The 201,901-nt window shown below is 43.5% G+C and overlaps 3 protein-coding genes across 3 annotated transcripts; 2 read left to right on the forward strand and 1 right to left on the reverse strand.

The window, feature by feature from the left end:
* Positions 1-5,534: 5,534 nt before the first annotated feature.
* Positions 5,535-14,734, reverse strand: exo1 (exonuclease 1). The gene is made up of 14 exons (XM_038960500.1): positions 13,972-14,734; positions 13,163-13,366; positions 12,954-13,073; positions 12,623-12,746; positions 12,237-12,374; positions 11,476-11,688; positions 11,193-11,380; positions 10,959-11,061; positions 10,419-10,641; positions 9,786-10,014; positions 9,068-9,569; positions 8,807-8,899; positions 8,482-8,675; positions 5,535-5,888 (listed from the first exon to the last, which is right to left on the reverse strand). Exons 2-14 carry the CDS (start codon positions 13,321-13,323, stop codon positions 5,753-5,755), a joined length of 2,424 nt encoding a protein of 807 aa, XP_038816428.1. The 5' UTR covers positions 13,324-13,366; positions 13,972-14,734; the 3' UTR covers positions 5,535-5,752.
* yipf4 (Yip1 domain family, member 4) lies at positions 14,324-22,424 on the forward strand. Its single transcript, XM_038960501.1, has 6 exons — positions 14,324-14,568; positions 18,786-18,939; positions 19,080-19,251; positions 19,642-19,719; positions 19,900-20,013; positions 20,208-22,424. The coding sequence occupies exons 1-6, from the start codon at positions 14,511-14,513 to the stop codon at positions 20,343-20,345; spliced, it is 714 nt and encodes a 237-aa protein (XP_038816429.1). The 5' UTR covers positions 14,324-14,510; the 3' UTR covers positions 20,346-22,424.
* Positions 22,425-30,567: 8,143 nt separating this feature from the next.
* On the forward strand, positions 30,568-181,441 carry birc6 (baculoviral IAP repeat containing 6). Its single transcript, XM_038960502.1, has 73 exons — positions 30,568-30,932; positions 34,612-34,793; positions 39,398-39,535; positions 44,322-44,515; positions 44,670-44,781; positions 45,081-45,163; positions 45,905-46,127; positions 46,424-46,590; positions 46,716-46,774; positions 46,881-48,374; positions 53,514-53,663; positions 53,958-54,183; positions 54,499-54,659; positions 59,895-60,026; positions 60,213-60,344; positions 60,551-60,717; positions 61,089-61,222; positions 61,419-61,580; positions 63,613-63,744; positions 63,863-63,960; positions 64,094-64,241; positions 64,410-64,543; positions 64,665-64,811; positions 64,948-65,135; positions 66,886-67,185; positions 67,429-67,528; positions 70,246-70,460; positions 70,699-70,907; positions 71,093-71,439; positions 72,626-72,845; positions 73,149-73,285; positions 73,430-73,567; positions 73,925-74,052; positions 74,237-74,368; positions 74,711-74,926; positions 75,043-75,226; positions 75,404-75,574; positions 76,249-76,382; positions 76,963-77,116; positions 77,268-77,384; positions 77,495-77,652; positions 77,819-77,945; positions 78,084-78,194; positions 78,380-78,641; positions 78,854-79,425; positions 79,535-79,710; positions 79,901-79,997; positions 80,121-80,315; positions 80,438-80,638; positions 80,982-81,261; positions 81,366-81,622; positions 81,741-81,849; positions 81,975-82,199; positions 82,825-83,719; positions 83,816-83,959; positions 88,373-88,502; positions 92,898-93,029; positions 93,369-93,527; positions 94,116-94,289; positions 104,217-104,416; positions 106,782-107,085; positions 107,880-108,097; positions 112,876-113,040; positions 113,236-113,401; positions 140,789-141,005; positions 143,777-143,922; positions 146,688-146,798; positions 148,053-148,270; positions 157,274-157,435; positions 158,028-158,105; positions 165,175-165,363; positions 179,495-179,629; positions 180,511-181,441. Exons 1-73 carry the CDS (start codon positions 30,722-30,724, stop codon positions 180,682-180,684), a joined length of 14,763 nt encoding a protein of 4,920 aa, XP_038816430.1. The 5' UTR covers positions 30,568-30,721; the 3' UTR covers positions 180,685-181,441.
* Positions 181,442-201,901: the final 20,460 nt, after the last annotated feature.

Raw genomic sequence — 201,901 nt, forward strand, 5'->3', positions numbered from 1 at the left:
ATATTTTGAAGTTAATATAGGTAAAAAATACATACTATAGAGACTCCTATAATAATTCTATAGTATTTTCATAGCAAAAGAATATCATAGCATACTCAAATCAAATTGTATTGGTCACATACACATGGTTAGCAGATGTTAATGCGAGTGTAGCGAAATGCTTGTGCTTCTAGTTCCGACAACGCAGTAATATCTAACAAGTAATCTAACAAATTCACAACGACTACACACAAATGTAAAGGGATGAATAAGAATATGTACATATAAATATATGGATGAGCGATGGCCGTGCGGCATAGGCAAGATGCAGTAGATGGTATAGAATACAGTATACATATGAGATGAGTAATGTAGGATATGTAAACATTATTAAAGTGGCGTTATTTAAAGTGACTCGTGATACCTTTATCAAGTCCATTTATTAAAGTGGCCAGAGATTTGAGTCTGTATGTTGGTAGCAGCCTCTCTATGTTAGTGATGGCTGTTTAACAGTCTGATGGCCTTGAGATAGAAGCTGTTTTTCAGTCTCTCGTCCCAGCTTAGATGCACCTGTACTGACCTCATCTTTTGGATGATAGTGGGGTGAACAGGCAGTGTCTCAGGTGGTTGATGTCCTTGATTATCTTTTTGGCCTTCCTGTGACATCGGGTGCTGTAGGTGTCCTGGAGGGCGGGTAGTTTGCCCCTGGTGATGCGTTGTGCAGACGGCACTACCCTCTGGAGAGCCTTGCAGTTGAGGGCGGTGCAGTTGCCGTACAGGGCGGTGATACAGCCCGACAGGATGCTCTCGATTGTGCATCTGTAAAGGTTTGTGATTGTTTTAGGTGACAAGCTAACTATAGGGTATTTTAAAAAACTGTACAGTTTCTTATAGGAATGCTGGTGCTTTTTCGTAAGGGGTAGCCTAGTACTTAATAAAGTGTTATTCAATTACATTTGTTAACATAATGGGAAGATTTATATAGTTTTATTATATTGTTACTGTGTCAGATACTCACACCTGTTACATTAACTACATTGTCTCCTCTCTCCGCTTAGCAAGGTTTGATACAGTCTCTGGACATGACCAACATACCAAGAGGGAATGCCGTCAGGCTGCATTCTTAAGCAGCCAAGAGAAAATATATGTAAGTAGGCTAGAGGTTTTACACTTTCAAAAAGTGAATATCTATACTACTGAAACCCTCTATGGTAGATAGATGTACAATGTCATTTGATAAAATAAAAGCTAGTCTTTGTTTGAAACTATAAATGGTTTATTTGTCTTTTTAACGGCATGAAACAAAGCTTGGTGAGGTGTGAAGAAATTGTAGCAACACCATCACTATGAATAACAAACATTGTCTCTTTGAAAAAGGTACGTTGTGCTAGTGTGCTACACCTCAATCAAACCTGGTAACCAGTGTTCCAGGATATGTCAAAGATATACACTCCCGTCTGTATTTATTTGGACAGTGAAGCTAAAACGTTTAATTTGGCTTTATACTCCAGCAATTTTGATTTGAGATCAAATGTCTGCTTTACTGTTTAGAAATGAAAGCACTTTATGTATCTAGTCCCCCCATTTGAAGGTGTCATAAGTATTTGGACAAATTCACTTATAGTGTATTCACTTCTACAATAATGTGGATGCTACCATGATTACGGATAATTGTGAATAATTATGAGTAAGAAAGAGGCATAAATATCATACCCCTCAAAAAAAATGTAACCTCTCACCATTACCAAAAACGGGCGCTTCTAATTTTGGGGGGAGGTATGATATTTATGCCTCTTTCTCACTATTCACGATTCATTCATGATTTTCTGTGGTCATGTTAGCATCCGCATTTGGTATTTGTTATTTTATTAGGATCCCCATTAGCTGTTGCAAAAGCAACACATACTCTTCCTGGGGTCCACACAAAACATGAAACATAATACAGAATGGCATAATACAAAACATCAATAGACAAGAACAGCTTAACGACAGAACTACATACATTTTTTTTAAAGGCACACGTAGCATTAATGTAGAAGTGTTCAGAAACACATTCTATTCGGGCTCCAAAATGACACAATATATGATGTACCATTCATTTTGGTACAACACAATCCAAAACACAACCAAAACAAATAGCAAATGCATCTAACTAGTTTGTAGAGTCACGTGGTTGTTGTTGTCATTGCGTGCAAGGAATATGGGACCAATTACTAACTCTTGACTACTTTAATACACTATAAGTGAATTTGCCCAAATACTTACGACACCTTCAACTGAAATATATACATAAAGTACTTTTATTTCTAAACGGTAAAACATATATGCATGAAAATACCCTCAAATAAAAAATGACATTCTGTACTGTAGCCTCATAAAAAAACATTTGATCTCCAATCCAAAATGCTGGAGCGTAGAGCCACATTAAAAGTCGTGCATTACTGTACAAATAAATAGAGGGGAGTGTAGTTGTCCTGGTATGCAACAATGTCATATGGAAAACCCGCCATCTTGCAATGCAAAAGGGTTGTTGTTTTCGTCTTATCCTAGAAATCGGTTTTGATTGAATAGAGCCCTTAGTTGGACTGTGAAAATTAGTTGCTTAACAGGAAATAAATGTAACTTACCCACCCTCCGTCTTCAGGAGGTGAGGTCATTCACTGTCCGTTGTGCAATCTGTGGGGTAAATTGAGACTCAAGCACGCCAGGCATCTGGGAGAGCTGAGGTATTTAGTTTTATGGCCGCCAGGCATCTGGGAGAGCTGAGGTATTTTGCTTTGTGGCCCAATGATGGAACGATAGTGTAGTAATTCATCTGATAGGCATCTGTTAATAACAGACAACAATACGCTAGTTTCACAATGCTAATATGTCAGTTTTATTTTCGACATGCATATTTTGTTTAGAAAGACATTTGGTCCTGTCTTCATGGTATTTAAGTACTGCAGTCCACTGCGTCAACATAAAGCTACCAAAACCCTACTCAATATAATAAAATAACATTTTGTCACATGCGCCGAAAACAACAGTAGACCTTACCATGAAATGCTTACTTACGAGCCCTTAAGCAACAATGCAGTTTTTAAAAAGTAATTAAATTGTGCTAAATAAACTAAAGGAAAAATAGTAACACAATAAAATAACAATGACGCTATATACATGGAATCAAAACACTACACCTGATAGCAAAGGCCTTTAATGTTTTACTTTTATAACCTTAATAAATAAGCATTTATAAATTATTTATAAGTACCCCAACTATTTCTAAACATAAGCATTCTAGACCTTACCCTTCATAGGTATTTAAAATATTTAGAAATATTATAGAAAAGGTTATTATAAAGTGTTACCAGGATATACATAAATATTACTGTACAAAAAGGGAATTGTTTTTCAAATACATTTTAATAAAATGAAAGTTACAAAAAGCTACTGAATGATCAAGTGTACCACCCTCCAACAGTGTGTGCTTTCTGGGTCGTATTTCCGTATGCCTCATTTAAAATTGATCAAATCCAGTTATTAACCACAAACTCAATATTTTTTTAAATTTATTTAACCTTTAACAAGGCAAGTCAGTAAAGAACAAATTCTTATTTACGATGACAGCTTACCCCGGCCAAACCCTAACACTGGGCCAATTGTGTGCCGCCCTATGGGACTCCCAATCATGGCCGGTTGTGATACAGCCTGGAATCGAACCAGGGTCTGTAGTGACACCTCTAGCACTGAGATGCAGTGCCTTAGACCGCTGCATCACTCAGGAGCCCTCTCAAGTGATTATAAAGTAGGCCTACTGTAAACATAAGAAAAAGTATCATTCTCAGGCACAGAGCCACCTGTGCTAACTCAACATTCCAGGGTTAGCATGCTGGTAGGCCATTTTAAGTAAACATGCATTGTTCATTCTTCAACCATCTTAAGGGTTCACTTCACTCATACCTACTCTGTTGACGTTTCTTATGAGAACCAAACATTCTATGACCATGAACTCAGATTGTGTAATCATTTATTTACTACATGGGCAAAAGTATGTGGACACCCTTTCAATTTAGTGGTCAGGTATTTCAGCCACACCTGTCGCTGATAGATGTATAAAATCGAGCACACGGCCATGCAAACTCCAGAGAGAAACATTGGCAGTAGAATGGCATTACTGAAGAGCCTTTCCAACAAGTCAGTTCGTCAAATTTCTGCCCTGCTAGAGCTGCCCCCGCCAACTGTAACTGATATTGTGAAGTGGAAACATTGAAGAACAACAACGGCTCAGCCATGAAGTGGTAGGCCACAAAAAGCTCACAGAACGGGACCGCAGTGTTGAAACTTGTAAAAACCATCTGTCCTCAGTTGCAACACTCACTACTGTGTTCTAAACTGCAACTGGAAGCAACGTCAGCACAATAACTGTTCGTCGGGAGCTTCATGAAATGGGTTTCCATGGCCGAGCAGCCGCACACAAGCCTAAGATCACACCATGCACAATGCCAAGCGTCAGCAGGAGTGGTGTAAAGCTCACCAACATTAGACTCCAGAAAAAGGTGGAAACACGTTCTCGGGCCTCCCGAGTGGCGCAGTGGTCTAAGGCACTGCTTTGCAGTGCTAGCTGTGTCGTAGGGGTCCTGGTTCGAGTCCAGGCTCTGTCGCAGCCGGCAGCCACCCAGGTTAGGGGAGGGTTTGGTCGGCAGGGATGTTCCTGTACCACTGCGCGCTAGCGACTCCTGTGGCATGCCGGGCGCAATGCACACTGACACTGTTGCCAGGTGTACAGTGTTTCCTCCTCCACATTGGTGCAGCTGGCTTCTGGGTTAAGCGGGCAAGGTGTCAAGAATTAGTGCGGGTTGTGTTTTGAATGACGCACGGCTCTCGACCTTCACCTCTTGAGTCCAAACGGCAGTTGCAGCGATGGGACAAGCCTAACTACCAATTTGATACCACAAAATTGGGGAGAAAAAGGGATACATTTTTTTAAACAAAAATCACACTTCTCCATCTGGCAGTCCAACGGACAAATCTGGGTTTGGCAGATGCCAGGATAATGCTACCTGCCCCAATAGATAGTGCCAACTGTCAAGTTTGGTGGAGGAGGAATAATGGTCTGGGACTGTTTTTCATATTTCGGGTTAGGCCCCATAGTTCCAGTGAAGTGAAATCTTAACGCTACAGCATACAATTACATTCTAGATGATTCTGTGCGTCCAACTTTATGGCAACAGATTGGGGAAGGTCCTTTCCTGTTTCAGCATGACAATGCCCCCGTGCACAAAGCGAAGTCCATACAGAAATGGTTTGTAGAGATTGGTGTGGAAGAACTTCACTGGCCTGAACAGAGCCCTGACATCATCCCAAAGGTGTTCGATGGGGTTGAATTGGAACACTGACTGCGAGCCAGGCCAAATCGCCCAACATCAGTGCCCGACCTTACTAATGCTCTTGTAGCTGAATAGAAGCAAGTCCCCGCAGCAATGTTACAACATCTAGTGGAAAGCCTTCCCAGAGAGTGGAGGCTGTTGTAGCAGCAAAAAGGGGGCAATTCCACATTAATGCCCATGATTTTGGAATGAGATGTTCGCTGAGCAGGAGTTCACATACGTTCGGCCACAAAATAAGATTACTTCAACAACCTACAAATAATATATATATTTTTTTTTAAATAACAGCCTAAACCTTTAAGAAAGTTGCATTTATTTAAACTGAAATCAAGTACATCTAGTCCATAAAAATGCACTTCGTATTAACATACACAGTATGTGAAAATGTTTTATAAAACGCAGCATCAGAGGCATACTGTTTTCTGAACACTGGAGATGAAGTAAATATCCTTGTCCGTTTCATGTGTGAGGGCTAGCATGTTGTCCTTCACTGGTGACATGGGCTCTCCTTTCTTACAGGGGTTTATCTTCGGATTTTCTCTGCAACACAGAAAAACACAATCAACAAGAAAGAGATGGTTATCATATAATTGGTAAAGCTGTGATCTAGCTTGTAAAATCTGTGATCAACACTGAAAAATATAAATGCAACAATTTCAAAGATTTTACTGAGTTACTTCCTTATATGAACTACGTCAATTGAAATAAATTCATTTGGCCCTAATCTATGGATTTCACAACTGGGAATACAGATATCCATTGGTTGTTCAAAGATACCTGAAAAAAAAAAAAAAAAAAAGTTTTTATTTTTATTTTTTTAAGTAGGGGCGTAGACCAGAACATTTGACAGTATCTGGTAACCACTATTTGCCTCATGCATCGCGACATCTTCACATAGTTGATCGTGGCCTGTGGAATGTAGTCCCACTCGTGCACGTCGATCCAAAGAATCCCAAACATGCTCAATGAGTGACATGTCTGGTGAGTAAGCAGGCCATGGAAGAACTGGGACATTTTCAGCTTCCAGGAATTGTGTACGGATCCTTGTGACATGGGGCCCTGCATTATCATGCTGAAACATGAGATGGTGGCAGATGAATGGCACAACGATGGGCTTCAGGATCTCGTCACGGTATGTCTGTATATTCAAATTGTCAACGATAAAATGCAATTGTGTTCGCAGCTTATGCCTGCCCATACCCTCACGACCACGGGGCACTCGGTTCACAACGTTGACATCAGCGAACCGCTCGCCCACACGACGCCATACACGTGGTCTGCAGTTGTGAGGCCGGTTGGACATACAGACACATTCTCAAAAAACGACAGAGGTGGCTTGTGGTAGAGAAATTAACATTAAGTTCCCTGGCAACAGCTCTGGTGGACATTCCTGCAGTCAGCATGCCAATTGCACCCTCCCCCCTAAAAACATGAGACATCTGTGGCATGTCTGCACATTTTAGAGTGGCCTTATTGTCCCCAGCACAAGGTGCACCTGTGCAATGATCATGCTGTTTAATCAGCTTATTGATATGCCACACATGAGGTGGATGGATTATTTTGGTAAAGGAGAAATGCTCACTAACAGGGATGTAAACAAATGTGTGCACAACATTTGAGAGAAATAAGCTTTCTGTGCATATGGAACATTTCTGGAATCTTTTTTTCAGCTCATGAAACCAACACATTACATTTATATTGTTGTTCAGTGTAGCAATCATTCACTCACGTGAAGACTAGTGGAATCTGAAACAAAACATATTCAGTACTCTATATAGCCAACAGAAATGAGCAGTTTTGCCACACAACACAATGCCACAGATGTCTCAAGTTGAGGGAGCGTGCAATTGGCATGCTGACTGCAGGAATGTCCACCAGAACGGTTGCCAGAGAATTAAACGTTAATTTCTCTTCCATAAGACGCCTCTGTCGTTTTAGAGAATTTGTCAGTATGTCCAACCGGCCTCAACCGCAGACCACGTGTATGGCTTAATGTGGTTGAGCAGTTTGCTGTTGTCAACATTGTGAACAGAGTGCCCCATGGTGGCAGTGGGGTTATGGTACGGGCAGGCATAAGCTACGGACAACTAACACCATTGCATTTTATCGATGGCAATTTGAATGCACAGAAAAACCGTGACGAGATCCTGAGGCCCATTTATTTTTTTTTTTTAAAGTTTGTCACACGCGCCGAATACAACAGGTGTAGACCTTACAGTGAAAAGCTTACTTACAAGCCCTTAACCAACAATGCTTTAAGAAAAGAAAAAGAAAATAAACTAAAAATTAAATAGCAGCAGTAAAATAACAACAGCGAGGCTAGGGGGTACTGGTACAGAGTCAATGTGACGGGGCACTGGTTAGTCGAGGTAATATGTACCCGTAGGTAGAGTTATTAAAGTGATTATGCATCGATAATAAACAGAGCAGCAGCCGTGTAAAATTGGGCTCTGGGTAGCCCTTTAATTAGCTGTTCAGGAGTCTTAAGGCTTGAAGGTAGAAATTGTTAAGAAGCCTTTTGAGCCTACACTTGGTGCCTCGCTTGCCGTGCGGTAGCAGAGAGAACAGTCTATGACTAGGGTGGCTTGAGTCTGACAATTTTTAGGGCCTTCCTCTGACGTCGCCTGGTATAGAGGTCCTGGATGGCAGGAAGCTTGGTCCCAGTGATATACTGGGCCGTACACATTACCCTCTGTTGTGCCTTACCAGAGGCCAAGAAGTTGCCATACCAGGCAGTGCTGCAACCAGTTAGGATGCTCTCGATGGTGCAGCTGTAGAACCTTTTGAAGATCTGAGGACCCATGCCAAATTTTTTCAGTCTCCTGAGGGGGAATAGGCTTTGTCGTGCCCTCTTCACGACTGTCTCAGTAAAAGCTTCGATATTGTTGCATGTTGAGTTTATATTTTTGTTCAGTATAGAAATTTGAGACAAGTTTGTGACAGGTCCTTCGAATATAAATTGGTTGAGTTAAAAAAAAAGAAAAAAAAGGGGGAAAATATGCAAGTATGGGGACTACTGTTGAAGGTTGGTATTAGGCCTCATCTATAATCTTATACAAAAGCAAAGACAATTGAAAGGTTTAATCCAGCTACAGGGTTGCGGACTATGCAGGTTATGATTACCCTCACTTACTTCTTAAAACCAAAGTTTTTCCAGAGACCACTGATGGTGGCCTGGAGGCCAGGATTGTTCTCATTGTTGGTGGTGAGTTTCTTTCCAGGACCTGCAGGCTTTTTACGGAGGCCACTGGCCCTGGCAGGGGCAGAGGGTCGGATCTTTGTCCCTTTCCCTTGGTCACCGGGTTTCATCCGCGGGAGACCTGCCACCTGGTGAGAGAGATGGGAAGGAAAATTCTTCACTGTGGGGATATATAGCATGTTCATCCCAGAAGGTTTCTAGCTGCCAAAACTCTGTTGAACCAAAATGATACAAAATGGTCCCACATAAAGTAAGCTACCTTCGGTCTCATTGTGCTGGATTTCTTTTCATCTGCTGTTGGAGAAGAAGTCAGGCTTTTGACAGAGTCTGAATCCTTACTGGAGTAAATTTTCTTAGAAAACAGAACAGGCAGTAAATTAATAAAGCCACTGCCTCCGCTCATTCAAACCACAACATAAAAAAAGCCATGCATATGCACCCTCAACTAGCTTCCAATGATGCACATGCAAATGTTATGAAGCCTACGCATGACTAATTATCAGAGGAAACGGTGACGTACAGGCCTGGTGGCATCCTCCAGCCGAGTGGGTGGGGACACTTCCACTACATTGCAGGAAGTGTGGTTATGCTGAGAGAAGTAGGCACTGTCCTGAGACGGTGGAGAGTTTGGTGGTGAATCCTTGTCTTCTTTGCCCAGAATAGGGGATGGGGCTCCGGGGGTCTTCCGAGTCCTCTGGCCTTCCTGGCTCCAGGAGAAGCTTTCCTTCTTGCGCTGGAACTGCTGCAGTGCCGAGAGGCCGGATGTGGGTGTCGGGGTCCTGGATCTCTCTGAGGAGCTGCATGACCAGCGGAACACCCCTAACCTTTGACTGGCAGACAGAGGGGAGGGGGGTGGGCTATGAGGGTCAACAGAGTAATTTTCCTCTGTCTCAGCATATCCCCCAATACAATAGTCCTCCCTGGGGTTCTCTGTGACCTCATCCTGAGACACCTCCCCTTTGACAAAATACTCCGGATTCTGGCTGGCCACCTCACTGGAGCTGCTGCCACTACAGAAGAACCTATAGGGGAATACATCAACCATTTAGTCAGTATCACAAAACATTAAAAATAAAACTTGTCAAATGTGGGCCAAACAATGCGATCAAGAAAACAATTGGAAGAACCAGTGGTTTTAGGTAGGTCATTTTTAGTAATGTAAAAGACAAGACCGAAAGATTTCCTATATAATTAAATAGCTGTTGCAATGACTAATAGTGTGTATTATAAGACCATACCTGCTTTGCATTCCCTGCCCGTCACCGCCTCCTTCCTGGTTTCTCCTCTGTAGCAGGGTGGCGAAGCGGTTGCGTGGTCTGGGATGGGTAGCGGCAGCAGTGGCACTGGGCCGGGGGCATGTTGAAATGTGATGGCTCTCTGTGGGTCCAGGGTCCTCCTCCCCTCTGGACCGCTTCTGACCGGAGGGAGAGTACTGCTGCAGCACATCCTGGTCTGAAACACCAGAGTCTTTGGGAGATAAAGGACAATCAGAAGTTTGTGTCGGGTCTATAATTAAAATATTAATCAACACCACTTGGAAAGAATGTTGAGGTTTACATTAATCAAATACGTTGATAAACGTTTGTATAATGACGAGAATATATTTTTCCTGTTCTATTTGAACATTACATTTTGAAGGTCCACCCAATGTTATATAGGTATAGGCTTTACCATAGAATGACTGATAAAACTTCACAAGATGAACTGGGATGTTATGGCAATAAAAATGTGTTTCCCCCTGAACAAACCCAAATCCTCTCACACCTATTTAAACGGAGCTGGGTTAATCAAATAATCTTCCTTCCTACGGTGACAGAAAGAGCACCTCTCAAACATGACGGTGCAACAACGAGATAGCAGACAAATCTCACCTTCTCTGGGTCTCTTAACCTGTGTGTTCTTGTGAGGAAGCCTCAGCCCCTGCACACTGATAACCCTCTCCTTCCCTCTGGTTGAGGGAGGCCTCTGTGGAGAGCCCACAGGCTGGGAGGCAGAGAGGGTGCCTGGTATGTAACCTCTGCTCCAGATGCTAGGGTGTGTGGAGGCCCGAGTCTCCTGGCTGTCATTCCAGTCACGACTGCGTGGTTTCACTGGCTAAGAAACACAAAGGGAGGAAGGATTTAGATACGTTAGTGTAAATTACGTGCACTTCAGCCAACTCCTCTATGGTTGTCATGCCATACATGTACAGCATACAGATCTGGGGTAAGGTTAAGCACTCTAGCGACAAACACATTTGTAAGTTAAATATTAATACAATTGTACTGATCGACTAAAAATAGCTAAGTACCCCACGTATACAACACTAAGGACACAAGCAAAACAACCTAGCAGTACAACTTGTGATGATGAATGAGTAGTGTTTGTATAGAAATGACTATTATGTTAATCATTCCACCTAGTGCCAGTACCTTGACATTTGTAGCGTCTGGGTTGAAGTCATCAATCCTCTCCATGGTGTTTATATCCAGGTTACCTAGGGCCACCTGTAAACCTTTGCAATCTCCTAAATTACTGTATTAAGCATTAAGGACAACATATTGTACTGGTAGTAAATGGGAAACCACCAGTGTCTTATTTTCCATTTCGCTACTAATCAACAGGTATAGAGCAGGAGTCAGGCCTGCCACTGAGTGAAAGGATACCGGCCAGCATAGCTGAGGGTGGCAGGGTCCATGTGCTCTGGATAGGGGTTGAGAGGCACCACCTTCCTCTTGATGGGGTCAAACACCAGCTGGTAGAGGAAGGTATTATTGGCCTTAACAAAGCCGTCAATGTACTCGTCTGGCACAACCACATTCATCTTCAGGTACTGGCCCATCTTCCTTATCACCTGAAAGTACATAAACAAGTTAGAGGGGCCATTTTCATTATAGTTTAATTTCTACCACTGTGCAAGTTCTACTACCAATTCTCGTTCAAACTTACCTTAATGATGTCTGGGTTGTTTGCCATCCTCAGCAGTTTACAGGCTTTGCCCAAGCCAATCCCATAGAGTGAGGACAGATAGTCACAGCCAGAGAGAATACACATGTGGCGGAACTTCTCTTCCGTGAAGACGTCACCCAGAGAGCGGCACCGCCCCAGGTGGTTCTGGTCAATCTCTAGACCGTTCCCCTGTTTGTCCATCTTTAGGATCACCTGAGAGAGATGACCAGCAGAACCCATTATGGTCATTACCATAATCCAAGTTTCCATTAAAGTAACTGTCCAGTTAAAATCTCACATTTAAAAGTTAATATTTTGTTAACCCATACCCAAATAATGTTGACTCACTCATCCTATATGCACGCGTATGTTGGCAAATAATAAATTGAAAAAATAAAAACACTAAAAATAAACCTCAAAATTGTATCTCAGACATAAAAAAAAAAAATGCTTGCTATCTCCTGCGGATGAGATGGCCAAACAGAGATCTACTCGCATGAATGTTATTAATGACCAGTATACACCCACACCATTATGTTGTGGTACGCCCACACCATTCTAACACAGAAAAGCTGCTTTGTAACATACTAATAAAAAAAAATTGGAAGGAAACTTATTTCACTCATTTTAATTAATTATTGGTCATATTTCATAGAAATCTGAAAAAAACGGACAGTTACTTTAAAGCCAGATGATGATTGTGACAAATGCATTACAGAAATTCCACAGTGAGCAGCATCTTAAAGGACCTAATTCTGTACTTTTTTGCAGCCAAACGCCAATAAATCTGAGTCTTCAGTGATGATAGCCTGTGCAATGCCAGCCTTGTTAAGGAAGGCCAGCTGGGCATCAGCTTCATACGGGGCCACCACACAGTCCACTCCTCTGGTCCTTGCAGCCTAGAGGAGAGAACATTATTTCAGCTGAATAAATCATTTTAAGCCACCAATTTGCAATCATAAACATTAAGCAGTGCATCACAAAACAGATGAGGAGTTTAACTGGTTAAGCCAGATTAAACCACTGCACAAAACCAGCAAATAGACACTCTTCACTCAAGATATGCATCATAGGGTTTCAGTGAAAAATACTGATCAGCAGAAAGCATTTTTTCATCTACAGTTTTAGCAGTATTGGAAACATTTACCTTGATGACATCATGGGCCATGGAAGGGGTGACATTAACACAGCGAGTAAAGCAGTCTCTGGCCTCTGAAATCTTTCCCTCACGTAGGAGCTGCTTGCCTTTCTGCAGATTTGCCTGACGACGCCTGGAAGACAGACGTCATGTCTGACTTTTTTGGGTAAAAATATTTACTCCGTTCTATTCAAGAAACTACTGAGTCAAGTACATGGGAAGATTAGATTTCATTAAAAGGAGACATTACACATTACAGCAAATACCATCTAGGCCTAACATTAACTCACTCATCACTATCTTAACTTTAAAAGAAAATTACAGGTACACACACACTTACTCTCTGCGAGCTTTGTCCACCTCCTGTTTTGAAGGCAGATTGCAGCCATCAAACACCAAGATGGGCTTCACACCAAAAGACAACAGCATGTCCACAAATTTCATGCAGTATGTCACATACCTATGTGAAAGAAAATGCATAGGGTTAGGTAGTTATATTAAAAGGGTTAGATAGTTAATGCATACTGAGATAGCTCTAAAACAGCTTACTGGTCAGTTGGCTCCCCTTTGGCAAGTTTCTCTGCACAAGAAAATGCCCCTTTATGAAGCCAGCAATATGTGTCTACGGCCACTGTCTGTCCCTTGTACTTCCTCACACTGATGGGCTCCGAGGCATCTTTGAGGAACTGCAACAGCCCCTGGATCCCCATTTTTTAATCTGATGATGCCACTAACATTCAGGACAGTTGCTTGCTATATTCATGGACAGGGAGAGAGACCATTTGACAAAACATTATAATGAAACTAGACTTTAGAGAAAATAATACGTTACCTAGCTAACGTTAACTTGTTAGGGAGCATTCATGTAACTTTGCCAAGTGTTAACGACTAAACTAGGTAGTTAATCGTAATCTGCATATACCTGCTCATTTACCTGGACATAGCAGAGATGATTATGAATTCTAGCTAGATACTTCCACTGGCGTAGAAACCGACCGTAACTAACGTTAATTAATTCGAACGTTCGTGGATCTTCAAAAACCTACGACACTCACCAGTGACTGTCAGTGATGACAAACACATGTAGCAAGTTGGCTAAAGTTAGCTAGCCACCTAGCACGGCCACTAACGTTAGTTAGCGAACCAACTACCTAAACAATATACCTATAAATACATTGTTGGTGCTGTAAAAAAACAAAAGGAAGTTGTAGCTAACTAACGTAAATTAGCGGTTCGAATAATTGGAATGAAGTGGGCTAGCGAACGTTTGTAGCAAACTCTGGCTAGCGCCTAGCTATATGAAAACATTTGAAAACGTTATTTTGAAATAAATACATGCATACAAGAATATAACACACCATTAGCAAGCTACCGAGATATTTACCCGCGAATTGAAAGAGTTAACAATGACAGATAGTAAGCACTGAACCGTAACCGGGCACCTTGTAAACTAACATGAGTTCGCTTTTAGCGGCAAAAGTAGGAGTTCACAACGAGCTGATACTATTGGTCAGTCTATTCTGACCAACCATAGGTGGGGGAGGGTCTTTGGTCGACAAAAGAAGAAGGGAGTGGTTCTCTTTTTTGGTGTCATGCTGCGTATTGATGGCGGGAGTCTAGCGTCACCTTTCCCCCCCACTAGATGGCGAGCTTGTCTGCTGCCGTGTTAGGATTTTTTGACGTGTCGTCTTTCCCAGCCTCCCTTGCACTTCCTGCTTCGGTAGCTGCCTGTGTGTTTGAGCAAACGATACCTCAACAACAAGATGGAATAGTTGGGAAAATATTGTGAAATCCAGTCAATGACAACGTTGTGTTTACTTGTGGCAATCTATTCAATTAAACCCTTTATTTAAATGTCAGTTATTAGGACTTGAAGGTTGTTGGCAAAACATCAACAATGCATCTCTCTCCCACCAACGGAGATTTTACTTTCGTCTCATCAACTGAAGCCGAGGGTAATGTTAGCAGGCCGTGAATACTGACTGTCATGTGTTTCATTGTATTTTTAGTTACTTACAGTATTTGTCAACACGTCATTCTGCTAGCTTGACATTAATGCATTGGTTAACTAGCTTGAGTAAAGTGTTGTCGTTATGGTCAAGTTACCGTGGTTCGGAGAGATTTGACAACTTTCTGCTGCTACTGTACGGCTAGGCTAACGTTAGCAAGCTAGGTAAAGTTAGCTATATCACTGAAGGAAATCCACCTAACAAATATTATTCTATTGAAGATACGTTTAATACAAAACTCTACAATCTATTTGGACTAGTTTAATGTGTTTCCCATTGAGTAAATAGTTTTAAGGTCCAATGCAGCCGTTTATCTTAATATCAAATCATTTCTGGGTAACAAGTACCTTACTGTGATTTTCAATTAAAATGGTCAAAAAGAGACGAATAACTTCCTAGTAAAGACTAATTGCTAGGGCTGTCTGCGAGTGGTCTGAGTAGGGAGGTGAAAACCAAGGGGCCAGGCACAGTTGACTGCTCCTAGAGTTTTGCTTCGGTACTGCAGTTTAAAGCTGCAATATGTAACTTTCTAGGGCACCCGACCAAATTCACCAAGAAATGTACATTATAGATCTGTTCTCATTGAAAGCAAGTCAAAGAAGCGGTGTCTGTTCTATGTGCGTTATGTCTATGCGTCCGTTCTATAGTTTATTTTTTGCATCTTTTACTTTAGGTTTTGTACACCAACTGAAAATACAATATTTTTGGTTATTGAAAATATATTTCACAGCAGTTTAGATAGTGTGACAAAACAAGCAGTGTAGATAATCATTGTACTAACTGAAATTAGGCAAACTATTAGAATTTTAGCAACCAGGAAATGGAGGTGTGGTTTTCGCATATTGACCAGGAAGACAATTTCCATAGAGGTCATATTAAAATTCCTAATAAGATACTTTAGTCATCACCTTTGTGCATAAAACACCCATTGACTTATTCAAATAATTGTCGCTGATTTAAAAATAATAATAATAAAATAAAAAAACTCAGCATCTGAGGATAACATTTTTAATGTATATTCATCCAATGTCTGCCATGTTTTGGATAATGTGATGTCGCTGCTCGCACTGTTCCCTGTGTGAACGGAACCCAAACCGGCTGCGCGAGTGCGCTATCGTGCATAAATTTATTTTGTCCCCCTACACCAAATGCGATCATGACACGCAGGTTAAAATATCAAAACAAACTCTGAACCAATGACATTCATTTGGGGACAGGTCGAAAAGCATTAAACATGTATGGCTAGTTAGCTTGCACTTGCTAGCTAATTTGTCCTATTTAGCTAGCTTGCTGTTGCTAGCTAATTTGTCCTGGGATATAAACATTGAGTTGTTATTTTACCTGAAATGCACAAGGTCCTCTACTCCGACAATTAATCCACACACAAAACAGTCAACCGAATCGTTTCTAGTCATCTCTCCTCCTTCCAGACTTTTTTCATCTTTGAATTTATATGGTGATTGGCATCTACACTTTCATAGTATTACCACGACAACCGGCAAAACAGTTCATCTTTCAATCACCCACGTGGGTATAACCAATGCTTCTATAAACCAATGAGGAGATGGGAGAGGCAGGACTTGCAGCGTGATCTGCATCAGAAATAGGAATGACTTCTATTTTAGCCCTTGGCAACGCAGAAGCTCGTTGCGCGAGCGGTGTGATCAGCCTATAAATGCAAGCGCATGTGATGTTGGCCTATATAAAACGGATCCAACCCAGCTATAGATGGCCCATGAATCGCCATATACGAACACGAGTAGATTACCTTGAAAACAACGGGAGGACATCATGGACGCAGTCTCCAGTTCTTAGTATACCTCAGTGGGGAAAACTGAAAACAAACCCCCTAAGGTTGATGTCTGTGCCCGCGCTGAAATGTAATTAGCATAATAATAAATAAAAAAATCCACATAATCTGTCCGTTTAAACTACAGAGATGTTTTTTTGCATCAGATGCGTCTCAATCCACCGCTTCCTCTTATGTCGCACTAACGCATCTGTCGGTAAAAGGTGTCAGAGCTAGAGTGGTTGTTTGTCATACCATGAGAAATCCCGAAAATGTGTCTATTCACAAAATCGGCTGTAGCGTCCGAACGGTTTGGCCTACAAACTATTATGACCCCTCTATGGAAAGACGAGACTCTCACGAACACAATGTTCTCCGTTTTGCTCTACGACCTCCGCAAGATTCTTCTGAGCCGATCTACCGATTTCTGTCTGTAGCGTCCAAACTGTTTGGGCTACACACAAATACTACCCCTCTGTACAAAGGTGAGACTCTCACGAACATGTACATGTCGGTTGTTTTGCAAGACTCGTCTGAAGGTCCCTGGTACCAGTTGAAAAACGAATGGAAGTATATATGGACTGTTTAATGCCGAAAATGTGGGGTGAAATACAAAAATATATTTCCTGATCATTCTTCTATCTCAGTAATAGGACAGACACTTCAGAGCAAACTTCCTTTATATATTTTTGGTGGACTATCTGTTATTCAATGCGTTTGTAAGGGCTAATAACAGTAAGACCAAAACACATTTTTCATAAAATATATTTTTAGACATATGTTTGGGATACTTCAAGGCATCTTAAAATTCTAAATCAAATAGCTAAATGATCCTTGGTATGACCTTCTCAAAAAAATTATCAAATAGCTTAGTAGAACACTCCCCGGCTTAGACAGGGCTTAGACTCTGATGGGTTTTAATGGCAGAGGGTTGGAACTCTGTTCTTATTGGTCTATTAACTAATTTACTGCCTTGTGATTTCATCACCCAGGTCTAAATTCTGTCCCACAAAAACAGGCTCAAAAACAGAAATCAAATTTATCAACCCATGGAGGTCTGGATTTGGAGTCACACTCAAAATTAAAGTGGAAAACCACACTACAGGCTGATCCAACTTTGATGTAATGTCCTTAAAACAAGTCAAAATGAGGCTCAGTAGTGTGTGTGGCCTCCACGTGCCTGTGTGACCTCCCTACAACGCCTGAGCATGCTCCTGATGAGGTGGCGGATGGTCTCCTGAGGGATCTCCTCCCAGACCTGGACTAAAGCATCCCCCAACTCCAGGACAGTCTGTGGTGCAATGTGGCGTTGGTGGATGGAGCGAGACATGATGTCCCAGATGTGCTCAATTGGATTCAGGTCTGGGGAATGGGCGGGCCAGTCCATAGCATCAATGCCTTCCTCTTGCAGGAACTGCTGACACACTCCAGCCACATGAGGTCTAGCATTGTCTTGCATTAGGAGGAACCCAGGGCCAACCGCACCAGCATATGGTCTCACTAGGGGTCTGAGGATCTCATCTCGGTACCTAATGGCAGTCAGGCTACCTCTGGCGAGCACATGGAGGGCTGTGCGGCCCCCCAAAGAAATGCCACCCCACACCATGACTGACCCACCGCCAAACCGGTCATGCTGGAGGATGTTGCAGGCAGCAGAACGTTCTCCACGGCGTCTCCAGACTCTGTCACGTCTGTCACATGTGCTCAGTGTGAACCTGCTTTCATCTGTGAAGAGCACAGGGTGCCAGTGGCGAATTTGCCAATCTTGGTGTTCTCTGGCAAATGCCAAACGTCCTGCACGGTGTTGGGCTGTAAGCACAACCCCCACCTGTGGACGTCGGGCCCTCATACCACCCTCATGGAGTCTGTTTCTGACCGTTTGAGCAGACACATGCACATTTGTGGCCTGCTGGAGGTCATTTTGCAGGGCTCTGGCAGTGCTCCTCCTGCTCCTCCTTGCACAAAGGCGGAGGTAGCGGTCCTGCTGCTGGGTTGTTGCCCTCCTACGGCCTCCTCCACGTCTCCTGATGTACTGGCCTGTCTCCTGGTAGCGCCTCCATGCTCTGGACACTACGCTGACAGACACAGCAAACCTTCTTGCCACAGCTCGCATTGATGTGCCATCCTGGATGAGCTGCACTACCTGAGCCACTTGTGTGGGTTGTAGACTCCGTCTCATGCAACATTTAAATGCCCCCCATCTTGAGGCGGAGAGAACATTTTTAAAGTTAATTTCTTGCAATACTAGACATTTTGCCTCGGGGCAGAGAGAACATTTAGATATTGTATAACAACTTTCATGCAATTCTACTCATTTAGCTATGGGGCAGAGAGACAAAATGTGCAATAATCGTATACATTAAATTCCCTACAGATCTAAGCGGTACTATTGATGCCCCAGATGTTAAATTGAACATGGGCAGTGACAATGCAAAAGACCCATATGCAACCACGTTCCTGAGGAAACGAGGCTATGGCTGGCTCCTGGAAGTAGAAGAGGATGACCCTGAAGACAACAAACCTCTTCTGTGAGTACCTTCTTCAAGAAACCCATTCTTTATCCATGTACATTGATATTAAAATGACACTTGATTTGGCCATCACTACAAATTAAATGTGCTGATATCTCACGATGCTCCTGTACAATCTCATACGCTTATATGATTAGGGAGGAGCTGGACATCGACCTGAAAGACATCTACTACAAGATCCGCTGTGTGCTCATGCCAATGCCCTCCTTGGGCTTCAACCGGCAGGTTGTGAGGGACAACCCTGACTTCTGGGGCCCGCTGGCTATAGTACTCCTTTTCTCCATGATCTCCATCTACGGACAGTTCAGGGTGAGGCGGCAGTTCAAGCTGTGAATTCTTTTGATCTCAGAATATACCTTACATCTGGCCCTTGGCCCCCCAGAGAGGGCTGTTGGTTCAACTAAGTTAGATTACTCTGAAAAAGTAAATGGTGAACTTCGATTGTAGGGTTGAGATTTGAAACAACATTAGATGCACATGCTGCTCATGCAAACAGGGCTTGATTCACTGGTTCTCTTCACTTACTGAATTGAATGAAATGGGAGGCAGCCTACATTGATATATTTAAAGATATAAGAATATTCAGAAAAGGACTAAAATATTTTGTCTTCTAGAGACTTTGGTACAATGTCACAATTTTCAGCGTGTGTATTATTTTTGTTGTTGTGTTTTAATTATTTGTCATTTTATTTTCATAAGGTCGTGTCTTGGATAATTACCATTTGGATATTCGGCTCTTTAACAATCTTTTTGCTGGCTCGTGTTCTTGGTGGTGAGGTAAGATCCACCAAAGTTTACATTTAGCTGAAATAAGTCATATTCCTAGTCTTGATGAGGAATACATTTCTCTTACTTGATACTGTACATGCATCTTTGGATGTGCATTTGCTTCCTATTACAACATGAATGATGTGGCGTGCTGTGAAACACTGACTTGCATTGTTCTGTTTCGGATAGGTGTCTTATGGACAAGTTCTTGGAGTGATTGGATATTCTCTACTCCCGCTCATCGTTATAGCCCCATTGCTTTTGGTCATTGGGGGTTTTGATGTTGTTTCTACACTAATAAAGGTGAGCATAGGAGCAAAGATAATCAACCTTTATTCTATCTGATTTTTCTCACAAATGAATCTCTGTAATTCAGCATTGCACGTTTGATTTAACAGCTATTTTTACATCTGTATTTGATTAGATTTTTTTAGATGATACAAATCGACTTAAATTAGATATGTGTTCATCAGTTGTTAATAACTGTCATTTTTCAGCTTTCTGGAGTATTTTGGGCTGCTTACAGTGCTGCTTCACTGCTCGTTGGGGATGAATTCAAAACCAAGAAGCCTCTGCTCATATACCCTATTTTCCTTTTGTACATCTACTTCCTGTCACTATATACTGGTGTCTGATTGGACAAATGGCAACAGTGGAACTTTGGTTGGAGAATGACACAAAGCACCGTGAAAAGACACAAGGATTAATTACACAATGAAAATAACGAGCATGGATTTTTGAAAGGTCATTTTCTCCCTCTTTAACCCTGTTTACAATCCTAGACTGTGGGGATATAAGGGTGTATGTTACATCAGTGTATTTAAATGTACCCCTTACCTCTGTGCTCAGTAAAAAGCGGTAGCTTATGGTCTAAGTTCGGTGTTCAGATTGAATTGTAGTTAGATCGCAGGTTCACGTTGGCATCATATAAAAGGACTGTAATTATTTAATCAAGGTGTCAAATCTGGTTTTGGTAATCATGGGAGGGTCACAAACATACCAGTCATTGATTTTTGTTAATGCTTTTATTCCATAGAGGAAGGTGGTGCCAAATACAGTGCAAATTTGAACCAAGGGGTTAAGAAAGAAGTCTGCCCCTAAGGTTCCCCATTATTATGTGAGGGAGTGGGCTAAGCATACTGTTATGCATTATTTAGTGGTCATTTCAGCCTGGGTAGACAAGTAGATGGGCAGTTTGAGTGAAATAAAACAAAGTCTACCGAAGTTTGGTGCCTTTCATTAGTTGTTTTATACAGTTGTTTAAAAATCTTTTATTGAACGGATGTATATTTTCAGACAACTTGCTTGTATCTATTGTATGTATTCAGAACATGTTATACAATTGTGAAAAATTACTAGACCTGGAACAATTGAGAGTTATAAAACATTAATTCACATTAATGGGGCATAAAATATATCAACATAATTGTCTGTATAACTGTTGTACTGTACTAGATATTTTAAACAACATTCATATACAGTATGTAATGTGTTATATCATTAATCTGCATGCAAAAACTTAATTTCACACCCAAGCTTTATGTAGGAAATGTTGAATGTACTATAGCAATTAAAGACTATTGTCAGGGGGGTTAATTTAGTAATATGGAATTTACATTGAATATATTATGAATTATTCGCTGAAAAAACGAATTGAAACCATTTTTGAGATTGTGTTATGTTCTTACACATTGTATATAATTTGCTTTTATAACAATATAGCAAATGCTCAGTTGTTGAAATTTGCCAATTTGACCTAAGTCTTTGTCACAAGTACATCTGAAATTGGATATCTGATAAGTAAATTAAAGTATGCATATCGTTTCTAGGGGTAGAGGATGAACGGAAATGTGCATTGGTTTTACGCTAATGCAGTCTAAGCCAATTTCGTTATTGGGGTGGCTTACTTCAAGGGCTTTATAAATGATAAAAGGTGTCTTGGTGGGGTGGGCCTAAACTCACCAGACCGACTGTTGGTCTGTACAGTGGGGGATGTTTGCTTGCTGTCGGTGCATTGTGTAAAGCCTGTTGCATGCTTCCCAGTCTAAACAGTTTGCGCACATATACAATGACAGAATTTTGTGACTTTGGTGTTAGGCAGGTTTTTTCCGGCTGTTCACGCACACTACATTTTTTCTCGAGACGAAGTTCAGTAACCGAAGTTTATGCCCCTTTGTCGGTGATTGACCAACAGTACTACTACTAGTAGGAGTGGGAACTATGGACGGGATTCTTCAATAAAGTGTTTGTCATTCAACGAGAGACAAGTAGTTTTAATTTTAAAAAATTCACTTGAGAAATAATATCTTAGATGTAAAATTGCAATACTAAACTTCGGCAAAAACGTCAATGTATTACAGATTTCTTGATTTATCTTGGATTAAATAAGACTATTTTAAAGAAGTGTATACTGGCTGTGTTGTGGCTACGGCGTTTCAAGGGAGACAAATTGTAATATTGCCCTTTTTCAAGCGAAGGTCTTAAGGGAGTATGCGTTTTGGTGTTAGTACACAACAACAAAAAACCTAGATGGACAAAAACAATAAACTTAACATTTACATACTTGGTCAGATCCACATGTTCCCACCGTATCCATACCCAATGTTGTTTCCAATACTTGTAAAACTACCCTATATGACTTCAAATGTTGTTGTTTCAGTCTGTAGACAGTTAAAAATATATATATTTAAATAAAGCATTTGATTCTTCCATTCTCTTAATGTTGGAGTATCATTTTACTAACAGTATTTAAGAAAATAGCTTCTTCAATATAAGCAACAACATTTTTTTTTATAGAGGCAAGTCAAAGTTCGGTAGCAGTTGGTCAACAGTAGGGGTGGGAACTATGGACAGTATTCTCCGATTAAGTGTTTGCTGTCATTCAACGAGAGGAGCAGCTAGGCCCTACTGTCTGCAGTGCACTACATTTTCATGCACATTTCTTCAGTTGAGAAGTACTGCACTTAGATTAGTTTATTAGTCACATGCACAGGATCATAGAGGTAGTTGCAGGGTACAATGAAATTCTTATGCTCTGAGATTCAACAGTGCAGGTAAAAAAATAGAAGTGAATGAGACAATACAAATAAGAATATATACACATTTACAACTGTAACAATAATAAATGTCCATGGGGGGAGGGGGGGGGGGGGTAGAATTGCCATAGGGGAAGCAGGTAGCTGCCTAGTGGCTATTCAGCAGCATGATGGTCTGGGGGTAGAAGCTATTGATCAGTCTGACAGTTTTTGCCATGATACTCCTATACTGCCCGCGTGCGTCTGAGTGATGGAAGCGGGGACAACAGGCCGTGGCTCAGGTGGCTTTGGTCCTTGATCTTCTTGGCCTTCCTGCAACACCTGGTGTTGTCGGTGTCTTGGAGGACAGTCAGTGAGCACCCAATGATGCGTTCACCTGAGTGTACCATACTCCGTCAGTGGAGTTGCCGTACCAGGCTGTGATGCAGCCTGACAGTATGCATTTCGGCCTCCTTGGGTTTTGCCTTTTCATGGTCTTGAGTGGAGTACCTTTTGAACTCTACAGATATTTTTGATCCTACGTACAGACCTTACATGAGGTGGCATATTTCAGATAAATCTCGGCTTGGCAGTGAAAGAAGGCTACATGGTTGTTTGTTTTGGTGGCTTGATCAGAGTAGTAGCACTGCAATTTGACTGAAAGGGAATAAGCAAACAATCAGACTTTATTCAGTGTGTCGGCTGTTAGGCATGGCTGTGCTGTGACTGGGTCAGACATGGTAGGAGATAGTGATGGAAAAGAAAGAGAAGCAAGTATGAAGCTTAGCGGTACAAATAAAGGGCAGAATAGTTTCCAACACCAGTGGCAGTTCGGAGGTAGAGTGTGCCGAGGAGGAAGGACAAGCTAATTTGCGAGGGGATCATGGAGGTGAGGCGATAAAGTGATTCTGAAGTTTAGGGAAAAGGGGGGAGTTGGGGCGATGAGTCCGATAAGGTTGAAAGCTGCGATAAAATAGTTGATTTGGGAAGTTGTCAATGCTGAAGTGTTAAGAGATGGGAACTTGTTGGTGTTCTGTATGGCTCAGAGGGGAAAAAGCTCTCATAGTGAAGCAAATAGGGAAGTGTAAGGTGGTGTTGAGCAGCTGGACTGATCAAGCAGGGAAGCTGTGGATTAAAGGGGTGACAACAGGAGTACCTGTGAGTGTCAGCACTAAAGAGGTAAGCAACAACTTGAGAGAAGGTGGTCTAGTGAATGTTCAAAGATTGCAACAACAAGGGATGGAGTGAGGGTAGATAGCCTGTCAATTCTCTTTCACTTCAAGGGCAGGGAACTGCCAAGTAAAGTAACCATGGGATATGAGTTATTATGTGAGGGCTTATGTACCCGAAGCCTTTAAGATGATATAACTGCCAGAGGTTTGGGCATCTGGCAGCAGCCTGTAAAGAGAAAGAAGTGTGCCATGTGTGGAGGGGAGCATGAGTATGGGAAGTGTGGGGATGGTGTGGGAAGTTTGGGGACGGTGTACAAAGTGTGGGGACGGTGTACAACCAAAGTGCTGCAGCTGTGAGGGTGCTCTTGGTGTGGCATATTTTGGGTGTGAGGCAATGAAACAGGCAGTGGAAGTGCAACAAGTGAGAATGGAGAGAAGGGTGTCATATGCTGAGGCATTAAGGGTGGTCTAGGTCCAGGAATATACAGGTTCAAGGGAGAGATGGGTAGAAGCCTCTAGATTGGGGACTACGGGGCAGGTGGGTGGAGACATGGTATACATAGACAAGAGAAAGCTGGTTGACATTCATAGCAGGAACTATCAACAGCACTGCTAAAGTGGAGTCTAAACAGAGAATATTCAGCTAATAGTGAAAGTGGCTGGGAGACATCTGAGTATGACAGGGTTGACATGGGAAGAGGTTTGAGATGACCTCAATCAGCGAAGGCTGGAGTCATGTATTACTGGATCTTAGTTATGGTGGTAATGCTACAATGGATTGCTCGAAGCCTGTTGGCTAATGGGCAAGAGTTCATGCAGTTCATTGTAGTTATGCCAGCTAAGCCTGATGTGATTTGTGTACATGAAACATGGCTCAAATCGAGGTTATCGTATAGGGATATGTAGTGGTTCGTAGGGACAGAGGTGTATGGGGAGAATGTGCAACCTTCATAAAGCAAGGACTTTCTTACAGGATGCTAGGCAAAGGTATTGAACAGGAATATGTGGTGGTGGTGTGGCTAATAGGAGGGATGCTAGTGGTAGTGAACTACTTTAATCCGTGTCAGATATTGGACTTGGAAGTGCTGGAGAGGGTGGAGGGCCAGGATGGAAGTAAGGTAATGTGGTGTGGGGATTTGAATACTCTGGGGGAGGGGGGGAGGGGAGGGGCGACGGGCTCTGGGGGAGGGGCGGCGGATGGATGGAAATGGCCAAGTTATGGAAAATCTAATAGAAATGAAAGATCTGGTGTGCCTGAATGATGGCTGAGGGACCAGGATTGATGTAGCCTCAGGGAATGAGTCTGCCTTGGACCTCACTCTGGTACCTAGTGTGATGGCAGGAATCTGTGAGTGGGCGGTATGGGAGGAGTCGACAGTGGGGAGTGATGATTACCCCATATTATTCACAGTAGGCCAGTGGGAGGAGGGGTGTCAGTAGATGGAGTAGGCAGGTGAGACCAGTTTCAGGAGCTAAGTGAGCAGGTGATGGCTCAGGTGGATATAAGAGTGGATGTGGATTGTGTGAATAACTGGGAGAGAACTGCATTAGGGGGCGAAGCTACTGAGGCTATACCTAAGAGTTCAGGGAGGAGGAAAGCAGTCCCATGGTAGATGGAGGAGTGAGGAGTATGAACAGGGCATTTAGAGTACTGAAAAGTACACATAACTTCCAGCATCAGATTCAGTATAACAGGCCCAGGCTCTGGTGAGGAGAATTATCTGTGAGGCAAAGAGGTCATGTTGGTTCTGTGACACCATTGGAAGGACGAGACCTGTGTGAGAAGTGTGGAGGATGATTAAGAGGATGAGTTGGGTCAGAAGGGAGTGGGATTATCCAGTGTTGACGAGTTGGGAGGATATGGCAGAAACAGATGAGAAGGCAGAGATGATGGCCAAAGCATTTGTCCAAGTGCATAGCTCAGCTAATCTGTCAGAGGAGGGGGAGAGAGAGAATGAGAGAAGAGCATCCTGGAGTGCTGGATAGGAGGGAGAATGTAAATGATGTGTTGAATAGACAATTTACCATGGCAGAGATGAAGAGGGCAATAGGTCAGGCTGGGTTAACTTCACCTGGGGGCGTCTCAAGTGGCGCAGTGGTCTAAGGCTCTGCTAGCTATGCCACTAGAGATCCTGGTTCGAGTCCAGGCTCTGTCGCAGCTGGCCTCGACCAGGAGACGCACAATTGTCCCAGCGTTGTCCGGGCTCGGGAGGGTTTGGCCGGCAGGGATGTTCTTCTCCCATCGCGCTCTAGCGACTCCTGTGGCGGGCTGGGCGCAATGCATGCTGACACGGTCGCCAGGTATACGGTGTTTCCTCCGACACATTGGTGCGGCTGGCTTCCGGGTTAAGCGGGCATTGTGTCAAGAAGCAGTGCGGCTTGGCTGGGTTGTATTTCTGAGGACGCACGGCTCTCGACCTTCGCCTCTCCCGAGTCCGTACGGGAGTTGCAGCGATGAGACAAGACTGTAACTACCAATTGGATATCACGAAATTGGGGAGAAAAATGAGTAAAAAATAAATAAAACTTCACCTGGGAAAGATGAGGTGTGCTATGTCATGTTGGCTGGATAAGGTACTGGTGTTGTACAACCGAGTGTGGGAGAAGGGGAAACTACCAGGCAGCTACGGTAGAAGGAGGCAGTAGTTGTACCAATCCGGAAGCCAGGCAATAGCTTTAACATCCCATGTATGTAAGATTATGGAGAGGCTAATGTACTTCCTGGAGAGCAGGGGGCTAGTATTGGCACATCAGAGTGGATTCAGAAAGTGAAGGGAGGTGGACCCTCCCTCTGCTTAGAAGCAGAGGTCAGGAAGGCCCAGGTGAACAAGGAGACTGTTGTGGCTGTCTTTTTTTGTTGTGGATAAAGGCGTATGATATGATGTGGAAGGAGGGGTTGCTAATCAAGCTTGATATTATGGGGGTAGGAGGAAGACAGACAACTGAATAAAGGACTTCCTGTTTGGAAGGTCTCTCCAGGTTAGCGTGGGGAAGTCTTTATCAGGCAGCTACCTGGTGGATAACGGTACACCGTTATCCCGGTGTCTGCCATTGCAGACACCGGGAGCGTGATAAGTCCTCTGTTGTTCTCAATCATGATCAATGATGTTTGCTCTCAGGTACGGCCGGATATTGGGAGGTTATTTGCAGATGATGGGGGCTATTGGAAGAGGCAAAGAAATTTTCCATATATAGTCAGGAAGGTACAGGAAGCAATTGATGAGGTATAACAGTGGGCATTAATGTGGGGATTCAGGTTCTCTGTAGAGAAACCTCAGACAGTGTTCTTGACCAAGAGGAAGGTGGGAGATGAGGTACACTTGAGGTTATATGGGAGAGACTTGGAGAGGTTGTGGTCTTCAGGTTGCTTGGGGTGTCCTTTGACACTAAGCTGACCTGGGAAGAACACATTGAGAAAGTGGTGGGGAAGTGTAAGAATGTGCTAAATGTGATGCACTGTCTGACGGGGAAGGAGTGGGGGGCTGGGCGTTCCTCATTGAGGACCATGTATGTTGCATTGATCCGATCTGTAATAGACTATGGCAGTATAGCGTATGGTTCAGCAGACCTGACCTCACTAGAAAGGCTAGATGTCATACAGGGGCGTTTCGGAGCTCCCCAGTGTCTACACTACAGGTGGAGATGGGGGATATGCCATTGCAGATTAGGAGACAGCAGTTGCCAATGAATTATTGGGTCAACCTACAGGGAAATTGGGTTTCTCATCCTGCGAAAGGGATTCTACAGGCATGCTGGGAACATGAGCGAGGACCGATCACAAGCTTTGGGTGGGTGGGTAATACCCAGGCGAGGGAGATGGGGAACGAGGCAGCTGATGTACTGGCTAAACAAGCACTTGGTAGTGGGGATGGTAATGTTGTAGTTTCAAGATGCAAAAAGCCTGATATGGACAGTGGTGGTGCAGAGATGGCAGGAGCAGTGCAATAGAGACACTTACAGCAGGCATTTATTCAAGGAACAGAGGAAAGTCGGGGAGGACGGCAGGAAGAGACTGAAGAGAGGAGGCTAAGGGTGGGACACTGCTCGTTGAATAAGACTTTAAATGTGATAGGAAAGCATCCAACAGGAAAGTGTGATTATTGCCAGGAAATAGAAAAAGTGGAGCATTGACTGATACAGTATGAGAGGGAAAGAGAGAGGCTCCAGTATGAGGGAGAAGGGGGTATCAGGAAATTAGTTTAAAGACTCCCGTTGTGAGGTTGATCATTTCACTGCTACTGTTCTAGATGACTGTTGGAAATATACAAGTAGACAAGGCAGTGGTTTTGGTTGGACAGTTGGAAAGCTTGCTAATGAGGGTAGTTTGAGGGAGTTGGAGGTTGGCCCTTGTGTGGTGATAGACGGTATTCCTCTGTGGTTACTCACAGATCCTATTGTTGATCTAACCTAGGTAGATAAAAGAAAATATTGGTCAGAAGTCAGTGATAAAAGAAAATGGGTTGACAATTACATTGGTAGAAGTTTTTATGCTTTTCACAGATGGGTCCAAGGACCCAGATAGTGGGTGCACAGGAGCAGGCGTTTACATTCCTGAATTTGATGTGCAGATATCAGTGGAGGCTGCAGAGGGGAGGACGGTTCATTATAATGGCTGGAACGGAGCTAATGGAATGGCATTTGCCAAAGCAGCAGCTACTCTTCCTGGGGTCCAGCAAAATTAAGAAAGTTTATACAATTTTAAAAACATTATAATACATTCACAGATTTCACAACACACTGTGTGTCCTCAGGCCCCTACTCCACCACTACCACACATCTAAAGTACTAAATCCATGTGTATGTATAGTGCGTATGTTATTGTGTGTGTGTATGCATGTGTCTGTGCCAGTGTTTGTGTTGCTTCACAGTCCCCACTGTTCCATATGGTGTTTTTTAATGTGTTTAAAAAAAATCTAATTTTACTGCTTGTGTCAGTTACTTGATGTGGAATAGAGTTCCATGTAGTCATGGCTCTATGTAGTACTGTGTGCCTCCCATAGCCTGTTCTGGACTTGGGGACTGTGAAGAGACCTCTTGTGGCATGTCTTGTGGGGTATGCATGGGTGTCTGAGCTGTGTGCCAGTAGTTTAGACAGACAGCTCGGTGCATTCAACATGTCAATACCTCTCACAAATACAAGTAGTGATGAAGTCAATCTCTCCTCCACTTTGAGCCAGGAGAGATTGACATGCATATTATTAATGTTAGCTCTCTGTGCTGCCCTGTTCTGAGCCAATTGCAATTTTCCTAAGTCCTTTTTTGTGGCACCTGACCACACGACTGAACAGCAGTCAAGGTGCGACAAAACTAGGGCCTGTAGGACCTGCCTTGTTGATAGTGTTGTTAAGAAGGCAGAGCATCGCTTTATTATAGACAGATTTCTCCCCATCTTAGCTACTACTGCATCAATATGTTTTGACCATGACAGTTTACAATTTAGGGTTACTTCAAGCAGTTTAGTCATCTCAACTTGCTCAATTTCCACAATATTTATTACAAGATTTTGTTGAGGTTTAGGGTTTAGTGAGTGTTTTGTTCCAAATACAACATTTTAGAAATATTCAGGGCTAACTTATTCCTTGCCATCCACTCTGAAACTAACTGGAGCTCTCTGTCGAGTGTTGCAGTCATTTCAGTCGCTGTAGTAGCTGACGTGTATAGTGTTGAGTCATCCGCATACATAGACACTCTGGCTTTACTCTGAAATCGGGATAGCCAGAGAGAATCTACGAAAGCACCCGAATGTCCATTGAGAACGCACAATCACTATACCACTTAGCTAAGCTAAGAATGACAGGAATAATCAAGTCAATAAACATTGGGTAGTTAGATAGCATATAGTTAATATACTGACAAGTTTGATGTATTATTAGCCAACTAAAGTTAGGTAGCTAGCTAACTAACATACCGGAACATAATGCTGTAATGATATGCAATGTGGTTCGTAAGGATAGTGTATATAACAAATTGCAGGCAACATAACGTGTAAGGCAAGTCAAATGAGCTTTAGAATTAGATATAATTTATATTAATGTTCCACTGTGTAGAGGTGAGGCCAAATGTAAGATCAGAGCTGTTTTGATAGATGTGTGGCAGACGAGATTGGACTCGGAGCCCTCGGATGGGGGAAGCATCTATTAGAAGTTAGTAGGGCTCTTTTTTATTTTCTCAGAAGTACGGCGTTAGGTAGGAGGATTTAGAAATATGGAACTAATGTTGTAAACCGTGATTGACCACACACTCCACCATAGTAGGTGGCGGCATGCACCGTTCACGTTTGTTTGCGAACCGCCATTGTATAGAAGAAGAAGAAGGCCCACAGTACAGTAGGTGGCGGTAATGCACCATAATGTTGGATGCCGATAAACCCCACGGAAGACGAAGAAGGCCGCCTCTATTCTAGTCTGAGCGCAAAAATACTGTCTTTCTGTCTGTGGGAGTCACAACAAACACAATTTACAGTGGGGTAATAGTAACATTCACAAACAGATGTCATCCAAAGATATTATCTGTCTGGATTCTGGAGTCAACTCAAGAACATCAACATCGCAGTGCCCTTTCTGGTATCGCGTGATGGTCAAGCACTACGCTTGTTCCGTTTACCTGACGTCCATCTGACAGAGAGCGACGCTCGGCTCGTAGCTTTCTCAGTACTGATGGTGAATTGCTACTGCTGTGGTAACGGGCGGAGGAGCAGAAGCCGCAGAAGAGTCAGCAGTAGTAGAGGAGCGGTAGTTTGGAATTCAGCTTTTACACGTATTATTCTTACTCGTATCAACGGAGCTCCCTAAAAACACATAGAAGGGAAGGGAAAATTTAAGAAAGATGGCGGCCGCGGCCTCGCCGGGCTCCTGCTCGTCCACCTCCTCAGACTGGATTGTACTGAGAGACGGTTGCCGTCGTTGCGACGAGGAGGGCCTGCGAAGCCTTTCCTACCACCCGGCCCTTAACGCTATCCTGGCGGTTACTAGCCGGGGGAGTATCAAAGTCATCGACGGCACATCAGGGGCCATTCTCCAAGCCTCGGCCTTGCATGGTAAGTCAGGGCCCAGGGACTAGGTAACTGTTTTAACTAACGTTAGGTAGTTAACTAATGTTAAACGTTAATTATTTTGACAATCACATCAGTTAGCCTGGGGTTGGTTAGCTAGCCGTAGTTAGCAAATTAAATAACATTATAACGTGAATTCTGACGTTTAGCTAAAGTACGGATTCACGGAACAATTTGTTACATCCGATTCCTAACAATAACTTGCATAACCAAGTAGCTAGCTAGCTACCTTACTTTCTTCCTACATTAGACTAGAGTTACATCAAAGATACTGGCAGTGGCAAACTAGCTCCTAGCTGTGGTTAACTACAGTAGCTAGCTACATGTCTTGACTCTTTCTGTCCAGGTAGTTTGTTAATTAGTTAGGTAGTTGACTATCTAACTGGCTAACTGAATTTACGCCAGTGTTAACGATGTATTATGAAAACGTCTCATCAGCTAGCTGGCTAAACTAGCGAACCCGCTAACAGTATCTAACGTTTCATGTCAACATTCAATCAATCGTTATTAATAATCCGCATATTGTCGTGCGACTTAACTAATTAACGTTATTGCGTTAGCCAAGTAACGTTAACTTCCGTACTGTATATCAATCACAACATTACGCCATGTTTAGGTAACATGTAGTTAGCTAGCTAGCAAACTAGATAATCAGTGGTAGCTAGCGAACTAATTGTGATGACACGAGTAGCTAATAACGTTAGTCAAGTAGCTAAGCTGTCAAGTTCATAGATGATCACCCAGCCGTGAGCATGTGATGTCGCAGTAAATGTTCTTAACAAGCGTGTTAGCAATAACTAGTTTGTTGCAGAACGTTTATCTAGCAAGCTCTAGTTGGTAATGACGTGTTGTTGCTCTTCGTACTAGTACTATGCATAACGAGAAAGTATGCAATGCCTGTTGGCAATCTAGCTAACTAATAGTGTTGTAGCTCACAGTAGCTGTACAATTTTGGAAGGAAATGGTAGACGATATAGAACCTAAACCCACGCGGATTTCATTTTGACAGTTTATATTTGACGATGACAAACAATGGAAATTATTGGTGTTTGTTCCACGATGAGCAAAAACACCTGGGTGTATTTTGATGCCTTTCGTCTATAGTGCCTACTGTAGTGAACATACTACAGTAGTATCGTTAACTACAAACTGAATCAATTTGCTGGACTGAAGCTCTTCTCCGTTTCATGACTTTGTGTTCACTTCAATGTGTAATGTGCTGTAAAATCACTTCACTCAATAGCATATGCACTTAGCTATTTATTTATGAATCTATTTTAACATTGCAGTTGGGACATCGCCCAGTTCTGAGTGGATGTGTTTATGTCCTCTTATGTGTTTGGGTATGCAGTGTGCTGTACTGACTGTTTACAATGTGTGTGATGTGAATTAATGTATATGGTGTTGCCAAAGAAAGTTTTCATCCTGGATGGACAAAGTTACATTTGATTCTATGACTCTTTTACTGGAGGTTAAAAAAGGACACATGCTAGCATGTGGGACGGCAGGTAGCCTAGCGGTTAGAGCGTTGGGCCAGTAACTGAAATGTTGCTGGATTGAATCCCTGAGCTGACAAGTAAAAAATCTGTCGTTCTGCCCCTGAACAAAGCAGTACTGCAGCACTGTTCCTAGGCGGTCATTGTAAATAAGAATTTGTTCTTAACTGACTTGCCTAGTTAAATATATATATATTTTTACATTTAACCTTTATTTAACCGGCTGTCAATGACATGTACCCGAGTCTACTTGTTAGTTGAGCCAAATAGCAGTACAAAGAATAAAATATTTGTGACTATTTGGCTGTTGGTGGACTGGTATGTTTTTAGTCTTATCGACCAGTCGACTAAATGGGGTCAGCCCTAATTTGCACTGAGGGTAAGTGGTATGTGATGATGAATTCCATTATGAAAGTTAGATTAAATTTACTTTAACAGCCCACTTTTCATCTAGGTGGCCCTAAAAGTCATATCGTCATCCAGTCTAGTTACTACAGTGCATTTAGCCTGTAGCCTATATTTTGGCATGTTATGCACCACTGGCATGGACAAATATTCAGACTTGTCCATTGATATCAGAACTAAAGAGCGGTCTGTTTTTATTTCATCTGATGAATAGACTACAGGCTATTGGTCCCAGAGATGACAGACAGCAGTAGCATTTATTATCAAAGAAATTGACACAGCAGTGTACATGTGACAAATTTGTCTTCTCTAGAAATGAGGCATTATATTATTATTCCTTGTACTGCGATTTGGCTCAACTAACAAGTAGACTCGGGACAAGGGAGGCCCTTTTCCTGGTACAAGTCTTTGACAGCCGGTTCTCTTTAGAGGCCAACTATGCAGCATCTGTTAACACACTGGGTTGTTGACAGTAAATAATGTGACTGACAACACAGAGCAGTTCAGAGATATGCTACAAGTGAATTTGAGTTGTAGGCAACATGCAGTTTTCCAATTTGATAATGTTTGTCCTGTGGACTGCTCCTTGGCAGAGGACAGAATTGGATGACGACCAAAGATATAGCATCTCTAGCAAACTAGACGGCTCAAAAGTGCGACCATTTTGCTCACATATGTGCCTAACATTTTTCTGTGCTACCTGGGAACAACAAAGCGCGTAGAAAAATTTTCGCCCAGATGATAATTGTTGCAATGATTACTTCACTGTACCACAGCCCCTGAGTGCCATGGAGAATACACTGAGCACAGATTCATAACCGTCAGACTTGCACCATCGCTACAAAGAAAATTGCTTGTTAGCTCAAATATTTTTCATTGTGCTCCTAAATTTCTTTGTGCGCTCCTACATTTTTCAACTTACATGCATGTGCTCCTTGTAAAAAAAATCAAAGTCAGCGTACAGCCCTGGCTGAAAATGGATGTCTTGACTTTGGGTCATATGGCTTGGGTGAATACTACATTAGTGTAGCAGAAGTTAATTTGTAGCAGGTTAGGAGAGTTTACACAGCAGGTTAGGATAATTAACGTGGCAGGTTAGAATTAGGTTAAGGTTAGGAAAAGTTTTAGGGTTAGCTAAAATTGTCCCCGAGGACAGTCTTGTTTTCCACTACTGCGATTCTGCGCAAGACAAGTGTGGTCATTTGCCATAATCGACAGATTCATTGTGATGTAGTTGAACCAGGTTGAATTATCCTGCCTAACACTATCGTTTTACATTTCAGCATGGAATGAAGTGGTAATAACACAGTTAAAGGCTATAGGGGTGTCTGAGGGAAATGTTTTCATTGTAACTAACGTTACAGTTTTAATAGTAAAATTATCCAATAGGGCAATACATTCATTTTTGAGGAGACTGTGTAATTGAAATATAAACAAAAGTTTTGTAAATTGTTTAGGCTTTACATGCATATGCAATTTTTTTATTCCCGAATTGCAACAACACCTCGTAAGCCTTGATTGTTTCTTGATGCTGCATTATGCCAAACAATGATGCATATCCATTTGTTTTCAGTCAGGATGCCCATGAGATTATTGTGACTGTAACTAGCAACTTGCAGTTTACCTCATCAATATTTCAAAGACTAAATTCAAAGATTTAGGCTATTTTAGTATCTGATTTACATGATCGGACAGCAAAAGTCCAGCCAATGCTATGTCTTAGTGGCTAAACAACTCTAACACCCTGATGTTTGTGTTCCAAGCTAAACCTGGAGGCCGTGTTAGGTGTCAGTACTTCCCTGCGGTAGACAAGGTCCTCTTCGTGGACGACTATGCAGTGGGCTGCAGAAAGGACTTGAACGGCATCCTGCTGCTGGACACAGCCTTGCAGGCCCCCGTGGCCAAACCAGAGGACATGGTACAGCTAGAGCTGCCTGTCACAGAGGTAAGAGAGCTAGCCAGTCAGCCACCGACACATGACACAAAACACACTTAAACATGGAAGTGTGCTCATAGCACTCGCTAAAGTTGTCTTTGAAACCCATTGACATAGAATCCCTGACATTAATATGTTTACATACAATGGTATTACAGTACAACACACAATGAACAACAATTATTGATGCTCAAAAACAGTTAGTGCTACTTTGGCTTATTGTGATCTTACCTTTATGTTTTTAATGTATCTATTTTTTACTGTTGTGAGTGCGAATTAGGACACAGGTATCGATCGTTTGAATTTGTCTCACTACTGCAAGCATTGTCTACCTTGCTCTAAAATCACACAAACCTGACGACAGGCCTGCTTAGTAATGTAGAAAAACTGGTCCACTGTGAGAGCGCACATGCTAACTGTGGAGAATCCACCACTCCCGTTCATTTGTTTTAATGAGTGTGACAATTCTTGGCCTGTGCAAGTACCTCAGACTTTCATGTAAATCATGCATCTCGTTAGGAGATTTGGAGAAAAATTTGAGTTACGAGTGTGACTCTAAAGTTAGGAATCGATCATTATGTCCCCAAAATAATTAATGACGGTGTGCATCTTTTTTTCATTGTCTATCTCTGGCCTATCCTATCTGTAGGACCTGGTTACATAAAATTTCTAAATTGAAATCTTTGAACAAATTGTTAACCCCTCTGGTTAGTCAATATAGCCTACAGACAGGTGCAATTGGACCCATTGTGGTATTCCAACCGTTTCATGAAAAGGCATGCACAGAGAGACTGCAATTTATAATTTAATTGAAAGCCTTGGTGTTTCTATTGCTGAGTTGCCAATGCATTGTAATTAATAAATTCTACAATGTAGGCTACTATTAAGGATGTGAACGGCAGGTGAAATTTTGTCCCGAAGACAAACTTTCATTAACGTTGTGAATTATGTGCATTTGCGACTCTCAACTCTCCCATGTTTCATGAGCTGAAATAAAATATTCTAGAAATTTCCCATACTCTCAAAAAGCTTATTTCTCTCAAATTGTCTGCACAAATTTGTTTACATCCCTGTTAGTGAGCAGTTCTCCTTTGCCAAGATAATCCAGCCACCTGACAGGTGTGGCATATCAAGAAGCTGATTAACTTCTTATGGCTGCAATCCCGTTAACGGGATGATATGACAACAGCCAGTGAAAGTGCAGGGCGCCAAATTCAAACAACAGAAATCTAATTCCTCAAACATACATGTATCTTATACCATTTTCAAGGTAATCTTTTTGTTAATCTCACCAGAGTGTCCGATTTCAAATAGGCTTAACAGCGAAAGCACCACAAACGATTATGTTAGGTCACCGCAAAATCACAGAAAAACACAGTCATTTTTCCAGCCAAAGACAGGAGTCACAAAAAGCAGAAATAGAGATAAAATGAATCACTAACCTTTGATCTTCATCAGATGACACTCATAGGACATCATGTTACACAATACATATAAGTTTTGTTCGATAAAGCTCATATTTATATCCAAAAACCTCAGTTTACATTGGCGCCATGTTCAGAAATGCCTCCAAAATATCCGGAGAAATTGCAGAGAGCCACGTCAAATAACATAAATACTCATCATAAACTTTGATGAAAGATACATGTTTTACATAGAATTAAAGATACACTTGTTCTTAATGCAACCGCTGTGTCAGATTTCAAAAAGCTTTACGGCAAAAGCACAATATTCAATAATCTGAGAACAGCGTTCAGCCACAAAAGGAAGCCATACAGTTACCCGCCAAATTGTGCCGTCAACAAAACTCATAAAAAGAATTATAAATCTTCCCTTTGCTGATCTTCGTCGGAATGCACTCCCAGGACTCCCACAAGAAATGTTTGTTTTGTTCGGTAATGTCCATCATTTATGTCTAAATAGCTATTTTTGTTAGCGTGTTTGGTAAACAAATCCAAAGTCAGAAAGCGCGTTCACTAAAAGCTGACGAAATGTCAAAAAGTTCTGTAACAGTCAGTAGAAACATGTCAAACGATGTATTGAATCAATCTTTAGAATGTTTTTAACATAAATCTTCAGTAACGTTCCAACCGGAGAATTACATGAGCTCCCTCTCATGTGAACGCGCATGGCCAGGTCATGGTAGACCTGACTATTTCCTGTCTCCTTCGGCCCCACTACACAGTAGAGGCATCAGACAAGGTTCTACAGACTGTTGACATCTAGTGGAAGCCGTAGGAAGTGCAAACTCATCCATATCCCACTGTGTGTTCTGTAGGGGCTGTGTTGAAAATCGACCAACCTCAGAATTCCCACTTCCTGTTTGGATTTTTTCTCAGGTTTTTGCTCCAGAGTGTTTTCTATCCAATACGAATAATAATATGCATATATTAGTAACTGGGACTGAGGAGCAGGCAGTTTACTATGGGCACCTCTGTGCACCTTTCATCCAAGCTACTCAATACTGCCCCTGCAGCCATAAGAAATTAAACAGCACGCTCATCACACAGGTGCACCTTGTGTTGGGTACAATTAAAGGCCACTCTAAAATGTGCAGTTGTCACACAACAGAATATCACAGATGTCTCAAGTTGAGGAAGTATGCAATTGGCATGCTGACTGCAGCAATGTCCACCAGAGCTGTTGCCAGAGAATTGAATGTTCAATTCTCTACCATAAGCCGCTTCCAATGTTGTGTTAGAGAATTTGGCAGTACGTCTAACCGGCCTCACAACTGCAGACCGCATGTAACCACGCCAGCCCATAAATGGACTGGTGATTTTAAAGTAGGGATATATATGTGTTCCAACCACGAGCTTTAGTGTTGGAATAATAGACATGTCTCGTTTATTTGGGGCTTTTTTGCCAGCTGTTTTACTTTGCTATTTACAATAGGTTACAACCCCCCTAGGCAGAAACATTATTTTGATGAAGGCAAATAGCCTATTCATTATTCTAGGGGCCTACTTTTTTTCATGTTTAACAAAAGCCTGCCCACAAAGTTTAATCTTACAAATCAAAACACAGGTCAAAAGAAAGCCACATTTGACACGTGTTATCTACTGGTTAAAAAGGGAATAATTGACACTCTAATGCCATTAACTGTATGTCTAAACTCCCATTTATACAGGTAATAGCACCCTGTTGAAACGGGAGTAAACGGTGAAGTGTTATTGAGACAGGTTTCAGTAGCTGTGGGGCTCAATGGCATTAGCCACTTTCATTTAAGGGGGGAAAAATTAACAAGTAGTCCTATCTAACGTAACAATGCTATAACATTAGTAATAATCGATATGCATCTTTTTAATTATTTGCCACGGATATGAGGCGCTCATCAGTGCAGATTAAAGAAATGATTGCAGTTGATACGGAGCCATCGTCAATGGTTTACTTGAGATGCGAGGTACATTTTTAAAGATTCAATTTAGTTTAAACTTTCACACCCATGAATTTGACCAGGCACTGGAAACTGTTTCCCTTTGCCTGAGAAACACTGACTGACATTCTTTAATTATTTATTTATTTAAACAGTTTCTTGTCGTACCAGCCCATCAAAATTCACAGCGTGTTTAGCCAGATCGTTGTAACCCTTGACTTTTGCAAACCCGTTGGTTTCAAGGCTTACTTTACTTTATGACCGTTGTCTGTTTTATATGTGCCCCATGTCTAAATCATTACAGGCTGCGCACAGACATCAGGCCTATGTACTCAGACATCCCCTCGTCATTCCTCTGAGAGACTGATGATGTTTTAATCATCACACCACAGGCGCTTAGTAGATCTGAGCACACACAGCCTGTTTCCCAGGATTAGTTGCACCTCACAGCCAAGACCATGTTTTGTTCCTCATTGAAATGCTGTGAAGGTGTCCCAATATTGATATTGGCAGCATGCCAGTGCATGTGCCCCGATGTTTTACTGGAGGGGCAAGAGTTGCCTTATGTTATAATATTTAGTAAAATCGTTTTATTCTTAGACGCCCCTTTCCCGCCCTGTTGCACAGCTAATTTGCATTTGTTGACCCACCTGCTGAGTGGAGTATTTTTTCTTCTTCTTCTCCTTCCCAATACTTGCATTCGTAGCTCAGTCTATGAATTTGACAGTGGCTACATGGCATGGTCAGACTGGTTGAAACGTTAACCTCTGTGGGTATGGCTGTGTGTACTTTGTGCTGCCAGTATTATTGATCTGCCCTGGCTGTTCCTCCTCTCCTGCAGCAGTCTGTTACTGTTAACTCCCACCTGTCTGCCTGCTTTGTCCTCTCTGATCTGCCCATCGCTCCAAGGCTCTATCTAATGAGTATTGACCCCATCTCCATGTCAGCTAGCAGTGGATAATGCTGCATTAGAAGTTATTCAGGAAAATCAATCGTATTACTAGCAAGCCTAGTGAGTTTTACAGGACAATGAGAACAATGTTTTTTAATGTAACATTTGTGAATGGTTTATGTAATTTGAGATCTGAATGGTGACTCATAGACTAATGAGTCAACAACTTCAACAACAATTGGCATACGACCTTGTGTAAAAAGGTCTTGGTTCCATCAGTGAACCCATTGTGTCTCTACCCCTTGTACTATGGCGTGAGTGTGGATCTCTGCGTGTTCCCTGCAGGCTCAGCAGATGCTCTCTGCCTGCCTGGAGAAGGTAGATGTGTCCAACACAGAGGGCTACGACATCTTCATCGCTCAACTCAAAGAAGGACTGAAGAATACCTCACACGAGACTGCAGCCAATCACAAAGTGGCCAAGGTGAGTCACACTCAGCGCTCTGGGAGGAGGCGAACCGTGTCACAACTTGCCTACTAACCCATATTCATGTTGTGCTGTTATGGTGTTTTCTGCTGTTATGTCTTTCCACTGCAGATGGTCAGAATTGTCACAGATAATAGTGTTAGACAAATGCACCAAGCAGGTGTAGCGGTTCGCTTCAGTTGTCTAACATAACACATCTCTGTTTGTACTGTGACACCGCAAGTCGTCAATCACCTGTTAGAGAGTATGCCAGAGGTTGAACAAGTTTGTTCATTGACTGTGCAGCAATGCAAACATTAGGCAAATTTGCTTTTGATTATTCAAAACTTGCCAGCTCTTATTAGTAGGGCTGACAGTCAGTTACTGTTATTCTGCTCGCAGCAGTCAGTGACTTACACGAAAATGCATTAAGTTTAATGTATAGTGTGCGTAGCTCGTTGACACATTCTAATCAGTGCTAGGCTAGGGAACTGATAGAGCAGTGTCTGCTGCTGGGCCAGAGCTGTCATCTCCTGTGGCTGAGGTGTTGCTCAGATATAACAGCTCTAACGCCAGGGAATGCCAGTTCTTCAGCAGTGTGTAGCAAAGTCAAAGGAGACTAAAGAGGATGCTATTTTAATTTAAAGGTACTGAGGGATTGAAATGGGAATGCTAATTTGAGGTATTTAGTCTAGGCCTATATGGTGTCTAGGGCCGTGACGGTCATGACATTTTGGATGACTGTTATTGGCCAAATGAGTGGTCACAGCAATTTGGTTACCTTTTTTTTTGTCCTCATCTGCTCCTGACTGCATATGCTGCCATAGAAATGTAATGAATAGAATGGGCGTCCCCGTTCAAGTCAATGATAGTATAATGGGTGGACTGGCGGCCATTGCAAGTGTAGCTTTTGGAGCAAAGCAGGAAGTAAAATCAGGAAGTTTACCTTGGGCTCTAAATTGATATGTTTCGTTGGTAGCACTGGTGCTCCCAATTAAAAAAAGAAACATACAAAATAAGCTAGGAGCACCACATGAAATGTAATTGATTGAGATAGACCCAATATAGGCTGTATATGAATTCTAGCTACTTTTTGTTGTGCCCGAGAAACACATTTGTTACACTGTAAATGCATTAGTTTATTATAAAAGCTAAAATGTTGATACAATTACCTGTCAATGAAATGAGTCATTTGTGGAATATTAGGGTTGTACATTGAGTAAAATCACTATTTTGGTGAATTACACTGAATTTAAAATACATAAATCATAATAATCAGGATTGTGATGACAACATGCGTTCATTGCTATGATCATTGATCTCCTGAAGCAGATATCCCTTTTCCTTTCTGTTTGTGCCCCCAAATGTTTGAATATACTGGTAAAGTTACCAGGTTGTTAGCTAGTTAGCCAAGGAGGTAACATGACTGAACAAAGTGTAAACAAATGGTTAATGATGCGCGAGTAGTTTTAGAATGGCCAATGAGATGGTTTAGGGATGTAAAAGCGGCAATCCGATATTGGATCAAAATGTTGCTCTGGTAATATGGGTCAGATCTTCAAAAGCAAGCCGTGTACGCTGTAACGGTTGTGCAACCATGACCCTAACAAAGCTGCACTTGCTTGTTTCTCTAGGGCACTCAGAAACAACTATCTGGGATATTTAGTTCATAGTCGCACAGTGCTCCCAAAATAAAGCTAGTCGCACAGCCAAATATTTTCTTGCATATGTGACCAACTTGGTCGCACTTTAGTGCGCTGAGAGTACACATCAATATATTTTGATTTGTTGATTCAACTGACATTACAAAAAATAAATCCCATTGCATGAGCCACATCAGTTATCATTTGAATGAAAATTATGCATTACCCTGAAAATGATTGAATCACAATACCAGGCAGCCATTGCGAGTGTACCCATGAGTTTACCAGTCAAATTGCCGGTGTTAAAGGTTCCTAGCCTTTTTTATTCATTCTATTTTTATGCGACTCAACTGCACGGGTGCCCGGCCGTCCTTCTGTTTGTTCCACACAAAAAAAATGTAAACGTTCATGACCTTTTTATTTAATTTTCATGACGGTGTTTATCCTTAACTGTCAGTGACAAGTTATACGGTAATTGTGCCAGCCCTAATCGTATGATTTGTAATTTGGTAGCCTTCTGCTTCCCTTGATATCGTGTTGCTCTGTGGATGGATGAGTGTGGTTTTGGTTCTAGCAAAAACAGTGATTCTTCAATCGGCTTATAATTCCCCCACACACTCCCAAACCAGATCCCTTTATGTTCAGTGCAGGTTTAACAAAGAGGAAAGACTGTGGTTGTGTGACATTGCATTTGTCTCTTTGATTATGCGTACATGCGCTCTCTTTCAGTGCTGGTGAGATCCTGAGACCTGACTGCAGTCTGCGACAAAGAGCAGAAACTGCAGACCTCATCGGCATATTAATAGCCAGAGCAAGGGGACGAGCACCGCTTCTGTCCCAATGCCCACTCTCCACTCTGTGTAATTGAACCTGGGCTAAAACAAATCAGAATGTCAATCTTAACATCACCTCCCTCGATGTGTAGAGTTTGGCCAGAAAGCTATCGGTGTGTAATGTGAAAGCCAAGGCACTGGGAATTCCCTATTTACTCACCCCTTTACTTCCTCCTCCAGAATTTGATGTATCTCTCCTGGTATGTGCTGGGCTGCCAAGGGCTGAGGACGCTGCCTTACCACTGGCTCTGTGGGCCTCCCTGCCAGTGTGCTTCTGCAGCAAACCATCATCCATTACACTGACTCCAATTGGAGTACAATCTGCTAGTCACTGGCGGATGGTGAGGCTGGTCCAAGTTCAACATGAGCCTTTAAGACTCCCCACGTGTGACACACTCGATGTCTAATATATATGTGTCCTGCCGGCCATAAAACGCCCACAAGAAAAGGATATTTGTTCTTATACAATTTTTTATGAATATCTTAGTTTATAAATCCACTTCCGTCTCACCATTGTCCTCTGCCTTACCCTCGTATATTGTTGTGTTCCTGCCATGCAGCACAACACCCGCCCTTTGGCTATGCTCCAAAGATTTTTAAACACACCTCTATGTAGAGAGATTAAGCTCTCACTCACATAGGACTGGGTGACCTGCTAGTTCAGTCTTATTTAACAGGGATGTGTGTGTCTTTGTAAGATAATCTTGTTCTATAACCAGTGAGTTACTCCACACTAGGGCAAATGTTCCATTTCAAGAATAAATAACTTTTCTCCTGGGTAACCCGGTATTTCCCGCCAAAACAGGAGGTGTCGTTCTAAAGCATATACAACCATCGGACAGGATCATGTGCCATTCTAAGGTGTATTATACATCAAATCTAACTTTAATGGTAATTCTAAAGCAATAGTCATCGATAATCTTACAAGGTTTTGTTTTATGATAGTTAAATAAATGAACACCTGACAAAGTAGAATGTTGGTCAAATACACTTAGGCTAGCATACATCCTATCCGAATATAGCTACGGCATAAAATACATTTAAATGTTAACATAAACTTTGTGTTGACGTTGAAGAAGACACCCAGTAGGCTACGAGCTGAGCGGGGGTCTACGCAGCACAGTGGAGGAAGTGAGGAAGATTGCACATAACTTTAGCAAGTCAGAGGTCAGTGATGACATGCTACAGGGGTAGGCAACGTGAAGAGAGAGTGGGAAAGGGCTCAGGTTCAAATTGGACTGCAGCACACGTTTGGAACAGTCTGGCCGATATGGTAGATGTGTGTACCGCAATACTGTTTGCAATAGCATGGTAGGAGAAGCTGTCGCTCGCAGCAATTTCTGCTAGAATTTCATCCAGTGCTTACATCGCCTTGAGGTAAGACTGCATCGTTCTAGAACGTTTTGCTGCCAAACCCCCCTGTTCTCTTGCTGAAGCCCCCTCTACACTTGCATTGGAACACTTGCATGGATGTAGGTCCGGATGAAACTTGTTGTCGAACCGTCTGGTGTAGGCTCCATTTCATTTTGCCCTTGCAGATGTAGCTATCTTCCTCGGTGGCATTAGTTTTAGTGAAGATTTACGCAGCTGAATTAATAAAAGTAGGTAGGCCGACCCTACCGTGGGAAGCCAGATTTAGACATTGCATATTACAGTTCCGTTTCATGTCATGCTGTTCATATGAATAATAAATTATAATTTACCGGTTTATTTATCCCGGGAGATGGGAGTGGGTTTGGTAGGGATCTCTCTGAAATCTCTAACTTGGTTCCCACTATTAAACCCCAGACACGACTCTGTTGTTTACTCATGCACATATTTTTAGCACTGGTTCCATCACTTCCATTGCTGAGAACCATGGTAGAAGAATCTGCTCCACGGCCTTCAGCACCAACCAGCACTCTGTTACATCAAGATCACTTTGCTGTTGCACTATTTCATTTAGCGCCCAGTGATATATCTTGGTATACCGTGACGTACCTATATTGTGAATGTTTTTTGTTGTTGTATTTTTCTCCCTTGTATTAAAATAAATACACCAAGGCCTGATATTGGAAGTTTACCCAACGTCCAACCTCTCTTCCTTTTTAACTCACAATCCTGTAACAATCAACTTCTGTCCCAATAATGAATTTCCCTTTTCACTTTCCAACTGGCCTCACAGAATTACGTACATTGTATAATATATAGGAAATGGGGCAAACCATGGTGTTTTAATTTTTATTTGTACCAGCAGGGATGGGATGCGGTAATACAAAAATTCCACTAGGCTCGCTGGACACTGCTCTCTCCTTTTTCCCCTAACACTGTCTGTCCCTCTCTCTCCAGTGGGCAACAGTGACGTTTCATCTTCCACACCATGTGCTAAAGTTGGTCGCCAGTGCCATCGTGACTGAGCTGAAGAAGATCAACCAGAACGTCGCTGCCTTGTCTGTGGCCTCGTCCATCATGGACAGGCTCTCCTACCTCTTACCAAGTGCACGGCCTGAGCTGGGGGTGGGCCCAGGGCGCTCTGTAGATAGGTGAGCAGGACCTTAAACCATGACAAACCTCAATGCACCAGAGGTGTTAAAATGACTCAAATAACCTCATCTCGCCAATACCAATCAGATGTATTTCGTTCCTTTTGCCTGTATTTCTGTATTGACAAGTTGACCCTTGCTGTCTGTCTTTCAGATCATTGATGTACAGTGAGGCAAATAGGAGAGAAACGTTCATGTCGTGGCCCCATGCCGGGTACAGGTGGGCACAGCCTGACCCCATGGCCCAAGCAGGATTTTACCACCAGGTAGGCAGTGTAAGGACACCTCCTCTCCCATCATCTCTCCCTCCAATGCTTACATAGTGAAGAAAAATGTACATTTGATCCTCCAATTACATGTTTATAATGCACGCACACACTAGTTTGCATGTCGTTTGAGACCCAAGTTGCGGCATGGCACATTATTGCTGATGCAGTATAAAGAGGCATAATATTTCTGTACATAGTGTAAAAGATTAGCTGTTTTTTTATTGTGTATAGCTGAGCCTCATGATGCTTGGCTTGGAGTTCCTTCCTGTTGTGAAATTCCTTTTCTATCTCTGCAGCCTGCCTCTACCGGTGATGACAGGGCAATGTGTTTCACATGCAGTGTCTGCCTAGTGTGTTGGGAGCCCACTGATGAACCATGGTGAGTCACTCATTAGTGGTGAGCGATTAACCAACATTTCGTAAATTTTTGGGATTATAATAGAATTTAGTGACCGGCGTCGGTTCAATTACTTGAATTCATTCATTTCGGGGTTGTTTTTGTTGTCCTAAAGAGTCGTTTCTCTAGAGAGAAATCCAATAATTCACAAGAGAAATCAACTCTTGCGCTATGTGAGATGCTGGCGCTGTAGTTTTCATTAAACAAATATTCAGCCTAGTTCAGCGCAGAAAGGTGGTAATTAACTACAGTCACCATAATCCATTGCACCATTTATTTCAGTCTTGGACATGGGTCAGAGAGAAAGAGGCGAAGCGAGAGGTTACACTCAACAAAATCTGTCCAAAATAATCCCAATGCATTTCTATTGGTTTATTTTGGACCTAACCTTGTTGCCTGCCTTGAGGACAACGACTCCCAATCTTAGGGCAGAGGCATGAGCATCTCGTCATTATTTACAGATCTCTGGACGCACACTTTAAAAAAAACTCTAACATCATTGTAATGTCATTATTTTATATTGGCTTTTAATGCATTTAAAATAAATCTCAAACCGTGACTACTTTTAAATAATTTAACTGAAATGGAACCGATCACAAAAACTACTAATCGCTCAGCACTCTCTCTCTCTCTCTCACTCTCACACACACCACAGAACATTCAGATCGCACATTCATTTACCTCTAAACAACATAATGACCATGACCTCCGCCTTCTCGTCAGGTCCGAGCACGAGCGACATTCCCCCAACTGTCCGTTTGTGAAGGGTGAGCACACCCAGAACGTGCCCCTGTCCGTCACGCTCGCCACCAGCCCCGCCCAGTTCCCCACCCCCGACGGCTCAGATAAGATCGCCTGCTACGGCTTCGGCAGCTGCCCCCACTTCCTGGCAGCCGCCACAAAGCGTGGCAAAATCTGCATCTGGGACGTGTCCAAGCTCATGAAGGTAAGGCTGCGCGGCGTGGTGGGAAACGTGATAGTGATGACAACGTGAAGGTTTGATCTGGCCCTAGGAGCACTGGTGAAGTCAATATTTAGTAAAGAAGTAGAGTTTTGCTGATATCTGCCTCCATGCTATGCTTTTGGTGTGGATGGTTGTCTGGGTGGCATGAGCATCCTGGATGTCACACTTTATTGACATACATAAAACTTATGAAGTCATGAATAAATAATACATGTATCTCTGTGCCTGTTGTTATTTCTGATGTTTGATTTGATGATTCATGATTTCTTTCCCCTCAGGTGCACTTGAAATTTGAAATCAACCCCTACGACCCGGCGATCCTGCGACAGCTGATACTGTCTGGGAGCGAGCAGGCCCTGGGGACCCAGGAGTCCAGGAGGCCCACCTTAGCCTGGCTAGAGGACTCCTCAAGCTGCTCAGACATACCAAAACTAGAGGGGGACAGGTACTACTGGACATACTTACTCGATGCACACCTAGTCAATGAAAGTTTAAATGGAGTTGTGTGTTAAGTGTATGTGTAAAAAAAGGAAATCTGTTAGGACCTCTTTTCCTTTGTTTCTCTGCCAGTGATGACCAGTTGGAGGACTCTGACAGTGAAGAGCATTCCAGATCAGAGTCAGTGACGGGTATGAAGCCACTCTTCAAATCTTCTTACTCTTTCGGTCCGTAGACTACTTTCTAGGTATCCATAAGATGGCCTATCGCATTTATTTGTGTCTTTCCTGTTCCCAGGCCACCCGTCCCAGAGGGAGAGCATGGAGGTGAGCCTGGGCGTAACAGCGCTCAGCGTCCTGCAGCAGCCAGAGAAGCTCCAGTGGGAGGTTGTGGCCAGCGTGTTGGAGGACACAGTCAAGGACCTGGAGGAGCTGGGTGCCAACCCTTCCCTGGCCCAGGCCAAGGCCGACAAGGCCAAGGAGAAGCCCCAAGAGCACCACAACATTCCTTTCCCCTGCCTGCTGGCTGGAGGCCTGCTCAGTTACCTTGCTGCCCCACTCCCCTCCTCCCGCCGCTCCATGGACGGCCCCCTCAGGACTCAGGGCCCCGAGCCTCCCCATGTTGTGCCTGACCAGGGCCCCATGGAGATAGAGACCTGTAACCTCCCTCCCTTGGAGCTGGGCTCGCCCAACTCGGCCGCGCCCACTGTGCGCAGGACTATGCCCGTGCTCTTGCTCTACAGCTTCAAGGAGTCGGAGGAGAAGTCGTCGGGCAAGGTGTTTGCCCAGATGAACAATCTGATGAGCAAGGGGCTGCACGAGGAGGGCTTCTCCGTGCCGCAGATTATCGAGATGGAGTTTGACACCCACGAGCAGCTGCTGCTCCAGGACCCGCCCATCACCTACATCCAGCAGTTTGCAGACGCTGCCGCCAACTTAGCCACCCTGGACGGGGACAAGTGGAGCTCGCTTGCGCCGCGGCCGGGAGCCCTGGTGCAGTGTTTGCGGCTGCCCAAGCAGCTGGAGGAGGAGAACCTCTACGTGGACTCCATCACGCCCTGCTCAGACGGTGTGCACCTGCTGGTGGGGCTACAGCCCTGCTCTGTGGAGTCTCTCAGTGCCATCAACCAGGTGGAGGTCCTCAACAACCTCAACCGCCTCCACTCAGCCCTCTGCAGCCGCCGCAAGGGAGAGCTGCAGCCCCTGCCCACACTGGCCAACGGACACGAAGCCCTCGCCTCCGCCTCGCCCCCTCAGACCCCACTCATCCTGCCCCCGCCTGACCAGCAGCAGCAACAGCCGTCCAGGGCCCTGGGAGGCTGTGGGGGTGGAGGCTACCTGGCCCTCTACAAGCTCAACTACTCCACCCGCATTGTCACTCTGGAGGAGGAGCCTGTCAAGGTGCAGCACATCAGAGACCCCCGGGACGCCGTCACCTCCCTCATCCTGCTCCCGCCAGACGTGTTGGACGGGAGGGAAGACGACAGCGAGGAGGCCCCCGAGGAGAAACCTCAGCGTGGGCTTAAAAATGGCACTGGCTGCGGCCATGGGTCTGGGTGTGGGCCAGGGACTGGTACCAGCAGCACCAAGGTGAAGCAGGCAGACGTGGCCGGACTGGGCCACCTGGTGGTCACCACTCAGGCAGGGTACATCATGATCCTAGACCTTTCCACTTTGGAGGTCCTGGCCAAAGTGGAGCCGCCCAAGACGGATGGGACGGTGAATGCGATTGACCCTTTCGTCTCTGTCACCTACTGCTCCGGGACTGACCGCCTGTGCGCTTGCACTAAAGGTGAGGACTGACTCAGAGTCTAGGGCAGAAATGGCATTACTTAGATTCCCCAGGTTTTAATAGTACAACATCATCTGCACCATCATTGTAATAATCTGCCAACGCCTGGATAAGTGATTACTATATATGATACAACAATGAAAAAATATGACCTGCAACGCTATGTGCGTGTGTGTGTGTGTCTGACATGTGAGCAAGGCCTGGAGGGGGTAATGTGTTCTAGGGAGTCAGGTTTGTTTTTGAACACTTGTGTGGCCTGGTCCACCAGCTGTTTTACAGTCTGTGCTGCAGGCTGGCATTCATCGAAAGTAGAAAAAGAAACAAATGGGGGTTTTAAATAATTTCACTATTGGAATAGTATCATGAATTTTTGTAGAATATCTGTATATTCTAAATGTTATTATTTTTGTTGTTACTTGATTTTTAACCTGAGCACTGCTGTGCGAGAGAGAGGCTGGTGTGCTATTGCTTCAGCGGAGCCTGTGTGTGTGAGATTGAAGTCTGCAGACGGAGGGAGGTAGAGAGAGATGCAGTAGCCAAGGCTAGCTTGTAACTAACTTTGCGTTATGGTTTGCAAGTACTAGGGTAGTGAATTGATGTTAGCTTCAGCTGAAAGGTGGCAAGGAAGTTAGCCTACAAAGCTGGAAGCTAATGTAATGTTTTGCGAACAGTAATTAGTAGTTTCAAAATTTCTACATGGCGTGTTGCATTATTCAAGTATCTTAACTACTGTGCAGCGTGAGTGTGGAGCTAGCATGAATTTGGCCTGCGGTTGATTTTTTTTCAAACAATCTAATAATTTGGTCATAAGACTGTAAAAAACCCAGCAAGTCAGCTCCAAATGATTTTAATTTTGAAAATCTGTTTCAAAGTATTCCTAAGCATAATAGAGAGATGCAGTTGAAGTTGGAAGTTTACATACACCTTAGCCAAATACATTTAAACACCAGTTTTTCACAATTCCTGGCATTTAATCCTATTAAAAAGTCCCTGTTTTAGGTCAGTTAGAATAAGAGTAGAGTGATTTATTTCAGATTTAATTTCTTTCATCACATTCCCAGTGGGTCAGAAGTTTACATGCACTCAATTAGTATTTGGTAGCATTGCATTTAAATTGTTGAACTTGGTTCAAATGTTCTGGGTAGCCTCCCACAAGCTTTCCACAGTAAATTGAGTGAATTTTGGCCCATTCCTCCTGACAGAGCTGGTGTAACTGAGTCAGGTTTGTAGGCCTCCTTGCTCGCATATGCTTTTTCAGTTTTGCCCACAAACTTTCTACAGGATTGAGGTCAGGGCTTTGTGATGGCCACTCCAATACCTTGACTTTGTTGTCCTTAAGCCATTTTGCCACAACTTTGGAAGTATGCTTGGGTTCATTGTCCATTTGGAAGACCCATTTCTGACCAAGCTTTAACTTCCTGACTGATGTCTTGAGATGTTGCTTCAATATATCCACATAATTGTCCTGCCTTATGATGCCATCTATTTTGAAGTGCACCAGTCCCTGCTGCAGCAAGGCACCCCCACAACATGATCCTGCCACCCCCGTGCTTCACGGTTGGGATGGAGTTCTTCGGCTTGCAAGCCTCCCCCTTTTTCCTACAAACATAACGATGGTCATTATGGCCAAACAGTTCTATTTTTGTTTCATCAGACCAGAGGACATTTCTCCAAATAGTACGATCTTTGTCCCCATGTGCAGTTGCAAACTATAGTCTGGCTTTTTTTATGGCGGTTTTGGAGCAGTGGCTTCTTCCTTTCGGGTTATGCCGATATAGGACTCGTTTTACTGTGGTAACTTTTACTATACCGTAGTTACTTTTGTACCTGTTTCCTCCAGCATCTTCACAAGGTCCTTTGCTGTTGTTCTGGGATTGATTTGCACTTTTCGCACCAAAGTACGTTCATCTCTAGGAGACAGAACGCGTCTCCTTCCTGAGCGGAATGACGGCTGCGTGGTCTCATGGTGTTTATATTTGCGTACTATTGTTTGTACAGATGAATGTGGTACCTTCAGGCATTTGGAAATTGCTCCCAAGGATGAACTAGACTTGTGGAGGTCTACAATTATTTTTCTGAGGGCTTGGCTGATTTCTTTTGATTTTCCCATGATGTCAAGCCAAGAGGCACTGAGTTTGACGGTAGGCCTTGAAATACATCCACGGGTACACCTCCAATTTACTCAAGTGATGTCAATTAGCCTATCAGAAGCTTCTAAAGCCATGACATAATTTCTGGAATTTTCCAAGCTGTTTATTAAAGGCACAGTCAACTTAGTGTATGTAAACTTCTGACCCACTGGAATTGTGATACAGTGAAATAATCTGTCAACAATTGTTGGAAAAATTACTTGTCATGCACAAAGTAGATGTCCTAACAAACTATAGTTTTGGAAAGTCTGTTAACAAGAATTTGTTGAATACGGGTTTTAATGACTCCAACCTAAGTGTATGTAAACTTCCGACTTCACCTGTATGTGATTGTATACAAACCTAAGCAAGGTTTGAAATGGTTTTGGTTAAAAATATATCTGTTTGTGCTTCTTGTTGTCAGTTTGCATTGTACAGATTATTTGTAGTTATGTTACGGCACCCTGACCATCTGCTCAAGAAAAGAATCGGCCCTTGGCTGAATCTAGTTGATGATCCCTGGGCTAGAGCTAGAAAAGAGTGGAGCAGCCACTGTGCACTCGAGCTAGGGGATTTCAGCTGCACTTTCAATGTAGTACACGATGTGAGGCTTGTTTGACAGAAGTACTGAATGTAACAAATTCTACTACAGAACCTTTTTTTTCATGTTCTAGTATGGATCAAGTATAGACGTTTCGGTATACTGTGCGACACTTTATAGCCTACTCCTCAGCATTTTTTTTTATTGCATTGCATTGCATTATTGAACTCTCACTCAACTTTTTACACACATCGAGTCACTTTGCCACTTGGTTTGGCCAACATAAACTACAAGCTACTTGAAGGCTACCGGTCGTCACTAGTTACCAAATGTATTAGTCACATGCGCTGAATACAACAGGTGTGGACTTTCCAGTGAAATGCTTACTTACGAGCCCCTTCTCAACAGTGCAGAATTAAAAAGCAATTAATAATAAAGGAAATAGTAACAATAAAAAAGAGGCTATATATAAGTAGTACCAGTACAGAGTGAATGTGCAGGGGTACGAGGTAATGAATAATTTAGAGTGACATGGAAAGTATTCAGACCCCTTGACTTATTTCACATTTTGTTGTTACAGCCTGAATTCAAAATGGATTAAATCTTTTTTTCCTCACTCATCTTTGCAAATGTATAAACAAATAAAATACAGAAATATCTAATTTACATAAGTATTCAATGACTTAATACTTTGCAGAAGCACCTTTGGCAGCAATTACAGCTGTGAGTCTATCTGGGTAAGTCTCTAAGAGCTTTCCACACCTGGATTGTGCAACATTTGCCCATTATTCTTTTCAAATTCTTCAAGCTCTGTCTAATTAGTTGTTGATCATTGCTAGACAACCATGTTCAGGTCTTGCCATAGATTTTCAATTAGATTTAAGTAAAAACTGTAACTAGGCCACTCGGGAACATTCATGGTAGATTTGGCCCTGTGTTTTAGGTTATTGTCCTGCTGAAAGATGAATTCATCTCCCAGTGTCTGGTGGATAGCTGAGTGAACCAGGTTTTCCTCTCGGATTTTGCCTGTGCTTAGCTCCATTCCATTTTTTTTTTAATCCTGAAAAACTGGTGCGCCAGGTAGCCTAGTGGTTACAACGTTGGGCTAGTAACTGAAAGGTTGCTAGATCGAATGCCTGAGCTGACAAGGTAAACATCTGTCGTTCTGCCCCTGAACAAGGCAGTTAACCCACTGTTCCTAGGCCGTCATTGTAAATAAGAATTTGTTCTTAACTGACTTGCCTAGTTTAAAAAAAACAATACCTATAACATGATGCAGCCATCACTATGCTTAGAAATATGGTGGTAATCAGTAATATGCTGTGGGCAAATCCAATACTTTGTATTCAAGACAAAAAGTGAATTGCTTGTTGCCTTGTTGCAAACAGGATGCATGTTTTAGAATATTTTTTTATTTAGTACAGGCTTCCTTTTGACTTTGTAAATTAGGTTACTGTTGTGGCGCCACTACAATGTTGTTGATCCGTCCTCAGTTTTCTCCTATCACAGCCATTAAACTCTGTAGTTGTCCCTTCCTCTCCGGCAACTGAGTTAGGAAGGACGCCTGTATCTTTGTAGTGACTGGGTGTATTGATACACCATCCAAAGTGTAATTAATAACTTCACCATACTCAAAGGGATATTCAATGTCTGCTTTTTATTTTTGTTGCCTTCTACCAATAGGTGCCTTTTGTGAGGCATTGGAAAACCTCCCTGGTCTTTGTGGTTGAATCTGTGTTTAAAATGCATTGTTCAACTGAGGGACCTCACAGTTATCTGTATGTGTGGGGTACATAGATGAGGTAGTCATTCAAAAATCATGTTAGAACACTTATTGCACACAGAGTGAGTCCATGCAATTTATTATGTGACTTGTTAAGCACGGTTTTTACTCTTTAATTTATTTAGGCTTGCCATGACAAAGGGGTTGAATATTTAATGACTCAACAAAGGGGTTGAATATTTAATGACTCAAGACATTGCAGCCTTTAATTTTTTAATTTATAAAGAAAAGAAGAAAAAAAATACAATTCCACTTTGACTTTATGGGGTAGTGTGTCGGCCAGTGACAAATCTAAATGTAATCCATTTTAAATTCAGGCTTTAACAACAATGTGGAAAAGTAAAGGGTTGTGAATCATTTCTGAAGGAACTGTGTACCCTTGTAACAATGTCACATGGATATTTTAATTTAGAAAAAGCTTTTTCAGTGTTAAAATAGGCTTAATTTTTCTCACAAATTATATTCAAATGTATTCTAATACCAAAGTCTGTTTGAATATTTGAAGAACTGTGCACATCCTAGTTTTCAAGCAGGGATGAGTGATTTTAAGGGAAAATTAATTTCTTTGGTAGAGCAGTTATTGTGTTAAAATGACAAATATGCAGAAATGTATTTATGAAGTCTTTGGATCCATTTCACATTAAGAATGTTAAGTCTGACTTCAGTTATCTAACCCCCCCTTCTAGGTGGAGAACTTCATTTCCTTCAAATTGGAGGTGTGTGTGACGATGTAGATGACAGCGACATTTTTGTCGATGGCCCCCTTTCTAAAGGGGCTGAACAGCTGTTGGAGGGGACGAAGCCCTCCTCCAATCCCTCGAGCCCAGGGATCACAGGTAGGAGACACAGACCCCTTTACACTTCACATCTCTGCTGCTTCTCTGCTCATTCAATAACTGTGCAGCCCTATTGCCTCATTTCACCTTTGCTGACTATGAACACCTATGAAATGTATTTCATGGATTTTGATAACTGACTAGTCATTGCTTATTGGAACCCTCTTTCCAGTGAAATCATATGCTGATTGACAACATTATACTGTACAGACTGTGAAATGGCAACAATACTTTTTCCGGTTTCATATGTTCTTTACATCCCTGTGGCCTTTAAAAAAATATTCTCCCGTTAAGGAGTTGACCTCCTGGTGGACCAAGTGTTGGCTGTGGAGAACCTAACGTTGCTGGTGGAGCTGACGCGCTTCGAAACACTGACGCCGCGCTTCTCGGCCACAGTGCCGCCCTGCTGGGTGGAGGTGCAGCAGGAGCAGCAGCAGCGTCGCCACCCCCAGCACTTGCACCAGCAGCACCATGGAGACGCCGCCCAGCACACACGCACCTGGAAGCTGCAGAGTGACAGGTACGGACGTGTGGGTATCACTGGGTGGGTATGGGTGCGAGTAGAATCCTTATGGGTGTGTGCAGTCAGTGAGTCATTTCTCGTAAGTCTATCCACAAATGTCACACTATTAATAAACAATCACAATGGCTGTACATTTGGAATATACACACACTTTAAATTCCTCATTGAGGACCACAGCTACATGTTCCTTTTTAACTTGTATGTTAACAATCTCACATGCTCCTATAAAAAAAAAGTAGCCTAGGATGTCTTGATTTTAGGAAATATTTGAGTAGGTGAATAATGCGGCCATGCTTTCTTTGTTGTTTGTAGCTCCAGCTGGGACGAGCATGTGTTTGAACTGGTCCTTCCCAAGGCCTGCATGGTGGGCCACGTGGACTTCAAGTTCGTCATGAATGCCAACATCACTAACATTCCTCAGATCCAGATCACCCTGCTGAAGAACAAGGCCCCAGGTCTGGGCAAGGTCAACGGTGAGGTCACTCACCGCTATCTCTTTGTTGCCTTGGCAAATGTTTTAAATATAGTATCTTGAGCATAGACTATGCAGGACTCCAGAGTAACATTTTCACCTGGTGGCGCTGGTGCCACAAACCTTTTCAGTTTGTGGCACCAGCCCATGATTTGGTCGCACCCGAAAAACTATTTTTCACAGGGTCACACAATAAGAAAAATAGGAGTAATAATCTTATAAAGTCAGTCAAAGTGATCTATTAAGAAGTGTGTTGGACTACTGAGATGGTATTCAATTAAGAAGTTAATCCAGCGATTGTCATGAATTTTGGTTTGACAATTAGGCTATTTTTGTTCTATTCCAAAATAGGGCTCCTAGGGCCCTATAAAATCAGTTTTATTCTTTGCTGGGTTCTGTTTTGTGTTATCCCAAATTCCGTTCTCAGTTTTGTTTTTCCAGGTTTCTGTTTTCCTTTGAGAGCAAAAACCTAGAAAAAAACAATCACACTTTTTTAATAGAAAAACTAAAAAATGGTTGCTTGAAGTCCACAACAATGCTTAAACCACACCAGGAGAGGTCTGGGAAAAATGTGTGATGTAATTCCAGTGTGCACCTAGCAAGAAGCTGTTTAGCAGTTTTTTGTGGCGCACATGGGATGCCAATTTTCGAAACAAACACCTCCTGGATTGATACAAATAATCATGATATCATTCTGTAAGGCAAACAGGCTACTTTGTAGTCAACATTTAATTGAGAAGGTTTTTGGTAAAGCCTTTCCATCTACCAGAATACTTTTCAATAGCATCATCGCTAACGGCTACGCAAAGCACACCGCACATAGACGGGGAATTTTCATTCTCTTCAGAAAGTTGCAGGAAATATGAATCACTGATGCATTCTGTTCATGTCTTATGATACGTTTGGGCAAAAGTATGAATTTTCAATACATTTAGTTAATTCCCTACTAACTTATACATTTTTGAATATTGTTGAATTCAGTTTTAATGTCTGGATTCCATGATTCCATGTGCATTGCCTATTTTATAGGTCCCTAGGCTCCAGAGTTTGTAGATGTATTTTTTTTTGTTCAGTAGAGATGAATTTGTCTTCATCTTTATGTTCACTAGTATTACATATAGGGTAAAACCATTTGAATTCAATCTCTTTTCGACAGCATCCCTTTTGATTTAAACAACTTTCCATACGTTTGCACATAGTGGGCCAATTTAAAAAAAATAGTCGGTCTTAATAATATATATTTTTACCTGAATGTGAAAACATTCACGAGATAAAGGTGCTTAATGTTGACCCATTTTACATACCCCACCCTACCATGAGACATCCATGGCTTCATCACTGGAAAAGATTAACAGTTCAATTTGATGTCATTTAAAAGTTTACAAACAGGGTTATCTATTTTATAATTTATTGAAAAAGTTTAATGGTCATTTGAATAAAAACAGATCAAAGTATGATGAACCAAGTATTAAAAATTAATGCTTCTACATTGACAAAGTTTGATCATAAAGTTACTAGTCCCCTCACCATGTGACACACTTGGTTCTGGAGGCGAGATTATATAGCTCGGTAGCTAATCTACTGGTGCAAAAATTTAACTGTAGGGTGTCAGCAAATAACAAGTATGAATAGTGTAAACTTTACATTTTAAAGATACTTAGATGTTTCCCCTTTCATCTGTGTCTGGTGTTAGCTAGTTACTGGCTAGCTAGGTCTTCAGCTGGCATGGAACAAAAGGGGGGGATCGTTCAAAACTGGCTCATTTGTCATGTCAACACATCCGCCACATCACAAGAGGCTTGCCAAATGGGAGATGTATAAAACGCTTTTTGACTTCATCGATACAATTTGATTGTTTGAGTTGCTTTGTATCACCAAAAATGCTTGATTTTTACTGCTCACTGCATCGAAGTTTCTTGACATAGACCTTTCAAAGAGCTGTCAGTAAAGGCGAGCTCATGATTATAAGCTCCCTGCTCACTCAAACTTCCTGGTAGTTAGCCATGAGTTATTTTTCAAACCCCCAAAAATATATTTTATCCCCCCAAAATATTATGGGTGATATGTTAGTCACTGAAAATGATATTTTACATGGGAATCAGAATGACTGTTAGGGACCCTTTTTATTAACACTGTAAAAATGTTTTACCTTTTTTAAGGTCAATTATCTAAACTTGTTAACTCAGATTTTCATATTCGCATATGTTGTAGCTTAGACCCTACTTTACACCATCTGAGGTTTTTGTGTTATGCCCACCATTGGTTGAGACAAAACATGTTGTTGAATACAGGGTGGGTGTCATTTCAGTCAGAAATAGAATGGACCTATCCGCTTAGACTTGGGGTGTGAAACTGGAATCCTTAATGTTAAGAAGAAGAAAAAAATGGTATATGCAGAAAGTAAACTTTACAGTCAAATCAAATGTTATTGGTCACATACACATATTTAGCAGATGTTATTGCAGGTGTAGCGAAATGCTAGCGGGTCAATTTCTGCAACAACTAAGAGTGTTGAAGCGCAAGGCTCGACTTCTCTGTGTTGTTGCCCTGTCTACCACGCTGGTAACTCATGCACATGCGCAGATACTGTGTATGACTGTGAGAGCCAAGTGTTTAATCTCACTCATCTCAATACCCTTGCCTATTCATTGATGATAGGCCATGCTTTACTGAAGTTACGAGATATGGGAAGCCAAGAAATTGCAAGATACAGCATTTTATTGGGAGATACAGCTTTTGATTGCCGCTAGATAGGCCTATAGTACAGTTCTGACTCGGTCTGCATGGGGGCTGACCTGCCTATACTGTGCCCCTCTCTCTTTGTCCCTCGCTATTAAGGGAAAGGGGGATACCTAGTCAGTTGTACAACTGATGTGTCTTCCGCATTTAACCAAACACCTCTGAATCAGAGAGGTACTGGGAGCTGCCTTAATAGACATCCACGTCTTTGGCGCCCGGGGAACAGTGGGTTAACTGCCTTGCTCGGGGGCAAAACAACAGATTTCTACCTTGTCAGCTCTGGGAATCGATTCAGCAACCTTTCGGTTACTGGCCCAATGCTTTAACCACTAGGCTACTGGTATTAAAGAGAGGTGGGTGTCAGCTTTCTGCATGTACACTACCGTTCAAAAGTTTGGGCTCACACAGAAATGTCCTTGTTTTTGAAAGAAAAGCAAAAAAAAATGTCAATTTTAAAATAACATCAAATTGATCATAAATACAGTGTAGACATTGTTAATGCTGTAAATGACTATTGTAGCTGGAAAAGGCAGATTTTTAATGGAATATCTACATAGGCGTACAGAGGCCCATTATCAGCAACCTTCACTCCTGTGTTCCAATGGCACGTTGTGTTAGCTAATCCAAGTTTATGATTTTAAAAGGCTAATTGATCATTAGAAAACCCTTTTGCAATTGTTAGCACAGCTGAAAACTGTTGTTCAGATTAAAGAGGCAATAAAACTGGCCTTTTTTAGACTAGTTGAGTATCTGGAGCATCATCATTTGTGGCTTCGATTACAGGCTCAAAATGGCCAGAAACAAAGAACTTTTTTCTGAAACTCGTCAGTCTATTCTTGTTCTGAGAAATGAAGGCTACTCCATGCGAGAAATTGCTAAGAAACCGAAGATATCATACAGCGCTGTGTACTACTCCCTTCACAGAATAGCGCAAACTGGCTCTAACCAGAATAGAAAGAGGAGTGGGAGGCCCCGGTGCACAACTGAGCAAGAGGACAAGTACATTAGTGTCTAGATTGAGAAACCGACGCCTCACAAGTCCTCAACTGGCAGCTTCATTAAATAGTACCCGCAATACAACAGTCTCAACGTCAACCGTGAAGCGGCAACTCCGGGATGCTGGCCTTCTAGGCAGAGTTCCTCTGTCCAGTGTCTGTTCTTTTGTCCATCTTAATTGTTTATTTTTATTGGCCAGTCTGAGATGGCTTTTTCTTTGCAACTCTGCCAGCATCCCGGAGTCGCCTCTTCACTGTTGACGTTGAGACTGTTGTTTTGCTGGAACTATTTAATGAAGCTGCCAGTTGAGGACATTAAAGAGATAAAGATGCTCAAAATTGACCTATTTTGCGTACTCCACCATACAAAAAGACATCAATTTCTTCCTCACTGGAAAGATAAATGGTTGCGATTGATATCACTTCAAATTTGGTGGGAACCAAATTGTTGGTCAGTGTTTTCCAGGGGACCCTAATTACATAAGAATAGATGTTACTTGTATACAAAGATTTTAGAATATACTATAGGCTCTCTTGATTCAGCATAGTGTTGCACAAACAACATGCTGTATCACACCCTGCCGTGATTACGAGTACGATAGTGCGGCGCACAATTGGCCCCCCATCATCCGGGTTTGGCCGTGGTAAGCCGTCATTGTAAATAAGAATTTATTCTTAACTGACTTGCCTAGTTAAATTAAAAACATGCTGATCTAGCATCTTGTATTAGTTAACTTTTGCTTTGCCCTAGCTCAGTGCATTAGCTACAGTGGGGCAAAAAAGTATTTAGTCAGCCACCAATTGTGCAAGGTCTCCCACTTAAAAAGATGAGAGGCCTGTAATTTTCATCATAGGTACACTTCAACTATGACAGACAAAATGAGAAAAAAAAATCCAGAAAATCACATTGTAGGATTTTTAATGAATTTATTTGCAAATTATGGTGGAAAATAAGTAGTTGTTAGTTGGCGATTAGCATTAGGAATTAGTGTTATTTCAAATCAAATCAAATTTTATTTTAGGCATATTCCAGCTTCTTAAGACCAACTAGCTAGTGTTTTGCAGAGAGCAAGACACTCAAACTAATAGTACAATACAGTAAACGTGAATTCATATTAAAAAGCAACTTGGATGCAGCGTCCATCTTGTTTTGAGCAGTCGGCACAGCGGCAGGGCGGGCACTTTTTATTACGGGAATCATGAAGATAATGCACTTTGCTGTTTGACAGATTCATGGTTTTAATCGCCCCAAAATATGACGTTTTGATTGTGACCAGGTAGAATGTGCAGATCGCACCAGTGCGACAATAACATTTTTAACTCGTACAGTCAAGTCAAAGGGTCGCTGTCTGGAGACCTGCAATGAAGAGGACTGGCTGCCATAGATAACTAGCCTTTGTGCAGGGGAATATTGATTGTTTCATTTATGATCATGCTTGACATATCTTATTTGCCAATGCCTACTGTCTCAAATGTGATTTTTTCTTTCCTTTTCTCTCCAGAGACGGCAGTTGACAGACAGATCTCCTTCCCCCTGTCCCATGTCCTCCATGCCAATGGGGAGAGGAATGGACAGCCACTTTTGCACGACTTTACAGACGACATCCAGTTCATGGACATCGAAGAGACATCAGGTAGAAAGCTGCATGGAAAGGCAGCCAGGGTTGATAGACGCAGTCAGTGTTTGACACTTGATTATTGTGTGTTGGGTTGCCACATTGTAGATGATTAGTGTTACTAGTGATTCGGAGGGTGAAGCCGCAATCCGAGGGGTTCCTCAGCCTAGCAGAGGTTTCATAACATTGCTCTTCCTCTTCCAGGCTCCAGGCTGTGCACCTTCTTAGAAGACCATAAGGAGGATATCCTGTGTGGTCCCGTGTGGTTGGCCAGTGGACTGGACCTCTCAGGCCATGCTGGGATGCTGAGCCTCACCAGCCCCAAGCTGGTCAAAGGTAGCAATATCTGCAAACTTTTACATTGAGTCAGATTGAAGAAATCTTACCTTGGCCATTTTTGTCCCTCCAGTATGTGTCTTCCCAACTTTTTCTTGGAGAGCGAAAGGTGATCTGCATGCCGCTGTTTATCTGAATCCTCCCCCCCTGGCAATGTACGTATTGTATGTTAGATGTTTTCTGCTGGTTTGTCCCCCTCCCTGCAGGCATGGCTGGGGGCAAGTACCGCTCGTTCCTGGTGCACATCAAGGCGGTGAGCGACAAGGGCATGGAGGAGAGCCCCATGCCGGTGGTGAGGATGGCCGCTGCCAAGCCTCAGAGCAGCAAGGGCCATTCCCTCTCCACCCTGCTGCAGAGGGCACAAGCCACGAAGGTACAGAGGGCAAAGCATTGGAAAACAAATGCAATTTTACATCAGTTTATTTCAGTAGTCCTTCTCTGCTGCACACGAGGCACTTTTGACTGATTGTACAGTTGTGTAAATTGAGTGCATGGATGGCCTTGATTGTAGCTTTCTCCTTTGTCTCCATCTGGTGGGAGAATAATGGTATTGCCATGTTCTCAGTGAGAAGTTGAAGGTGTCAAATTGATTGGATGTGGCTTCCTCATACCAGCAATGTCCCATTCTTGAAGGAGGACATTTTCTCTGTTAGTTTACAGCTCTACAATTTTAAAATAGCCCTCTTTGGACCTCTGATCTAACACTGTACTGTTTTCCGTGTTTAAAATTCCTCTCCCATTTAGGAAAAGGCCTCCACTTCCAAAGCAGATTCTCCTGCTCAGTCGAAGAAACCTGACAACCTCCGCGGCTGCGACCTGCTACAGGAGGTGTCCGTCACAATCCGAAGGTTTAAGAAGACCTCCATACCCAAAGAAAGGTGCGGTCCTTAGTACCGTTGTTTCACGAAAAACACTGAACTATTGTAAAATCCCAACACCTTAATAAAATGCGTTATTTCATCATCTTGCACAGTTTGAGAACGGACATGCGTCTTGTTACTTCAATACTCGTTATATCATAGTAGTAAAACATAACTAACTGAATTGTATGTATGTTGCTCCTGTCTTTTTCAGAGTCCAGCGCTGTGCCATGCTGCAGTTTCCAGATTTCCATGAGAAGCTTTTGAACGGGCTGTGTAAGGGGGCGGATGAGGGCCCTGGCACAGAGCACTCCCAGAGCCTCATCCTTGACTGCCTCTGCTGGTTGGCTGGAGTGTACTCCAACGGACCCTGCAGGTGGGCCTAAGAGGATGAATGTGGGATGCAAGAAGGAGATGAGATATTCATAGGGATACAGAGATGCTCTATACATGCGGTAAAGAGATCAATGGAATTACCACTCTGGGGATAATCGAGACGGCCATCAAAATTTGTCTACATTTAGGCTGTTGATATTTGTGTTTTACACTGTAAGGGTACAAGTCAGAGTATAGTGCTTGTATGGATGTCAACCCCAATCGTTCATGTCGTCACCAATCAACTGCATTACACTTATCAACTGCTTCAACTACCACCACAGATTTTCTATATGGCTAACTAGGTCTACACCTGTTGTATTTGGCGCATGTGACAAATACAATTTGATTATACGAACGGGAGTTCTAAACCCGAAAAGGACATCTTCTAAATATTATGAAGCGGGGAACAGCTAAATATATCCAAATCAGATTTTAATAACATTGTAGGCCTGTTAGAAGACATAAATCATGTCGGATTTGACAAATATCCAGATTTTTTGAACGCCCGCCAATGACGGCATCCTTGCACTATCCACCATGGTCTGTGTTCCATTGTTACTTTACCGCATGTATATGTTTCTGAGATTAGATATTATTACTGTACTGTTTTTGGTCACATGATATATCTCAACATTTTCACTAGGGATCAATCAAGTTTATTTTATATAGCCCTTCGTACATCAGCTAATATCTCGAAGTGCTGTACAGAAACCCAGCCTAAAACCCCAAACAGCTAGCAATGCAGGTGTAGAAGCACGGTGGCTAGGAAAAACTCCCTAGAAAGGCCAAAACCTAGGAAGAAACCTAGAGAGGAACCAGGCTATGAGGGGTGGCCAGTCCTCTTCTGGCTGTGCCGGGTGGAGATTATAACAGAACATGGCCAAGATGTTCAAAATGTTCATAAGTGACAAGCATGGTCAAATAATAATCAGGAATAAATGTCAGTTGGCTTTTCATAGCCGATCATTAAGAGTTGAAAACAGCAGGTCTGGGACAGGTAGGGGTTCCATAACCGCAGGCAGAACAGTTGAAACTGGAACAGCAGCAAGGCCAGGTGGACTGGGGACAGCAAGGAGTCATCATGCCCGGTAGTCCTGACGTATGGTCCTAGGGCTCAGGTTCTCAGAGAGAAAGAAAGAGAGAACGAGAGAATTAGAGAGAGCATACTTAAATTCACACAGGACACTGGATAAGACAGGAGAAGTACTCCAGGTATAACCAACTGACCCTAGCCCCCCGACACATAAACTACTGCAGCATAAATACTGGAGGCTGAGACAGGAGCGGTCAGGAGACACTGTGGCCCCATCCGAAGATACCCCCGGACAGGGCCCGGACAGGGATGTGACACAACCATTTTTTTTATTGGTCCCCCCCCCCCCCAAAAAACATACAATTCCATGTGAATTCTCAATGCAGCTGTTGCTGGTTTATGTCCCTTTCAGATGGTTGCGTGTTGCCCCCGCACTACCATTACTGTACCTCAATTCCACCTCGCAAAGTTTGCATTTCTCCACCTTCACATTTAACTTCTCAAAGTATTGCCATTTCATTTAAAATACACAACGTTCACCAGGCCCTTTTAGTCTATTGTCTAGTTAGGCTTTAATGGCAAAGAATATGTTTTGTGATAACTGTGATTTTAAATTTTGTGGGGGGGGGGGGGCAAGGGATTTTTTTTAACGTTAATGATCACAATTTTGTTTAAATGTTCACCCATAATGTTATTGAATTGTGTTTATTAATATTAATATTTAATTTTTATTTAACCACGCAAGTCAATGTAGAATAAAGTCTTATTTACATTGACTGCCTACAAAAACGCAAAAGGCCTCCTGCGGGGATGGATCCGGGATTAAAAATACAGGACAGAACACACATCACGAGAAGAGACACCACAACACTACATAAAGAGAGACCTAAGACGACAACACAGCAGGGTAGCAACACAACATGGCAGCAGCACAACATGGTACCAGCACAAAACATGGTACAAACATTATTGGGCATGTTGGTTCTTTTCCTTCCAGCCTGAGAGAAGGAAAGGAGGCTCTGCTGATGAAAACAAGGAAACGGCTGACCGACATTGTGCGGGTGTGTTTTTTTGAGGCTGGACGGAGTATAGCCCACAAATGCGCCCGCTTTCTTGCACTTTGTATTAGGTGAGTTGGGCTTTTCATGGATGTTGTGACACATACTCTGTCATACTCCTTGTTGATGCTTGTGTGATGTAGTAGGTGTGCACATTTTGTAACTTGTTTTTGTCTGTTATGTCATCAGTAATGGGAAAGGGGAGCCCAGTCAGCAGGGCTTTGGCATGAATCTCCTGAATGCTCTGCTGGACAATATGCCTTACTTGCCTGCAGCAGCAACAGGTGGTAAGTAGAAATAATGTTTTTCCTGATAACACAATCGTGGGTAGAAGGCTTCTGCATTATCAACAGCATTGTTTTGGAAGTGCATGATTTTGCTAGGCAGTGGCATGTGTCGAAGTCTCTCTTTCTATCTCAGGGTCGGTGTTCTGGTACTTTGTGCTGCTTAACTATGTGAAGGATGAGGACCTGTCGGGCTGCAGCACGGCCTGTGCCTCTCTGCTCACCACTGTCTCCCGGCAACTGCAGGACCGCCTCACGCCCCTGGAGGCTTTGCTACAGACCAGGTGGGCCTTTTCATCCTCTAGTGTCCTTACACCCCATTCAGGACCTAAAGAAACCAAAAATAACCGAATGTAATGTTGCGAGAAGACTACCATAAAAACTAGTTTGTGTTGAACCCAGCTTGACTCTTTGTGAATTATAATGCTCTGTACCGTGTGTCTCCTCCCCAGATACGGCCTGTACAGTTCCCCATTCGACCCAGTGCTTTTTGACCTGGAGGTCAGCGGCTCCTCCTGTAAGAATGCCTTCAACAGTAGCATCGGCGTCCAGTCAGACGAGATTGACCTTTCCGAAATTCTCTCAGGTCTGCACCACATTTCACCATATTGCTTACACCTATCCAATTCCTTCATCAATGGATTCATTTTGGTCTGGGCTGTACTCTGGTGTGTGTGTGACTTAACCTGTGTGTGTGTCTATTGCAGGGAACGGCAAGGTAAGCAGCTGTGCGGCGGCCGAGGGCAGCTTCACGGCCCTCACTGGGCTCCTGGAGGTGGAGCCGTTGCACTTTACCTGTATCTCCACCAGCGACGGCACCAGGGTGGAGAGGGACGACGCAAGCATGTTCACAGGTACCTACCTCAGCTGCTTCTTGTTACTTGTGTAAAGGTTTGTCCAGACCCTTTGTGAAATGGAACATTAAACATCTTCACTGTTCCTACTCAGGGATTTTGATTTCTACTCCTGACCTTTGCCCTCTTCTCCCAGTGAGCACATTCGGTGTGACCCCGGCGGTGGGTGGCCTGTCGGCGGGCACAGTGGGCGAGGCGTCTACGGCGCTGAGCTCTGCAGCCCAGGTGGCTCTGCAGTCGCTGTCCCACGCCATGGTGTCTGCAGAGCAGCAGCTGCAGGTGCTCCAGGAGAAACAGCAGCAGCTGTTCAAACTACAGCAACAGGTCAGGGACTCTAGCACCCATACAGGCAAACTTACATACAGACATGTCCCTATACACGTATTCACAGACATGCATGTTATGTACTCACACAGGTGCACATACACACGTCTTCTTATTCAAGCCGTCACTATATGCACAAACACCAATATCATGTCAGACTTCTTGTACAGTGCATTCGGAAAGTATTCAGACCCCTTGACTTTTTCCACATTTTGTTACGTTACAACCTTAATCTAAAATGGATTACTTTGTCTCCCCTCCCCTCCTCATAAATCTATACACAACACCCCAAAATAACAAATCAAAAACAGGTTTGTAGAAATGTTGTAAAAAAAAAACTAAAATGACATTTTACATAAGTATTCAGACCCTTTACTCAGTACTTTGTTTAAGCACCTTTGGCAGCGATTACAGCCTTGAGTCTTGGGTATGACGCTACAAGCTTGGCACACCTGTATTTGGGGAGTTTCTCCCATTCTTCTCTGCAGATCATCTCAAGCTCTGTCAGCTCTGTCAGGTTGGATGGGGAGCGTCGCTTCACAGCTATTTTCAGGTCTCTCCAGAGATGTTTGATAGGGTTCAAGTCCAGGCTCTGGCTGGGCCACACAAGGCATTGATACTTGTCCCGAAGCCACTCTTGTGTCGTCTTGGCTGTGTGCATAGGGTTGATGTTCTGTTGGAGGGTGAAGCTTTGCCCCAGTCTGAGGTCCTGAGCGCTCTGGAGCAGGTTTTCATCAAGGTGCTCTCTGTACTTTTCTCCGTTCATCTTTCTGTCGATCCTGATTAGTCTCCCAGTCCCTGCCGCTGAAAAACATCCCCACAGCATGATGCTGCCACCACCATGCTTCAACTTAGGGATGATGGCAGGTTTCCTCCAGATGTGACGCTTGGCATTCAGGCCAAAGTGTTCAATCTTGGTTTCATCAGACCAGAGAATCTTGTTTCTCATGGTCTGAGAGTCCGTACGGTGCTTTTTGGTAAACTCCAAGCGGACTGTCGTGCCTTTTACTGAGGAGTGGCTTCTGTCTGGCCATCATAAAGGCCTGATTGGTGGAGTGGTACAGAGATGGTTGTCCTTCTGGAAGGTTCTCCCATCTCCACAGAGGAACTCTGGAGCTCTGTCAGTGACCATCGGGTTCTTGGTCCCCACTCTGACCAAGGCCCTTCTCCCCTGATTGCTCAGTTTGGCATCATTAAGAATGATGGAGGCCACTGTATTCTTGGGGACCTTCAATGGTGCAGAAATGCTTTGGTACCCTTCCCCAGATCTGTGGCTCAACACAATCCTGTCTCAGAGCTTTACGGCCAGTTCCTTTGACCGCATGGCTTGGTTTTTACTCTGACATGCACTGTCAACTGTCGGACCTTTATATAGACAGGTGTGTGCCCTGCCAAATCATGTCCAATCATTTGAATTTACCGCAGGTGGACTCCAATCAAGTTGGATGATCAATGGGAACAGGATGCACCTGAGCTCAATTTCAAGTCTCATAGCAAAGGGTCTGAATAATTATGTAAAGAAGATATTTGTTTTATTTTTGAATAAAATAATTTAAAAAACTTTTCACTTTGTCATTATGGGGTGTTGTGTTTAGATTGAGGATTTTTATTTATTTGACTAATTTTAGAATAAGTCTTTAACATAAAATGTGTATAAAGTGAAGCCGTCTGAATAGTTTCCGAATGCAATGTATCAGTGTGATATTTGCCTGTTTTAGCCAAGTAGTAATCCTGTCTGTGTTCGGAACAGAAGGCCAAGCTGGAGGCAAAGTTGCACCAGACCAATTCAGCAGCTGCGGCCTCCGGCGTGGGGCCCATCCACAACTCTGTGCCTTCCAGTGCCCCCGGCTTCTTCATCCATCCCTCTGAAGTCATCCCCCCCACGCCCAAGACCACCCCGCTGTTCATGACGCCACCACTTACTCCTCCCAACGAGGCGGTGTCGGCAGCCATCAGTGTGGAGCTGGCCCAGCTCTTCCCTGGCTCCATGATAGACCCACCGCCTGTCAACCTGGCCGCACACAACAAGAACAGCCAGAAAGCCAAGCCGGTCAGTCACAAACAACTCTTCGACGGCAGATAGCCTTGCGTTTTAAGAGTGTGGGCCAGTAACCGAAAGGTTGCGTCTGCTAAATTACTAAAATGCCAATAGCTCAAAGCACAGCAGTTAGGTTTGTGCTTTCACATGAACACCACGGGACTTTTGTTGCATTTTGTCAATTAATAAAATATGTAAATTAAGAAGTTTTATATTCTATATGTTTTGACTGGAAAGCGTCTCTGTTTGTTGCAGAACCCCATGGGCAGCGGTCTGGCGTTGGCCCTCTCTCAAGCCTCTCACTTCCTCCAGCCTCCTCCACAGCAGTCCATCATCATTGAGCGCATGCACTCTGGTAAGTACAGTTACCTTTTTGTGCCTTTTTACCTGGGTCAACAGTTGTAAATGAAACTCGAGCGTATACACTACTTGACCAAAAGTATGTGGACACCTGCTCGTTTGACATCTCTCGAATACCGAATATTCCAGAAATGATGTCATGGCTTTAGAAGCTTCTGACAGGCTAATTGACATCACTTGAGTCAATTGGAGGTGTACCTGTGGATATATTTCAAGGCCTATCTTCAAATTCAGTGCCTCTTTGCTTGACATCATGGGAAAATCAAAAGGAATCTGCCAAGACCTCAGAAAAAAATTGTAGACCTCCGCAAGTCTGGTTCATCCTTTGGAGCAATTTCCAAATGCCTGAAGGTACCACGTTCATCTGTACAAACAATAGTGCACAAGTATAAACACCATGAGACCACGCAGCCGTCATACCGCTCAGGAAGGAAATGCGTTCTGTCTCCTAGAAATGAATGTACTTTGGTGCGAAAAGTGCAAATCAATCCCAGAACAACTGCAAAGGAACTTGCTGGAGGAAACGGGTACAAAAGTATCTATATCCACAGTAAAACGAGTCCTTTATCGACATAACCTGAAAGGCCGCTCAGCAAGGAAGAAGCCACTGCTCCAAAACAGCCATTAAAAAAGCCAGACTACGGTTTGCAACTGCGCATGGAGACAAAGATCATACTTTTTGGAGAAATGTCCTCTGGTCTGAGGAAACAAAAATAGAACTGTTTGGCCGTAATTACCGTTGTTATGCTTGGAGGAAGAAGGGGGATGCTTGCAAGCCGAAGAACACCATCCCAACCGTGAAGCACGAGGGTGGCAGCATCATGTTGTGGGGGTGCTTTGCTGCAGGAGGGACTGGTACACTTCACAAAATCATGAGGCATCATGAGGCAGGAAAATTATGTCGATATATTGAAGCAACATCTCAAGACATCAGTCAGGAAGTTAAAGCTTGGTCGCAAATGGGTCTTCCAAATGGACAATGACCCCAAGCATACTTCCAAAGTTGTGGCAAAATGGCTTAAGGACAACAAAGTCAAGGTATTGGAGTGGCAGTCACAAAGCCCTGACCTCAATCCTATTGAAAATTTGTGGGCAGAACTGAAAAAACGTGTGCGAGCAAGGAGGCCTACAAACCTGATTTAGGTACACCAGCTCTGTCAGGAGGAATGGGACAAAATTCACCCAACTTATTCTGGAAGGCTACCAGAAACGTTTGACCCAAGTTCAACAATTTAAATGCAATGCTACCAAATACTAATTGAGTGTATTTAAACTTCTGACCCACTGGGAATGTGATGAAAGAAAGAAAAGCTGAAATAAATAATTCTCTCTACTATTATTCTGACATTTCACATTCTTAAAATAAAGTGGTGATCCTAACTGACCTAAGACAGGGAATTGTTACTAGGATTAAATGTCAGGAATTGTGAAATACTGAGTTTAAATGTATTTGGCTAAGGTGTATGTAAACGTCCGACTTCAACTGTACATACAGTACCAGTCAAAAGGTTGGAGTCATTCAAGTGTTTTTATTTATTTTTGCTATTTTCCTCATGGTAGAATAATAGTGAATACGTCAAAACTATGAAATAACACACATGGAATCAGGAAGTAACCCAAAAAAAGTGTTAAACAAATATATTTTATTTGAGATTGTTAACAGTAGCCATCCTTTGCCTTGATGACAGCTTTGCACCCTCTTGGCATTCTCTCAACCAGCTTCATGAGTTAGTCACTTGCAATGCATTTCAATTAACAGGTGTGCCTTGTCAAAAGTTATTTTGTGGAATTTCTTTCCTTAATGTGTTTGAACCAATCAGTTGTGACAAGGTAGGAGTGGTATACAGAATATAGACCTATTTGGTAAAAGACCAGGTCCAAATTATAGCAAGAACATCTCAAATAAGCAAAGAAACGACAGTCCATCATTACTTTAAGACATGAAGGTCAGTAAAGTTTGAACGTTTCTTCAAGTGCAGTTGCAAAAACCACCAAGCGCTATGATGAAACTGGCTCTCATGAGGACCGCCACAGGAAAGGAAGACCCAGAGTTACTTCTGATGCAGTGGATAAGCTCATTAGAGTTAATTGCACCTCAGATTGAGGCCCAAATAAATGCTTCACAGAGTTCAAGTAACAGACACATCTCAACATTAACTGTTCAGAGGAGAATGTGTGAATCATGCCTTCATGGTCAAATTGCTGCAAAGAAACCACTACTAAATGACACCTCCAGGCTGTGTAAGGGCTATTTGACCAAGGAGGAGAGTGATGGAGTGCTGTATCAGATGACCTGGCCTCCACATTCACCCGACCTCAACCCAATTGAGATGGTTTGGGATGAGTTGGACTGCAGAGTGAAGGAAAAGGAGCCAACAAGTGCTCAGCATATGTGGGAATTCCTTCAAGACTGTTGGAAAAGCATTCCAGGTGAAGCTGCTTGAGTGCCAGAGTGTGCAAAGCTGTCAAGGCAAAGGGTGGCTACTTTGAAGAATCTCAAATATAAAATAGATGTGGAACCAAAAAAGTGTTAAACAAATCAACAATGTAGAAAATAGTAAAAAACAACAACACTTGAATGAGTAGGTGTGTCTAAACTTTTGACTGGTACTGTATGTCTCATGAGTTGTGCCCTATATGGCAAATAGGGATTCATTTGAGATGTTGTTTTGGTAAGCTCTTGTGTGACCTAAATACCTCCTCTTGTCCCAGGAGCGCGGAGATTTGTGACACTGGATTTCGGTCGTCCCGTGCTGCTGACAGACGCTCTGATCCCCACCTGTGGGGACCTGGCCTCTCTGTCCATCGACATCTGGACGCTGGGGGAGGAGGTGGACGGACGCAGGCTAGTGGTTGCCACGGACATCAGCACCCACTCCCTCATCCTGCACGACCTTCTGCCGCCCCCTGTCTGCCGCTTCATGAAAGTCAGTGGCCGAGATGCATTGTCTCTGAAGATCTTTGTCCATTTGTCTTCTTTTCTATACCTTTTCTAATTCACGGGTTTCGAATAAGTATCTGAACTCTGTGGGCATTGAAGAAATTGCATCGTTATCTTTTTTTCCCCCTCAATGAGCATTCTGTGATAAAATTACTATGTTCCATAGCAGCTGTTTTCCTACAACCTAATCCACTTTTCTCCATACCTCCCACTTCACCCAACAGATCACTGTGATTGGTCGTTATGGCAGCACCAATGCCCGGGCCAAGATCCCATTGGGCTTCTACTACGGCCACACCTACATCCTGCCCTGGGAGAGCGAGCTGAAGCTGATGCACGACCCCCTGAGGGGAGAGAGTGACGCGGCCAGCCAACCTGACTTGGATCAGCACCTGGCCATGATGGTGGCCTTGCAGGAGGACATCCAGTGCAGGTCAGAAGGCATACAAAACTATTCAACTAGTTAGCTAACTCTGATTTAAGTTATATGAGATGTATGTTTATGTGGTATCTGCTAGACAGACAAGCTTTGTCATCAATGGAGATGGACTAATGCTTTGTGGATATAGGATGCAAATTTGACTCCTACGTCTCTTTTGCGCTCGCCCTCTCCCGAAGGTACAACCTGGGGTGCCACCGGCTGGAGACCTTACTCCAGAACATCGACCTGCCTCCTCTGAACAGTGCCAACAACGCCCAGTACTTCCTGCGGAAGCCCGACAAGGCGGTGGAGGAGGACGCGCGAGTCTTCTCGGCCTATCAGGACTGTATCCAGCTGCAGCTACAACTCAACTTGGCCCACCACGCCGTCCAGAGGCTCCGCGTGTCCCTGGGAGCCGGGCGCAAGATCCTGCCTGAGCCCTACGACCCCCGGGAGCTCATCCAGAACTCTTCCACCGAGCAGCTGAGAACCGTCATCCGCTACCTGCTGGACACACTCCTCAGCCTTCTGCACTCTAACAACGGTAAGATGTCTGGGGATGGCCACAGGGTCTTTATCAGGGATGGGATCTACTTGTCTGACTGTATCCCATATTCATACATCTTTAAAGTTGGCCTAGCCTCAAATCAATATCCTTCTTTACCTGATAGTCTGTTCTCCTAACAACATCTCTAGGGGACATTGGTAGGTTATCTTTAGAATGATCTGAGTCACACCTCCACACCTCCTCAATACATGTATTTTCTCCTTCTTGCATAAGCCTATAGCATTTTTGTACCTTAGCCATGTTTGAGACATGAATTCTTTCAAGCCACGAGAAATGTAGGAATAAATTATTTTCTGATTTTGTCTTCTGCCCTCGCTTGCCTTTTTTAAATGAAATAGCCTACATTTTAAAAATGTTTTCTATGCGTATTCTCACAACCAATTCTGTATGATGTCTTTGAAAAAGTTTTGATAAATATTCGCTTTTCGAAGTTGTTCAAAGTTAACCGAAAGCCCATGGTTCTGTGAAGAGTGCTTAGCAATCTTCTCTCACCCGTCAAATCACTACTGACGCTCCCTAGCAGCTCGTCATACAGTTTCACGAGTCTCTTCTTATGAAAGAGAATAAAGTATTACCCCCTTGCTGCTGGTGTTTCCTGGCGTTATGCCTGCGCTGTCTTTTTACCCTCAGTGAATTCCAAATGGCCCTGTTCAGATCAGTGGAATGGAGCCTTTCATTTAAACTCCCTCATTATATCCAGCCCTCTGTAGTTCTCTCACTGGCTGTCTGCAGAATAGTGGATTGAGACGTCTGGTTTTAAGGGCTTGATTGGAAGGATAATGTCTGTACTTTTCTCTCCGAAATGAAGGGTTGCTTTTTCAAGGCCTGTGGTTTCCGTGTAGTGGTCAGTGTCTCCTCATGAAAGCCCTTTTCTAGGAACTGTGGACTTTTCTTCTGTTGAACGCTTTGATTTAGTCAAGTACATGTGGTAATTTAATGTTTTTTGCGGTCACTTGCGTTGTACCCCTCTTGCAGTTTCCCTCGTTATATCACGTACCCTCTCAGTTGATATCTCCACCCTTGTACAGTATTTATTTATTTATATTTAGCTTGTTTCTTTCCCTTCCGTTTTGTGTTTCCTTCCCACTCATCTTTCCCTAGCTCTCATTTGACCGCCATCTTTCACTTGATATCATACTTTCTCCTTGTCCTCCCCCACTAGGGTACGCAGTCCCGTCCGTGCTGCAGAGCACGTTCCACGCGCAGGCCTGCGAGGAGCTCTTCAAGCACCTGTGCATCAGCGGCACGCCCAAAATCCGTCTGCACGCGGGCCTGCTGCTGGTGCAGCTGTGTGGAGGGGAGTGCTGGTGGGGCCAGTTCCTCTCCAACGTCCTGCAGGAGCTCTACAACTCCGAGCAGCTGCTCATCTTCCCCCAGGACAGGTGGGCTTTTATGCACTGAGGAGCTGTCTCTATCCACTGCACTCCCTTTAGATTCTTTGCACCACACTGACAAACTGTAGCTCCTTGGACAATCATTATGTCCACACTTCCCCCTCACAACACAAACTGGTTACTGCCCATTGACCGGTGACATTGGGATTTCTCTAACTTCCATAAAGATAGGTGTTTGTTACATTCAAACACACACCTATCTTTATATCAGAAGCACCCACCCAGACTTATTATTGACTTGTGTTTCCATGTTGCGGAGATTGACCGGGTCCTCTGTGTGTTGTCCCTCAGGGTCTTCATGCTCCTGTCCTGCATCGGCCAAAGATCCTTGAGCAACAGCGGCGTGCTTGAGGGGCTGCTTAACCTGCTGGACAGCCTGCTGTCCCCCCTACAGCAGCCTATGGCGGCTGCCCATCGCAGGACTGAAGGTGGGCTAGCCGGAGGTGGCAGGTCCCTGGGCTGGGGCTGGCAGCAGGGATGGGGGGCTGGGGTGGTCCCTGGCCCCAGCACCGGGCTCCCAGGGCTCTCGACTCAACCAGCAACCTATGAGTGTGTGTCTGTGTGTGCGGCAGGTGTGTTGGACGTCCCCATGATCAGCTGGGTGGTGATGCTTGTGTCGCGGCTGCTGGACTACGTGGCCAGCGTGGAGGACGAGGCGTCTGCAGGCAAGAAGCACCTGGGAGGGAAGGAGAGGGAGCGCACCTTCACAGGTAGCGTAGTGTAGGCTAGGGCATCTCCAATGAGATGTGCTGCTGAGGACTTATTTGGCCAAGCAATCACGACAGTGATCATATTTATTGTTTTGTCTACCCTATTCCCTGCTTTTTGACTATTTTTTTAAATATTTTCTAACAGCCTGGTTACACAAGTGATGTTATAGGCTTTTATCCTACTACTCTTTGTCTGCGAGGCTAGCTATAAAATCAACAAGGTTTTATTACAAAAACAGTATTCAGTTTTGAGAACCATGAATCATATTAACAGGGTAATATTATTGCACATTGATTTGGAACCAAAAACCCAACTCTAACGTGCCTCCCCCCCCCACCTCTCTCCAATGAATCAAGGTAATCAGTGGAGCTTTATAAATAACAGCCCCCAGTCCTCCAGCTCCAACCGCTCAGCCAAAGGCAACAGCAGCCTGGATCGCCTGTATTCCCGCAAGATCCGCAAACAGCTGGTGCACCACAAACAGGTAAATGTGTCCAAATCCAACGTCCATTTCCGTCTCAAAAACGTCAGGGAGTTGCGAATCTCTCCCGTAAATCTGTGTTAGTCACAGTTATTGTGTTCTCCCTCTTACTACTGGCTTTGCATGAAGTCTTGTCATGTAATGATGGTCTTTGTGGTGTTTATTTATCCTGTCCTTTTCATTGTAGCAGTTAAATCTATTGAAGGCGAAACAGAAGGCTTTGGTGGAGCAAATTGAGAAGGAGAAGATCCAGAGCAACAAAGGCTCCTCATACAAACTGCTGGTGGAGCAGGCCAAGCTGAAACAGGCCACATCCAAGGTGAGGATTTCAGAAGCTCTGAAAAGGAACGCTGGAATAGCAAAAGGGTTTTCCCATAGAAATCGAATGACTAAGAATGAAATAATTATTTTTCTCTCATCTTGGTAACACAAGAATATAAAATCAAAAATGTTTTTGGGTCACCTTTCAACAAGTTATGACCGATCTGCACACATGTAGTTAAAATAGCGTGTGCACCAATACACTCACACAGGTTACAGGTATGCTAGTTGGAATAGTGATAGATTAAACCATGTGTATTAATTGACTTCCGCTGCCTGACATCTGCCTCCATCTATTTCTTGCTCTCTCCATCTCTCCCCCCATCTCTCTCCATGGCAGCACTTTAAGGACCTGATCCGTCTGAGGCGTACAGCTGAGTGGCCCCGCTCCACCCTGGACACAGAGGCCACGGCCGCCAAAGAGGCCCCAGAGGTGGAGCCTCTGCCCTTCACACTGGCCCACGAGCGCTGCATCTCCGTGGTGCAGAAACTGTCCCTTTTCCTCCTCTCCATGGACTTCACCTGTCACGCAGACCTCCTGCTGTTCGTCTGCAAGGTATGCACTGCCAGAAACTTTGATTTGTGTTCTTCGCGTTGAATTGGGTTGGCGCTATGTAAATGCATACTTTGTCAGAAAGTTGTGCTGATCACGTGTCTGATTTGGCCCTTCAGGTCTTGGCCAGGATAGCCAATGCCACCAGGCCCACCATCCACCTGTGTGAGGTGGTGTCGGAGCACCAGCTGGAGCGTCTGCTGCTGCTGCTGGTGGGGACAGACTTCAACAGGGGGGACATCTCCTGGGGAGGGGCCTGGGCCCAGTACTCCCTCACCTGCATGCTGCAGGACATCCTGGCAGGTAGGGGTAGCTGCTACAATTCAAGTCACTGTTCAATTCTCACGTCATTGAAGAACTCTGTTTTCTAGCTAAACCTGGCATTCTATTATAGATATGGGGAATATTTGCATTGCTAGCAGTCTCTAGTTGTTTAATTTCTCACACCACTAACCTTCTCCTGTCCCCTCCTCTCCTTAGGGGAGCTGCTGTCCCCAGGGTCCCTGGATGGTATGGACGAGGGGGCGGTAGGCGAGGAAGCAGGGGCATCGTCCTCAGCAGGGATAGACTCTGACGACTCCCTCGCCCAGCCCACCCCCATCCCCCTCGTGGAAACCATTGACGAGGCCCTGGCTCCGGATATCATCGCAGGTACTCCTGGGACCTCCTCTGTTTTCCAAAGTGCGTTGGTAGGCCAGTCCTCAACCACATTTTACACATGGACCCCCCTCACTTTATTATCATGATGAATGCATTTGTGTTAAATTGTTTTTCTTTTTTCCCCTTTTAGCTAGCTGCATGTTTATTCTCAGTTTTTTTTCTGTATTTTGTATGGCTTCCTGTTCTGACAGTTTTATTTTAAAGGAGAGTATTGAGAGCTTCTCTAACCAGTTTAATTCTGAATGGACTGTTTTGTAATGTTTTCTTTTTTGGATATTGAGTTCAAACCGTGTAGATTTATTGCCTGTAAGATATCAAAATGCTTTAAGGGGTGGTTGTTATTTTCCTCATACTATTATTTAATTTGTGCAAAAGTTTCAATAATTCATGGTAGAATTCCTGACTTGAGATTGCGTAACTGAATTCAAACTATCACAAATCTTAATTCCCTTGACATCGTCAATGGGCTACACAAAAGCACATATTTTGTGCATTTATACCAAGTCAGAATTTTGGCGAAAGTTGTTAGAGCTTGATGATTTAGTGGGCCAACCAATTTTTTGTAGGCCTTAAAATTGCCTAGTAATTTCCTAAAAGAAGGCCTTTGAGTTTGCTGGTTTAGTGTGCTTGCTTGGCAATATTAAAGCTCTTTTCATTATTCAAAGGTGCTCCACCTCTGTCTTCTTTGGAAAAAGATAAAGACATTGACTTTGACTTGCTACAAGACCTCATGGATGTTGATATTGATCCTTTAGATATTGATTTGGAAAAAGATCCCCTTGCCGCCAAAGTCTTTAAGGTACGTAACTTGCATGTTTCAACTGCGTGTTTTCTATTCCACTCACATCTCTCTCTCTATTTAATGCTCTCTTGCATTTTATATTGAGTTATTGATAGCATCACCCCTGGGGCTCATATTGATTCAGCCCAAAACAAACATCAGTTGTACATTAACCTAAATAAACCCCACTGATCAATGATGTAGCTATACAAACGTCAAACCATAGTGTTCCATTTCTGCTCTAAATAAATACATAAATGTGTGTGTAATAAAGTTTGTTTTATTGAATCCCTCGCCAACACCACCTCCCCCTTAGCCCTGCACCCTCACTTCTCCCTAAAACTTCCCAATTTATCTCGGCTCAAGCTTTTTGAGTCTCAAAGCAATTTTCTGTATGTAGACCCAATCAATCAAACTAATCAACTTGGGAAAGTGTTATTCTCTTATCTCTTACTTTTCTTTCTGGGGGGGAAAAAATCTCTGCCATTGCACGCGAAGGAATGTAGTGTTAGTGTGCATGTCATGTTATACAGGTACCTAGCATCTGAGAGGAATGACTGCGTTTGCATTTCTCTTGTCTCTCTCTCTCTCCCTACAGCCCATTAGCAGCACCTGGTATGACTACTGGGGTGCTGACTATGGTACTTACGGTTACAACCCCTACATAGGGGGAGTAGGGATTGCTGTGTCCAAGCCCCCGGCTGTTGTCGAAAAGCCTGGGTCTCAGAGTCTCTCCATCTCCGTGTCACAAGGTGAAGGTGCATTTTGTATCCTGATATCATCTCCAAAGCTTAGTCTCGTCTAGGAATCCACACCGCTGGTTGTCTTTGCACTCTAGCATGTTTCATGTGTGTAAAGGAATACATTCTGCCTTATAACCCTGACCTTTGACCTCTCCCGCAGCTCTGGACGCCCGCCTGGAGGTAGGGCTGGAGCAGCAGGCTGAGCTTATGCTCAAGATGATGGCCACACTGGAGGCAGACTCCATCTTGCAGGCGCTCACATCAACCTCCCCTGCAGGTCTACACCTAAGAAACAAATGATTTATAGACACGTCACTCTTAGAAAAATATTTCAAGCCTGGCGAAACATCAGATGGCTGACCATTCTGTGTCCCTCTCTCCCGCCAGTGTCCAAGGCATCCAACGGGACAGATGATTCTCTGCTGCGGGGGCTCCATGTGGGCTCCCCCCCAGGAAGCAGCCTAATGGTACAGGCCTCCTCCATCCCCATGCTGAGTGCCTGCTTCAACAAGCTCTTCTCCATGCTTCAGGTGCACCACGTACAGGTCAGTCACCAACAGAATGTTTAGCTAAGGGTCTCTACTACTCCAGAAGACTTGATTGCTCAGTTTTACACATCCCACCACAGAGCTGGACCATTCTCAAGAATATGTTTGTTACCCTGGGTTAGTGGATTTGTAGATTCAGTTCTATCACATGTTTTTGCTTTAGTTGGAGTCTCTGCTGCAGCTGTGGCTAACACTCAGTCTCAACTCATGCTCTGGGGGCACTGAGGAAAGTGGATCTGACATCTTTATGTTCAACGCCAGCAGAGTGCCCACCATCCCACTCAACCAAGGTCAGAGGTCACCCTATGTCTCTCAATCCACTCCCTTTTCTGCTTAACTCTCAAACCATTCACTTTTAGTTTTTTCATATGGTTACGTGTACATGTGTTTGTATGTTAAACGTCTGTCTCTCCTGTGTTTCAATGCAGCCTCTATCAGCAGTTTCCTGTCGGTGCTAGCCTGGTACCCCAACACCTCCCTGAGGACCTGGTGTCTGGTGCTGCACTCCCTTACCCTCATGACCAACATGCCCTCCAGTGGTGAGTCCACCCTTAAAAGGGTCTCACTCTGAAGACACAATGCCACACCTACTGATGTTTCACATTGAGGATTGTGAAATAGTAAAATGCATATTGAAGTTGCAGTGTAACCAAAGATAATTAAAACCAAAGGACCTTCAACAGTACTCCTTTTTAATCGAGTGTGTGTTTGTCCTGTGTGTCAGCAGCCTCCAGCAGTGGGATGGGAGCTCATGAGAGCACGGCCCAGCAGATGGTGTCGGACCCTACGCTGGTGCACGTGCTCGTACGTTTCCTGTCTGGGGGCAACCCCCATGGCACCAGCCAGTACAGCTCCCAGGTCGGCCCCACCGCCACCCAAGCTATGCAAGAGTTCCTCACCAGGCTCCAGGTGCACCTCTCTTCCACCTGCCCACAGATGTTTAGCGAGTTCCTGCTCAAACTGATGCACATCCTGTCCACTGAGAGGTAGGTTGCCTAGAGACATCAAGAGCAGCTTTTTGTTCCACCCCAGCACTTAATAGACTTTATTCAAATGATAGCTAGTCATCTTCAATTTATCTGATGTTATAGCTGGGCTGCAACAAAAGCCATCCTTTTGATTCCATCACTATACAGTACAATGAATTGTTGTAAAGTGCCAGCGTCAATGACCCCCATCTCTTCTCGTCTTCCTTCAGGGGTCCGTTCCAGTCAGGCCAGGGTCCTCTGGACGCTCAGGTCAAGCTGTTAGAGTTCACCCTGGAGCAGAACTTTGAGGTGGTGTCGGTGAGCACCATCTCCTCTGTCATCGAGTCCATCACCTTCCTGGTGCACCACTACATCACCTGCTCTGACAAGGTGGTGTCCCGCAGCGGCTCCGACAGCTCTGTGGGCGCCCGCGCCTGCTTTGGAGGCCTCTTCGCCAACATCATCCGGCCCGGTGACGCCAAGGCGGTGTGCGGCGAGACCACGCGCGACCAACTCATGTTCGACCTGCTTAAGCTAGTCAACGCCCTGGTTCAGCTGCCCCTGTCGGGCGACCGTGAGTTCAGCGGGCGTCTGCCTCCGGCGGGCAGCGGGGCGTCGGACAGCAGCGCGTCGGACGAGGAGAAGGTGTGCGGCAGCAAGGAGGGGGCAGCGGGAGGGGCCACCCCTAACCAGGGCCCTGCGGCCGGAGTGGCTGACCTGGTGCTGGCCAACCAGCAGATCATGAGCCAGATCCTCTCGGCTCTGGGCCAGTGCAACAGCAGCGCCATGGCTATGATCATAGGTAGGCATCTGCGCACTTACCTTTTGAAAGCTTTATTAATATGGATCACCTGTAAGCTGATTTTACTATATTGAATTGTTTGTTATTGATGATACTTTCCGGTCTGTAGGTGCTAGTGGTCTCCACTTGACCAAGCATGAGAACTTCCATGGCGGACTAGATGCCATTTCTGTAGGAGATGGCCTGTTCACCATCCTCACCTCTCTGAGCAAGAGGGCCACCTCGGTGCAGGTTATGCTGCAGCCCATCCTCACCTACATGGCTTGTGGGTACATGGGAAGACAAGTAAGACTGAGCTCAGCTATGACCAAAAGGGCATCATTTAGATTTTTCTGTTTAGACATTTACTTGTGAAGATTAAAGGATTGAGGGGGGAAAAACTTAGCTTGTGTAGTACTTCTGTTATATTTCTGACTGTTTGACCCATTGTTGCTGAAAGTTTTTAAACCTCAAGCAGTCTTTGTATTTCTCCCAGGGCTCTCTGTCAACATGCCAGCTGTCTGAACCTCTGCTCTGGTTCATCCTCCGAGTGCTGGACACCAGCGAGGCACTTAAGGCATTCCACGACATGGGTGTGCACACCTACATACATACATACATACATACGTACATACACACACACACATTTGGGGAAATGTCCTAGTATATGGGCCATTAGACTAAACACGTTGTGTTTGTATTTGACCTGCGTGCAGGTGGGGTTCAGTTGATCTGTAACAACATGGTGACCAGCACACGGGCCATAGTGAACACGGCACGAAGCATGGTGTCCACCATCATGAAGTTCCTGGACACTGGCCCAGGGAAGGCTGCTGACGGCAGCCTCAAGGCCCGGGTCCTAGCCTCCGAGCCCGACAACGCAGAGGGACTCCACAACTTTGCTCCGCTCGGTATGTGGAGCTTTCCCTTTCGTGTTAGAATGATTGCAGTTTGCCTTGTGTTTTTCCCTTTGTCCTCTATTTGATGTCAAAATGTGCATGTGTCCTATTGAATGCTGTTTATCCCTCTGCAGGCACCATCACCTCCAGCAGCCCCACGGCCCAACCGGCAGAGGTCCTCCTTCAGGCCACGCCCCCTCACAGACGTGCACGTTCAGCGGCCTGGTCCTACATCTTCCTGCCAGAGGAGGCGTGGTGTGACCTCACCATCCACCTCCCTGCTGCCGTGCTGCTGAAAGAGCTGCACATCCAGCCACACCTGGCCTCCCTCGCCAGTGAGTACAGCACCACAGAACCCCCTGGCGTGGAAATAGTGCAGAGCAGTTGTCTTTTAATCAGAGACTGAATTAAATATAAACCATTATGAGAATTTTCTTGCCAATCAATGACACTAGTTGTCTAATTGATTAAGTGAAAACCAGCAGGACTTGCGCCTCTCTGGTTCCAGCAGGAAATCTGTGCCTCTCTGCTTAAGTGCCTTAAAGGCACACCGTCTACTGCCTCTTAAGCACAGTTTTCCTAATGACCCGCTTATTTCACCCACTCAAATATTAACCTACCATTAACCTACCAGTGTTGTCTAGTGCTAACTCTGCCGTCTCTTTGTCCTCTCCGAAGCCTGCCCCTCCTCGGTCTCGGTTGAGATCAGTGCGGACGGGGTCAACATGCTGCCTCTGTCCACACCCATTATCACCAGCGGCCTCACCTACATCAAGATCCAGCTGGTGAAGGCTGAGGTGGCGTCTGCGGTGTGTCTGAGGCTCCATCGACCCCGTGACGCCAGCACCCTGGGCCTGTCCCAGATCAAACTGCTTGGCCTCACCGCCTTCGGCAACACCTCCTCAGCCACCGTCAACAACCCCTTCCTGCCCTCCGAGGACCAGGTCTCTAAAACCAGGTAGAGGTTTGAGTGTCATATATAAAAATAAAAAATAAATATCACTCGTGCCACAGCACATCACTCTACCTAACCTGTGACCTTGCCATCTGTCTCTCCCATAGTATTGGCTGGCTACGTCTGCTTCACCACTGTCTGACCCACGTCAGTGACCTGGAGGCCATGATGGCCAGCGCCGCTGCCCCCACTGCCAATCTGCTCCAAACCTGCGCTGCCCTGCTTATGTCTCCCTACTGCGGCATGCACTCGCCTAACATCGAGGCCGTGCTGGTCAAGATCGGCCTGCAGTCCACCCGCATCGGTCTCAAGCTCATTGACATCCTGCTGAGGAACTGTGCAGCCTCCGGCACTGACCCTACAAGTACATAGCCGCCACATTAATAAAATGCCCATTGATCACATTGTACTCGTTTGAATCTCACAAATCGGTCTTGGCCTTCTGCCATTTGTACTTGAATCATTGTGATTTTTCTGTTTAGACCTCAACAGTCCCCTGCTCTTCGGAAGGCTCAACGGACTCTCTTCAGACTCCACCATTGACATCCTCTACCAGCTGGGAACCACACAGGATCCTGCGACTAAGGATAGGTAAAGACCACTTAACATCTACTGATGTATGTAGTCTAGTACTCCTGGGTCTATGTAATCTGGATCTGTGAAAGCAGCTCTTGATATGTTAATATTGACCACGTAATCCCTGTCTCTCCTTCCAGGATCCACGCCCTTCTCCAATGGGTCCATGACTCGTCGCTGGTGGCGGCACACAAGAGGAGTGGCCCCGTGGGCTACATCCGCCAGAGCAGCTCCTCGTCACGGGAGTATGGCCTCGTCATGCCCTCTCCCTCCCACCTCCACTGTGTGGCGGCCATCTTGTGGCACAGTTACGAGTTGCCCGTGAACTACGACCTCCCAGTGCTGCTCAACAGAGAGCTCTTTGAGTAAGTGTTATATTGTCAGAAAAAAAATAACTTCGGTCCTTTACTCAGTCTAGCGCATCCACTGTGATTCTGTACCCTTTGTTCAGTCATGAAAAGCTAAGCAGAGCTTTCGCATGCTTTGAGCCATCAGTTTGAAGAACATGAGTTCTTTGTACCCTGGTGAGAACAGCTCCCTGACGTTTTCAAGCTGTAGATTAAGTCTAAAGTTCCTCATCTCCATCTTGGTATGTCTTACATTTTACACACATCCGCTGTAAACATGAATACTGCATATATACTCTGTAAACACTTTACATCGAGCAGGGAAAACAAAGTACAAAACATACAGTGAGCTCCACTGTCAGCTTTAATTTGAGGGTATTTTCATCCCATTTTTAAGTGGTTTACCCAGTATGGATGAAAATACCCTCAAATTAAAGCTGACAGTGCACTTTAAAGTCAGTCATTGTATAATTTCAAATCCAAAGTGCTGGTGTACAGAGCCAAAACAAATACAAATGTGTCACTGCCAATACTTTTGGAGTGAAAATATTCAGAAGGAATAAGGTTTCTGACCTGTTGATTTTAGAGGGAAAGCTGTGTGTTGCTTGCTTTGTTTATACTGTTGTCCCCGTCTCTCCTGTAGACTACTCTACAACTGGTCCATGTCCCTGCCGTGTAACATGGTGCTGAAGAAGGCAGTAGACAGCCTGCTCTGCTCCATGTGCCACATCCACCCCAGCTACTTCTCTCTGCTTATGTCCTGGATGGACATCGTAGCCCCGCCCACCGCCGCCCAGCACCGCCTCTCCATGACGGACGACGGCAAGAAACAGCACGACCTCAGCAGCGCCAATGCTAACGCCACCACCAGCGCTGGCCTCACTGACGACTCCAAACATGCGCGGCCACCCATCGCCTTGTCCGAGTCTCAATTGACCACTCTGGCTGCAGCCTCACAGTCACCCGGGGCGATAGAGCAGCTGCTGGACTCAGGCCTGCCCTCTCTGCTGGTCCGCAGCCTGGCCGGACTCTGCTGTGGCCTCCTGTCTGCAGCTGGCCTGCCCCTGCCCTCCACCGCCCAGGCCGAACGACGGCAGCACCATCACAACCACCACCCCCACTCCTCTTCGTCATCTTCCTCTCAGAGCAGGGCGCCCCTGTCTGCAGAGCTGGCAGCCCCAGTGCTGCGTTTCCTCACTGAGGTTGGGAACAGTCATGCCATGAAGGACTGGCTAGGTGGGCCTGAGGTGAACCCGCTGTGGACCGCTTTGCTGTTCCTGCTTTGCCACAGCAGCGCAAGCGCAGGGGGAACCAGCGTTGTCCATGGGCACGCGGGAGCTCACTCTGCTGCCTCCGGCGGTGCGTGCTGCCCCCCTCCGCCCCCACCCCAGCCTTCAGGGTCGCGCTACTCTCTGGCCTTCTCGACCCGGGGCAGCGGGCTCACCACCCAGCAGAGGACTGCAATCGAGAACGCCACAGTGGCCTTCTTCCTGCAGTGCATCTCCTGCCACCCCAACAACCAGCGGCTCATGGCACAGGTCCAGTGGAATGCATTGACTACACACATTTCCACCCTGACCAACCGTATCTGATAGATAACTAACGTGTGTCTTTGGTGGGCTCTTGTTCTCTAGGTGCTGTGTGAGCTCTTCCAGTCTGCCCCCCAGCGTGGAAGCGTGCACGTCTCTGGCAACATCTCTGGCTTCATCCGCAGGCTCTTCCTGCAGCTCATGCTAGAGGATGAGAAGGTCACAGTCTTCCTGCAGTCGCCCTGTCCGGTGGGTACCAAGTTTCCGTAGGCTCTGATCTAGTATCAGCTCACCTGACTTGGAGCAATTTCATTCTCCTCCAAATTGGAAAGGAAAGAACCGTCAGAGTTATGTGATATCCCAAGGTGACCACAAGAGGCCAGCCCAGCTGTACAGAAAATCCCTCCACACTCACTTGCAGGCTTTCCCCAGACTGATGCTTGTCGGAGAAACAGCACTGCACCTCAGTCAAAATAATGCTCCATATTTCACCCTCCTCAATGATTAGTTGTCATGCGAGCTGTTTAGCGAGCAGTCATGGTAGGGGGAGAGAAAGTGGTTTCAATTGTCTAAAGCTAATTTCATTTGAACCTCCAGCCTCTCATTGTCCTCATTATTCTGCCCCATCCCGTTTTGATGATATTAAACAGTGTCAGGGAAGGGTAAGGGTCATTCCATGGGCAAGGTGAAGGATGACTTTTGCATGGCATGCCAAAAGGTTCCTGGTTATGCACGACGAGCCAAACATACCTCTCTTTTAGACTCTAATTTAGGTCATTTGTGTGCTTAATTACACAAGGTGTCCTGGGAGTCACATCAGTGAAGGTTAATTATGTATGATCAGTAGGTGATTAATAGCAGGATGGGTCTACATGATAATGTGTTTACACATTAGGTAGGGCTAGGGCTGTGGTGGTCATGATATTTTGTCAGCCGGTTATTCTCCAGCAAAAGACTGCTGGTCTCTCTGTAATTGACCGTTAATTAACAAACACGTTTATAGTCTCCGGGTCTCCACGCATACAAGCCGCTGATGCGTGCCTTTGGAACATTTACATTAAAAAAAAAGTCTATCTATTTAATATACACATCACAATAAATTCCTTTGTTTTAGTCAGGTTTTAAAGAAAATGTATTTCAGAAGAACAGAATACGAGTTGACCTACTGTATGTTTTTTAGCTGTGGGTCATGCTGTAGGCTTGTCCATTTAGCAGACAAGACATGCTTAAGTCCCGTGCCGTTATTTTATGATTTTATAGGAAGAATAAAATAATTTACTTGGCTGAATAAAATTGAATACTTCAATTTGGGGAGGGGTGGTAAGATTAGGGGAAAATAATAAAGGAACATATATTTTATGGAAGATATATATTTAAAATAGATATGGGGGATTGTAAATGCTGCAGATAATTACATTGATAGAAGCCACAATCTATCTGCAATATTAATTCTGATTTACCCGCTAAAATAATTTGATATTTTTCCCATTCCGGAGAGAGTGCTGTTGAGCGTTAAAGTGATCATTTGAAACCCGTCCTATACACCAGATTTAGTTATTTGGCAACTTTAGTTGTGAATGATACAAACCTTAGAATGCCTTAGATAACACATATTTATGGGCTGCATGGTGCAACTATAGGCTATTGATGATTTGAGAAAGTAGCAAAAAAAAGCTTGCTCTCTGTTGCATCAAGCTGCACATACTATTCTCTCATCAAGGTATAATATTTTCACCCATCAGACTATTCTCAATTTAATCTTGTCTTTGCTAATATGTGACATTTGTTTTGATTGAAATGGCCCATTATCAAATGTGCAGGAACAGGGGCCAGGGGAAAATGACATGTCATCGATTTGCACTCTAATAGCGAATGGAGGCCACTTTCCCGCCTGTTCGTTTTTCAATCATGCCGGGTAGGCTATTCCGGTTTTATAGGGGATCATGTGCTTAATATGAGCAGCTGAGAAATAAATATAGTAGCAGCTGGGATCTCTTCTTTTTAGTGGCACCCATCTAAACTCTGCTTTCACACGCAATTTCATATAGGAATGTCTGGGCTTATAAGAACAGTTGTTTCACGCCACGCATCAACCACTGTTTGAGGAGCATGTAGCTTTTCGCTGCACGGCAGGTGATATTCCACCCAAACTTTGCATGCCATGGGCTCCCCAATCCTATTCCTGCAGCTACCCTGTGCTTAATTTGGGAAATCTAGTGAAATCTGTTCGGAAACATCGATATTAACATATTTTCACAAAGAAACATTTCATTAGACTGACAGCCCCTTTCTGCGTGCTTGAGAAAGGAATGAAGGAGAGAAAGGAGGAGATGAAAATGCACGGTAGTGAGATATTCTGTAGCTAAAGGTAATGGCAGCCTATTAATTATGGAAATATAAAAAAAATGCCTAATTACTAGGCTATTCAAAATCGAATACAAATTCACGATAATTGTAGGCTAACTCTGTAAGCCGCCCTGTACAATCAACAAACCAATAGCATCGCCTAGGCCGAAACGTTCTATTGTGGAAATTCTTACACAGGGACACTCGAAGTCCATCTTGAATAATCATTGTTTATTATCAGGTAACTGGAGAGGTTCCAACCAACTTGATGCACCATAGTGAACGTCTGTCAGGAGCTCTCCGGGGAAGTCCCGTGAGATTTCTTATGTACAGACAAGTTATATTTGCATGATTTAGCTTATTCATTCAAAATTAATGAATCAACGTTTGCTTCATTCATGTGACAGACCAATACTGGGTCATGCTTGTGACAGACCGATAGGCTTCTTCTCTCAATGCTGAGACCTTGAAACTGAGAACTTTCGTTCTCAAAACAAGGGTCTGGGCGTACTGCCAAATTGCAGATACTGATAGTGAGGATTCGTGCAATCAGTCACTTTCATGAACACAGAAAACAGTTATTAGAAAAGCACGAACACAGACCACAGAAATGTATAAATAGAAAAGCACCAACTTAATATTTTCCATCACAGTTCTTTCCCAGACTCATGGCTAAAAGGTTTGGAGCGTAGCTTAAGGTAACCATTCTCCAGTATTTATATAATACAGTCCACAATCAAAGGCCATTTACTAGAATTTGTTTAATTTTGGAGTATAGGCTCGACCAATTATGTATCAAAGACATCTTAAATCTTTTTTTGTGTATGTGTTTTTCTGCAGTGCATATACGGTAGGCTATGTATTGTATAGTGGTGTTGTATAACGGTGCACTCATTATTTTAATTCAGGTATGCCTAAGCTCTAATATGCGTATCGACTACGGAGTTCATGACTGCCAATGTGGCATTAATACGGTCACTGCAACAGCCCTAGATAGGGCCCTATAAAATCTTTTTTTTCCTGGTTCAGTTTAGTTTTCCCATGTTTTTGTTTTTTTCCAGTTTTTATCTGGTTTTTCGCTGTCAAAATTATTATATATATTTTTTTTTGAAAAACAATACAATTAGATGTTCTAAGTCCACAACAGTGCTTAAAACACATCAGGGGACCAATATTTTTAATAATTAGGATTTTTTACAAGTGTGCAGCAGCAAGATAAATGTTTTTCTTTTGCAACGTTTCTGTAGCAGTCATGTGATAACAGAGTTTGCAAAACAAATGGCCACTAGATTGATGCAGAAAATGACACATTCTGCCAGGTAACATACGAATCACTGATGCATTTTCATGTCTTATGATTAACTTGGGCAAATTAATGTATTTTCTAATAAGTTCAATACATTTAGTTGATTTCCTTCTAAATTCAACAAATGTTTGAATACAGTTGAATTCCGGTTTAATGTCTGGATTGCGTGTGCGTTCTCCGCAATGCAGAATTTATAGGACCCCGAAATATCTCATGTCGGACTTTGTGGTGCCTTTTACCTTAAAAATGAAATATATATTTTTTACTCCATCGGGCCTTTTTAGATCTAAAAAAACGTTAATGGTTTACTTTTATTTCATCAGCGTTGAGAAGACTCTTTGATATTTAACAAAGCCTCACTCAATTTCTCCCTAATCTGCTTCTCCCTGGAGGGAACTTGACATTTTGATTTGCTGTCAATCTAAAAAATAGTGTACTTTATTGTACTAGCTACCATACCAAGATATGGAGTCTAGAACATTTTGCTTCCTATGAGAGGTATATCAGACTTGTCTAAAAGCCACCAGTACCTTTTTAAAGGTGCATGTTTCAAACAGCCTTTTAGGTTACATAATCTAAATCTCCTGCCAGGCTAGTGTTTGTAGTGTAGTGATTTTGTCTGGAGTGTGTACTGTGGGGACTGAGTGAAGGGGCTGAATGAGGGGGCTGAGGTTGTGTTTGGACCTACAGTGAGCTGTCCATGCAACCTAAGCGGCTGAGCTGTGCTCTGGCAACACCATGACTGTCGCCTGCAGGTTGCAGAAAGCAATAGATGTCACCTTCAATGTTGTACACATGTAACATTCATGCCTGAATGAGAAACCTTGTTATTTCCAATGAAGGCAGGAGTGGAAGTCAACAGCCAAGGCCAGCTTCATTCACTCCAAAAGTGGCCCTGCATTGTGCTCCTGAATCTTTCATCTCTCACTTGAAGTCATGACCGTTCATAACATTGGTGGCAGTGGTGTTTTGTACTGGTACTGTCCTAATACCTTCTCATCTCTCTTCAGCTGTACAAGGGACGCATTAACGCTACCAGCCATGTGATCCAGCACCCCATGTACGGAGCAGGGCACAAGTACCGCACCCTCCACCTTCCCATCTCCACCACCCTCGCTGAAGTCCTGGACCGGGTGTCGGGTACGTCTGCTGCCTCAAGCAATTAGTGTTACAGAACGGAAATTACTTTTAAACATACTTCCTTGTAGCCCCAGCATCAACCTCATCAATATTATGTGGCCCTCAGATAAAGAGGAGCTGAGTGTTTCCAGTGCCACTCAGATGAACCCTCCTCCCACAATGACAGACACACAGGATCTAAATGGGAGAAACCCACTCTCCGTATGCTGCTCGTCATTCAAGCATTTTATCTCTTCTCACTGGGTCCTTAAATTTGAAAAGGCAGACATATTTGAAGTTTATACCCCATGTCAGCACCTCATACAGTCTCACGCACACACGCGCACACAATCTCCCTGGGCATTAACATTGACCTTTCCATGCGACTGCTGCGTCCACTCACATCGCCTCATTAACATCAATACGTAAGAGCGTCCTGCCATATTAGCTTTCCAGCAGATGAAGATAGCTCTCTGATCAATGGCTACAGAGTGGATCAGCTGGTAGTGTAAACGTAGCTACACTTACTTAGTGGCACGCCAGTCTCCTTTTCACCTCATTTAACAGGTGATTTATACTGAACAGAATTATAAATGCAACATGCAATAATTTCATAGATTTTACTGAGTTACAGTTCATATAAGGAAGCAGTCAATTTAATTTAATTCATTAGACCCTAATATATTGATTTCACATGACTGGGCAGGGGTGCAGCCATGTATGGGCCTTGGAGGGCATAGGCCCATCCACTGAGGAGCCAGACAGCTTATGGTCGAGAAATTAACATTCAACTCTCTGGCAACAGCTGTGGTGGACATTCTGGCAGTCAGCATACCAATTGCGCTCTCCCTCAAAACGTTTGGCTTTGTGTTGTGACAAAACTGCAAATTTTAGTGGCCTTTTATTGTTCCAAGCACAAGGTGCACCTGTGTAATGTTCATGCTGTTTAATCAGCTTCTTGATATGCCACACCTGTCAGGTGGATGGATTATCTTGGCAAAGGAGAAATGCTCACTAACAGGGTTGTAAACAAATTTGTGCACAAAATTTGAGAGAAATACACTTTTTGTGCGTATGAAGCGTTGAAACATGGGACCAACACTTTAAATGTTCCGTTTTATATTTTTGTTCAGTATACTTAACAAAAGGCACATCTCAATAGGTGGTCCAGGTAAGTCATGACATAGCACAAGTGTGGGTTTTTCCTCTCTTGTTCAGTCTTCTCTATTGTTCATCAAGCAAGGGAGAGGTGGATGACATCATGGATTAGCCATCAGATCAACTTTTTGAATGCCCTACTCGAAGTTTGCAGGTGTCTTTTTTACCCCTTAGTGTATATACTTTATTGTATTTATAGTTGGGATATCACTTTTCAACAGTAAACTGGCACTATGTTAGACCCACAAGCCTAACATAGTGCAAGTCTAATGCCACACCCTCATTCCCCTTTATTGCACCCTGCTGGTCAACCCTGTGATTGAAATAGCCCTGTGCAAGCTGCTGGACTCATAGATTTTGGCCTTTACCAGAAGCCCCAGAGTTTTTTAAGAAGCACTGAATCCAATTTTTCCTTGTGCGCTATATAAATAACCCCTCCATTTCCTGAAATAGTCACTGGGCCCTGTCTATAAACTAACCCGGCCTGTCCCTTTCTCCGTAGGGGGATGATGTCCACCTGGCGCTACCCAGGGAGGCAGGGATAGGCTCGGTTAATAATAAAAGTTTACATTTTATTAGTCGTATGTACAGGATACACATGGTATAACCGTCCAATGAAAGGCTTACTTGCAGGTTCCTTCTCAACTATAAGAAATAATACAAGATAAGAATACGAACATAAAGTAAATGGCTCAGTAAAATAGAATAAACATTTTAGCTTAAGTATAATACAGGAAGGCACATTCTATAGTCCAATATTTACATGTGTAAGGGAGCACAGCAGAAACAGCTAGTGCTAGCCAGGGGTCTTTTTAAAGGAGCCATTAGTTGCCCTTGGAATTGCTAATGCCAGATTATCTGCTATCAAGCCCATTTTATCTGAACTCTCAGGGAATGGAGGACTGAGATGGGCTAGCTACTTGTCAGCTGATTGTATCTCTAGTTGTTTGCATAGCCTTGTTTGCGCCTACATTAGGGTTGATGTCAATATTAGAACTTACCGATATGGGATTTGATTCAATACCGATTTCCAATTTTAGAATGGAAATATTCACCATAACTGCTAAATCTGCCGATTTTATTATTATAGCTCGTATGGATTGTGATTTAAACAGCCCTATAAAGAAACTCAGAAAGCTGATTTCTTACATTTGAGGAAAGAACATTAATGTAAGCACCACATAAACTGTAGGAGCACCAGAAACACCAGCTATTTTTCATAGGGAGAAACAGTCTAGTGCAGTGGTTCCCAAACTTTTTATAGTCCCGTACCCCTTCAAACATTCAACCTCCAGCTGCGTAGCCCCTCTAGCACCAGGGTCAGTGTACTCTCAAATGTTGTTTTTTGTCATCAGTGTAAGCCTGCCCCACACACACTATACGATACATTTATTAAACATAAGAACGAGTTCGTTTTTGTCACTGCTCGTGGGAAGTGACAAAGACCTCTTATAGAACCAGGGCACAAATAATAATAATCAATAATTTTGCTTTTTATTTAACCATCTTACACAACCTTTTGTTCATCGAAAATTGTGAATAACTCACCACAGGTTAGTGAGAAGGGTGGTCTTGAAAGGATGCACGTAACTCTGCAATGTTGGGTTGTATTGTAGAGAGTCTGTCCTAAATAATTTTCCACACACACTGTGCCTGTATTTAGTTTTCATGCTAGTGAGGGCCGAGAATCCACTCACATAGGTACGTGGTTGCAAGGGGCATCAGTGTTATAACAGCACGATTTGCCAAGGCAAGACACTCTGAGTGCAGCCCTATCCAGAAATCTGTCAGTGGCTTCTGATTAAATCATTTTTTCACAGAACTGCTTGTTGCAATTTCGATGAGGCTCTCTTGTTCAGATATCTCTAAGTGGACTGGAGGCAGGCCATGAAAGGGATAACAAATCCAGTTGTTTGTGTTGTCCATTTCAGGAAAGTACCTGCGTAATTGCGCACCCAACTAACTCAGGTCCTTCAGAATATCACATTTGACATTGTCCGTAAGCTTGATCATTTGCACACAGAAAATCATACAATGATGGAAAGACCTGTGTGTTGTCCTTGTTAATGCAGACAGAGAAGAGCTACAACTTCTTAATCATAGCCTCAATTTTGTCCCGCACATTTTAAATAGTCCCTGTAATCCTAGATTCAGATCATTCAGGCGAGTAATAACATCACCCAGATAGGCCAGTCGTGTGAGAAACTCATCATGCAAGCGGTCAGACAATAGAAAATTATCGTCAGTAAAAATAACTTTAAGCTCATCTCTCAATAAAAAATAAAAAAAACGTGTCAGCTTGATAACCTGTTGTAAAAGCGTTACATGGTCGCTGTCCATATCATTGCATAGTGCAGAAAATTCACGAGAGTTCAGGGGCCTTGCTTTAACAAAGTTAACCATTTTCACTGTAGTGTCCAAAATGTCTTTCAAGCGGTCAGGCATTCCCTTGGCAGGAAGAGCCTCTCGGTGGATGCTGCAGTGTTCCCAAGTGGCGTTGGGAGCAACTGCTTGCACGCACGTTACCACTCCGCTATGTCTCCCCGGTTTTTTGGCCTTTTCCACCTGCATTGTCCCAGCCATATCCACGGCAGCAGGAAGAATTAAATCCTCCACAATAGTATGGGGATTGCCTGTCCTAGCCACTCGGTAGCTCACCATATAAGACGCTTCTATCCCCTTATTAATGGTATCTGTTGCTTTTATACATGTCTTACTACTCGAAAGTTGTCTTTATTCTCCCTCAAAAAACTCCCGTGGCTTATTTGTCAAATTGTCATGTTTCATTTCTAAATGTCTGCACAAGAGTGAAGGGTTCCCTCGAGAGTAACGGTTGATGTGATTGGATGTTATTTGACTAGGCTACCTGTGTTTGATAGTGTTATTTCGCTGAACACTAACGTTTGATTGTTTTATTTTGATTTTTGGCAGTGAAATAAGGCTACTCAGGCGATGGCGAAAAAACCTCACCCAAATGTATAGCCGTGGTATATCAGACTGTATACCATAGCAGGAAAATAATTACTATTTTCTGGTCTAATTACGTTGGTAACAAATTTATAATAGTAAAAAACTAACATCGCTCAATTTCATATCGGACAACCGATAAATCGGGCTTTAGTCAATACTTGTGTGCACATGGCTAGTCGGCCGCTGGGGCTGTGCATATTATGACAATTAGCATCTAGTCTTTCACACAAGTGGCTTTGATGGCTTGTTGCTGAAGGGTGGTTCTAACGTGCTCCCTCCCTCTTTCAGACACCCCCAGCATCACAGCCAAGCTGATCAATGAGCAGAAAGAGGACAAGGAGAAGAAGAATCACGACGAGAAGGAGAAGATGAAGACAGACAGCGGTTTTCAGGACAACTACAGTGTCGTCGTGGCCTCAGGTACACGTTTGGCCCCCTCCTCCTCACAAACTCTCACCGCATCCCTTCCTTCCCACGCCTGCCAATCCTTGTGGCTTCGCAGGAATGGATTAATTGATTCTAAAGCACCAATTAGATGGCAGGTATTGTTTTGCCTAAAGCTGGGCTTCCAGCCCTATGTTGAGGTCCTGCACCGAATGTAAACTATTTGTATATGGAAATACAATGTGTAAAATATCCCAAAGTATAGACAGTGTTTGATAAGAAGCACTAGACAGAAGCGCTCCCCTCTAGAATCACATTCACTAGCATATAAAAGTCCATCTCATGGTAAATGACTGGAGTGTGTTTTCCTTTCAGGCTTGAAGTCCCAGTCGAAGAGAGCCCTGTCGACCCCTCCCCGTCCCCCTTCGCGGAGGGGACGTGTGATGAGCGATAAGCTGACAGCCTCAGGTGTGGACCCATCTGCCAAAACTCTCAGCGTGCCTGTCTTCCACCTCTACCACAAGCTGCTACCAGGTACTGTGTACACACAAACAGCTCCCTTCTCTCTCCAGCACCTTCCCTCCGCCAAGTGAAGCCTGTTCATCTGACGAAGCCAATTCATTGAGCTAGTGTGCCCGAGTGTCCTTTGGCTTGTTCTAGTCTGTGGTGTTGTGACCCTGGGTTGTCAAGGTAAACGTAAGTAGCCTTGCACGAGCCTTGGCTTGTGCGAGCTGGAACAGCTCATAGGAGCAGCAGCCTATCTCCTGTTTCTGTAGCGTGACGCACCTTGATGTACACCCCTTGGACAGGACGCTAGTCTATCAAAGGGCCTTACCCTCAGTCTATCTCCTTAAGGCCAGCAAGATCCAAGTTTTACCTAACTCATGGAAGATAAGCGAAGACATGATCAGACCTTTGTTTGCAAAGACAAACATTTACTATGGGCACAAGCAGCACTCCATCCATTATGTCTTGTCTTCACATGTAGTCATTGTTAAATAGGTCACTAGCCTTCATGTCACGTAGCTGTCATGGGTTTTCTGTCCCTCTGGGCCTGGTAGTGTGACCAAGGTTTTGGTTCCTCACTGTGAACGCTGTCTCATCCCTCCACCCCCCCCTCAGGTCAGCCCCTGCCGGCAGAGATGACACTGGCCCAGCTGTTGACCCTGCTTTACGACCGCAAGCTGCCCCAGGGCTACCACTCCATCGACTTGACTGTCAAGTTGGGCTCCAAGGTTATCTCCGACCCCGGGATCTCGAAGACGGACTCCTTCAAACGGCTCCGCACAGAGAAAGGTATGGCAGAGCACTCACTTGCACACAAGACATACAAGCGCACACTCGCATTCAAACATACACTACATGACCAAAACTTTGTGGACACCTGCTTGTCAACATCTCATTCCAAAATCATGGACATTTATATGGTGTTGTTCCCCCCTTTGCTGCTATAACAGCTTCCACTCTTCTGTGAAGTTTTTCCGCTAGGTGTTGGAACATTGCTGTGGGGTCTTGATTCCATTCAGCCGCTAGAGCATTTGTGAGGTCAGGCACTGACGTTGTGCGATTAGGTCAGGCTCGCAGTCAGCGTTACAATTTATCCCAAAGGTGTTCGATGGGGTTGAGGTCAGGGCTCTTTGCAGGCCAGTCAAGTTCTTCCAAATCGATTTCGACAAACCATTTCTATATGGACCTTGCTTTGTGCACGGGAGAATTGTAATGCTGAAACAGGAAAGGGCCTTCTCCAAACTGTTGCCACAAAGTTGGAAGCACAGAATCGTTTAGATTGTCATGATTCCTCCTCCACCAAACGTTAAAGTTGGCACTAGGTATTCGGGCAGGTAGTGTTCTCTTGGCATCCGCCAAACCCATATTCGTTCATCGTACTGCTAGATGGTGAAGCGTGATTCATCACTCGAGAGAACATGTTTTCACTGCTCCAGAGTCCAATGGCGGTGAGCTTTACACCACTCCAGCTGAGGCTTGGCATTGTGCGCATGGTGATCTTAGGCTTGTGTGTGGCTGCTCTGCCATGGAAACCCATTTCATGATGCTCCCGATGAACAGTTCTTGTGCTGTCGTTGCTTCCAGAGGCAGTTTTGGAACTCTGTAGTGAGTGTTGCAACCAAGGACAGACGATTTTTTTATACGCTACGTACTTAAGCGCACAGAACAGGACCGCCGAGTGCTGGTGTGGCCTACCACTTTGCGGCTGAGTTGTTGTTGCTTCTAGACGTTTCCACTTCACAATAACAGCACTTACAGTTGACCGGGGCAGCTCTAGCAGAGCAGAAATTTGACAAACTGACTTGTTGGAAAGGTGGTGTCCCATGATGGTGCCACGTTGAAAGTCACTGAGGTCTTCAGGAAGGCCATTCTACTGCCAATGTTTGTCTATGGAGATTGCGTGGCGGTGTGCTCAATTTTATAGACCTGTCAGCAACGGTTGTGGCTGAAATAGCCGAATCCACTCATTTGATGGGGTGTCCACATACTTTTGTATATGTATTGTATAACTGCGTGCGCTCACACTCTCCTTCTCCCTCCCTGTCTGCCATTTGTCCTCTTGCTATGTAGTTAGTGTGTAAAGTGAGCCCCAAACGGCTCTCTCCATTGGTCCCCTGACAGTCCATTCCACAGAGGGATTAATGGCTCTCCCCCTCCACAGCCATCCATTTCTCTGTCTGAGCGCTGGGCCTCAGTCTCCTGAGATGTTTTCAGGTGCCATTAACAGTCTGTGTAACAGGTGGCCCAGTGTGAGATGTGCATACTCAAAAGCACCAGCACAGTCACTCCGCTCTTTTTCACTGTGTTAAGTAATGGGATAAAGGGATACACATAAAGTGTGTATCCATTTCTACAATGATGCTGTTGGCCTTCTCTTGCTCTGGGCCGGGGTTTACTTCAGATTGAAAGCTATTATGTTATCATCATAAATTGGCCGGGTTGACTTCAATGTAAGAGAAAGATGGAAATGTCGGCTGCATGTCAGAAATGAATCGGAGCTTGGATGAGGGAATGGAGGCTTGAAAATGGCGTGGGTGCCTCTTAATGACTTCAGCGGTAATAAATACAGGCCAGTGCCTTCAGTCTTTTTCCATCAAGTTTTGTTAGAAACTAATGGAGTTATTTTGGACCCTGCTTTTATCACCTATTATCTTGTGTTCATCCTTCGAAAGAAAAGCTCTGATGGTTGAAAGCTCCCAGAGCGACTTGACTCATGACCACCCAATCAGATTCCACCCTCTACTTTTAAACTCCACTTGTTCCCAAAGCTGTTTTAGCCCCTTGACGTTGTAGAAACATTTACACAAGACTCATGTCCTTTGTTAATGTCACTTTAACAACTGTATAAGATGAAACTTAACTGGGAAATTTCCAGAAATTTTCCATGGGAAGTTAAGCCTGGGAATTTTGCTTAAATTCATCAAACAAGTTGTCTTATAACAGTAAACCTTTTTTGTGGGAAAAACATAAGGCAATTCTAGGTCTTGTGGCATATATTGGTTAAATTATCCCCAATTCAATGGAATTGCAACCCTCTGCATGCACAGTACATTCTTCCATCGCATGTGCAGTGCACTCTTCCATCACATGTACAGCTGATTCTCAAGATTCTCAAGAACACAAATGAGATTTGAGCCCACACTACTACACTGTCTGAGCCAAGGACTACATGCTTTCTGGTAAATTTCGATTACAATACTGGGTGGGGTGAATATATCAAATCAAATTTTATTTGTCACATACACATGGTTAGCAGATGTTAATGCGAGTGTAGCGGAATGCTTGTGCTTCTAGTTCCGACAATGCAGTAATAACCAACGAGTAATCTAACCTAACAATTCCACAACTACTACCTTATACACACACAAGTGTAAAGGGATAAAGAATATGTACATAAATATATATGAATGAGTGATGGTACAGAACGGCATAGGCAAGATGCAGTAGATGGTATAGTACAGTATATACATATGAGATGAGTAATGTAGGGTATATAAACATAAAGTGGCATAGTTTAAAGTGGCTAGTGATACATGTATTACATAAAGATGGCAAGATGCAGTAGATGATATAGAGTATATACATATACATATGAGATGAGTAATGTAGGGTATGTAAACATTATATTCAGTGGCATTGTTTAAAGTGGCTAGTGATACATTTTTACATACATTTCCATCAATTCCCATTATTAAAGTGGCTGGAGTTGAGTCAGTATTTTGGCAGCAGCCACTAAATGTTATATTTTATATGACATACATGATTGTTAACTAGTAAATAGTAGCCTACAGGAAAGTGTGTTTAAATCATTTCTAACTTGTTAACAATTTCTGGTAGTTAGTTTTTGCTACCATGTGGGTTTTAGCTTGCTTGACCCTGCTAACAGTGTTAATTCACCTATTTTCATTTTAAAACATTTATCTTACAAAGGAGTTGTTTAATCTAGCTGCTTAACTATTTATCTGTACATGGAATTGTATTTGGGTTTTTCTTTGCAATCTTTTTTCCTTATCTTTACAGGAAAATGCCACAGGCACTACATGATATGTGTAGACATTTCACTGCAGCTGCAGGAACATCTGTGTACATGTGCAAGTACTGTGCCAAATCATATGTGAAGAATGCAACAAAGATGCAGAATCATCTGGCCAAGTGCATAAAGTTCCCTAAGCACTCACAACAAGCAACCTCTGACAAAAGTCCCTCATCATTTTCACCTCGAATAGAAGTAATCAGCCACCTTATCGATAGCAACAGCTCATGGTCCTCCTGGAATCAGAAGGTTTTTTTGACTCAATGGAGGAACGTAGAGAAATGCTCATGAGTGTCTTGCTCGAGCTGTGTAAGCAACTTGTTCACCTCTGATGCTCACAGGCAATGTGTATTGGAAGAGAATTCTGAATGTTCTTCGCCCAGCACACACCCCTCCAACCAGACATGCTTTATCTACTAATTTGCTGGATGCAGAGTTTAACAGAGTTCAAGTGAAGGTCAAGCAAATCATAGAGAAAGCAGACTGTATTGCAGACTGTAGTACCAATGGGTGGTTGAATGTTCGTGGGCAAAGAATAATTAACAACATTTCCACCCCTCAACTAGTATTCTACAAGAGCGCAGACACGAGGGACAACAGACACACCGGTCTCTCCATTGCAGATGAGCTGAAGGCAGTCATCAATGACCTTGGACCACAGAAGGTATTTGCATTGGTGACAGACAATGCTGCGAACATAAAGGCTGCTTGGTCTAAAGTGGAGGAGTCCTACCCTCACATCACACCCATTGGCTGTGCTGCTCATGCATTGAATCTGCTCCTCAAGGACATCATGGCACTGAAAACAATGGATACACTCTACAAGAGAGCCAAGGAAATGTTTAGGTATGTGAAGGGTCATCAAGTTATAGCAGCAATCTACCTCACCAAGCAAAGTGAGAAGAATAAGGGCACCACATTAAAGCTGCCCAGCAACACCCGTTGGGGTGGTGTTGTCATCATGTTTGACACTCTCCTGGAGGGGAAGGAGTCTCCAGGAAATGGCCATATCACTGGACAGCCCCATCAAGAGGATCATCCTGGATGATGTATTTTGGGAGAGAGTGGTAAGCAGACTGAAACTCCTGAAACCTATAGCAGTAGCCATTGCACGGATTAAGGGAGACAATACCATCCTGTCTGATGTTCAGACTCTACTTGTAGATGTAAAAGAAGAAATACGCACCGCCCTGCCCACTATACTGTTGCTCCAAGCAGAGGAAACTGTAGTTCTGAAATGCATCAAAAAGCATGGAGACTTCTGCCTGAAGCCCGTACACGCCGCTGCGTACATGTTGGACCCAAAGTATGCTGGCAAGCGCATCCTGTCTGGTGCAGAGATCAACAAGGCCTATGGTGTCATCACTACTGTGTCTTGCCACCTTAGCCTGGATGAGGGCAAGGTTCTTGGCAGTCTGGCGAAGTACACATCCAAGCAAGGGCTTTGGGATGAAGATGCAATATGGCAGTTGTGCCAACATATCTCATCAGCCACCTGTTGGATGGGGACTTTGTGGATCTGAGGCTCTTTCCCCTGTTGCTTCCATCCTCCAAATCCCACCACCAACAGCCACCTCTGAGCACAACTGGTCCTTGTTTGGGAACACACACACACACCAAAGCACGCAACAGGCTGACCAATAAAAGGGTTGAAAAATTGGTGGCCATCCGGGCATATTTGAGGTGTGATCCTGACAACGAGCCATCCTCAACAAGGTTGGAAAGTGACAGTGAAGATGAGGCCTCAGTCTGATGTTCAAGAGGTGGACATTGAGGAGGTCCAGGGAGAAGACTTGGTTGTCTTCCTCTCAGTCTAGAAACTAAAGCTTTGGAAGCCTATCATTTTACAAATGTTTTTGGGAGATGCGGTGGATCATTCAATATTCCCTTTTGCTGTTCTGTGAAGTCATCCCATGTGAAGAGTCAACTCATTTAATTAAAGTTCAATTTTTATTTTATTCTATTGGAAGGATTTCATAATTTGCAATTATGTCTACTTATGATAAGGTAAAAGATTTGTTTCTGTCTCCATATGATATGCTAAATATATCCAATGCAAAAAAACATCTACATTTAAATGGTATTAAGTATTACCATACATTTGTTATTCATATATATTGCCGTTAATTCCCACAAAGTTTCCACGTCTGAATATTCCCCAAAATGTGCAGCACTAGGTGTGGTAAATGTTATTACGGTCACCCCTTCAGAATTTTGTTAGACAGGATTTTAGGGGTGATATACTTTATTTAGCCTCCCCCTCGTCTTGCCTTGGCGGTCAGTACCAGGGCACACATGATGTGATGGGGATGGATACATTTTGCCCATTACTATATGACAGCCAGCAAGAGCAGTTGATGTCTGTTTGATATTGTCGGCAACTTGTAGATGTGCAAACCAGAGGAAATTGCTCTGCTCTCTTCCGGCCATGACGGAGCCATACCACCTCAAGCAAAGTCCTTCTCTTCTACATGTTTTTCCCTTGCAAGTGGAAAAATGAATGACTAAAACTGAGAACATGGTCAATAATCCCACGATTTCACTGGTAGCCTATGGCTACACACAATCTTAAAGTGCCGCCTCAACCATCTGTGGTACTGAATGCATGTATATGGCGTGTGCTCAGAGAATTGATGATAGCAGGAGCTGTGGGTGATGTGCTGCTCATGTAGAAAGTGTAGAACCACTGCCCTCCCTGGAAGCTGCAAGGGGTGATGAAGTGAAGCTGAACTAATAGCTGACAAAAGCGACTCCCAAGTCAAGGTGTTCGCTCTTACTAACGTGTGAAGATAAGTATTCCAAACTAATCTGATTTTAAATAATCCACTATACCCTGTGATTCTATACCAGTCGCTCGAATCAGAGCTAAATTCTGTGTAGTTTCCACTGGCTCTGCAGTGGGACATTGTTTGCAGTAAGATATTGTTTGCTTTATACAGAAACCCACTTTAGTGCTTTTTTTTCTCTTGCTGCAGGCTTGTTTTGCCTGCATTGTTAACAGAGCCCATGCTTGGTAGCACTGCTACAAAGCCCTGTGCCGGTCTCTGTCAGTGTGGATGTTGATTGTCCCCAGTGGCAGTTCACAGCCTGTATGCTGCCCCTGGCACCCTGGGGCTAATTAACACTAGCAACCACCACCAACAGTCCAAGCAGTGGAGCGCATCAACTCCTCCCTGCAATGCACCCTCTTCTTCCGCACCTCAGTCCTATCTGTCAGTCACACTGGATGACTTGTCCGTTCCCCTTTTGGGTGAGATATTTTAAAAGGCAATGACTGTCAGTCAGATCTGCCACCCCACTCCTAGAATAGTGGGCTGCTGTTAGTGGTTACACAAGATGGGAGGCCGGTGACCTGCATGTTAACTGCTAATGAATGTAAGTCCAGCTCCAAACCCATTTCACCAATACTGTCTTCAGCCAGACACTAACCACCTGATTAGGTCAATCATTGTCTTCATCGAACCAATTTAGTTTCACCGCCGTGCTCTCGGAGTTCAGATAATTAGTGGAGGCGTATAGATTAGAAACTGCCTGGAGCAGGCTGAAGCCTGCCAATGCTGTATATTTGGCACCACCGCTTTCATCTCTGGTCTGGGGTAAAGGAGCACTGCATGGTAAAGGGTAGTGTTCAGTGGACACACATTTTCAACATGAGGTTGGTGCACATCTTTTCTTGTTTCTGACAAACCTCGGCCCCATTGCTCTCTGCGCTTAACTACATACTTTACTGCAGTAAAATACCTCCCTTACAATACTTACTGCATAGCTCGCCTACAATTTCCCCAAATAGCTTCCAATACCGTCGCTTCCCAAAACAATCCTTTCTCCAGACCCATTGAGGCTGATAAATGGGGAGGATAGCAGTGACCCTCAGTAACAGTCCTGCCAGAGATGGGGGGGAGGGGGGGAATCTCTTAAACCAGTGCGGCGGCTTTGACCAGGGGGAAATTACATAATCCATTTACCAGGCTCAGCCCCACTAACGGCCATCCACTGAACTGAAGACGGGTACATGGAGAGATCTAGCCCTAGCTCCCTTAAAAGCCTTCAACTTCCACAAATAGGCCAGGCCTTTTAGAGCTAAATGGGTTTTGTCCCTCTAACCATTTTTAGGTTTCTAGGTCTACTCTGTAGAGATAGAGGACTTTAGTGCCCAAAAGCCCCTTTTAGCATGGGCAGCACCATTGAGGACTTTCACCATTTTGAAGTAGTCAACTGGGTGGGACATCCTATGGCAGGGATCGTCTAGATTCAGCCACAGGCCGTTTATTCTTCTTTTTCTTGAGCGGGTGGTTGGGCCGTAACATAATTACACATTTGTAGACTGCAAATTGACCGCAAGAAGCACAAACATAGTGCATTCGGAGTATTCAGACCCATTGAATTTTTCCACATTTTGTTAGGTTACAGCCTTATACTAAAATGTATTAAATTGTCCCCCCCCCCCCCCCCCCCCCCCATTAATCTACACACAATACCCCATAGTGAGATGGCAAAAACAGGTTTCTAGACATGTGTGCACTTTTTATTTTATTTTTATTTTTATTTTTTTACATATCACATTTACATAGGTATTCAGACCCTTTACTCAGTACTTTGTGGAAGCACCTTTGGCAGTGATGATTACAGCCTCGAGTCTTCTTGGGTATGACACTACCCAAGCTGTTTTTGGGGAGGTTCTCTCATTCTTCTCTGCAGATCCTCTCAAGCTCTGTCTGTTTGGATGGGGAGCGTTGCTGCACAGTATCCAAAGTAAAAGTATTAATATATTGACCTTTCATATATTAAGCAAACCAGACAGCTTGATTTTTTTACATGTATTTTTATTTACGGCGAGCTGGGGGAACACTCCAACACGCAGACATCGTTTACCAACAAAGCATTTGTGTTCAGAGGCATTAGGGATGACCAGGGATGTTCTTTTGATAAATTTGTGAATTGGAAATTTGTCCTGCATTCAGCATTCAAAATGTAGCGTACTTTTGTGAGTCAGGGAAAATGTATGGAGTAAAAAGTAAATTATTTTCTTAAGGTATGTGGTGGAATAAAAGATGTCAAATATAAACTACAGATGCCCCAAAAAACTATTTAAGTAGTATTTTGAAGTAGTTTTACTTAAGTACTTTACACCACTGTACATTGTATACGATTACATGGGGAATAAATGTCCAAAATTAAAATCACTTGGGTTATTTCCTGCGCATGTTTATTTTTTGCTCAGAAAACTTGGGTGGCCAATTTCGGCCCGCAGACCGCCCTTTGGGGAACGATGTCCTATGAGTTAAGCAAGGATCACATAATTCCATCCAGGTCACCAGTAAGGACCAGCCAATGAATTATACTCCTGAGGAAACATTCCATAACTGCAGGTGGCGGTAAATCACCAACCTTGGCTTTATACCTGTTCAAACACACTCTAGGTGGCATTGTGCACCCTTTCAGTTTGTTTGCCAACTCATAGAAGTATTAGAAGAAGAAAATTGACTACTTCAAATGGAGATGGCCTCAATGGCGCTGTCTGTCCTCTCAGACACAATGATGTGATGTTTAAGTCTATGGCCTACCCTTGATTTAGCACTTGAACTCTCTAATAGGATGCACTTGGCGTAGTAGGCTAATAGGATGCACTTGGCGTAGTAGGCTAATAGGATGCACTTGGCGTAGTAAAGGTACTGGAACATTCTGTAAAATAGGAGAATGTTTGTTCTTGGGGAGAATGATAGAATTCCTTGTCGTTCACGATTTGCCCTCTTTCTCGCAGATCTTATCTGATATGCTCCTCTGATGTCTAATGATTACCCTTTTTCCTGTGCCTTTTTGGTTGCATTTTAAATGTAAACGTAACTCACTGGGTTGATGCTGTTAAAAATATTCTCTGGGTGGCCCAGTCTCTTCTTGCGGCCTGCTGAAAGATGAGCGCTTCCTTCTCCATCACGTTTAATCCTGATTTGGAATTCCAGACAGAACGGGCCTGTTACAACCCCTATTAGTCACTACCCTCGTGACTTTTTAATTCACTACGAGAAGGAGGGGGAAAATCCCTTTAGAGACAAGCGCAATGAATCATTTATTTTATTTTCTTCTCCAGGAGGGTGATGTGCAGCTTTTTGTAGATGACCTATCAATCGACTGGGGCTTTATATCATCATAAAACAGGCCGGCCGTGCCGCAGAATGAAAACAGTAATGGGGAGCTATTTTTTACCATTCATCCTCCGTTCCATTTGGTTTTGACTATGTACGGAACCACACCCCTGACGTGCAAACAAGGACAAGTAGTCTGAGCCCTTGATTCTGTTTTAATCAGTGTGCACTTCATCTGGACTGGCATATCCTTTTTCCAAGGACAACCATTAGCACATATTTATGCATTCACATATGAAAATAGAAATGGTACCCCGTCCACTTATTTCTGGGAAAACTGGTGTCAGTTTCTCTCTCTCGCTTGAACTTGATAAATGAATAGTGATAGCTCTGTTTTTTTCTCTGTTTTCTAACGAGGGATGAGTTATGAGAGATTTATTTCATTCTGTGTTTGAGATGTAAACAATGGCCCTCTTTGCAGGGCATCCCATTATTTACTTGTCGTGATTGGTTGAGCGCGGCACATAGCACACCGAAGAACACAAGCCACATAGAAAATACCTAGTGTCAGTGAAAACACTCTGCTTTCCCCTCCTCCAGTGGAACACTGTGACATGCTGAGTAGCTGTCCAGAGGACGAGCCCATGACCCCGGGAGACGAGTGTCTGGACGCAGCCATCGATGAGTCCTTGCTTGAGACCAAACCCATCCAGTCGCCCCTGCAAGTGTTTGCAGGCATGGGTGGTCTTGCCCTGATCGCTGAGAGGCTGCCAATGCTCTACCCAGACGTCATCCAACAGGTTTGACCGCTTCCTATTCTAATAACTACATAACTAATACCAGCACCAGTAAAATACCACTTTCACAACTTGTGTAATTGGGGAGGTATTTAATTGTAGTCCTATAATGTTAAGCCCATTTTCTAGATATGTTTAGATATAGCATATCATCTAGAGCTCAATACTTAAGAAATTCAAGCTGCCTTTGCTACATAAAGTCCAATGCAGATCTGAAGTTGCCAAAGTAGTGCCTTGTCTCTACTCTGGTTTCAGCCTACAGAGAGGCATTGCAAGTCACTGTTTTCCATTCAGTCTAAATCCCTATTTGTCTCTTCTGGGCTCCCCCTGTGCTACATCATTCCTCCTAAATGAAAGTAAATTGATACTTTAAACGGTAATTGAGAGCACATAGCGACAAGGTGACTAGCTGGAATGGCTTCTGACAGCTGCCAGGTACTAAATCTGTTTTGTTATTTTCTCCCCCTTCCAAATTGTTGCAGCGAATTGAATTATTCAGGCAGTCTCCCAGAGCTACTGGTGGTTTGAAGCAGACGCCTCACGAGGGCTATCAAGTGAGATGATTTGTTTTGTACTTAGCATTGTGATGAAAATGAAGCATATACACGATTGGTCATTGATTGGTTGACCATATACCTCTCTCAACAGGATATTACATCATTCTGCATTAGTTTAACCCTTTGTGTCTCTGGATAGTGTTTTCTGAGCACGCTCTTAAGGCTGTGAATAATTGAGGTGTTCTGCTCTCATCCTGAGTGAGACTGTTAGCAAAGTAAACTTAAGGCATTGATGCAGGTGAGGCTTTTCTGTTTACCCAGTAGTGACCTTGTGTAGTGTTTTCTGACGGGTTAATCAAACAGCCCAGGTCTGTGTCTTTCGTCCCGCTGGTGTTTAGCTGTTTACTTACAGCACATCCTGTTCCTGGAGATCCACTCTGGCTCTTAGTGCAGCTTGAATTGATTATATGGATCACAACTAAGCACAAAATAACTTTGTTTTTCTGAAGTGCTGCCGCTCCGATACTTGCCTTAATCTTAAGGACACTGGGCACAACCTGAAAAAACACTCACTGTAACAGGAGCCCAAAAGTTGAGGGCTGCTACAGTGCCTTCAAAAAGTGTTCACTCCCCTTGACTTTATCCACATAATGTTGTGTTACAGCCTGAATTTCACATTGATAACATTTAGACTGTTTGTCAATGCCTACACACAATACCCCATAATGTCAAAGTGGAATTGTTTTTATACATTTTTACAAATGTAATAAAAAAGGAAAAGCTGATATGTCTTGAGTCATTAAGTATTCAACCCCTTTGTTATTGCAAGACTAAATAAGTTTGGGAGTAAAAATGTGCTTAACAAGTCACATAAGTTGCATGGACTCTGTGTGCGATAAGTGTGTACCATGATTTTTGTATGACTTCCTCATCTCTGTAACCCACACATACAATTATCTGTGAGGTCGCTCAGTCGAGCAGTGAATTACAAACACAGATTCAACCACAAAGACCAGGGAGGTTTTCAAAATAAAACAATCAACGGAATGGAGCTAAGCACACAGGACAAACCTAGAGGAAAACTTGGTCAAGTCTGCATTCCACCATACACAGGGAGATTAATTCACCTTTCAGCAGGACAATAACCTAAAACAAGGCTAGATGTACACTGGAGTTGCTTATCAAGAAGGCAGTGAATGTTCCTGAGTGGCAGAGTTAGTTTGGACTTAAATCTACTTGAAAATCTATAGCAACACCTGAAAAGGGTTGTCTAGCAATGATCAGCAACTAGTTTGACAAAGCTTGAAGAATGGGCAAATGTTGCACAATCCAGGTGTGGAAAGCTCTTGGAGATTGACCCAGAAAGTTTCACAGCTGTAATCACTGCCAAAGGTGCTTCTACAAAGTATTGATGTGTGTGAATACTTATGTAAATGAGATTCCTGTATTTCATTTTCCATCAGTTTGTAAACATTTCAAAAAACATGTTTTCGCTTTGTCATTATGGGGAATTGTGATGAAAGAAAATCGAATCCATTTTGAAATCAGGCTGATTCACAACATTTGGAGTAAGTCAAGGGGTATGAGTACTTTCTGAAGGCACTGTTTGGTTTAATTTATGTTAAACTTGTAAATCAGTTGACCCTCTGCTATCCCATCAAGTAAGTGTTGAGTTAGGAGCTTTGTCCCCAGGGCACTATGCAAAGTCCCACAGCAGCTCTATCGATCTGAATAACAGTTCTCTAGTTCCATATACACCCTACTACCCTCAGTGCCCAAAGACATCACATGACATTGAGATCCCACCCGAGTCAGCTCGTCTGTCAGTGTTGTCCTCTAACCCCATTCTATCCCTGGCTCGTCCTGTGCAGGTGAGTGCTCCGGTGGTGCCCTCAACCACGCAGGAGAAGCCCAAGGACAGCGACCAGTTTGAGTGGGTCACCATCGAGCAGTCTGGCGAGCTCGTGTACGAGGCGCCAGAGACCATGGCCGCCGAGCCGCCACCCATCAACAAGTCGTCAGTGCAGACCATGTCGCCCATCCCCGCCCACTCGCTGGCGGCCTTCGGTCTGTTCCTGCGCCTGCCGGGCTACGCTGAGGTGCTGCTGAAGGAGAGGAAGCACGCCCAGTGTCTGCTCCGCCTGGTGCTGGGCGTCACAGACGATGGCGAGGGCAGTAAGTGACAAAACCTCTCACGCAGCTTCAGGCGTGGTCAGGAAAAACTCCTGTCCCTATTTATGAAGGATTTAGAAGCATGTTCAAATTTTGAAACACCAGGTCCCTATGGTGTTAATATAGAAGGCTGCTGCATGGACAAACATTCTCAGCCCTACTAATAGCAGTTCACTTCTCCACCAATGCTCAGATTGACTTTGTCAGGCAGTTGATCTTGCCAAGTTGTGGACCAAGCAGATCGATAATGCCCATTATCAGAGTCCCTGAATACATAGCTGTCAGTGTCATAATATGGGCAATGCATGTAAATCGACTCTTCTAGAAGCACCTGGCCACGAGCAGGTAGAGATAGAGGGAGAGAGATTTTAATCCCTCCATTTACAATTGAGGCACGTTTGTTCCCACTGGTGCAGATCTTCCCCTGCAGTCCTTGAGACCATATCTGTCTGCTGGCCCTGTGGATCATTTAGCCACAATACTCACACTGGCTTGTTTAATATTGACAAGTCCTACCCCCTCTCATACATTACAACTCCTATCCAGCCAACCTTTGCTCTCATTTGCCTTCATTATTGATGGCTATTTAGCTCCCCTCTCCTCTAGGGCCTGAAATAAACCATGTTGTCCTGCAACATTTTTTTTCTTTAGTCCTTGAGTTAACGGCCCTTAATGATTTGAAGGAGAGCAGGCTGCCAGCTTGTTTAGTGACACTGGTCACACAGCACACTGTCAGACTGCCATTTAGTCAATCATCTTCTCTGATTGGCTGTATCTCTCCCCTTCCTTCCTTCCAGGTCATATCCTGCAGTCTCCGTCGGCAAATGTGCTGCCCACGCTGCCCTTCCACGTGCTGCGGGCCCTATTCAGCACCACACCTCTCACCACGGATGACGGCGTGCTGCTGCGCCGCATGGCCCTGGAAATAGGAGCCATCCACCTCATCCTGGCCTGCCTGTCAGCCCTCAGCCACCACGCACCCCGTGTCCCCAACACCAGCGGGAACTCTTCAGAGGTGAAGCCCAGACACTGACCGTGTCCAAAAGGCGCTCACATGCACATACACACTTCTGGGGACATGCATGTGTGCTTAATACTCGAAATGCAGACAACGTCTTTTCAACGTCATGTGAATTTAAAATTGTAATATCTCCGGCATTTTTTAAGTCAAGTCTAGGGCTGTTCCGGTGACCATATTACTGCCACACCGGCGGTCACGGGTCATGAAGGCAGTCAAATTCCTTGTGACCGTTTAGTCACGGTAATTAGGCTTCTCCAAGCTCTGATGCGGCTGATGGTCATTAGTAGCCTACCAAACTTGCTAACTGCCTGGTACTCAGCACTCTATTGGGCCTCTAATCACTCTGACATCAATGCAAATGTAATCGAAAATCTAACCAAACACATGTTGCGCAACATTTCTATAGGCTATGCAGTTGCGCGAGGAAACCAAGTGATGGCCTCTACTAAAAAGAGGAGCATTCCATCAGCTTTCTATAGGCTAGGCCTAATATATCTATTTCTCAACTTTCCTTATATTAAGCGCATTGCTTCTCTTTACAACAGGAGTATAGCCCACCTGGTTGGCATGAAAATTAACCACGGGGAAAAGCGTCCTCCATTCGCTATTTAAGTGCATAGATGACATGTATTTTTTTTGCTGCCCTTGTTTCGAGACAGGTGCATGATAGTGGTCAATCAAGAATAGTCTGATGGGTGATAATAGACTATCACTTGTGAATGATATAGTATCACTTGTGAATGATGCCCAGCATAAGAAACTGCCTTTTTTTTGTTGACTTTTTCTAATCATAGTCGCACACCTCATCTAGCCTAGCCCATGGACCGATGTTTTAATAAGATTTGTATCACATCTAAAGTGACCAAATAACTTCTTAAAATTAGGCACGTCAGTTAAGAACAAATTCTTATTTACAATGATGGCCTACCAAAAGGCAAAGGCCTCCTGCGGGGACAGGGACCTGGGATCAAAAATAAATACTATATAAATATAGGCCAAAACACATCACAACAAGACAGACAACACAACACTACATAAAGAGAGACCTAAGACCACAACATAGCAAGGCAGCAACACATGACAACACATCATGGTAGCAACATAACTACATGGTAGCAACACAACATGGTAGCAGCACAAAACATGGTACAAACATTATTGGGCACAGACAACAGCACAAAGGGCAAGAAGGTAGAGGCAACAAGAGGTTTAGAGCCTAACTGGCATACAAGCAGCTCGTGAGTTCCAAGTTTGGATAAGATAATTTTCACCATTAAAAATGCAGCTTTTATAATAGAAGCATTACATGCATAATCACATTTGCAGTCACTTTTGATAATAGCTTATAGCCTACTGCCATGTGCACATTGCTGACGAAATAGCCTTTATAGTTAATCAACATTTTAAGCTAAATGTTCTGATCTGTTGCATCAGCCACATTGTGGTTCTATTAATTTGGGATCTATTGCATCCCACAACTGTCTGACTGTTTGGAATATTTTGTACTATGGGGGATAGTAGATTGACATAGACTGCTGCTTTTGCTGTTATTCGACGTATTAAAATGTAATGTTCCAAAGGTCAGCATCAGTGGCTTGTAGACCATGAGATGTGTGGAAGCCAGGAGATGCTAAATGTGTTTGTTAATTAACGGTCAATTACTGTGAGACCGACTTTTATTTGCTTGACAATCACCGGCAACGAAATTTTGTGACCGCCACAGCCCTAGTCGAGTCTTTTACTAAACTAATTTCACACACAGGCTTATAATAATAGATGTAGCCTAAACACAAGATTAAATTGACAGTAGTCTAAATGGGTGACTATATTAGGAATTGTCTTGTGAATGAAGAGACGCAGCATGTGTAATTGACAAAAAAGCGACTTGAAAATCATCCTACAGAGGTTCATGCATGTCAGATGTTTTGATTTATATAACGGAAAGAGGGGACACTCGAAGGTTTCTAAAACACCTACAGTCCCATTCAAAAGTTTGAACACACCTACTCATTCCAGGGTTTTTCTTTATTTGTACTTTTTTATACATTGTTGAATAATAGTGAAGACATCAAAACTATGAAATAACACATGGAATCATCTAGTAACCAAATAAGTGTTAAACAAATCAAAATATATTTTATATTTGAGGTTCTTTAAAGTAGCCAACCTTTGCCTAGATGACAGATTTGCACACTCTTGGCATTCTTGTGGTGGTATTATTTATAATTTCATATACTCTGATATAAACTGGGTAGTTCAAGCCCTGAATGCTGATTGGCTGAAAGCCTTGGTATACCAAGGGTATGACAAAATATTTATTTTTACTGTTCTAATTATGTTGGTAACCAGTTTATAGTAGCAATAAGGCACTTCTGGGGTTTGTGATATATTGCCAATATACCATGGCTAAGGGCTGTGTCCAGGCACTCCGCGTTGTGGATGTGCGTTAGATTGTGGATGTGCGTTAGAACAGCCCTAACCGTGGTATATTGGCCATAAACCACACCCCCTCGGGCCTTGTTGCTTAATTAGAATGTTGATTCCCCAAAGGTGAGGCATTGGCTCGAACTGGGATGCCTTGAGGCCCGGCCATTCTAGTGTTAATAGAGCAAGAATGTAAACACAGTTCAAACACACTCCTACTCGTATGTCACCAGATGTCGGTGGAAGTGTGTTTTGCCCATTGCGTTCTCTTGTGTGTTCATGATGGACCAAGACTAAGATAAACCTCTATTTGGGTTGGGTTGACAAAGCATTGTGTGACAAATGGTGTCAGCCTTGTCTAATGCTTTTGGCTTGACACGATAGGAGGTTCTCACTCTCCTTTTGTCTTTCGCTCAGAGAGAGACGGGCGATGAGGATCAGTCATGTTATTAATTACTCTACCTGGCAGGGCCTTACTCAGGGCTCTTATGCATATCTCTACTGAGCCCTTGACAAATTGGGTAATTGTTTAGTGTGAATGATAAGAGGCAGGTCTGGCTTTGAAGAGAGACGTGTCCTTTGTATTTTTGCCAACTCCAGGCAGAAGGGGACATCATGAATAGGAATTGAATCATGCACTGTCTGACTGCCATGCCCATTAAATGGAGTGATTCTACTTCTATTGAGCTTTCTGCTTTGCTTCAACACTCACCTCCTGCTTGTTGCCTTTCAAAGTACTCTGTACCCGTCTCGGACCACTGCGACGCAAAGGAGATGACGATCAACTTGTATCAATCACAATAGGGATTTTGATCACTGGAAGCTCAACGCCACCAGCATCCAGCAATGCCACCACAAGGGTCCAAGCGCTATATATCATAGGCCTAAATCCAGCTAGACTGCTATAGATGTTACTTTATATAGCGGGCTAGGCTATTACAGTACTACAGCCCAGTGTTACTGTGTACCGTTTCAACACGTGCTCTCGTCCACAGACCCGTGTGGATTTAAGGAGTTGTCAGAGTTGAGGACAGATCTCGGGGGCCGATGGCTTGGGCGTGGGCCAAAGTCCTGTCACAGCGGTAATGGCTGTCCTTGAGGCGGCGGCCCAGGGGTGCTGCTTTTGTGGCCAGAGACACGGGCTAGAGCGAGCGGGCGGGCGGTCAGTGTACTCACACACACATCCCTCTTTATCTGGGAAAGTGAACCTCCCTGATTTGATGTTCCAGGGCTCAGTGATTAGTCTCCAACCTCTTATGACGAGAGCATAACTCCTCCCCCTTGTACCACTGGGAGAGAGTCAGGACTGGGCCCTGCTCCGGCTCAAACAGGACTGTCCTATACAAAACACACACTATGGCCATCTATTAAAATCCAGTGAACAATGAAGAAACTCACCAAAGGAATAAAAGACAAACAGCTCAAAATCCCAGCAGTCTCATCCCACCTACTATAAAGTCAATGTAAATGCTGAATCATCTCCATTGCGCCCCAGTTGACTGATAGAGTTGACAGTGATCTCTGGTGGCAGAGGTGCATGTACATATACGCCACCTCCATTAGCCGGTAACATTCCCATAACGCTTGTGTGCACGTCGGGAGCGTTCCTGCGATGTTAAAGATGCGCTGGGAGAGTGCAGCGTTAGCCGCTTGTCAGTCAGCCACTGCCTCTCCCGTAGATCTTTATAGCACGCCCACGTCAAGCCTGATGATCGTCTAAGCAGAAAAGGTGCAGTCTCAAGAAACGTTATCCTCTCGTCTAACCCAGACATCCTTTCATATCCGTCTCTGTTCTCTTTATTCAATAATGCCCTCTGCTCCCTCCCTGTACCACAGGGAACTCTCGTTGCTCAAATATCATACGCACAGCACCAGGTCGACCTTTGTTTAGTCTGAGCTTATGCTCTTTCCCTCAGACTCCTCTGCCCTTTATTTGACATAATCTCCCTTTCAAACTGCTGGGCATGTGCTCTGAGCTGAACTAGATGTGCCTCAAGTGTATAATGGCTGCGACAAGCAGGGCTGCATAGGAGTTGGGACTGTGGGTAGGCAGGCTAGTTATGTTTGTGATTTTTCTACTTGGAAAACCAGCATTGCGCTCTCATTCAACTTTTGATGTGAAGACTGACATTTTGAAAAGGGGAACAGTAATCTTATTCAATCCAAACGTGAAGCCCATGCTGCATTGACAATAAAAGTTTTAGTCTATTGATTTCATATGCTTATGGAACGCTATTATCTTTAAGCCAGGCCTATGTTGTCATCACAATGGACCAGTAGACTACACTTTACCCCCTGCTGATTTCCTGTGTGGTGCTGATCACCTCCACTCGTCTGTCTGGCCCCAGCCCACAGTGTCCAGTGGTCATGGAGGGGGCACCAGTGAGGAGCAGCAGCTGTACTGGGCGAAAGGCACTGGTTTCGGTACAGGCTCCACTGCCTCAGGCTGGGACGTGGAGCAGGCCCTCACCAAGCAGAGGCTGGAGGAGGAGCATGTCACCTGTCTGCTACAGGTAAGAGTCCTCTAGGCCTAGCTAGGTGTAGTACATCCTGATGATTTTCCCAAATGGCACAAAGTGTCACTTGGCTAACAATGGGAAGACCTATGCACTTTTACATAAGTCATTACTGTGTAGTTACCCCAGAGAAAGGCCTATATGTTTTGCTAAAATTGTGTGTGCTCCACTTATTCTCCCCCTGTCCGCCAGGTGCTGGCCAGCTACATCAACCCAGCAAACTGTGTGAGCCACGGAGAGGCCCCTACAGGGGAGAGCAGGGGCCACAACAGCAACGTCCTTCCCACAGTGCTGCAGGAGCTGCTCAGCCAGTCCTGCCTCATTCCAGCCATGTCCTCCTACCTACGCAACGACTCCGGTGAGTGAACCCTGTTCTTCTTTAGTCTTTATCTTGTAACTTTCCATGTAGGTTATGGTAACTCCCGTTAAGGATGGCTGTGCCTTTAACTGAAGGGGAAACTCGATGGCAAATTCCACAACAATCTATTTGACTGGTTGAACATATCAACATTGCTTATGAAGAAACATGCTGCCTTTTTCGTTCTATTTCAGTGCTGCATTTCTCAATGGCTTCTCCTGGTCTCAGACAATATAATGAACCTTTTATTGGAAAATAAAGATCAACCAGCTTTTGTTGTAGAGTAGAAATAAAAGACAGTGTCAGATGTTACGGGAAACGTAGTAAGCTATAGGATGAGGTGGTCATCTTATACGCATTACTATATCCTTTCTGCTTCTAGGCTACCTGGTAAATTGCAGTGAGAGCTAGATGTGTGTGTGAGTTGATCATTTCTTGATGAGACAGCAGATGGAGCTGCAGTATCTTCCTCTGACATGGTGATAAGAAGACCAATATCTCAATATACAATACATATATGTATCATTCAAAAGAGCCCCGAAATTCCAAGGGATGTTTCAAGTGTTTGCTCAGTGAAGATTTACCAGCTGAATACATACATACGACACAGTGCGGTGTCCACTTACACCCTTGGCTCTCACCCCCTCCCTTCCACAAAGATGTACTTCAGTACTCATTACCGATGATCTCTCTGTGCATATCACAGGACTTCATATCAGTCAGGAGAGGTCTTGAGTTACTGGGAGTACACATTCCTATAGTCCACCGCAGTCCACTAAATAATGGCACTGCTCGAACCCACAGCTTTAACATAACACTACTTTCAATATAAAAGGGTATATAAAAACAATCTATTCATGCTAAGAGGATATAATTATATAAAACAGTAAAGATATAAAACAGTAATATAAAGTCATTTACAATCTATCAATAGCTATTGCTTCTGTGGTGGTTGACGCTCTCCAAGCAATTTCAATTATCTGAATCCATGCTTTCAAAATACCCATCCACTTCTAATTCTGTCTTTTCATGCGACAGAACAAATACTGTCTAATTTGATTAGGTTACTTGTGACTTAGTTAGGTGGTAATTATTGTGTGGCAAATGGATTCGTTCTTTTGAAGATAGGATGCGTCCATTGCACGATAAGAACTCATTCTCTGATCTATATTGAACCGTTTTATTTGATATTTTTGAATATACAAAGGACGTCTTTGTTAGAGAATTTGTTCTGAGAACCCTTTATCTCTCGAGTATAGTTATAGAGAAGTTGAGTCAAGGTCATTCTTATTCCGAGCATGTACCATCATAATTCCACAGTACTGTTTGTGGGAAGTCAGTACTCGGTGATGTAATTGGGGTGTGATGGGCTTTCTGTGAAGGCATGATACGGTGGTAATCCGCGAAGGTAATCCCTAGTCCCCGGGGCCCGAGAGCTGACCCAGAGTTAACTGATCACCTGAGCTAGATGTTGGCTCGGTCCATTGCTCTGACTGGGTTTTCTGTCTCTTCAGCTCTGACCCTGGGGTTTCCAGAGGGGCATGCAGGCTTGTGTTCTTTCAGTTGGCTGATAACCTCAGTGAGGATTCATCCCAAACCCCTCTTAATAGGAGTGTTCAGTCCACCCAAACAAACCCCCACACGTTTAGTCTTTACACGGTCTGTGAGATAGTATAATTCATTTTCTCTCTTTTGGGGATAGTGGAATCTGTGGTTGTGGGCATTTTAATGGATGCTAGGTTTTGTCCAGTCATTAATGAATAGAAACAGAAATGTTGCTCACGGACCTTCTGCTATTGCCAGGAATAAAATGGAAAGTTGGCACACTGCCAAGGAAATAAAAGAACCTTGAACAAACCTTTTCATTGTGTTGTTTCTACAAATACACTGCTTCTAACGACCCCATCACAGGATACATTAGTGTTCTATGGACAGATTATTGGCATGTTTGATTTCAGCAAGGTGCGTAGACTCACCCCCCAAAATTCTTAAGCTTCTCAAGCTGTTTGTTCTGAACTAAAATTGGCAGGTAGGCCTATATCAACGTAGCTTCCATTCACAAGGACTTGCTTTGTGTTGCATATCAGATGGTGGCAGCTCATAGCTCTGTGTGTATATAGCCGCAACTGCCTCTTTGTCCGACGCTGTTAGTGTGTGTGTATTCACAGGAGCGTGTGTGTGCTGGTGTGAATTTAAAGCGCCCCTGGTCTCATAATTAAATAACAACAGAAAAAGAGATGAGTATTGTAATTGGTCCTCATTATCTGGTAAATGTCTCAGACACGGTCACGCGTGGTGTGCAAACATGCAGCCGTGGCTGCCTGCTATTAAGTAAAAGTTTACTGCCTCCTTTTCATTGTCACACTCCTTTCTCCTGTGTTGTAGTAATGGCAGGAGTTTTTCTGCCATTGAAGTCCTCGGGCGGGCCTCCTAAGCGGCAGAGATTTGTATTATTCTTCCGGACGGAAAAATGCATTCAGTGTAAATTTGAACAACTACCAGATATAAAGTATGTGGTAAAGATAATGGACCTATATACTTTAAAAAAATAATATAGTCTGTGAGAACTAAAATCACAAATAAAAGCTAGACAGTCCGGGAGAATAGATCATTTAAAAAACAATGTATTTAACAGTATTGATTTTATTTTTGCACAAAATGACACAGCATGGCAAATTGCATATAATTGTAGGAAATTAGCTTTAAAACTGCAACATTCTTTTAGCTCCATGGCAGAATATGTAGAATCACAGGGAATTTGCTTTTAAACTTAAACATTCTCTCAGCTGAAAAACTACAAAATTCTCTGATGCAAAAATGTAAAAAATGAAATGTATTGTCACTCACTGGATAGGTGCTTGGTAAGCACCTATCCAGTGAGTGGTACCATCACTCATTCATATATCTTTATGTACATATTCTTTATCCCTTTACACTTGTGTGTATAGGGTAGTAGTTGTGGAATTGTTAGGTTAGATTACTTGTTGGTTATTACTGCATTGTCGGAACTAGAAGCACAAGCATTTCGATACACTCGCATTAACATCTGCTAACCATGTGTATGTGACAAATAAAATTTGATTTGATTTAATGTACAACCAAGATAGTGGCCTCTAAAATGTTCTATCATATTCAGCTGCGTCCAGGCCACCTGCCAAACCCACAAACCTAAACTCATTTATGATAAAAAAAAAAAAAAAAAACTGAGTGATGAAACATTTGCCTTTTTAAAATGGACAAATCAATTGACACATTTTAACACCCAATTTAATTACAAATTGTGTTTTTAGTGATTAATCTACTGTGCAATATGGTCAGTTAAGTCGGTTTAGTGTGTGAGCGCTGATGGAAGCCAAGGGCTCATCTCACTCTGTTGTGTCGGCGCCAGCCCTCAGAGCCATGAGCTGTCAATAAATGTCAAGGGGCCCGCTGGTAATGAAAAAGTGGGAAGAGACCTAAGAGCACTCCTGCCATGTCTCTTTTTTTAATAACGTGCTGTGCTGAGGAGTGGGGGGAGGGTGTGTTCCTATCAAAAAGCATTAAGAGCTAGGTAGGGGGCAAGCAGCCCTGGGTGTGTGTGTGTGTGTGTGTGTGTGTGTGTGTGTGTGAGTGAGTGAGACAGAGGCAGACTTGGTATTCAGTAGGAGTGTTGCCCTGGTGACACGGGGATGATGTTCTACTCATAGGCCAGGATCAACTGTTATAAACCTCCATCTCATTCCTACATAATGCACTGCTTTCACTTTGTATACCATTTACCTTCAATGCCTTTGCATTTTTTTCCCTCCAGGATGCTCGTATAAACAGTCATGAAATTCCTTGGTCCTTGCCGCTTGGATTGTGGTGTTTTCGGAAAAGTGCAGATACCTTTGCATCATGAATGACACCAAACCCACACACATCAGTCTTAACCCACACACATCAGTTTTAAGATAAGGCTACAGTCCAAACCCGTTCTCATACCATTCATCCAGTGTCGCTACATTAAAAGCCTTGCAACTAGCTTTGTTAAAGGGATACCATACTAGTTTACATTAAAAGCATCATTAAGGCTACTACACCACACTGCTGTCTGTCTTCATTCATCCTCAGTGTGATGCCTAATAGCCGCCGTGATGTATATCTTAGCCCAGCCTGCCCCTGCACTCCTAAGAGGCACCGGGGGAAACCCTGTTGTGTCCCATTGTTTAGCGTGGCCCCTGTTCCCTCCCTCCCTCTAACCCTCAGTCCGACTACCCGCCTCAGGCCGCACTCATTCCTCCTGCTAATCTCCCAGCTCGGCCGCGCCGCTTGCGTATTGTTCCACATTACTCATCGGTGTCTTGGCAATCCTTTTGGGACGCATTACGCCACCGCCACGCACTCCATCACAGGAAGTTAAGCCATTAGTGAGAGGTAATACCTTTTAATGTCACTGCGAAACTCATTTATTTTAATTGAAAATGTCCTTTCTCCCCTGGCTCGCTCCCCTCCTACCCTCAAACATAACCCTTCTCCCCTGCACTTTACCATCCATCCTTGAGTATGCGCGTTGTGTGTTAGGAACAGCTTGTTCAACAGTATGCATGTAGTCAATGCTTTAAACAGCTTGTTAAATGGTAAGCATTTATTTTATATAACCTTTATTTAACTAGGCAAGGCAGTCAAGAACAAATTCTTATTTACAATGACGGCCAAACCCGGACGACGCTGGTCCAATTGTGCGCCGCCCTATGGGACTCCCAATCACGGCCAGATGTTATGCAGCCTGCATTCGAACCAGGTACTGCAGTGACGCCTCTTGCACTGGGATGCAATGCCTTAGACCACTGCGTGACTTGGGAGTCAATTCTTTTTACAGATTTTTAAACAGTACGTACATTATCAAAAGTATGTGGACACCTGCTCGTCGAACATCTCATTCCAAAATCATGGGCATTAATATGGAGTTGGTCCCCCCTTTGCTGCTATCAGCCTCCACTCTTCTGGGAAGCTTTTCACTAGATGTTGGAACATTGCTGCAGGGACTTGGTTCCATTCAGCCACAAGAGCATTAGTGAGGTCGGGCACTGATGTTGGGCGATTAGGTCTGGCTCACAGTCGGGGTTCCAATTCATTCTAAACATGTTCGATAAGGTTGAGGTCAGGGCTCTGTGCAGGTTCTTCCACACCGATCTCAACAAACCATTTCTGTATGAACCTCGCTTTGTGCACAGGGGCATTGTCATGCTGAAACTGGAAAGGACCTTCCCCAAACTGTTGCCACAAAGTTGGAAGCACAGAATCGTCTAGAATGTCATTGTATGCTGTAGCCTTAACATTTCCCTTCTGGAACTAAGGGGCCTAGCCCGAACCATGAAAAACAGTCCCAGACCGTTATTCCTTCTCCACCAAACTTTACATTAGGCACTATGCATTCGAGCAGGTAGTGTTGTTTTGGCATCCGCCAAACCCAGATTCGTCCGTCGGACTGACAGATGGTGAAGCGTGATTCGTCACTCCAGAGAACGCGTTTTTCCACTGCTCCAGAGTCCAATGTCGGCGAGCTTTACACCATTGCAGCCAACGTTTGGCATTGCGCATGGTGATCTTAGGCTTGTGTGCAGCTGCTCAGCCATGGAAACCCATTTCATGAAGCTCTCGGAGAACAGTTCTTGTGCTGACTTTTCTTCCAGAGGCAGTTTGGTACTCTGTAGTGAGTGTTGCAACCAAGGACAGACGATTTTTACGCGCTTCAGCTCCCGACGGTCCTTTTCTGTGAGCATGTGTGGCCAACCACTTCACGGCTGAGCCGTTGTTGCTTCTAGACATTTCCACTTCACAATAACAGCACTTACAGTTGACCGGGGCAGCTCAAGCAGAGTAGAAATTTGACGAAGTTATTTGTTGGAAAGCTGGCATTCAATGACGGTGCCATGTTGAAAGTTACTGAGCTCTTCAGTAAGGCCATTCTACTGTCAGTGTGTAGTCTGATTACAGAACACAGTTTGGTTTTGTAACGTGTTGTGTTTTCCAACAATGTGATTTGTTCACTTCTTGTCTAGTTACTTAGGCTGTATTACTAGCTGCTTTATTCATCTTGTATGTCCTTGTCCATATTGATTCAGACACGATGTGCACATTCACGCGCGCACACACACACACACCACATTCAGGTAGGTGCAACTGACAATTAAAATGTTGTGATGTGCGTTCCAGATGGTAGTCGACACATCTGAAACCGAGCAGATCTGACCCACACTCAACCTTTCTCGTTAGAATGCAGAAAACACATTCTAGTGGAGGTTAAATTATTTCCCCCATGTTGCGTGTGACTGGGAACATGCCTTTTTGTGATATTTGAAGAAGCTCAGAATCCTAATAAAGCAAACTCATGGAACATGCTCTAAGCATGAAGACATGATGTACTTCTTCACCATATTATTTCTCTTACTGGCATCTATGCATTGTATCTCACATAAGCACATGTTTTTGCTTATGCCTACATTCTCCCACAGAATCCGTCATAGATGAGGCTTGAGTCTAATTCATATATTCTCATTTTATTGTAAAAATGTTCCCTATTGCACAGTACATCTAGAGTTTAGTTTATTCATGTGTTTATAAAAGCTTTGATTTTTATACAGAAACTGGATCACTGACACTACCCTGAAATCAACATGAACAAATAGCCTACAGCAAAATAACCAAACAGAATGTGGAAAGAGAGAGAAGATTAAGTCTGGCCTTATGTATTAGTAAATGCGGAATGGAGCTTTTTGCCAGTGCCCACAAGTTACTTTCCACCCCTGCGGATGATTTAATCACCACAGCAGACTCTCCTTTTATAAAAAATATCTCTCTCTCCACTTGCCTTTTTATTGCAGATCTCCAGGTGGTCAATTTGAATTTAAATGTGTAATTGTCATTTCCACTCCTTCTGCTCTCTTTGCAGATCAGTTATTGTTTAGACAAAATAGACAGAGATGGGTTTTCTCTCTGTTGTGATGTCTCATATCATGAGAAGCGGTGACTAACACTTTGTGTGTAGCCTATCTGACGGCAAGCAGCACAGTAGATTACAGCGCCACGCCATGCCCCTGAAACCATCCGGACCAGTGACGTCAATATCCCTTTGTCTGTTTTTTTTTAATCCACTTGATAAAGGAGATTGGTCGGTAACACTGTCCGTTTCCCTCATTCTAATGAGTCCAAGGTGAAGTTAGTTCCCCCCAGGCTGTGCTGGCCTGCAGCCCAACCCTGTCTATCGCACCCTCCTGGATCCAGCACAGCCATGGTCCTGATGTGTCCACCAGCTCACTATTATCTCTCTGCTTCATGGCTGTGAGACGCCACCTCCCACGGAACTCTCCACCCTCAATCTCTGTGTGAGGAAACTGCTCCCCCTCCTCCTATTTTAACATCTTGTCGTTTGCACCTTTTTTATAACTAATACCTAGTTAGAGGGAGGAGGAGCGTGGCATGTAAAATCCAGTATACGTTTGTTGGGGTTAGATGGAAGCTTGCTTTGTGCCTTGTCGTTTGGGGGATCACTCCCACTCTGGCTTGGCTCACACAACGGTGTAGATGTAAACAAAGACAATGACGAAGAGGTTAAGGAAGGTGCCAACGATTCCCAGCAGGGCCAAGATGGACTCCTCCTGCTCCTCCTTGCTCTCTAGCGCCCGCACCTCCTCAATAGTAATGACCGTTGGGCCCATGGCCATGACGCTCGCCCAACCTGGCAAGGGTGCTGCTGGCACTTATCTGCAGAGGGGGAGAGAGAGACAGAGGCAGCCCACCTGACATGGAGGCACATACAGAGAAATGAACATTAGATAAGAGAAACAGAACACAAGCCCACAATCCGAAGTGAACACAGACAATGGGAATGAATTTAGATGTTGCAGTTTAATGCTGCACTGCTATGATGCATCCAACTCCCCTCCCCACTAGTCCTCTCCTACATGTGCTTTATATGACACCCTGGGGAAAACTGAACAAAAAGCCCTCGGCTAGCCTAGCCAACAGAATCCTCAAGAAGAAATCAATGGTGATCGAACCAAACAATAGACATGCACAGCACAATGGAGATTTAACTGCAAATGCCACTGTTTATTCCCTGCCGTAGCTGTTGCTGTGCCCACCGCAGTAGATTCCTAATATTCGGCATCCCTTACGGTCTATCCGCATTGAAAATGTTTAACCTCCGCAAATGTTCAGTAACATTGGAGCATGATTTTAATGAGCCCCTTTACATCCACCCTCTTTTTCCCCCGAAGGCGGTTCATGATTCTCCCCACCCCTCCGTCTAAGTAGATTTCCTGAGCATGATGTCCCTACTGAGCAGTCTGAAGGGAGAGGACAGGGGCTCTGGCTAGTGACCGCCCTCCAGGGAAACCTACAAGCAGGTAAACCATGCCACATCCAGCCAGTGCTGAGAGGCAGGCAGCACAGAGCATACAGCCAAAACATCACCAGCGTCAACAATAAGCAGCCCCCTCTGAAACAGGCAGATCCTACCATATTTCAGAAAAGAGACAGAATTGAAAGAGGAGAGATGAGAGGGGTGAAAAAGGTGTCTTACCCTAAGGCGTGTGAGGAGCTGGGTGACATCCAGCATGCTTTTGGGTCCTCAGCGGAGAAGCATGGCCACACACAGGAGCCTGCATTTGGGGGGGACGGGGGTAGGCTGGCTGCGTAGCCACGCTCCCAGCGTCACAGATAGAGGAATATATGGTAAGGAAAAGGAGATCCGGGCTCCAAACTGCGTCTTGGTGCGCGGCACTGTACGCAGACACTGCTCTCTGTGAAAACCACCCCCTTCTTGCCCGGATTAATTCTCCAGTCCTCTGCGCCACCCCCTTGGTTAAATACTGCCTTGGTTTTGGTTGCGGTATTGTCTCCTTTTTGCTTTTGTTATTTTATTCCTCAGGTCTCCACCACCAAAGCTGAAGCACTAGGGGCTTCTTACGCTCCCCCTCCCCACTACTCTCCCCATCCTACCGCCCCACTCTCCAATTCCACCACAGCCCCCCTCTTCCTCCTTGGCTCTTGTTGGCTCTTTGACCCTCTTAGCAGCTCAAAGAGAGAGCCCCAGTCTCTGTGACAAATGTACACGCCCCCACCCCTTCTCTCCTCTCCTTGCGTCCTTCCTTGCTTCCGTCTTTCTGGAGCAGAGCAATTAGTGCCTTTCAGAGGCGCCTCTCTCTCGCCTGCCGCTGAAACCCGGAGCTACAGCCGCGCATGGTTACTCTGGAGCCGCTAGTGCTTGCGGCAACTACTACCGCGCCTCCAGTCCGCTGTAGAACAATCGACTGATACTACAGACAGCCCACGCCACAGCAAGTGTTATTCCAAAGAGCCAGTAAAATCCCAGAGAGCTGTTTGTGAACAACCGGAGAGCTGGAAAGCCGGAGTGCTGCTGCGTAGCTGTTGCTGTGTGGGTCTGCAGCTGGTGGCAGCTGTGTTGTGGCGGGTCCCCTGTGCAAGACGTGCCGTGGGAGAGCCGTGCATTGCATAACCAAGCAGAGGAAAAGAGGCCAGGTCCTGGTGGCTGTGGCGGCAGGAGTGAGGGAGGGAGGGAGAGAAGGGAGGAGGGACGCTTTCTGCCATCTCCTCCTCTTCCGCTGTGGGGGCTGGTTGAGCACCAAACAGAAAAAAAGAAGGGAGCGAGAGAGTAAATTGGGGACGGGGGGGTGAAGTGACCCCTTCCTCAACGCTGCACGGTGGCAGAACGTCTCCCTTTGTCAAGCATAGTTCGACTGTCATACCTGCGAAGGGAGAGAGGAGGGGGAGGAAAGGAATAGGTGGCTAAGAGATGAAAGGCTGTAGAAAGATGTCGGGCCTCATAACATTTGCGACATTTCAGAAAAGTCTGTGCACGTAAAAAAAATGTTCAGTCTTATAAACTTGGTGCGAGCCATACATGCACCTTTCCTGTTATAAATCAGACCTGTCGCAAAATTGTGCGAGCGCTAACAAGCATTAAAACGCCGCCTGAAAAATGCCTTCCATTAACCATGGTGACAATAACGCTCTTTGTTTGCTGTATAATTTGGAACTATGGTCGTTAGGCCATGACAGTTTCTGAAAGAGCGATGGCAGTTTTCATCACATTTCTGTGGAGGTGTGGGCAGAATGTTTTTTATATTTTGCAGTGACTTTTTCGAACTCAACATGCATGCTGCCTATAGTGAGTGCCTGCCAACACATTCTGCAAAATTGATTGTATATGTATTTACTCAGTGGGTTGAATACTTATCTAATCAAGATATATTTGTAACATTTGTAAAAAAAACAAGTATTTTGTGTAGATCGTTGACAAATTTTTTATTTTCAATCCATTTTAATCCCACTTTGTAACAAAACAAAATGTGGAAAAAGTCAAGGGGTGTGAATACTTTCTGTAGGCACTGTGTGACTGCTAGGGCCGGGCAATTAAGTTATAACTACCACAGTCATATAGGCTACCCTTGAAAGTACCTCGGCTATGGCATTGTCTGTAAAGGTACACTACGTCTTTTTAACACTAGAACCGCCTGGTCTTTCAGCCTAGCATATTTTAAGCTTATTATGTTACTAGTCTTTGCTTAGTATCCAGAGCAATACTGCCCCGCAAGTGGTCATGTGCTGAACACATTGACAGCGGGGAAGTTCTTGGAAGAAGTGATTTTTCAAAATCGAGCATCACCTCTTGAATTTAGTTATTTGACAAAGGTAAGTGTCATAGAATCAAATGTAGAATATGCTCTTTCTGATACTATATACACTGAACATTCATATAAACGGAACATGTAAGGTGTTGTTTCAAGAGCTGAAATAAAAGCTCACAGAATTAGTCCATACGCACACACAAAAAAATTTATAACATCTTGCGCACAAATTTGTTTTCATCCCTGTTAGTGAGCATTTCCCCTTTGTCATCCAACTGACAGGTGTGGCATATCAAGAAGCTGATTAAACAGCATGATCAGACCCAGGTGCACCTTGTGCTGGGGACAATAACAGCCACTCTAAAATGAGCAGTTTTGTCACCCAACACAATGTCACAGATATCTTCAGTTTTGAGGGAGTGTGCAATTGGCATGGTGACTGCAGGAATGTAAACCAGAGCTCTTGCCAGATAATTTAATGTTAATTTCTCTACCATAAGCCACCTCCAACATCGTTTTAGAGAATTTGGTAGTACGTCCAACCGGCCTCACAATTGCAGACCACGTGTAACCACGCCAGCCCAGGACCTCCACATCTGGTTTCTTCACCTGCAGGATCAACTGAGACCAGCCACCCGGACAGCTGATGAAACCGTGGGTTTGTACAACCAAAGAATTTCTGCACAAACTTTCATAAACCCTCTCAGGGAAGCTCATCTGCACGCTCGTCGTCTTCATCAGGGTCTTGACCTGACTGCAGTTTGGCAGTCGTAACCGACTTCAGTGGAAAAATGCTCACCTTCGAGGCCACTGACACGCTGAAGAAGTGTGCTCTCCTCGGGTAAATCCTGGTGTCAACTGTACGGGGCAGATGTCAGACTGCGTGTATGGCGTTGTGTGGGCGAGTGGTTTGCTGACGTCAACGTTGTGAACAAAGTGCCCCGTGGTGCTATGGTATGGGCAGGTATAAGCTACGGACAACAAACACAATTGCCTTCTGTCGATGGCTGTTTGAAAGCACAGATACTGTGATGTGATCCTGAGGCCCATTGACGTGCCATTCATCCGCCGCCATCACCTCATGTTTCAGCATGCTAATGCACAGCCCCATGTCGCAAGGATCTGTACACAATTCCTGGAAGCTGAAAATATCCCAGTTTATACTCACCAGACATGTCACCCATTGAGCATGTTCGGGATGCTCTGGATCGACGCGTACGACAGCACGTGCCAGTTCCCGCCAATATCCAGCAACTTCGCACAGCCATTGAAGAGGAGTGGGACAACATTCCACAGTCCACAATCAGCAGCCTGATCAACTCAATGTGAAGGAGAAGTCACGCTGCATGAGGCAAATGGTGGTCACACCAGATACTGACTGGTTTTCTGATCCACTTTTTAAGTTATTTTTGAACAACCGATGCATATCTATTCCCGTTAATGTGAAATCCATAGATTAGGGCCTAATGAATTTATTTCAATTGACTGATTTCCTTGTGAACTTTAACTCAGTCAAATCTTTGAAATTGTTGTATGTTGTGTTTATTTTTGTTCAGGATTACATGTCTTTGCAGGGGGGGGAAATGAACAGTTAGCAACCCAATTAGAGACCACCAGTGTTTTCGGGTACTTCAAATCACATACAGAATGATTTGATTGAATCAGTCGGTGAAGTCATATAAAACCACATTAAACAGGATATCTATGGCGGTGCTTCTGCACCTGCATTTCTTGCTGTTTGGGGTTTTAGGCTGGGTTTCTGTACAGCACTTTGAGATATCAGCTGATGTAAGAAGGGCTTTATGAATACATTTGATTTGATATGTGCTCCACCGTTTGTTGCTGTTAAAGTTGATGAGTCGACAGCTGTTACCAACGACTCTCATCCCTTGCCATCATATCGAGACTGAGTCGAGACAGACTTTTTTAAAACAGAAGGATCGGCCCCTTCATGGCTTGACCCTGGCCCCAGGTCAGCGCTGCGGTTACAAGCCTGTTTGGAATGTGGTCTTAGCAAGCCATGACTGTCCACTACTTACATAAAGACTTTCTCTGCTTTGCAAACAGATCGTACCGCTAGTGTAACGTACATGTACGCTTGCACAGTTTTAGCAGCACAGCACTCTGCTCTACTTTACATAGGGCACATTCCAGTGCTCCTCAGAAACCTGGTCCACAGAGAGCTCAGTAATGGGATTGTGATGGGGGTTGGCAAGAACACCACTAGATACAGCTGCTCCATAACTTCCTTTTGCCCCCTAGGAAGAAGGGAGACCTGGTTAGGTTGGCACTGGTGACTCAGTGCCCCAACCGTTACCCTTCCAGCTGCCCTCTCATAGGGCACTGCGGCAGAGACGGGAGGAAGGGGGTGATAGACCCCACCCACGCTCCCTCGCCACAATCCACTCCCAGGGACGACTCAATACTAACCTGGTTAACGTCACTTCACTTGATTTTATGCCCATTAACGGTAAACGTAGTGCATGGAAGGTTTTATGAAGACCTATGAATGTCATATCCTGTTCTCTCAGCAGTTTTGTTGTGGCAGCAGGGAATTTCTAACTGTCATTACCTAGGCATTACTGAGCTTGTACCAGAGCGCAGTATTGATTGGTCGTGCTGTTTGCAGCAATGTTGAAATTGCTACCTGATCTGAATGGATCAACTGAGGCTTACATTTGAGTGGATTAATGCATGCTACATTGGCTTACATCTTGTTGTATGAACCAGTTAATTTATTGTTTGCCTTTATTGGCACCAGATCACTGAACACTGATAGCCCCACTCCTAAATTTCTAATAACCTGAACCCTTATCGTTCAGTGTCCACTTTCGAGCCAATGGTAGAACTCTCCTCAGCCCTGGCTTCCTGGCTTTGCGGCGATTGTTTAACCAGCTTCAGTGGATGAGAGGAATGCCTCAAACAGTGATGAATGGATGAACACCTCACTGATCATTAGGGTCCACATATACCTATCACTCTAATGCTGGGAAATTACAAGACAATTAATGGCAATTATCAGCAGGGAAAATTCTACAGCATCAGCCTCTATGGTACCCAGGCAACCCATTTGAAATTACTCCAATCCCATGAGTCGAATTACAACTGTGGTAAAATGATTAGGATCCCTGGGGTTTTGTTCCACCCAGAGGAACGACGTGTTCTCAAGGGGACTGGGGAGGCTTTTTTACGGTTCAGAATTTTCGCTTGATTAGAAACAAACAACCTACCTTGATTATGGCTTTTTGTCTCCATTGAATTTATCCCTAAAATGTATCCACCATCCCAAATTGTTTCATTCCATGGTATAGATATGCCTACTTGACAAACAAGAAACCAATATTCTCACGCTAACCACTTCTATTGATGTTGCTGAAGCTTAAAAAGTTTTTCAGAAACTTGCTTAGTTCAAAAATGTTCTCAAGATTAAAGAATCAATTCAAAGCAGCAGATCAGCTAGCCGTTAGGCCCCTCTCCCTGGCAGATCTCATGGTTGGTATTCCTCTTCACTTCCCTTTGTTTGACATTTGCTCATCCTCTCATCTCTCCTGTGTTGTGCCCTGCCTGTCAGTCTCAGTCCACTCTGGCACTCTCTCCCCCGCCGTCTCCCTAAGTGTCCAGAGCTGAGGGATCTCCTGGGCTCTGACGCAGCCCGCCTCAACCAGCCCAGAGAAAACACACTTTCTTTTCTCATCAGGCCTGCCACCATGCGCATCGCTGATCCCTCCCCATGGACGGAAGACAGATTGGGAGAGAGGAAAAGAAAATTGGGATAAATATCCAAAATGATATTTTTTAAACGTCAAAACATGCGCTGAAAGCACAGGTTTTGACTTACTTGGCCTCTGGCGGACAGAATGCTACTACACCAGAGTTATTCACCAACAACAATCTGTTTACTTTAGTTTTCACTTTTTCCCAGCATAACAAGGTTTTTCTCCGGCTCATGTTTTTCTGACGTTCCATGGCGCCGGTACCCCATTTTCACCCCTGTACACTAATTTACATCACAGGGGTGTCCTTTTCTTTACAGGTGCCCTTTTTAAATCCCTCTTTTCACTGTGTGGAGGCGTGGATCCCGCCTACTCCCCTCACTATGAAATACCAAGCGTCAGTCCTGGACTTGTCAGCTCTAATTACAGGGAGAACTCCTGCTCCTCTACAGGGATAGCAGGGCTCTAAATTGGAAGGATAGTAATGCAGGAGGTAGTAGGCAATGTGATTTTTGGGTTAATTAAAATGGAGGGGCTGAGAAATATGATAGGGGTCCTAATGTCTTATTTTTAATTTTATTTTTAAAGACCGTTTCTTCAACCACCCAAATGCCACTGTGGTCGTGTTAGAGTTCACAAAGTTTACGCAGCTCAAGGATAGCTGGCTTATTGTAGAGTACTGTATGGTCTTGGGAACTAAAGGGACATATGACCTCACTAATTACAGTTAGCCAACAGTCTTACTGTTGATGATTGGATTTGAAGTTTATTACCAGCTCACAAGGCTTTACCAATTTTGGGGATTAATATCTGTGGAAGCCAAAAAGAAATGAAGTACCACTAAATATGACTATATATTATAGAATTGAGTAGAGATTACCATACTAATGATGATAATGATGATAATGAATAATAGTGGTGAAAAATGGCATGAGAATAATGGGACTTTTGGGACCCAGGGTGAATAAGTTTTCCGTACCCTCGCACCATTTGAAGCTTTTATTGCTTCTCCGAACATATGAAAATGATGCCCCTCTGGGTCGAGACATTACCACAATCAAATGGTTGCATAAGCAGGTTCTCTGGGCTATCTGTACACTGATGTTTGGGAAAGGTCTATTTTTCCTCTACTATATGAGAAATGTAAGTCATTACCAACTGATTTTGCCATGTCAGCAGCATTTCTGCACGCAGTAGGGCCCACTTATTTGGGACTGGTAATTGCTTTGAATAATTTCTCACTAGTTCCTGGTCCAACTTATTTCAAGCAGAATGGCATCAATGAATATGGGCCTTATATTATGCTGTAGTTTGCATGCTAGACAGCTTTTGCATGATAGAAATAAATAGAATAGCTGATATAAAGACCTATTGTCTGGGAGAAGAAGAAAAATTCCCATTGCAAAATAACGATTTTTAACCTATTCATTGATGGAAATATCAGTCGATGTAAATACATTTGACTGGTCATGTTTATCGGTCTATAGGTTAATTTGCATAATTTAGTGGAATTAAATTGACCCGTGTACAGTATATTCGTTATGTATCTCAACACATGCGTAGGCCTACAGCAGGAAAGGCCTTTGAGGAAAATGGAAAATCTGTCAGATCGCAAGAGCTGTTGCTGCAGCATCTCAAACAGCAAATGCATAGGCAATGGAAGGCAGGCATTGTCACTGCGTCACACATCACTTTGCAATGAGCTGGAGGCAGTATGCGTTTTCAAAACGCATACTTAATTGTTTGAAACCTGAACGTTTTACTTCATATTATGAGACATTATTACCTTGCTTCAAAGTAGCCTAGCCAAAATCAGACCATATCCGTGGAGGCAATTATTTTATATGAACTTTCTTTCATTGTCCAGTAGCCAAAGGCACAATCCTAGTCATATTATCAACCCTTGTTAGTTGTTGCATATTAGATCTCCCCTCTTTCTTTATTTAGAACTGATATTTTCATCTGTCACATGAAACCGCTCATGTGCGGTGCGCTTTGACATCGGTGTTTTCCTAATTGCATTATGGAACGAACATTCGCACTTAACCTACTGCCTTGTGCGCATTACTGCGCTTAAAATGTGAAGAAATAATAGTAACAACATTTTAAGCTAAATGTTCTGATCTGTTGCATCAGACTGGTTGCTTTTTAAGATTTTATTATATAAAAATAAAAAAAGATGTAGCTTGGCCTACTGGTTGTATGAATTTGGGATCTATCGTCCCACAACTGTCCCAGTCTGTTTTTCTGTTCTTTCTTGACAAGCTGACCAATAGAATAGGTCAACTCTTCTACTATGGAGATAGTAGATTGACATATGCTAGTGATTTTGTTGTCCGTTACTCATCTTGTTGACTGAGGAAAAGTAAATGTGGACAGTAATATAATCTACAAAGTGCTCATCAACATTTGATAAGGACTGCACATCGTTGTATCCCTGATGTAGGTTTCGCTATCCTGTGCCCCTTTGTAACATTGGTGCCAATAGTGGAACATGCTTCCCCCTTTGTTTTGTAATTGAGTAGATGGCAGGTCATTGTCTGGTTAATGACTTCAGTGATCAGAACATCCCGTTAAAGGGACATCTGGTTTAAATAATGCATTTAGTTTCCTATGGAACATTGAGATGTGTTGTGATAACTATTGCATGTATTCTATAGGTTTAAGGCAAGGGAGAGACTCCTCTCTTCAATGTATAGAAGGGTGTGTATGCTACGTGTATACTACTCTTCCTCACCGGTCATTCATAAAACCTTGAATTTGATTTAACTATTTGTCCTTCAAGACTCCAAACCCTAAGTTGGTTTTTGGATTTGTTGTGCCATATGCTAGCGATCTACCATGCTGCTCTGTGTTCGTGGTGGGACCTTACGGTGAGTTCTGTTATTGCTTTATTGACCTCTAAGTTTTGTTTGGTCACCTGCTGTTTTCTCCCATGATGAGCTGAAATGGAATGGAAACAAGTCCCCTGGCTTAGTAACATGTCACTAGCCCCAGCAGTGACACACAATGACAGGGGCGGCCTATTTACTTCTGTTTAGACGACTCAATGTAATCGAAGAGACAGACCAAGGATTCCCTGCAAAGTGGTGTGTAGCATAAACATCGCTGATTACATTTTTGCTGACTCAACAAAATTATATTTCGAATAAGCAAAATACCCACTAGGCATTGACGTCCCCCCCCATTCCCCTTTGCCACTATCTTATTTGTTTCATTAAATAATACCTGCAAAACACCCGTCTCAACGTCAACAATGAAGAGGCAACTCCGGGATGCTGCTATTCTAGGCAGAGTTCCTCTGTCCAGAGTCTGTGTTCTTTTTCCCATCTTAAACTTTTATTTTTATTGGCCAGTCTGAGATTTGGCTTTTTCTTTGCAACTCTGCCTAGAAGGCCAGCATCCCAGAGTTGCCTCTGCACTGTTGACATTGAGACTGGTGTTTTGCGGGTACTATTTATTGAAGCTGCCAGTTGAGGACTTGTGAGGCGTCTCTTTCTCAAACTAGACACTAATGTACTTGTCCTCTTGCTCACTTGTGCACCAGGGCCTCCCACTCCTCTTTCTATTCTGGTTAGAGACAGTTTGCGCTGTTCTGTGAAGGGAGTAGTACACGGCATTGTACGAGATCTTCAGTTTATTGGCAATTTCTCGCATGGAATAGCCTTAATTTCTCAGAACAAGAATAGACAGACGAGTTTCAGAAGAAAGTTCTTTGTTTCTGGCTGTTTTGAGCCTGTAATCGAAGCCACAAATGATGATGATACTCAACTAGTCTAAAGAAGGCCAGTTTGATTGCTTCTTTAATCAGAACAACAGTTTTCAGCTGTGCTATCAATTGCATAAGGGTTTTCTAATGATCAATTAGCCTTTTAAAATTATAAACTTGGATTAGCTAACACAATGTGCCATTGGAACACAGGAGTGTGTGACGGTTGCTGATAATGGGCCTATGTAGATGGTCAATAAAAAATATGCCGTTTCCAGCTACAATAGTCATTTACAACATTAACAATGTCTACACTGTATTTTTGATCAATTTTATGTTATGTTAATGGTCAAAAAATGTTGGAATTTCCTTGGTTTGAAAGAAAAGCTAAGTGACCCCAAACTTTTGAACGGTTGTGTAGGTGCCGTTAAACATCTTGCTCACTACACGTCTGCTGAAGAGAGATGTAAGAGAGCATGAGAATGAGTTTTGATCAGTCATGAAAATGAAAGTGGTGAAAACATGTTGGCTCACTATTTAAAGAAGATGAAGAACAAGCTGATGGATGGAAAAATACCAGAGTTCTGGTGCGGGTACAGACAACTAACGCTACCAAGCAAAAAAAATAACAAATACTTGGAGTCAAAGTATCGATAAGTCGTCCAGAATAATATTGAGATATGTAACTATCAGCCCCACCACTGTTTACTACAGTTTTACTACCTCCCCCTCTATCAGAGCCAAACCCCCAGTTGTCCAGCCAGCCCTGTTTGTCCACATGGTCCCCTGTGCCAGGCTGCTGTCACTCACTGCCACCTCTGGGGAACCGCAGCCAGGCTACTGTGACCTACATAGGCGATCCTCTGCCTGTATGCTTGGCATTTTAGCCTCTCTCGCGCTTCTCTTATTCCCACTTACCTCTCCGTACTTGACTAACCTCTTTCTAGGGCCCTTTTTTGCGCAATTATGACATGCCTGAATTGTAACCTTTATTTTAACCTTTAAAGCTTTTTCATCAAACTGTCACCTTTTTGTCAGATGATCCAGCACCACCATCAACTTTTATTTGTCACATGCCCTGAATACAACAGGTGTAGACCTTTATAGTGAAATGCTTACTTACAAGCCCTTAACCAACAATTCCGTTTGGAGAAAAATACCCCCCCAAGAAATAAGAAATAAAAGTAACACGTAATTAAAGAGCAGCAGGAAAATAACAATAGCGAGGCTATATACTGGGGGTACCGGTACAGAGTCAATGTGCGGGGGCACCGGTTATATTCAAGGTAATATGTACATGTAGGTAGAGTTATTAAAGTGACAATGCGTAGATAAACCGACAATAGCTTATTTCTTTTTGCAATCCTCATTTCTGGATATGGCTTAAAATACAGGATCAAATACTGCTATGTCACATGTGTAGAACCCAGCATCCTATCTGACACATTTCACTTAGTGCTGGTATACAGTAGGAGGAGCAGGAGACGGGGAACAGGAGAAAAGGGGCAGGGTGGACTTGGCTTGTTCCTCTTGTATTGAAGCTGCCAACAGCGTCGGTGGTAGAAGAGGAGTGGTCGCCAACAGCACTCTTATCTGGCATTGTTGTGCGAACACTAATTTGTCAAGTACACAAAGGCAGGCGGTGGCAGTGGCAGCATCGCTCCCTCTCTCCATCTCCTCCCTCCTTCCCAGAAGTGCAGGCCTCTTGTGTTTGCACACTCATTCTCTTTTTCTTGGTTTCTTATCTCATTCCAAACCCGGAGCCACAGAGGGGGGAATGTGGCTGCTTTAGCTGAAACATGTCACTGCGTTGGGTTTGGTTCGACAAACAGATGCAGCCCACTGCTGAATCCTGAGCCGACCCCTGCCACTAGATGGAGTGACACTCCTTGTGACGTGTTAAATAATGCCAAATCGAAGGCCACTTGGAGATTAATAATGGAATATTTATTCTACATTTGTGTAATTCATGCGTAAAACATGAAACAAGAAAATGAGCACAGTTTTCATATTGCCATATTCACTATGCAATCTTATTATAAATATAAAATGAATTTAAAAAAATATTTCCATGTTTTTTATGTTGTGTTTGTTGACATCTTTGGAGGAAGTATCGTACAATCCCACACACACTTGCACCCAACCATGAACGTCATCCTATTCTCTTTAATATCCTAAAAAGCTCCATTCCAAGAATAGCTTTCAACCTAATGGCCCATTAAATAGAAAATGTTGAGCTGTGCTGGATCCCTTCGTTTTCCATGTCATTTAACTTCCTCAGCACGTCTAAATTGGATAAAGTGACAGTACCGCTAAACTTTGTCACATATGGAAAGGGGAGATGTTGAATTATAACTTTCACAAGGTAGACATACGTCAACTCTGGGGTCTCGTTTTCTGTGTTTCCCGTCAATGTTAATCACCCACAACGTCTCCCTATCAAAATGACAGCGATTAAAAATACAAATGGCTGGTGTGTTGTTACATTGACAATAACAGGGTAGGCCGAGATAACATGGCTGGGGTACTCAGAGGGTGCTGTTTTCTTAATGCTTGTACTTTCCTTTGTGGACCAGCAAAGGCTTTCTACTTTCAATTGTAGTCGCACATGCATTATGTATGCAGCTAACCCTTGACTGAGTTTCTCAACTCTGTCTGGAGTGTCGTATTTCAACATCACACTTAGCTTGATGTAATATTTCAACCTGCTCTTTGTGTGATTTCTGAGTAAAGTTTGTAATAGAGTATATTAGATGCCTCCCCCTTGCCTTGTGGCTTTTTGGATGACGTCTCTGAATTGCTTATTGGTTGTTCCAGCCAGGAGACATTTCAGGTCATCATGTCTTGGCTCCACTGTTACATTCTACTGTTTTGATCTCGTTCTCCTTAATTAATTGTGTTTGGTTTGCTCACCTCCCTCTCGCCTGTTTCTTTCTTCCTCTCACCCGTCAGTTTTTAGTCTCTTCCTGTCATGATAGTTAGCCCTATTTCCTGCAAGGGCTTGACATCGGGGTGACAGGCTGTTGATGATATGCAGATTATTTTAATGACGGATTCCCAAATAGACTGGAATCTTGTGATGCATACGAATTTGGATTAGTAGCACCAGTTAGGCACCAGTGTTTGAAGGCCCAATCTGTCTCAGTGGTGTTGACCCTGCCATGCCCACGGCTAGAAGACTGCCAGCCAATGATACGCTCACCCAGCTCCGATGAGAAGTGGTGTGAATAAATACAAGGCGTTCCCCGTCTTCTCGTGTGTCAGAAGCAGTTGTGAGCACTGTTGAGAAAAGCCGATTTAAACTTTAACCAACCCACATGGCAAAAATAGACATCTCTGTTGGTCTCTGACCTTCCCAACTCTAGAAAGTACCTGGGATTAACCACCCCAGCCCTTTGTTAAACTGTTTGCATAGCCATGGTCCTCCAAGTTTCTTTTTCAAAGTAAACCATAATATATTGTTCACCCCAAACCATTAAAACCATTGTAAGCCGATTTTAAGATAAAGGCTTAGTCTATAGGCCTTGTTTTTAATATACAGTATGCAAAGAGCGTCTCTGTTTTGTCTCTGGGTGGTTGAGATTCTGTTGTTTTAGAGAATGCATCAGTGCTCCAGTCCATCTCCCCCTGCTGCTCTCTCTATCAACTTATCTCTCCTTGTCTCCACCTCCCCCCTTCCTGCTGAGAGCGATTGGATGGTAACGGTATTCCGTGCAGCTGCAGAATTTATGGTGTTTTGGTGACGTAGTCACTGGCACCAGCGGGAGATTGATGCCCTCTGTGTCCATGTCGCCTCTCATGAGATGCTCACACATCATCCACCTACAACCCGCACAAACACACACTGCAAATCCCTCTGCTTGTGTGTTTCTGTGTGAATCCTGCCCTATTTTAGCCTCACTTAGAAAGCGGGGCAGTGACTTGTGGAGCTCTATTTTGGGTATGGGTATACCCATTTAAATTCAATCACTTTTTGACATAACCCCTTTTGATTTGAATGAAATCTAACATACATATTTGCTCACTGTAGAATTGCTCAGAAAGTGACTTTTGACCTGAATAGTCAATAAAACAATAGAAAAATCTATATTCAGTGTGTGCAAATGTAGTAAGATTAGGGAGGTAAGGCAATAAATAGGCCATAGTGGTGAAATGATTACAATTTAGCATTGACACTGGAGTGATAGATGTACAGAAGATGAATGTGCAAGTAGAGATACTGGGGTGCAAAGGAGCAAAAAAATAACATGGGGATGAGGTAGTTGGGTGGGCTATTTACAAATGGGCTGTGTACAGGTGCAATGATCGGTAAGCTTCTCTGACAGCTGGTGCTTAAAGTTAGTGAGGGAGATATGGGTCTCCAGCTTCAGTGATTTTTGCAATTTGTTCCAGTCACTGGCAGCAGAGAACTGGAAGGAAAGGCGGCCAAAGGAGGAGTTGGCTTTGGGGATGACCAGTGAAATATACCTGCTGGAGCGCATGCTACGGGTAGGTGCTGCTATGGTGACCAGTGAGCTGAAATAAGGGGGAGCTTTACCTAGCTAAGACTTATAGATGACCTAGGGCCAGTGGGTTTGGCGACGAATATGAAGCGTGGGACAGCCAACGAGAGCATACAGGTCGCAGTGGTAGGTGGTCAATGGGGCTTTGGTGACAAAACGGATGGCACTGTGATAGACTGCATCCAATTTGCTGAGTGTTGGAGGCTATTTTGTAAATGACATCGCAGAAGTCAAGGATCGATAGGATAGTCAGTTTTATGAGTGTTTATTTGGCAGCATGAGTGAAGGAGTCTTTGTTGCGAAATAGGAAGCCGATTCTAGATTTAATTTTGGATTGAAGATGCTTAATTTGAATCTGGAAGGAGAGTTTACAGTCTAACCAGACACCTAGGTATTTGTAGTTGTCCACATATTCTAAGTCAGAACCATCCAGAGTAGTGATGCTGAACGGGCGGGCAGGTGCAGGCAGCGATCGGTTGAAGAGCATGCATTTAGTTTTACTTGCATTTAAGACCAGTTGGATGCCACGGAAGGAGAGTTGTATGTTATTGAAGCTTGTCTGGAGGTTAGTTAACACTGTCCGAAGAAGGGCCAGAAGTATACAGAATGGTGTTGTCTGCGTAGAGGTGGATCAGAGAATCACCAGCAGCAAGAGCGACATCATTGATGTATACAGAGAAAAGAGTGAGGAACTGCAGTTTTATCTCGTTTTTATTTTTATTTTTTATTTTTAGGTGAGTGATCCTTTTAGAAGTTCATCCCATATTAAGCTACAACATATTCACACGTTGTAGCTTAGACCCTATTTTACATTGAATTTTTTTGTGTTGTGGCCCCTATTGGTTGAGACAACATGCTCTTGAATACAGGGTGGGTGTCATGTTTAGGCTGATAAATGAACTAAAATGGGAATAAATAGGAATTTCTACTTTCAAATGGTACCACAAAGATGGAAGTCCACACATCAGAGAATGTTGACTTGAATGGGAATATCTGTTTTAAATGATGCTGTCAATCCTCCATAGGAAACCTATTGAAATCATAGAAATAGATAAGAGAATATACATGACCATATAAGTTGACGTTCAACGGTGGGGGAACTGGTGGTCATCTTGTTACTAATTACAGTAAAAAATTGTAACTTAATTTCAATGGTGTACCAGCTTTATTGCAGTGATCTGAAGGGATAGGTCCATTCTATGAATTATATTTCTATGATTGAAAGTACACCCACCCTGTATTTAAGAGCGTGTCTCAACCAATGGCAGGTACAACACCACAACCTCAGATGTGAAATGGGCTCTACGCTACAACATATATGAATATAGAGTTTACGTGTTTTTAGAGCATTGACATTAAAGGTTTAAAAAATATATATATATATTAAACTTTTTTTTAAAGAAATAATAAAATAGTTTAACAACACTGTTTGTACATTTTAAAATTATTTCAAACTATATATTTTCCGGTGACGAAGACATGGATTTCTCATGGTACGGTGGGTAATGCAAAATGGGTCAACTTTGAGCACTTACCTCCTGGATGTTTTGGCAGTCAGGTCCAAAAAGTCAGTTCGTTTTTGACCACTTCCATGGGCAAACATTTATGGAAAGTTTTGTTTAAATCAAAAGGGATGCTGTAAATAATGACTGAATTCAAATGGCTTTACACATCTATGTATTAAGTGACAGTGGACGGGGAGGCATTAAGCCTAGTTGAAGGGCCTTTTATTTTAAGGAGCCAATGCAGGGGTGAGTCATCAACGGAGCTGCTCAGGTGGGGCATTAACTTTTAATCACCCAACGCGTCTGCTCTCTATACTAAGCACCCAGCTATACAGCCCCCAAGGAGGACCTTAAATCACACCTACTCAAGGCTATCTGCTCCAACAGTCTCCAAAAGCAAGCCGTGGTCAAGATTGATGTCCAGTTTACTGTACTTCCGTTTCTGTGGGTCTCTCAAAGTATTGCTATTAACCTTAGTCTGTTATTTATCCTGTTAGTGCATTCATCTATTGGCACTGTCAGAATCAGAGAATGTGAATGAAATTACTGCCAGGGCAGTCAAATTTGTAAACAAATGCACATTTGATTGCCAATTTAAATTCAGGGAAGATGGCCCTCCTATTGTTTTTTTTTGTGTCAACCTTTGTCATCTGACATAATGATGTTTTGCCTTAAGAGAATGAAGGTCACATCAGACCCATGTTTGTTTCTGCAGCATTATTGGTGTGGTTCGATTTCCAAACCTTATCTATCACCCATTGAAAAATTCTCAGTCTGTCTTTCCTCGTGCAGAGAAGTCTATTTTGTTGGTTGTAACTCAGTTAGTACAAATGAAATGATGGTGAACGGGGGACGGACTTGACCATGAGAATGGGGAGGAAAGAGTAACATTGAGGAAGAGAAGTTTAGGGGCAACACACACATATCACTGGGCAACATCAGATAGCGGCATCTCCCACATCAATCATATCAGTTAGCTGAGCATAGCGGTAATTGCGTAAATGTATTCAGTAGGGTGGGGATTTGGATTCTGTGCTTTGCCGTCCACAGACAGTGGAAAGGATTGAGGCGCAGATTAAAGCGGAGGGAGGTCAACGTTCAAATACTGGGACAGGGACGTTGGGGCCGGGAATTCCAATATAAATGTAAAGCAGCCTGGGAGCCAAAGTTAGGGCCGTCCTGCTCCATTTGAGGCTGGCACAAGCACACGGGTGCGCTCACGTAAACAGTGCCCCACACACACACATACGTTCACATCCTCAAATGGTCATTCCTTTATGGTCACCGGCAATCTCTTTACACACAGACTGGATATGCCTTTGACAATGATGGACATGATCTTGGTTCAGCTGTGCTTCTGATTAAAGAAGCAATAAAACTGGCCTTTAGACTAGTTCAGTATCTGGAGCATCAGCATGTGTGGGTTAGATTACAGGCTCAAAATGGCCAGAAACAAAGAACTTTCTTCTGAAACTCGTCAGTCTATTGTTCTGAGAAATTAAGGCTATTCCGTGTAAGAAATTGCCAAGAAACTGAAAATCTCGTATATCGCTGTGTACTACTCCCTTCACAGAACAGCGCAAACTGGCTGAATAAAAGGAGGAGTGGGAGGCCTCGGTGCACAACTGAGCAAGAGGACAAGTACATTAGTGTCTAGTTTGAGAAACAGACACCTCACAAGTCCTCAAATGGCAGCTTCATTAAATAGTACCCACAAAACACCAGTCTCAACATCAATAGTGAGGAGGTGACTCCGGGATGCTAGCCTTCTAGGTTTTATTGCTTCTTTAATCAGAACAACAGTTTTCAGCTGTGCTAACAATTGCATAAGGGTTTTCTAATGATCAATTAGCCTTTTAAAATGATAAACTTGGATTAGCTAACACAATGTGCCATTGGAACATAGGAGTGATGGTTGCTGATAATGGGCCTCTGTATGCCTATGTAGATATTCCATAGAAAATCTGCAGTTTCCAGCTACAGTAGTCATTTACAACATTAACAATGTCTACGCTGTATTTCTGATCAATTTGATGTTTTTTTAATGGACAAAAAATTTGCTTTTCTTTCAAACACAAGGACATTTCTAAGTGACCCCACCCTTTTGAACGGTAGTGTATGTCTGGTTGTTCTTTTGTTTTATTCCCCAACTGGTAACCCGATGGACCCCACCCAAAACCCAGCACATTCTTTTTAACCTGGTTTCTCACTGGTCCAGGCTGGGGATGTTGTGGAGGCCTTTCTCAAAGCACAACTTAGTGGAACCAGTCTAGATTTTAATGGGGTTTGTAGGTCGACTGAGTGCACCTTCCCTCTGTCACGCCCCAGCCCAGTTCCTCACAAGGGAATGTTGGAGGTAGGCTCAGCAGGTTCGCCACCACACCCCTATGTTATTTAAACTTCCATAATGGGTGTGAAGTGGGAACTGTCAGTCCTCGTCATGGGGATGAGGGGGACCTGTGCCGTATGAAATCCTCCCATCACAATAAGTGATAGAAAAATCTATCACGCTGCCTGACTCATTATACAAAATGACACCCTGAGATTCATTATTTAATTATTTCTTATTTGATGCAATCCTGTATCTGGGCAAAGTGAGGGGTTGCTAGGCCCCAGGCTTAACCTTTTTTTAGATTTGCTTCCATTGTTGCCTGCCCTCCTGACTAGTTGGCTCGGCTTAATTTCAGGGACTGGAACACAAGGCTGTTTGAGTTGCGTTCAGGGACATGAGGTGGTATTGGGGGAAGTCAGGCGCACATTTTGTTTGTGAAGAGTCTAAATTGAGTTCTGGACTTGGTTTTGGCCGCCTCAGGGCTGTTCCTTGTGTGTGCATGTCGTTTGTCATTTGTACATTCCTGGAAATTTAATCATCTTTAAAATCCCCTTTCACCAGTTTGCTACTCACTACGATCCATTTCTAGTCCTGCTGCTCCTCTCCACTCTCCAAGTGCAATCTCCGAGCAATCTGGAGTTCTCTAACCTGCACCCATCTTTCCTGTAAATGCGCGCACACACACACGCGCGCACACACACGCACAAAAAGAGGTTCACTCAAGGGCCATGAGACTGATACTTTCGCTATGTTGTCCTGGCATGTAATCATATATTGAATGAATTTTGATTTCTAAACCTCAAGTGTGTCTTCAGATGCGTCAGTCAATCTTTCTTTTTACAGCGGTGCGTTGTTTGATAGCAGGAGAGGTGTCTAAATCATGTCTGTGTTTTTATTCCGTTTTTGATTGACTCCGAAACACTATTACCAGTTCTCTGTAGGCTCTTTCTTATGCGTTCGGAAACCTAATTTACCTTCCTAACCCCTCGTTTCTGTGTTCTCTTCTCCCTCAGTACTGGACATGGCACGTCATGTGCCCCTGTACCGGGCGCTGCTGGAGCTGCTGAGGGCCATCTCCACCTCAACGGCCCTGGTTCCCCTGCTGCTGCCCCTGTCAGGAGACCCCAGCCAGGAGGAAGAGGAGGAGGAGCGCTCCGAGGGACAGACTTCTGTGGGCATGCTGCTGGCCAAGATGAAAACCTGCGTGGACACCTACACCAACCGCCTCAGGTGGGGACTTAGACGGACAGAGTAAGAATATACAGAACAAGCAAATAATTAAGTCTAATTTCCCATTTAATCAATGTGAATTGATGGTTTCAGCTGAGCATGAGTTTCAACTGTCCCGTCCGTCTCCGTAGACACTGAGTGATCAGTGCTAGTGCAATGTAGACCTGACCTGTGGGTCTGTGTCCACCCTTTATTAATCACAGCCCCACAGTGTGCAGGAAGCCCATGTTATCACACCTCCCTCCCATACGTCACCCCAACCAGCTAGTGATGGGAAGTTCAGCTTTTTTTACTGACTCAGATCTTTTCAACTCATTCAGTCAAAAGGACTAATATTTTTCTACTTATTTTGTTCATTTGTTTAGTCATGCCCAGAGCACGCAGGAGGCAGGACCCCTTACCGGCGAACAATGAACTGAAAACTCAAGTCATGATTCTCATTTACCATAGGTGGCTTATTGGAGCTGTTATTCATGAGACTTATAAAAGTGTGCTTCAAACAATGTACGTTTTGTGATTGCTAGGCATACAAATACAATGATTTATGTATACCTTTGAAATGAGTTCTAGTTGTGGCCGCAACGGGACTAGATTGTGAACAACTCTTGGCTGAATGACTTTGACTGCCATGAGGGAAATAAGCACCTATTGTTTACGAAAGGCAGCAACCCCCCAAACGATTAATTCTCGGTTTCGAGTGTTGTTAAGCAGAGGCAGGCTGTCTGCAATGTTTTGGTTCTTCAAAGCTCTGTCCACCAATAACATTCAATAATCAATGAATTGCATTCATTCTTACACCATGCAATCAATTATTACTGTCTTTTTCTTCTCGATGTTGCCTGCGTGCACATGATGGTCGCAGCACGTCTCCAGAGCCTGTGAGTCGGAGGAGAGATTATTAATCCTGCTGTAGATTTCATTGAGGCCAGCAGGTCAAACAACCCCCCCCCCCCAAAAAAAAAAAATGATTCATGACTCATGTCGGTAAATAGAGTAGTTTAAAACTGCACATCACTACAACCAGCCCAGTGCTGACTGTGGGCTTGACGCAACGACAGTAGCAGGGACACCTCAAGAGAAGCAAAGGCACTCTTTACCTCTCTACCAGGTCAGAACCCTACGTACATCCGCCCAGCCCACGGGATCATCAATATTCCATGGGAACCCAACCCCGTCAATATTTAAAGTGTGCCTGGTTAGACATTGACAGGTATCAAACAGTTCCATCTCATGTACGATTCCCACAGACTTGCATATTTTTCTCCCTCCCTCCACCCTGGTGAATTTAAGGCTTTAGCCAGGTGAGTTATTTTTAGAAGGCACAGCCCATCCCTCTTAGATGCTCCACCAACAAACAAGCTAGGACCCATGACAGTGCTTTTGAAATGTACAGCGGAATAGCCCATCGGCCCTGGGAGACTCTGACAGACCTACCTGGTGGTCTGTACCCCTTCTGCTTATCAGAAACACAGTTAGGATTACAGTCTGAGGATGGTCCAGCATTAAGTTGTAGTTTCTCTACCAGTGAGGGGGGGAAAAGAAACTGCCCTGCTATCGTCAGGCCTTAGCGATGACTGGTTCATAAGCATCATATCTGCAGCCATCACATCAGGTTGTGCTCTGAGGGCTGGTGTTCAGACACACAGAGAGAGTCTAATGAAAGCAGGGCCTCGGGGCGGCTGGGCAGCCACAGCAGAATGTTATCGGCATCCTCTTATTCAACTGTCTCTCCCAATCTGTGCCCACCCTGTCCAAGGCCTGTGTAGCTGCCTGGCCGATGAGGACGGGTAGTGGCAGGGGTGGAGAGAGGAGTGGGGGGGTTGGTGACAGAAGACCTTCGCTAACTGTCCTCGGTGGAGCAGAGGATTCTGGGGCGAGCGAGCAGAGGGAACTTGGCCGCCGTTCAACTTCAAAGAAGGTCATGCGGAAAGTGGCTTTCTCAGCGACCCACCACCACCACCCCAGCAGGGGCATGGAATCCATTCTTCTCTCAGATCCCACAGCGTTTAAGCACAAGGTTAAAGGACTGTCTACATCCCTTGTGTATTTCAGCCTCCTCTGGGTTTTCCACTTAACACAGGATTTTTGAAGCAGATACCTATTTTACCTGGGACGAAAGCAGCAAGGTTTTTTCAATGTGCAGTTTAGTTCCGATACAAACCTCCATAGAAATTGGTCTCTCTGCTTATCTAGTTGTGAGGACCAAGTTATTTATGCTGCAAGGCTTCACAACGCTGGTTTAAATTATTCATAGTAGGTGGACGGAGGAGAACAGTAGCCTTGCCCCTTCGTTCTGTCTGTCTGAACATTGGGTCCGATTTTTCTTCATCGTAGTTTTGAGGCTTCACCCTCGTACGCTCACCCCTTTAACAGAGCATGAAAAATGCAGTTTCACTCCGTGCGTGTAGGGGGCAGGGAATGGCAGAGCTCGGGAGCACAATGGGAATTGCTAGTGACATGTGGAAGCCTGGACGGTGCTGGGAATGGGATTATCAATTTTGCTCCGGGATTATCAATTTTGTTCCAGAATTGTGGCTCACTGGGCAAAATGCTCCTTTTTAGATAGACACAAGACTCATCTAGATAAACTCTCCAACCAGAAAATGCCGATGTGTAATTGTTGCACAGTAGAGTGATTGAATATTTCTATTCCCATCAGTAATATAATCGCCCCAGATTTCCTTCCCCAAGAAAACTAGCAATATATGTCTCTGCAGGATTTTTGAGAGGAATATGATTCCTGAACTCTCTCCCTTTGTTCTGTTCTCCAGGTCAAAGAAAGACAAGGCGAAAGGTGTGGTGAAGCCTGATAGCTCAGACCCAGAACCTGAGGGGCTGACCCTGCTGGTGCCTGACATCCAGAGGACGGCCGAGATTGTCTATGCTGCCACCACCAGCCTACGGCAGGCCAACCAGGGTAAGCCACACACATACCTCACTTCTCTCTCTCTGGGCAAGGGCCAAACCTGCAGAGCAGAGGGAATATTAGTCTGGACACTCCTTGGATTTTTACGCACATTTATTGTAATACGTGACACAGTAAAATGTTAACCCGTGTCTTTTTTAAAGGTTGTCTGTTTCACTGAATTATTTCTGATTTCAGCAGGTCTCAACTGTCTTCCTACTCTCTCTTTTTCTCTGGCTGCCGGCTCTCTTTTGTCCTGTGTGTTCTTGGGACAAGGATGAGAAAATGGGTCTCTAATTTTAGCTACCACAAGTACAAATTTCCTGGGCTGTTTGACTAGAGCCCTTTAAGTCTCAATTTGGTCTTAATTAATGAAAAAATTGCCTGTTTTAGGCCTGAACATCCTGTATCCAACTCCCCATCGCCACCCCAATTCCGTAAGACGGTGGTTCCCAACATTTTTTCAAGTAGCAGGGATACAATTCTTCGGCACACCTAAAACAAATGTTTGTTTCTATGGCAGAGGCTGTGGTATAGCAAAGGCCAAAGACATAATAAATCGATGACTTTGACTAAGCTCTGACTTACCGGTGCTAATGTTTTTCACAGACAAAGTTATATTATACAATGACTTTGCTCGTGATGCGCACCCCTCAGATGATAAATAATCTAACAGCCTGAGCGCACTGAACCTGAAACTACGATACAGATCGTAGCCATGTTCCATTTCATGTGTTATCTGACCAACGCTAGTGCTCCTAAATCAAAATGTGCATGCCACAGGTCACGTTTCTAAGTTAAAGAAATTAATTAAGAATAGGAATAGTTTCGCGGAACACTTAAGAGTTCCTCAAGGAACGTGGCACAAAGGTTGGGAACCACTGCCCTAAGTGACAGGTTAAAAGTTACTCCATGCCTCTCATATCTCTCTCTAAAAGGGTTACTATTTAGTATCAAAGCCCTATGTATGTTCTATTGTGGGTACCTGTTGTCCTACAGTCCATGCAGTATATCTGTCAGTGTCCCTACAGTGCAGGGAGACACAGAATCCTCCCCAGAGCCCCATAGCGCAGAAGGACAGGTGAAATGGGTAGTGGATATCTGAGACCTCGGCTTCTAAAACCTGCTGTCAGGGGACTCCTGCCAGCCTTTACTCACCGTCGCTAAAGAAAGCAACCCGTTGATGTCCCTATGATGGATTGACTGTAACCACCCCCCCAACTGCGCGGCGTATATTATTAATTAGATTGCCTATCTCCCAGTGGCTCTCCTGTAGTCAGCTGAATCAATGGCGCTCTAAGTGAGCATTGTGGGGGTGAGATGCCCAGTTGCCGGTCAATGCTGCCATCACTTTACCTAAATAAGTCCATATGTTAACGGCCACTGGATTCATGTACCAGAAGGGAATGGGCGGTATAGGGGAGGGCTGGACTAATGTGTAAATGCTTAATGAGTACTTTAGTCTTTAAAAAAATGCCCATAGACGGGTTAACGAGGAGGCGGACATTGGTCAGCGCTCTGTTCCTACAGCCTAGTATTGACTGGTGAGACTGGGAACGGTCTATCGAAGTATCGATATCCAACACTAACGTGCCAATAGAACTGAAAGTAAATGACGGTATCGACAGCCTTCTTTTCTTTATGTCCCTCTGGCATCCTAAGTTTGGTTGTAATAGGCCAGTTAAATGCACCAGTAATTTAATGGGCATCACATCTGTCCAGGTAGTGGTATCCAAAGCAGAAAGTGAGAGCAGGGCTGGGGTGCTATAAATATGCTATATGCAGACAGTTAATTATGTTGATGCGTTAACTGCTCTCTAGCCCATCGCTCCACTATGTTTTATCGGTGGGAAAATTGGTGGGCGTTTCCATTATCATTTGTCTTGGACATGGTTAAGCTGTTGATAAGACTCTAGACTTTGAAGAAACTGGTGGAAATTCCATGTTAGCATTTCCAAATGATGGCAGATTCATTCATCAATATGAAGGTGGAAATGGGTGGGGCGGATAAGGTGGTGTGACAAACCCTGCTGTTACCTGCGATATTCGGAGATAATCGGGTTGAAGCGATGAAGAATATGGCTTGAATTTGTGTTTTTGATATGAATCTATTATTTGTCGGAGTGGGTGAGATAGTAATATCAAGGAAGTGGTGACCTCAGCAGTACCTTATCACAGTCTGGTTTGTCAGTAGATTCATGTGAAGATGGTAGTTCTGGGCCAATGATGTATGTAAACCCTGGATTGCTGATGCTATGTAATTGTCCAGTGAGAGGCTTTGAAGCCACCGGTCTGCTATATTGGCACTCCCCTCCATAGGAATTAATATAAGTCTACATTATTTCAATGAAATATTTCATTGACAAAATGACATATATTTAAGCATTTTTGTTGTATAGGGAACAGTGACATAGGCATTTTCAAGAAATTATCTTGAAATTTTGTATTTGTTTAGTTCAAATTGTATTCGTCACATGCACCGAATACAACAGGTGTAGTAGACCTTACATAATATAATTTACAAGTATGCATTAATTAAGGTGTCTGTAATAATAGAATAAACATGGCAAAACTATTGTAGACATTATCTTCTAAAAGTGGTGGATTTTAAACCTTGTCAGTCATCTAGTGTGTGTATATATAGATCATCGGTCTGGGCCAGCAGCCTGCTGAGATGAGGGTGGTTGTGCCAAATAGCGGTAAGCCTGGCTCTCAAACAGGGATAACGTTGAACCTGCCATGGTAACACTTTCATTTTTTATTTCTCCCTCCATCAGAGAGGAAGTTGGCTGAGTCCTCGAAGAAGGCAACAACCAGACCCAAACCCATGTCAATCCTACGCTCACTCGAGGAGAAGTACGTGGCCATCATGAAGAAGCTCCAGTTTGGTGAGTGCTTTAAGTTTGTGTGTTTTTCTGTGTTTGTATTGAACTTGTGGTGCCGGGTGTGGTTTGGTAGATATGTTGGAAACGGGGTTGTTTCTCTTAAGACAGGAGAATGCTTAGACATACTACAGGCAGGGCCTGTCTCTTCTCTCCTTGCCTGTCTGTTGATTGGTTCCTCCTCAATGCACATAGTGCCCAGAGCACAGCAGCAGCACAGCCCCCTCCTACCCCTCTCTGAAATGATACATAACGTAATCCTGCCGCCTGTCTGCTGGGAGGAAGGGCTTTTCTGTCTGTCGCTTCTCATCCTGCCATGCCATGATTGATTACGGGACTTTTGTTGTGCCACAATTGATTTTTGCGAGTGGCAGACGTCGAAAGTAAATGCAAGTGACATGAATGTAAACAGGTTTGCTCTGGTCCAAGTACAAAAGAGAGACGGAGACGCCAAGGCAACAAGGCAGGAACCCCGGTGTGCAATATGATTAACATGCAAACATCACTGGCCACGTTGCGTCCGTGAGCGTTGCAAAATAAATGTACACATACATGTTATTCGATCATTTCTCCCACACCACTCGTGTGAACGAGCGTCTGCGTAGCTAAGCCCTCGAATAGATCTTGGTTCTATTTGAGGCGCTGCATGTCCCCTCCTTATTGAAGATCAGGAAGATACAAACCCACGTGGATGCTTGGAAGACAAACGAGGAGAGATTAATTAAAGATAACTAACTAAAAACTTAACTAGGTTTCCCTTTTTATCTGTGGATTAATTGTTGGAGTAGCGAAACATACGATTTTGTAGGACTCCAGGTCAAAATACTGCGACGAACCAGCTATAAAAAAAAGGGCCATATGCATGTCAGGTAAAATAACAACCCAATGTTCATGACCCAGGACAAACTAGCTGGCAACAGCAAGCGAGCTAAATGTCCGTGAATGTTTCTTGTTTGTTTCGACCTTAATATAGTGGGTTCGCAGTTGGTTTTGTTATTTTAACCTGTGTATCATGATTGCGTCTGGTGTGGATGGACAAAATCAGCATGCACGTGTGTGGCTGGTGTAGTCAGCATGGAAGGACAAGAGATGGGGCCATGTCATAACTGAATAGAGACTTACTGCCAGATTTACTGGGAGGATGTTTGTGTCATGCCTTGTTCTTTGGTGTGGAATGAACCATTTGAAAGTGTTTAAACCTTCTCCAGCATTCCCAGTAGGTATTGACATTAATAACCGTGTGATATCTTTCCCTGGCAGACACCTTTGAGATGGTCACGGAGGACGATGACGGGAAGCTGGTGTTCAAGGTGAACTACCACTACATGTCTCAGGTGAAGAACGCCAGCGATGCCAACAGCGCTGCCCGCGCCCGCCGCCTGGCACAGGAGGCCGTCACACTCTCCACATCGCTGCCCCTCTCCTCCTCCTCCAGCGTCTTTGTCCGCTGCGACGAAGAGCGGCTGGACATCATGAAGGTACAGATATTAATCTATGGATCCACTATGCCTTTTTAATGCTCAGGCACCCATCGAATTCTCTGACAATGTTATACATGCAGTAGCCAACCCACATTTTACGATTCACATTTTAGGTATTCATCTATATAAGTGATATCATTTCAATGGTATTCAATGTATATTGTGCATTGAAAAAGTATTGGCTCCCTTTCAGAATCTCAATTTTTAGCATATTTTCAACCTGAACCTAACATTAGATAAAGGGAATATGAGTGTACAAATACCACAGAAATGTGATACTTATTTCATTTATTTAATAAACAAAGTTTTGCAACACCCAATGCCCCTGTGTGAAAAAGTAATTGCCCCCTTACACTCAATAACTGGCTGTGCCACCTTTAGCTGCAATGACTGCAACCAAACGTTTCCTGTAGTTGTTGATCAGTCTCACATCACGGAGGAAGAATTTTGGCCCACTCTTGCATGCAGAACTGCATTTAACTCAGCAGCATGTGAGTTTTCAAGCATGAATTGCTCATTTCAGGTCCTGCCACATATCAATCGGTTTTAGGACTGGACTTTGACTAGGCCATTTCACAACTTTACATTTGTTGCTTTTCAGCCACTCTGATGTAGACTTGCTTGTGTGTTTTGGATCATTGTCTTGCTGCATGATCCACCTGCAAGCACCTGGATGGTCGTCAAGACTCCTGGAAGAATGTTCTATGGACAGATGAGTCCGAAGTAGAACTTTTTTGGACGACATGCGTCCTGTTATGTCTGGTGAAACCCAAACACTGTATTCCAGAGTAAGAACCTTCTACCAATGGTCAAGCGTGGTGGTGGTACTGTGATGGTTTGGAGATGCTTTGCTGCCTCAGGACCTGGACAACTTGCCATTATAGAAGGAACCATGAATTGTGCTCTGTATCAGAGAATTCTACAGGAGAATGTCAGGCCATCTGTCTGTGAGCTGAAGCGCAGCTGGGTCATGCAGCAAGACAATGATCCAAAACATATAAGCAAGTTTATATCAGAATGGCTGAAAAGCAACACATTTGAAGTTTTGGAATGGCCTAGTCAAAGTCCAGATGTAAACCTGATTTGAGGTGTTGTGTCAGGACCTGAAACGAGCAGTTCATGTTCAAAAACCCAAGAATGTCGCTGAGTTAAAGCAGTTCTGCATGGAAGAGTTGGAAAAAATTCCTCCACAGCGCTGTGAGACGGATCAACAACTACAGGAAGTGTTTGGTTGCAGTCATTGAAGCTAAAGGTGGCACAACCAGCTATTGAGTGTAAGAGGGCAATTACTTTTTCACAAAGGGCATTGGGTGTTGCATGACTTTGCCTTTTAAATAAATTAAAGAATGATGACATTTTTGTTATTTGTTCGCTCAGGTTGCCTTTATCTAATAATAGAATAGGTTTTGGTTGAAGATCTGATAACATTCATTGTCAAAAATCGAGAATCTGAAAGCGGGCAAATACTTTTTCACGGCACTGAATGTGAAAGTGCTTTACTAGAGACCCAATCTGTCTGATACAGAGATGGCCTCAGGGAATGGCCAGATGACCATTTGAATGCTTTCCAATTGAGATGCTTGTTAAAGTGAACATGGTGTTACAGTACTGTTCCAGTCAAATGGATGCTGCTTGGGGCATTAAACCCGTATGACTTGGGGAAACGGGCTTGGTATCTTGGGACTCTGCATATGGTGTTGATAGCCTATGCTTTCGCATTCCAGTGGTCATTCAGCAACGGCTGTCATAGAAAGTCGTACTCATTTTCCAATGACATTTAATAAATGGCCTTGACCCATTTTCTGATTTAATGGCAGTCTCATTCGTAAATGTCAAAACCCTCATCGGTTAAGGTTCTGTTTCTGCAAAGAACACTACAAACTATTTCCTTAGTAGCACAATGAGAAAAGGCCACACGTTGACAGAGACTGGTGGATGTCTCGGGACCCAACTGGCATATTGCCCCCATTTCAAGTTTCCCCTGTCCTATCGCTATAGACTGTGCATTATCATTCTTTCACCAGGTGCGATAGCGTCATGCTATCTTAATAGACATTAATAGCTACTCCCTCCAGATTTCCCCTTCTCTGGGAAGTGCACTAAAAGTGTTGGGTCTGAATGTTCATATGAAAATATACACACCGCCGGAGTGACGCTCGGTGCCCTCCAGCGATCTTGTGAGTGCTCTGCTGAGCTGGATCGGCATGACAACCCTTGATATTGCTACTCATGGCTGACGCTGCTAAGACAGGGGTCAGGCACTCTCAAACACACACGCTCTCTCATAAGTACATACACACACTACCTACCTACAGCTCGTCCACATCCTCTTAACCGTTACATGTCTTCTCACACCTTGTTAAAAACACGCCTTGTTTCTACCTCACTCCCCTGCACCAGTGATTTTTATTATTATTATTTTTTTCATGATGCTTTTCTAAATGCACACTGCCTGCTTCTCTCGGCCTCTACCCCTCTTCTCATCAGCTTGCCGTTCTCTGCAGCACTCAGCCTGGCAGCGTCGCCAGCTCTACCCCCTCCTCCCCTCCCCATTCACCTCTTCATCTCAAAACAGCCGCTGAGAAAGCTAGTCTGCCTGACATTTCACTCAAAGACACCTTGTTTGTTGTTGCAAAAACACAGGCCTCTCTTCAGGATCCCTACTTCCTCACTGGTCTAGATACCATGTCTCTCTGAGCCTGGCCCCCACAGAAACTCTGAATCCTGGGGGTTTTGTTTTTAAAAGGCAGAGCCAAATGCACTTGAAACAAGGTCTCGGTGCAGTGGGTTTCAGATCAGATTAGCCCTCCGCTGTCAGGGCCTCCTGCGAGCAGCTAATGTGGAAAATCACAGCCCCCCATTCGGGCACGCCATCCTTGAGCCTGAATACCTGTGACTCTGTAATAACCTGCTGCTCTGGCGAAGGTCCCCTCTCATCAGCGCGTTTGAGCAGAGAACAGAGCAAGGGGAGGGGGAGCGGGCTTCCTCCTCGCATAGGTTTTCCCCTGCATCGATCAGACGGAGCCTCTGATACAGACGAAGGCTCTTTAGTTCCCGTTCACAGAAAGCACAAGGGTATTCCTGCAGTATTACCAAGATCCCTTTACCATTTCTTATTTGATCATATTGATGATCTTCCCAAGGCTGTGTATAAGGGTAGAGAATTGCGAGGGACCTCACGATACAATATCATGACACTTGGGTGCCGATACGATATGTATTGCGATTCTCACAGTTCTATATGTATTGCAATTCGATATTGTGATTTGATGGTCCAAACATATTGCTCACTATGTCCGCTGCAGAGAGATGAGAGAGCATAAGAAAAAGGAGTTTAGTCAGTCAGGGAAATAAGTGCTTAAAACATGTTCGCTCACTATTTAAAAAGATGGAGAACAAGCTGGTTTTGGTGTAGATAAGACCGACTAGGGCTAGCTACAGTAGCAAAAAAATATGTATATATCTTTAATTTTTACAAAATGATACTTTGAGTAAAATATCGATATAATATTGCCATTTTCCTCCATCACAACCATCTGTCTGTACGTCTTTGTCATTTCTTAAATTTTTCACTTCCTGTGGGCACCTTGATTAATTAGCTAATCTCATTTTAGTGTGAAAATTAATTAATTGGATTTCTATAATAGCCATGAGATATTCGTCAGGAAAAATACTATCATTTTGTTACCTCTAGTGGTAATGGGTGTGTGGTTGAAGAAAAACGTTATAGTAGTGAATTGTCATTAATAGTGCTGTGGCGGTCACGAAATTGTCAACCAAATACACTACCGCTCAAAAGTTTAGGGTCACATAGAAATGTCCTTGTTTTTGAAAGAAAAGCAAATGTTTTGGTCCGTTTTAAAATAACATCAAATTGATCAGAAATACAGTGTAGACATTGTTAATGTTGTAAATGACTATTGTAGCTGAAAATGGATGCTCTACATAGGCGTAGAGAGGCCCATTATCAGCAACCATCACTCCTGTGTTCCAATGGCACGTTGTGTTAGCTAATCCAAGTTTATGATTTTAAAAGGCTAATTGATCATTAGAAAACCCTTTTGCTTTTATGTTAGCACAGCTGAAAACTGTTGTTCAGATTAAAGAAGCAATCAAACTGGCCTTCTTTAGACTAGTTGAGTATCTGGAGCATCAGCATCTGTGGGTTCGATTACAGGCTCAAAATGGCCAGAAACAAATAACTTTCTTCTGAAACTCGTCAGTCTAGTGTTGTTCTGAGAAATGAAGGCTATTCCATGCGAGAAATTGCCAATAAACTGAAGATCTCGTACAACGCTGTGTACTACTTCCTTCACAGAACAGCGCGAACTGTCTCTAACCAGAATAGAAAGAGGAGTGGGAGGCCCTGGTGCACAACTGAGCAAGAGGACAAGTACATTAGTGTCTAGTTTGAGAAACAGACACCTCTCAAGTCTAGAAGACTAGCGTCTCGGAGTCGCCTCTTCACTGTTGACATTGAGACTGGTGTTTTGCGGGTACTATTTAATGAAGCTGCCAATTGAGCACTTAACTTTTTTACGCAATGTGGCTGACGCAACAGATAAGAACGTTTAGCTTAAAATGTTGATAAACTATTCGGCTATTTCTTCACATAAGCGACACATGGTAGTAGACTATGAGCATACATGTTCCATTAGCGGGAAACACCATTATCAAAATGTACCGCAAATGCAATTATCCATGTAATGCTTTTATTATAAGGGTGCGTTTTTATGGTGAAAATGAACTTCCTGAAACTTGAAACTCACGCGCTGCTTATGTATGCCAGTTAGGCTCTACACCCCATGGGCACATGGGCTAGGATACATGAGGTGTGCGACTATGATTAGAAAAAGTCGCCAAAAAAAGGCAGTTTCTTATGCTGGGCATCATTCACAAGTGATAGTCTAATATTGTGACCCATCAGACTATTCTTTATTTAATCTTGCCTTTACATATACAAAATAATATATGTGTGAAATTTGTTTTGATTTAGAAACCGGGGCAACGGGAAAAATACATTTAAAAATTACACTTACAGTTGAAGTCGGAAGTTTACATACACTTAGGTTGGAGTCATTAAAACTCGTTTTTCAACCACTCCACACATTTCTTGTTAACAAACTATAGTTTTGGCAAGTCGGTTAGGACATCTACTTTGTGCATGACACAAGTCATTTTGCCAACAATTGTTTACAGACAGATTATTTCACTTGTAATTCACTGTCACAATTCCAGTGGGTCAGAAGTTTACATGCACTAAGTTGACTGCCTTTAAACAGCATGGAAAATTCCAGAAAATTATGTCATGGCTTTAGAAGCTTCTGACATACTAATTGACATAATTGGAGTCAATTGGAGGTGTACCTGTGGATGTATTTCAAGGCCTACCTTCAAACTCAGTGCCTCTTTGCTTGACATCATCTGGACCCTCTCTTTTTAAAACTATCCGCCGCAATTGTTGCAACCCCTATTATCATCCTGTTCAACCTCTCTTTCGTATTGTCCGAGATCCCTAAAGATTGGAAAGCTGCCGCGGTCATCCCCCCTCTTCAAAGGGGGTGACACCCTAGACCCAAACTGTTACAGACCTATATCCATCCTGCCCTGCCTATCTAAAGTCTTCGAAAGCTAAGTTAATAAACAGATCACTGACCATTTCGAATCCCACCGTACCTTCTCCGCTGTGCAATCCGGCTTCCGAGCCGGTCACGGGTGCACCTCAGCCACGCTCAAGGTACTAAATGATATCATAACCGCCATCGATGAAAGACAGTACTGTGCAGCCGTCTTCATCGACCTGGCCAAGGCTTTCGACTCTGTCAATCACCGTATTCTTATCGGCAGACTCAATAGCCTTGGCTTTTCTAATGACTGCCTCGCCTGGTTCACCAACTACTTCTCCGACAGAGTTCAGTGTGTCAAATCGGAGGGCATGTTGTCCGGACCTCTGGCAGTCTCTATGGGGGTACCACAGGGTTCAATTCTCGGGCCGACTCTTTTCTCTGTATATATCAATGAAGTTGCTCTTGCTGCGGGCGATTCCCTGATCCACCTCTACGCAGACGACACCATTCTGTATACTTCTGGCCCTTCCTTGGACACTGTGCAAACTGACCTCCAAACGAGCCATACAACACTCCTTCCGTGGCCTCCAACTGCTCTTAAATGCAAGTAAAACCAAATGCATGCTTTTCAACCATTCGCTGCCCGCACCCGCCCGCCCTACTAGCATCACCACCCTGGACGGTTCCGACCTAGAATATGTGGACAACTATAAATACCTAAGTGTCTGGCTAGACTGTAAACTCTCCTTCCAGACTTATAGTAAACATCTCCAATCCAAAATTAAATCTAGAATCGGCTTTCTATTTCGCAACAAAGCCTCCACTCACGCCGCCAAACTTACCCTAGTAAAACTGATTATCCTACCGATCCTCGACTTCAGCGATGTCATCTACAAAATAGCTTCCAACACTCTACTCAGCAAACTAGATGCAGTTTAACACAGTGCCATCCGTATTGTTACAAATCACCTTATACCACCCACCACTGCGACCTGTATGCTCTAGTCGGCTGGCCCGCGCTACATATTCGTCGCCAGACCCACTGGCTCCAGGTCATTTATAAGTCTATGCTAGGTAAAGCTCCGCCTTATCTCAGTTCACTGGTCACGATAACAACACCCACCCGTAGCACATATTCCAGCAGGTATATCTCACTGATCATCCCCAAAGCCAACACCTCATTTGGCCGCCTTTCCTTCCAGTTCTCTGCTGCCAGTGACTGGAACGAATTGCAAAAATCGCTGAAGTTGGAGACTTTTATTTCCCTCACCAACTTTAAACATCAACTATCAGCAGCTAATCGATCGATTGAACTGTACATAGTCCATCTGTAAATAGCCCACCCAATCTACCTACCTCGTCCCCATACTGTTTTTATTTTAATTACTTTTCTGCTCTTTTGCACACCAGTATCTCTACTTGCACATCATCATCTGCTCATTTATCACTCCAGTGTTAATTGTAAAATTTCTAATTAATTGCTAAATTGTAATTATTTGCTCCTATGGCCTATTTATTGCCTACCTCCTCATTCCTTTTGCACACACTGTATATAGACTTTCTTTTTTCTACTGTGTCATTGACTTGTTTATTGTGTTATTGGCTTGTTTATTGTTTACTCCATGTGTAACTCTGTGTTGTCTGTGTCACACTGCTTTGCTTTATCTTGGCCAGGTCGCAGTTGCAAATGAGAACTTGTTCGAAATCAGTCAAGACCTCAGAATTATTTTTTATTGTAGACCTCCACAAGTCTAGTTCATCCTTGGGAGCAATTTATAAATGCCTGAAGGTACCACGTTCATCTGTACAAACAATAGTACGCAAGTATAAACACCATGGGTCCAGGCAGCCGTCATACCGCTCAGGAAGAAGACACGTTCTGTCTCCTAGAGATGAACGTACTTTGGTGCGAAAAGTGCAAATCAATCCCAGAACAACAGCAAAGGACCTTGTGAAGATGCTGGAGGAAACAGGTACAAAAGTATCTATATCCACAGTAAAACGAGTCCTATATCGACACAACCTGAAAGGCCTCTCAGCAAGGAAGAAGCCACTTCTCCAAAACTGCCATTAAAAAAAGCCAGACTACGGTTTGCAACTGCACATGGGGACAAAGATTGTACTATTTGGAGAAATGTCCTCTGGTCTGATGAAACAAAAATGGAACTGTTTGGCCATAATGACCATCGTTATGTTTGGAGGGAAAAAGGGGGAGGCTTGCAAGCCTAAGAACACCATCCCAACCGTGATGCATGGGGGTGGCATCATGTTGTGGGGATGCTTTGCTGCAGGAGGGACTGGTGCACTTCACAAAATAGATTGCATTATGCGGAAGGAAATTATGTGGATATATTGAAGCAACATCTCAAGACATCAGTCAGGAAGTTAAAGCTTGGTCGCAAATGGGTCTTCCAAATGGACAATGACAACCAAGCATACTTCCAAAGTTGTGGCAAAATGGCTTAAGGACAACAAAGTCAATGTATTGGAGTGGCTATCACAAAGCCCTGACATCAATCCTGTAGAAAATGTGTGGGCAGAACTGAAAAAACGTGTGCGAGCAAGGAGGCCTACAAACCTGATTCAGGTACACCAGCTCTGTCAGGAGGAATGGGACAAAATTCACCCAACTTATTGTGGGAAGCTTGTGGAAGGCTACTTGAAACGTTTGACCCAAGTTAAACAATTTAAAGGCAAGGCTACCAAATACTAATTGAGTGTATGTAAACTTCTGACCCACTGGGAATGTGATGAAAGAAATAAAAGCTGAAATAAATCATTCTCTCTATTTCTGACATTTCACATTCTTAAAATAAAGTGGTGATCCTAACTGACCTATGACAGGGAATTTTTACTAGGATTAAATGTCAGGAATTGTGAAAAACTGAGTTTAAATGTATTTGGCTAAGGTGTATGTAAACTTCCGACTTAAACTGTAAATAGCGAATAGCGGACTCTTTTCCTCGTGGTTTATTTTCCTTCCAGCCAGGTAGGCTATACTCCTGTTGTAAAGAGAAGCAATGTGCTTAATATAAGGAAAATTGATAAATTAATATAGTTGGCCGACCCTATCGAAAGCTTATGGGATCCTCCCCTTTTTAATAGAGGCCATCTGTTTTCTCATGCAATTGCATAGCCTATTGAAATGTTGCTCAACATGAGCTCATGGGCTCTCATTAAGTGTTTGGTTAGATTTTCGATTACATTTGGAGTGATTTAGAGGGACAATACAATGCTGAGTACCAGGCAGTTAGCAAATTTGGTAGGCTACTAATGACCTGCAGCAGCATCAGAGCTTGGAGAAGCCTAATTACCGTGACTAAATGGTCACGTGGAATTGACTGCCTTCATGACTCGTGACTACCGGTGTGGCGTTAATACGGCCACAACAGCCCTGGTCATTAATTAACCCCTTGTGGTCTGTGTGCTGCAGGTTCTCATCACGGGCCCGGCGGACACACCGTACGCTAACGGCTGCTTTGAGTTTGACGTGTACTTCCCCCAGGACTACCCCAATTCCCCGCCCCTGGTCAACCTGGAGACCACTGGTGGACACAGCGTGCGCTTTAACCCAAACCTCTACAATGACGGAAAGGTGAGTCCCATATACTTACTCAGGGTTAAGGGGTTGGTGAGGAGTTGGGTCAACTGCCTAGCTTTTAATCAAAAGGGTAAATATTGGGTCTGTGTACTGTACATTTTAGTGTAACATTTTCCAATCCCTTCATATTTTGGCTTTCCACAAAAAAATTTTTGTTGAATTTAAGTCTATATCAGCACCAGTCTGCCCAGAGTGATCCCTCTGTGGTACCATCAACCTGTTAACTCTCATAGCTTGGAGTGGAGGAGAGAGAGGAGGCTTGACTTGAGTAGCCTTTCCTCAAGACTAGTTTATTTCTGGTGTCTCTCTCTTCCCCTGGTGAAAAGCAGTAAAGGTGCTGGAGCCTGCCACATCTGCTCCTCCTCATTAGGAAGGCTTTGACGGGGAACATCTATTTTCATAATGGAAGGAGACAGCTGCTATAAGAATTACTGTGGGCTTTCTACAGCAGAGATTCCACTGGTGGGGAGGCCAGGGAAAATGGCCTCAGCTCTCCCTCTGCTCAACAATGGAGGGAGGGAGGGAGGTTTACCTGACACGGATCATTCTGTTAACTTTAGTTGTTGATCTGTTCTGTCTTCTCCAGGTGTGTTTAAGTATCCTCAACACCTGGCACGGGAGACCGGAGGAGAAATGGAACCCTCAGACCTCTAGCTTTTTACAGGTGAGACAGAAATCCACTGGACTATACCGCCACCACCCTTTCATGGGTCAGTTATTTATTTATTTTTGCTGTCAAAACCATCGCCAATCTCATACGTCATTGGGGATGGTTGATCATCAGCCTATCTCTATTTGACCACAGGGGGTGTGTCAATAGGTAGCTGTTTTGACAGATGCCATGAAGGATCCTCAGTACTATAAACCCGTTAATATGGTTTATGTTGTGTGTTGAAAGATTTGGACACTGATAATCGCCTAACTTGGAATGCAGTGGCTGTACAGTAGCATGCTATACATGACGTCAGAACTCAAGGTCTCTGCTTCACAGCGCAGTATTAGACCCCTCAAACTCAACTCTGGACCTCAAAGCCAGTTCCACTGCGTTTTTTCATTTCCCCCCTCTAATCAGGGACTGATTTGGACCTGGGACACCAGGTGGGTGCAATTAATTATCAGGTAGAGCAGAACCATCAGGCTCTGGATCTCGTAGGGTAAAAATTCCCCTGGTTTAGACTGACAGCGGTTGTGAACTTGAGCAACGTGCAAGACAAGAAGTTGCCCCCATCCCTCCCACTAATTGGGCAACTTTTGCCATTTGAAAAATGAGACATTGAGGATTATAATAAATACTGCTTTGATGTCGTACAAGCAAGCCAAACAAATTTCCATATCATAAAGCTCATGTAATATAGTGTCAGTGTTTATGATCACAATGCTTGATGAACATTTACAAGATGACATGCTGTCATAGCCTGGGTTTTTCTGAACAGAATGAGCCTGTGTTTGTCGTATGGTGAAGAAATTTGTCGGAGAACACGCATCTGAATGCACTCGTGACTGTTCTATGCGTACCAAAATTGTAAGATTGTATTTTGTAACTTATACTGAACAAAAATATAAACGCAACATGTAAAGTAGTGTTGGTCCCATGTTTTCATGAGCTGAAATATTCCATACGCACAAAGATTGTTGCTCAAATTTTGTGCACAAATTTGTTTACATCCCTGTTAGTGAGCATTTGTCCTTTGCCAAGATAATCCATCCACCTGACAGGTGTGGCATATCAAGAAGCTGATTAAACAGCACGCTCATCACACATTTGCGCCTTGTGCTGGGGACAATAAAAGGCCATCCTAAAATGTGCAGTTTTGTCACACAACACAATGCCACAGATCTCAAGTTTTGAGGGACTATGCTTTTGGCATGCTGACTGCAGGAATGTCCGCCAGAGCTGTTGCCAGAGAATGTAATGTTAATTTCACTACCATAACGTCGTTTTCGAAAATGTGTCAGTATGTCCAACCGCAGACCGTGTGTAACCACGCCAGCCAAGGACCTCCAAATCCGGCTTCTTCACCTACGGGATCGTCTGAGACTAACCACCCATACAGCTGTGGGTTTGCACAACCAAAGAATTTCTGTACAAACTGTCAAAAAACTCTCAAGGAAAATCATCTGCTTGCTCGCCGTCCTCACCAGGGTCTTGACCTGACTGCAGTTCGGCGTCGTAACCTACTTCAATGGGCAAATGCTCACCTTCGATGGCCACTGACACGCTGGAGAAGTGTGCTTTTCCCGTTTTCAACTGTACCGGGCAGACAGCGTGTATGGCGTCATGTGGGGCAATGTTGTGCCATTCGTCCGCTGCCATCACCTCATGTTTCAGCATAATGCATAGCGCCATGTCGCAAGGATCTGTACACAATTCCTGGAAGCTGAAAATGTCCCAGTTCTTCCATGGCCTGCATACTTACCAGACATGTCACCCATTGATCATGTTTGGGATGCTCAGGATCGAAGTGTACGACAGCGTGTTCCAGTTCTCGCCAGTATTGTTTACGCATTTTTGAAATGCGTAAACAACAGGAATTGTGATGGCGGGATGCAGGGTTGTGTTACAAACAAAACAACTACAACATGAATATTCTGATGTTACTGAATGTGTCCAGAGTGTTTTTTTTTGTTTTTTTTTCGTTAGCAACAAATGCTGCAAAAAGTACAGTAAATGTAAAATGCACATAAAATCAAACAGTGTAATGTTTGGATTCAGTCTTGTCAGATTATATTTAGTTTCACCTTTTATTATAATAATTTTCCCATAATTTTCAAAAGGTTCCCTTTTAATTTCTACCATGGTTCTGCATATGCTTTTCGTTTTTCTATTTAGCCCTATCCAGATAGGCCAATCCCACGAGTCTAAAGGGTTAGAACTACAAGGCAATCCCCTTTCGACACCCACCACTTTGAGATGGGCTGTTTAGGGGTATTAACACCAGCTTTGTCATTGACAGCCAGTCTCAACTCTGTGTTGTACTGGTAGAGGCCTTGATGCAAATCTCAAATAGCTCCCTATTTAGTGCACTACTTTTGACCTGAGTAGTGCACTATATATGAAACGGGGTCACATGCTAGTCTTAAGTAGTACACTATACTGTATATTGAATATGGTATCGGTCGAGGCATATCCCTGGTGTCTGTAGGCATTGTGGCCAGAGGTTTGTCCTTGCGAGTCCATCCATCAAACATGTCATCCACTGTGCATACGGGAGAGTCATTTTTTGGTATGTATTGATTCAGGAACAAGTCAAAGAGTCCTTGGAAATGGCTCCCTTTTTTTTATTCTCTCATTTGCAGCATTGGAGAGTTCGAATCGAGATAGAGACGTCTCCATTGATTATCATTGTAGTTAGTGTCTGCCAGATCGATAATGGAATTAGGAGGCTGAATGGGGGAGTGGTGGAATCAAGTCAAAATCAGCCGACCCTGATATCTAGATCCGGTGAGCAGGTTGGGGAGGGCACAGGTGGGGGAGTTCAGAGAGTCGAAAGGAAAAGATCGCCAGGGTCAGAGTTGGTAGACGTTGGCCCTTGGCACTCATCCAGTATCTATGTCTTCATCCTCACTAATGGTTGAGGTAAGGATTGAGGTAATCATCATCTATTGTTAGGCTGACATCTACTTGACCGTCAAGGCCAAATGGTTGGAGCACCTTTTGTGTTGTCCAGCTTGGGCTGGCAGACGGGAAGGCAGCCGCCCAGACAGAGTGGCTCTGTGGGTAATATATACTGGGCAGAGTGATGGAGAGAGCCGTTTACCCAGTCTCCTTGAGACGACCCGGGGCATTAATTGAATCGTTACAAAGATATATTGAAGGATATCTTTTTTTTACAGAGTGAAAAATTTGGCTTTTGTCTTGACGCTCTCTTAAATACCTTTCAAACATTTTCCCGTCAACTTTAGTATCCCGCCAAGTATTTTACGCCTTTTCTTTATATCTGAATTGCATTGTCCCGCCACCCACCACCTGCCAACCCCTCTTTTACGCTACTGCTACTCTCTGTTCATCATATATGGATAGTCACTTTAACCATGTCTACATGTACATACTACCTCAATCAGCCCGACTAACCGGTGCCTGTATGTAGCCTCGCTACTGTTATTTTTCACTGTCTTTTTACTGTTGTTTTTATTTCTTTACTTCCTATTGTTCACCTAATACCTTTTTTGCACTATTGGTTAGAGCCTGTAAGTAAGCATTTCACTGTAAGGTCTACTACACCTGTTGTATTCAGCGCACGTGACAAACTTTGATTTGATTTGGGTTTCTTTAAGCTGTTTTCTAATGTGCTCTTTCGCCAGGACACTGTTCATTCAGAGGAGCTAGACAACTACACAGCTAACAATCACTTCAAACTGAAGCTGGAAAGACAGCAAACTAGCTGCATTTCATTTGATTTGAAAGATGTTTCCGGTATCAAAGCTTAAGCTTTTATTTCCCGCAAACTGACGTAGTCAGTGGCTGATTAATTAGGGCCGATTTTCAAGTTTTCATAACAATCGGTTACCTGCATTTCTGGGTGCCGATTACATTGCAATCCACGGGGAAACTGCATGGCAGGCTGACCACCGTTTACGCGAGTGCAGCGTCAAAAGGACCTAGTAGGTTGCAAGGAGCCACGGTAAGTTGCTAGCTAGCATTTACATTTATCTTATAAAAAACAATCAATCTTCACATAATCAGTACACATGGTTGATGATATTACTAGGTTAACTAGCTTGTCCTGCGTTGCATATAATCAACATGGCGCCTGTTAATTTATCATCGAATCACAGCCTACTTCAACTTCGCCAAACAGGTGATGATTTAACAAAAGCGAATTGCCGAAAAAAGCACAATCTTTGCACAAATGTACCTAACCATAAACATCAATGCCTTTCTTAAAATCAATACACAGAAGTATATTTTTTTAAACCTGCATATTTAGTTAAAAGAGATTCATGTTAGCAGGCAATATTAACTAGGGAAATTGTCACTTCTCTTGCATTCAGTGCAAGCAGAGTCAGGGTATATGCAACACTTTGGGCCGCCTGGCTCGTTGTGAAGTAATTTACCAGACTTTTACATAATTATGACATAACATTGAAGGTTGTGCAATGTAACAGAAATATTTTGACTTAGGGTTGCCACCCGTTCGATAAAATACGGAACAGTTCTGTATTTCACTGAAAGAATAAACGTTTTGTTTTTCGAAATGATAGTTTCCGGATTTGACCATATTAATGACCTAAGGCTCGTATTTCTGTGTGTTATTATGTTATTAAGTCTATGATTTTATATTTGATAGAGCAGTCTGACTGAGCGGTGGTGGGCAGCAGCAGGCTCGTAAGCATTCATTCAAACAGCACTTTCCTGCGTTTGCCAGCAGCTCTTAGCAATGCTTGAAGCACAGCGCTGTTTATGACTTCAAGCCTATCAACTCCCGAGATTAGGCTGGCAATACTAAAGTGCCTATAAGAACAGCCAATAGTCAAAGGTCTATGAAATACACTGCTCAAAAAAATAAAGGGAACACTTAAACAACACAATGTAACTCCAAGTCAATCACACTTCTGTGAAATCAAACTGTCCACTTAGGAAGCAACACTGATTGACAATAAATTTCACATGCTGTTGTGCAAATGGAATAGACAAAAGGTGGAAATTATAGGCAATTAGCAAGACACCCCCAATAAAGGAGTGATTCTGCAGGTGGTGACCACAGACCACTTCTCAGTTCCTATGCTTCCTGGCTGATGTTTTGGTCACTTTTGAATGCTGGCGGTGCTCTCGCTCTAGTGGTAGCATGAGACGGAGTCTACAACCCACACAAGTGGCTCAGGTAGTGCAGCTCATCCAGGATGGCACATCAATGCGAGCTGTGGCAAGAAGGTTTGCTGTGTCTGTCAGCGTAGTAACCAGAGCATGGAGGCGCTACCAGGAGACAGGCCAGTACATCAGGAGACGTGGAGGAGGCCGTAGGAGGGCAACAACCCAGCAGCAGGACCGCTACCTCCGCCTTTGAGCAGGAAGAGCACTGCCAGAGCCCTGCAAAATGACCTCCAGCAGGCCAATATAAATCGTCAGATTAATCAGTATCGGCTTTTTTTGGTCCTCCAATAATCGGTATCGGCGTTGAAAAATCATAAAATCATCGGTTGACCTCTAATTCAGACCCCTTGACTTATTCAACATTTTGTTGTTACAGCCTGACTTCAAAATGGGGGTAGAAGCTGTTCAGGGTCCTGTTGGTTCCAGACTTGGTGCATTGGTACCGCTTGCCGAATGAGGCATCAAGTTGTTGCTAACTAAGACTCCCAGTCATCCAATTGTTATAATACATTTGAAGCAATATCCTACCAGCACTGTGGTCAATTTCAGACAAGTGTGGGGACTCGTCATGATAAATCAATGAATGTCTGATTTTTCTTTTAAACTGAGTCTCCATTTGGATATTGGTTAGAATACAATTAGGCTGTGGAAATATTAGCTGAGGTGAGTGCTGCTCATGAGCATCTTGTCTAGTTGGCATGTTGATTAATGCTGATCAGAACATTGTGCCAGCATGTTATGTAGCTTAACAAATGGATGATTTTGTTCTTCAGTCGCTTAGTAGCCTAGGCCTACAGTCTTAATTAATCAATGTGATTTCCTTCTGTATATTTTGTTTTCTGGCTGGGCAAATAAGTAGAGGTGGTATAGCTCATCTATACATTTTTCTATCAGGTGTAGTTCTATTATTTTTGCTTGATCGTGTATAGGCAACTCCAAAAGCCCGCAGAGGTTGTGAAATATGAACACGAGACTCGCATGCTTTTGAAAATATACATTGCTATTATTTTATCGGTATCATGATGAAAATACTCTCAATGTAAGACCCTACGCCTGCTCCCTAACAAAGCAGAGTGGGGATAGGAAAGCGATGAAACATGAATCAAAAAATAATGGTCTTGCCTTGGGCTCAGTTTCAAAATATTGCTTTTATGACAACGGTTCCACAGGTTGCCATGTTGCAAGTTGTGTGGGGAAAATATTATTTGTATTTGTTATTTCTTAGCCTACTATAAAATGTGTTGTCTGTTTATTTCACAAAATAACTAGGCCTATTGATTTCATGTGCATGTGCAGACATGTCGCCTATAGGCTGCACAGACCAGTAACATAATTCAACTCAAATATGCCATTCTATTCATTTGAAAATGCATTTTTGTATTTTATCTTATGTTTCTTAGGACCTGCCTATTACAAATTAATAATGGATGTCTTTGTGATGCTCTACAGTCAATGGATTTAATAAAATAGACGTCCAGACACATCAGCCCACATCTAGTCCCACTCCAAAACGTACTGTTGTGCACGGGAGATAAAGAAGGCTCATCCCAGCAAGGATGTGGTAAAGGGACTGAATGAATTGGGTTCTAAAAAACATTGCCTGATTTCTTTTACAGGCAACATACCGTGAAGGCTGTCTGTAAAGTGTCCCCCAGGCGTTTTGCCGTGATGCTCATTGTAGGCTCTGCAAGGTTCTCACCTCTCCCACTGCTTCTGTCTCCTCTTTATCTTGTATCTCTTGCTCCCCCTTCGGCTCTCTCCAAACCCTCTTCAGTAACCTCCCAACAGTTCTGGCTGTATGTGTATTTCCTAATGGTCAAATACATTCCATTATACTCTCTCTTTCTCGCTCTCTTTCTCGCTCTTTTTCTCTCAATTTCAATTCTTTCTCTCGCTCTGTCCCTCTCGCTCTCTCCTCCAGGTGCTGGTATCAGTGCAGTCTCTGATCCTGGTGTCAGAGCCCTACTTCAACGAGCCGGGCTACGAGCGTTCACGCGGAACCCCCAGCGGCACACAGAGCTCCCGCGAGTACGACGGAAACATCCGGCAGGCCTCCGTCAAGTGGGCCATGCTGGAGCAGATGCGCAATGCCTCGCCTTGCTTCAAAGAGGTGAGCCCCCCCCCCCCCCCCGCCGCCCTGCTATCAGGCTATCCTGCAGTACCTCACCCTTTCAAACATAGTTAGGTTACCCTGCATGCTCTTTGAAAGCGGTAAGAGTATTACATAACCCGGAGCCTTCCTCCTGTTACTGTTAACCCTCACCTTTCCTGACACCTCAACCAGACCCACATCAGTGTTTAATAATGCCTCTCAATTCTATTGTAGTAGCATTCTCTCTCATGGATTTCCATAACACTCACTATACTCCTTTATTACTGTAGCTACCAGCCTCTGCTTAATAAAAACGGTCTGATACAGGCCCAAAGTCCTTCACTGTCCTTTATTACAACAGTGGCAGATAATAAATTCAATGTTGATTAATTCCAAGGTAGATAATATCGGCCCCGTATTTGATTTCCTCCTGTCCTTGACACCGGCTGCGCAGGCTGATAGCGCAGTAGATGCAGTCAGTCACCAACTCGGCCTAGAGAGGGAGAGGTGGAGCGAGGGAGAGGATGGGGGAGGGGAAGATGAAGAGGGTGTGGGTAGAGGGAAAGAAAGTGAAGCAGAGGGAGATGTGGAGGGTGGTAGAAGAGGTGTTTCTCATGATTTCCTCCAGGCAGGGGAGGCGTGTGTCAGCACCACATACGTGGCCCCTGTGTGGGTGCTGCTGTCTGATGGAGGGAACTTAAGGCACCACAGCCAGATAAACACTGCTCTAGTTAGGCTTCTAACATGTGCTGTGTCTAATCACTCACACTGCGAGCAGATAGAACTCAGCACCTGACATTCCACTCACTCTTGTTCCTCTTCTTCTCCTCTCTGTCACATTGTATCTCATTGGCGCTTCATGACACAGCAAGAAATAACTTCTTATTAATGGCATTGTCATTGGCTTTGCTTTGTCGTTCGCCCCTGTGTGCATGTGCACACACACAGCCAACATCGATTTAAAATATTGGATTCTGGGAATGTAGACCTGGATGAGAACACAGAATGAAATTAAGATCCCAGTTGCTTGCTGCTCTGCCAAGCATCTTGGCTTTGCCAAAACAATAATGTATTTTCCGGTCGCTCTCTACCTGCAATCAGAAGAGAGGACAGGATGTCTGTCTGTGGGCCTCAACCTGAGCCTCTGGACCAATGTTTTCCTTTAGACAGACATTATTTAGCAGGCCGTCAGACATGGTGATTAGCCCTGTGAGCAGACCAGACTGGGGAGACAGAGTAGGGATGTGGACCTTTGGAGAGCACTGCCATGTCCTCTATCTCTCATTTGTATAGCGAGACAGGGAGGAAGGCCAGTTGACACTAAAACTGCTGGGCTTTGAGGGACCCCCCCTTCAAGTCATTTTGCCTGCAACATTCTAACAGTGTAATTAATACATTTCATATATGCTATTGCAAAAATTATCATTTGGTTGTGTTAATGACGATCTAAGGTAACATTAGAATACTCGCCTCCCGAATGGTGCAGAGGTGCTAGCTGTGCCACTAGAGATCCTGGTTCGAGTCCAGGCACTGTCGCAGCCGGCCGCGACCGGGAGACCCATGGGGCGGCGCACAATTGTCCCAGCGTCGTCCCGTTTAGTGGAGGGTTTGGCCGGCAGTGATGTTCTTGTCCCATCGCGCACTAGCGACTCCTGTGGCAATGCCGCCAGGTGCACGGTGTTTCCGCCAACATATTGGTTTGGCTGGCTTCTGGGTTAAGCGGCATTGTGTCAAGAAGCAGTGCGGCTTGGCTGGGTTGTGTTTCGTGGGACGCACGGTTCTCGACCTTCGGCCTCTCCCGAGTCCGTACGCAATCCGGTGACATTTCTCCAAAGAAAAGTATGAATGAACGCTTCCAGCTCATCAAGACAGATCCCAGACAGTGACTCCTTACTCTGTGTGCACCTTAGCCACCGTATAGTCCCTGAAAGGTGTAGCATGTCCATACAGTGTATTTAGGCCCCTTCACTTTTTCCACATTTTGTTATGTTACAGCCTTATTCTAAAATTGAATAAATAGTTTTTTTCCTTATCAATTTACACACTGAGCAAAAACAGTATTCAGACCCTTTACTCAGCACTTTGTTAAAGCACCTTTGGCAGTGATTGCTGCCATTCTTCTCTGCAGATCCTCTCAAGCTCTGTCAGGCTGGATGGGAGCGTTGCTGTGTTGTCTTGGCTGTGTGCTTAGGGTCGTTGTTCTGTTGGAAGGTGAACTTTCACCCCAGTCTGAGGTCCTGAGCGCTCTGGAGCAGGTTTTCATCAAGGATCTCGCTGTACTTTTTCCGTTCATCTTTCCCTCGATCCTGACTAGTCTCCCAGTCCCTGCCGCTGAAAAACATCCCCACAGCATGAGGCTGCCACCACCATGCTTCACCGTAGGGATGGTGCCAGGTTTACTCCAGACGTGACGCTTGGCATTCAGGCCAAAGAGTTCAATCTTGGTTTCATCAGACCAGAGAATCTTGTTTCTCATGGTCTGAGAGTCCTTTAGACATGGTCTGGTGCCTTTTGCCAAACTCCAAGCGGGCTGTCGTACCTTTTACTGAGGAGTGGCTTCTGTTTTGCCACTCTACCATAAAAACCGATTGGTGAAATGCTGCAGAAATGGTTGTCCTTCTGGAAGGTTCTCCCATCTCCACAGAGGAACTCTGGAGCTCTGTCAGTGACCATCGGGTTCTTGGTCCCCACTCTGACCAAGGTTGCTCAGTTTGGCTGGGCGGCCAGCTCTAGGAAGAGTCTTGGTGGTTCCAAACTTCTTCCATTTAAGAATGATGGAGGCCTCTGTGTTCTTGGGGACACATGTATTTTTAATACATTTGCAAACATGTCAGCATACCTGTTTTCGCTTTGTCATTATGGGATATTGTGTGTAGATTGAGGAAAGAAATGTAATCACTTTTAGAATAAGGTTGTAACCTAACAAAATGTGGGAAAAGCAAGGTCTGAATACTTTCTGAATGCACTGGAAACAACGAAAGCTGGTGAGTGCATTGCTGATGTTGTTTGCTTGAGAATTAAAGGCTGCTCTCTGTTGACATTTTGTGTTGATAATTGGCATGTAGCATTGTCATCGGCTTGTTCTATCTAAACGGTGTTATCCCATTCTCTCTCCTGTCTCACGTTTCATTTAGTGGTGGCGTGGGCACCTGCACAGTGTGCACCGTTCTGGCTTTTTTGCACTTAGGCCTAGGAGGTGTAGATTATTCAGGCCGAGGCTCAGAATCAGAAGAATAATCAGAGATGTCATGAATCATTTCTTCCCCGCCATCTGTCGTTTTCATTCCGATCTTGTAGTAACGCTAACACAGCATGTGCTTCCATTCGTCTTGGTCTTCTTGCCATTGTAAATTACACACACTCTCACTATCTACTCTAAGTAGGCCAGAGTAGACTGATAAAGTGCTTGGATTTGGTGGACTGATATAGGGTACATAACATTTTGAGATTTCAATTTGAATATACCAATTCAATAGAATGGCCCGTCCTGTTCTTCATTCACAATTGGTGATTAAATAATTATGCATCGTTCGCTTCCCCTCGTTCATCTTCTCCCCCTTCATATTTTACTTCATTTATTTCATCTGTTCTATGTGTGAAATTAGTTTAGGTTCAGTTTCGAGGCAATTATCAGGGTGATTTAACAACTGAGCACGGCACATTCCACTGTCAGGAGAAGGCGCGGAGCAGGCCCTACTATCTGGAAAAGGAGGGTCAACGGGGGAAATCATTCAAAAAATTACACAAAACTGGCTATAATTCCAGTTCGGTTTGTCATATTGAGATTCTAACAACGGCAGTGTGTTATATAGACTTATTTAGGAAAAGTCAAGGATGGAGGGGGGCATGACTTTAAAAATGGCAGAGTAATATTTTGTATTTATTCATGAGCAGTCAAAATGACTGCTTTAACGGTTCTAGTGATAATGCCTGAGAAGCCGGTGTTCGTCTTGGAGCGTCAAACCGTGCTAATATATCCTCCAAACACCGGCTTCGAGAGCATTGACTTTTATGTAACGTGTTACCAACATGTTCAAATAATGATTGACCTTTTTTCATAAAACATTTTATTTTGATGAATTTATTAATAATATTTCCTCCTTCCACTGAATAGTCCCGATACAAATCTAGGGTTGCTACCCAAGCTGGCTGGCCGTTCACTCTGTCAGTTAGGTTGCCAGAGACGCGACCCAGTCGAAGTATTTTTGTTCCATATCTATGGACGCTACTCAGTCGTTCGTTCTAAATGTATCCCTTGCTTGCAAGCTAGGCAAGTACAGTTAAGTTAGTCACGTCAAACAGTGCTGGCAGAATAACAGCAAAATAGCTGCTGCTACTCTCTGTTTATCATATATGCGTAGTCACTTTAACTATACATTCATGTACATACTACCTCAATTGGGCCGACCAACCAGTGCTCCCGCACATCGGGCTAACCGGGCTATCTGCATTGTGTCCCGCCACCCGCCAAACCCCTCTTTTACGCTACTGCTACTCTCTGTTCATCATATATGGATAGTCACTTTAACCATATCTACATGTACATACTACCTCAAATCAGCCTGACTAACCGGTGTCTGTATGTAGCCTCGCTACTGTTATAGCCTCGCTACTGTATATAGCCTGTCTTTTTACTGTTGTTTTATTTATTTACTTTTACACCTTTTTTTGCACTATTGGTTAGAGCCTGTAAGTAAGCATTTCACTGTAAGGTCTACTACACCTGTTGTATTCAGCGCACGTGACAAACTTTGATTTGATTTGGCTTTCTTTAAGCTGTTTTCTAATGTGCTCTTTCGCCAGGACACTGTTCATTCAGAGGAGCTAGACAACTACACAGCTAACAATCACTTCAAACTGAAGCTGGAAAGACAGCAAACTAGCTGCATTTCATTTCGTTTTACCTGTTTTTCTTTTGACATGAATTTGTATTTATCCATAAAAATTGTGCTGATTCCTGATTTTCGTCTGGCTGAGAAGAAATGTCTATCTTATCCTGACGGGTTCATCCTCAATGGGACAGTGGAGATCGAATTTCAGTATTGAAACGATGTTGTAAATGTCGGAGAGACATACAGCAAGGTTTATACAAATCTCTGCTGTTGAAAACCATATGTGACCCGTTTCAGGTAACTAGGCGTATGTCGCGCGTCACTACTTCACATGAGAGCCATTTGAACATAAACTTAGTTTTTTAATCAAAAACATTTTTTTGTCAGAAATGCCTTCTGGAACATGTGAACTTTCATGTGCCTTAATCACAAACTTGAATGCCATCTGTAAATATGGATAAAATTGTTAAATTACAAGCCTAGTTGGTTTAGCCACAGAAAAAGGGAGCAACTTTCCCGCTAGCCATGTCTGTCGGCACATATGCCGCTGACAGGCATGGCAGCTCTGCTTCTAGCTCCTTAGCATTTTTGCAGGATTTTGCCCTGGCCAATATACATAGACCTGGAATCATTGGTCACTTTAATAATGGAACACTATTCGCTTTAATACTGTTTACATACTGCTTTACTCATTTCATATGTATATACTGTATTCTATTCTACTGTATTTTAGTCAATGCCACTCCTAATATTTATATATTTCTTAATTCCATTTTTTTACTTTTTCGATTTGTGTGTATTGTTGTGATATGTTAGATTTTGCTGCGCTGTTGGAGCTAGAAACACAAGCATTTCGCTACACCCGCAATAACATCTGCTAAATATGTGACCAATCACATTTAATTAGATTTTTTTTATTTGATTTGATTGGCTGAGCTATGAGTGGGCTGGACTTGCCGAGAGATAATTTCGGATTGGTCTGCCATGTAGCACGCTTCTGTCTATAACATGAGCTGGTCAGTATGTGTACGTAATCCTTTCTAACGTGGCTTTTTTGAAAGATATCACGTAGTACAACTGCGTGAGTGTTGCTCTCCACTTTCTGGAGGACAGAGTTTTGAAATCAGTGGAATTAGAGTATGATAACTAAGGAGATGGAGAAATTCGGGTGTTTGATTGCAAATATGCAGATGGAGTCTAAAAGAGAACACACAAGGTAGCTAGCTACATGTCTAAAAAGACTCCACTATACAAGTAACCATTTCAATAGAATGTTCATGATGTCACTGCGATAGACGTAGCTGGTAAATTCGCTGACGAATTTACGAACGCTAACCACCCGTTGAATATGGCCAGTGTCAGTAAACGTTGGCAAAAAGCGTAATTAGATTGTTCCCAGCAACACAGTTAGTCATCAACGCTCTGAATAACATAAAAACAGCCTAACCAGTCCTGCTAGGCCGAGTAAAATGGTCAGTGAGAGCTGTTCTCTCATTTGTGTCTGGAAGTAGCTAGCAAGCTAGCAAACATTAGCCAGTTAGCTTGGGTGCTTGACTGCCGTTTTTAGGTCAGAACGCTCGGATCAACCCTACTCCTCAGCCACAGCGTCCAGTGTGTGTGCTCTGAACACTCCGTATTTACGAATGGACAATCTGAAAACGCTCTTGAGTTTACGAACGCACAGTGCACACTCTGGCTTTCCAGATAAGATTTATGAACACACCCGTAGTATAAACCAGATTTTAGTCTTGAAATATATATATTTTTTTGTACATGGCCTCGCGTGTGAATCCTTAAAGCGATGCTGAATGGGTGTAGACAAAGAGCTCTCCAGTAGGTACCAAAACGGGCCATTTTCTCAAAAGTGAGGTTACAAGTTTATCAACATTCAAAGCAGAATTACTTTCCCATTGTTCCTCAACTGTAGTGTATGATATACCATTTTGTAGCTCTGAGTCTCTACTCTTATCCAATGTAAAAAATCACAATTTCGAATTTTGCTACATAAAACTGAATTGAGCCAGTCGGTAACAAATGCTAGTTTTAAAGAAAGGGGATATAATGTCTAGATGCTTTTTTACAGTGATGATTAAGTTCATAAATTGCCTGGTTGGGCTGAAGAGACCGTGGATTGCGCAGTGAGATGGATCAATAAATGTGCATTTCACTGTCATAGCCTTAGCCGGTGGTAACTTGTGGAATAGACACCGACTGGAATGCGGTTTTAACCAATCAGCATCCAGGATTAGACCCACTCGTTGTATAAACTGAAATATTATGGAGGCTCGTCCGGGATCTATTTGGCCCCATGTGACCCCATCTCATAGATATAGAACCGTACCTGGAGAAGTCTTCCCCCGAAAAAGATGTAGATTCTCAACAGGATTACCTGGAGAAATGCATCAAACTAGAGGAAGACATTGGCATAGATTGCCTATTGCACAAACAGAAGAATCAGATGTACTGTGTAGTTCATCAAAGACAAATGGTCTCCAATCTGTTGAGGTAGAGGTACTGTTGAAGTACATTGTGTGTGTGAGTGAGTTCAAGACACACACGCAAACTGTCACGTCAGCTGCTCCCAGTAATATTCCATGCTATGTGGTAGAAGCGTGGCAGTGTCATTTTCGGGTCCCAGGGTGAAAATCGTCAGCTTTTGCATGGCAGCAGTCTCTGTAATAAAACCACAGGGATCTGACGTCAGAGCGGCTCAATGTGAAATGGGCCATTGGAGCAGGGAGCTGGAGAAAACGGCAGGTCTCTACAATAATGCCTTACTGCCCTCCTGAAATTCAATTAAGCTCGTGAGACACTCCTACAATATCCTGCGCTGCCCTTTTCCCATCTGAGCTCATTGCAGAGACACAGAACAAAATACCTGCTGCAAACAGAATAGCTGCGGCACACACATACACACATACAGTAGTAATTGCCTCCGTTTTGATGATGCTGCGAGCTCAGCGCTGTCTCTTTCCGCTCATGTAAACAGTGAAAGCTGTGACACTGTAGACATATTTATTTTTGGTGCCGGGGTATTGTGTGTGAGAATCCAAAATTTCTATGCCCTATTTATAGTCTGAGATGTAGAATAAAAAGAAACCTTGAATAATGCAGCGGGAGATTGTCAGGTGGAATTAGGAACAGCAGGTTGGCCGTTGAAAACTAGATCCTATTTTGTATGTGAGAGAGCGAGCCGGGGAGGGGGGGGGGTCCCATGCGCGCAGCCTGCTCAAGTGTGAATAGGCCATTAGGGGAGGCTTTGCTGTGGCTGACATCTCAAACCCACCACTCCAAAGCGCTTTCCCTCAGGAGCTTAGCGAGACGGACACCACTGTCCTCTCTTCATAGGTCGGTCCACACAAGAATGGAGCTCATTATCAAAGGGCTTTCCCATAGAAATATAGTTCTATATCTATGGGGTATTCACTGTTGTGACGATGGGGGAAGTTATGGGGTCCTTTATGAGACCAGCATGTTGTCTTGACCTCTGCCAGCCCTGACCGGGTCTACTGTATACAGTGTGGTAGAATCACAATCCAAGGACCTCCCAAAGCAGATGGAACTAAGCTACCTTACGTGTTCATTTATCATGTAAACAAGAGGAGGATGCATCAGTGGAGGGACCGCACACACAGTCCTGCTTGCACACCCTGTCAAGGAAAAAAGTAATTGTGTTCAGCACACTCCATTACAGTGCATTATTTCTGGGTTTTAGCGAGACACCTCTGCCCAGTGGGACCTATCGAGGCTGGGGCGTTAACTCCTCTCTGTGTGACCCGCTAACCCAGCACAGCTTGGTTCAGAATACCGCAGGCTGCTGTATAGTCTGGCTGGAGGTTAGATAGGGCTCCTGTGCTGGGTTTCGTGACAGAGAGAGGGAGAGAAAGCCAAGAGTGGAGGAGTGATGTGCCACAGCCGCCAGGATTTCCATGGCTATGCTGGCAAGGAAATTGATCATTCCCCTAACCTCACATCTCCCCTTCCTTCCCATGGCCCAATTCCGTGGCAGCGACTGCTTGCCTCTGCAGAGTGTCAGTCAAAAGTGACGATGGGGGCTTTAGAATGTCACTGTTTAGTCACCGGGATCTGAGTAGGACCTCGTCTTAGGCAACATGCGGCGAGGGATTCTGCAGGAGTGCTACTGTTGAGCAGCTCCTCGTCTCTGTCAGGAGAGGATGACGTGGTGTGCGGGCGACGATTTGAGAATGCTGACATTAACAGACACAAACACACCACTCGACGCTGGGGCAGTGGTGTTGAAGTCAGCGTGAATAAAGCTGGGCTGTTTTTCCTGTCCCAGAGGCCGACCGTCCAGAGGCCATGCCATCTGCCCGGTTGGGGAAGGAGGCCCTCGTTTCTCTCTCTTCCTGCCCCCTTTGCCCACACCATACTCCCACCCCGGCCTCAGTCCCAGCTGTAGTCACACACTCCCTCCCCCACTGATGCCAAGGCATGTGACTGCAGCTCCAAACTGATTTACCCCTCCAGAGATTTCTGTTGTCCATCTCTACTCCGTTTGAACAGTGGCAGTATTTACGGTGCTGTAGCGTAGTAGACCTGAGCTGCCAGAGTCAGCAGAGGAGCAGACCAGGGGCTTAGCATGCAGCAGGCAGGCACGCTGTGTCAGAGGAGCAGACCAGGGGCTTAGCATGCAGCATGCAGGCACGCTGTGTCAGAGGAGCAGACCAGGGGCTTAGCATGCAGCATGCAGGCACGCTGTGTCAGAGGAGCAGACCAGGGGCTTAGCATGCAGCATGCAGGCACGCTGTGTCAGAGGAGCCTCAGGATGAAAAAAATCATTAATTCTCACCTTTGACCCCTTCGTGCGTGGAGCAAGCAGAAAAACATGGAGACACACGTCTGCCCTCTGGCGTAATGAGTGGACGGCAGCATTACCTAAAAGGTCACTTAGTTCATCTGTAAATAGAGTACACAATCAGCAGACCGAGCCAGTGTGTGCATGTATGCGCATTTGTCTGTTTGTATTGTGTGTATCTCACATGGATTGGTTGGTGTTTTTGTGTGTTCAGTATGTGTTCGGCGTACCGGTTACAGGTAATTTGTCAAGACACCCTACTCTGATGGGTACATGTGTTCCATGTTCAGTGACTCTTGGATATGGACACAACGCTTCCATCCATGTGACTTTTGGCATTTCAGTACACACATTGGTCACATGTGCAGTGCCCTTACAATACGAAACGCCCCTGGGGATTTAGTCCTTTTTGAATTTGTAAGCATTTCTAAATGGCTATGTTAAATGGAGGTCTACCACATCATGTCAGGCCTAGATCTGCCTCTGGGCTTTTGCTTGTAGTATGAGCCTTGTGCACACGTCACCACTGCAGCTCGATATCTGGAAATCTGGGGGAAGTTGCGTAACGCCAGGAGAAAGGTTATAGTTTTTATTTCTATTTGTTTTTCTGTTTTTATTTTAAGTTAAATTTTGTTTCAGTTAGTTTTAAGACCTGATTTGCTAGTTATATTTAGTTCTTGTGTTGCACAGAAAGCATGCGTGAGGCTAGGAGACATTTGTGTTGTATTGTTTTTTAGGATGTCACTTTTTGCAACCTGGGGGCAGTAATACATAAGGTGATGTTTCAGGTCATAGGTTAGGTTTAAATTATAAAGTCAATATCAATGTGACTTGAATTTTAATGGAATATCGTCGAGACTGGTGCAAAAAATATGGTGGAAGGAAACTCTCTCGCCCATGTTTACAACAATCCAATGCTTTTTAACTTTAGTAGTACATGTACCTAGAATCACGTTATCTACCTAGACAATCTTTTCCCTGTTAGCGAGTGGTGTCAGAAGCCCCCAACCCAATCAAAAACATGTATACAGTGCCTGTCAAAAGTTTGGACCCCTATTCATTCAAGGGTTTTTCTTAATTTTTTACTATTTTCTACATTGTAGAATAATAGTGAAGACATCAAACTATGAAATAACATGTAGTACTAACCAAAAAAGAGTTAAACAAATCAAAATATATTTTAGGTTTTAGATTCTTCAAAGTAGCCACTTTTTGCCTGGATGACAGCTTTGCACACTCTTGGCATTCTCTCAACCAGCTTCATGAGGAATGCTTTTCAACAGACTTAAAAGAGTTCCCACACTTGTTGGCTGCTTTTCCTTCACTCTGCAGTCCAACCCATCCCAAACCATCTCAATTGGGTTGAGGTGAGGTGATTGTGGAGGCCAGGTCATCTGATGCAGCACTCCATCACTCTCCTTCTTGGTCAAATAACCCTTACACAGCCTGGGGGTGTGTTGGGTCATTGTCCTGTTGAAAAACAAATGATAGTCCCACTAAGCGCAAACCAGATGGGATGGCGTATCGCTGCAGAATGCTGTGGTAGCCATGCTGGTTAAGTGTGCCTTGAATTCTAAATAAATCACAGTGTCACCAACAAAGCATCCCCACACTATCACACCTCCTCCATGCTTCACGGTGGGAACCACACATCCGTTCACCTACTCTGCTTCTCACAAAGACACAGCGTTTGTAACCAAAAATCTCAAATTTGGACTCATCAGACCAAAAGGACAGATTTCCACCGGTCTAATGTCCATTGCTCGTTTTTCTTGGCTCAAGCAAGTCTCTTCTTATTATTGGTGTCCTTTAGTAGTGGTTTCTTTGCAGCAATTTGACCATGAAAGCCTGATTTCATGCAGTCTCCTCTGAACAGTTGATGTTGAGATGTGTCTGTTACTTGAACTCTGAAGCATTTATTTGGGCTACAATCTGAGGTGCAGTTAACTCTAATGAACTTAACTCTGGGTCTTCCATTCCTGTGGCTGTCCTCATGAAAGCCAATTTCATCATATCGCTTAATTGGTTTTGCGACTGCACTTGAAGAAACTTTTAAAGTTCTTGACATTTTCAGAACTGACTGACTTTCATGTCTTAAAGTAATGATGGACTGTCATTTCTCTTTGCTTTTTTGAGCTGTTCTTGCCATAATATGGACTTGGTTTTTTACCAAATAGGGCTAACTTCTGTATACCACCACTACCTTGTCACAACACAACTGATTGGCTCAAACGCATTAAGAAGGAAAGAAATTCCACAAATTAACAAGGCACATCTGTTAATTGAAATGCATTCCAGGTGACTACCTTATGAAGCTGGTTGAGAGAATGCCAAGAGTGTGCAAAGGGTGGCTACTTTGAAGAATCTGAAATATAAAATATATTTTGATTTAACACTTTTGGTTACTACATGATTCCATGTGTTATTTTATAGTTTGTCTTCACTATTATTCTACAATGTAGAACATAGTCAAAGTAAAGAAAAACCCTGGAATGAGTAGGTGTGTTATAACTTTTGACTGGTACTGTGTGTGTGTGTGTGTATATATATATATATATAATTTATTTTTGGTTGGGGACTGCGGGTGTGCGTCCTTCGCCACTGCTGTTAGGCCTAGCTTGTGCATCCCTATCTATTTGAAACATCTGCATTTACCCACCAGATTCAGTAGCTTTAAAAACCCTTATTTCATGATGGTTTTTATTTTATTTTTGTTTGTTTTGATGACAAGGATAGTTTTAGTTTTTGTGACGGTTTTTGTAGCTTTCATTTTAGTTTACTATAATAACCTTGGCCGGGAGTAGGAGCACTTTGTTTGTAAACGGCTGCGAGGGAGGTGACCGTACCTACCGATCACTCTCCCACGTTTACCCACCATTGTGACCTTGAAGGATTCACGGCAATCATCTGGGGTGCATCGGAGAAATCATTCGAAGTAAATCAAGCAGGAGAGGAGAGCGCAGCCCCAGCCCCATTCTCCAGATTGATCCTGGTAAATAATAAACCAGCGGCCATGACAACTAATCCCCCAACAATAGTTGTGAAACGGAAAGTGAAGAGCAGTAGCATCCCGATTTGTCTGCCACAGAGACTCATGCTGGGATGAGGGATGGAGGGGTCGGGGGGTTGGTATTGAGGAGTGGTGTGTGTAGATTGACATCACTGACACATCACTCATCGCAGCATGTGTTGGGTAAGGGGGGGCTGGATGGAGCACAGAGCAAGGCTTGCTGTGACATCAGAGAGACCTGGTGATAAACACTCCCAGACCCACAGTGTGGAGTGTGAGAGACTTGACTGAGAAAGCAGGTTGCCAGCCAACCCTGCTCCATTCAAATAGAGAGCTGCCTCTCAATAATTAAGACTATCTAGATCGCCACACAGTTCAATACTAGGCTACATCTCATTGAATCTATCTAATCTTGGTCTCAGTGAAGAGCCAATTCTGCCCCTCTGTCTTTTTTCTGATTTGTTGGTTCATTTCTTTAGCTGGTGTAACAAATAGTCATGTCAGTCATGCTTTGTTTTGACAGGATTGATTTACCCATGTTTCTGGATCTGCTCGATCCTATAGTCATTTTATTGTGTTCCGTGCCTACTAGCAATCATCCTGCTATTTGATTTTACTCATTTAATCAGATTAATCTCTGGTAAACTCTAGCAATCCACATAGGCTGAAGACAGAGGTTGGTTCTTGGTTGTTAGGCATCTCAAGCACACACACACAGTGTATTGATATTGGAGATCTGATAGCCCCTGGGTTTTTCCATTGCTAATGCTTTTTGCTTATGAATAATTTGATGTTCCTACTTGTACCCAGCCTCTCAGGCTCTGTGCAGACCTGGAGAACTCAGTCAAGGGTAACGTTGCAGAACACTCCTCCAAACTTTTTCAGTGGAGAGATGGTGCTTATATTTATTAAGTTAACGCTGCACTTCAGATCAGCCTGCCTGCCCAGATCCAACTCCCTTCCCAGTCAGTGAAATAAGACCAGTCCTCATGCTGCTCCCTGTTGCAGAGGGAAACTTTCAGAAGTTTCGGTGTGTTGTCTGTTCAGAAATATGCCCAACAAAGAAATGGTATTAGTTTCAGTGTCATTGCACTCACCCTTTGTCATTTACAGTGTGAACCATGGGGTATTTCAAGGGATTTTATTTCCAAAGCTGGCTGGCTCTCACTTCACCATTCCATAATCTGGGCCATTGGACAGCGGTTTAGTAATGTTACATTAGGATTATATTGAAGGCAGAACAAAGGGCAAATTTGATTGAATTATCCGTGCATTATACTCATTGTCCTCCAATGTGTCATGGAAGGAACATTTACATTTCCCAGCATATTTTATGCATTCCATAGCCTATAACTAGGGCCCGTACATGCGTACAGGAAAAACTCCTGGCCCTACTAAATGGCTGTAAACCAGAAATGAGTTTCAATAATGTTACTGCTGGTAAATGTGCTGCATGTTTTTTCTGAGACTCATGGCTGTTCTAATCCACAGGTGATCCACAAACACTTCTACCTGAAGCGGGTAGAGGTCATGGCGCAGTGTGAGGAGTGGATCGCAGACATCCAGCAGTACAGCAGTGACAAGAGAGTGGGCCGCACCATGTCCCATCACGCTGCTGCATTGAAGGTAAACAAACGCACTCTTCAGCTACAGGAGAACCTTGCACCATATCAGAACGTTGTCCTTCACCACAGAAGGTAACACCTCATCCCCCTTTCACTTACGTTTACACACACAAGCACACACAGTTCTGGTTTGTGTTAATGAGGTCTGAATTGGTCCCTCAGGGCGACATCCCTGATGTTTATGCATGGTGGACAGGCTTGATTCATGCCACAGCTGGCTTCCCCCTCTGACCGTCGTGAGGCGGCCCGAGCAGATAAGGGGCCGGCGTCCTACTTCACTCAGCGCTCACTGGCAGCAAGGCTCCCTTCTTCCGGCTGTTAATAGCCACAATTAATACCCAGTGTAAATAATCTCCCAGACACCCTGATAAAGACTTAAGGACCACAGCAAGCTGCTCACATTGCTGTGGCAGCACCCAGTGCTGTTTTTAAAGCAGGGCCACAGAGTTCTTTGTAGTCCCAATATCTTCAGGGCTTTTTTTCTCTTGCTCCAGCAAATAGGTTCAGATTCTGAAATGATGGGTTGATCTTTAGTGCACGTTCTTGATTCCTTTCTCCTGGTATTTTTTTTTAAGGTGATGTGTGAGAAGTGGTCCCTTTTTTCATGACTTAAGTGGTATCCAAGATACTCTGCTTTGGCAGTGAAAGGGCAACTGGAATGGATTAATGTGAGCTCCATGTGTATTTTAGACAACTTAAATGGTGGGTTTGAAGTTTGTATTGGTTTGGAAGAGCATTTAGTTCACAGGCTTTGTCATTATTGTTGGGAAGAGTATACATCTGTTTCCTCATCAGAGCCCATGTTTGTACTTGCCTCCTCACAGCATATAGTAGCTCTGAACTGAGCCCTATGTGATAACTCTGTCCTCTTTCCCCATCCAGAGGCACACGGCCCAGCTACGAGAGGAACTGCTGAAGCTGCCCTGCCCTGAGGGCCTGGAGCCTGACGGGGAGGAGTTCTCAGACAAGAGTGCCGCCCTCGTGGTCAAGGAGCTGCCCAATCAGGATGCGGAGAAGCCGAGTGGCAGCCAAGACTGCAGTGAGGGCCCGCTATGAGTCCCGCCCCTCCTTGCTCCCCTCCACCCTAAGCCGCGGCCACTCCTCCTCACAACTATTACTATTGTTATTAAATAGACTTTGACGGCTTCGAAGCACAAGCCACCATTTTGTCAATATTTGTATGTAAGAATCTAATTATGTAATGGCTGAATAAAGAGGACAAAAAAACTAGATGAGAATGAAACAGCTTACAAACCAACAAAAATAAGACAAAACTCCGAACTATGCTATGCCCTTAAGGAAACAGTCGACAAACAAATTACCTTTTTATTTTTACCTGTAAAACAGTGTAAACTCTTTGTGCTTTTTTTTTTCAATTGTGAAATAACCACTGATTGGTATGTTATTAAATTTGTTTATGTATACATAATGACAGAGGAAATCACTGAATATATAAGGGAACTAGCCTACCATTAGAGAATAATGTTTACTGAATGTTCATTTCAATTGTTTGGACTGTTAGTGCAAGGACAGTTGTAACCAGGAATATATTGGTCGTTCTTTAAGTATACTATTTAAAAGAAAACATACACTTTCCTGAATTTGAGAAATCTTCTGGTTGCCCATTGACATCGCTTTTTTGATTTCTACAGGATCCTGTAAACTTCAATAAAGGCTGAAATATACATTCTTAATTGCAATGATTACTTGTTACCCTTTTTACAGGCTGTTCAAAAATGCTATGAGCAAGTTTTTTTTGCCTCTAATTCTCAATGCAAGTTTAATAAATGCAACCTGTTTTACTTTTCCCGGATATATACATTGATCTGATTTTGTAGATAAGAGTCTGAGTATGTAAGATGTTTGGGATATGTACCGGTATGTGAAGGCTTCTGAATGTGTGACTTTGTGCCTTTTCAACAATCCCACTAAGATACAAAACTGCTATGTGCCTTTTATCAACATTGACATCATACCGAATACTTTGAAAAAGCTAATTCACTGATTATTTGACATTTCTACACATTGATCGTTCCGCTCTGTCTGAAAAAGGTTGATTCCGGTGAAAGAAAAAGCACTTAATATTTTACTCACTCCCGGTTCAGTCACATACTACTTTTGGTAGGACATTAAATGGAGCTTGAAAATGTGGATTGATTGTGCAAATGCTTCTTTCTGCGTTGTTGAACACAACTTGGACTTGAACCTCTTAAGGAAAACATGGTACCAATCCACATGGGAGCATAAGCTGCTACTGTAAAGTGACTTGGAAGGCCCAGTGCTTATTTTCAGTGCAGGGAAATGGGCCATCTATATGGGTGAAATATTAAACTGAAGTATTTATATATTTTTTTTTTTGTCTTTGCTGGTGCAGTTTGTCGCCATCCGCAGCTAACTGTCAGTCCTCTGTTCTCCTATCCTCCTTACCATAAGAGAAGCTTATATCGGCTTGTGCATTTCACTGTCGTGGAACGAAATTACCAAAGTCAACATCCAGCTTGATTCAGTGTGAATTGGCTGGCTGTATGTTGCCTTAGGTGTCTCCTAAGCAAATATACACAGAGTGGACATAACATTAAGAACAATGTCCTAGTATGTAGTTGCTCCTCCCCCTTTGTCCTCAGAACAGCCTCAATTAATTGGGGCATGGACTCTACAATGTGTCGAAAGCATTCCACAGGGATGCTGGCCCATGACTCCAATGCTTCCCACAGTTGTGTGAAGTTGGCTGGTTGTCCTGAGGGTAGTGGACCATTCTTGATACTCACAGGAAATGTGAAAAGCTCAGCAGCGTTGCAGTTCTTGAGACACACCGGTGCGCCTGGCACCTACTACCGTACTCAAAGGCACTTAAATATTTTGTCTTGCCCATTCACCCTCTGAATGGCACACATACACAATGTCTTAATTGTCTCCAGGCTTAAAAATCCTTCTTTATTAAACGGTCTCATCCACTTCATCTACAATGATTGTAGTAGATTTAACAAGTGACATCAAAAAGGGATCACCTGGTAAGTGTCATGGAAAGAGGTGTTCGTAATGTTTTAGAAACTTGGTGAGTATATATCGGTGTATCTTCACAGTTCTATATGAAGACTAAGCAACATTGAGCCTCTTAAACCTTTTCCTGTTATCCCTTTCCCAAAAAGTTCTGCCTTTGGGAATGCCTTTTGTTGCTCTTGTACAGCAAGCTTGGATAAACAGGGATTATGGTGTAGAATAAAGGAGAACAGCACAGTGGATGCACTTCTGTGATTTATCCCTACCACTATACATTATTCATCTTATGCTTTAAAACTCAGTGAAATAGGAGAAATAGCTACTGGAAAATGCATGGAGTGTAAAGCTCTGCATGGAGAATCAGCAATGGAATGCAATAAGCCTATGGGCTACACAGAGTACACGCAGCAGTGTTTGAATCAATTGTTGGGAATCTGAACCCAAATCACACCAATACTAGACAGGTGAACAAAGTTTGATGCGGTTCGTTTTTCAATCAGATTTTTGATCACATGAACCCTGTATTGCAATATATTACCCTTTCACCAATGTTTTGATTGTATACTGAACAAAAATATAAATGCAACAATTACAACAATTTTACTGAGCTACAGTTCATGTAAGGAAATCTGGAAATTGAGGCCTTAATACATCCTAATTGGTGCATTGGGAATGTATTCAGACCTCTTGACTTTTTCCACATTTTGTTACGTTACAGCCTTATGCTAAAATTGATTACATCGTTTTTTTACCTCATCAATCTACACACAATACCCCACAATGACAAAGAAAATCAGGTTGAAATACACATTTACATAAGTATTCTAACCCTTTACTCAGTACTTTGTTGAAGCACCTTTGGCAGCGATTACAGCCTTGAGTCTTGGGTATGACGCTACAAGCTTGGCACACCTGTATTTGGGGAGTCAGGTTGGATGGGGAGTGTCGCTGCACAGCTATTTTCAGGTCTCTCAAGAGATGTTAGATTGGGTTCAAGTCCAGGTTCTGGCTGGGCCACTCAAAGACATTCAGAGACTTGTCCCGAAGCCACTCCTGTGTTGTCTTAGCTGTATACTTAGGGTCGTTGTCCTGTTGGAAGGTGAAGATTCATCCCCGTCTGAGGTCCTGAGTGCTCTGGAGCAGGTTTTCATCAAGGATCTCTCTGTACTTTGCTCCGTTCATTTTTGCCTTGATCCTGACTAGTCTCCCAGTCCCTTCTGCTGAAAAACATCCCCACAGCATGATGCTGCCACCATGTTTCACCGTAGTGATGGTGCCAGGTTTCCTCCAGACGTGACTCTTGGCATTCATGCCAAAGAGTTCAATCTTGGTTTCATCAGACCAGAGAATATTGGCAAACTCCAAGCTGTCTATCATGTGCCTTTTACTGAGGAATGGCTTCCATCTGACCATCATAAAGGCCTGATTGGTGGAGTGCTGCAGAAATGGTTGTCCTTCTGGAAGGTTCTCCCATCTCCACAGAGGAACTCTGGAGCTCTGTCAGAATGACCATCAGGTTCTTGGTCACCTTCCTGACCAAGGTCCTTCTCCCCCAACTGCTCTGTTTGGCCGGGCGGCCAGCTCTAAGAGTCTTGGTGGTTCCAAACTTCCACTTCTTCTATGCTGCAGAATTCTTTGGAACCCTTTCCCAGATCTTTGCCTCGACACAATCCTGTCTCTTTGCTAAAATGTCTAAAAACATGTTTTCGCTTTGTCATCAAGGGGTATTGTGTGTAGATTGATGAACATTTTTTATTTAATCAATTTTAGAATAAGTATGTAAAGGAACAAAATGTGGAAAAAGTCAAGAGGTCTGAATACTTTCCTAATGCACTGTATATTCAGAGCCATATCCCTGTAATGCTTAGAGAAGATCTAATGTCAAGCGTGATTGGAGTGCTGTGGTTGCAGGTTCACCTGCCTCATCTAAAGCCTATTATTTTGGGGTGTTGCTGTAGGCCACCAAGTGCTAACAGTCAGTATCTAGAAAATATGTGTGAAATGCTTGATAATATATGTGATGTAAACAGACGTCTACTTTCTTGGGGACCTAAATATTGACTGGTTTTAATCAAGCTGTCCGCTCAAGAGGAAGCTTCTCACTGTAACCAGTGCCTGTAATCTGGTTCAGGTTATTAATCTATTTTCCAGGGTGTTTACAAATACTACAGGAACAAGATCATCCACATGTATTAATCACATTTTTACTAATACTGTAGAACTTTGTTCTGAAGCTGTATCTGTACCCATTGGATGCAGTGATCACAATATAATGGCTATATCCAGGAAAGACAAAGTTACAAGAGCTGTGCCTAAAATAGTGTATAAGAGATCATATAAAATATTTTGCTGTGATTCTTATGTGGATATTTGTTGGTCTGATGTGATTAATAAGGAGCATCCGACACTGCACATGATGAATTTAGGAAATTGCTTCTTCCAATTATTGACAAATATTCACCTGTTAAGAAACTGACTGTTAGAACTGTTAAGGCTCCATGGATTGATAAGGAATTTAAAAACTGGATGTTTGAAAGAGAGTGAGTGGCTAATAAGTCTGGCTGCACATCTGACTTATGTGACTAAACACAACAAAATTAAAACTGTATTATGAAGCAACGATATAAAGAATGGAGTACTTTATATTAAATAATGAGCAGAAATACAAATTCAACTCCATCTTTCAATGAATCAGATGGCTTATTCATAACAAAACCATTTGATGTTGCCAATTATTTGAATGATTGCCCACTTTGCCAATGATGTAAACTTAGGCAGGAAATGTCAACAACGTACAGTGAGCGAATTCATGCATTAAAAAACAAATCATTAAAGAAAAGCATAAGTTAGAATTTTGTAAAGTTAGTGTGGGAGAGGTAGAAACATTGTTATCGATCAATAATGACAAACCTGGCATTGCAACTTAGATGGAAAGCTACTGAAGATGGTAGCTGACTCTATGGTCTCTCCTATCTGTCATATCTTCAATCTGAGTCTAGAGGAAGGTGTTTGTCCTCAGGCCTGGAGGGAAGCCAAAGTCATTCCGCTACCCAAGAGTGGTATCAGTTTGTTGCCAACTCTTAGCAACCTGTTGTAAAAAATAGTTTGACCAAATACAATGCTATTTCTCTGTAAACAAATTGACAGACTTTCAGCATGCTTACAGAGACATGTACTGCACTGACATAAATGACTGATGATTGGTTGAAAGAAATTGATAAAACACTACATCACCAAAAGTATGTGGACACCTGCTCGTCAAACATCTCATTCCAAAATCATGGGCATTAATATGGTGTTGGCCACCCCTTTGCTGCTATAACAACCTCCACTCTTCTGGGAAGGCTTTCCACTAGATGTTGGAACATTGTTTCAGGGACTTGCTTCCAATTAGCCACAAGAGCATTAGTGAAGTCGGGCACTGATGTTGGCCGATTAGGCCTGGCTCGCAGTCGCCAGTCAAGTTCTTCCACACTGATTTCGATTAACCATTTCTGTATGGACCTCGCTTTGTGCATGGGGGCATTGTCATGCTAAAAAAAGAAAGGGCCTTGCCCAAACTGTTGCCACAAAATTGGAAGTACCGAATAATCTAGAATGTCATTGTATGCAGTATCATTAAGATTTCCATTCACTGGAAGTAAGGGGCCTAGCCCGAACCATGAAAAACAGCCCCATACCATTATTTCTCCTCCACCAAACTTTACAAGTGAATTCGGGCAGGTAGCGTTCTCCTGGCATCCATCAAACCCAGATTAGTCCATCAGACTGCCAGATGGTTAAGCGTAATTCATCACTCCAGAGAACGCTTTTCCACTGCGCTATAATCCAGTGGCTGCGAGCTTTACAACACTCCAGCCCACGCTTGGCATTGAACATTGGTGATCTTAGGCTTATGTGCGGCTGCTCGGCCATAGAAACCCTTTTCATGAAGCTCCTGATGATGTTGCTTCCAGAGGCAGTTTGGAACTCGGTAGTGAGTGTTGCAACCGAGGACAGACAGATTTTTATGCACCACGCGTATCGCACTCGGAGGTCCCGTTCTGTGAGCTTGTGTGGCCTACCACTTCGTGGCTGAGCCGTTGTTGGTCCTAGACGTTTCCACTTCACAATAACAGCACTGACAGTTGACCGGGGCAGCTCTAGCAGGGCATCCTATGACGGTGCCACGTTGAAAGTCACTGAGCTCTTCTGTTGTAAGGCCATTCTACTGTCAATGTTTGTCTATGGAGATTGCATGGCTGTGTGCTCGATTTTATACACCTCTCAGCAACGGGTGTGGCTGAAATAGCCGAATCCACTAATTGGAAGGGTTGTCCACATACATAGTGTAAGAAGATTGTGGGAGCTGTGCTGTTAGATTTCAGTGCAGCCTTTGATTACCTGTTGTTGAGAAAACGTATGTTTTATGGATGTTCAACCTTATTGTGGATTCATAGCTATCTATCTAATATAACTCAGAGGGTTTTCTTTCATAGAAGCCTCTGTAAAGTCAAACATGTAGGGTGTGGTATACCGCAGGCCCTCTTCCCTTGTCTATTTTTAATTTGTTTTATTCTTTTGTCCTCTTCGGAGGACACACATCTTTTTTTCTTAGCTTTTCTGCTACATATACATTTTACATATATATTTTCTATTTTCACCAATGACCTGTAACTGGCATTAAATAAAGCCTGTGTGTCCTTGTATGCTGACAATTCAACCATATACGTGTCAGCAACCACAGCAAATGTAGTCACTGCAACCCTTAACAAGGAGTTGCAGTCAGTTTTGGAATGGGTGGCCAGTAATAAACTGGTTCTGAACCTCTCTAAAACTAAGAGCATTGTATTTGGTACAAATCATTCCCTAAGCTCTAGACCTCAGCTGAATCAGGTAATGAATGGTGTGGCTTTTGAACAAATTGAGGAGACTAAATTACTTGGTATTACCTTAGATTGCAAACTGTCATGGTCAAAACATATAGATTCAATGGTTGTAAAGATGGGTAGAAGTCTGTGCATAATAAAGGGATGCTATGCTTTTTTGACACCACACACCAGAAAGCAAGTCCTGCAGGCTCTAGTTTGTCTTATTTTGAGTATTGTTTAGTCATGTAGTCAAGTGCAGCAGCTGGTCCAGAACAGAGCAGCACATCTTGCTCTTCATTGTAATCAGAGTGCTAATATAAATACTATACCTTTGCCTTTGATTAATTGAAAAGGAAACTCTCTCTCCTTTTCAAACAAGCATTGCAGAGCTGGTTACAATGTCAATTTCATCCCCCAGAAAAGATAGAACAAATATAACAGATATTATGGTTGAACTGAAATGTGCTGGTTGATAAAAGACCTGTATTTATGGAAAATATGTTTGAACATTTTATTTTGTTTTTAAATTATATTGTAAATAGGAATGGTACAGTTATGTCTTTCATGAAGCTATCGGAATTGTATGGGAAGGTCTGCTCAATCCAAGATTACAACCAACTGATTCCAGCATTACCCCCAAAATGGAGGAGGCAGGTGGCAGCGGGAGGAGGTAGGGAACTGGTCTGTCTGCCCAATATAAAGGATCGAAACTGTCAGAGGAACAAAAAATATGATAAATAGGAAAGTATAACAGTTTCATTTGAGGACCAAGATGTTGACAGCTGTGCAATACAGATTGTAAAATAGCTAGGAAGAGATTTTTGATGTACCGATTCCATGGCACAGGGTTTATGAGTTGATATATAAAATTATGCAAGATTCAAGACTTTGTGCTTTTCAGCTAAAATTATTGTACAGCATTCTTGCCACCAAATAAATGTAGAATATTTGGGGCATACAATCATTGCAGCTCTGCAGATTTTGTTGTAAGGATACAGAATCAATAGACCATTTGTTCTGGTATTGCCCTCAGGTTCAGGAATGTCTGAAAAAACACAACATTAATCTAAAATTTAACCTTAGAAATAACATTGTTGAGAGATCTGGTTAGTCGATTGCTAATATACTAATACTCTTACTGAAAGTATTTATTTTCAACTCACAATATGTGGATTCTATTCGATTAGATAGATTCAAATTGTATGTTAAACATCACAGTATAGTTGAAAGATATAGAGTATGACGCGTAGAAATCCGAAGAGGATGGCCAGCATTGATAGGTGGGATGGGCTGAGGGAACTGAGGGTTGGGATATGGAACTGGAGACGAGTGGGAGTGGAGTTGTTGGGCGGGGGACAGAATGACAGTCAAATATAAAAATACAAAAATTTAATTCTAAATAAAACAACAAAAAAAAGTCTGTTTGATTGATACTGAGGGGAAACGCAGTTACATCCAATGCCTGTTTGCCTGAGGCTGATGCAGCGCAGGTGCTTGTACACGAGTACACATGCATACACACACAATCGCATTCAAACATACACGTGTGCACACACACATACACACACATGTAAATAGTGCAACACATGCACTTAAACGCATTCAGTCGGCCCTGCTGTTTAGATTTCTATTGTCATTGATGTCTTTTTTTTGCATTGTTTTCTGTTTTCTCTCTGGGAACTGTGGGGGGGATCTTGGATGGTTGAGGGGCAGCTCTCTGGGAACTATGGGGGGGATCTTGGATGGTTGAGGGGCAGCTCTCTGGGAACTATGGGGGGGATCTTGGATGGTTGGTGGCCTGGCGGTTGGGAGCTTGGGCCGGTGGCCGATAGGTCGCTGGTTCGGGTCCCCGATTTGACTTGATGAGAAAATGAAAATGCTTGAAAATGACCAGTGGGCGGGCGAATGGCGCCTTATAAGGACGAGAGGGGCTCGCCTCATTTGCCAGATGTGTGATTGGTTCTTCGAGGCCGTCAGTGATCCGCTAAGCGAATCCCGATGTGAGACTCATATTATAATAGAATCGGGGTTATGCAAGTAAGGAGAGAGCAGCCTCACAGCTTTTTTAGGTGGGGGTGGTGTGGGTTGGTATCAGTTAGCTAGCAAGGTTGATGGCCAAGGTTATCTGCCAGTGTGCACAGACTTGCTTTCAACAAAAGGTATTCTGTTCTGAAAGAGCCCAGCTCAGTCCTTTCCTGCAGGACTGACTGAGGTAATGTTTCATGGACTCTCCAAGAGCAGAAGGCCAATCCGCAATAGGCTTCCAAACAGACATAATTCAGACTGCAACAATGAAAGTCAACATCTCCCTATAATCATCTCCCCAAGCACGAACACACCCTCCCCTTTGTATACTTTTATAGAGCAGTAAAAAACAAACATAGTGGTGTCTGGGGATTTTTTTTAATGATTTCTCCTCACACACTCCTTTGGTAATCAATGTGAGAACGGTGTGTGTGTGTGTGTGTGTTGGAGCAATGGTTTGGCAGCCCAAACTTCAAACAGCATCTGCGCACTGCAGGTGTCACTGCTTGTCTTTAACAGAAAATATTTCGTTTTTTTTAAATATAGTCTTGAAAAATAGCTTTCATCAGTTGAATAGTAGCGTTTCCTTGACAGGTCTGTAAATTGGAAGCAGGTCTCTGGAAAGGTAAATCAGACTGTAAAAGCATCTATTCACCGTGGTCTCTCTTCCGTACTTCAAACCCACTCCAACAAGCCCTTTGAAGGGCCTTCACTTTGCCTGTGAACAATTCCATAATGTGCCCAAACACTCGTCTCTTAAATGTCATGCACGAAGAGGAGGAAGGGGAGGATGGGGAAAGGGGGGGGGGCAAGTGCTGGAGAAAACAAACCTTAGACTAGATCCCCCCCCCCTTAGACTAGATCCTGCACTGAGAAAAACAGCCGAGAGCTCTATCGATGCGCCATGCTGCTGCTGGGGCTCTGAATCATTTAGATGTTGTTTTTGGCTCATGTCAAACAGTGGGCTTACTCACTGACTCTATCTCCAGGAGCAGTGTACGGTACAAGACGCTCACTGTAGTAAACCACTGACAGCGGAGAAAAGGTCAGCCAGGATAATTTTCATTAGGATTCAATGTGCTCAGCACGACTTAAAGGCTTTGCATGGTCAATCTGACTATCTGCATCAGCCGTACAGCATTTACTGCGATATGGCCTCTGTGGAAGTGAGGGCATTCAATACTTCTTGCACTTCGAGGAGCAGAGCAGAGCTGTTGTGAAGGAAGTTAGTTATCAAGGAAAGTGAGTTTGTGTTTACACAGGACCTCCTGCCCCACCTACCGTCAACCAATCATGTCACGGAGCCCTCCGTATTGTTACAAAAATTGGTAGGCACACGGCATCGCCATACGGAGCTCGATTTGGCCTCTGCAACCCCCCAGAGGCTCCACAATTGCATCACACCCTTCATACGGAGCCTCCGGACATCATTCCCGGATCAAGCATAAATCCGCTATTACTGTCGCACTCAAGGAAATATTTTGTGCGAGGAGCTCTGACACATAAAGGCTGTGACTGTAGTAGTGCTTTCATGATCATTTATCATTAGTGACCTTGTGTTGCAGGGTCATGTTCTTCACTACATCACTACTGTTCTCATCCCATGAAAGATCAAACAATAATGTAGGGTAATTAACCTATGTCAAGTAGAATCCCTGCTCTTACTCCCATTCGAGGCACAGTACTCCACGTTTTGGTGGGGATAGGCAGTGCCTCACCTGCATGCTTCCAGTCAATTCCTGTAACTCATATGCCCTTGACCTGAACCTTTCCTACTGCACGTACACATAGACACAGACACTAACTCCCTCTGGGAGTCACTTAGCATGATCAAGATAAATCACCCATCTGATTTTAATAAGGAGGAGACGCTTCTAATTCCCCCTAGGACCCTACAGAAAGATGACAGATTGCCCGAAAGGTATTAAGTCAAAGGCTCAACACGTCATCACACAACACAACCCATATGGTCACCTGAGTAGTTGTCATGTTATATATGTGTTGTCACGCCCTGACCTTAGTATTCTTTGTTTTCTTTATTATTGTTGGTTAGGTCAGGGTGTGACAAGGGTGATATATGTTTTTTGTCCTGTCTAGGGTTTTTGTATGTTTATGGGGTTGTTACTAGTCTAGGTGTTTTGTATGTCTATGGTTGCCTAGATTGGTTCTCAATTAGAGGCAGCTGTTTATCGTTGTCTCTGATTGGGAACCATATTTAGGCAGCCATATTCCTTGAGTATTTCGTGGGTGATTGTCTATGGTTAGTTGCCTGTGTCAGCACTATTATTATATAGCTTCACGTTCGTTTTGTTGTTTTTGTATAGTTCGTTTTGTGTTCTTTCTTCATTAAAGAAGATGTATTCAAATCACGCTGTGCTTTGGTCTCATCGCTATATCGAACGTGACATGTGTATTTTATTACCTTTTGTCATCCAACCATTCAACCTTGAAACAAAACAGATAAAGAGATGCCAGTTTCAGCCAAATATGGCTACTGGAGTATGGGCGAGTGTGTGTGTTGAAAGGAGTGGGTGTATGGAAAGCAAATCTGGTAATTGGGCAGATTTGTCGTCACTCAAGACCGTTTTGCATGGCTGATTGGACATGCTGACCTGAGGTGCTTCCTATCATGGTCGAGTCACCGGCGGTAGATAATGTCGCCATATTTGTCCCTCCCATGATTTTATTACAAGTAGGATAGCAGCCTATACCACAAGTAACTAATATTGATAACCATCTACATGTCACCTTGATACATACATAGAGTCTACTACTCAATGGGGAGGGCAAGAATGGCAACAAAACCGGGACACAGCGCCCTTCGGTCCACTTCCGCTTGCCAAGCACTGTTCGGTAACAGCATGGGAAGTAGCTACCTAATAGCCAAAATCAGGGTGACAGTTACTGTAAGCACATGCATACAATGCATGAAGAAACAGTATACCCATCATCAATACAATCTAAGCTAGATGCCCTCAATCTCAAACAAATTATCAATGAACCTACCAGGTATAACCCCAAATCTGTAAACACGGGCACCCTCATAGATATCATCCTGACCAACCTGCCCTCTAAATTAACCTCTGCTGTCTTCAACCAGGATCTCAGCGATCACTTCCTCATTGCCTGCGTCCGTAATGGGTCTGCGGTCAAACGACCACCCCTCATCACTGTCAAACACTCCCTAAAACACATCAGCATGCGAGCTTTTCTAATCAACCTGGCCCGGGTATCCTGGAAGGATATTTACCTCATTCCGTCAGTAGAGGATGCCTGGTTATTCTTTAAAAGTGCTAAATAAGCATGCTCCATTCAAAAAATGAAGAACCAGGAACAGATATAGCCCTTGGTTCGCTCCAGACCTGACTGCCCTTGACCAGCACAAAAACATCCTGTGGCGTACTGCATTAGCATCAAATAGCCCCCGCGATATGCAACTTTTCAGGGAAGTTAGGAACCACAATACACAGGCAGTTAGGAAAGCAAAGGCTAGCTTTTTCAAACAGAAATTTGCATCCTGTAGCACAAACTCCAAAAAGTTCAAGGTCACTGAAGTCCACGTAGAACAAGAAAACACTGTCGAGGAAACACTGTCACCACCGATAAATCTACGATAATCGAGAATTTCAATAAGCATTTTTCTACGGCTGGCCATGCTTTCCACCTGGCTACCCCTACCCCAGCCAACAGCTCTGCACCCCCCACAGCAACTTGCCCAAGCCTCCCCCACTTCTCTTTCACCCAAATCCAGATAGCTGATGTTCTGAAGAGCTGCAAAATCTGGACCCCTACAAATCAGCTGGGCTAAACAATCTGGACCCTCTCTTTCTAAAATTATCCGCCGCAATTGTTGCAACCCCTATTACTAGCCTGTTCAACCTCTCTTTCGTATCGTCTGAGATCCCCAAAGATTGGAAGGCTGCCACGGTCATCCCCCTCTTCAAAGGGGGAGACACTCTAGACCCAAACTGTTACAGACCTACATCTATCCTACCCTGCCTTTCTAAGGTCTTCGAAAGCCAAGTTAATAAACAGATCACTGACCATTTCGAATCCCACCATACCTTCTCCGCAATGCAATCTGGTTTCCGAGCTGGTCATGGGTGCACCTCAGCCACGCTCAAGGTCCTAAACAATATCATAACCGCCATCGATAAAAGACAATACTGTGCAGCCGTATTCATCGACCTGGCCAAGGCTTTCGACTCTGTCAATCACCACATTCTTATCGGCAGACTCAACAGCCTTGGTTTCTCAAATGACTGCCTTGTCTGGTTCACCAACTACTTCTCCGACAGAGTTCAGTGTGTCAAATCGGAGGGCCTGCAGTCCGGACCTCTGGCAGTCTCTATGGGGGTGCCACAGGGTTCAATTCTCAAGCCGACTCTTTCTATAGCAGGCGGCAACGGTGAGAGACTTGTTTTTAGATTTTTTAAAGTAGAAGTTAAATTGTTTGGGTACAGACCTGGATAGTAGGACAGAACTCTGCAGGTTATCTCTGCAGTAGATTGCAACACCGCCCCCTTTGGCCGTTCTATCTTGTCTGAAAATGTTGTAGTTAGGGATGGAGATTTCAGAGTTATTGGTGGTCTTCCTAAGCCAGGATTCAGACACGGCTAAGACATTCGGGTTGGCAGAGTGTGCTAAAGCAGTGAATAAAACAAACTTAGGGAGGAGGCTTCTAATGTTAACATGCATGAAACCAAGGCTTTTACGGTTACAGAAGTCATCAAAAGAGAGCGCCTGGGGAATAGGAGTGGAGCTAGGCACTGCAGGGCCTGGATTAACCTCTACATCGCCAGAGGAACAGAGGAGGAGTCGGATAAGGGTATGGGTACGGCTAAAAGCCATGAGAATTGGACGTCTAGGACGTCCGGAACAGAGAGTAAAAGGAGCAGGTTTCTGGGGGCGATAAAATAGATTCAAGGTATAATGTACAGACAAAGGTATGGTAGGATGTGAATACAGTGGAGGTAAACCTAGGCATTGAGTGATGATGAAAGAGATATTGTCTCTAGAAACATCATTGAAACCAGGTGATGTCATCGCATGTGTGGGCGGGGGAACTGAAGGGTTGGATAATGAGCAGGGCTAGAGGCTCTACAGTGAAATAAGCCAATAAACACCAACCAGAACAGCAATGGACAAGGCATATTAACATTAAGGAGAGGCATGCTTAGCCAAGTGATAGTGAGTAGTGAGGTTGGTTGGGGTCACGGCGATTCAGACAGCTAGCCGAGCCATGGGTAGCAAGCTAGCAGAAGATGGAGGTCTGTTTTTAGCCACCCCGTGCGTTTCCGTCGGTAGATTAGTGGGGTTTCGTGTGGTAGAGGGGACCAATCCAATTGTCAAAATAGTTATAGTTATAGTGGCCCAAGAAGATTGATCATTACACAGGTGCACCTTGTGCTGGGGGTCTATAAAAGGCCACTCTAAAATGTGCAGTTATGTCACACAACACAATGCCACAGATGCCTAATGAATTTATTTCAATTGACTGATTTCCTTATATGAACTGTAACTCGTTGAAATTGTTGCATGTTGCCTTAATATTTTTGTTCAGCTTATGCTATAAATACATTATGTTACTGCTTCGTTTCCCCTGGATAGAAGGGATCCAAGTGCATAGGCTTCTGTAGGTTTCCTGCAGCTGTGGGACAGTCACAGTTGATGTGACTGAAGATTAATTGTGCACGACTTGACAAATCATTAGGCAAATCAGTCTAAAACAACAGTAATTTGTACCTCTTTTCAACACTTGTGTCAATGGTTTTTATTAAAACAACCAAAAGTGTTGGGGAAAAAGTCAGCTCGCCACACATTTGCTGGTGGCCCTGTGCCTTACTTATAAACGATGTGTATGCACAAAATATACCCCAAAACATATGTGCGCCAGTTTTCACTCAAAAGTTGGCATTTATAAAAACTGAACTTGAGATGAGGATCTGCTTATCCTCCCACAAACTTCAGACCATGTGTATGCACAGTTTCTAGTGTTTGAAGTATTGCACTGCAAGAAGGCAAAAGTAGCCTAGTAGCTTTGTGCAAATGGGGAATATACAATGACTTATATACAAAAAATGCTAAATATAAGCACAAGATGCAATCATTTACTGTTAGTGAGAAGAACAAAAATATTTTCTTTATCTTTGCAGTGTAAAATAATTATAAATATATTTCCCATTATTTATTTCATTTCCATGATCATTGTAGAATAAATTCCTCACCTTTTCGCATTTTTTATTATTTTGCATTTTTTATGAATATATAGATAATACAGACAGAAGAGGTAGAGGACAAAACACCACGGATCCCCTAACAGATCAATCACACGCAAACCCCCCATTCTCCAACAGAGCCCCAAAACCAGACTAAAAGCAGGCACGATATAGAATTAGAGTAATATAATCAAATAGCAAAGAAAACTAAAAAAAGAGTTATACAAATTCTAATTTGGGTTGGTTTACGGAGTTGTGAAATTGACTGGGTCCATGTCTTCTACAAAGGATAGGAAAGCTTGCCAGATATTATCAAATGTAATTGCAGATCCTCTAATGGAGTAGCGTATTTTCTCTAGCTTGAGATCTTGCATGACTTCCTTTATCCAATGGTTAAAAGTAGGAGGAAACCAATCCTTCCACTTAAATAGTATAAGACGTCTAGCTAGAAGAGTAGTACATGCCAGTATGTTGCCCATAGATATGTTTAGATGGGCCTCCTGTGGTGCCACTCTGAATAATGAAATAAAGGCAGAAGGTTTTATAGTATCTTAGAAAACGTCTCAAAAATTGACATCCAGAAATCTGTCAATTTCGGGCATGTCCAAAACATGTGCAATAAAGTAGCAGTAGCCTGCTTACATGTGTCACAAGTGGAATCTATTTCTGTTCTAATCTTGGATCATTTTGCCTTTGACCAATGCAGCCAGTTAACTATTTTAAATTGAATTACAGTATGTCTTAAACATTTAGATTAAGAATGTATTCTCTGAAGCATACTCTGCCAAATTTGATCTGAAAGTTGTTCACCTAAATCCCCTTCCCATTGATGCTTAAGAGAGTTTAGGGATTCCAGATTGTGCGAGTTTAATAACCTATAGACCAACCTTATGCCCCCATTGATATAAGGGTTCACTTTAAAAACAGAATCTAGAAGGGAGGTAGGTGGGCGTGATGGGAAGTGACTAGAGTATGAAGATACAAAACTACGCAGTTGTAGGTACAGTTGAAGTCGGAAGTTTACAAACACTTAGGTTGGAGTCATTAAAACTAGTTTTTCAACCACTCCACAAATTTCTTTTAACAAACTATAGTTTTGGCAAGTTGGTTAGGACATCTACTTTGTGCATGACACAAGTAATTTTTCCAACAATTGTTTACAGACAGATTATTTCACATACAGTATAATTCACTGTGTCACAATTCCAGTGGGTCAGAAGTTTACATATACTAAGTTGACTGTGCCTTTAAACAGCTTGGAAAATTCCAGAAAATGATGTCATGGCTTTAGAAGCTTCTGATAGGCTAATTGACGTCATTTGAGTCAATTGGAGGTGTACCTGTGGATGCATTTCAAGGCCTACCTTCAAACTCAGTGCCTCTTTGCTTGACATCATGGGAAAATCAAAAGAAATCAGCCAAGACCTCAGAAAAAACATTGTAGACCTCCACAAGTCTGGTTCATCCTTGGGAGCAATGTCCAAACACCTGAAGGTACCACGTTCATCTGTACAAACAATGGTACGCAAGTATAAACACCATGGGACCACTCAGCCGTTATACACCTCAGGAAGAAGACGCGTTCTGTCTCATAGAGAAGAACGTACTTTGGTGCGAAAAGTGCAAATCAATCCCAGAACAACAGCAAAGAACCTTGTGAAGATGCTGGAGGAAACAGGTGCAAAAGTATCTATATCCACACTAAAACGAGTCCTATAGCAACATAACTTGAAAGCCCACTCAGCAAGGAAGAAGCCACTGCTCCAAAACCGCCATAAAAAAGCCGGACTACGGTTTGCAACTGCACATAGGGACAAATATGTACTTTTTGGAGAAATGTCCTGTGGTATGATGAAACAAAAATATAACTGTTCGGCCATAATGACCATCGTTATGTTTGGAGGAAAAAGGGGGAGGATTGCAAGCCGAAGAACACCATCCCAACTGTTAAGCATGGGGGTGCCAGCATCAGGTTGTGGGGGTGCTTTGCTGCAAGAAGGACTTCACAAAATAGATGGCATCATGAGGCAGGAAAATTATGTGGATATATTGAAGCAACATCTCAAGACATCAGTCAGGAAGTTAAAGCTTGGTTGCAAATGTGTCTTCCAAATGGACAATGACCCCAAGCATACTTCCAAAGTTGTGGCAAAATGGCTTAAGGACAACAAAGTCAAGATATTGGAGTGGCAGTCACAAAGCCCTGACCTCAGTCCTATTGAAAATTTGTGGGCAGAACTGAAAAAACGTGTGCGAGCAAGGAGGCCTACAAACCAGATTTAGGTACACCAGCTCTGTCAGGAGGAATGGGACAAAATTCACCCAACTTATTGTGGGAAGCTTGTGGAAGGCTACCCGAAACGTTTGACCCAAGTTAAACAATTTAAAGGCAATGCTACCAAATACTAATTGAGTGTATGTAAACTTCTGACACACTGGGAATGCGATGAAAGAAATAAAATCTGAAATAAATCATTCTCTCTACTATTATTCTGACATTTCACATTCTTAAAATAAAGTGGTGATCCTAACTGACCTAAAACAGGGAATTTTCACTAGGATTAAATGTCAGGAATTGTGAAAACTGAGTTTAAATGTATTTGGCTAAGGTGTATCTAAACTTCCGACTTCAACTGTACCTAAAGAAATGGGATCTAGGAATATTTAACTTTTGTACTAACTGTTCAAAAGATACAAAATCCATATCAATGTCATTCAGTTGAGGAGAACCCTTTTCCAGACCAGATATGAAAAGCGCTGTCTCATGATGATGATGAGAATGTTTGGTTCTTTAATAACAGGCAGAAATTGAAAATTCACTGAGAGCAAACGATTTTGGAGTTTTGGGGTTTATAGTGTATTTAGAAACAGGCTCAGTTAATGCAAGTTTTGAGCAGAGTAAGGCAGCTAAAGAGGTGGGGCCACAGGATTAAATCTCCAAGGTCAACCATTTCGGACCTGCAACATCAGGGATTTCTGTCATCCAATATAGAATTATTGTTATATTAGCTGCCCAGTAATAATATTGAAAGTTCTCTGCAATATGCTTTTACGTATCTGAGGTTTTTTCTTGTTCCAGATAAAAGCAGATATCAGTTTATCTATGGAGATTAAAAAATATATTTTTTCAGAAAGATAGGAATACATTGAAATTAATATAAAAACTTAGGTAATACATTCCTTTTAACAGTGTTAATTATTTCGCCCAAAGAAAGAGAAAGTCAATCCCAGCGTTCAAGATCCTGTTTCAGGCAGAGTGTCAAGGGAGGGAAATTGGCTTTAGAATTCCACCAAGAAACTGTGGTTGCAGTGAGCTAAGGAAACACTGGCGATTTGGAAAAACGTTGTCTGGTCTGATGAATACCGGTTCTTGACGTTTCACGCTGATGGGATGACTAGGGTATGGAGAAACCTACGAGTACATGCATCTTTGAAATCGTGTGTAACCCAAATTAGTATTTCAATTTCTGTGTACTCACTCTGAAGTGTGCATGACTAAAATAAGTTTGCACGGCAGAATGATTAATAAGGCATCAATTACATTTTTTGTAGATTAACCTTATACCTGGATATTTGACCAAATATCTTTAGTAGAACCTGGATCTCTGGAAGACCAGTTAAATTGTCAGACATATATAATAGCATGTCATCTGCATAGAGTGAGACTTCATGCTCTTAGCCCCCTCTTCGCATATATTTGATAGTGGTGTTATTACGTTTTGCTATGTCTAAAGACTTGATTGCGATGGCAAACAGCTGGGGACAGAGGAGAACCCTGTCTTGTCCCACGTTGAAGTTGGAGATGGGATTAAAGGTTATTATTTGTGCGCACTGCAGCCATAGGGGAGGAGTAAAGGACTTTGATCCAGGATATAAATTGGGACAAAATCCAAATTGTTTGAGAGTATAAAAAAGATAATGCCACTTCACCTGATCAAACGCCTTCTCAGCATCAAGTGATAACAATATCTCTGGAGTGTCAGATGAAGACGTCTATGTTGAAAAAATTAATTTGATTTTTTATAAAACCAGTTTGATCTGTAGAGATAATGGAGGGAAGCACTGACTCAAACCCGCGGGCAAGAATCTTACATCGCAATTTTATAAAGAAATTGGTAAAGAGTTTGAGGAGAATGAATCCTCAAATATGTAAATCAAGAGAGGAGAAAGTTGATCTGAGAATTTTCTCTAGAATTTCCTTGAAAATTTGTCGGGCCCACACTGCATAGATTTAATTGCCAACACAATCTATTCTACAGAGAACTGTTCTTCCAATTCAGCAGCTATATCTGGTTCAACTATCTCTCGTTGTCTCTGATTGGGAGCCATATTTAGGCAGCCATAGTCATTAGGTAGGTTGTGGGTAATTGTCTATGTGTAAGTTGCCAGTGTCTGCACTTATTTGTTTTGTATAGCGTCGTTTTGGTAGTTTGTAAAAGTGTTTGTTTAGTCTTCATTAAAAAGGAAGATGTATTGTTATTACGCTGCGCCTTGGTCCTCCTCTCTTTCTCCTAACGACGATCGTGACACCCAGCAGCAGTCCCAACACCTTACCACTGCTACACCTGGCTATCATCGTACCCTGATAGCGGACCCACATTCGTTTAAGCAAAACAGTTCATTCAGCTTCATGTACTGCCTTTGAAAAAAACATAGCTGATATGGCTAACTTGCTTAAACGAATGTGGTTTCTACTGACAATTGAGATGTATAAACTATGGCAAAGGGGACGGCGAGCGGATAAGAGGCAATCCGTAATTTTGATTAAGACATTAATGAGCGAGCTAGGACGGACGTAGTCAATATAACTATTTGTTCAGTATTTTTTAAATGTACAGCGACAGAATTCAGAACATGGGCCGTTCTTGCAGTATTCTCCCTGTACACCAAGTCAGAACCGTATAATAAATAAAGGGGGCATATAAGCAGACAATGAAAGCTCTTACAATATTCAATGATTACACTTCTCTAAAACAGGATATAGGCTACATGTGCACCACCAAGTCAGAACAGTAGGCTAAATTATGAGGGGAAAATTGACCAAATTATTAGGTTGAGGCACATGGGCCACTAACAGCTTACTACACAACATACACTTAGTATTACTTTCTTAGCAACAGTATACATATCTCCCTGGAATATTAGCTAATTTATACAGCAGCATACAATACATTTTTGGACTCACCTTGTTGTGCTGTGCTCACTTGAACAGGAAGGTGGTGTGGCGGTCCTTCTTCGCCAAATTTTTTTATCAAACTTTGTCATCAAAGTCTGGCATTCTTTGGATTTATGGTGCTTTCAAGACAACTGGGAACTCTGGAAAAAAAACTAAGTTGAATCATGACGTCAGTGATCTTCAGGTCGGATCTCTAGAAAGAGGCCAGAGTTCCCGACTTGCAATTCCGAGTTGGATGACTGTTCAAACCTATTATCCCAGTCGGAGCTAGTTTTTTCCAAGTTCCCAGTTGTCTTGACCTCACTGAAGTCTGAGATTTCCCAGTTCCAGTGAGTTTCCAGTTGTTTTGAGCGCGGCAGAAGTCATACTGGATTGACAGCATGGCCAATGTTGAATGTTTATCCTTTTAAGCTTGGAAAAGAGACCCTTAAACCCAGACTTGGACCACACACCCACTCCACTGAATAGCAGGCTAGTGATTGCTTTGCGATGCTTGCAGTTAGCCACTAATTCCTTCCAAACCACTCATTGTTGAATTTGCGTAACATTTATTCCCAATGGCTGATGAGCACCGATACGTTTTATCTATAATTTATCTTCATATGACAAGGATTGAAAAGGATTTGCCAGTAGATTGTCGACTTGATTCATGATGATGACTGCTAGCCTGCTAGCTAAGATTCTGAAAGTAAACTCAGCAAAAAAAGAAACGTCCTCTCACTGTCAACTGCGTTTATTTTCAGCAAACTTAACATGTGTAAATATTTGTATGAACATAACAAGATTCAACAACTGAGACATAAACTGAACAAGTTCCACAGACATGTGACTAACAGAAATTGAATAATGTGTCCCTGAACAAAGGGGGGGTCAAAATCAAAAGTAACAGTCAATATCTGGTGTGGCCACCAGCTGCATTAAGAACTGTTGGGTTTGTGCCCATAGGCAACGTTGTTGCCAGTGATGTCTGGTGAGGACCTGCCTTACAACAGGCCTACAATCCC

Source organism: Salvelinus namaycush, chromosome 22, assembly GCF_016432855.1.
Source record: "Salvelinus namaycush isolate Seneca chromosome 22, SaNama_1.0, whole genome shotgun sequence".
Lineage (NCBI taxonomy): Eukaryota > Metazoa > Chordata > Actinopteri > Salmoniformes > Salmonidae > Salvelinus > Salvelinus namaycush.

What these genes read in the sequence shown, in the direction of transcription:
- birc6 (XM_038960502.1), top strand. Translation starts at nt 30,722, where the DNA reads ATGGCGGCCGCGGCCTCGCCGGGCTCCTGCTCGTCCACCTCCTCAGAC. An exon ending in CAGATCAGAGTCAGTGACGG is followed by an intron (nt 46,775 to 46,880) that starts GTATGAAGCCAC and finishes TCCTGTTCCCAG; the next exon opens with GCCACCCGTCCCAGAGGGAG. An exon ending in CAGCCCCAAGCTGGTCAAAG is followed by an intron (nt 60,345 to 60,550) that starts GTAGCAATATCT and finishes CCCTCCCTGCAG; the next exon opens with GCATGGCTGGGGGCAAGTAC.
- yipf4 (XM_038960501.1), top strand. Translation starts at nt 14,511, where the DNA reads ATGCATCTCTCTCCCACCAACGGAGATTTTACTTTCGTCTCATCAACT. An exon ending in CTCATCAACTGAAGCCGAGG is followed by an intron (nt 14,569 to 18,785) that starts GTAATGTTAGCA and finishes AATTCCCTACAG; the next exon opens with ATCTAAGCGGTACTATTGAT. An exon ending in TTGTTTCTACACTAATAAAG is followed by an intron (nt 20,014 to 20,207) that starts GTGAGCATAGGA and finishes GTCATTTTTCAG; the next exon opens with CTTTCTGGAGTATTTTGGGC.
- exo1 (XM_038960500.1), bottom strand. Translation starts at nt 13,323, where the DNA reads ATGGGGATCCAGGGGCTGTTGCAGTTCCTCAAAGATGCCTCGGAGCCC. An exon ending in GGGCAGGGAATGCAAAGCAG is followed by an intron (nt 9,570 to 9,785) that starts GTATGGTCTTAT and finishes ATTCCCCTATAG; the next exon opens with GTTCTTCTGTAGTGGCAGCA. An exon ending in TGGAGGATGCCACCAGGCCT is followed by an intron (nt 8,900 to 9,067) that starts GTACGTCACCGT and finishes CTGTTTTCTAAG; the next exon opens with AAAATTTACTCCAGTAAGGA.